Source organism: Podarcis cretensis (assembly GCF_951804945.1).
Source record: "Podarcis cretensis genome assembly, chromosome: 1".
Classification (NCBI taxonomy): domain Eukaryota; kingdom Metazoa; phylum Chordata; class Lepidosauria; order Squamata; family Lacertidae; genus Podarcis; species Podarcis cretensis.
The window spans coordinates 78,033,941-78,322,298 of NC_137170.1; the positions used below are offsets into that span (position 1 = coordinate 78,033,941).

The 288,358-nt window shown below is 42.5% G+C and overlaps 3 protein-coding genes and 5 long non-coding RNA genes across 17 annotated transcripts; 5 read left to right on the forward strand and 3 right to left on the reverse strand.

The window, feature by feature from the left end:
- Positions 1 to 12,046: 12,046 nt before the first annotated feature.
- LOC307221141 lies at positions 12,047 to 49,501 on the reverse strand. Its single transcript, XR_013841319.1, has 5 exons — positions 49,131 to 49,501; positions 39,918 to 40,012; positions 38,392 to 38,558; positions 15,653 to 15,755; positions 12,047 to 12,173 (listed from the first exon to the last, which is right to left on the reverse strand). It is a non-coding gene; the product is annotated as an uncharacterized lncRNA (long non-coding RNA).
- On the forward strand, positions 29,312 to 30,883 carry LOC307209993. Its single transcript, XR_013835807.1, has 2 exons — positions 29,312 to 29,624; positions 30,002 to 30,883. It is a non-coding gene; the product is annotated as an uncharacterized lncRNA (long non-coding RNA).
- Positions 49,502 to 78,372: 28,871 nt separating the features above from the next.
- Positions 78,373 to 91,009, forward strand: LOC307221139. The gene is made up of 4 exons (XR_013841318.1): positions 78,373 to 78,876; positions 80,690 to 80,748; positions 84,881 to 84,980; positions 90,746 to 91,009. It is a non-coding gene; the product is annotated as an uncharacterized lncRNA (long non-coding RNA).
- On the reverse strand, positions 78,903 to 124,856 carry LOC307220913 (mucin-5B-like). Of its 9 annotated transcripts, none has more exons than XM_079985097.1 (46): positions 124,771 to 124,856; positions 124,390 to 124,504; positions 123,604 to 123,691; positions 122,791 to 122,927; positions 122,230 to 122,455; positions 120,155 to 120,280; positions 119,738 to 119,855; positions 118,713 to 118,851; positions 117,526 to 117,627; positions 116,921 to 116,990; positions 116,671 to 116,808; positions 114,706 to 114,870; positions 113,662 to 113,756; positions 112,680 to 112,806; positions 111,575 to 111,827; positions 111,273 to 111,325; positions 109,722 to 109,822; positions 108,512 to 108,663; positions 107,368 to 107,506; positions 106,394 to 106,504; positions 105,111 to 105,290; positions 104,101 to 104,337; positions 102,281 to 102,437; positions 101,186 to 101,314; positions 100,723 to 100,807; positions 100,481 to 100,518; positions 99,489 to 99,551; positions 98,270 to 98,365; positions 96,376 to 96,641; positions 94,678 to 94,852; positions 93,493 to 93,743; positions 92,637 to 92,820; positions 91,842 to 92,049; positions 91,016 to 91,194; positions 89,140 to 89,209; positions 88,906 to 89,030; positions 88,458 to 88,489; positions 87,085 to 87,262; positions 86,155 to 86,259; positions 85,368 to 85,408; positions 84,819 to 84,941; positions 83,947 to 84,042; positions 83,063 to 83,191; positions 82,558 to 82,597; positions 80,841 to 80,964; positions 78,903 to 79,339 (listed from the first exon to the last, which is right to left on the reverse strand). In XM_079985097.1, the coding sequence occupies exons 1-46, from the start codon at positions 124,839 to 124,841 to the stop codon at positions 79,174 to 79,176; spliced, it is 6,003 nt and encodes a 2,000-aa protein (XP_079841223.1). In that variant the 5' UTR covers positions 124,842 to 124,856; the 3' UTR covers positions 78,903 to 79,173. The 9 variants fall into 9 exon arrangements, with proteins under 9 accessions (XP_079841223.1, XP_079841227.1, XP_079841222.1 ...); XM_079985101.1 differs by having other exon boundaries at positions 78,903 to 78,962; positions 99,489 to 99,554; XM_079985096.1 differs by having other exon boundaries at positions 99,489 to 99,554.
- Positions 98,799 to 104,141, forward strand: LOC307221131. 2 transcript variants are annotated; one of them, XR_013841316.1, is made up of 4 exons: positions 98,799 to 98,976; positions 100,632 to 100,728; positions 103,423 to 103,484; positions 104,024 to 104,141. It is a non-coding gene; the product is annotated as an uncharacterized lncRNA (long non-coding RNA). The 2 variants fall into 2 exon arrangements; XR_013841317.1 differs by lacking the exon at positions 100,632 to 100,728.
- A 912-nt stretch (positions 124,857 to 125,768) lies between the features above and the next one.
- On the forward strand, positions 125,769 to 127,280 carry LOC307221148. The gene is made up of 2 exons (XR_013841321.1): positions 125,769 to 125,935; positions 127,069 to 127,280. It is a non-coding gene; the product is annotated as an uncharacterized lncRNA (long non-coding RNA).
- A 6,801-nt stretch (positions 127,281 to 134,081) lies between these two features.
- On the reverse strand, positions 134,082 to 196,468 carry MUC2 (mucin 2, oligomeric mucus/gel-forming). Its single transcript, XM_079950075.1, has 52 exons — positions 196,395 to 196,468; positions 194,864 to 195,128; positions 192,281 to 192,395; positions 191,434 to 191,524; positions 190,652 to 190,761; positions 190,151 to 190,367; positions 189,627 to 189,752; positions 189,389 to 189,506; positions 188,724 to 188,862; positions 188,109 to 188,219; positions 186,050 to 186,119; positions 185,449 to 185,586; positions 184,804 to 184,968; positions 184,116 to 184,210; positions 182,733 to 182,859; positions 181,603 to 181,855; positions 180,479 to 180,531; positions 179,862 to 179,962; positions 178,915 to 179,066; positions 178,588 to 178,726; positions 177,841 to 177,951; positions 177,402 to 177,584; positions 176,804 to 177,043; positions 175,850 to 176,006; positions 173,944 to 174,072; positions 173,362 to 173,509; positions 172,807 to 172,850; positions 171,239 to 171,442; positions 170,970 to 171,005; positions 169,729 to 170,397; positions 166,574 to 167,218; positions 162,768 to 163,199; positions 160,305 to 160,751; positions 155,813 to 158,173; positions 152,981 to 153,432; positions 151,909 to 152,083; positions 150,525 to 150,772; positions 149,767 to 149,950; positions 149,232 to 149,427; positions 148,036 to 148,214; positions 146,844 to 146,913; positions 145,694 to 145,794; positions 144,739 to 144,770; positions 143,607 to 143,784; positions 142,673 to 142,777; positions 142,236 to 142,276; positions 140,676 to 140,798; positions 138,869 to 138,967; positions 137,255 to 137,383; positions 136,264 to 136,303; positions 135,466 to 135,604; positions 134,082 to 134,660 (listed from the first exon to the last, which is right to left on the reverse strand). The coding sequence occupies exons 1-52, from the start codon at positions 196,462 to 196,464 to the stop codon at positions 134,354 to 134,356; spliced, it is 11,259 nt and encodes a 3,752-aa protein (XP_079806201.1). The 5' UTR covers positions 196,465 to 196,468; the 3' UTR covers positions 134,082 to 134,353.
- A 38,496-nt stretch (positions 196,469 to 234,964) lies between these two features.
- Positions 234,965 to 269,085, forward strand: MUC6 (mucin 6, oligomeric mucus/gel-forming; the record flags this gene model as incomplete). The annotated part of the gene is made up of 33 exons (XM_079987070.1): positions 234,965 to 235,088; positions 236,123 to 236,158; positions 239,890 to 239,928; positions 240,829 to 240,858; positions 241,116 to 241,169; positions 241,583 to 241,823; positions 242,713 to 242,839; positions 244,241 to 244,328; positions 245,018 to 245,127; positions 246,361 to 246,568; positions 246,903 to 247,025; positions 247,691 to 247,811; positions 248,320 to 248,458; positions 249,087 to 249,191; positions 249,600 to 249,672; positions 250,435 to 250,572; positions 251,166 to 251,327; positions 252,135 to 252,229; positions 253,533 to 253,665; positions 254,655 to 254,904; positions 256,236 to 256,288; positions 256,383 to 256,492; positions 257,732 to 257,883; positions 258,164 to 258,305; positions 258,708 to 258,818; positions 260,099 to 260,284; positions 262,354 to 262,593; positions 263,632 to 263,788; positions 265,083 to 265,232; positions 265,735 to 265,800; positions 266,578 to 266,613; positions 267,485 to 267,520; positions 268,991 to 269,085. The coding sequence occupies exons 1-33, from the start codon at positions 235,040 to 235,042 to the stop codon at positions 269,083 to 269,085; spliced, it is 3,855 nt and encodes a 1,284-aa protein (XP_079843196.1). The 5' UTR covers positions 234,965 to 235,039.
- Positions 269,086 to 288,358: the final 19,273 nt, after the last annotated feature.

The window sequence follows — 288,358 nt, forward strand, 5'->3', positions numbered from 1 at the left end:
TAACTCAGGTGGAAGATGTTTCCATAGTGCTTGCAGATGATTCTGATAATGACTTCACTCTCACTTCCTGCTTCCCCATACTTTTTACTTCAACTCAACACATATCTGACCTCCTCAGTTGCTGAAATGCATTCAGGAAACCAGTTGATTGAAGGATTTTAAATATAACAGGCTGCTCAAGGCATCTCCCATTAATGTTTGTGAGGGAGGAATAAATGTCAAGGCTGGCAATGGGGAAGATGCTACAAGAAACAAAGCACTCAATAGTGCTGAGCATTTTGGTCAGCAGCAAGCACTGTGGCTCTGAGCAAGACAAACCAAGCGGCCATTGTTCATTTTGTGGCCATTGTTGTTATTTGCTAAAAAGAAATAATATGAATAAACGAAGCACAACATGAACAAGAATCCAAAAACAACCAGAAAGTATCATCCACATATACACTGTCTATTGAAGTTAGACAGGCCTCAACATTATACACATTTCATCAGATGCTAAAAACTCCTGTCTCTGTTCCCTAGAAGAATGGGTTGACTCACAGATTTCTTTGGGGGAACTGTGTTTAATTTGCATTATTTGTTCTGTTTGTATTGTTTTATACTGATACCATATTTGCTCAAGTTTAGTGGTCTAAACCACTAAAGAATGACAAGTCCAGTCCTTAGGAGTCTGCATAGACCTGAGGCCAACGGATACAAGCCAGTGGTTTCACACATTGAACGGAAATATTAGCAGAGCATCAGCTAATATAATTTATCATTTCTACATGAGTGCCCCGCAGCTCAGTAGTTCAGTGGTAGAGCATCTGCATGCAGAAGCTCCCTCTTAGGTTCAGTCCCCAACACCTCCAATTAAGACTGGGAGAGACCCCCATCTGAAACCCTGAGTTGCTGGTCAGTGTTGGTAACACTGAGCTAGATAGAATATGGTCTGACTTGGTATAAGGCAGCTTCTTGTGTTTCTGTGCGCAACCATTCTGGATTGTAATCATTATGTACATCCTCTTGGAACAACAGTAAAGTTTAGAAATGCTAACTGATACATCATTATATCTCCTCCAATTCTTCATGACTTGGATCATATACAAACTGAAATTCAACCTTAAGATTTTTCTTCTTGCCTTTACAAAGCAAGATGCACCTTGTACCTGGGATAATTTATATGAGTTGTGTATTCAATGAAATAGAATTATATTGTTCAAAGAAATAATTAAGGAGAAGCTGTAATTAATGTAGCCTTTATTACTTTCAAAGCAACTCGCGAATCCAGCAACCAACTCATTTGACTGAGAACCAAACAGCATCTACAAAGTAAAACGCAAAGTAGGGTGAGATTGAAATCAATGGGGCTTAACCCCATATAAGTAGGATTAGGACTGCATCCTTACTCAGTGCTAGGCCAACACTGCATTTACATAGGAAACTGCCTTATAATGAGTCCAACAAGTGCAGAGACAATGATCTGCCCACCTCGCTCTTGTCTGAATCAGCCCATCTAGGTGTGTTGTTTACATTGACTGGCAATGGCTTTCCTGGGTTTCAGGCAAGGGCCCGAGTTTTGATCATATGGATTTGCTGCTGGGATTCAATGTAACATCGTCAACCTATGACTTTCTTTAATATTTCACATGTGTCCATATCGCAGGAAATCTGATTATCAGAAATCTGCAGAATGAGTGACTGTTTATACGTGTAGATTGTCATTGTCATGGGAGAGGGATTCTGAGGAATGAAAGAAAGAGGAAGAAATGTGATTGTTCAACCACTTTGCAATGTCTTAATTATGCAATGAAAGCATATAGTTCTTAGTACCTAAATAAACTGGCAGAGAAATAATATTTTAATATTGGACAGTAAAAATACTGAAATAACTGGTCTCTATTTGCCATAGGATGGGCATCCTTTTTTTTTTAACTTTCATACCCCTTTTCCTGGCCATATAGCTTAACATTATCCACTGTGTGATTCAGCACAATTGTGCCATAAGCTTCTCCTACAAAGGCAAATGCTACTGACATGTTTCATGGTAAGGATCCACTTGGTTGAATCCTAAAATCCATGAGGAAAGCACCTCCATCAATTCCTGTTCTTCACTCCCAACAATCTCTTGAGACCCCCTCCAAAAATCTGTTCCGGAAGGTGTGGGAGACTTTTTGGAACAACATGGCAGATGAAGCGAGAAGAATTGGCAACAACAACAAAAAATCTATCCAATTTCCTTAGTGGTAGGCTCTGATGGATTGTAGTCACCTCTATGAACAGAAGGGCTCCTTCAACTTGTGGGGAAACTATGGTGGATCTAAGCCACTATATCAGTGATAAGGAACTTACAGCCCTGCAGTTGCTGCTAGACTGCAACTCCCATCATGTCTGACCCTTGCCCAGTCTGACTGGCTGAGGTTGATAGGAGTCAAGATGTTGATAGTTCAACAAAGATGTGGATAGGCACCCCTTCCTCCCCTCCCCTTTGCAGTAAATGGTGCCCCTGTGTTATCTGTCAAAGCTTAACTATATAATTCAGGCTCTTTCCAGGTGCTAATTGTTTTAATTAACTGGGGGTTATAGAGCTTAATTGGTTTCATCAACAAGGTTCTTAGAGCTTAATTGGTTTCATTAACAAGATTTTATAGAGTTCTGTGACAGGGCTCTTACACAGTTTTGCTGCAAGATTTCTTCCAGACCAAAAGAAGAGTTGAAGGAAGGTGTCTAGAGGTGAGATTGTCATTACAGGAACAGTGCATAGTTACCACCTGAGGTTTCTGACCCAAGTCCCCCAGTTCCTTTCCTTCTCAGACTTATCCCTATCCTTTAACTTTGTCTGTGGTTCATCCCCTCAGATCCTATGAAGTTACTATTGCAGGTTGTTCCCCCATAGTTTACATTTGCTTTCCAGTAGATAAAGCCTTCTCCTTTGACTCTTGGTAGATCTTTTTCTGAAGTGGAGGGGTAAAGAAAGTTCAAGTTTTTAAAAGCAGAGCTGAAGAATTCAAGAAAAGAGAGCTTGAAAGGAGGGGGGGGGGCATATTTGCAATGCGCTTCAAGATTTACTCTTTATAAAGGGATTTAGATTTTACAGTAATAATGCTCAGAGAACTGCCACTTTTGTGCTTCTGAAGGGAAAGCAATGAGACTGGATCAGACTCAAGGACTGAAGTAGACTGCTCTTAGGTTTAGTTAATTCCTCTCATTATCTTGAGAAGCAAAGAAAGGACAAGTTCTGGGCAATCACATCCACCCACCCCCAAAAAATCTGCTCTGGGATATGGATTGTATAATTTTTTTCTACTTTTCCAGAGATACTCAATGCATTAGGCTTCTATGCAAAATTCATGAATAGAAATGGTTTAAGAGTTGCAAGTCTGAGACTTTGGTCTGGACTGAGGATCATGAAGAGGAAGTGTAAGATTTCCCTAAAGCTAAAAGTAGGCATTGCACATTTTTAAAAAGTTTTAAAAGAGAATATTCTGATTTTCTTTCTCTTTCTTTCTTTCTTTCTTTCTCTCTTTCTTTCTTTCTTTCTCTCTTTCTCTCTTTCTCTCTCTCTCTCTTTCTCAGTGGGTGAGGGTGACATGAAAATGTATGATGTATGCACCTAGGTTTTACAAAAGGCAAGAGACCTGTTATATAATTCACCCCAAAACAAACCAATCTGAATTCCCATTGATTTCAGGGAATTAAACATGTTCAGCTCTCAAAGAGTACTTGACTGGATGGATGATGCCCAGTATTTGTAAAGGGAGTGTGTTTGTTTCCATTCCCACAGTACTTTTAGAGGTATGCCCCCACTTGCTTAAAGCTATTTCCTATCTTTTACACCCAAAGAACTCCCACTACTCTATAAAGCCAATAAGAAATGTAAACTTAATCAGAAAACTGCAGATAAAGTGCTGAAAAGTGTTATGGGACAAAAGCAGTATTGTAATTGAAACATGTGTTTGACATGTATTTACATTGTAGGCGTGTCTATAAATGTTAACAGAGACCCCCTTGGAACTCTTATCCCTTATCAATTTCCTTCAATAGTATTTATTGTAATAATTAAGGCACTGGACTGCTCAGCAATCCTCCGGCATGTTTTCTGAATGGGAGATAATACTTGAGATATATGCAACGCACCATTCAAATGTTGCTGACTGTAAGAGAGATGGGTTTCATCTTCTATTTACTAATTGTAAGTTCAGCCAACTTTCAGCTAAAGACTGACTCCCAAGTGACAAACAATTAAAATACAATACAAAAAAAAAGACCATTTCAGATGTGTCCAGGCATAATGGAAGAGTGCTTAAATACTGCTGTCTTGCCTCTGATGGCCTCACTGATGGCAGCTAGTAACTGAAGCAGGAGGACTGCTGCTGCTGCCCAGCAAGGACCATCCTGCTGACAGCTTGAGGGCCATGCTCCTGCCTCTCTCTACCTGGGCCAGCAAGGACTTTTTGAGTTTGTGTTCCTTGAGTTGGGCAATCAGGACAGATTAGGGAGTCTGCTTGTTTACTGCCCGCCTCGCTACCCAGCAGTCTCCCTGCCTGAGCTGACAGAGCTGGTCTCAGAGGCGGTGTTGAGGACTCCCAGACTGCTGGTTCTGGGAGACTTCAATATCCATGCTGAGGCAGCTGGCTCTGGGGTGACTTAGGACTTCATGGCCACCATGACAACCATGGGGCTGTCCCAACATGTCACCAGCCCAACACACATGGCAGGCCACACTCTGGATCTAGTCTTCATGACTGGGCAGGAAGAGGGTGATTTGAAGGTGGGGGACATTGACATCAGTCCCTTGGCATGGTCAAATCATTTCCTGTTGAGATTTAGGCTGTCCGCAGAGATAGGGGGCCTATTAGATAGGTCCACCCTCAGATACTGATGGATCCAGTGGGATTCCAAACGGCTCTGGGGGGTTTTCTGGCTGAAATTAATGGTGTCCCTGTCAAAGCCCTGGCTGACCTCTGGAACCCCCCAAATGGCTTGGGCTAGTGATACAATCACCCCTGAGTGCCCTCTCCCACTATGTGGAGTCCATTTGGCCCCCTGGTATACTCCAGAGCTTTAGGGCAAGGAAACAAGGTGGGAGATGGCTTGAACACAAGTGGAGCAAAAATCATAATGAATGAAACCGCACTGGTAAGAGCTCAATTATTGAGTCTACCTAGCAGCAGTGAAGGCAGCAATGAAGACATACTTTGCTGCCTCCATTGCATTCTCATTATGTCGTCTGGCAGAGCTTTTCTGGGTTGTAATGGGGTCTTTTACAGGCTGCTCCAAAAGAGGTAGTAGACCCAAAGATAGCTCAATGTGACTAGTTTGCAGCATTTTGAGGATAAAATTGCTTGCATCCACTAAGAACTTGACTTTGCTGTTATAGCAGATGAATCTCATGGGGTGTCCAGAGCACAGTCTAGTCCTGTTATCTTGGATGAATTTCAGTTGGTAAGGCTTCAGGATGTGGACAAGGTGCCCAGATTGGTCAGGGAGACCACTTGCACTCTAGACCCTTGCCCCTCTTGGCTAATAAAAACCAGCAGGGAGGGAACAGCTGGCTGAGCCAGGGAAGTGATCAATGCCTCTTTAAGAGAGGGGGTGGTCCCTGCCTATTTGAAGGAGGCAGTGGTAAAACCTATCCTTAAGAAACCTTCCCAGTTCAGAAAACCTAACTAACTACTGGTCAGTTGCCAATATCCCTTTCCTAAGCAAAGTTCTGGAGTGAGTGGTTGCAGACCAGATCCAGGGCTTTTGGAAGAAACTGACTTTCTGGATCCATTTCAACTGGAGTTTAGGCCCGGTTTTGACACAGAAACTGCTTTTGTCACCCTGTATAATGACCTCTGTTGAGAGAGAGACAGGGGAAACATGTCCCTGTTAATTCTACTCAACTTCTCAGAGGCTTTCAGTACCATCGACCATTGTATCCTTCTGGACCAACTGTCCGAACTAGGGGTGAATGGCACTGCTTTGTGGTGGTTCCAGTCCTACTTGGATTATCGTTCCCAGAAGGTGTTGGTTGGGGAATGCTTTTCAGCCCCACGGAACCTTCAATGTGGGGTTCCAGAGGGCTCAATCCTATCTCCTATGTTGTTTAACATCTACATGAAAATGCTGGGTGGTTTGGAGTACATTGCCAGCAGTATGCTGATGACACTCAGCTCTTTACATCTGCAGTTGAGGCAGTGGAAGTGCTGGACCAGTGTCTTGCATCGGTAATGGACTGGATGAGAGCCAGCAAACTGATATTCAACCCAGATAAGACTGAAACACTGTTGGTGGGTGGTACCCTAGACCGGGAGAGAGATCACCTGCTCTTGATGGGGTTACACTTCCTCTGAAGGAGCAGGTTTGTAGCTTGGGGGTACTCCTGGATCCTTTGCTGTCACTCGAGGCTGAGATGGCCTCAGTGGCCCGGAGTGCCTTCCATCAGCTTCGGTTGGTGGCCCAGCAATCTGGACAGGGATAGCCTAATTACTGTTGTCTATGCTCTGGTAACCTCAAGGTTAAAGGTAAAGGTAAAGGTACCCCTGCCCGTACGGGCCAGTCTTGACAGACTCTGGGGTTGTGCGCCCATCTCACTTAAGAGGCCAGGGGCCAGCGCTGTCCGGAGACACTTCCGGGTCACATGGCCAGCGTGACATCGCTGCTCTGGCAAGCCAGAGCCGCACACGGAAACGCCGTTTACCTTCCCGCTGGTAAGCGGTCCCTATTTATCTACTTGCACCCGGAGGTGCTTTCGAGCTGCTAGGTTGGCAGGCGCTGGGACCGAGCAGTAGGAGCGCACCCCGCCGCAGGGATTCGAACCGCCGACCTTTCGATCGGCAAGTCCTAGGCACTGAGGCTTTAACCCACAGCGCCACCTGCGTCCCCACCTCAAGGTTAGATTACTGCAATGTGTTATATGTAGGGCTGCCTCTACCTGGCCTCAGATTCAGAAACCTTAGCGAGTGTGGAATTCAGTGGTCAGGTTGCTCACCAGAGTATATTACACCAATCCCGGTCAGACTGCACTGGCTACCAATTATTTCCAGGCCCAATTCAAAGTGCTGGTTTTGACCTATAAAGCCTTAAACAGCTCAGGACTGTAATACCTCAAGGATCACCTCTTTCTATATGAACCTACCCAGACTCTGAGATCATCTTCTGAGCCCCTTCTTTGTGTGTCTTTGTGTGACCTTTGAGAGGTCCAGAGGGTGGCAACACGAGAACGGGCCTTCGCTTCAGTTGGCTCCCCATCTGTGGAATGCTCTCCCCAGGGAAGTTCGCCTGGCACCTTCATTATACACCTTTTGGCGCAAGGCAAAAACGTTCCTTTTTAACCAGGCTTTTGGTTGATTGACATCCTATGCCCTTTTAAAATCTGGTGGGGGTTTTCTTGGGGGGATTATTGGGTGGTGGTTGTTTTTATTTTGATTATGTATTTTGTGGTTTTATATTTTGATTTTATTCTGTGAACCGCCCTGAGACCTCCGGGTATTGGGTGGTATATAGATTCTAATAACAATAATGAGAAGGAGGAGGAGGAAGAAGAGGAGGAGTCTGGCCACCCCCAATTTGTAACAGTATAAAGAGCACTTTTCTTTCTTGTGGAGTGGAATGTTACGCTTCTATGGTTGATTCTTAGGAAGGTTAGAAACTTTTAGGATAGGTTCATGTTAAAAGGTGCCTTTCCTGGCCACTACCAATGCAATGTGGAATATTGTGTGCCAATAGCCTTTCATGAGAGGTTTATCTCATGTTAATATTGACAGAAAGGGCTGGTTTGAGTTGTTCGCCTTATCAACACACCTTTCTTGATAAAGCCCCAATGGTGGCTGTAAGTATTCCATGGTTTCCAACATCTTTGTAGAGATGTGCATAGGCAGAATATTTTTTTGTGCTCTGGAAAGAAATAGAATGTGAAGATTTCGTATCAGTATGCCATAGCAAGAGCTTGGATCATGGGAGGTTTTGAAACCAATGTGGCCAGCCTGCTAAAGCCCTCTCTTTCCTTTCCTTCTCTTCCTCTACACCTGGGAGAGAATGGGAAAAGGTAAATTTGCTTTTATGGTGTGGGTCTAGATGGTATGGAACACCTTTGTATGCTCATTCATTCACTCTGATTCACTAAAGCAAATGGGTGGGAAAGCCTTTCAGTGCTGACAATATTTGGTTTCAATTCAATGCCTCTGAGAAGCTGATTCTCATAGAGTAGTACAAATCTGGAGTTATTTCTCTGACGCTAGTTGTCTTTAAGGGGGTGCGATGCAACATTTGCTGGAAAATACAGTGTTCATATGTTTGGCCGGGGAGGGGGGGAGGGTCCCTAAGTGATGGTTTCTGAGATGTCTTGACATGTGTTTCTGTTAGCTGGTATGACAAGCTTATAGCAGTGGTGGGCAACCTCCAGCCCATAGGGCTAATTAGGTCTGGCATGCGTCCCAGTTTGGCCCATGAGGATGTCTGCTCCAAATCACACCCATTTGCCCTACACCTGGTGTCATATGTGTTTGACAGGAGATTGAAAGGCCCTTACCATCCATAGAAGAGGTCCACTCCTGGTTTATGGAAACCACTTTGACATTTATTCAGTATAGTACATAGAATCATAGAATCACAAACTTCCCATCAGCTTTCTCTTGTGTACAGGTGATTCTTGCATCTGAAGGCCTTGAAGTGCTGGCAGTATGGATTCTGCTTCCCATTTAAAAAGACTTACAGCACAATTCAACACAGACTTTCTTAGAAGTGCATTCCATCCAGTAGTGAGTATGGATAGGATTGCAGGCAAGAAACTTGCAAATCTTTAGATAAACTTCTGTCAGTGACCCAAGAGGAAACTGAATCTGAAGTAGTATTTCAAGATCGCAAATTTCATTCCATGAAGACCTCCCCACTCCCAATTCTGCTTTTTAAACTGCCATATAGCATAGCTTTCAGGTTCAGTTAATAACCCAAAGATTGCCTCTTATTTTCAAATACTTCCTTTATTTGAAAAAACCTGCAAGCTCATGATTCACAAAGCCCCATAAACAGTTTTAGTTCTCTTTGGTTTTGAAACATCGTCTTAGAGACGTGTGCAGGAGGAAGGGACATACAACATAGAAAGCTGCCTTATACAGAATCAGACCATGGTCCCACCTGGCTCAAGACTGTCTACACTAACTGGCAGCATCTTTCCAGATCTCCAGACAGGGAGTCTCTTCCAATCAGGAGTGGAGGAAGGGGGGCAGGGTGTGTGTCTGCCCTGGGTGTCACCACTGAGGGGGGTGACAAAATGCCAGGCGGCACTCAGTGCACCCGAGCCATAAGTCTCTCCTGGAAGTGACGTGGTGGCTTGGGTGCCCGCAGGCTGCACACTGCCCCAAATGGTCTGCCCGCCTCCTCCTCCTCAGCTGTAGGGCAGCTGAGTGGGAGGAGGCAGACAGACTCCTCGGAGGCCCCACGGAGCATCCTGCCCTGGCTTGCCCTGCCCCACAGGTGGTTGGCCCTGCCCCCACGGGCATGCCACCCCAGGCACCCGATCAGCTTGCTCCACCACTGCTTCCAACCATATCTGGAGATACCAGGAATTGAGCACGATACCTTCTACATGCAAAACAGATGCTATATAAATTTCCTGAAGAATCTGTGTGTATATGCGTGTGGAGAAACCTGAGCTTTGCAAGGAAATCCATGTGCTGGGAAGCTTACAATATTAAAACACAAAAATACACAACATAATAACAAACAAGACAATACCCCACCCCCACTGGTTTAAAAGGCCATCATTTGTTAAGTTAGCCAAATGCCTGGGAGAAGAGGAATGCTTTTGCCTGGCTCCTAAAGATATACAACGAAGGCACCAGGTGGGCCTCCCTGATGGGAAGTGGTCCTAAGATGCCACACTTAGGTAGATGGCTTGTCAGTTACATGATTCAAGGTACGCTGACCATTGTGCTGTGGAAAATAAACTTGCAAATACTGAAAGATTAAGAGAAGGAATGCAGGGGTATATGGAATGTGGAAGATACTGGGCTTTTTTAAAAGAAAGAAAGAAAGAAAGAAAGAAAGAAAGAAAGAGAAAGAAAGAAAGAGAAAGAAAGAAAGAAAAGAACTTACAAACCAGATTGGTGGGATTCAATACTTATAACAAGTATTAAAGTGTGGCCAGTGAGTAATATGTGCACAATCTCTAGTGTTTGTCCAAGACCAAGATGCACTTAGGTGGAAGCTCTTTTCAGATGAACGTGACTTCATGTCAAAGACATAAATACATTTAGGGATGAGAAGTAGGGCAGGAATTGACAGGCTGGCCTCTCAGTAAGAATATCGGTTACACCTTTTTCATGCTGCCCGCAACTCCTTTAACTTGAATTAATCTTGGAAGTTATCAATTACTTCCTTTCCAGCAAAGAAGCTGGTAGACAAATACTCTCACCGGCAGCTTCTGCAGTGTAATAAAAGTGTGACCAAGACCACCATCCCCCCTCTATGCTTCAGAATTAGATAACTGTTGCCAGCATCTTTGCTTAGAGCTTCAGAAACACAGTATTTCAAGAAGTTGTGATTTATGTTGGCTCCCACCTAAGCAAACATAGCTAATGAGAACATGGTTCTTGAGAAACCTGGTCAAAGCCCACACTGCAAAGGCATCAATAAATAAACGGAGCTAAGTGCATTAACTGCTGTTGTATAACCAGCAACCACAGATTCACACTGCAAAGTATGAACACAGGAGATTAGGAAGGGCAAACCCTAATAAAATCTTAAATACACAAACTGCTCTTGGCAATATCTGGAACAGGACCCAAGTGATCTGAGCAGTCTATCATGTAATAATAATGGCGTGGGTTGAACTTCAACAGAGGGTGAGAGCCTGAACAGAGACGGCTATTGTCACACAGCCCACTTGAGCTACTGGAGGGCAAGTTATTTTCCGTTCTTGTTGTATCTTCAGAACAAGGCACGAAAGCTGCTAGCTGGGTTTCATGGTGTGAAAGCAGTCCTTAATGAAATATTGTGTATTTGAGACAATGCTTGTGCTAGTTGGCATCAAAGGGTACTTTGTGCCTGTTCAGCCTGTGAAAAGAAACTTCTGCTAAGTGTGCTGAAATAGGTCAAGATAAGGATCTCCTTATGCTGTGTCCTGCATTTTCATTCCAAAACAACCATAAAGTATAAAAGCCTACACTTCATCGAAGTGCTATTTGACAACAAGCCTTGCATAGGAATGTAGAAGAAACTTTCCTCAAAGCGAATAAGTTGGGCAAGTCAGGAGAGAGTAGTTCATGTTTCACTCAGTCACTTTGAGGGCTTAATTTAATTCACTGGATGCTTTACAGCCAAGATGTCATGTGCTTGCAATGTTTTGATGCATGGACTGCCAACCTGTGGCTCAGGGGCCACACATAGCATATATAGGCAGGGCTTATGGCAGCAAGGCAGGGCTTATGGCAGCAGGAGGGATGCAAGTGGTGCTGTGGGTTAAACCACAGAGCCTAGGACTTGCTGATCAGAAGGTCGGCGGTTCAAATCCCTGCAATGGGGTGAGCTCCCGTTGCTTGGTCCCAGCTCCTGCCCACCTAGCAGTTCGAAAGCACGTCAAAGTACAAGTTGATAAATAGGTACTGCTCCGACGGGAAGGTAAACGGCATTTCCGTGCGCTGCTCTGGTTCGCCAGAAGCAGCTTAGTCATGCTGGCCACATGATCCGGAAGCTGTACACCGGCTCCCTCAGCCAATAAAGCAAGATGAGCATCACAACCCCAGAGTCGGCCACGACTGGACCTAATGGTCAGGGGTCCCTTTACCTTTACCTTTATGGCAGCAGGAGGAGGCGGACCTATGCTCCTAGCTATGAAATACAATTGGACTTCTCCCATCTCTGTCTTTTATTGTAGCACGTGAAACCTTGCTTGCATAAGTCACCCACAGGTATTTGTTCTCCAAGTGTTCATGTCTCCTCTGCCCAGTGCATCTGCACTCTGTGGCGCATTGGTAAACTGGATTTCTATGTGTTGTGGCAGAACAGGAAGCTAGCTAGATGATCCCATGTTCTGCAACATAGAAACAAAGCTACTGTGATGCAAATTATTTCCATGAGCACAAACTGATGGGAGGCCAGCATGTGCTACTGGACATGGGATGTGCAATGTCTCACCACTTATTTCTTGTTGGTTGGAGATTTGATGCTTCCACAGTTGTGCTAATCCCTTTGAAAGGAGGATTTCTTCTGTACTAAATAAGTGGAACACAAAGGCAGCAAAGAACTCACAATGAGAAACAACATCCAGGAGAGATTCATGGTGGATTGATATTTTATGGATTTAGCAGAAATGTTATAAGGAGTTAAACATATACAAGTATTTTAGTTTTAATGTTAAAATAAGGTTAAAAAAATGGTGAAAGGAGGGAAAGTAAAGTTACATTATATTGAGATAAATTACAAAACAAAAATTGGAAAAGATGGAAAGGATTTGCTGAAATAAAAGGGAGGTGTGAGGAGGTCAAGGAAATAAGCGAATGAAAAATAAGTTGGGAAGATTAGTTGTGTTTTTTGTTTTTTTGTTCTCTTTTTTTCTTTTTTCCCCCTCTTGTGTTGTTTTGTTTTTGTTTGGTATGGTGTTATTGCTTTTACTTTTGCTTTTTGTAACCCTTGAAAATTTTAATAAATATTATTTTGAAGGGGGGGGAAAGCAAACAGTTCAAAGCACCCATGATGCTATTCCAGCAAATAAGAAAAGCCTATACAGTGGTACCTCAGGTTACATACGCTTCAGGTTACAGACTCCACTAACCCAGAAATAGTCCTTCAGGTTAAGAACTTTGCTTCAGGATGAGAACAGAAATTGTGCTCTGACAGTGTGGCGGCAGCAGGAGGCCCCATTAGCTAAAGTGGTGCTTCAGGTTAAGAACAGTTTCAGGTTAAGAATGGACCTCCGGAACGAATTAAGTACTTAACCCGAGGTACCACTGTATAGTACAATCTCTCTCTTTGAAACTTGATTTTGATTTTACTGTAGTATTGGTGCCATCTTCTTATACTGGTTTTAGGTGTTGTATTTATTGTACAGTTGTTTTTATGTGTGTTTTCCTTTGAAGAGGCACACATTTGTATGTGCATCTACAAGAAGGCAGTTTCTGCACATGCTGTAAAGGGAAATGAAGGGCAGGTGGGGCTGATTCACCTGGGAAGGTAGCCCATCAAGGAGAAGGAAAACTCTGATCCTAAACCTCTGCTGCCTTGCGGCTATACTCATTTGTGAGAAAGGCTTTGGGAGTAAACCCTGAGGAACAAACCATACGCACTGTCTTGTGGGACATCTTCAGGAGAAGAGGCGAAGGAGTAAACCTATGGAGTATCTGCAGCAGCACAACTGGACACTTTCATCTGTCCCAGCCACAACAAAACATGTCTCTACAGCCACGGCGGGCTCTGTAACTCTACAATCATCTGACTTCATCTGCAAAGGTGCACTCATCCATTGTCTACCAAGACAGAGGGATGCCAATCAGATTATCATTGAAAACTCCCAAGTTTTCTTCTATCTCTCACAGCTCATGAAGAGGCTGTTCTACCTGCTCTATATCAACACCCATAGTCATTCCACAGTTGTCCCCTGTCCCATCATTTTCCTCTCAATTTTTTGATACTGGTTGGCCTGATTTAATAACTGTGTTTACAACTGCCACCCAGAACATATCAGATCACTGGATCTCCTCTTGATTTATTGTTAAATGAATCACCAATGATGCAGAGAAAAGAATCCAATAAAAAACTCCTATGCTTTTCACAATGCTATTCTGAGTTCAGACTTTCCATTTAATTCACCATGCTCACCTTTTCCTGGAAATGATGCTGAGAAAGTTTATTTGGCTTTTTAAATTACTGCTAAAACCTAAACATTTAAGGCTGCAATCCATCACCGTGGGACAAGTCTCTTAATAACCTGGTTATCTGCCAGTGCATTTGCACCATGCTGACCTTGCCAATACCCATCTCCTTCTCCCAGTATGTCATAGCAATGCTGGTGACAGGAAGTCAGGTAAGTACTACTGCCCCACCCTGCCTCTACTGCATGTGGAGACAGTAGGCTAGCTTGGGGGTTGGGGTTGGACTGGGTCACATGGCACATGGAACTCTGTCCTCTAACATCCTGCCAGTACTACCCATTCTCCAGCATCTGCTTCCGAGCCAGTTATCTCCCTCAGCCTAATGTTAAAGCCAGTCCTGCTTTGTGTATGTGCCCCACAAAATATTTACTTACTCTGCTAAATTTGCATTCTGAGGTGCTTATTCAGAAAGAATTATATGTGATATTTTTATTCAGTCGTCCGCTGGTAACATCTCTCCATAATTTCTAGGGAAAAATTCCTCTGTGAACATAGATGTGGACATGATCTAGATCAATGAATCAAGCAAACCTCATAAACAACCTGTCATGAACAACCATTTTTCTTCATGAAAAGTCCAGTCCACTGATATTTCAGTGACTGAGGCCAACACAATAACCCTTTAACTGAGGGAGGAGCGGTAAATTAAATACAGACGGCTTTAGAAATAGGCTGGCATGAGGTAAAAATGCCCAGCCTAAACTGAGATTGATGGACCCAACATGGGGTCACTGACTGAAGTGCAATACTGTTGCCCATATTACTTACTTTTCTATGACCTGAACATGGGACTTCATTTTTTTATTATTAGAAAAGGGAGAAACGACAGTGTAAAGATTATAAAAGATGTAACAACATATCATTGTTCAACAAAAATACATAAACTGATATCTGCATGTTCAGAGAAATGTTGTGATTGACATATGTGGCTTGCAAGGATTCTAAAGTTGACTGGTAGATTTAAACAAAGGAAATAAAGCCAGGCTAGTAGAAAAAGAAAATAATAATAATAATAATACATTAGGAAAAGAGGTAGGCTCCAGCTTCAGGACTGAATTTCATACATACAGTAGATTGAAAACTGAGTGGGCAGGTGTTGCAGTTTCATGTATAGCAAAGTGGTCATCTGATTGTTCAGTGGAGAGAAAATGTTTGCACTATACACTGAAGGGTGAATGGAGAAGTTCCCAAAGAAAGTACACAGCTACCTATGGAAGTTTGTCTTTGATTTCGTTTTTCTGGTGCCTCTCTAACGGCTTGGGTTCTTATGACCAGATTTACAGCAGACTTCAGCGCCTCGCCTCCCTTTCATTCCTCCCCCCCAGTTGTCTTTCATAGATTGCATTGTCATGCATTTTAGCATGGATTTCCATCACATCAGCAAAACTAGCAGCACGTCATCGCTGAATAATGGAGCACAAAACATTGGGTGCAAATAAATGGCACACTGAGTTGAGTGAAAATTTGGATCCTTGGAAAGGGGTACCTCTTTGCCCCAGGCCCTCAGCTTAGTAGATATCTGTGATTATTCTGCTTTGCTGTGCCCTGGAGATCTGTGCTCCTGTTTCATTATTCTGAAATTGGTAGGTTTCTGGTTTAATTTTATGATTGTAATTGTACATTGCACTTACTTATGGTGTTTTGGTATGCCACCCTTGGACCATTTGGTGAAAGGTGGGCTGCAACCAACCAATGGTTATTTCAACCATTTTTTCTCGAAATACCACTGTGTCTTGGTTAACATTTATTTTAGGAACTGCAGTAGTAAATCAGATGAACATTGGAATGTGCAATTGAATGCACATAAAAATATGGAAACTCACCATTAAATTCTATTTGATGCACATCTCAGAGGCGCTTTTCCAGATGCCATCCTTTTCTTTCAACAGAATGCTCGTTCAGATGCACATCATGCCCATTCACTAGCTGGAGTGTGCAAAATAAATAAATAAATGTGCTTATAGAAATCATTTTAAAATAGATTCTCCCATTTTTCTCCAGTAAGCTTGCTCCAGTGAACTAGTAGCGGTAATCAAAAATGAATCAGAGACAGACGAAAAATAAAACAAATTGGAAAGATTTATTTAAATCAAAGGCCAGAGATGATGAAAGTATGCAAGCAATGAGTGAAACCTGAAAATGGAAAAATGTATGAATGAAGTATAAGAGAGGAATTTATATAAATGAACAAATATTAGATTGTTAAATAAAAATAATGAACAGCTACCAACAAAATGGGTTTTTGAGAAGTGTCCACTGCCCTGGAACTCAAATTTGTACATTAGTACAAATTCTATACTGCTACCATTTTTGGAAATGCTCCTTCTCATTTGATAACGACCAGTTAAATGTTATCAAAGTGCCAACTGACACTGAAATTATTTTCTTGCAAACCTGAGTAAATAGTACTAGAAGTATCAGTCCTCCTGCAGACCTTGTCCTATCTGGCTGATGACAGAACATAAGAGGCCCAAATGCATTTCAAATGAGCAATTTTTTGTACATTGTTCTTTCTTAGTGGAGTAGAAAAAGACTTTCCCCTTGCAATGGAGAGCTGCACTGGGTAGCTTTGTTTTTAAATACATCTAGTTTTTACACCTACTTTCTGTTCTAAGATATCATGTTTCACAATTGTTATTTGTCATGTTTGTAGGTTGTAATTTTATATGTAGTTAGGCAGCACGTTATGTACTGAACACTGAAGTTTTAAAAGACTGGGACCTGGAAATGGATTGCAACTCATTGTAAGGAAACTTGGTGATAATGTATTGTTGTGCATCACCCCAGTCTCTGAGTGGTGCAAGATTCCAGGTATTCCTGGGTTTGTGTTTCCTTTGGGATGAGGCACAGCAGAGACTGTGGTGTTTTTAGCAATGGCTTATTTACACATATATACAACCTGAGCCTGTGACATAGCTGTCAACATTCCCCTTCTTTTGCGGGAAATTCCCTTATCCCAGCTCTGTTTCCCGCTGCTATCCCAGATTGTTAGATATCCCGTAGACTGTCACCAGGACAGGTGAGGCTGCTGATCCCTTATTTTCAAATCTGAAAGTTGACAGCTGTGGCCTGTGATGGACAGGTTCACAGCCCAAGACGTCCCCCATAGCCACAGCCTTGGATTCCAGCAGAAATTAGGCACGGCTCTCTCTCTCTCTCTGCCTTTTCAGGCTGCAGCTTTACTTCCACCTTCTAGCTCACATGACTTAACTCTTCACTCTGGCCTTTTATCTAACTAACAGACAGTTGCTTTCCGATCGGAAATTTTTCTGCTGCTGGGCAGAGACCCAAATGTTTAAATATTTGCCAATGTGTTTTGCTATTATTATTATTATTATTATTATTATTATTATTATTAATCAATCAGCCCCATGGCTGGAACCTATCCAGGTAATTCTCTCATGCTGAAATTTATCTTTTGAACTCTTTTGATTACCTCAACGGCCTAGTTGTAGAAATTCCTGTTTTCAGACTAGGAAATGGTGAGCAAATATTTGATGCAATGATAAAACAGGACCTTCAAGATTCTTAAAAAGTTATCTGAATTCTCTTCACTTTAAATAAGGATCATTGCAGAGCATAGTCTTAACCAAAGAGGTTTAAGTAGTTCTAATTTCCGGCTGTGAGGCAGGAAGGGGGAACTCATGAACTACTAATAACCCTGTTCCCTTCTAAATGCAGGTGCTTATCCATTTTCACAATCCAACCTTTTGGGGAGTGATATAAAGTATATCATGTTCATGGCTATACATCGAAAAGGGGTCAACCAGTTTAGTACTACTCCTAACTAAAATATTTACTTTATTTGCTTATTATACACTGGTTGTTCATTATAGACTCCCTACAAGGAGTTCTGGTGTGAACAACACAAGAAAATTCCAAGGCAGAATCCCAGGAAGGTAACTAAGATTAAATCTGCTTCACTTTAAAGGCAGAGCTACTTTAATGATTGTTAGACCAGGGCTGGGGAACCTTAGGCCTTCCAGATGTCACTACACTGCAATTCCCATAGTGCCTATTGGCCATGATGGCTAGACCTGGTGGGAATTGTAGTCCAAAAAAAAAAAAAATCTGGAGGGCCAAAGGTTCTCCAGCCCAAGTTATCTTTCATCTTTTTAAAAAGTAGGCATAATCTGCCCTCTTTTTAAAAAAGTTCAGAAGAAGTACTTTGATCATAAAAGAGAAGTTTTGCCCGACTTGAAGCTTTCTAACAATTATCTGTGTCCTTCATTCACTGGCTAAGGGCAAACATTTTTCTGTATGTCCCTCTTGTGCAGGGGTCAGCAAACTTTTTCAGCAGGGGGCTGGTCCACTGTCCCTTAGACCTTTTGGGGGGACCAGGCTATTTTTGGGGTGGGGCGAATGAACGAATTCCTATGCCCCACAAATAACCCAGAGATGCATTTTAAATAAAAGCACACATTCTACTCATGTAAAAACATGCTGATTCCCTGACAGTCTGTGGGCCGGATTTAGAAGGTGATTGGGCCGGATCCGACCCCCGAGCCTTAGTTTGCCTACCCATTCTCTTGTGTGACATGAGATCCCAAGCTGAAGGAAGAGGATTATGCACCATCTGAAGATGAAACTCTATTCTTAGGGGAAACAGAGGGTGAAATTTAAGATTGCACTGCTGCTAATGGATTTGCAACCTGTCTGAGACTGCTTGGAGCAGGCACTGCATATATGAACCAATGTCTCCATATGAAGAGTGGACACAAAGGTGTTGCAAGGATCCTGGCAGCTGCAGAAAGGTTGCCATGATCACTTGAATTGCAACTGGTGTGCCAGTAGCTTTCATACGGAGATGCTGCTAGAACCAATGCCTCCTCATAATCTCCATGTGGTCGTGTGGAGCCTGGCGAACATATTAAAGAACATTGTCCAGATCAGAAATGGCAAGCTGACACGCAATGGGCCAGATCCACGCCTACCCCCCACCAAACAACTGTGTCACACCACGTTTTAATCAACTTTAGTGGGGGGTTTTTAAAGAAGATTGCTCAGAGTTTCAGTAGCAAGGAAAATAATTTTGCATCCCAAAACTGGGAGATGCTCCACACTTTAATTTCACTCTTAACTGTCAGCGGTCCTTTACCTTTTATAAGTCCAGTCGTGGACGACTCTGAGGTTGCAGCGCTCATCTCGCTCTACAGACCAAGGGAGCCGGCATTTGTCCGCTTCTGCAGACAGTTTTTCCGGGTCATGTGGCCAGAATGACTAAGCCGCTGCTGGCGAACCAGAGCAGTGCACAGAAATGCCGTTTACCTTCCCGTCGGAGTGGTACCTATTTATCTCCTTGCACTCTGACTTGCTTTCCAACTGCTAGGTTGGCAGGAGCAGGGACTGAACAACGGGAGCTCACCCCGTCGTGGGGATTCGAGCCGCCGACCTTCTGATCAGCAAACCCAAGAGGCTCAGTGGTTTAGACCACAGCGCCACCCACATCACTCTTAGGAGTGGGTAAAAAAGCTCTGGACAATCGTTTCTGGAAGAAACAATGGGATATAATTTGCTTTCCATACAGGTTGCACAGAAAGGCAATGGGCCACTGCTAATCTGCCACTAGAGGGCACTCTCATAGGAAGCATTCATCAGGCTCTATACACATAAATGATGTTGCCTTAATTATATAATTGTGTCCCACAATTGTGAAACACTTACTGCTGTTGACATTAGGCAGGCACCCTCAATATTTTTTTAAAATTGCCGATTAAAAAAAATAAAAATAAAAAAATTCAGCAAGCCTAACCAATCAAATAATGCAGTTACTTACATTAGTGTGTGTTTAGAAATAATTGCAATACTGATTTTTATCTGTGTTTTATTGAGAATTATTTAATGTATACAGTGGTACCTCGGGTTGCAGACGCTTCAGGTTACAGACGCTTCAGGTTACAGACTCCGCTAACCCAGAAATAGTACCTCGGGTTAAGAACTTTGCTTCAGGATGAGAACAGAAACTGTGCAGCAGCGGCAGCAGGAGGCACCATTAGCTAAAGTGGTGGTTCAGGTAAGAACAGTTTCAGGTTAAGAACGGACATCCAGAGGACTTCCGGGTTAGCGCCATCGGCAATGGCGGTGTTCCTCTGACTGAGAGGAACCCGCTCCGTGGAATTCGGGTCGTGCCGCTGTGGCGAAGGCGGAGACCCTTTAAAAATCCCAGGCGGAGGAAGCCTGGGAACATGGGATTCGGCTGACACCAGGAGCGCCCCCCCTACCCACAGGGAAACCCCTTTTTGGGGGTTCCGAAGTGACGTGGGGTGAGCGGCGTGGTGTTTTGAATCGACTGCTATTTTTTACGGAGTGAAGCCGCGTAGCCGTTGCCGGAGAGCGCTGACTTTTACTTGTGGACAATTGGATTTTAAAACAACAACCCGTGAGTAGAACGGAAATTGGGCTTTTAAAGTATTTTTAAATTGGCATCGATCGGGGAAGGTCTAAACAGGAAGTCCACCTCCCCTTTCTGTAAATAAACTGAAGCAAAGAATTTGTTAACTAAGGTCGTGGAGAGTCTTACCTAAAGGATTAAAGGATTAAAACTCCACTGATTGAAACTACTATCAATACTCTTTTGGAAGCAGGGAAGCCTGCAGGAGAAGGTCAAAATTTGGGAATTGAAGCGCCATTCCCTAAACCTGGGAGCGGTCTGCGAGAACCTGTGGATGGTGAATAGATAAATTTGACAGCTAGCTGTCAAGATACAAAAGAAGGACTTTGTTGCTATTGTCAGTTTCTGTGTTTAAAAAGAAGGAAGGCATTTGGAATCGCTACAATTTTACGTTTGGGACTTTTGGGACTGTGCTAGAAGGAGTGTAAATGGAAACTGTGTCCCTCTAGAGGGAGTTTTGGCATAGTGTTGCAAGGATGCAGCTGGGAAATTGGTTCAAAAGATAAAGCCTCTGAGAAACTAGCTTTGACCTTGGACATTTCAAGGATGGTGGCTGAGAAGGAAGTCACGTCTGAACTGAATAGGACATTTTATCTGCTGGGAAAGCTGCAAGAACAGATAAACGTCATGGTTACCAATGTTGAAATTTTGGGAACAAAAGTGGGCATCAGCAAAGAAGTAGACAAGAACCCAGCACAGGAATCTCTTTTAACTGAACAAATTGAAGAACCAGAGAAGGAGAAAGTTGCTGTTGTTAAAGTGATGCAAGGGGGAGTTGTAACCTTACAGAGGCAAATGGTGGATTATAACTTGAGGCCTTATACGTCTGCAACTAGGAGAAGCCAGTTTCTGGAGATGAGAGCCTGGCTTGGTTTGGAAAATGAAAGTTGGAGAGATCACCCTATGTGGGGATCAAATAACTTTTGGGATTTGAATCTGAGCCAGGTGGAGATTGGAGCCTCTGGGGCCCTTGGATTTGGAAGGAGTGTGAAACAAGATTTGGAATATTCTATGGGCCCTACCTTTAACTATGGAAGTCTGGCAGACTTGCTAAGAAGGAATATGACTACCGTTGGGTTGGAGCTCCCCTGAGATCTGTTCTTTAACACCAAAGACTATCAAAAAGATCGGCAGAAGGGACATGAAAGAGAGTTAAGAACCTCGGACTTAAGATCTCCGGGTTGATGGACTTTTGGAGAACTGTTGGCAGGGGCCGAGACCGAGGAGGGGAGATGGTGAAAGAAAAATTGGGAATTTAAAGTGTATATATTGTGATATTAAAAAATAAATAAATTTTCTTTTAATGAGAGATGGGAAAATTGTGGAATGGAATTTTTGTGACACTAGGGGAAACGTCTTAAGAGAATAAGTTCAGATATATAAGTTCTAAGGAGAAATAAGATTAAATAAAGTAAAAGTGGGTGGCTATTTGGCGAATGAGAGAATGGAAAATTACAGTATATTAATATATTAAGATAAGTTATAAGGATAAAAACAAAGATGAAGGATTTGCTGAAATATCTATTTGAATTAGAATACAAAGAGGGAAGGTGTGAGGAGGTCAAGGAGATAAGTTAAGAAAGGGAGTTATATCAAGGTTTAACTTGTTCTTTTGTCTTTTTTGATTGTATCTTTTTTTCTTTTTAGCTGTTTTTGCTTTTTTATTTTTTTATTTTTATTTTTCTCTTGGATATGTTTTATTTTTATATATTGTGTTCCTTTTTGTAATCTTTTAAAACTTGAATAAATATTATTTGGGGGGAAAAAAGAACGGACCTCCAGAATGAATTAAGTTCTTAACCTGAGGTACTACTGTATTTGTTTTTTAATAGTTTTGTGGTTTTAGCTGTGTTTCATCTACAATTATGTACACCCTTGTGAGAGGTTTGGGATTGCTTCATCAATCTTTCTAAATAAATAAATTAAATAGATATATGTGGCAATGCCTTTATTGTTCAACCAGAGGCAGTGGACTGCACAGCAAAGCACACCATCCATTTCCCAGAACATTGGCTAGAAAATAGCATCACCCTGAGAATATAGAAGCTGGCTATCCCCAGTCTACATTGTTGTCCCCCATTGTGTGCAGCAATGAAATTTATTCTCTGCATTGTGTTAGCGGAGTGACTCATTCTTTGACCTTACAGAGAAGCTAAAACCCTGTGGTTCCACGGTCTCTAACAATGAGGAAAAGCCCTCCTTTGCTGATAATGTGATTAAGAGGTGAGTATTCTGGGTGAGGCTGTGAGCTTCCCACTTTCTAATCACTCCTGGCTTCTCGCTGTACTGCTTTGTGCAGTGATCTGGCCTTCAGCAAACGTTTGCTGCAAAAGATTCTTAATGCACTTGAAGATAAATCGCCCTGTATTTGCTCACCTTGCTACTGGGTGAGGCCCCTCTGTTTGTCGGATTCAGTTTTCTAAAGCCTCATATCAGGATATTTTGCTTTTCCATCTGATGCCCTTTATAGAGTTGCTCTATTCTCATAGCCTAACATACTCAGTTACCAAAAAATAGCAATGTGTGTGTTCATAGTTCATTACACTGATGAGTCATTCGCTCCTTTATGCATTAGCAATGTTCACCGACAGGATATAGTTTAGAAAATTAGGAGATCCAAATCCTTGTCTTTGTTGAAACCAGTAGGACCCTATCTAATGTCAGCCAGTTTGCACAGCTAGATGCTTGGGTTCAAAATGTCTGAGGCAAAGCCTACAGGGTCTTTTCCTTGTCAAATTTCAGCACCTTTACACCCCACCAACTTCAATGGAAGAGATTTAAACACAAGCTTAACTCCAGGACTGAGCCGAAATATCAGGCCCCACATTTGCAATGTTCTCTGCAAAACATGCCTCCTTTTTCAGCAATAATTGGAGGGGGTATGTATTGTAAAACAAGTCAGAGATGCTCTCCTACTTAGCTGAAGAACAGGATGCCCTTACTTTGATTTGGTTTTATGAGGTTGTTACATGGCCAAATCTACATAGCATGCTGGCTCCATGATTCCTTATTGAAATGATCACATGGCCAGATATTTGATGTGGATTTGGACCCTAGCAGGTGTGCAAGTGGTGGGGGTGGGGGGATTTTAACCCTTTACCCCCATGGTGGTCCCAATGCAGATCAATACACCCCCCCTTACTTTAAAAACCAATTCACACAATTGCTAGTTTGGTCCTCACATTCCAGTATAACATCTCATGTTAGTAGATCTTCTATAGGTAAAGGTAAAGGTACCCCTGTCCGTACGGGCCAGTCTTGACAGACTCTAGGGTTGTGCGCTCATCTCACTCTATAGGCCGGGAGCCAGCGCTGTCCGCAGACACTTCCGGGTCACGTGGCCAGCATGACGAAGCTGCATCTGGCGAGCCAGCGCAGCACACATGGAACGGCGTTTACCTTCCCGCTGGTAAGCGGTACCTATTTATCTACTTGCACTTAGGGGTGCTTTCGAACTGCTAGGTTGGCAGGCGCTGGGACCGAACGACGGGAGCGCACCCCACCGCGGGGATTCGAGCCGCCGACCATGCGATCAGCAAGTCCTAGGCGCTGAGGTTTTACCCACAGCGCCACCCGCGTCCCATTCATACTTCATGAAATATAATTTCTCAGTTTCCTAGAAAGTTACTTCTTATGTTGTTTTCTGATTAATATAGCAAAAATAGATTCACGAAGTTATACACACGCCTTGTGGGTGCTGATGGTTATCAGTGGTTATGTACCAATAAAGTACGGCATTAAGACTAGGATAGGCAGATGCAGCCAGCGGCTAATAGTTCCTGCCGCCAGCTATGATCCTCACCCCCAGGCTGTACACCCCGTCCCTTGTAAAAGACAATTGCAGCAAAAATTTGCATCCCCTGGGGAAAACCTCCTGCTGTAGAATTATTGTGGGAAGGATGTGACATTCTATTTATTTGCTTATTTATTTTAATGATGTTAAAGACACAGCTCTTCATTACATAACCGGAAGACTATGGACATGATTCAGTTGCTGTTAAGTGACTCTGAACCCCATTACTCAATGGGAATGTTAAACACGTGTTTCAGTTTCTCCTGCTGAAAGCTATGGAAGTCCGTGGTACTTAGTTTTGCTTCTATTTCTCAGCTAACAACAGCCTCAAATACTGCTGCATATCTTTTATAATACTCTCGATGTGTGAAGTGTATTGTCCATCACAATAGCCCCGCATAGTATGTCACCAATATTCACAGTGTGAGGGTGGCCATGGAAAATGAAGCTACAAGGTGGTGATCCGCAAAGACAGTTCCAACATCTCTCTGGAGGACTCTCCTTTCGTCCAACAAATAAACTGAAACTGATTTGCCAGAAAACGGGTAGGATGAGGCTACGTTCCCCTCATTCAGTCTCTGACCTGCTCATTTTACAGAAGTGGAAACCAAGATTGAATGGGTGATTTGGCCAGGGTCACACATTGAGTCAACAGTGGTGGGGCTGAGCTGTGACCTTCCACACCCAAGGACAGTTAACAATCAATGGGACCACATGTACTCCTCTGTCATAATGGGTTTCTGACACTACAATAAAACAACTAAGGACACACAGGTACACGCTGCCTGCTTAATTTTTTGTTTTGTTTTTGATGCAAACTTCCTTATCCATCATCCTTTATATTATAACCTCTAGGTTGGTCTTAGACAGTGCCCCAGACTTTTCTGTCTTCTGAAACTTTCCCCCCATGGTGCTCAACTTCTGCCCCTTTTTAATTTGTGTTATGTTACTGTGTTTGATGGAAAATCCTCACTGACTGCCTCTTAATGAATTCAGGAAGGGTGACTCCAGATGGTCAGTATTTCACAGGAGGTATTCTTGCACATACTGGAACTTTCCATTTGCCCAGTTAAACTGCATTAAAGGTTCTGTTGCCCTCACCTAGCACCACAAATCTACTTTGGAAAAGAATCAGACTTCCTGAAGTTTGGAAAGTATCGTGGAAATAAACAGAAAACAATGGGATGCACAAAGGAAGCTAGTAAGGGGCAATTAGTTGTTAGAGTGTTGGACTAGGACCTGGGAGACCAACGTTTGAATTCCTGCTCAGCCAGAAAACTCACTGGGTGACCTTGGGCCAGTCACAGCCTCTCAGCCTAACCTATCTCACAGGAGATGGTGGACTCTCAACCCCAATGAGATTTCCACTATATGGTGGCTTATTTTCAGTTACAAACAACAAAAACTTTTAAAGTAAAGAATGTCCTGAAAATGTTGTAAACCAGGCACAGGCAACCTCGGCCCTCCAGATGTTTTGGGACTACAACTCCCATTATCCCTAGCTAACAGGACCAGTGGTGATGGATGATGGGAGTTGTATCCCCAAAACATCTGGAGGGCCGAGTTTGCCTATGCCTGTTGTAAACTGTCTAGAAAAAACTTTGTTACAGCTGAGAACTAATGATACCTAACATTCACTAAAATTAATGTTTTGTGAGATGTTTTTCTTACCTCATTAAGAAACCTGCAAGAAAGCTGTCCTTGGTGGTTTGTGGCAACCTACTGACAGCTAAAAAACTTTCTTGACCATTCCCAGACCATTTGTCTATTTAAAAATGATGATGCATTTTACTACCCTTATTTCCTACTATTGACTAGGGTAGTAGACACAACCCAATAGCAAAATTCAATGCATTTCTAGGACATTTAAGGCTACAAGTGATTTTTTTGTTTCCATAAGAAAAATAGCAAGTGGCAGCTGATTGAAATTTGGGAGCATTGTGAGGGACAATTTGTAACAACACCCAAGGAGGATTACCCTGTACACAAAATTATGTGTGAATTTTGCAATGAAAAGTGTATCAGTGGGAAGCTTTGAACTCCACAAATTTCATGAAGATTAAGGGTGATTTTTATTGTGTGCGTGCAGTCTTGTGTTTTTAATTTAAGAAATATAAACACAACTATCATCACTGATCAAATGTTTACAATGCCACTTTACTCCTTTGCTCTCACAGCATACAAGCAAGTGCCAATTTTTGAACAAACATTGACAATGAACTGCTTCAATGAAGTTCTCCCTCATTAACTTCACCAAATTTGCCTTCATTGGTCTCAGAGGACAGGAACCAAAGATGCTCAAGCAAAGAGCCTGAGAATTTTGCCAGAATTTTGCCAGAATTTTTTTGACTTCTTCCTGTACACAGTCAGCTCACATACCACATTGCAAGCTAGTTTTGGGGGGGAAACCAGCAACTCTCAGTTTTGAATTTCCACTTAGCCAAAGCCACCCTTGGTTCACAGCTCTTTGAACCCTGACTTGTATTTCAAAATTTGATTTCTCCTTTTGGTAATATTTCTGAGAGCCCTAGATTATTTTTTAAACAGCATGCCACAATGAGAAAGATTCAACAAAATTGACTAGATATAATGCACTTCTGATGTGTGCACGCTTGTTAAACTACAAAACTTACATTTCTATTTCCCCTGCAGTCCGTTACAAACCTGCTCAATGTACATCACTATATGAGACCTATTCAAGCAAAATAAAACTACAAGGGAATAATATTTTTCAAAGTCTAGATTCATTAGGTAATGGTTCCCCATTTCCCCAAGTCATAACTCAAGGTTTGGTTTTGAAAAACAAGAGAAAATCTATGAGACCTTTAATGGCTTGGTTCCTTCATGCTTTGCAAAATACACACAAAGTTTCAGGTGCCATAAATTATTTTCCCCTTAGCAGTTTTAAAAAGTAAGTTGTTGCATTTACAAGTGCAATGGTAAAACAGGGAGGGGGGTTAGTCTTTAAATGCCTGCTTATAGGCAAAGTGATTAGTGGCCCAAGTATGGAATAAATTGTAATTCTGGATTAATGAGCTGAAATAATGGATTAATTGGCAATAGATGGCTTCCCTGTGACCAAAGATAATAGATCCATTAAAATGTAGGATGGTCAAAATTAATCACTTTTTAAAAGAAATCAATTCTGTGCCAAGAAGGCCTAATTATGTCAATGGGAATATGTCAAAGGCTAGACGCTTCCCTGTAAACTGTCCTTCCCAATTTGGATAGGACTTTCTCTACCAATCTCTACTCTGCATTACTTACCAGACGAGGAGGGGCATGTGCTCTAGAGAGGCATTGGAGGCTCCTGTGCATGTCTGGCTCATCCAAACATAATGAAAGCTGCAGTGCTCAAAATGCCCAGATGTCCTGGATATGTCAGGCATGCACAAGTGACTTTGGGGCTTCTCTGCAGTTTGAGCCCATGGCTTCCTGGACAGGACCCTCTCTGCTCCTCTCTACGGGTGGTTTATGTAATGGAAAGTGCAGCCAAGTAGCAGAGAGAAGGTCCCATCCAGGTCAAGAGCCCTAGCATGTTTCAACTGATATCATAAAATTCTGTGTTCATATAACTTGTCTTCAGCTATCAAGAAAGATTCGTGGGAGATATAAGAAGTGTGCATTGAACAGGCTTTCCATTCCAAACAATAGATTTGAGTACTGCAGTGTGCATACACCCAGAATGGGGATTTGCGGAACCTAGACTCATGACCATGACTTTTGACTACAAACTTCATATGAATACGCAGCAACGAACTTCTAGGCTCTTTCTGTGCATTTTCCCAAATACACAAAGTTCAAAATGAAAGAAGCTCTGGCCTTAAATTGACTCATCTTGGTATTCTTAGCACTTTTGTTTGCAGATCAGATTATATTTCAAATAGATGTGACAGACAGACGTATTTCTCTCTCTTTCTGATCATTTATGACTCATGCAAATGTGGATTGTTTCCTTGTGTTGTAACATCAGTTAGTTATTAATATCAGTTATGAAAGACGACCTCCTTTCCTTTTTTGCTGAATGTAATAGAAGGAAATTCCCCTTGATGTCTGACATCAGAATGGTGTTTTTACTAAGTTGTGCCCGTGTGAAGCCATGAGTACTAACAACAATATTAAACAAGGATATGATGCAGCCTACAATACACATGGGCATGTCCTGGAATTTTGGCACCAATGTTCATTTATCTTCATTCTTCTCTAGCTGAGGTCCTCTGTCGTACGATTCTTGCCAGATAAAGTGAGAGTCAGAACTGTGATGAGACTTCCTTCTAGGTGCAGACTAAACAAATGGTGGTGGAGGAAAGAATGTCAGAGATTCAGACAAGTGAATATATTTGGCAACCCCCCAAGTGACTGCCCACTGAAGCATTTGAGGCTACTGGTAGACTGACTGTGGGAATTCTGTGGAAATGCTCATTGCTGGTTTCACCAGAGGAGGGGGATGGAATGGCCATCACTCATAAGACTCCTTGAAAAATGGCAGTTGTCATTTCACAAATTGCAAGAGGAGCACATGTACAGTTAACACACAGTGCTCCAGTTCACTGGTGCCTCCAATGATACCCCACTTCAATCCACAGTGCCCAGTTATCAAAACAGTTCTATAACAGTTCAAACCTCCCAGCAGCATAGTCCCTAGGGAGACCTGGGTTGTTGTTGTTTTTTGGCAGGTGCTCTTTTCTCTTTTTTTCTTTTTTTTTAGGTGAAAGACTGCAGTTCCTTAAGCATTACCTCCTTGGAGAGAACATTCCACAAGCAGAGGGACATCACAGAAAAGGTCCATTCTTGTGTTGCCACCTTCTGGACCTCTCATGGAGGAGGCAGATGAAAAGGGCCTCAGATGATGATTGCAGGTCAGTTCGTATGGAGAGGAAGTCCTTGAAATCTTGTGGTTCTCAGCCATTTAAGGCTTTATAGGTCAAACCCAGCACTTTGAGTCATCTAGGAGAGTACCATTGTGATTTGCCACAACAGCTTCAAGAGCTGTTTAAGCTTAGAGTGGGGGAGGAAAGGAAATCCCAGCAACAAAAATTGGTGGTGGTGCAGGTGCTTTCCCAGCTACTTTGCCCAGGATGCCTCACTCTAATATTGGATCAAATCTGTGTGCATATATCTTAATGACAGCATGAATGTACTTCTCTCAATTTGTTGGCTTAGGGCTTGTGAGCCCTTTCATCCTCTGTGTGTGTAATATGGCTTTGAGAGCTGTATGTTAGTACAAATATATATTTAGGGTAATCTTTGATAAGTCTCAAAAGCAGAAGCCCAGGTGGTCATGTTGTATATATTGATAAGCTGAACAGTCATTGTTCCTTACAATGAAGAGTTGTGCTGAGCCATTAGTAGCTTGTGAACACACATGAGATAACGCCAATAGATATTGCTATTTTCCTGATAACCATTTGCCAGAATGCAGCAGAGAACCAATTTGTGTGGGTAGTAGTGGTAGCTACTCCCTTTCACTCTGCAGTGGGGATTTTGGGGGCGGGGACGAGGTACAAAATTGGCCATTTCTGCCTACAGCAACTGGTTGATACATCTTGGCGAGCTAACAGTATAGATTCTAAGCATTTGGCAAATAGTAAGTTAATTTAAAGGGACGCAGGTGGCGCTGTGGGCAAAAGCCTCAGTGCCTATGGCTTGCTGATCGAAAGGTCGGCGGTTCGAATCCCCGCAGCGGGGTGCGCTCCCATTGCTCGGTCCCAGCGCCTGCCAACCTAGCAGTTCGAAAGCACCCCCGGGTGCAAGTAGATAAGTAGGGACCGCTTACTTGCAGGAAGGTAAACGGCATTTCCGTGTGCTGCGCTGGCTCGCCAGATACAGCTTTGTCACGCTGGCCACGTGACCCGGAACTATCTCCGGACAGCGCTGGCCCCCGGCCTCTTAAGTGAGATGGGCGCACAACCCTAGAGTCTGTCAAAACTGGCCCGTACGGGCAGGGCTACCTTTACTTTACCTTTAAGTTAATTTAAATGCTTTCAGATGAATTATCAGGAAACCTATGTATTACCGGTAAGTGTTTACCCTGCAATCATAGTGTGTTGACTTTCCCCATGTTTCTACAGAGAAAGGAAGTTCTGGGTTGATAAGTGCAGCCTTGGTCTTTGTCTCCAGTGCAGAAAAACCAAAGATGCTAATAGGATGTAATGATGTTACTTTTTCAAAGGTTTAGTGTTTAATGATTGATGATAAGCAACAGATTTCACTTTCAGTCTACTGTCATTTGAGAGTTAGTGTGGTCTAGTTGCTAGAGCAGCTTTCCCCTACCTGGTGCCTTCCAGATACCTTGAACTACAGCTCCTATCAGCATGCCCATACTGGTTAGGGGTGATGGGAATTGTAGTCCAAACCATCTGTAGAGCACTAAGGTGCCAAAGGTTGCACCAGAGTAGAGAGTGGCCAAAATACAAATCCCAATTCAGTCATGAAGCTCACTGGATGATATGGGATCAGCATCTCAGCTTAACCTACATATTTGAGTTTCTCAGCCTATCCTACATCACACAATTGTTTTGAGGATAAAAAAGGAGGAGTGAGCCATCTATGTCACCCTTACTTCCTTGGAAGAAGTACAGATTGTGTGTGTGTGTGTGTGTGTGTGTGTGTGTGTGTGTGTGTGTTTTATGGGGTTTTTTGTGGGAGGCAGTAGGCTGTACACCAAGACCCTTCTAACCCCTGAATCCAGCCAGTGTTAAAATATAAGCCTGGTTGGCTTCCTGATGAGGTGATCACCTGGGTGACAGGCCATTAAATCCAATGATGTGGCTATGGGAGAAACAAGACCATCTTGGGGCGTTGACGCTGTGAACCCCTCCATTGTAGGCTGAGGTTATATATGTGTGTAAATAAACCATGTATACAACACACATTCTCTGCTGTGCCTTATTCCAAAGGAAACACAAACCCTGGGTAAGCACCCACAATCCCTGCAATATCACACCACTCAGAGATTAGGGTTGTGTGTGTGTCCATCCAATCTCTCTGCTGGACAAACAGCAGAAGGTAACTATGGCTACCAGGTTTCTGGGTTCCATAACTCCATACCACTATGGGACAATCTTTCTCTTATTCATTAGGCATATTTGTGTTGTTTGTACCCCTTGTATGAAACAAGATCTTCTTAATTATATAGTTGTAGACAGACAAGTGGGTAGAATTTTAGTGTGTGTGTGTGTATACTTTACAGATGATATTTTTTATTGAATCCCTTTTCCTGATATCACATGTCATATTAAAGCTGGGGAGATCTGAGATCAAACTTTTACTGAAAAGGTTGCAACCACATTGTTTGACTCACAATCTGAGTAATCGTTGAACCACTTGCAAGTTTTGTTCAACAATGAACAAACTCAATTAAGTATTCAACTCACATTGACTTCAAGCAGGAGGAAATGGCCATGGGAATTTACCCCAGGAAGGCTGAAACTTCGTGACCAGTGCAGTTGCAACTTCAAATGCAAGAACTGTTGTGGATGATGGGGGTGATTAAAAAATCAATCCTCCTGTCAGACTGGGAATATCCCCTCACTCACCCAGTTAAGGATATTCCACCATTCTTCAGCAGAATTCCTTTTCTTTTAGCAAAGTAAGCAGCTCACATACATGTCAAACAAAACTTTAATAATAAAGAAAATTGTAACCATAGGTGCCAACGATAGGGGGCCCTGGGGGCCTGGACACCCACAATTATTATTTTTTTGTGAATGCTCAGCACCCACAATGCAGGCTCCAATGCAACTTCCAGTTTCTACCAAAAGCTGTGTCGGAGGTCCTGCCAGGCCTCAGAAGGGCTGCTGCATGGTGTTGATGTAACTTGAAGTAATGATGTCACAACATCATGACATCATGTTATGTCGTAGGTGCCATTGGGCACCCATAACCTGGGACCCAAGTTGGCACCCCTGATTGTAACACAATAACATACTATCTGAGGAAAACGAAAACAACATCAAGAGGCAAGAATGTGGCAAGAATGACTGCTGGTCTCTGTAACTGAACTGAACACCCAAAGGGAGAGGCCAATTCCAGAGCACAACACAAAAGCCCCAGCTACCAGATGCCAGACATTTTACTGATCAAATTAGTGTTTTTCTTACAATTCCCTTCTCACTGTGCCTAATTTGAATTAATCAAATTTAATTTAGCACGTAACTTCTCAAAACTTTCTTTTGACAAAGGCTTTGTTAAAATATTAGCTGTCATTTCCATTGTTGGACAATACTGCATTTCAATAAATCCCTTCTGGCTCAAATCGCTTATTGTGGACTTCCGGGTTAGCGCGATCTGGTTAATGGCGGATTCCCTCCGAGCTCCGGAGGGAATCGGCTCCGCTGGAGAAGGGTTCTACCGCGACGGCGACGCGGGGACCCTCAGAAACCGCAGGCGCTGAAGCCTGCGGACTTGGTGACTCGGCGGGCACCTAAAGCGCCCCCGACCCACGAAGAGCCTTTTTAAAGGCTGCGGAGAGGGTACGGGGAGCGGCGTGGTGCTGTGAGTGGACCGCTACTGCAGTGGAGCGAAGCCGCGAGCCATGGCCGGAGACCGCTGACTTTCTTCCCTGAAATTCGGACTTTAATTAATCCGTGAGTAAAATGGAATTTGGACTTTAAAATTTCAACCTTTGAATTCGGTACGATCGGGGGATGTGCTAAAGGGAAGTCCGCACCCCTCTGCTTACAGAAGATTTAAAGCAAGGATCGGAGAACTAAGGTGGAGAGTTTTTTCTTTTTGGTGTTTTTTAAAAAGATAATATTTTCATGAATTTGACAGAAGAAGATTTGTGCTGGAGAGTAAGAGCGGAATTTTAGAAGTCTTTGTCTAAACCCCCCCCCCAGACCCGGGAGTGTCCTGTATGTGAGCTGGAGAAAAAGGAACAAGGAGTTTGACAGCTGTCAAAGGAGCTGTCAAACGGGCAGTGAAAGTTAAAAATCTTATTATTTAACACCTTTCTGGACTAAATTTGTCATATTTGAATTAAATTGGTTGGGAACAAAGTAGTGAAATTACAAAGTTACAGACTGTTGGGAAAAACTATTAAGTAACCAGAATCCCCCTAGGGGAAACATTGAAACACTACAATGGCTGCAGATGGAAAACTACAGGCAGAGATAGAAAGAATGTTTTTTCTCGTGGGAAAGCTGCAGGAACAGACTACGGCTATGAGTAAACAACTTATAACCTTGAACTCTAAAATAAGTGACTCTGCTGAATGCACAATGGATTTGACCGGGAAAAAATCTACAGCTGAATTAGAAGATACAACTTCGGAACAGGAGGAGAGGGAACAAGGGCCAGTACAGATGGAGAGTACCAACCAGAAGCCTACATTGTCAGAACATAAAGAAGAAGACCTTTGGATTACAAATCTGCGAAAGATGCGAAAGAGGAGGGAGGAAGCCCCTGGAACACTTGGAATATTTGAATTTAAAAGAAGTAAGAAATATGATTGGGGCTTCCTCCTTGAGTATGGAAGATTTGCTGACCTTTCGCAGCAGTTGGTACCTAGTACTTTGGATGGAAGAAAATCTGACGAGACTGAGCTAGAACTCCTTCGAGACCCGATGACCAACAAAGAGGGCTACCAACAAAATCAGCAGAGAGAGACTGACAGAGATTTAAAGGCCTCAGATGTGAGGAATCCAGGCTAAAAACTGTTTTTGTGGACATGGGGACATTGGGAAGGGACAGAAACCGGGGCGGGGGGGGGGGGAGAATTTTTTTAAAAAATGTTTATGACCTTTGTGTTTGACTATTATGACCTATTTTTAAGATAAAAGGGAAATTCGTGGAAGGAATTTGAGTCGACCTTAGAAAAGGATTTAATATTTATAAGAAAATTGGATAAATTTGGCTAAGTAATAAGAATTAAGTATTTCTCTAAAAATATATATATAAAATAATAATATGTAAAGGATGAGAGATATGAACTTGCTGAGCTAATTTAATTGAATTAGGATGTATGAAGGGGGGGTGGGGGGAGGTCAAGAACTGGGGTTAGGAAAGTAAGGATATGAAACTTTATATGTGTTGTCTTTGTCTGTGTGTGTGTGTTTGTGTCTATAAAATGTGAAAACTTAATAAAAAAATTATATATAAAAAAAAAACAAATCGCTTATTGTGTAACATTTTGACTGCTTGCTTAGAATGTGTATTTATCTTCTCTGATTGCACCAATTTCAGACAACTCTGATTGTCTTCCATAAGCTTAAGGGGTTTAGAATCTGGCATTCCCAGATCCTCTCAAATCTGGTTAAGACATTGTGCTTCTTTCCCTGCTTCTGCAGCAGAGACATACTCTGCTTCTGTTGAAGAGTCAGCTACTGAATTTTGTTTATGACTAGTCCAACTTACAGCTCCATTCCCATATAAAAACACAAACCCACTGGCAATATCCTCTTTAAGCTTGCCCAACTTTACATCCATCTCTTCATCCTAGCCCACGGTAATGTCTGGCATTGCAGGCAGCTTTGACATGCAACAAGTGTTCCATCAAACACTGCGGGAACACATGTAGCAGCTTGATTTGTTTTTGAGCAAGTCAGAAGTCAAAGGTGGACACCAACACTTGCAGGAAATACAAAGAACTAGAAAGAATAGACTGTATTGCAGTTGCCCTATCTTATCCAGCAAAGAATATTTTGTTAGACATAATCAGCTGGCAAAAATGCAAAGATAAACCAGAAACAGTAGAATAGCTGCCCTATCTTATTCAATATTGAATATATTGTCAGACATTATCCAGAGTGCCAAAAAATCCAACGGCAAACCAGAAACAATAGAGTGTATAATAATGGCCCTATCTAATCCACTATAGAATATCTAGCTAAACATAGTCAAGTTGCCAAAATCATTCACCACTAACCAAGCAGGCAGTGCCAACCAATCAATAAAGAACCACCCCTTATTAAAACCCCTTATGGCAACTTTAAGGATGGGGCAAATTGAGCAATGACCTGGCACCCCACAATTTAGAGGACGGAGTCTTGTACTAAAGTCTGCTTGCTGCTTTTAAAGTCAGTCATTCTCAGACTGCCTTATCTTTAACTCAGTAGGATTGCAAGCAAACAAGCCTTTCCCTACAAAAACAGATAGAAGTCCTTTCCCCATTTAAGAGAGGTCCATCCACACCAACTTCCTTGGTCGGGAGCTGTCCTTATGCCTTTTTTCCTGTACATTTTTTAGGGTTTTGTATTGTTGTTTTGCTATTTCTGTTTACATAGGAGAGGTAATGGCTTGTTTCAGTTTTGTTTATGACTTGCATTCGTTTATTTGCAGTGTGTTGACTATTAATACATTAGTCTCCATTCCAGTTGTAATAAAAATTGACCACAAGGAATGTACTATGATACATTTATCTATGCTTTCATTGCAACTTTGGGTATATAATCATTCTGCTGTGGTCTATAGCCAATCACATTAAATGCTGTTCTATTCATGTAAAGAATAAAGGGTAAATTTATGTCCAAGTTGCTTTCAGACCTTTAAGGGGCTCAGGGGCCCTCAACCCTAGGGCCAATACTGTGCACGGAAACACTGTTTACCTTCCCACCACAGCAGTACCTATTTATCTACTTGCACTTTTTGCCGTGCTTTCGAACTGCTAGGTTGGCAGGAGCTGGGACTGAGCAACGGGAGCTCACCCCATTGCGGGGATTCAAACCGCCAACCTTCTAATCGGCAAGCCCAAGAGGCTCAGTGGTTTAGACCACAGCGTCACCCGTGTCCCTTGCTGCAAACTAGAAGGCACCTTTACTCAGAAGTTACTCAGAAGTAGAACTCATTAAACACAATGGTGTGTGTGATCTTGCAAGGGTGCTTGCAGCCACATGGTGGAATCCTAGACATGTTTACATCAACCACTGGGGCTCACTCCCAGACAAGTATTTAGATTTTCTTTTTAGATAACGCAATGCACATGTATTTTGTAGATCGTATCATTTTAGAAGTAGCCTTCATCCCTGTGTTGTATCTCCAGATGGGGCAGGGAAAGACTCCTGCCTGAAAGCATGGAGTGTGGCTGCCAGTCAGTGTAGAGTAGACAAAACTGAGTTAGTTGAACCAAAGGCCCAACTCACTCTAAGGCAGCTTCCTGTGTTCCTATATGTGTGGGAGAAGGCCATCATTTTAAACATTTGTCATTTTAAAAAAAAAAATACTTAAGTAATCAAAAGTGTTTTCTTTTGGTTTGCTGACTAATCAGTTAAAATTACAAATCTACAAGAATCTACAAATCTCTTACTTTCACCCCACAACCAAAAAAGGAAAAGAGCATGTAAGTCCATCCCATCAACCAGAAATGTAGTAAAAAAAATAGAATCATCTGAGGAACACAAATAAGTTCTCTAAGAAATAAGATCAGTCAGTAATAGTTGTTCTTCCGGACATTTCTGAAGAAATGTTTGAACTGTCATCCTGGATTAAACTGGACAAAACTGCAAAGCCAGTCACAGTTCACGTTGACATAAATCATCATGTACATTCAAGCAGTGGTATATCTTTCAGAAAACCTGCTGAGCTACTTTTAATGCCTCCAGCTATGTCTGGTTGTTATTATATCTTACCTATGATTGACTTCAGAGCCATGACCTAGGCCCATGAATCTTGTTTTCTTGTTTAAAAGCAGTGGGACTCAAGTAGAAATTAGCAGTATGTAAACTACAGGAAAAATACTACTTGTGGAAAAATACAGTGATACATTTCCAAGGCAAAAGAATTAGCAGCAGTTTCTGATATCTGCAACCACAGCCTTACCTTCATGAACAATCTTAAGCCATTCACTCTATAAGGACTCCACCCCACCCCCCACCCCACCCCCCGTGTCTTCTCCTCTGCTCTTTGAGATGTGCTAGCAGGGAGAGTCAGTAGTCCTACCTCTTGGTAGAGAGGTAGACTGAAAGGCAAGCTTCTCCCAGACCTTCATTTCTAGGATTCTGCCTGACTTATTATTCATGGAGAAGGCAATCCAAATGCAGGGCTGGCCCAAGACATTTTGGTGACTGAGGCGAACCACAAAATGGTTCCCCACTTTCTGCCAGGGAAGAAGGGGTGAGTGAAGACCTACATCAGGAACATGGGGGGAATAAAGATCTACACTGGGATCTTCTGTCCCTGTGGATCCTGCTACCTGAGGTGGTCACCTCACCTTGCCTCACAGATGGGCCAGCGCCTTAGGCTGGTATCATGACCTCATGGCCTGACTCCCCTTTTTGGGGAGTGAAGCAATAACGCTTGCAATTATTTACCTGAACCAGTGTGTCTGTGAAGGTGGGGAATAGACAGAAAGTTCTGTCTCCTCACTGATTCCTTCTCTTTTAGGTACTACTTGTTGGTAAAGTAATTACGTCCTGTCAGACTTTTTCTTCACTCCCGCAGCTTCTCAAAGTTTAATTAGCTACAGCTAGTCAGTATGAGTTAGCATGTGTTAGTGTGAACATCTTGGCCCCATACAGGCCACAGTAAACCCTGCACTCAAAATGCCTTTGTTTACTTCGAGTAATAAACCTTAACTTTATTCTTACAACCAACAGTCTTACCAGTCTTTTTATTTCCGTATTCAATTACAATATATTTACCACATTTCAGCACCCTTCCTTAGAGATTCTAGCGCAAACCCCTTGAAACTCACATATTGGTCAAACACTTAAGAAAGCAGGTCAGGAGCCAAAGAACAAAGGAGCTTATCAATTGTTAACTGGAACTGGAGATGAAAAGAGGGATTTGCCCTGAGAGGTGGCCTGGGAAATCCCCACTGCGTCAGAAGCTTCAGTGTAGGAGAATCTCATTCTGCCAGGACTAAGGAAGTGGCATTGCAACACCCGAAACCTCTGCAGGGGTCAGCAAACTTTTTCAGCAGGGGGCCAGTCCACTGTCCCTCAGACCTTGTGGGGAGATGGACGGACTATATTTTGAAAAAATAAATAAATGAGCGAATTCCTATGCCCCACAAATAACCCAGAAATGCATTTTAAATCAAAGGACACATTCTACTCATGTAAAAACACGCTGATTCCCGGACCGTCCACGAGTCAGATTTAGGAGGTGATTGGGCCGCATCCGGCCCATGGGCCTTAGTTTGCCTACCCATGTGCTAATGGAACCATGGTCTCCTGCCCCCCCCCAACACATACACTTTAAAATAAAATGGTTGAAGATTCAGGACAAACCAAAGGAAGTGGTTATGGATTTTGCTAGCATAAGACATGGTGATGGGTGCCAGTTTAGTCAGTGTTAAAATGGAATTAGGCAAATGCACAGAAGAAAAGTTGTCAATGGCTACTAGTCATGATAGCTATGGGGCTATCCAGGATTGGAGGCAGCATGCCTCTTAATTTCAATAGCTGGAGAACTACAATAGGAGAAGGGTAGAGCCTCACATTTTGCTTGTGGATTTTCCAGTGTCATCTGGTTTATCAGTGTGGGAAACAGGATGTTGAACAGTTGATCTGAAAGCACAAGGCTCTGGTGTTGTTGTTTTTAATTTGTTGCAAGTCACCTTAAGTGTATGTGTAGGTGGCATAGAGGACTTTCTGTGATTCATACTCTGCAATAGATTCAGGAACAGAAATACAACTGCTTAAACTGAATATAATGGACCTATGGAGAATGAGCTTTTCTCTTGGCTGGCTAGGCAAAAAGCAGTTAAAGCATGGTGAACAGCTATTTGAAACGCAAAGACTTGTGACTGCTGTTGACTCATTCACACATCAAGATTAGCCGTCTACACTAGCCTTGTTAGTGCCTTATCTCTTTCTCAGCATAACTTTGTTCTGGGTTTGGGACATTCCAAGAAAATGTGGCTGTTTAAGATCTTCTTGATAGCTTTTGAAATTATACTGGTAAGCAGGAAGCTAGAGCCTCAATTAGGTGTTGGGGGTTGAAATGTGTGTGGGCTGAAAACGGGATGGGACAGGGGCCCCAGGCATGCAGTCTCATATTTAGCATAAATTCCTATACAGAGTTACTAACTTCAACGGAACCTGCTTGGAAACCTCCTTGCAATCAGAAGCCCTAATTAGTTGGGGTGTCTGGTTGAAGGGAAGTTTCTAAGCATATTCAGCAGAACATGCTTAGAAACCCTGTGCAGACCTTTCTGCTGAACGCACGGAGGTCTAAAAATATGTGGTGCTCATAGCCATAAGGTTTCACATTTTGTTGTAGCCTTAGAGTTGGAGCATGCCTGAAGCTAAGAGAGGCAAGTGGCACCAGAATGGAATCAGACAGAGGCAAAGTGGAATGTCAGGAGTTTGAAGGTGGTCAGGTTCTGAAACAACCAGGTACAGAACACATTGTGAGGGGCTGGTAAGCCAGATACCACACCAGGCAGATGTGGATCAGAGGCAGGCCATGGTGAATGATGGAATAGCAGACAAATGCCAGCGCTATGTTTTCTCATGGACATTTTCCCAACACTAGATCAAAGAGTAGAAGAGATCTTATAGAGGGTTGGTAGAATCCCTGCTGGCTTCCTAGGTATTGTGATTCCTCTTCGACTGACTAGCTGTGATTTCTCTTCCTGCCAATGTCAGGGGGACAATGTGGTGACTAGTCAGTCCCTGGCCCTGTGAGCTGTCCTAGTAGTGCCTGTGCTTTGCTCTCTGATTCTTTGACTCCAGCCTGCTAGCTCCTTACATTATGTGAAGACCCCACCCAATCATACTCCCTCTGTTCACTTAAATAGGGGATAATTGTGTTTCTAGAAGGAATACATATGCTGAACTGAACCTTCTTTAAGTGAATGAGGAAACTCTTGCATATATAGAAGCAACAGAGATCTCACATGCATAAGGAAGCCACCCAAACTGAGTAATAAATAAAAACAGCAATTTTATTTACAATGTGGGAGGATATCCACTTCAATGGCAAAAGTTAGAGCCATTATTTTCAGAGAACTTTTGCTCACTTGATTTTTCCCTGTTTCTTCTGTCTGTATGTTTTTTCTATCTGTAGGAGAATTCTATGTTTCTCTGACTTCACTTAATTCCAGTCTGAATGGATCTGTAGACAGTATGATAAAGACATGCACCCATTAAATTTAAAGCTCATAGACATACCAGTTTTGTAACATGTTTGTGTGAAACCTATTTGTAGAAGGAAGATAGCCAAGAGGCTGAATAACTGTCCTCATTTGACAATCTGGGATTTATGTACCTAGAAAGCTGTTGGTATGTATTTATGGAAAGGTTGTGTAGACTCCAAAGACTATATAAATACTCAGCTGGAGAGAAAATATGTTTTGACACATTCACGTTTTATGTTTGTAACCCAAGGCAAAGGTTAGTAGCAAATATCTCACAGGAAGTACAAAGTACCTTGCCACATTTTGATTAAAATGCTGTGAAACATAGGTTTCATTTCATTTCATTTTTATATAAATAAACTGATTAGGAATTGGGCAGCCTTTGCCCATTCACCAGTATGGTGGTGCATACTCTGGTTTATCTTCAGATCACAGAAGTCTTTTGCCTTTTACCAGTATGGTGATGCTGTTGGCCCAACCAAATGATAACATGGGCAGGCCATTGAGTGATGTGCAGGGCTCACAGCAATGGGGTTTTCACATCTTGACGTAGCCCTAGCGTCGGAGACTGCCTTAAGCCATGGGAAAGGCTAGCGTGGAAGAAGAGGGGCAAGCGCCACCAGAGGGGAGGTGGGCAGAGGGAGCTTGAACACCAGGAGCGGCTGCGGTGGCTGCCCAGGAGGATCAATAGAGAGGGCAATCTTCCTGACTCTGCAGTGTTCCTTGGCAGAACAGGGAGCTGGCAGACTCATCAGCCAAGGCAAGTGTTGAATTGGGGAAGGGCTGTAGCTCAGTGATAGACCACCTGCTTTTGATGCAGAAGTTCCCAGCTTCAATTTACAGTACCTCCAGGAAGGACTGATATCTTTCTGACAGCTGCTCCCAGTCAGTGCAGACACTTCTGGTCTAGATGGGCCAATGGTCTGACTTGGTGTAAAGCAGCGTCCTACTGTCAGGGACCGTGCTGGGGAGGGCTGCACTGAGGAGGAATGGTGGGAGCCACCCCCTCCCCCTGCTCCTGAATCTTCCCAAGAGCAGGAGGACAGTATAGATTTGGAACAATAGTTTGCAGAGAGGCATAGTTCAGAAGGCAGAAGCTGGGAAATACTGGATGGGGAACAGATAGGAGAAGAAACACTGGAAGAAAGAGGGTTAACAGATTCACAGTCATTGGACAGCATTCCTCTGATCTCCCCAAAGTCCCAAAATGCTCAGAAAGTCTCAGAATAGAAAGCACAGAGGTTACAAACTCAGATTACAAGATGTAGGCATGACATATATTAATAGGGATGGAAGGGGGTGTGATCCTTAACTGGGAGCACCGCCATTTCTAGGAGATGTGTTCTTTGTTCTCTCACTCTGATTATTAAAGTTTCTAACTAGTAAGACGTTCCTTTCTTTGATCTTCTTATCTACTGCCACGGGGGGGGGGGGGCTATTCCCCGAAGCCTGACACCTACATTCCTAGTACTGTTTGACATTCCTGGATGAAGGTGTATATTCTCAATCCACAAAGACTCAGCACAAACACCTTTCACTGGGGGCAAAAATACCATGCAGCCAAGAGTGAAGTGATTCCTTCATGCCCAAATATGAAATGGGGATCTAAGTAGTGCTCCAGTGTCTACTCATGGTTGTGAGTCCTGGGATACCTGCTCCATGCCTGGGAGAGTGGGGCCCTGACTGACTCCAGCTACAAAAGCTGAAGCTGTCAAACAGACACTAGGGCTGGGGTGTTGTTTGGAGGTAGTTGTTGGTGGGGTTTGTTGCTGTTATTGATAGTAATCGTTTGTATCTTTGTTTTAGGTATTAGTATGATTAATGTGGTAATTGTTCAATTGGTTGTGTACTTTTTGGTGTTTTATTGATTGTTTATGACTACTTTTGTTATGTTTGTTAATTATGTAATTTTTTCATGTTGTAAGCCACCTTGAACATGGTTTTAACTATGGAAAGACAGAATGCAAATAAAACGTCGTATGTATGCATGTACTCATGGTGCAATATTGGGAGAGGGGTGGAAGCTTCTGAGACTTACTGTGGGCTAGTATATAACAAGTGCTCCGCATTCAGGACCACCGGTTTGAAATTTACGGCATGTAATGCCTTGAGAGAGAATATTATGAAAATGATTTACAGGTGGTACATGACCCCAGTCAAGCTTGCAAAAATTTATCATTTGCCCGATAATAAATGTTGGAAATGTAAAGAGACTGAAGGTACATTCTTTCACCTTTGGTGGACGTGCCCAAGGATTAAGGCTTTCTGGGAAATGATCTATAATGAAATGAAAAAGGTATTTAAATATTGTAAAATTAATGAATGTTAGAATGATATTGGATAGAAATTAAGCGGTTTTCAGCTGTAATGTATGTGGTGAGGATTTGCTAAACAAACAAACTGAATTGGAATATAAGAAAGGGAGGTATGAGGAGGTCTGGAAAATAAGTTAAAAGAAAATAAGTAAATGGAAACTTTATGTGTTTTTAAATTGCTTTTATTTTTGTATTTTGTACTTTCGTATTTTTGTTTTTCTTTTCTTTTTGTTTCACAATGTATTATTTTTGAAAACTTTAATAAATATCTTATTAAAAAAAAAAAAAAACAAGTGCTCCGCATTCAAGCTTTGCAGAAAAGTACTGGAAAACAGAACAGCAATTTCAGCCGAAAGCTCTCTCAGCAGGATTTCAAAAAATTTGTTTGGATTTCTCAGATATTCCAAAGCTTCTCCTGTGTGGCATACAGTGTGTGAGGTTAAGCAAGATGGGGTTTGAAGACTCGCCTGTTTAGATCCTGTATTCCCACGCCTGAAAATGATCTAACAGGATCTGGGTGGCATCAGGTTGCAGAAGCCTGAAATAGACTTATACAACTTCTGTAAACCATATAGTGAATAACTTTAAAGTGGATGGTTTTAAAAGGGGCTTGGACAGATTCATGGACAAAAAGGCTATCAATGGCTACTATCCCTGATGGTTATGTTTTGCCTTCACAGTCAGGGGCAATAATGCTTCTGAATACCAGTTGCTGGAAACCACAGGAGGGGAAAATGCTATTGAGCTCAGGCCCTGCTTACGGGCTTCCCACAGGCATCTGGCTGGTCATTTTGAGAACAGGAAGCTGGACTAAGTGGGCCATTGGCCTGACCCAGCAGGCTCTTCTTATGTTCTTATGATATGAACAGCTGCAGCAGTTTAATGAGAACTGGATTTGTGAGATGTGCAGGGAGTATTTGCTACTTCCATGCAGTGCTGTGTGTTGGAGGGATATTTGTTTGTTTGTTTTTATATCCCACTTTTCACCGTTTAGGTCTCAAAGTAGAGAGGGACAGCATTAATGTAATTAGATTTTATTATTTATGAATGCTACCTTTGAGATTCAAAGGTGGACCAGAAACCAGGGAAATAAATAAATAATGGACAAGGACTGAAGTGGATGGCCTAGCCCATGCTGGCCATGAAGTGGTGGCCCAGGAACTTGCCACCATTGGTCCAATATCATACAGAACATTGATGGGCTGATTGGGGGAGATACATGCTGAACTAATGCATTCTATTCCCTTGGCCCCCTTATGTGGAAGGACAATTAGACAAATTAGACTTGCAAATGCCATGGAGTATGTGAGACTCAGCTTTGCCTCAGCATTCACCACATTCATGTGTTGTAGTTTAATTATGTTATAAAAACATGGATACAAACTTTCATATCGTGAGACATTTCCATTGTGTTTCTCTGTGCTAAACGATTTGTTTGTCCCTGGCTTGGGCGATTTGGATGCTCAGCAGATTTTGTGTACTGTAGCCTTTAGCCTGCATTAAACTTAATCTTCCATCCCTGACTAAGAAGAGTCAAATGCTTATGAGACTAGTGTTGTTTCTCTAGTCACCCTGTTCTGCTCCATCTCCTCATAACATGAAGTTCATTATCTGCAGAGTAAATGTTTCAGTTCATACAGGGAAGGGTTTTCCTTTCCCTCTGCATGTAGTTCTGTTCCTATCAAGTTCTGTTCCTATCAAGATGGCTCTTCAAATGCTGAGCCCACTATATGCTAGAAGAGTACAGAATATAAAATGCCCCACCTGCTTTCAACAGCATCAATGAAGGAGACAATGTTATTCTGCTATTTGTTTGCTGAAGTTATCCTCTGCAAGAAAGCATAACTGTAATGTGATGGATTCCAAAAAAGCCTAGGGAGCAGGGACACTCTTTGCCTGGAATTTAATCAATCAATAAAGCAACTAAAACTGTTTGAATAAGCTAAACCACACCATCCTGGCTACGTACTTTGCAAACAAGCTGCGTGGGTTTCCATTTGCAGATGAGCTATTCCTAGGTGTGGGCATTTACTATTTAAAGCAATGTGGTCTGTGGGAGATTAAATGAAATGTCAAAACAGGTAAATGGAAAGGAGCTTAGTGGTACATTGAGCACTGCAGGCTCAGTCACCTTCTGTAAAAAGCTCAAAAACTTTTGGGGGGTTTTCTTTAAAAACCAGTTTCCTAAAAATGGCAACCCTACCTTCTTCATCTTTTAAAATACAAAGGCGGACTAATGTTTTATTGTATTGTATTGCTTTTCTAATGAACACTTGATTAGACAGTGTTTTTCATACTGAGTACATTATTTTGCAATACAGTGGTACCTCAGGTTAAGTACTGAATTTGTTCCGGAGGTCCTTTCTTAACCTGAAACTGTTCTTAACCTGAAGCACCACTTTAGCTAACGGGGCCTCCTGCTGCGCCGCTGGAGCACAATTTCTGTTCTTATCCTGAAGCAAAGTTCTTATCCTGAGGTAATATTTCTGGGTTAGCGGAGTCTGTAACCTGAAGCGCATGTAACCTGAAGCATATGTAACCCAAGGTACCACTGTACGCAGCATTGAATCCGCTATGTGGACTCACCCTGCCTGCAAGAATGCTATTAAGTTTTTAATCTGTGATATTTTTGTGTATTTTTGGTTTTTATGGAAGCCGCCCAGAGTGGCTGGGGAGACCCAGCCAGATGGGTGGGGTACAAATAATAAATTATTATTATTATTATTATTATTATTATTATTATTATTATTATTATTATTCCTCCTCTGCCAGGCAGTTTTCTGTATTCTTAATATGAGAGAACTATGAGTAGAAACCTTGAGTAGATATCTCTGTGGATCACTCTTGTTGGGTCGTTGGGCATGGCTGGTGGAATGTGTCATGTCTGAGAAAGCAATGTTCTGTTTGGGCACAAAATAGTGAAGTTGCATTTACCCGCTCCCCCTTTTAACTTTCATTCCCACTGATAAATTGTTACTATGAATCCTTCCAGCACTGTACCCAAAACAAGAATGCTAAGTATTGTAAGGTTAAATACAGACAGGCTGTACCATTTAAGACTCGCAGAGTTGGTAAAAAATCTTTTGTTCCAGTAACTTAACAAAACGTTTTGGAAATTCCTTTAGCACTGACAGTTAAAACAGTTTCAATGTGTTTGGGCCTATACTTACCATAATAGCTGCATGAAAGTAAAAGGTACTTCATGAACAATATTCTTTGACAGCACCAAACACCTAGGGTGCTTTTAGACACAAGGAGCATTGCATTACATTTCCTGGTTTTAATGCTGGCACTTCTTTCCCATTTTCTGATGTTCCTTTCATACTGCAGTATGTGTTGTGCTATGTATCTGTGACTTTTCGACCAATATACTGACATGTAAATTTCATTCCCACCTGTGAGCGTAGCGTAACACAAAAATGAACGTCATTGGACAACATCACTGCTCCCTCACCCTTTCCGCACATGTGTGCTTCTCTTCCCTCATGGCTCACCCATGAAAATGTCAGAAAGAACTGTATGGCGATATACTGTCCTAAAAAGTGTCACTTTGCTCCTGAGATTTCAGGGGTTGAAAACAGGTTATTTCTGGAACCAATTGATTTGGAAATGATAACTAAACCTTGAAGTTAAGGTGGAGTTATAAAAAGAAAAGAAAAGAAAAGAAAAGAAAAGAAAAGAAAAGAAAAGAAAAGAAAAGAAAAGAAAAGAAAAGAAAAGAAAAGAAAATATCCAGCTTCCATGGCTGAGAGATGAGGTGTATTAGGGGATGAGCTCTATGGGTGTACTTAATAATAATAATAATAATAATAATAATTTATTATTTACATTATTCAGTTTTGCTTATTAAGTCAAAATATCAGGTTTGGTGTGATAACAATATTTCCTGAAAAACATTTCGTGCAAATACTAACGATTTCTCCCTCTATTGTTTGATATGACTGTTCCCCCTGGCTGCTATTGCTTCAGCAGCACTTTTAACCCCTGGATCCTGCTTGCTTCTGAACCAGTGACATGAATGATCCCAGCCATTCAGGGATCACATACTGAATGAGCTGATGTTACAGTACTATATAGATAATCAAATTTATCTGCTATGATATGCTATGATAACAGCAGGTAACATGAATAAAATGTCTAAGCAATACAAATATTAATATTTCTCAAGGAATGCTGAAGAATAGAGAAATATGCAAACTTTTATCCTGACAAAAAATAATCATGAAAAATAATCAGCTTAGACTGCTGATCTCAGCTCCTATTTAGAAAACTACACTTATTTTTGCCCTTTCTCACAAGGAAGGAGGAAATCAGACTAAGATCTACTTAGATTCAGAAACTACAGCAGTAAAACTTCTTCCTGAATTTTTGCACTTTACCATTTGTATATCCATAAATGAAACCAGAAATTACAGTAATATGGACGTCAAGGGATGATGAACCAGTTGAGTGTTTGTCATAATACATTTGGGTCATAATACATTTGGATTCCACTTTACAAGTGACCCAGACCCCATTTTAAGAGTAACCCTTGGCATAAAAATCCTGCTCAAACTGGATGTGTTATATTGCAATTCCAGCGTTTGTTGTCTGCCGCACTCCTTGCAAGTAGTTATGGCGGTGAATTTCAGAAATGGGGAGTGGGGATTCTGAAGCAATCATCTGGAGTTTGGAAACCCATGACCCTCAACATGATGTTCCTGTTCCCAGCCCCTCCCTATATTTCACTCACAATCGCTTGCCACCAGCACTCACAGCTGCCAAAGTCCTTTCTCTCTACACTGCACACTTTCTCAAAGAAATTGCGAGGAGAGGAGAGGAGAAAACAGCAGCCAGGAGGGCTGGCAGAAGCTGGGGGTTTTCACTGAGTTTGCTGCATTACTATCTGGTTCCGTGAGGATGCTCAGAGCCTGTACTGCTAATGAGAACTGAAGTGTTGTGTGCAGGTGTATTTGAAATTTATTTTGGGTCGTTTATCAGGAGATGAAACACAAATGCAAAGTTATACAACGGATCCAAGAATGCAGCAAACATCCTGGGAGGTCTGTCATGCAACACTAAACAGTAAAACTACATCTGATTTAAGCTGAGAAATTCCTCACAACATACCCCATGCTTGAAGGTCCCAGTGTGTTATACCTAGGCCCGAGACATGCTTAAAATCTCAGCTATGTCATGGATTTGCTGGGTGCCCTGCATAAGTGTTGATCAATATCTACTGGGAAATGGAGGTGCCAACGTACATAGAAGGAATCCTGTTGAGTTTCAAGGCAGTGTGCATAGCATTTCTCCATGGTTCCTCAGTAGAAATGAACAAAGACCTATCCCTGCAGGCCTACATCTGTCTGTCTGTCTCCAGACTGGTGTGAGGATAAATATGGTGGTAATTGTAAACCAGTTTTGCATTTTAAAAAATTGCCCTGAAAATTCATCTGTCCTTTTCAATTTTTTTAAACAGGGAAGTATATGCTGTACCCTCTTTCTCCCTCTGGTGGTGACAACCAGCAATTTACACCTGCTTTTCTCCATTTGCCTTGAGAATCATTAGCAAAGCAACCTCAGCCAATTGCTGTTATGTGCTTTGAAAGGGATCAGTGTTGTTCTTCCAGTCACTTGGTCTCACTTAGCCTGATGTATGGATCAAAGGGATGCCAGCAATTAGCAGAAGTTTAAAAGATTAGTGTTTGGATCCCGGGTTTTGAATGAACCCTGTAACCTCCCAAATGGGTCCTTTTCTCTAATATGAGAAATGAACACGACTTCTCCTTTCTTTTTAAAAATCAGTTCTATTTAATTTCTGTCCCATGTTTTTAAATAAAAGAAAACCCTAAAAAGAGCAAAAATGTATAAAGCACAGTAGGCAATCAGACATTAAAAAAAAAATACAAACCACATATTCACGATTATAAATATAACTATGTGAAGCAAAGGAATTTCTCCCTCATCTATAACCCCTATTCCAGATTATTTGTCCATCTGCTTGTATTATTGATATTATTATCACCGTAAGGTCCTGGGGTGGATTACAACAATTCAAAAATGAATTATTAGATATGAATAATGCAATATTCACATGCAATATTAATAATGCAATATTCACATGCACATACACAGAGGGTGGTGAGAACAACTGGCGTCTGTTGAGTCTACTGGAATCTTGTATGTGTACATGGTCCTCTTGCTGCAGATGGGCATTGAAGCCAAGGGACTGGAAATAACATGTTTTGCCAAGTGAGGGTATTCTTTCCTGGTCTAGTGTTATACCTCAGTGGAGTTCTCATGCATACTGGCACCCACTTAGTCTCATTAATACCAACCCATCACAAGGGAAGGAAACATTGGGAAACATTGGGGAGTACTGATGCAGGACTAAGAGAGGTCTGTTTGTTCAGTAAAGGGGTGAATTAGTCACCATGTTTGGTGATCAGAAGTAATGGTTAACTTGGACACAAGATATGGGAGATAAACAATTTATTAAAGCAATCTTAGTTGTTGCCCAAATTGTATACGGTACTACCTATATATAAGCAACATATGATGCAGTATATGACTACAGAAATTGCAATAAAGATACTTCAGGGGAAATTTACAGGAAAAGGGAAGGTGGAAGAAGAGAAAACTGAGGAATGGTGGGATAAAGTGAAGGAAGTTTGCAGCAAAAGTACTATGTAAATTATGCCAACCATACATATATAATTCAGCTTAGCTCTCCTGCAGTACATGACACACAAAGGCAACTTGCACAAAGGTCTCCCATTGCTTGAAGTCTTCCCCGACTCACAATTGGATGAGCCTAGATTATTTTTCCAAGCTGAGCAGAGGCAAGAGCCTGAGGAATATGGAAGCAAGACTTCCTGAACCAGTTTCATGCTAGGGTGAGGTCAGGACCCTGGACAGGAACAAGGGTAAGCAGTTAAGCAACATTTCTGTAATGGAGAGTACAAAGAACGAGCTGCCTCCGAGCTACCTTTATAGCCTGACCGAAGGCTCACGAATGAAATCCTACTTTCTGTTTGCTGCAACAGGCCAGTTAAGGGGCCAAAGTCCTTTGGTGCAGTTGTAAGCTCCTAGATGGTGAGACTGGGCTATGAGGACTTGGTTTGTGGAGACTCCACAAGGATTTCTTGACTCTCAGAAGCATCAATAGTTAATTATTCATAAGGCTTTGAAGGGCCAGGTGCAGAATCTGATACCAGTGGGATGGTCCTGGATATGAGTCCATATTCTCCTTGGGGTTATTCCTGCTCAAGGCCTCAGTGGCCAGTGGTCATGCCAGACAGAAGAACTGAGGAAATGTCCATCCTCACCCCCTGCAGTGCTTGCTGCCCCTCACTAGCCCAACCCCAGAAATCACACTTCCCCTAACCTTACAGTCAGGATGACAAGAGGACCAGCAGCCATCTTAGTGGTTTTTGAAAATAATTACCATCCTTATTCAGACATCTGTGCTTGAATTAGGAAGTAAAGGGAATTAACGTGTCTTGCATTTGGGCAAGTTTTATATATACTTCAGTTATGTTTATACGGAGGACTCTGGATCACAGATGTTTGGCCACTGAAGGGGACTTTATGTTGAAACATGTCCCAATTGTTCATCTAAGGAGCACATACTTTTGAATGGCATTTGGCCTATAAGCAGAATATAGGAATGCATTATTTATATTTGTCTGTAGCTTGTATTTTATTTTACAGACTTAAAAGTTTAGGGTGGTTGTAAAAACTACTGTGAAGTGTTTTACCTCAAGTCAGCCTTTCCAAAAGCAACAAGAGACACTCTCTACATTCTTGAAGATGAAATTATTATGATTTGAATTAGCATGAAGAGTGAATTGATCCAGTTCCATGCAACCTTGGAATAAAAATGAAATTGTTTACTTTTAATAGTCACATTTTAAATTCACAAACCACTACTCATTATATTTGACCCAGATGAGAAACACATTTCTTAAGCTTTACTGGTTGTCTGGCCATGGTCATTTTATACCATGTTGATTGCTAGAATCCTCCATGGATACCATTATTCTATTTTCAGAGGATTTAAGAAGCATTTCTGGGAAATGGAATGGAACACTTCACACAAGCATGTGGTGCAAGTGAGTGAGTGAGTGAGTGTTTTAGTTGGGAAAAATGACTTGCAATGTTGAGGCATGTGTTCTGCTTTATCAAGATGTTTAGTAACAAACTTTCAACTATGTGTGCTATATACAGGTGGTGGAGGAGAGCGATGCTCATGTTCAACATGGATCATGTTGCTCTTCTTCAGAGTGGACCAGAGTGGGACTTTCCCTTAGACTTTACACTGATAAAATATTTATAAGCTACAATTGCAGAGCACCTGCTAGTGAAATGGGGAAAAAAATATATTTCTACTTCCTCTTTGGCATTAAACAAAACATTAAGCTCAACAGGGCTTTGAGAAAAGTGTGTTGCAAATCCGCTCCAAGTATTTGCTTATGCTGACCACACCATGACTCCTAAGCATACACAAAACGCAAGAGAAGATTGGTCAACAAATTGAGTAATCCCATGTAAATATATGTGTGCATGTAACCCTTCATCCTAATATCTGCAAATATAAACTAAAGAATATTCATTGTTGCTCAAACTACGGTCCTTTGGATAGCATCCAGGATTCTGAGGCACTTCTTGACAGGGTTCAAGAGTGTGAAACCAGTTTAAGAATACAAAAAAAAAACCCCACCCACATTAAACATGTGATTTTAAAAGAGATCACTAGTAGTAATAGATTTTACCTAAGTTCACATTCTCTCTCTCCCCACCCTCCTCTCTATATATATTCATTTGTCTGAGCAAGTAAGGATAACGGCTGCAACCCAGCCTGAAGTTAAGGGTGCTGGAAGTGAAAAGCCTTAAGAATGTCAAAAACTTTGTGTAGCTTTATGGCTAATCTCTTTTAAAGCACACTTGAAGCATGTGACTCCCCACAAAGAATCCTGGGACCTATAGTTTTTTGAATGATTTGTTACAGGATTCTTTGGGAGAAGCTGTGTGCTGTAAATGTGTTTTAAATGTATGGTGTGGATGTGACCATTTTAGGTAAATATGTCAGGATTTCAACTGATCTCTGTGATGCCAAGTTCCGTCCCAACTAGGGATCTGTCAGCTTCTGTTTCTCTCAGTTGCTCATTTTTCCAGTCTTAAATTTAGCTCTTCAAATTTCTGCATCACTTTGTGATTTTTTTAAACAGTTCTCGGGGGGGGGGATCAGCATTTTAAAGGGCACAGCTCCTGATTGATTGATTGATTTGCAATCAGTTAGCACAAATAGAATGCATTTTTGTGTTATTTTCACTTTAAAATACATTTTTTTGCACACATTTCTCCTAATATACATGTGCTGAGTACAGAAAGGCATTGCCAAATTGGACGAAGTGTGGATTTTGAAGAACAACAGTGTTTTGGTTGAATAAGGCAGGTTGAAATCAAAATGCAAACTGAGCTGAATTTCATTCCCTTTGCTGTGAATCAGAGAATCACAGTTGCAAAGATTAGTGTTCTCCTAGATACTGGTGGGAACAGAAATACTAGTGTCCTTGTTTGCATGTAATGTTAAGCCATACCATAGCTTAGTGTGAACAAGTGAATCAGGAGGCGATGTAAAATGTCTACACTTAATACAATTTAATAGAACACGGTATGACGCACAATAGCCAGGTGTGTTGAGAAATAGACTGGCAACATACACAATGGCAAGCCAGATAGTGCTTTGACTGGAGAATAAAAAGCAAGCAGTAATCCAGAAGTATAATCAATAGCAAGCTCTTTTCTTTTTCTTTTTTGCTTTTACAAAACGGGGTGTGTGTGTGTGTGTGTGTGTGTGTTTGTGTGTGTGTGTGAAATCTCCAGTCTTTCTGCTCACATCCAAACTGGTAACAATGAACAGTTAAGCCATATTCTTGAACCTTTAAATGGGGCCCTTGCAAAATGAAATCAGAACTCTATCTCTGCTCTTGCTTTGGGGGAGCTAGAAATCTCAAGCAAAACATACATTTGTGATGCACTAGATATATGCATTTATCATTACTTTATAATAACCAAAACTAAATGCGGCAAATAATTACAACTAAATAGAAGATAAGATAAGCACTATTTTAATTTTAGGGTTGCCTCATAGTTGCCTACCATGTGGCTGGGATGTAGCAATTTAAGCAAGGTGCTAAGAAGAGAAGGAAGGGGTGAGGAACATGAATCACGACAATTAGCATCCTTGCTGGTCAAGTGGTGTCGCAAATATTCCAGGAAGGCACACATACTGGGTTTTGCTTGGTGCCACAGCTTGGCAATACCCAGGTAATGATGGCCATAGAATGGAAGGTGTGCCAAAATTATTACTAGGGTTTTACAGCTTTGAGCTCCTCTCTGCTTTTAATTCTGGGTTCATTGTTTCCAGTAGGGCTTTTTTTTCCCTAAATGAGCAGCCTTTTTTAGAAAAAAAGACTGTACCCACACATTCCTGCTTCTGCCTGATTCAGTGTGCATGTAAGAAAGAGATATGTTGCCCACTTCCGGCTTCTTCCTACTGCAAGTTGAGACAGACAGACCCACAGACATAACAATGCATTTTAAAGTTACTGCCCGCCTCATAAAGCTTGTCCATTGTGACCTCATACTGATGCTGCTTGCCTGATGAAGAGAGAAAAAACTGACCAATGTGCTTTTTCTATACCTGCTACTCAAGTGAAGGTGGCAAAGAGACATTGGTCCTCATGCCCACACACTACTGACCACTTTAATTAGAAATGTGCCCTTTGTACCCTAGATTAGTGGAAGTTTCTTTCTTCTCTCCCATCTTCTGATGTACCTCTTCTTATGCAGGTAAGAAGGCATGCTTTTAGGACACAGGATGACTTCAAGCAAGAGTGCCTGTCTGTGTCATGTCTTTTTCTTCTTTGGCGATCATTCGTAGCCAAGTAAGATTGTCTTCCATAAACACGGTTTTAACAATGAGTCTGTAAGTGACTGTGGAGGCCAGTTCTGGATCCACATGTCCTTCCAGAGTGGGGACATTGGTTTCCAGGCGGGAGTTGATCATGGTGTGGATTTGCCAAGCAGGCCTTTCTCTTAGCACGTTTCTCCCTTGCATCCTGAGTTCCAGTGTCTTCAAAGCCCAGGACACCTTTGGTAATGACTGTTCTCCAATTGGAGCGCTCGCAGGCAAGTGTTTCCCAATTGTAGGTGTTTATAGTACATTTTTTTAGATTTGCCTTGAGACATTCTTTAAACCTCTTTTGTTGACCACCAGCATTATGCTTTCCATTTTTAAGTTCAGAATAGAATAGTTGCTTTGGAAGACGATCATCAGGCATCCATACAACATGACCAGTCCAACAAAGTTGATGTTGAAGAATCATTGCTTCAACACTGGTGATCTTTGCTTCTTCCAGTACACTGGTATTAGTTTGTCTGTCTTCCCAAGTGATGTGTAAAATTTTTTGGAGACACCGTTGATGGAATGTTTCAAGGAATTGGAGATGGCGTTTATAAGTGGTCCATGTTTCACAAGCATACAGTAAGGTTAGTAGTACAATAGCTTTGTAAACAAGCATTTTGGTTTCCCTGCGAATGCCCCGGTCCTCAAATATGCTGCACTTCAATTGGGAGAAAGCTGAACTCACAGAGCTCAGGCGATCGTGGATTTCAGCATCAGTGTTTGCCCTTGTGGAAAGATAGGTAGGAGAAGTGATCAATATTTTCCAACGTTACACCATTTAGTTGGATTTGTAGCACTGCAGAGGGGTTATTTTGTACTTGTTGGTGCAGCACTTTGATTTTTTGGATGTTGAGCAACAGGCCAAGCTTCTCATAAGCTTCTGTGAAGATACTTAGGATGGTTTGGAGGTCATCCTCTAAGTGTGCACACACTACCTTGTCATCAGCATACTGAAGCTCTATCACGGAAGTTACGGTAACTTTACTCTTTGCTTTCAGCCTGCTCAGATTAAAGAGCTTTCCATCTGTTTGATGTATGATTTCTACTCCGGTGGGGAGTTTCCCTTCGACAAAATGTAGGATCATGGCAATGAAAATAATAAATAGAGCTGGGGCAATAACACTGCCACTCGCTACTAATTTCTCTAATGAATGAGAGCCTGAATAGCAAGTAGCCACTATGTAGGGATGTAGCTGCATCTGAAAAACAACTTGAGAAGGGTTATTGACATAGAGAACAATGGAACCAAAAGTAAATGTTTTAAATTAAATTAAATTAAATTAATATCAAAACTGTAGTAAAACAAGAGAGGCCATAGTGGGTGGGGTTGATGCAGCATAGCGGGTGGGAGGCAGGATAACATAGTTACACTGAAAATATAAGTAGGGGGGGTTTGCCCCAGCAGGCTTTTAGACCTTAATTCCTGCCAGGACATCAGCTTGATCCTCTACCTCTCTGCACTAGTCTTGGAATAGTTGCAACATGCAGTGGGAAAGCCAGTTTGGTGGGATTTTTTTTTATTTATTTACAGTGTTGGGTTACTTAAAGAGCAGAACATTTTGTTGCCTGAATTCTTGGAAGGGTTGATGGAATCTATAGACCTCGTGAGTATGCAAAATTGCTGCCTAACACACCTAAAATTCCTAAAGCTGAATCCATTTGAACTCTTTTTATCCAATATGCCCCCATATTGGATAAAACATATTAGGTGCTCTGTCTGTGTTCCCACCTCAACGGTAGTTAGCCTTTCAAAATAGCATTTACACCAGTCCAAAGTGCTTGCTTTTTAAATATTTTAAAAATATTTTTATTTTTATAATGCTTTTTATTAGCTTTCTTACGTTTTACAAATTGTTCCATTTCTTACTAACAAATAACAGACAAACACACACACAAAAAAATAGGAAAATAAAAAAGGAAGAACATCCATCCATACACCCATAAGTTCTGAAAAGATAATTTATGCCACCATATTCTTAATTCCCAATTATTTAACTTTCTCGATGGACTTCCATCTTCCTCAATGCGAGTCTTTCTTATCTTTTTGTTAATCTGCTTCTTTGGTCATTTTCCCATTTCCTCTGTTATCTATATGCTATAATCTGTCAAAATACGCTATACTTATAATCTATCAGAAAAACTAAAATCATGGCCACTGGGCCCATCACCTCCTGGCAAATAGAAGGGGAAGAAATGAAGGCAGTGAGAGATTTTACTTTCTTGGGCTCCATGATCACTGCAGATGGTGACAGCGGTCACGAAATTAAAAGATGCCTGCTTCTTGAGAGAAAAGCAATGACAAACCTAGACAGCATCTTAAAAAGCAGAGACATCACCCTGCCAACAAAGGTCTATATAGTTAAAGCTATGGTTTTCCCAGTAGTGATGTATGGAAGTGAGAGCTGGACCATAAAGAAGGCTGATCGCTGAAGAATTGATACTTTTGAATTATGGTGCTGGAGGAGACTCTTGAGAGTCCCTTGGACTGCAAGAAGATCAAATTCTGAAGGAAATCAGCCCTGAGTGCTCACTGGAAGGACAGATCCTGAAGCTGTGGCTCCAATACTTTGGCCACCTCATGAGAACAGAAGACTCCCTGGAAAAGACCCTGATGTTGGGAAAGATTGAGGGCACAAGGAGAAGGGGACGACAGAGGACGAGATGGTTGGATAGTGTTCTCGAAGCTACCAGCATGAGTTTGACCAAACTGCGGGAGGCAGTGGAAGACAGGAGTGCCTGGTGTGCTCTGGTCCATGGGGTCACGAAGAGTCGGACACAACTAAACGACTAAACAACAACAATCTGTCTTGTAATTTGAAAAAATTAATCAAAGCATGTTCAGGTTTTGACTTGGGGACACTGTTTTTTTTAAAATATTCTTTATAAGTTTCCCACACCTTTTTGAACTTTTAGTTTGGCTGTCTCCTAATTGTCTCTGTCATTTTTGCTAATTCTAGATATTTAAATAGTTTATTCTTCCATTCCTCTTTTGTAGGTATTGATTCTCCTTTCCATTTTTTTGCAATCAGCATTCTTGCTGCTGTTGTAGCATATAGAAATATTCTCCTTTTTTTCATTTAGAATATCTGAATCTAAAATGCCCAAAAGGAAGGCTTCTGGTTTCTTTGTAAAAGTTTGCTTAAACTTTTTTTTCAATTCCTCATAAACAATGTCCAGAAATTCTAAAAAAAATTGCAGCCCCACCACATATGAAACCATGTCCCTTCTGCCTGTTTACACCTCCAACAAGTATTAGATCTCATTTTGTACATTTTGGCCAGTTTGCTGGGAGTTATATACCACCTATAGAACATCTTCAAGAAATTTTCCTTTAGTGTATAAAAGGTAAAGGTACCCCTGCCCGTACGGGCCAGTCTTGACAGACTCTGGGGTTGTGCGCCCATCTCACTTAAGAGGCCAGGGGCCAGCGCTGTCCGGAGACACTTCCGGGTCACGTGGCCAGCGTGACATCGCTGCTCTGGCGAACCAGAGCCGCACACGGAAACGCCGTTTACCTTCCCGCTGGTAAGCGGTCCCTATTTATCTACTTGCACCCGGAGGTGCTTTCGAACTGCTAGGTTGGCAGGCGCTGGGACCGAGCAGCGGGAGCGCACCCCGCCGCAGGGATTCGAACCGCCGACCTTTCGATCGGCAAGTCCTAGGCGCTGAGGCTTTTAACCCACAGCGCCACCTGCGTCCCATCCTTTAGTGTATAACAGGCCGTAAATTTCCGTTCTTTATTCCATAATCTTTCCCATGCCGGCAATTGGATATTCTTACCAAAATCTTCCCACTTAATCATTGCTTCTTTCACCTCTTAGTCTTTCTCCTCCCACTCTAAAAGAAGCTTGTGCATTTTAGATATTACTTTTCTTATTTTGTATTAATTCTTTATCTAATTTTGATTCTTCTGTTGCAAAATCTCCCCCCCCCCCGTCAATTAAACTTCATTTAATTGGTAATATTGTAGCCAGTCCGTTAGATGATGTCTGATTTCTTCGAATTTTTTCACTTTCAATTGATTTATCTTTTTCTTCTAATAGGGCTTTGTACATGGCCCAATTTGTTTCCATATTTTTTTCTTTTCACTGCAATGACCTCCAGAGGGGATAGCCACCAGGGAGTTTTTGGTTCCAATAAATCTTTAAACTTCTCCCATACCTATATAGTGGCTTCCTTATGATATGATTCAGGAAGCCTCTATGAATCTGAACTTTTTCATATCCCAGGTACTTTTTCATATCCCAGGTAGGCATGCTACCCAAAGTGATTATTGAAACCTTCCAAATCTAGTAAATCTGAGTTCTGCAATGTCATCCATTCTTTTAGCCAACATAAGCAAGCAGATTCATAATAAAATTTCAGGTCTTTAAAAATATACTTTTCCTTCACCTTACCACGTGTTGTTTGAAGGTGGTTTAAAAAATAAGATTGGAATAACAAAACAATCCAAAGGGTTCAAGGGAGGGAGGGCTCCAAGGTGGAGGAACCACCAAAGGAAGAGCAGAAAAATGGAAGGGTGGCACTTTATCTTCTCCCCCTTTTCCATGTCCTTATAAAAACAGCTCCTCCCATTGGAAGGAAATATAAGTACACTGGGATTAAGGCCAGTACACTCTCCTACCCATTCTGTGTGCGTCAGAGGAACAGGAGAATCTACTGGACCCAAAACTCCACCAGCATACTCCTTGAATGTTTCTTTTCCCCTCCTGCTATTGTCAGGATACTAAAGGCAGCAGAGGAGATTCCCATGGTAGTAGCAGCTGACCAGGTGTGGTGCTGCCATTTTGCTAGCTTCCTGGCAGGTGGGTCACTATTGTTTACTGAGAGGTCAAGAGGTGAGCTTATAGGGAGCTCAGTGGGGCACAAACACAGTGGCAGGAATGCTGTTCTGCCTGACTGAGACTGACACCTTGCAAGATGGCTGCCGAATGCCTGACCAACTCTAAGAACTCTGCATTCTTCTGATAACAATCTCTGGATTTCCGGGTTTGCTGTAACTCAATTCCACGTGTTTCTTGGGCTCCAGGAGACATGCACTCACCGAAGGGGTGAAACGGGGGTTGTAAGGCTTCACGACCCCTCAGAAGGTTCAGGAGGGCTTCCAGAACTTAGAAGGATTCACTGTGATGTGGGAAGGTCTCCAAAAACAGACCTAGAGGTTTGGGAAGAAGACCATGGGCATTGGTCACAGCGTTCCCTCCCCCCGGTGAGAAAGCCTACACTGTATAAAGCAATTTCACCAAATTTCAGGCAAATTTCACAGTTTTCTTTTTTTCAGAAAGTGTCTGAGGTGAAAAAAAGTCCCAGTAAGTTTATTGGTTTTTGCTTTGAGATTATTGTGGGGGAGTTGTGTGTGTTGATGTTTATCTCTCTCTCTCTCTCTCTCTCTCTCACACACACACACACACACAGAGAGAGAGAGAGAGAGAGAGAGAGCAACACAAACACACACACCCCAACACAAAATGATTGGCTGATGTACATTTGGGGCCTATAATCAATTTTCTAATTGAAAACAAAAACGAACATGAACCAACAACAACAAAAACAAGTTGTTTATTGATTTTTGTCATTTTTTTGACCCACTTTTCAACATATTAGGATGAGTCATGTCCCATGGCATTTTTCAGAGAAAATGTTGATCCTGGAAGGCAGTCTTCTTCTGACAGCATATCCTTGGTTTCTGGGACACTTCATTCCCACAAGATACATTGGAATTTAGCTTACAGCTAGAAAAGAAATCCCCCCTCCCATTTATTCCTAGATATATAAAAATATGAGGCCATCACTGCACAGCCTCCAGTGGAGGATTTGCAGTTGCCCAATCACTATTCTGGATCTGCATTAAGTCAGGTTAGGGGAAGGGAGTACAAGAGGAGTCAGGTTGCATAACAGCAGAAAAAATGATGGTTTTGAAAAACAGCAGAAGTTGGTTTGATTAAAGCATGGTATTGAGGTACACAGAGGAAATGGTGGTTTTAAACAGCAAGTTTGAGAAAAGAAGGGACGGGGAAACAGAGGGAGAAAGTGATTTACCGTAAGCAATGGCAGAAATTTAAACAGAATGAGGAGGGGTAACAATGGGGCGGCAGTTTAGAACAAGGTTTTTGAGTACACCATACAGGTGCAATGGCATATATGAATAAGCATGTGCACATAAAGGGGGCTGTGGAATAGGGGAGAGGATAAGGCAGGGAAATGGGTATGATCTGGGTGGAAGGGAGAGTTGAGAAAAGAAAGGAGGAGGGTGGAGCAAAAGAGAGTGTGGAAGTGAAAAGCCGTGCATAGTGGGTACAAAAAATGACAGATTAGGAAGCATGGGAATGGGGCTGAAGCTGAATGTTTCTGTATTGTAGAACATAAAAGCCAACTCCCAGAGCCCAAGGGGTCTTTGCCATCCCCATAAAATATTTGAAGGAGCCCCCCCCCCCCCAGTTAATGGACATTGCCATTCAAATGGTGTGCGTGCTCCACATCATGTGATCAATTATGCAGGGCGGAACTTACCTGCCCCTGCCCAAATATTCTAGCTAGCACCCCTGCTGTACAGTGGGAGACGGTGGCTTCATCACTGGGCAGAAAGTGTAAAGGGTGGTTAGTATTTGCAATGCATGGGAAGAAGAAGATGCAAGAAGTTAGCATGGAGGTGGTCTGTGTGAAAGGGGGATTGTGAAAAAGGAGAGGGAGGAGGAGACAATGAGCCATGAGGCAAAGGTGAGAATTGATGCAAAGCAGGCCTGCAGAATAGAAGAGACAAGTGGCTTTGGAAATGTGGTTGGGACAGTGAAAAGCAAGCTTGGTAGTTGCATAAGGCAGGAAGGGGAAGCAGTAGGGGGTTCATGTGAAGAGAATGGTGTGGGTGTTGACAAGTGGAGTGGACAGGAACACAACACCTAGTGTGTTAAATTTGTAACTGGCCTGGGTGAAGTTACAGGGGACCTAGTGAAGTTGCAGGAGCCAGGAAAGAGAACCGTGTGGGGACTTTACAAGAGCAGGATGATTAAACAGGATGAATAAATGATCCTTGTACACAATAGGATGTGAGAAAGCTAAGAAAATATGCAATATTTCCACCACCCCCGTCTTCTTTTCTCTTACTGTTGAGCTTGTAGTCATTCCCAGACATTTAAGTTAAATGATGCCAGTTTCCTTGTACTGCTTGGACACAGAATATGGGTCTATGGAGACTGTACAGCTCAGAGATGAGGGACCTGTGGCCCTTGGCAACAACTTGCATCCTCCCTCTCCACTGTCCATTGTTGCAAGGGCTGATGGGAACTGGAGTCCAGCAGCAAATGGAAAGACACAGGTTCGCCACCCCTGCTATAAACTACTATGGATGCCCATGCCTTGGAAGTACCACTTAAAGTTACAAATTCTCTTTTCTTCAATCCAGAAAGGATCACATACACTGTACCCTGCTATTAGGGATTTGATTCAGTCATGTTGGCATGAGGCAGTAAACACGACACAACAGAGACACGTTCACAACTTCACACTTACCTTCAGAATTGCCCTGCCCCTGCCCCTGCCCCTGCTCCTCGTGTTGAAGAAGTCTTGCTTAATTCTCTGTGGTCAGTGAAGCAAGTGGTGACCTGCTGTTTAGGAGGAGGGAAGAAAACAATTACAGGACTTATTTCACTCAATTGAATCTCAGTTTTGAAAAGCAACCCTTGTCAAAAAACACTACAGTAAATTAAAACAAAACCCCATCAGTGGCATGAAATAGCTTGTGGTGCAACATGCTTTTATGTCAGTAATATGCCTTAAAGCATATATAGCCGTATAATAGGATCACCACATCCAAGGAGGATGTACAATGCTAAAAAAATAACGCTCAGCTTGTGGGGTTTCTTTTTCTTTTGAAATAGAGATATGAATCAAGTGTACATTACAAATAAAGTTAAGGGAGGAGCACTGGACATGATGACTGTGCAACGTGCTCTTACCATGCAGTTGGTCAATTGATGAAATCAGACTACTATTGCGTGCTAGACTCAATATTTATTTTTAATTGGTCAGGGTTATGAACCATGTAGGAAATATTCTGAAATACAGTTCTGATTAATGGTTTATGGAAGGGGTGGATTGGATGCTCCATAAAAAGTGCAATTCCAGAGAAAAGGGGACAATTGTAGATGCACCCCATGTGTAAAGAAAGGGGGTGTGGTTGCTTTTTTTATTGCTATGGGTGCTTTCACCTACACCCAGAGAATCAATAGAAGATTGGAAAGACCAACAGAGTTGTTATGCAAAATACTGTGTTTCTAATGTCTGTTCCCTTGAAGACAATTACATTTTGTAGCATTGCACAGCAAACAGTAGCTTTTCAGTTATTGCTCATGGTTAACATATGGCCTTTTCCAGTTTAACGAGGAGAAAACAGTGCGGTTCTCTCTCTCTCTCTCTCTCTCTCTCTCTCTCTCTCTCTCTCATTACATGCCATTCCAGTCTCTGAGTGGTACAAGATTCCAGGGGTACCAGGCACGCTTACCAGGGTCTGTGTTTCGTTTTGGCAATGTGGCACAACAGAGACTGTAGTGTCTTTATGATATACAGTTTATTTACACATATATACAACCTGAGCCTACTGTGGAATAGGTTCAACGCATTACACTCAAGGCAAGTTTCATCTCCCTCATGGCTGCAATGTTGGATCCAAAACTGCCAGCCCCCATGCTGCTCTGGCCCCCCTTTCTCATAGCTTGCAAAACACAACTATTTTTCCTCTTCAGCTTGTATCATAGCCCAATGGCTTATCTCCCGGTTTTTGTTCTCTTCTAATGGCCCATCTTAGTGGCCATTATCAAGTTGGCCGGTGTTATTTCTGACCCTTGCTAGATCCAGAAATGTGGGAGATTCTTAAATTCTAGCCCTTTCCTGTTTCCAGGAATTTAGGGGAGTCTTGCACCCCACAAACGTATAACAATACGTCTATAAAGCATAAGCAGGAGATTGACACATTGACAAGTCAATCCTATGTGAGTCCCACTCTGTTCCTTCCTGTAGAATGGGTCCCTTAGATCATGTTACTGCTTTTGCTTCAATTGGATTTAGTATAATGCTGCTTCTTAGTGGCATGTGATCATTTGCTCAACTCTAGTTTGCATTCTGGTGGTGTTCAGGTAGGATGGGGTGAATCTGTCAGTTTTAGTTTCTGACAGTTGCATGTTTTCCCAGTCTTTTCAGTTCTCCACATTTTCACACCAGGCTGCAATTTTTTTAAAAAAAAGTTCTCAGGAAAATTCATCAGTGAATTTTTCCTAATACATGTTAGTATTCAACTTTGCCAAATATTCGCCTTTTTTGCAAAGCAGTGTCCCTCTACATAATGCATATTCATGTTTACTCTAGATTCAGGTAGGTAGCCGTGTTGGTCTGACGCAGTTGAAATAAAAATTAAATAAATAAAAATTTGTCTAGTAGCACCTTATAGACCAACTAAGTTTGTTCTGGTATAAACTTTCGTGTGCATGCACACTACTTCAGATACATGTTTGCTCTAGTATGTGCATTTTTATACAAATTATTTGGCTGGAGTATTACATTGCAAAATTGAGAGATGTGTTAATTTCCAAAACTGGCTGTGTTTAGGTTTGCATGTTGTGAATTAGGTAGGTTCGACTTTAAATCTGAATCAAATTGAATCTCCCTCTGAACAGTTCAGGTTAATATTATATTATTCTCTTTGCTGCTTGTCAATGAGTTTATTGTGGGAAGTCTCTCTCTCTCTCTCTCTCTCTCACACACACACACACACACACACACACACACACACAACACACCATTCCTGGGAACTTCCAAGCACTGACACTGATATTTTTTTGTTTCAGATGAAGATATTTCCCTTTCCCTGGGCATTTGTTAATTTTCCTAATGCCATTCTGTTGCTGCCACTGTGTAAAAACTGTTAAACAGTTGAACAAGCAGAAGCAGCACTGCAACTTCTCAGCCTCCTCAAAAGTAATTTTATCTGTTTATTTATTTAAACGTAGGCATTTCGGTTTGGATTCTGTAAGCCTGAATTGGCTGGTTTGGGGTGAGTTGATTCTAAATTGAGCTTAGCAAAGTTCACCCATTGCCAGTTCTCAGGCTGGCACTCTGGTTGATGCAAGATTGTTTCTATTTGCAGAAATGGCAGAGCAAAGCTTTGGGGGAATGCCATAAGCAAGTTTGAGAAAGCATAAACTCTGTAAGCTATTCACGCCAAAAGACAACAAAACTCACTGAGCCATTTTATTAAACATACATTGCATGGTTAAATAAATAATAGTTCTGTATTCTCTCCAAAACAAGCTGTGTTGATAAGACAACACCCTTTTGCTACATTCAAGATCCTTCTGAATACACAGATAATTTGACTGGATTCCCTTAAGAGTCTGTAACCATAACCACAAAAACCATTCAGTTTTATTAATTGACTGAGAAAATGGAGGATGCTTATTTTGTATCAGTTTTGGAGGGTACCCAAAGGGTTGTGTCAACTATTGACCTGAAGGGGGCTCCAATGTCTTTCACAGAGAACCTTGTTCTTAGTGAGATGGTGAATCTGTATGTGCACATAAAAAACAACAGCACAGCACTAGATATCAGAGAGAAGATTAGCCAAAAACTATATGCAGCTTTATTTTTTCGTTTTTTCAAGAATCACAGAATATTGGGGAAATGGAAGGGAACAGATTTGTATGTGAAATACATGTGAGAGGGATACACACCTGAAATAGATTACTTTGACTATTTTAGCTTTCAGTCAGACCATTTTTAGAACTGAAATGTTACTTTAGTGCAGGAACCAGAAACAAAACTACACTTCCTGCTATGAGAGCAGAGCTGCTGGGAAAGCATCTCAAGATCCATTAATCAAAAATCTCCAGGTCTTTTGCATCCTGTATACCAAAGAGGTGGAGCTATTTGCCAAAAGGATTCAGGTGGGAAACTGACAGATGTACTGCAGGCAGGTAAATCAAAGCCGAGGAACAATGTTTTCTCAACGTATGTGCTAGACAGAGTTTTGGGCTCCAGGGCCAGCCCTTCCTTGGTCTTGATATGAGAACATGTTCTTTGAACTAACAGGGATGCTTTGCCTGCCTTGATCTGTTTTTTATGTAACAGTGGTCATAATACACAAAAGATTATGTTCTCCCCTGGCAAAAAGAAAGAAACAGCAAAAACATGTTTGTGTCAACAAAACAAAACTCTTTATGAACTTATGTGTTATTTCAAGTAACTATAATATAGCTTTGATGTGTGTTGTGGTCTATATCCAGGGCCGGATTTAGGTTTGATGAGGCCCTAAGCTACTGAAGGTAATGGAGCCCTTTATATGTCCAACTGTCCGTTGTCAACAACAAATTGTGTTGAATATATGCTATATGGTAATTTATGGAGTTAATAGGTATCTAAAGCCATTTTATTTGGTTTTTATCTTATATTTTGGAAATGTACATCCAGCAATAATAATAATAATAATAATAATAATAATAATAATAATAATAGTTTACTATTTATACCCCGCCCATCTGGCTGAGTTTCCCCAGCCACTCTGGGCAGCTCCCAATCAAATGTTAAAAACAGTACAGCATTAAATATTAAAAACTTCCCTAAACATGCCTTCAGATGTTTTTTAAAGATAGGATAGCTGCTTATTTCCTTCACATCTGAAGGGAGGGTGTTCCACAGGGTGGGCGCCACTACCGAGAAGGCCCTCTGTCTGGTTCCCTGTAACCTCACTTCTCGCAATGAGGGAACCGCCAGAAGGGGGCCGATGGGGTGGAGACGCTCCTTCAGGTATACAGGACCGAGGCCGTTTAGGGTTTTAAAGGTCAGCACCAACACTTTGAATTGTGCTCGGAAACGTGCTGGTAGCCAATGCAGATCTCTCATGACCAGTGTTATGTGGTCCTGGCGGCTACTCCCAGTCACCAGTCTAGCTGCCACATTCTGTATTAACTGCAGTTTCCGGGTCACCTTCAAAGGTAGCCCTACGTAGAGCGCATTGCAGTAGTCCAAGCAGGAGATAACTAGAGCATGCATCACTCTGGCGAGACAGTCTGCGGGCAGGTAGGGTCTTAGCCTCCATACCAGGTGGAGCTGGTAGACAGCCGCCCTAGACACAGAATTAACCTGCACCTCCATGGACAGCTGTGAGTCCAAAATGACTCCCAGACTGCGCACCTGGTCCTTCAGGGGCACAATTACCCCATTCAGGACCAGGGAATCCCCCACACCCTCCCCCCCTCTGTCCCCCCAAAACAGTACTTCTGTCTTGTCAGGATTCAACCTCAGTCTGTTAGCCGCCATCCATCCTCCAACCGCCTCCAGGCACTCACACAGGACATTCACCGCCTTCACTGGTTCTGATTTAAAGGAGAGGTAGAGCTGGGTGTCATCTGTAGCTTGTTTAGCTTATACATAAATCCGGCACTCTCTATATACCACCATTTAAAACAATTTTCAGAGTAGCTAATTGATGCTGCCCTTAAGAGTGCAATCTTATATATTGTGTAGTATAAGAATATGTGTGTCCCTGCGTGTCTGTCTGAATGTCTCTGTACGTGTCCTGTATTTGTTTTTGTGTTCTCATTGTGGGTGTGTTGAGGACCTGACATAAGAAGCTGCCTTATACTGGATCAGATGACTATTGCCTACATTGACTAGCAGCAGCTCTTCAGAGTTTTAGTCAAGATCACTCCCAGCCCTGCCTAGGGGTACTGAGGCTCAAACCTCCAAAATAAACCCCTTTGTAGGGAAGGAAGAAGGGATGTGTTTGCAGGCTGCACTTCAATGTGAGTGATTCCCCTCTACTCAGGGCTCGTCCAAACTTCTGCCTGTCCTGTGCCCAGAAGGCATGGGTGTGAGAGGCCTTCTGCTTGTCCTGTGATTTCTAGGCATGGGCTCAAGATGTTTTCCATTTGCCCCACCACTTTCCCCAGGAAAACTCACTCTTTACCACTGAATCACAGGAAACAGCGGTCCATGGAAAACCCAGTTGACATTGGCTCTGATTCAGCAGTAGAGGGGAAAGCAGTGGGGCAAACAGAAATGTGGACAAGCTCTCAGTCCCCAAGCTTCCCCATCTTGCATAGGACTTCTTCCGCTTGTGTTTGCCTGGATGCAAGCCAAACCCTTCATGGGATCAGGGCCCCTGCTTCATCTTTGTCTGTGACCATATGGAGAGTTCTACTCAGAGGAATGTGAGAAGAATCCCTATGCAGGGCTTTTCCACACAACATGGAGAGGTTGCGGGGCTGAGCAGATGGCACTCTGTGTGTGGTGATGTTGGTATGGGGTCTGTGTGCATGACTCTGCTCCCTGCACAGTTAGATGCTTGTGAGTTCATGTAAACACCTGGATTTCCCTTAAGTGTGAGTGTGCTTCTTGTGTGTGTATGTGTGGAGATTGTGTGCTATGTATGTATGTATGTATGTATGTATGTATGTGTGTTTGTACGTGAGGGTGCAATAGCCATTTTGGCCACACTCAATGCTGGCATCAGACAGCTGACCTTCCTCAGACAGAAAAGGGTTAGCCACTCCTGATATGCCCACTTACCTGGGAATAAGCCCCAATGGACTCAGTTTCTGGACTTTATCAGCAAGATTATCCTTGCTGTTGCTTGGGTTAATATCTGTGATAGTTTAATTTTAAGGTTTTAACTTTAATTTTGCTATCTGATGTGGAACCAAATGGTTCCATATTTCCTTTCAATCAACTCACTGCTGAGCCAGTTTGCAACATTCATTTGACCAAGCCTCTTTTACCTTCAGGGTATTTATATGTTCTTGGGGTTTTTTTAATTCAAGTTGATAGATCTCAATCTGATTTATATCATCATACCACACAGCAGCTTCCACAGCTGAACAAACTTCTCAAGGTAGATAGCACACGAAACTGCAGATCCTTGCCCCAAATACAAACTTTATCTCTTCTTTGCATTTACATGTAAATGATGCTAAATGTATAATGTTGGGTTAACGAAAGATTAGGCTGGAGGCTTAATAGGCAGCAAATGGTGGGTAGTTTGCAGCCAAGGTTGCCGTGGGAACCTTAACTTGTGTCCCCGTGCAATATGCGTAAGCATCACGATAACAGCTTCTCAGAATATGATAGCAAATGATCAGGGACATGTGACGTATTATCAAGCAAATATTTGTTCTTCGAACACCAGTAAGGCAAAGGCTGGCACTTCCTCAAGTTCTGCCTTGAGGCAGCCTTGTCACTTGGGGTTGCCTCTGGAGATAACCACGGCTCAACCTTCCTTTGGCCAGCTCCTGCCAGTTGGCTGGAAGGGGTTTTTCTTGCGTTACTCTGGTGAAAGAAATTGTTTAGGATGTGGGAGCTGAGCGCAAACACTCATCCTCTCACGCTCTCTTCTTGACCTTCGTGTCTACGTGAATTCTTTTCCATCAAGAGCACACCATGAGGCCCAAGCACTGTTGAACAGAGCGAAGCCCAGGACAGTCTGAAGACCTCAGACGGCAGCAGGGTCAATGGCCAAAGCAAACATCCCAATGAACAAAGCAGCTGGTTGGCACCAGTGAATGCTCAAAGCACAAAACTGGCCTTAGGCTAATGTTTTTAACTGCCATGAGGCCATAGAAGGACTAGGCAACTGCCTGAAAACAAAGAAACTTAGGCTCAGTTCTGAAATAGAGGCAAACTTCATACTGCAATTGTTGGGAGAGGAGAGGCACAAAAAGAAATGAGAAGAACAATCTTCAAAAAGAAACCTTTTTAGAAATGTCCACCTCTGCCCCTTACCAGTTTTAAGCACCAAATATTCAGTGTGGATTGCAAAATGGCTTCCAGCTGTTGTTTACCAGACTGCATCCCACCTGTTAAAAAAAATCTTTTTAAAAATGGTTTTGCTTAAAAGTGAAGATGCAAAAGTAAAACCTGTCTGGAGTCCTTAAATCACAATGACAGTTCACTTCAAGTTTGATCCTTCTCTATGTCCCCATTGTTTTTTGACTTTCAGTGGCAGCAGTCAAATTAAATTAGGTACAGTGGTACCTCGGGTTACATACGCTTCAAGTTACATACGCTTCAGGTTACAGACTCTGCTAACCCAGAAATAGTGCTTATTAGCTAAAGTGGTGCTTCAGGTTAAGAACAGTTTCAGGTTAAGAACGGACCTCTGGAACGAATTAAGTGCTTAACCTGAGGTACCACTGTATTTACTTTAAAATAAAAAGACTCAGGTTGTAAAATCTTTTCCCTCTCCATGAGTTGACAGAGGAACCAACAGGAGCATAGAACTGCCGTTCTAATTTTCCACCCCTAAAATGTTGCTGCCTTAGGCTCCACCAATTCTCTTAGTGGTTAAACCAGCTCTGACTGGGGGGAGGGAGAATTGAATGGAATGATTGGAAATCTGAACATGAGTCACACTGCAATGTTTTGTTGCAGCCCTCACTTTGTAAAAGGGTCAGCCCTCAACATGGCAATAGTGGCCAGAGGTGAAGGAATGAAACAAAATGTTTAACAGCCTACAGGTGCACCACCACATTGTTCAAAGGCAATGTGATGTTTGCCTTCTCTGGGCTTAAAATAGTTTTATGCGACTTTAAACCATTCTGCATTCCAACCCTAATGGACGGAAATGTTTAAAAAATGTCACTCAATGCTCATAAACCAGGCATGGGAAGAGGAAAGGAATGCAAAAACCAACTTTTAAAGTATGTTTCAGGAGATCTGTAGGTGATTGAGGCGGCAGTGTGATACAAGAATGATAAGATCCACAAAAATCATTATTGTGTTTTCCTAATGGAAATGATTGATTTATGGCCTTGCTTTGTATCTATCTGCTCTGGCTCCAGCAGTTTGTGCTGTGGATGATAAAGAATAAATTGAAGACGGATTCCTTCTCCTCCGAAAGCACGCTGGGAGAGTAAAGGCTCTACAACATTTTTAAGCTCTTCAGCACCAGTAGGAGGGCATTCCTTCACCACCTATGATTTGTACAGAGTCTTCAAGAGAGGGTCAGAATGTGCCTCCCAAGTTGGCTGGTGCAGTCCACAATTTTCTGGATTCCTGTGTTCACTTATTGAATAGCCTTCCTACATCATTGCATATGCCATGTAAAAGTGCACCAGTGCATTATTTCCAGCAGTATTTTGCTAACCATGCTTGGAGCTGGAGGGTGGGTGAGCTGACAGACTCAATCCAAGGTGTTAGTGCTAGCATATAAAGCCCTAAATGGCTTGGGACCCAGATATCTAGAAGAGTTCCTCCCCAGTATCAACCTTCTTGGGTCCTGTGACCAGCATGGGAGACTTTGCTGGGGCTAGGGCTGGGGCTGAGTACTGCTTGGATGGTGCTGCTCTGATCAGGGGCACTGACTCCTAGGGACTGACCCCTTTGAGCCCCTCCAATATTTTTTAGCAGGGGGCTGAACCACTGCAATGTTTACCTGGGTGTCACAATGGTGTACACGATGCCCAGAAGCAACACTGCAGCTCCTCCTCCTCCTCCAGCTGTGGAGGGGAAGCAGTTCCCAGCTCCTGGTAGGAACAGGAGGAGGAGCCAACAGTCATGGAGGCCAAGCTGTTGGGTGATGTTTGGATGTCATGTGCACCAGCGCCACGTCCGACTTCCAGCTGTCATGCAGGGTGCTGTGACATTGCATGCAACACCCAGACACAGCATGCAACAACACAGTATCATGCATGATATCAGGCCCCACCCACCCCCCATTTCCCTCCTGAGTCGGCACACCTGGTTCCATGACAGGGCCTTCTTGACAGTCTTTGCCCGTTTGTAGAATGCCTCCCTGGTGCAATACGTCTTGGCTTCCTCATTGTTAACATTCAGGAGGAATTTAAAAGCATTCCTGTTCATCCAGGAATTTGATGACTGAAAGATACTGTTCCTGGAAACATGAAGTTATGAGCTGGGAGGGTGAGTGAGTGATTTTTCTTTTCTTTAGATGCTCTTAGGTGTTTTAAATATGCCTTTATTTTGTTTTTAATGGTATTGTTTTTCTGCTTTGTTGTTCGCCACCCTAGGCTCCTTTGGGGGGAAAGGCAGAATAGAAATTGAAATAATGCTAACACTAGAACTATTCTTCAGGCCACCGCACATTTTCCTCCTGCTTTTTGTGTAAGGTCATGTCAAGGAGACACCATACATCTCTGAATATATTAATGAATGGAAGCCATAGGAAGCTCACCTTGAAATGAATGTTCTGGCCTCAGTGAATTGTGTAAGAGGAGTGGCAGTGGGGCAGCACTGAAGCAACATGGCAGACAGGGGAGGACTATAGTGGCTGCCAGTGGAAGAATTCTATACCTCCTATTGATGTGTGGTCAGGGCAAGCCCAATAAATTTTACTGCCTGAAGTGAATCACAAGATGGTGCCTCCTACCCATCCCATGTACTGAAGCCAACTACTGTAGTGGAATCTTGAATCAGCACCGATAATGGGTCACCTCACTCCACCATGCCTGAGAGCAATAGACTATTTAAAGGGTGTAGGCCTTGGCCTCTAACACATTCAGTTCTGCTCTTCAACACCTCACTGCTGCAGCCTAGCACCCCTGCCACAGAGTCTCTCAGGAGCTTGTGGACTCTCCTTCTTTGGAAGTTTTTAAGCAGAGGTTGAATGGCCATCTGTCATGGATGCTTCAGCTGAGATTACTGCATTGCAGGGTGTTGCACTAGATAACCCTTGGGGTTCCTTCCAACTCTACAATTCTATGATTCTGCTGCCTGAGGTGGCTATTTCACCCTGTCTAATGGTAGGGCTGGCCCAGTGTGAGAGGCACTGGACACATCTGGACTTACTTTGGAGGAAGCATGAATAGAATTGTCTTGCAGGAGTCCAACATTCGCAGGCAGTGCCGGATTTACATATAAGCTAAACAAGCTATAGCTTAGGGCCCCACTCTTTTGGGGCCCCAAAAAAAATTCAAAGGGGGAAAAAACTGGATACTTCTTAATTGTATTTCAGTTCATTAATTTGATAAAAATCCATATTTTGTTATGTGCAAATGGCTTTAGATACCTGTTAGGTCCATAAATTACCATATAGCATATATTCAACACAAAAAATAGTGACAATTTGTTGTTGACGAAGGACAGCTGGACATATATAGGACCTCATTACCTTCAGTAGCTTAGGGCCTTGTGAAACCTAAATTCGGCCCTATTCGCAGGTCCAGAGTTTGTGCTACAGTTGCCAGGTGGAAGCACATCCACGTAATGTCTTAACCCTGCTATTGCCCAAACTTGCAGCATTAATTAATGATATCAAATAAATTAATTGATATCAAAGAAATTGTTATAGCCCAATACAGTGAAGAAATAATTTGATATTCATTGTGGTATCCTTTGAGACATATGGAGGTGACTCCAAATAATAAGTTCAGTACGTAGACTCTGACTCAGCCTTGCCATTCACTTACAAGGATAGTCAACTAAATGTAGGGATCCTGAACAGGCTGATACATGGAAACAGGGAACAGAAAACACATTAAAAAGTTGGATCAACTTTTCTTGAATTACATAGCTGTTTGTTCAAAGGTGATTTAGAGTTGGGCGACTCCATAGATTTTACAGATTATGTTAAGAAAGAATGGGGCCCATTTCCAGAGAATGAGGAAGTATGCACTCTAAAGATCAATGATTGCATTCATAAGCTATAATAAATATGGTTAATAAATATGGCTGTGATCTATAGAAATCCACTCTGTAATGGAAACTGCTAGTCAGTTTCTGGGTCCAGTTCAAAGTGCTGGGTTTGACTTAAGAGGTAAAGGTAAAGGGACCCCTAACAGTTAAGTCCAGTCACGAACGACTCTGGGGTTGCGGCGCTCATCTTGCTTTACTTTTTTTTTTGTGAGATGTGAAATGTTCATTTTCTTCAACAATTACAACCTTTAAGCTTAAATCTCAGAGCAATTCACATGCAAAGGGATGAACTTGATCAGAAATCATTCCAAGTTCCACCACAAACAAACTTAATTCATATTCAGTTCACTCAGCAATTATGGGAACTGCTTTCAGCTGTAGTACAGATATTTTAAAGCTAAACCCAAAAAGTTCATTTCAAGCACTGTCCTGACCTGGAATTTCGGCAGAGATTTTTATGCAGTATACTTGTTTTTTTTTTTTAAAAAAAAAAAAGCAATACACATTTAGCCATTTCCCCATTTTAAACTTTCATTTTAAACAGCATTTCATTGTCAATTAAACATGAACACCAGGTCAAAGTGCTCTTCCCTCGCACCTCCCCTCATCTTCCCCCCTTGCCACTTTGGAGCTGAGTTTCACTTGTATTAAGCCAGAATTCGCTAGTACTAGCTAAACCAGGGAACTGCCAGAAAACAAGCCAAGAAAATATGCCAAGGCCAGATGAATGCATTGATGACACAGGCCAGGAGTGGGAAACCTTAGGCCTGGGTGCTGAATGTGGCCCTTATTTTTTTTTAAATAATTTTTTTATTAATTTTCCAATTTTTAACAAACACAACAAAAACAACATAGAAACAAACACATAAATTCATAATTTCTTAACCTTATTTCCATAAGCCTCTTTTCTCGGACTTCCCCATACCTTCCCCTTTTTGCATCCTTTTATTTTTAACAATTATTCAACAACCCTTTTAGCCAATTAAATATAAAATCATTCTCCCTCATCTTGCTTTACTGGCTAAGGGAGCCAGCGTTTGTCCGCAGACAGTTTTTCAGGGTCATGTGGCCAGCATGACTAAGCCACTTCTGGCAAAACCAGAGCAGCACACAGAAACACTGTTTACCTTCCCACTGGAGTGGTACCTATTTATCTACTTGCATTTTTTGGTGTGCTTTCGAACTGCTAGATTGGCAGGAGCTGGGACCGAGCAACGGGAGCTCACCCTGTTGCGGGGATTCGAACCGCTGAAATACCTCCAGGACTGCCTCTCCTCATGTGAACTGACCAGGATCCTGCTGTCATCATCTGAGGCCCAATTTTTGTATGCCTCCTCCATGAGCGGTCCAGAGGGTGACAGCACAAGAATGGGTCCTTTCTGTGGTGGTTCCCTGGTTGTAGAGTGCTCTCCTCAGGGAGGCTCACTTGATGCCTTAATTACATTTGTTTAGGCACCAGGCAAAAACTGTCTGATTCTCCTAGGCCTTTGGCTAATTAAACAAACGATGGCCTTTTAAACTTGGGGGGTATTGTTTTGGTTTGTTAAAAGGTAAAGGTAAAGGGACCCCTGACCATTAGGTCCAGTCATGACCGACTTCGGGGTTGCAGCTCTCATCTCGCTTTATTGGCCGAGGGAGCCGGTGTACAGCTTCCGGGTCATGTGGCCAGCATGACTAAGCCGCTTCTGGCGAACCAGAGCAGCACACGGAAACACCGTTTACCTTCCTGTCGGAGCAGTACCTATTTATCTACTTGCACTTTGATGTGCTTTCAAACTGCTAGGTTGGCAGGAGTAGGGACCAAGGAACGGGAGCTCAACCCGTCGTGGGGATTCGAACCACCGACCTTCTGATCGGCAAGTCCTAGGCTCTGTGATTTAACCCACAGCGCTACCCACGTCTTGGTTTGTTACAATGTTATTAATATTTGTTCTTTTATATTGTAAACCACCCTGTGATCCTTGGATGAAGAGCGGTATAAAAAGTTAGTAAATAATAATAACAATTTATCTAGGGAGCAATTATTATAGGTCACTGGGTAACTGTATAGCCCTTCTGCCAGATACTTTCATACAGGCACTTAAAAGGGGTTCCTATAAAAATAAAACCCTGATACAGAGAAGTTTCTTCCCTCCCCTTAACACTGCCTTAAAATCCCCTCTTCTAAATAGCATTTCTTCTGAAGTTATAATTCTAACTGTAGTACAAATGAAATGAAATAATTTCCCTCTTAGCTAGACTCTCAGAAGTAGGGCTAAGAACTTCATAAGGAAACCATGTATGACTAACATTTCGCCACTAGGAATAAGAGCACTCCTGCCACTTTCATGGAAATTGCCCAGCCTCAAAACATGACCAACATAAAATCTACTATATATTTCGGAAAGTTATTTGTTTCTTTGTCTGTTTTCTATGCATTTTGATACCTCTTAAGATATTGTAACCAAATTTTGTACAATGGTCCCTGAGATCAAGGAACAGGTTTTTGTCTGTTTTTCGTGACACCATTTTGAATAAAGATGGTGGAATGAATATTTCAAAACTGTGTTGTAATTGCAGAGTCCCGTGCACAGCGGAATGATGAGGAGTACGTGCCACATACTCTATATTACTTTATTTACACTTCAAAGCTGGTAGATTACAGAAAAACATCTTGCCTCTGCCGGAGCAGAGAAAGCATCCTCTCTCCTCTGAAGCACGGAGAGAAACACCTGCTAGAACAGTGAAAAACAGGAAACCAGTGTACGTCACATCCAGTCTCCTTTCCGGTGAGAAACTCCAACAGCAATTGGCTGTGGAATGTAAACACCTGTCTCGTGACAAGCACTTTCGCTGCACAGTGAAGGAAGCAGAAACCAACAAACTGCACTAATTTTTTAACCACCAATTTCAAAACTATGCTGGTTTTTATTTTCTTAGAACTCCCTAGCAACACTGGACAGATCTTGCTGATGAAATGTATATATTCCATCCTACATCCACCCTACAGTCCTCCGTCTGTGTCTTTGAGGGGATTTTTAGATGACTGATTGCAGGGGTTTGAACTAGATTACCACTGGGGTGCTTTCCAACTTAATGATTCTATGGTGATCCACCACTGAGGATGCCAGGGAGAAGTCAGAGGGGGCTCTTCTACCTTGAGGAATTGCACAGAAAGAATAACAAACTGCTACTTCTCCCTGTAATGAAGTACTTTTAAAAAAAAAGCCTGCCTTCTGGACAACTCCTAAAGATATAAGAATACATGAAATTCATTGTCTAGCATGCCAACACCACCCACCTACAGATTACACACTTTTCTAAAACACTTGCTGCAGTAGCCACATTTCTAACATACTATTAAAATCTATTGCACTACCATCTTTGTGTAGCATAGTTTGTGTGTCTGGTTTGACACCTGCTGGTGAAGGAGTGGCAATAGCATTAAATTGTTTGGATCTCCCTTCAACTGTGTATTTTTGGGTTGGAAGCAAAGATTCTCTAATACTAATATCCATAATTGTTGTGATACTTATAAATAATTCCAGTGGGGCAGTCGTGTTAATCACTTGTGTTATTTTTGTGGCACATTAAAGTTTGAGAGGGCACATATCTAGTCCATCTGCTTGGGGCATAATAAAATGTGGTTGTCTTTAATTTGTCACAAGATGTTTATTGTTGCTGTAGCTTAGAACACAAGCTTGTAATGTTCATAGAACTTTGGCTGGGGACACTTTGCAAGCTCACAACCATTGCTATGATTTATGGCACTAGTAATGGCAAGAATTCTGGTAGTGTCATCATGACAGTCTTGTTCTGAGCTTGAGATTTGTAGAAGAGGTCAGCTCCTCTACATGACCCGCTTATTTAACATCCAACCTGATTTGCTAGCACAATGACCGCTCCCCACTTAAAACGGGGGGCGCCCTTTGCGGGGATGCGTGCAGCCCTGGATCTGCAGTGGCCCCATCAGCATAGGCTTTGCCTTCCCTCAGGTGGGATACCTGGAGGTCCCCGCCTACCCCAGTGAGTTGTCCAATCCCACCTGGGGGGAAGCGTTGCCAGGGAAACCAGGCCAGGTAGGGGGAGGGATTACCTGCCCACACAATAGAGGGTGGATCTTAATTGTTAATCCTCACTTGGCTCCAGAGCTTCTCCCACCCTACCCACCCTCAGTTAATGCCTTCTTTTGCAGGTTATCTTTTCTTCATAGGTTTTGCAGGTTAACCTGTCTCCACAGGTATGCGGGCGCTGCTACGATAAGGTCGCTGTTAAAGGGCCGGAAAGGAATTTCCCTGCATTGGCAGGTTTCGCCTTTCCCGTAGCAAAACGTCACAACTTTGGCGGTATCAGGCCTTGGGCGGAATCCTTTAGTCCATCTTCCTCTTTGCGGCGGCGATACCAGGGTTCCCCGTTAAAGGGGTTTTTGAAGGGAGGCTTTGGCCGTACGCCGAAAGGTCGTCATTGCTCTCCCCTGCGGCGGCGTAATGGGGGCGGCTATCTCTGCTTGAACATATGTTCTCCAGAGCCGGCCCATCCCCCCCACACACACTGGATAACCCTGATGCTCCCTAGGTCCCCGGCTGGGGACTAGGGAGGGAGAACGCCCAATGCCTGAGCCAAGGTCTACCCACATTTGAAATTTAATAAAGTTGTGGCCAATTTAATCCCATAGCGCGTTGTCTAGAGTCGTTATTCCACATTTGCCTGCTAATAAATGTTGGAAATGTAAAGAGACTGAAGGTACATTCTTTCACCTTTGGTGGACGTGCCCAAGGATTAAGGCTTTCTGGGAGATGATCTATAATGAAATGAAAAAGGTATTTAAATATACCTTCCTGAAGAAACCAGAGGCCTTTCTCCTGGGCATGGTCGGCCAATTGGTGTCAAAGAAGGATAGAACTTTTTTTATGTATGCCACAACAGCAGCAAGAATACTCATCGCAAAGTATTGGAAGACACAAGATCTACCCACCCGGGAAGAATGGCAGATGAAGGTGATGGAGTACATGGAACTGGCGGAAATGACTGGCAGAATCCGAGACCTGGGAGAAGAGTCGGTAGAAGAAGATTGGAAGAAATTTAAAGACTATCTACAGAAACATTGTAAAATTAAGGAATGTTAGAAGGATGTTGGAATGAAGTTATGTGGTTTTAGCAGTAATGTTATAAAGGAGTATTTAAAAATGGATTGTTAATAGGTGAGAATGTAAAGTTATAATATATTAAGATAAATTATTAAGATAAAAGCAAAAATGGAAAGGATTTGCTGAAATAACTAATTGAACTAGAATACAAAAAAGGGAGGTGTGAGGAGGTCAGGGAAACAAGTAAATGAAAGTCAAGACATGGAAAGGTTGATTTGTTTTTAATTGTTTTTACTTTTTTGTATTTTGTATTTTTTGCTTCTTTTTCTTTTTTTCTTATTCTTGTAACCTTTTTGGAACTTTAATAAATATTATTTTTTAAAAAAATATAATTTATGGCTGTGTGCATACTACTACTATTTCCTTTGCGCTGAGCATGCTCACGCTGTTGGTTTGGGAAGCAGTGTACATGTGATGTTAGCCACAATCCACATCTATCCTGTTGTTGTTTTTATGAAATAATGATGCAGTATTTGAAGTTGTAACCAGAGTCTGTGAAAGAAGCTTTCCTAGCTGCTTTTGGTAGCTTTCTAACCAAGTTGGGATGCAAAGCAAAACATAAACCACAACACACTGTGAATCTTCAGTGGGTGTTAGCCTAATGCTTGTGGTGTGAGAGATCTTGTGGGAAATCACAATAAGTCAAGACTATTGGAATTCAGGAAAGAAAGTGTTTCCTCAGCAGAAAGAGCTGTGTTGGAGTCCAGTATAACCTAGAAGTTTCATGCAGGTGTGGCAACTTTTGAATATTATTGTACCTCAGGTGTTTCCCATAGCTTAATGCTACCCTAATAACATATGGCTGTATGCTGGGTTTCTATCATATAGACTCTAAGGAAGGCAGGACACCAATCTCCTGTAAGCTGATCTAACCAATCTGGACCACAGTACACTACAAGGAGAGAACATCTACTTGTAGGGCAAATAACTTCACCAATCTAACCAAACCACACTTTGCAGTGGAAGATCCCCATTCCCTCAAATGCCCAGTGTGACTGGCCAAGCTGAACGGTAGGAAGATTTCCTCTCAACCGAATACCAGTTAAGAGTATAAGGAAAACATCTACTCAGTGATGTGAATGAAATTATGCTAGGAATAGCTATTAAACAAACTGGTTGTAACTGTGTCCCAAATATCTCCCAGAGGAGGAAGTAATGTGGGGAGGGGAAAACATGAAGCTTATGTTCAGTGTGGTGGTGAATCAGACAACTGAGAGTTAATCACACAACATCTTATCCAGAAGGAGTTAGCAGAGTTGCGGTTAAACTGGTCATGCAGAGGTTGCAGAGGCCACCCCCGCTGCTAAATACCTTTGTCTGCACCCTACCCTTGGCTCCATATCAGACCTTTGCCCACATTCAGCATCTTAGCAGCTCCAGTACTGAACTCCTACCCACATTCCACATCATTTCAAGGCTTCTCAGTGTATTTACCTGAATGCAGCAAGAAGCCCCCATCCATCCTTTGTGCTGGTCAGTAGAGATAGTCGGGAAAGAGGCTCTGGAAGTGGTGCATGTGGCCCCTACACCAACTGTTTAATTCCAATGATAATAACACGCGAGTAGGGGCTACCCTCTTTCATAACTGTGTCCGACTCTTACTTTGAATACAGTAATGTTCTTTGTTTCTACAGATCCAGAATGCTACACTCCCCCCCCTCCCGACTTCCACAATGAATTTCCAGCCAAGTCTTTCACCAATCTTCTTGCAAAGATTTTAACGGTGTGTGTTCACATTGTGAATGTTTACACTACTAATTCTTCTCTGTCAGGTCTTTGAGAGTGAAAGAGAAGAGGATATACTGTAGCTGATCTAGGTGAGGTTATTGCAACAGAAAGCAAGTCAACTTGGAAACATAGTTTATTTGACAAATATCAACATTGTTCTTTGTCATTCAATTTCCTGTAGCAACTGGAATAAGAAACATGATTACAGGGATGAATCACTTTGTAAAAAAAATCCTAAACATCTCATATTACAGGAGTAAAAATGGATATGTGAATGCATGCACACACACACACACAATTGCACACAACTGCTTGAAGCAATTTTTAAAAAATGAATAATTCAAATAAAGACAAAACATTTCACCAACATTTTTTGGTTCATGATTCTATGTTGGGCATTTAGTTTCCACACAGCTACACTCATCTACATGAAGATATGTGTATTTCATATGCCTCCTTTTGCTGCAAACCAGTTCCACTCTCACTTCATGGTATTTTGTGGCATGGCAACATGTGCATCCATGCTTCATTTTGTGAGTGTCAAAGGAATATCTGAGGGAGAAAGCACAGGTGAAACGTTTTGACTGATGTTCCTCTTTACACGAAAAGCAGCCAGTGGTGTAAGCCAAGAAATAGTTTTCTAGCATTTATTCATTAACTAAGTGCACTGGTCTGTGTTTTTGGTTTAGCCCGGCCTTCATCAATATGGTGCCCTCCACATGTTTTGGACAACAGTTCCCACCACCCCTGACTGTTGGTCATGCTGATTGGTGGGGATTGTAGTCCAAAATATCTAGAGGGTGAAAGTTGGTTTAGGTCATTATGCTCCACTTTCTTCCCTCCCCACCAGTGTTCCATGCTAAAAACATTGAAGGAAAAAGGATGGAGATTGTGTGATTTTAGATCTCTGGGAAACTCTGCTTCTACTTCCGCTTCTGTTGTCCCCCCAGATCTGTGCACAATGTTAACTTTCTTTGACTGTGGCTTGTAAGCCATTAGGTGGCTTATAAAACTCATAAATAGTGTCACTATCAGCAGAAAAAAGCAGCAGCAAGGTTTCCTAATCGATATCTGCTTCCATTGCTAATAGAGGAGTGCATGCTGCTTCTCCTGCTGTCCAGCTCTACCAAAACAACAGGGGAAAAACAGAAAGAGGAATTGCAGAGTCCCACTGAGTTCTTGACAGGTTGTAGCCTGATCTATAAGAAGACACTGGGTATATACATGTGTCTCTCACAAAAGAGAAATGCCCATGTAGATCACAACATTCAGTGCTTTTGTACAGTGTGACAGTTTGAGTCCTGGTTATCAGAAGCTTTCCGCTATATTCAACACCTGACTGATTCTGAAATCTTAACCTAGGTCTTGCTCAAGCTGCTTAGATACCACCTACACTTTGGGGGTCCTACCCCTGTGCACTGAATTAACAGGCTGTTAAAAGAACTTGCTAAAGGCCTCTCAGTGCCTATTCTTTTGGTGTAACACCCTTGGAAAATAAGGAACATGTTACCACTACTTTTCACTGGGGAGGGGAAACACATTCTTGTTTAATTTATTGGAGCATCCAGTCAAGTGATTGTGTCATTATATCAAAAACCAGCCTTTGGAGAATAATTTGACGGCCAGCTAATTTGTATTATCCTGGACTCGTGGCAACATGCCAGACAGGTTGACCCATAGAGACCTTGTGCACATACTAAAGCAGTTGTGCCATTGGCTCACCTTATTTTTCCATAAATCTTGCAGTAAAATGATAAAATGTTGAAAGTCTCTGCATGTGTAGTGAAGCAACCATATGGTAACAACATATCTGTGTGTGCAAAGTGGGCAAATATGAAACTCAACTACTTGTTACAAGTCCAGGGTGACTTAATAGTGCAACTATTATTTGCTATTTTACAGAGGGTGGCAGTGGCAAAAACTGAGGTATATTCGTGCTCCAGGCTCATTTCCAGAAAATGGTAAGCAAAGAGGCACAAAGAGAGAATGCTGTGTCTGTGTTGTGCTGTAGAAGTCAAGTTGACTAAGACAGGTGGAGTAATCTTTTACTTACACAGAGTAGGTGTTGCAGGATCCTCCACAGGAAGGAACGTTGATAGGCCTGGCTGATTTACAATTCTTATAAACAATGAATTGCCTCTTCAGGTTAATTGTACAATTATGTGACAAGGGGGTACCTGAAAATGAAAGGGAAACTCAAATAACTTTACCTGATTGGAACTGAAACTATCAGGAACCAGCAGCTTTGAACTTAAAAGCAGTTTTATCTATCATTTCAAATGTAGCTGCTCATTCCACACACACACACCTAATATATGCATTTCTGTAGACATTGTTTGGTTGCAGGGCTACATTGTAAAATTCAAATAAGTGTGCATTTCAAAGGATGATTCTGTTTTGGTTCTCATATTGTTATGGAAAGTGCAATTTTGATAGATTCAGCTTTAAACACAAACTGAATCAAATATTTTCCCCTGCCCTAGATTTAACAGGCCTCTTTGAATTCCTAACAGCCGTCCTCTCGTACAAGAGACGGAATGGAATGTTAGCTGATTATTGATAGTTATAAGAATTTTCTATAACGACATCAGATATTGATTTTAGTGTAGTGCAAAAAAATTTTTTTTTAATTTTAATCTTAATCTTAAACTTTTCTTATGAATGGCTGATATTTGTCCTTGTGAGTTGTAAACTGTCTTATACTACTTGTGGCTTGTATGAGTCCGCTGTTTTATTTGATTTGTTTTGTTGTGTTGTGTTTCATGATGGGCGTAAAGCCGAATAAACATTTTGGTTTGGTCAGGCCTCTTTGAAGAACTTTAGATAGCTCTTCTTTTTGCTCTAATGCTATTGTTATTAATCAGCTGACATCACAGAAAACAGATTAGAGAAATGGATTTTTACTGGCATTCCATTGTGGTTTTGTGGTTTGCTTTTGTGTCATTGTCCAGGGGCTGTCAAGAGACTGCAGGTTCTTCCACAGGTTAGGAAAAGGACTCGAGACATGAAATGCAAATAGCTTTTATTCACAAAAGTAAAAGCACAACCAAGTTCATCTAGGCTAGTCTCCCCTAGTTGAAGACATTGCTGGAAGTGGCATCTGCCCCCCCCCTTCCCTCATTCTGGACTCCTCTCAAGTAGCCATAGACTGCAGCAAGGGAGAGGGATTCCCCTCTGGGCCCATCTGGCCCGTTGCTCAGCAATGGGCAGGACTCTTCATGATCTGGGTGTCAGTGGAGGAGGAGTGCTAGCTGGAGCAGGACTGCTGAGCAACAGAGGCAGTATCTGGCTCCTTGCTGTAAGTCTGAGCTCACGGTGCCCAGCCCTGTCCTGGAATGGCTTTCTTCTTCTGACTCTCCATGTTCACGCAAACCTCCTGCTTCGATCACCTCCCAGCTTGCCCCTTCTGCAGACTGGTCCTCCATGTCCTGGGCCCAAGTCTCTTTCCTCTGTGTCATCCCTGGGGGGCTCTTGGAAGGGCAGCGCCCCCCCTCCTCATCCAGCCAGTTCCTGACAGTTATGTGCAGTGCTTTTTTTCTTAAAAAATGTTTAGGGGTACTCTCATTTTGACTCAAGAAAATCACAATTTTATAGTTCAAATCAGAAAAATAAATACAGTAAATGGACAAAAGTACAAAGATTCACAAAATGTTTAGGGGTATGTGTACCCCTGCATACCCTCAGAAAAAAAGCACTGGTTCTGTGCAAACTGGGACTTTATAAAAGCTCTTTCGCTTTCATTCATCAACTATTGTAAAGAACATACTCACATATCTCACAGCATCCATCAGCAGCAGTTTGAATAGTTGCCTATTTTGAAAAGAAACATGAGAATATGTCACATTATAATATTAGTGCTTCACATCTTAATATTTCTTCTTCTTTTTTTTGCATGTCACTCCTTTTCCTCCTTTATGTACAGATTATAAATCTTTAAATCCATCCATTTTGCACCTGCTTTGTTCCTTCCTGCTCCTCGCAGCTAACTCTGGAAGGCTAACCAGCAATGATGGTTTATTTCACTCGCAACCAATCATAACCTGAAGTCAATATTCAGGAATATGCAGCTGTTCCATACAGGTATTGAACCTGCAGCCTTGGCATTATGAGCACCCTGCCCTAACCGACTGAGCTACCTGTTAGTGGGTTAGTGACATAGATCCCCAAACACAATCCAGCCGGCCTCCTTCTGTCTGGCTCTGGAAGCCAAATGGGTAAATAATAAGAAATGTGAGTTGAACTGATAAAAGTAAGCACTGCTATAATAATACTCACTGGGACACAGTTTGATCGATCAAACACTGGGCAAGATATTATTGTGGTACTCAGTATAAATTGATCTGATACCCTGGTGCATAGATACTGAGTACAGTTATCCTGTGGATCCTTGTAGGTCTTCCCAACCTGTAGTAGAAAAGAATATCCAGAAATAGGTGCTATTGAGCAAAAGAGCTGATCTTCATCTAGATTTTCCTACATTTTATTTTGTAAAAGCCCCTCACGCAAGTGTTCATTACATGAATGGTGCAGTGCCTAGTTTGGCTTGATAGTGGCTGACTACAGAAATAGAATAGGAAGTTATGTTTTAACCACGGCATTCACTGGTGGTTTCTCTCCTGTTCTGAAGATCAGGAGGGTCAGTTCAAATTCCCTCCTTTCCCACAGACATCCTGGGTGAACTTAAGTCAGCTGCAAATCTTTCTTCCTTAGTGCCTGTCCTATCTGTATGAAAAGTTGTTTTCTTCAATACCTGTATTTTGGAATGTATAGAAGTATCTCACTATTGCTAAAATCTAATTTCATGAAGGCATTTTATTCTATTGTTACACATGAAGCATTCAAAGAGAAGTCTCCTTAAAATTGTGTTTTTGAGCTAACTGAGTAATATGGCCACAACAAAACAATTACAGTAGTACCTTGGGTTAAGAACTTAATTCGTTCTGGAGGTCCATTCTTAACCTGAAAGTGTTCTTAACCTCAGGTACCACTTTAGCTAATGGGGCCTTCTGCTGCTGGTGTGCCGTTGCCATGTGATTTCTGTTGTCATCCTGAAGCAAAGTTCTTAACCCAAGGTACTATTTCTGGGTTAGCGGGGTCTGTAACCTGAAGCGTCTGTAACCCAAGGTACCACTGTACTCATAAAGAAGGTAAACACATACCTCAATGGTCACTATCCCAGGTGAAAGCTTTGTCACACATGCTGTCTGCACACATTCACCACAGCATTTTCCTTCTTTCTGGATATAGTGGAACCCCTGAGGATGAAAAGATGCTGATGGAAGGGATGGAAGGAGCTGCCAATTTCAATTCCCCCAGTTTCGCGTTTTTCCAGTCTTAAATTCAGTGGTCCACATTTTGCGTTATAAAGAAAATCCTCATGGAAATTCACCAGCATTTCTCCTTATAAACACATTTTTCCATGCAGTTTTGACTAACGTTCACATTTTTGCAAGTGATTTTTAGATTTTGGGCAACCCCTACTTCAGATTCTGATGGACCTCCCAGTTTGGGGTGGAATCTGGAGTTTTGACTGGAAGCCCAGAAACTACTTTAATCCCCAGAATTGTCCTTCAGGCTTCCTATTCTGTCTAGCTCAAGAAATATCAGGCTTAGTATCTGAACCAAATGTGATCATTATCTAGCATTTTTATTAACTAGCTGGTGTTAATGGTAGGCATCACAGCTCTCCCCTAAATTTCCATTCTGGTGTTATTTTACTTAACCCCCATCTTTTGGAATCACTATGTGTTAGTCTGTTATATGCAATGATGGATCATCTTCAAGGTGCTTTGCCCATAATGTACATAAGATTCATCAGATCTTCTGCTTTTCTCTCTATGGAAAAGCAACCTTTTATGGAAGCTTTCTCCCAGTGCTTCTCTCGGGAATTGTTGTTGCTGTTAACTACTGTAGTAGGGAAGCCATTTTCCAACCAGCTGCTGTTCACTACATTTGTCTAACCACAATAACAATGGCAAGGTAAGCTGAATCAGCAACAGAGGAGAAGTTAGTCATCAGTGTGTCTACCTACCTGTTGACATTCAGTAGAACAATTAATTGGAGTGCACTTAATTTTATTGGTTTGGGTTTTAGGATCCTGTGTTACAGTGCAAAAGCATTCATCACAATAGTCTGAAGGTACCACTGATCCAGGCTTAAACGAGAGATGGTAAAGCAGAAGGGGAAGAATCTGGTAAGTAAATCCAGCATATTAACACAGAAATGCTATTAAGCAGCATGGGATTAGTGAAAGGGTGTATTTAACAAAGTCATACTCAAACTAGACCCATTGAAATCAATGGACTTTAGTTCTAAATACACTGCTTTCAATGGGTCTATTCAGAATAGCTGGATATAACTCAAAGACTAACAGCTAGCATTAAAATAATTATTGGATTTTCAAGGCCAAAGAAGACACTATATTAAATTTCAAATTTCATTTGCATATTTTAAAAAGCAGCTATAAAAGTAATAGCCCATTGAGGGCACTAAAGAGCCCACCCTTTAGGTTAAAAAGTTCTCCCACCCCTGAACTAAATGAATATCATAGCAGTGAATTAAAGCAAGCAGCAGACCTTACCTGATACTCAATTCCTTTAGATACACAAACATTTTTTGGTTCTGTAAGTAAAAGAAAAATAATGCTCAGAAATGCTGAGATTTTCTTGACTTCTCTCCTATGGATTTCCTGGGTTCTTTTCTTCTTTTTCTACTATATTAGTTGTAGAGAAGAATCACTCACAAATTAGTAACAAAGCATTTTGATCCAGATAGTGAAAATACACATAATTATAGCCAAATGTGTTTTTAGCATTTTGTGACTAAGGCTGCACACATACACAGATAGCATGTTATTCTAAAATCAATGGAGAGAGAGCACATGTTTTTTCAACGTGGTCAACACTCAGTCTAGATCTATTGTGTATATTTTGCCCCAGAAGAGTGCTTCTTCGGAAACTAGTTTCATTCCAAAAATAAAAGCTCATTGCAGATTGATTCTGCATTTCCCCATAGGGTGCCCATTTGAAAACAGGTGTAGGTGTTAGTATCCACACCTGCCTAATAATGAGGTGGATGGGTGTACACCATGATCCCTTTTCATTTACCCAGGGTATGTAGAGGTAGAAAAAGCCACTCAAGGGAAGGGTTTTCAAACACATACCAAGTAACAACTCCTACCTCCTTGGGTGGCATTATGTAAAATCAATCTAGATTTAAAGCAGCATGTACAGGATGAGCGTGAATGATTCCAGATTGGGGTGTGTGGACCTACCGGTATATTTTCCCCTATACACATAGGGTAGTGTGTATGTTGCTTAACTGTGCTTCCACTCCAAAAATGACATGTATGTGAATTTAGTACTTACTACAGACATGAATGGGACAACAGGCACCATCAGAAGTGGTTGCTACAATTTGGAAGCCTGGATTGCATTTCTGTTTGGTTAGAGGACACGACTTTTCATTACATTCTGTGAATGAAGAAACAGATAAAATATGAGGCATTCACTTTTTCTTGCATTTCGATAATGTTGTAGGTAAAGAAACCCTCTATTCTTCATGGGCTGGCAACAACCTATTACTGCTTTTTAAAATACTATTTACCTATAAACATTATACCCCACCACCCAAGCTCAAGGTGGCATACATGGTTCTTTCTCTACACAACCCTGTTAGATAGGCAAGGCTGAGAATGACTGATACATGTACTTCGTGGCTGAGTGGGAAACTGATCCCAGGTCTCCCCAGTCCTTGTCCAGCACTCTAACCACTGCACCACACCAGCTGGTGATGATGAATATTTTTGAACAAAATATTCTGGATTACTCATGCAGAACTGGTGCAGTGAGGACAGCATGCATTCTCTGTACATTATTCCAGAAAGCATACAGTCTTTGTTCTGCATTAGTAAATGCATCCCTAAAACTTACTGAAGTAAATAAGAGAACAAGAAGAACATACATTTAAAGAAGATTGGGCAATGTTTATTGTGAATATATGGGGGGCAACTGTGTACACTTGATAACGCTGGCAGCATTAAGATAAATTCAACAATGTAAATAAGTTTTGATGGATGTAATAATGGAATAATGAATGGTTTAGTTTATGTAAAATATGCAGGGATTTATGGTATACAAAATGAACCGTGGAAAGAGAAGAAGGGAAGTCATCGATATTGTAAGGATGTTTAAATGAGTATTTAAAATTGTAAAACAGAAAATCTAATAAAAATTCTATCTATATCTATCTATCTATCTATCTATCTATCTATCTATCTTACTGAAGTACTTGCTTACCACACACTATCTCTGTGCAGCAGGGATCTTCTGGCTGTATCCGCACTATAGGTACAAATCCTTCCCTTGTGCAAGTGATTGGCGGAGATCTTGCACAAATGTGGGGGGAACAAGAAATATCCAGTGTGTCCTTGCTACAGGTGCAGACCTGACAATCTTTTTCCCACCTCTCTCCTGGCTGTATAATAAATGTTCAAAAAAGGAAAAAAGGAAAAAATGTTGACCAGAGTAATTAATCATTCTGGGGCTGAGTTTCTGCTAGAGTTTTTGATGGGGAAAGACCACAGCTCAGGGACAGGGTACATGCTTTGGTAAGACTGGGATGGACTCCTATCTGAAATCTTGGAGAGCAAATGCCAGCTAGCATTGACAGTTCTGAGCTAGATAGACCTGTGGGGAAGTGTGTCTACTGTAGAGTTGTTTTGAAACTACTTAGTGTTTTTGTACACTTTCCTTCCTCAAACAAAGGCATAGTGGGTTGAATCTAGCACAGTCACTGAATGAGTGGAACAACTTCCACTTGTGCAGTGAAACTTCCTCTCCTTCTCCTTCCCTGTACACCTCTGCCTTAATCTGCTCTAGATGTTTGGGTGATACCTCAGAGCAGATTTGGAGGGAGTGCAGAGGCATACACAGGGGGAGGAGAGAAAAGGGAAATTCTGTTGCACTTGTGCAGTAAGGTAAGGTAAAGGGGACCCCTGACCATTAGGTCCAGTTGTGACCGACTCTGGGGTTGCGGCACTCATCTCGCTTTACGGGCCGACGGAGCCAACGTACAGCTTCTGGGTCATGTGGCCAGCATGACTAAGCCGCTTCTGGCAAACCAGAGCAGCGCATGGAAACGCCGTTTACTTTCCCGCCGGAGTGGTACCTATTTATCTACTTGCACTTTGACGTGCTTTCAAACTGCTAGGTGGGCAGAAGCAGGGACCGAACAACGGGAGCTCACCCCGTCACGGGGATTTGAACTGCCAACCTTCCGATCGGCAAGCCCTAGGATCTGTGGTTTAACCCACAGCGCCACCTGCATCCCTTACTTGTGCAGTAACTTCACCCAGTTGTTTCTCAATCTACCGTTAAGGAGCCAACTTTTCTCATTCTTCTATGGATAAGTTAACTAATATGAAACCATGACATGTGAGTTCCCAACCTGCTGTAGAATGTGCATGACAAATAAACTCTTGCACTATATTGGCTAACCATAATAAGCACAGAATGCTGTGATAGTTTGTCTTCTTGCATTGGTTCTTGCATCGTATTTGATCTGTGCCAGTGTTCAGCAATTTTAGGCAGTATTAGCTTGTGGGCAGAGTGCAAAATATTATTCTGGCTGTATATCAGCTGTAGAACACATCTTCTGCACTCCTCCTTACCTGTCTCAATAGTCCATCAGTTCCTGTGCAGCCTACAAGTTAAAACAGTTGGAATATGAGACAGACCATTTCAGAAATAAAGTTAACAACACTGAAGATACATTCATATACAAATCAGGACCCTGAAAGGGTGTATGTCATATGAAAAATCATGAGAGAGCCACGGCCGAAAAATGCATTGCTCACATTTCTAAATTGTGACATTTTCCTGCTTGCTCTATCATCATGCAAGGATTGTTCTAAGGGGGCATTTTATCCAAGCTAATATAGCTAACTTCCTTTCCCAGTTTTTCTTCCCATAGTGCTTGCTTCATTGCTTCCTGATCCTTTCTAGGTTGCACTAATCCAGCATGCAACCTACATGCTGCATAGGCAGCTGGTGTGGGTGGGCAGTCTCATATGGGCATCTTGGGCCAACTGTATTCCCAATTTCCCCCAATTTCCTTACCACAGACAGAAACACAGATACTATCATGGTGATTCAATTGGATCATTCCATCCGGACAGAAACATCCTTCAACAAGGATTCCTGGAATGTCAACTTTTGCTGGATTTGCACCAACAGCATTTTTTCTGTAGGATTGTGTTAACAGGATAAAGGAAAGGTCACTGATCAATTATTCAGTTATTCATACACACACACACACACCATTTGATAAAGATTTGTCTTGCAGTTACTCACCCACTATTGCAAGTGAGCCTTTCCATTCTTCCACATGGCTTATAGATTTGATCCCGAGAGCATCTGAGTTCTGTGAAATATTGACAAATTTCATTCAGAGTGCATTTACGTTCTAAAAAGCTAGAACAAATTCTAGGAAGCAATTCCACTGAAAATATTCATGCAGATTGAGCGGGGTAGTTTCATTCACATATATTTTGATGGATGCAGGGTTGTCCTGCTCCACTGTTTGTTTGTTTTTTTTTGGGGGGGGGGGGGTTCTTTGTGTACTAGCCATAATCTTGTACGGATGAGCAAATGGATGTGGCAGTGGCAAACAACACTTGTCGCTACTTGGTAAGGATGAACACATTGATCTGCTTCAGTTCCATGTCAATTGTGCATTTTTTCATTCATAAATCCAATCTGTCCCATTTCCACATTAATTAAACAAATGTTTTTATTTAAATATGTATTTTATCTCAGTGAACACATTTCTATTTTATCCTAAAAATCACATTTAAGAATGTATTTTGATTTTTTAATACAACAACTGTATTGTGAAATTCAGAGAAGTGTAAACTCTGAATGAAAATTACATTCTAATTCATACATTTGTCTGAGGTGTGTGGATCAAATTGGTCCACGTAGGAATTGATAGAAATATATTTCCTCACATGATGCAGTGCACACACACCATTTGAATGGCAATGCCCAACAACTTTGGGGGAACCTGGCCCCCTCAAATATTTTATTGGGGGGCAAAGACCCCATGGCCCCTAGGAGTTGGCTACTCTGTGTCTGCACAGTGGATGAGGAAAGGGAGTAGAGGATCTACCAGTACAACAGTTGATAATATAGTACCGAGTCAGGGGGATCCCATTTTCTCTGTAGAAGAGAGAGAGACCCAATCTTCTAAATCTCACTGCAACTCAAAGAGGGTAGGCTGTTGTGGCTGTTGTTGTGATGCAGAAGTCAAGGGTCATCTCTGGGTTAAGCTCAAGGCACTGAACCTCAAAAGCTGCCTAATAATGCCAATGGCTGGTGCTACCCTGCAAAAATTTGTTGTATCCACAAAACTAGTACATTAGGAAGAAGCCTACTTTCCTTATTTATTTATTTATTTATTTATTTATAGGGACGCAGGTGGCGCTGTGGGTTAAAGCCTCAGCGCCTAGGGCTTGCCGATCGAAAGGTCGCCGGTTCGAATCCCTGCGGCGGGGTGCGCTCCCGCTGCTCGGTCCCAGCGCCTGCCAACCTAGCAGTTCGAAAGCACCTCCGGGTGCAAGTAGATAAATAGGGACCGCTTACCAGCGGGAAGGTAAACGGCGTTTCCGTGTGCGGCTCTGGCTCGCCAGAGCAGCGATGTCACGCTGGCCACGTGACCCAGAAGTGTCTTCGGACAGCGCTGGCCCCTGGCCTCTTAAGTGAGATGGGCGCACAACCCCAGAGTCTGTCAAGACTGGCCCGTACGGGCAGGGGTACCTTTACCTTTACCTTATTTATTTATTTATTTATTTTAGTGTGAGCATTCAGTCATGCAGCCTTCTGTCTAAAATGGTATAGCCCTCAGTGCAGAATCTCCCCACTTCAAAAGATAATCTGTTTCATATTCTAATCCTTACAGGTTTTCTGAGTTGCTGGTTTTCTACATCTAATGATTTATATCATGTTCAACTGGACACAGATTTATAGGGATGAAGTGCCCTAAACTAGAAGACTGCAATTTGGACCTTCTTTTCAAACTAACATTATACTTTGGGAATTCAGATCTCAGTGTTCCTGAGAGGAGCTTATTTTAGGCTCGTAGAGCCAGCAGATAACAGATCAAGAACATGTCAGCTGATAAAAAGGAGTAACCCTCAACAACCCTCTCCTGGGATGTCATTCAGCTCACCACACTTCCTGTTGGCTTTGCTTCTCCAGTCTACACAGATCCCATGGGACCCACACAAGGCTGCATAGGCCTGGAGACTTCCACATTCCATGTTCTGCTTTGGTGAAGAGCAGCCATCCACAACACAGGCATCATAGTACGGCCGTGGCGGAACATCATTGTGACATTCTGTAAAACTCCTTGTTTAATTTTAAAAAATGAAGTTTATTTACAGAGTGAACTAATGTGTTCCAAATAAGAGAGAGACAAAATAATTAAGGATGGAGATCTGTTATTATTCTAAACTTGCTGACTGTAAGACTTACTTAAGAGAACAGCTATGGATTCTGCCCAATACTAGTCAGACTAGACTCACTGAAATGAATGGATTTGGTCAACTCAGCTTTGTTAATTTCTGAGTCTAGCATGAGTAACACTTACTTAAATGCTACCATACCTTATACTAATAATCCAGCATAAAATACATGTCTATTATAATTACAGCGAACTGTGCTTTGCATCATTACCAACACACACTCACTTTGAGCTGGTGCATAACCTTCCTTAGCTAGTTTTTTCTACAGCAACTTAATGGAGTTCACATGGGTATTTCTACTTCAAAATTAAACTTGAAAACATGCATACCTATTATTATTATTTTTAATTTTTCAGCAAACTTAAAAGCAACAACCAAATTTAATTGCCTCAACACTTGGGTGTCCATCTTAAGATGGCTACCCTGGGAATAGTAAATGTTGCTGCGCAGGATTTAAGTGACCAAAATAAAGAGGAACCTCAGTTTATGTAACATTCATTAAATGTAACATTCATTAAAAGTGTGCTTTACCAGATAAGTTTACATAGGGGAGGCACTACACAGGCGGCCATTTTGGATGGTGACATTTGAGTCTGAAAAGGTGCCAAGTGTTGCCCTGCATCACAATGTCTAGTGATGAGGTCCATCATTTTCCAGTCCATTGCCATTTCTGTGAAAGAATCTGCAATCTTGCCATTCCTTTTCATTGCATCATCTGTCTTTTTGTTGGTGCACGTACCTGGTCAAGATAAGAAGGTCACTTCAAGCAAAGGCTAGGAAGGCACAAGCATCTGTAAACCGTCTAGTACAAAGGAAAGTGGCAATTTCTTACCCATTGAGTCTGTGGAAATAAACATTGCTTGCCCCCCTCTCCCCACCAATGCAAATAGCAATAGGGTGGAAAGGCATGGCAGTGGGTTGGAACAAGTAATGTGAGCCTGGTAACCAAGGGACAAGAAGGCGAAAGACACACAGGGAATACTAAATTTCACATACTGATTTAAAGTAAACTAGAGGGCCTCTTTTATTGATGCTCTGGATATTCTCCTCTGCGTATATAACCAAGAGGAAAGAAGAAATAAAGAAGGAGGGAGAAGTCCAAATATATGGACTTCTACATATAAAAAATTGGTGAACAAAGCATGAGGAGAATGAAGGGACCTCGGCTCCTAGGAATTGCCTCCTATGTATGGAACGCTGTTTCTTTCTCTCTCCTTTGTCTCTCTCCAGTACCAACAAATATTTAAAATCAAAAGTAATGACTGAAATAAAAGGCTATAAACATAAATCAGGTGCATTCACTCTTTAGTTGTAGCCAATACTTACCACATAGCCCTTCAGTATTGTTATGAAAAGTGCTGAAAGGCAGGTTTACTTGAAAAGCAAGGCGAGTATAGGTGACATAAAGGCCCATTTCAGGTATTTTCACCACAACGTAGTGTCCAGAGTTGGTGATGTCAATGCCATCTTTTGAAAAACTTGGTGTGATTTCTTTATTGTTATATAGAACCTTAAGAAGTAATTCATTGGAAGAATCAGAGCAGGTCAAACATAGTATGTGAAATAGCCTTCCTAGGAAGTGCTATATTACCTTTCCAGCTGATGAAAAAGATACACACATATATGAGATGCTTAGCACTATGTATATTTACACTAGCACTAATTTACCCACAGGATCACTTTACACTGGTACCTCAGGTTAAGTACTTAATTTGTTCCGGAGGTCCGTACTTAACCTGAAACTGTTCTTAACCTGAAGCACCACTTTAGCTAATGGGGCCTCCTGTTGCTGCCGCGCCGCCAGAGCACGGTTTCTGTTCTCATCCTGAAGCAAAGTTCTTAACCCGAGGTACGATTTCTGGGTTAGCGGAGTCTGTAACCTGAAGTGCATGTAACTTGAAGCGTATGTAACCTGAAGCATATGTAACCTGAGGTACCACTGTATCTCAGATCTGTGTAATAGAAAATGGGTTGCCCTCCTGCCGCGGTGTGCAGTTTGCTACTTCTTTGTTTTTTTAAGAGAGGTGATTTTTGTGCTCTAACTCTGGTGAGGGGAACACAGCTTTAAAATGCTACTTCATAAACTGAAGTACTATTGCTGGGGGTGGGACAGGAAATCTTTGTTTGATATGTGGTCATATAATGCTATGTTTACACACAGAGAATCTGATCAATGTTTTACCAGGTTGCTTTCTTCTCCATTTTCAACTCTTTGTGTCAAAATGACCGTAGAGTGGTTGTAAAATATGAAAAGGCTCATAGAACATAGAGCTCTCTCTGTGGCAGCGCAATAGTGATTGTCCAAGTAGATCCAGAAATTCTGAGAGCCAGGTATGATTGGTTTCATAAGCAGATAGGTGCAATTCCCATGGAAATTATAATAGGATCCATCAAATGTTACATAGTGTTGATTTCCCCATCCACTGCAAGCACCTAAAATGAGCAAACACATACAATTAGAATGAGAAGGCTACAGGCTCGGAGAGGTAAACCAAACAGCTGTCAAATCCACCTGTCAAACCATCCATTCAAGTTGGAGACCATCCATTCATTAGCCTACCACACATATATCAACACATAAAATCAAAGTTACAAGAACAAAAGCCTCAAAATGTACTATAGCAAGGAGCTTGAAGAGCACAGCTCCAGAAGGATCAAGGAAATGTAGCAGCTGCTGTGGGTATCATGGATGCAGTAAATGTGGACCCTTGTTCTTCACCCAGCACTTGCGTGTCGAGACCCCGTAACCACCCCCTCGTTGAAGAATAAAACACAAGGACACAGATATTAGGTTAATGTAATTGGGCAAATTTTGGCCACAACTTTATCGGTTACAGCATGTGAGTGGTATTGGCTTACGCATTGGATTGACACAACTATATCTGACTCCTGCCCATCAGTGCATGCAAAAGGTCCCAGGTTCAATCTCTTGAAAGACTCCATCTGGAAACTTGGAGAACTGCTGCAGTCAGCACAGACAGTACTGAACTAGATGGTCCAATGGTTGGACTTGGCAGAAGGCAGCTTCAGCTATCCCTAATGTTTCATTGGGCTTGTTCTGATGTTATTTTAGGCTGCATTTTGCTCTTGTGTGAATCTTCCCAGTGCCTACAACTGCATGCACAATGTAACACAGGAGCTCAGCTGGGGCAGCTTCTGTGATCTCCATTCTGGACAGCCAGAAGACCACAGAAGCTAAAGGGGTACTGTGATGCTTGTGTGCTCTGTATCTTTCTACCTACCTACCTAGGTATGAGAGAAATGTTAATCTTACACTAATTTATAATTGAATGGAGCACATGACCTCCTAGATTTTTGCTTTTGCTTTAGAACAATGGAATTAGCACTTTGTTCCATTATCACTTACATTGACACTCCAGAGCCCAACAACAGCCTGATGCATCATAGTTTTTCACAAGTGGCAATCCATTGACACAGATCTTTGACTTTTGAGGTGGGCAGCGCACATCAGATACTTTAATATGTTTTCCACCTAAGCAAGTGGCGATTTGGCAGTTTTCAAATTTCCATAATTCTTGATACTGTTGATGTATAAAAGAAAGCCACAAAAGGAATCAGTACAATTTGCTCTGCCTTGGTACTCAGTCAATTCAACTTAACTCAGTATATTTACTGCACCATAACACAACACAATCAGTAAGTCACTGAGTCTTGTCTATTTCTATGCAATACCATGCTTTTCTTTAAGAAACAGATTTTAGATCAGGCAATAGACAGCTGCTTTGTTGTTCACACTATATAAAATATATATGTTGGTGAGGAAGAGGCATTTGCCTATTGCTTTCATAGACCTTTGATACTATTGGCAGGGAGAAGCTGTAAGTACTAACTTGGGCTGTCAGCTTTTTCAGCTGGTTAAAACTCTGATTTTTTCAAACACTGTATCATTTATTTATTTCCATGACTAGAAAGTGCAACAAATTCTATAAGTAGAAATAATAAAATATTACGACATCAACAACTACAGTGGTGCCTCGCAAGACGAAATTAATCCATTCCGCGAGTCTCTTTGTCTTGCGGCTTTTTCGTCTTGCGAAGCACGGCTATTAGTGGATTAGCGGATTAGCGCTATTAGCGGTTTAGCGGCTTAGAAAAGGGGGGGAGGGAAAAAAACTCGCAAGAACTCGCAAGACGTTTCGTCTTGCGAAGCAAGCCCATAGGGAAATTCGTCTTGCGAAGCACCTCAAAAGACAGAAAACTCTTTCGTCTAGCGAGTTTTTCGTCTTGCGAGGCATTCGTCTTGCGGGGCACCACTGTATACGAGATTATTGTGCCACTTGGCTTTGGTACTTCCCTAAATGTTGGCGTGTTTCTCTGTGAGTACTGAACCAGCTTCATCCCGATGTTTAGAAGGTCAGTGGAGGCATATCCTCGCTGCCACTTCAGAAGGGGCTTCACTGTTGGGGCACAGCTGCAAGATTATTCCCAGCGACAGTGCCACTGCCACTTTCCAGAAGGGGGAGAGAGGCAAGGCAGCCAGGAGGCTGGTGCAGTGCAGGTGCAGAAGTGCTCACGCCAATACACTCAAGCCAATGCACGCACATTACATTAAATTAATGTAAATATTTCATCTCTAATTTGGTCATTTTAAAACTGGATGAATAAGGCTCATTTCTCAATAAGTTTTCATTATTATTATATATTTCATTCATTTTGTATGTTAATTTTCATCATCATCTCCCAAATTTTCCTCTCTCCGTGTCAGGGAAATCTTATTTATCTATCACAGAGCTATTCAGATTTTTGACATTGCCAGAAGAGTAGTTAGTAGCTGTAAATGTTCGAACATTTTTACCCTAATGTGTTTGATATTTGAATCAATGTGTCTAATGATATTTTGTGAAATGCCACACTGAGCTATATGTTTTCTTTTATGTGTACAGCAGCGCTAGGCATTTGTAAATTATATTGTCATTTTGTTATGGCCCAGGACTGCAAACAAACTATTACCTATCTATTTATTATATGTTTCTCAAGAACAAATATGTCAGCAACAAACACTTTTCATTCTACGCTTGTAGTATCAGCAGTGCTGCTTGCTCACCTTTCTAGGAGGAATGAGGTCAGTGCAATCACTCCCAGGAGTAAATGAAGAAGCAGCTTTAACTTTAGAGTAAGGAGGCGGCTCTTTCTCACAGTTCTGATTATTCCCCTTACAAGGTCTGCTGGGGATCATGGCAGGCTTGCTTGGGACAGGAGTGGTATAGAATGAGATACATTCTCCATAGTTGAATTCAATCTGGCATGATGTATTACAAAAGGCATAAATACACCAACGTGAAGTATCCATTGTCACAAACTGGCTACTGCCTAGAAATCAAGAGGAAGAGTTAGAACAAACAGCAACATTGTGTGTGTGTGTGTGTGTGTGTGTGTGTGATGAGATACACACATTATAAAGCAGAGAATCATCCACTTAAAAAATAAAACACCAATCATCACCCAATGCCAAGAATAATTATTAATTTGTACAGATTTTGGATGAATATATTCAGAAAAAATAAGGGTGCAGTTCACGCAACAGGAAAAATGTAAAAGTCATGAAAAAAATCCAACAAGCAAGTTATTCAAGCATGTGTTTTCATGGGTCATATTTTTTAACTGTGCATCTGAAAATTTTGAAAACACAACCAGATACTCACTTTCATCAAAGCTGTCAGGCTGCTGATAGTAAAAATTAGATCAATGGCACTTCATTGGATAGGATGTTCAGTCCATTTGATGTTCTAAATTGGGGTGGCTTAAGTATTTTGGCCAGAAGGCAACACTGATTCATGGCAAGCCATCTGATGGCTCCATGTCAAAGGAAGAGCGTTCAAAGTGTAAAAGTGGATGGTGTAAGAACTGTAGTTATCATTACTGTTGTTGTTGTTGTTGTTGTTGTTGTTGTTGTTGTTGTTGTTGTTGTTGTTATAAGTAGTAGTAGTAGTACACTGTGTGTGTGTGTGTTTTCTCACCTCCTAAGTCATAATTGAAGCAGACCCACTGAAATTAGTAGACTTAAAGTAAACAAATGATTACTTAAAAATTGTATCCAGTGCCAGTCACATGCAAAGTAGACCCATTAAAAGTAATGGCCATGACTAATTTAAGTCCATTATTTTCTGCGTATCTACTCTAAAGTATGACTTAATTGATACAACCCAATTTTCACTTTTCAATACAGGTTAAAAGAAATGTCAAGGACAAATTTTGGAAGGGATTCTCAAAAAAATGTTTTAGGAAACTGGAATTTGTTCACAGGCCACAGTTTAGCCACCCTGAACTAAATGGTGAGAAACTGTGATTGTTCCTTTGTATTTTTTTTTTTTGGGGGGGGGGGACCTAATGGTATTGTTGCACACTACCCCAATCACTGAGTGATGCAAGATTCCAGGGATTCCAGATGCTGACACAGAGTTTGGTTTCCTTGGAATGAGGTACAGTGGAGTCTGGGATGTCTTTATGATATATGGGTGTGCTTTTTACACACATATACAATCTGAGCCTAAGATGGATGGGCTCACAGCATTAACACTCCAAGAAGGTCTGACTTCTTCCCTAGCCACAGCCTTGGATTCAAGCAGAAATCAAGCAGAGCTCTGTCTTTCAGCTGCCCAGCCTGCAGCTTCTACCTCACATATGCAACTCAACTCTTTGTCTTTCTAACTAAGAGACAGTTGGAGGGAGGAACCCATTTGTTCTCTGGTGCAAACCATTCCCTTTATTACCTTAACAGCCCATACATGGGCCATTACCAAAAAACTTGCCTGGCTATTCCAGTGATTTGAATCCCTGCTGGATCAAGGAATTTGAAGGAGCTCAGACATATAGCCTGCCCCCCGCCACGCAAACTCACAACAATATGTAGCTGCAAAGATTGCAATGATTATTTGTGAAATAAATAGTACACACACAAAATAAGTCCATGGAAGTTATTTCAAATATGTCTGCCTTACCGCTTGTTATCAGCTGTCCATTTACATTACAGAAGCATGGTGTGGTTCTCATTTCTGATTTTGCTGGTGAGATGGGGGGAGCCACTGTGGTTTTCCCTAAAACAATAAGAAGCATGGGACATCCAGTTTCTTACTGAACATTTGACACCTTTCCAAAATAAACAGCAGCAGCCATAGTTGGCAAATGGCACTGACATTGATCAACATATTCCCTTCCCCCTACACACACCATGAGCAAGGAGTGGAATCCCACCATACTTAATCTGACATCCTCCTCTTGCCCACACACTGCTGTTGTCTATCTCAACAGGAATGTCCTGCTTTTCTTTATATCAGAATGTGTGAGAAAGAGAGTTGTGCCCACACACTACTATTGCCACCTGATTGAATAAGAGAGAGGGAGAGTGACCAATGTGCCCCCACCACTGTGAATCTACTACACACTGGCCATTGTGACCTGTTGCTAATGTTGCCTGGTCATTCAAAGACTGGTCATTATGACCTCATGCTTATGCTGCCTGCCAGGAGACTGGCTGACCCATGTGCCCTCATACTGATGCTACCCAGCCAAAGGAGAAACCGGACAACTTGCCCTCCCAATGCTATTGCACACCTGGAGGAGGAAGCGACTTATATACCTGCATATAACTGTCCACTTTAATGAGAATTGTTCCCTTTGTGGCACATATGCAAGATGAAAATATTTTGTAAGTATTCTTCTCAGATTTATAATAAGATCATTTCATTTTTTTGATGTCCATGACTGCAAACTGGTCAGCATTTGTTCTTACTCTATGACCTGAACCCTAAGCCGTCTTCCTTTTGAGTAGTTCCTCAGTTGTCAGCATTCAAATGTCAATGTTAACTTTTAGTACAGGCATAGGCAAACTCAGTCCTCCAGATGTTTTGGGACTACAACTCCCATCATCCCTAGGTAACAGGACCAGTGGTCAGGGATGATGGGAATTGTAGTCCTAAAACATCTGGAGGGCCGAGTTTGCCTATGCCTGTTTTAGCATAATGATCATCATTTTTACTGATGCTGCAGTGTATATTGTTATTGTAATTATTTATTGATTTCATTTATGAATCACTTCCTACAAGGCACCCCAAATTGATTTACAATGCTGTAAAAACAGACATAGAACAATTGAATATATTAATTTCACTTCTCTGCCCAGACACATCCCACTATGCGTTTTTGACCACACATCCTCACCTGCTCTTGGCTTTGAAGGGCCAACAATTTCCCTGCCTTGACGCGTGATCTCCAAGCCATGCCCTGCTGTTTCGAATATATTATGCAGGTTAGTGCTTTGAAGTAATCCACACGCTACTTTCTTATCAACGGCCAAGAATTCTCTTTATATTAGTCTTGTAATGAAATTGAGACCTACAAAGCTAACAAAACCCAGATTAACTCAACAAATACTCATTCAGCCTTGCTTCTTATTCCTGATGAGTAGCAAAATTATTGGATGCAGCTCTATCATTTGTGCCTAATCTAATGTTTAAAAAAGCTAATGAAAAGACATCAGGACCTCCCCACCTCTTTCCGTCCACTCCCTAAAGCTGTTCTTAGGGTTCCCCCAATTCTCCACAACTGATTTGGTGAGGGTGCAGGACACACATCAAGGGAGAGGAAGGAAGTCCCATTGCACAAGAAGAAGTCTTTGTGTTGATGGGAAACCTTAGTTGGATACCACCCACGGTGTGAGTCATTGATGAGACCAAAAGAAATAATGTTCTCTATGCTCAAGAAGAACTAGGTGTTAAGTCAAGAACTCCTTGGCTAACTTCAAGGAAGACTGTGGATATATAATTGATTCAGTGTCTCTCTCAAAGTTCCCACATGCTGGTCTCCACACACTGCACACCTTAAACTTTGCACATTTGAGTGGAGTTTCCAGCAGAGATTTGGCAGGGCCCTTTGCTGCTAATGTAGATGTCTCTCGAAGACCTTGTATGTTGACAGGCATATTCAGTTGTTTAAACCTTTTCAAGATGAACCAGATGATTATTTTGAGTTGTTTTTATGGTATTTTATGCTTTATTTTACTTCCATATTTTGTTGTACACCACCTTGATATTTTATATGAGGGGTGCTCTCTCTCTCTCTCTCTCTCTCTCTCTCTCTCACACACACACACACACACACAAATAATATTCTCTAAATACAGTTAATAAGAGCTTTAGCATTGGGCAACTTACCATTTGATTTGTTCAAGCAGAGTTTTTCTTTTGGATCACTGAGGGGAAACATATATAAAATATTGTTGATTCTTTTATTGCTTAATTTGTACACTAAAGCAAAACAAAACACCAACACACAAAGTAATCCACACTTCTCTCCCTCTCTCAGTTCAGAGTCTACAAAGATGTGACTACCACAGACTAAAGAAACCTTGACAAGCATATTTGCAGAATGGGCTATGCTGTTAAAAATGACCTACCATGAGGTACACTCAAACACTGAGACACATTCTCTTTTTTTCTCATCATAATATGGCTTCTCAGCACTGCATTCTGGGTAGCAGCCTAAAATGGGAGCAAACCATCAAAATAATAATCTCACTTTTCAATGGGGGCTGGCTAATAGGTGATATAATAATATATATATTACATAAGGTATATTACAAGGTATAAATCTGAAATTGCAATAATTAGAAAATAGAAGAACAAAAAATACTATATATATATATATATATATATATATATATATATATATATATATTCCACAGTTTGGTCTGTAAATTTAACCATTAAAGAGGGGCGGCCTCTGTGCTTTGCTGAGAGAGTGGGTTTTTGGCCACTGCAAAGAAATATCAAATATAATCCCTTTACATTTTATGAATTTCAGCAGAGACCTTTTTCTCATTTCATGTCATGTTTTGTGGGAAGTGAAAAAGCATTTACCTTCAAAACTATAAAGCAGATTGCCACAGTTTCCTGCTGGATTCCTGCAGGTCCTTAAACAAGGTTCTCCACAGGGCTTATACCGCCATTCTCTTTGGTTGGGTGAATTATAGTGGTCACAAAACACAGCTGGATAAGAAGACATGTTAGCCATAAGTGATGAGGTCCATGTTTTCAATGGAATCCCCTTCCTTCCTTCCTTCCTTCCTTCCTTCCTTCCTTCCTTCCTTTCTCCCTCCCTCCCTCCCTCCCTCCCTCCCTCCCTCCCTCCCTCCCTCCTTCTGGCTACCCCTCAGTCATGCCAGCTACCACTTTTGATGCAATGTGAAGAGATTCATCTTGTTATCCTGGTCTTTGAAAATTGAGGAATTGATTTTGAGGTTCTCCCTGTAATGTGTTGTATGGATCACTGATTTGGGGATTGGATATTTTTCCCCATTTTAATTGTGCTTTTATATGCTGTAACTTGCTGTACATCAAGGAGAAGGACAAGTAAGAACGACAATAAGTAAATAAATAATGGGAGGCCTGTACACACACACACACACACACACACACCCATGCGCATACCCTGGAAATAATGTCTATGTTAATCGATGACATGCTGGACATGTGCAGCTTGAAACAATGAAATGCTTAGTCATTGGTGAAACTTCTAGCCGCTGGTTCTGGTCCCATGCACAGCAATAAGTAGCTGAACTACATGTGAGGTGTTGGTCCCAGATTTATCTTGTGGATAAAAGGAACACTTGTTCCAAGTGTACTCTTGTAAGCTTCACTTGCTAGTAGTTTTAAAGTATGACCTCTTGTTGAGAACAGTTTTTCACTATTATTTGTGATATTTTCCGTCCATCATCTTCTTCAAAGTATCATATTGTTCAAAAGGTTATAATGCTATAATAAAGTGTTATGTTTTTGAACAACGTGGAAGATGTGAATCACAAAGGGGATTCTGAAGAAGAAAATTCCTTTATCAGTCATACACTCAACTGTGTCATTAAATACCATTAGCAATTAGTATTTCTCACCCCCTCAGATAACATGCAGCTACACAATCATTGCTGCTGAGACTATATTTGCTTTGTAAGTACTTACGGCAATTTTTAGGATTTCGCCAGTCAATACAGATGCCAACTCTGCCACAACTCCTTGCATATGCTGCTACAGCAGTACAGAAACACTCACAGTCTCCCAGACTGTCACAACCACAAAAATCAGATATGCAGGATTCATAATAGGGTGTTGGGTTGATCTAACAGAACCAAGAACAGCCAGAAATAATGAACATTTCTTCCCAGGATGCTATTTAATCAGCTTAAAATAGAAAATACAAGACTGCCTAGACTGCCTTCCTTGAAATATTCAAGGAAAACTGAATTTTGTCCTGGGAGGCCGCCCTATCAAATTACAGCTTTGAAGAAATAGCTATATCACCACCATAATATTATGCCCATGGGATCATGGATGCTTTTGGCCTAGGAAAATGCAAGTTTTTAAATTATCTTGTCTAACCTCCATATGTTTAGACAACACTAATCCTTTATATTTAAATTTATATTTATATTATGGGAAGGTTCACTTTTTCTCTTCTTTCCCTTTGAAGTCTATCTGTGCTTTCCTATCGGATTGCAACACTAACTAGGCTAACCATTTTCTTAAATTGTAATTTTCTTTCCCTGGGAAAGTATAAAACCAATTGCGTAAATATTTCTTATCAATATTCTGAAGTATCTGGAAATAGGGCAGATATGATAATCTGTTTAAATGCAAGATCATTGCCAATTAGGTGGCCTGGTTTTGTGTGCGCGTGCACACACACACACACACACACACCATTCCAGTCTATAGGAACAATTCACTTGTGGCATCGCACTACAGTGCTATCTGTACACCTGACAAATCCCAAAAATGGTACAAATGAAAGGCATTCAGTTCATGGAGATTCTGCTCCCAAAATTCATGCATCTGGGGTAGTTCTATAATGGGGTGCCTAACCCCAGTTGATATGGACTCTCAAGCAACTGTTTCTGCCTGACTCTGCTAATTTTGGCAGCAATTGCAAAAAGGGGGGAGGGTAAAATAGATGCAGCATCAAAGTGGGCAGAGCCAGTATTCTGATGGTAAGGGGATCCTTATCCTCTATGTTAAGGTTGCCATCTTTCAAAAAGTAAAAACCAGGACAGCCCTAAGCTTAAGCTTTTTAAGGACCCCCCCCCCTTCTTCTTCTTCCTTTTTAGGAATCAAAGGCTTTGGCTATGGGAGACAACTTGGGCTGTGGTCCTGTCCATGATAGACTCATGTTGTATATATGTGTAAATAAGCCATACCAGTCTCTGCTGTGCCTCATTCCAAAGGAAACACAAACCCTGGAGCCCCTGGAATCTTGCACCACTCAGAGACTGGGATGGCATGCAACAATACATTATCACCAAAACACATTTCCCCCCCGATCCAGGACAAAGCACCGCCTTTTGGAAATCCACCCCCCACACCCCGGACATCAACTGCACCTTTGAAATCTTGGCAATGTCCAGGAAAATCCAGACATATGGCAACCATACTCTATGTGTGTGCCTGATATGTCATGCGTATGTGTGAGCACATGAGAGTGGCCATAGCCACTTTTGGCCATGCCTCTCACTGTCCACATCTCTCTACAACACCGTCCCTAGGAATGGGAACAAATCTCTCTCTGGAGGGTGTACTCCCTGCTATTCTTTTAAATGCCTTCAATAATTATGCCCTCCCCCGAAAATATTTTTCATTTGTTTAACTTTTCTTGTTTTGCCAGTAAAATTAATCATAATTCTTGCCACCCATAACTTTATGAAATGCTAGGGATGCTAGGATAGGAGGATGCAAGGAGAAGGGGAAGAGTCTCAAGAAGCAAAGGGAGAGACAAGCAGACAGATTACCTTACTGTGGCAGGCTTCAAAAATGTCACTCTTGAGAATGCTGCATCGCTTTTGCCCCAGTATGAGTTTGGAAGGCTGACTTGCACATAGGTCAACCTTGTTTCTGTCTGAACAGCTAGTGGTGACTTTCCAGCTGCTTCCAAATGCCTGTGCTTGCATCTCCACAGACTGCCCTCTCGTGGTGAAGTCATTGTTGCCACTGCTGTCAAAATCACCACAAAGACCACAAACTCTGCCCTAGGAAATTGGAGCATGGCATTTTACAAAGACTTTACTGACAGAATAAAAAGCAAATAAATAAAACTATCAAAATGAAGTAAATTCAAATTGTATAAACCCCTAGTCCTATGTGTTTCTCTTGATTCAGAACACTTTTCTCTACTAAGTTGTTAGACTATTTTAGAAGAATGAAAACGGGGGCCAATTAATATCCACATATTTTAAAAGATAACAGTCTAAGAATTTACAGCACGCAAAAAATGTGTTGGATTCACTTGAGACAAAGAATATTGTCTGCATTTGCAGCATAAGCCTACCAATATTTGTCTGATTTATGGCAATTCTATCTTTACTGGTTGCAGGAAGCTATAAAAAATAAATCAAATGCTTCCTAAATATGAAAAAAGCAAATAGGTTTAGTTTAAGGCATCTGATTGGTACATGTTATGTTTACAAGCATAACCAGAGAATTGCAGAATACACTAGCTGCAAACTGGGCAGTTTATTAGCAGGTAACTGAGGGTCATTCTAACAATTTCTATGCACACTTAGCTATGACTTCTTTATAAGCAGGAAATGTACATGTATCAGGTGAGATGAACACACATTAAACTTATTCCATGCTGCAAAACAAAGATGTGTCTATTCTCCACTTGTGACAGTGTAGATGTGATGCTCAATTCCCACCCCCGAAGTGGAAGCGATACCTTGTCAGGAAAATTATTCATTATATGAACCAATCCTGCAAATAGAATTACCATGTGCAAGTCAGCGGTCATGTTTGCACCTACCTGAAAAGAGGGTGCGAGTTGCACCATGATTGTTGTCTTCTCATCCCACATGAAGGTCATTCCATGGAAAGTTTCAATTATAATGTAAATTCCCATGAGATGGATGTTATAGTTCTTTTCAGAAGGCGGCATACTAGTTATCTCCTCAATTTTCCCCTCCTGAAGTCTGATTTCACTACCCTAGAAAAAGACATAAATAATTTGTAAGAGCAAGGATGCAGCTGAAATACAATGACAACACAACCGCAACCCTTTTGTAGATAATTCATATGCCATCCCATCAAGATGTACAACTGCAATATATACCCACATCTCTTCTTTCCCCCAAGATGATGATGATATTTATTATTTATTAAATTTGCATACTGTCCTTCATCCATAGACCTCAAGGCAGTTCACAAGATATATTCATTCTTACTGTGATGTCACAGAAGAAATGAGCTCTGCCCCCACCTACTGTGGTGTCATAGGCACAGGAATATGATAACTAATGAAGAATTAAACTTCAAGACTACAGAAGGGCGAAAGAAGCTGCAAACTGCTGGTGGGGTGAAGAGGAGAAAGCAATACTGCACTAATGATCAACTTTTAGGCTGAATGTGTGAATGAGGCAATATGAGTGGTTTACTCAAGGATCGTCAATTTCCATAAGTGATGTGCATCTGATGGGTGTTGTATGGGAGATTCAATGGACGGGGTGTGTGCTGCATGTGAATGAGGGTGAATGTGGTCTCTGAGATGTGCACATGTAAATGGGAGCATAAATTGTGTGTGTTAGTGGTATATGATCAAGTGTAAAAGCCTCAAAGGGTCCTGTGGCACATCAAAGGCTAAGAGGTTTGTTGTAGTATAAACTTTCTTGGGCTAGATACTCTGGACCATAGATGTTTATGTCACAATAAACCTATTTCAAAGCCTTAGCACATACTCAGAGATGGTATCACTATAAAGTGCCAAGGTCCTTTCGGACTATCCCAGACCCTTTCCCAGATGTCCAGCTAATACAATCAGATATTTGAAGTAGGTAATACATAAGCACATTAGGAGTTGGGGTCCCTCAAATCCAGCCAATAATCCAGTTAATTCTGAAGTCTAATGGCACCCATATCTAGTTTTTCCTTCCGTCCTTCCTTCCAACAGATTAACACAACTACTCTTCTAAAATCTGAATTAAGTTTATGGGGGGACAGGGTATGAAAGGTGCAGATTAGCTACTGTAAGCAAAGAAACACAAACTGTCAATCCAGTTTTGAAGTTCTCCACTTATAAGGCTGTGGACTTACCTCCAAGATGATGTGAATGTTCAAGGAACAAATGCTCAGGGATTTACCACATGCCATGTTCTGTGTTACAATTCGAAAAGTGCCTGGGTCAGGATTATCAGGACAAAAGTCCTTGGGAAAGGAAACAATAATACGTTTAATGTTACGTTCTCCATATTCAAGCCACAATGGCAAATATTCTGTAGAAGGAAGTGCATGCCAGCTAAGGCAGTTTTCTTTATTAAATGTATGGATTTAACCAGGTCGCAAACTTAACTGTGCCACTTCAGACTACAGGTAAAAGAGGCTGTAATTTTGAATACTCACAACTATTCTTTTTATTTAAAAAAATAAAATCAAAGTAACAACTCCTGGCATGTAGAAAACTATAAGGAGAAAGTTAGTCAAGAAATTGTCTTCCTGTTGTGATTTTTCTTTTTATTTTTATTTCATAAAAAATATATACCACTTGATCATAAAACAAAAACCTCAAAATGGTAGGAGGACACTCACTCAAATATGAAACCCTTTAGTCTGAAATGTACAGCCTAGATGGACTTTTAAACATTGTTTAGCTGAAAATATAACTTGGTGTTAGCAAAATATGGTGTGCCAAGCTCATTATTTTCATCTATGGGATTTTTTGCTAGGAGGTACCTGGTGAATTAAAAGGGACATTCCACAAGCCATAGTCTGATGTGATGAGCCATTTTCTTACATGGCAAACCCATGCAACATTTGCAAGAGTCCACAATCATAGATGAGAAGTGGGGAAAGTACAGATTCTGGCCCTCAGTCAGTCAATATGAAGTTTCTGAAAACCCCTTTCAGCACAACCCTATGCATGTCTACTCATAAGTATACCCCAAGGAGTTCAATGGCACACACTGGGTCAGTGGGCAACGCACTACAGATGGGTAAAGCAGTGAAATCACAAAATTTCCACTGGGTTCCACACTAAACAGCCCATGAGGCAAGTAGTAAAGATTAAATACCTGGGCTAGGATATAGTCACAGCCTCCCATGAAATCAAATTTTGTTCCATCAAAGCTGAAATAGTGGCCATTTCCATACACCATGCAGGCTCCTTGGCAGTAGTTCTTTGTACAGTTCCATTGCCTCTTGTAGCACATGCTGGGAGATTAAACATAAAAGATCACAACTTGTCCCCTCAAAGAAAACTGCAAGTAGGCAGGGTAATTAATAGTATAATGATAATTCCTCTGGATCTGTCAGCTGAAATGACAGTATTACTCTCCTTCTTATTATAATGTATAGCCTTCTATACAACAGGGGGAGTTACAGTAAAGACCTTGTCTGATGGGTGATAAGTTGCTGCATCTGAAGCAACAAAAATAAATAAAAGCCCAATAATGCCAGAAATTAACAAGCCTAATTACCAGGGGGTGATATTTTTGGGGTAGGGAGAGTTTCTCATCCAAGCATCAAGTTTACAAATGTTCATGGTTAAGGGCATGGCAGCCAGAGAGGCTATAATTGCCACTGGCTGCAAATCTAATTTGTACAAAGTGATTGTTGTCATGTGTGATCTTACCGCATGGGAAACACTTCCACACAACTATGTGTTTATAGAGGGGGGAAAGTTACTTCCAAAATGGTAGCCTGAACTGGTCTCAATTCTTCCATACGCTGCATTGGGTACTCTATGAATAAACTGCAGTGCAGTTCATAAAAACACCCCCAAATGAATGCAGAGACTTACATTAGGTAGATCATTCAAAGGATTAAAGTATTAATATTAAACTGAAAAGATTCTTACAAATGTCACCGTTGCTCATAAAATTGGCCTGGGGCTATTTGTAAATACCCAAGATCAAGCACACCACAAAACAAAAACTTGATAGACTAGTTTATCTGGTCTAGAGGGGTTTGTTTTGTGAGGGACTTCCTAAAACCTTTGGACGCCAGCAATAACAGTGGATATTTCACAACCAAACCCTTTTCCAAACTGCTCTCTACAGGCTGGCACCTCTTTTCCCCTTTGTTCTCTTTCAGCTCCTCCCTATTTCACCACATAACTAAAATACTTTCATGCCCCCTCCTTTTCGTCCTGCTCCCACATTTATTTGCTACAATTTACAAATGTACTGGCTTTAAGAACACTGAAGAATACTGTACCATGTATTGCAATTTACTGTGATTTGTGTGCCAGGACTGTAGAACTTCCCTCCATGCATGCAGGGGCACTGCTCCTCCTCAATACAGTTGCCGTGACCATCGGACACCAGCCCATCAGGACACATGCATCCAGAGACACATTCTGTAGCATACTTGGTTGAGTGCATGGAAACAAAATGGAAATCGATACGGAAGGGAACAAATATTGGGGGAGAAAATGAAGGCAGCCCTTCATAACATGCTGTTGTCATGATACTGTTAGATATTCACCAGCACCGTAAAACGTTAGATGGTTCGGTTCACAGGGATGCAGGGACTGTGAAGACTATGTTCAGAGAACGGTAATACAACAAATCAGTGAAATTATCTGGATGGAAAGATGGTGGTGTATTTACAAAGCAGAGTCAACAGGTTGCAAGCCATAAGTTTAGGCTTTACCGTTAAATCGGACGAAACAGGAGATGGAACAGCCATGGCTTCCCCTGCCCACTCCTTCACTGGTTGCTTTGTAAACTTTGTGACACCCCTGGAGTCCTGCCACCACCACAGGTGGAGGATCAGTGAAAGAATGGGAAAAGCTACAATTGCTCTTTCTCCCCTTTCATCTGTATATTTAATGGTAACACCTCTATCACAGATGAGATGGATCTTATCTGGCTTGTGGTTATCCACAGTAAATAAGGCTGAGTCACTGAAAAGTGAAAGCCATCCTGTTCTAACATGAGGATGTGCTCATCTGCCTGGCAAATAATATCCTGCATATAAAAGGCAAATGTCCATGGGTGAGATTTTAACACAAGAGAGCAGCAGTACCATATAGGAGACATGCACGGCCTGCTGCTTTTCTTGGAATTATGTCTGATCAAGAAGAAGGCAATCAGATGAATAAGGCATTATGTTGTTCATATATATTCAGGCACCATGTTTGGGTCTCCCAAAATATTTGTTTGCCCTTATAACTAGTTAATACTCAATTGAAATACTTTTAGAGGCCACTTCATGTTAATTTCTTTTATATCAGACAGGCAAAAGAAATAACACACTATCTAGAAATCCCCTTGAAAAATAACCAGCTTTGCTCTCATGGATGCCAGCCCAGGAGGCTTGTGTGGCTAGGGCAAATACACTTCCCATTAGCACTCATGAAGCTCACTTGAACGCATGGAGTGGTTAGTGTACATACATCACTGCCACGAGCTTAAACCCTTACACATTGCATGTCTTGTGTTTCACAACTCTTCTGGCATTCTGATCCAGTTGCACTTGGGCCAGCAGAGCTGCAGTCAAAGTAGGACATTGGATAAGGGCAATCTGGAATAAGGACACAATTACCAAGACAAGAAAGCAAGACAGTGTAAAACTATGCATAGCACTCAGCAGATTCCAGAACCCCAGATGTCTAAAATGTAAAACCATTCCAACCATCAAGGGCATAGATATATGCTTATAGTTTTCCTTCTCTATGGAAGCCTTATTATCTCTGTCTCCCAATGTTAGTGACACAATAGATGTGATGCGAGTGATCTGTTGTCAAATCCTCAAATGCTTTTTTCTTTACTTGAACTGGATTGAGGGGTGAGTAGCAGCTTAACTCAACTCACGCTCCTTTACAAACTTATTCAGAGATGGAAATAGAGATAGAGCTTGTCCTAAAGCAGATAGAGGCAACTTTAAAAGCTACAGACAAGAGCTGTAGAGATTGTGTCCTCCCTAAAAGAGGGCACGTGTTGGAGTGAGACCTGGAGACCGATCCCCTGTGTTGTGGGTTGGTAAGATTGGTCAGCCACAACACCCGATTGATAGGTCCCTCGATGTTGGGTTTAATCGGAGCAATGGGGTGCAGTCCAAACGGATTGAGGGACCTATACATACCCATGCACATGACCCAGAGCTTCCTCTTTCGGCGCGTGCATTCAGAACACCCGCCCACCTCTTCCTGTTTTTAGGGCTTGTGCACTTGACCTTGCTATGCCATTGTGTGTCATCTGTCGTTGGGACAGGGGCACGGCAGGAATTTTCCTCACTTGGCTGATTGGCTGTTGCCACTTGGGTTTCGCCTGCTGCGTAGCAAATCGTCACAACTTGTAAGGTTGCGGATAGGCTCTGGTTCAGGTGATAGGGATGGGGGAACACTCTCACCATCCCTATGTGAAGGGTATTCCGTTAAAGGAATCCAGGGACTCAAATGATTTGGACAACCCCTGAGAGGGGGTTGTGCCTGTGCCTGAGTCCATGGGGACATCTGGGTGGTGGACATAGTCGGTTCCTGACTTTTCGCCTATCCAGGTGTTTCACCCTTGACTGACCTATGCTGGAACCCTGGATCAGCGCTACCTGCATGGCAGGGAGCTAGTTGAACCAGAGCCTATGCAACCACTCACTTTCTGTAATCAATAAAGTTGTGGCCTAAATTCTGCCAAAAACCAAACTAAAATTTGAGTCAAGTGTGAATTTATTCAGGGGGGAGGTTTCTGGGTCAGAACAAACAAAAGCAAATGCAGAGGGGACGGGGTTGGATTAGATCCCTAAATCTAGGATTCTCCAGAGGATCAAGGAGGATCAAATCCTAACTTGTGCATGTGGAACGCGGCAGTAGTTCAAAACAAATGTCAAATTCCAACATCTTGGTTTAAAGTTGTATATTTTATTTTTTTATTTTTTATTTTTTATTTTTTTATTTTTTTTTAATTTTAAATTAAAAAAATAAAAAATAAAAAATAAAAAAAATAAAGTTGTATAGTAAGTGAAAAAGAGGTCTTACCTTTCTTTGTTTCTGTGTTTTCAATGCAATCTAATTGTCCTCGAACGCACTTGCTAGAGATATTAAAACACAAAAGGGAAGTCTCACACAAATGCATAAAGAGGGGGTGTGGGAAACTACCCAAGTTCCAGTCATGCAAATACACCCATCCCCAAGATAAGCCATATCTGTAATCTATATCTTGCCCCGTGGAAACAAATGCCTTTTAAAATCAAGGTACCTTTAATTAACAGTCTGGTTCTTTTGAGGATTTGCAACAACCTTTTACAAATGTGTTTTGACTATTAACTAAATAACTTTACCACACGAGCTCATCCTTTTGAAATGAACTTCTGGGTTGTATCAGCAGGCCCTTGTGGTAACATGGACAGTCCTCTGGAAGGACACATTCTTCCTCATTCATTAGGTAAGTTCCCTCAGGGCAGCTGCAGCCATCCACAGGGATGGTCTGAACACTGCATAGCACATCAGGCTCCCTCAGGGACCGGCAAGAGTTGTTGCAGAACTTCACTTCATAGTTGTATACCATATTCTTAGGGCACTCTGTGGAGACATCTTTGCAAAAGAAGCAAAAGAAGGGATGGAATGAGCAAAGTGAGTATGCTGATCTTTAACTCCAAAGAACAATAGCTTATTTCACAAGGGAATTAGCAAGGCTCCTTGCAGGAGGCCCTTCAAAGCAAATGAGACAAGCTGCAATCCCAAACATAATGGAAATAATTTCCCATGATTTTAATGAAGCAGATTGGTTGGTGAAGTCAATGTGATGCACTTAAATTATTAGTTTGTTTTTCACATTTTGCAGGAATTTGCAGTTGGGGAAAAAAATGGAATTTCACCAGCCTTTTCCTGTGAATTTATGTTAATGAACACATTTTTATATGCAATTTTGCCTATGTGCAATTTTTGCACATAACACATGTCAGTATGTTGTTTTTACAAATATATTCATTTATGCATGCTTTCCCCTAATATATGCAGTTCTGTTTGGACAATTGCATTGCAAAGTTCAGATAATGTATGTGCGAATTTCAAAGGATGGCTGTGTTTTGGTTAGCATATTGTTTCAGAAAGCGTAAATTTGATGGATTCAGTTTTAAATGCAAACTGAATCAGATTCCATCCCGTCCCCAATCACTATTGGACCAACATTGGTTCTGCACCTGCACACCCATCATTGGGACGGGAGAGAAAAACTGATTTGTGAAGCTGCCCTCCTGCCATCATTACACAACCATTCTGCGTATGGATGCCATTTGATTATTTTTTTAAAAAAAGATCAGTCCTGAAAGTACTATGTACATGGTAAAGAGCTCACCAAATGTGTTCAATATTACTTTAAGTGTATGCTACTTTGAATTATTAAAAATGGCTTAGGAGCACGAGAGAATAATACACCACACCTACCACAGATGCTGCCTCTCCATCCTTTCAAGTGGATGCCTCTTGCGGCACAATCCCTGGCATAGCCAGAGAAAACACTGCACAGAGCCTCTTTGCTCCTCTCAGCATTGCAAGTGTCGTAAACGCAGTTCTAAGTAATAAAAGCAGAAGCAGATACAAGAATCAGTGCTCAAAAGAAGCGTCACATTCACCAACAGATAAATGACAGAATGAGAGCGGGATCCTCTGTTCAAAGAAGCAGCATGGATCGCTTGTGTTTCTGCCTTGACCACTTCTTTGCATGTATAAACAAGTTCTAATTTCAGGGGAAAGCTCTTTGTCAAAGAATGTCCATTTATGACACATATATATGTCATTGCAAAGGGGAATTAATGCAGCTCTGTGACTAGAACATCCTCTTTTTCCTCAAGTAAATAATCGGGATATTTGATCTTGCAAGGTTGAAATCATATTCCAGAATTCACTTATTCTTTCTTTCTCTTTCTTTATTTCTTTTCACCTTTTTATTGCTGTAAGAAAATGATACAAAAAATACCCCCAAAAAATGAAGAAAGAAAAAGGAGGAGATTCAGTCTTATTCCTTTGGCTCAGGCCTCATTTCCAAGAAATTCATGTTACATTTCTTGAGATATAGGGAAAGCGGTTCACTGTTTCCAGACAGGCCACCAGAGGGCAACTGGTCACTATACCTACCTGTACAGCTTATCTACCAGCTACTTAAGCTCTAAAGAGATGCTCTTTCATACTGTCAGAAGATGTGATGATGGCTCCACTGGCTTATTTCTTCTTACTCACAAAAGGTATAACACCCCTGTGGCAAAATAGCTTACAGAGCTTCCATAATCTATTCAACTTTATGGGAAGCAGACCTGGGCTAGCTGAAACAGCAGCTACTTAGATTGTTGCCTATCTGATCAGAATGCACCTGACATTATGCCAGATATGAGAGGAGATGTTTTAAAATAGGAATGAATCCATGCCTTACCTTGATATAAGGAGCTGGGTCATTAACAGAATGGCACTCAGCAAATACCCCCTTTGCATCCAGCAGAAGAGCACACCAACGCTGCCCAAATTTTTCTATCAGAGAAAATGAGGATTTCCAAAGATTATTTACAAAATGGGAGTCATTCAAATGCCACACTAATGAGTGAAAATATCACCTGCATTTTACAAGGAGCTTGCTACTACTACTACTACTACTACTACTATTATTATCATCATCATCATCATCATCTGGGCTGCTTACAGCATATATAAAAACATAATCAAACATTAAGAAACAGAATACCTTATACAGACTATAAACCAATAGAAAATAAAATATTATAATAATAATATTTTACAGTTATACCCAAATTAAAAGAGCTGCCAACCCCAACTAAACACTTAACCAACCCCAACATAACAAAAACAAAACAGAGGAACCAAAATTAAAACCATTTTAAACATTTTAAAACATTTTAGCCAGGAATGTCCCTCCGGCCTCCCAGGAGCCTCTTTTGGTTGTTCAGGGTGAGTCTGCGGCCCAACAGCAATTTGTAATAGTTTATCACATATGTGTTTCTGAAAACACATTCTAATTTTGATCATTCATTTGCAAAACGAGGGAGCTATCCCATTTACTCAGGCTAAAACTCCTAGGCATACACTTTTACTTGGGTCTAGGACAATGAACTAACTAGGACTTAAATCTAAGTAAATATGAGTAGAGTTAGCCACAGCAAGGGGCAAATAAAATTCCCTTCTGGTTGTAGAATGAATTGTGTAAGCTTTTGCTTATATACCAGTTTAACTTGTCAATTTTACCTTCTATTTTAATCAATGTTTTCTGGTTGTAGCATATTTTCATATTTAGGGTTGTTATTGGGGCTTTGTAAACGATCATAGAAAGACTGCTGGAGAGTGGTACATAGGTCTGACAAATAGAAAAGTTAATAAAAATTGAAGAATGGCTGTCATTCCTCTCATGGTGGAAAACAAAGTGCTGCATTTAGGGAAAGCATGAAATGAGGAGAAAATATAATACCTTTATCAACACTTTTCTGACAGGGATCCTCAAAGCTGTCTTGAACATCAGCACAGCTGGCCATAGTTTTCCATGAGTTTCCAAACACTGAAGCAGAGTCTTCTACAATCCCACTGATGGTTTGAAAATCATCAGCCTGATCATTGTTGAAATTTCCACAAAGGCCTAGGTAGGTATGGGAAGGTACAAGACAAAAATCCAGACAAAGTCTTTGAAACAGCCTATCTAACAAAACAAATTCAGGACCCTGGTACAGAGCAGAAAGAGAGCCTCGTTTGTGGGTAAAGAAAGGACAGACAAATGGGTGAAAAGTAGATTTAGGCTCTGAAAGTCTAATGATACCTATTCATGAATGGGATGTAGATCAAAATGCATAAATGTAACGATATGTAAGGATCTTTATGAAAGCCAGGTTCCCATTATTTTAACTATAGTTAGAAGCAGGCTTCATACTGTACTAGACTATACTAGAACTGATGTTGGTGGTATGATGAGTCAATCCCAGAATAAAGTACCGTATTTTTTGCTCTATAAGACTCACTTTTTCCCTCCTAAAAAGTAAGGGGAAATGTGTGTGCGTCTTATGGAGTGAATGCAGGCTGCGCAGCTATCACAGAAGCCAGAACAGCAAGAGGTATTTGCTGCTTTCACTGCTGTTCTGGCTTCTGAGATTCAGAATTATTTTTTTTCTTGTTTTCCTCCTCCAAAAACTAGGTGCGTCTTGTGGTCTGGTATGTCTTATAGAGCGAAAAATACGGGTAATCCTAACTGAGTGCACTTAATCAATCATTGTAAGACTGCATTTTACAATGCAACAGTAAGAACACAATAGGAAACTAAACACAGCACACATATGTGTTCATTGGTTCTCTCTCTCTCTCTCTCTCTCTCTCTCTCTCTCTCTCTCTCTCGTTTCAGAGAGCCTGTTGCCCCCAATCCTGTATCTACCTATCACCTGAGGGTGGTGGTAGCAATGTTGGAGATGGCAACTGCATCCCTTTCCTCCATAGTCTCATCAATGGCGATTCAGATACATGGGCAAACAAGGGAAGGGGCATCGGCCAACCTACTTTACTCATTTCAGCAGCATCACACCTGACAGAGTCCAATGGAAGCAACATGCTTGGGATGTTTTGTCCCCAGAGACACTTTTGTTGGGATCCATCGACCATCCTCCCCAATGTGCGTCTGTGACTCAAGCTGCAGAGCAGGCCTGAGCACACATTACTCAGCAGTGTAAACTGCACAACAGATGAGGCTTGAGGCGTGGACACGATACTAAACTACGCATTTCTTCTACATAAATCAAGACAAATAAAACATGGCTTCTCTCCTTGCCGTCTTCTCAGAGAGACTAAAAACAAAAGCAATACAGAGCAGAAATTCCGCTCACACCGGCAATCTGTGTTGGAATGTAAACAGACATGGAACATGGAACAATCCACATATCTGCAGCAACGGGTGAAATGGAATTCCCAACAACTTTGTCTCCCCAGTTCCTTGATAACACTTGGCTTTCCAAGCTTCATATGCTCTCCAGAGAACAGGAGAACAGGACGTGTCAGACAGAAGCATGGAAACCAAGGAAAATATCATTGGCAAGATGTAGATTCTTGATATCAATTATTCCAAACATTCCAATATGAGACAAACATATCAAGATAGAACTAAATTTCTTTTGAATAAAAGATTGCTTTAAGTAGCTTTATCCAGAGGTGGGTGACCTGCTTGGCTTCCAGATGTTGTTGAACTCCAGCTCTCATCATCCCTAGTCAGCCAGAGCAAATGCCAGGGCTGATGAGAGTTGGGGAAAACTCCAGGTTCCCCATCCCTGCTCTAGACATTTGTGATGTCAGTTTATCCTTGAGAAAGTTTGCGAATATTTCATGAAATCAAAGCATCTCAAGGTACTTTTTACAATCTACTAAAAGACAGTAGGAGTTCATGCATGGGGAAATACTATACCAGAAGTATGGTTTTGATACGTTTCATCTACTGTTATGAAGATCTGCATAATGGGTTTCAGTTGTACTTGAATTTGTACCCGTGAAGGAGTCAGGATGTTGACATAGAATGTAGATGGTCTGAAGAGTGTGACACCATCTAATAAAAAAACCAGAACTTGCCTTCAGCTAAAAACTATATCCATGTAGGAGCAACTACCTTACAGGTACATAGCTTTCATTGGAAATTTGGAGTGAAACTGAATGCTGACCTTTAGTTATAGGCAATACCGCAATGGCATTATTGACATAGACATCTCCAGTGGAACAGACTCTTATACTCTGCAAAGAAAGGAAAAATAAAGAAATGCATGAACACTGACAAAGCACTTAGGGAGCAATCCAAATCCAATATCTGTCAGAGGTGGAGTTTGAAATAGATGAGTCTTTGGCTAAACCGATTCAGTCAAAGATATGTTAGTGTAAGTCTCCACCCCAGCTCATCTGGTGCTGAGTCGAGGCCAGGATAAGTTCCCAAAAAGGGACATTCCAGGAAAGTGGCAGGGGCAGGATGGCACAAGGGGAGACTTAGCCCTATTCCAAACTTTATTCAGCTTGATGATATGACCAACAAATCCAGTGGAAGTTACTCCTGCAGAAAGGATGGCATACATCAAACTTTGTTTTAAAGGCTCATTTTCCTTCTTCTGGGCTCAGACCAACTCAGCCAGCTGTAGCCCCACTCGTGAACAGAGTGTAGAATAGGGTAATTATCCCACTATAATTTACTCTAGTGTCTTCTTTGATTTCAGATTGTTTTGCATTTCTGACAGGTGGTGGCAGCACTTCTAGACATATTGTAACTCTAGCAACTTACAAGCGCTCCTAAAGTGATTAAAGCATTCTTCAGACAAGTCATAGTGTTGGAAACACCACATTGAACAATCTCTCCAATGACCACAAAGGAACCACCTGTGTCCTGAAAATAAAGAGAGAAATATACCATTAATGCAGTGGATGTGGCCAGCAACCAGGGTGTATATTCATCTGACACATTGCAAATCTCTTGTAGAGGAGATGGGTAGTGGATGCTGAACACTGTCTATCTGGCCTCTTTTACCCCTGCCTAACATGGAGTCAGTGCTGTTATTGTAACACGGAAAAGTTTTGCACACACCTACTTGCAAAACAGACAAAATGGAAAAAGCTAACATTTTTCCTGCATATTTTCTCAGATGTAGAACCTTCCAATGCTCTCAATTTAGACAGATTAGACACAGGTGTAACTTTCAGCATATATGTATGACATAATATTGAGTACTGCCTAGGTCCTGATGAATTTAGTGGACCTTATTCTGCAGATGGTAAAAACACTTAAGCCTTATTTCTCAAAATGGTTTAGACAAGATATTTTCCCCCAGCTGCAAATCCATATTTCACGTGGCATGCATGGTTGCTGTTTCCATCATCAGTAGCAAAGCTGGATGACATATGCATTGCATAGTGCCTGCTGTGAACACATCTGGTTTGTTTGTTTGCTTAACCATGATCCACAGACACATGGTCATTAAATCCACATGTGACACACACATGACATCAACACATATTTTTGTTTTGCTGCAGGAAAAACATAGTGTAATTTCATTGAACATATACATGACATGTTTGTCATGTAATGTACAGAGCTGCACTTAAGACCTTTCCCCCACAAAAGAAATGTGTCCTTGTCACTCAGGAGTTATGCACAATCTGTGTATTTTTCTCAAGTTTGTGATTCAGGTGCGGAGAAATCACATTTTCCTGTACTCAAAGGGGAAGAAATGAGTCAGTTGCAACAGCAAATACAATGCAGAATATGGCTGTATGAACGTGAAAGGCCCCAACTGGTTAGTGCTCATTTACAATTGCAAAGGGCTACATTTACAATACAGTTTATCAGTCTCCTGGAACAAAGCATTTAATGAGATGCTTAATTTGAGGTATGTTATGCAACCTCAGTGCACTACTGTTGGTGTCTATTTGGTGCTCCTAAAAGGTCTCAAACAATTTTAAATAAACCCTTACCTTAGCTAAGACATAGTTGCAGTTGCCATGGAAAGCGAATTGCTTCTTATCAAATGTTGTTATGTGGAATCCACCTTCTATTTTACAGTTTCCAGAACAAGGCAGTGATGTGCAGGACCATTTTCCACTCATGCAAGTACTACAAGACCAAAAGAGTAGCTTAATCCTCAGTAACAATAGTGCAGAAAACACATGTGACATTTTCCAGAATCAAGAAGTTGAAGCTATATATTACCGTATTTTTTGCACCATAACACTCACTTTTTTCCTCCTAAAAAGTAAAGGGAAATGTCTGTGCGTGTTATGGAGGGAATGCCTATGGGTGGCATGCCTACGGATTTTCCTCCTCTAAAAACTATGTGCGTGTTATGGTCGGGTGCGTGTTATAGAGTGAAAAATACAGTATGTAGTCAGCTTCTCAGCTCAAAGCACTTTAAAGCACAGCAGCTTTTTTCCTCTCCAATGCTGACTGAAACAGCATGGAATATGGGCCAGGAGTGGAAAGTAGGGATTGCTGTTTGGTCAACCAGCGGTGTCCAAACTTTTTTCAAAGAGAACCAGATTTGGTGAAGTGAAGGGCCGTGAGGGCCAACCAACGGGCCGACCAAGGTTGTTAACCTTTTTTTAGGGTTGAAGTTGTTGAGTTGTTGTTTAGGATTTTACCCCAGGAAATAAACTGCCACAGGGACTGGATTAGGCCCCCAAAACAGACTTTGGTCAAGAAGATGCTTTGCTGCCATGTAATTCTTTCTGCTCTCTCCACAATCAGCTGGAGTTGAGCTGAACATTCTAAAATGACTTTTTTACTGAGAACGTTTCTGGGGGCTTTCAGTTTTTCACCCCAGTAAATGCAGGGGGGGCGGAACACATTTTAGATGCAATGGGCTTGGATTTGTTGCATTTCAAAGTTTTGGTTCTTAACTTCTGAAAGAGAATCTCCTCCAGCAGCAGACTTAGATTTTAGCATAGAACAACCAGTTCTCCCTCAAGCTGACACATCATTATTAGCAAGCCTTTAACAGTACCAGTTTTGGCAGGGAGTGGCGCAGGTGTCTCCAGCTGCATGGACCTTGCCTTGAAAGGTGCAGGGGCAGCTGCCAATTGGGATGCAATTTTGGCCCTTGATGTCATCGAGAATGCTTCCTGTTCAAACACAGTGCTCAGTTATGCTTAGAAGGGAAAAAATAAATGCTACACATAATATTATTATTGGTAGGAAATACCGGTATGTGAAAGTTCATGTACTTGTTAGCAGACATCACTTAATAATATGAAGAAAAACAAAACAAGCAATGTTATTGGTCCACACTCCATAAAATGGGCATATTCAGTGAGCTGTTTCATAGAGTGTTGACAGGATGCACAAGGAAAGTTTGGAATACTACTTTGCTCGGTTAAAATGCCGTGCAAATTATGGATAATAGATCAGGTCAGTTTTCTACCTTTAGGACAAAAGCATCCATCAGTACATGGGGCTTTACAAATTTTGCTCCTTTCTGGGTTGAAGCAGGTGTCAGTACAGGGGTTTCCACATTCTGCATATTCCAGGTTGTTTGGACATTTCAGGACTACAAACCCAAGCAAAGTAAAAATAATGTTACTGACAGTTTGCAATATGATTTTTAAAATAAATAGCATACTTCCAGTTCCAATCATTCTTTCCATTCTTATTATGAACTTAGGTTAGATGTCATTTATTGAAAATGTTTTGAGGTTGTACCATTTTTACAAGATTCCAAAGCATACCAAAGTCTTTCCCTGAGCCTTGAATCAACAGGCACAAACCACAGCTGATTTGTAATAAGCAGACCCCATTCACTTTATAGTTAATTAGAGGTTCTGATATAAAGTGCAGAAACTCTGGTTCCAAAGTAGAAAACAACTGGGGAAAGTACTAGGGCAGGATACTAGCAGAAGGGGAACTTGTACGTTTTCCTTTCCACTCCAAATGTTGGGGAGGATCAATGTATGTGCTGTAGGGAGAAACTGAATTCAGTTTGCATTAAAAGCTGAATTTAGCAAATTTGAACTTTCCAAAACAACACGGAAAACAAAACACAGCCATTCTTTGAAATTCGCAGTTGTCCAGTTTTTGCAATTCAGCTCTTCAACCAAGCAAAAATGCATGAATTAGGGGAAAGCATGGATAAAAATGAATAAATTAGTGAAAGATAACATTAAAATGCATATCATGAAAAAAAAATGCCAGCAAAAATGTGTACAGTAGTCAAAACTGCATGCAAAAATGTGAAAACCGCACCCGAATGCTGGTGAATTTTCATGATAATTGGTTTGTTTGTTTTTAAAGGAAAACATCAAATATGTTTCAGAAAAGCAGAGAGCTGAATTTACGATTGGAAAAATGAAAAACCAAGAGAACAAAAATCAACAAAAACTTCCATCCCTATCTTCAGATGGGTATTATCTGCATGAGAGCCTGTGAATTAGTCACGCTTTTGGACAGCAACACCAGATGGCTGCCATTTCGGGGGGGGGGGGGGATTGAAGTTAATGTTGCATTAAAAGGATGGCAATATAAAGCTGAAAACCTATCCACCAAAGCTCCACTGACTACTTACTTCCGAGTGCACTAAATATCTAGAATTGCACTCAATATCTAGGTTGCCATTCTTGAATATTATGCCCAGGGACAGCCCTACCAATCTCCTCAGGCAGCAGCAGTATCACACTCCCTGAGCCCTCTGGCCAGTCCTCTCTGTTGACCAGCTGTGCTGTGTATGCCACAGGTTTTTTACACCCCTTCAACTAGCCTACTGCCATCAGATGCACCAGAGGATACTATCCTGTTGCCTACGCTGAAGTATGATCCAGCTCCTAGTCCAGTCCACTTTTGTACATGGCATGTGGGGTGCAGCAGAATCTGGTCCTTAGCCTCAGCTAGCAGGATATCATAGGATCACCCTGGATATGCTAGTCCTGCACTTTAGTTCCTGTGATAATGAAAAATGCCTGAAGAGGAGAAAAGGGCCATTGTGACCTCATGCTGATGTTGCCTACTTCATGAAGAAAGACTAACCATTGTGACTTCATACTGCTTCTTCCTGCTTGGGAAAGAGAGACCGGTTATTAGGAACTCCTTCTGATAACCTATTTGTTGTTAAGCTGACAGAGTTTGGACATTATCGAATTTAAGCTGTTCCTATTAGTATAATGAACCCATATCTGCTTGGGACAAGTCTATGTAAGGAATCACATTGCATAATATTCATCCACCTTACCACTTTGATTGTGAAACTTGCACTTTTACAAGTGCCACATAATCTTCGTTCTACACGAATCCATCTTTCAGTGTGGCAGCAACTATACTCTGAAACTCCCTGCCCATTGATATTAGGCCACCACATTTGCCGCATTTTTTTCAGCACCTGATAAATCCTTTTTTTATTTAGGCAAGTCTACTCAGACGTGCAATTTTAACATGTTGTTTCAGTGTGTGTGTGTGTGCGCGCGCACACACACTGTTAAATAAATTAAAGGTCAATCCTTCTTTACTTACAACAGAGTTCCTTGGATCGCCATTTTCCAGGGTCTCCACCTTTGCGGACACAGTCCCGGGAGTACTGACTGAGAGTGCTGCATACACAGCTAGCAACCAGGTCAGAATGAGAAGATTTCTCAGAACAGCTGCACATATCTTGAATACAGATGGCTATATAATCATCGATAGCAACCACCCTCTTACAATTCCCAAAGTGGGATAGGGCTTCCTTGCACTTAGATTTCTGTCAAAGAGAGAAAGTGGTGGGGAGAGAGGGGGAGATTGGAGATCTTACATGTACAGCATCAGTACCATAAATTTACTGACTTCTGTGGGGTTGCTTGGATACTTAACATGTGAGGTTCTGGCTCCCTCATCAAAGTATGCCTCATCTGCTACTGAGAACACTGTCACCTCTGTTATCTTCATTGAAGGGGGGAAAGTTCCATGTATATAGCTTTATGCATGTGTGGTGCAATTACCTCCACTAAAGTGAATTTGCAGTGAGGAGCTGCAGCCCTTAGAGGGATCAAATGGAAAGCAGGGCAGGGTCCACATACCATGAACAGTGCAACTTACGTATCTATTTTTGCATTTATCTTGCTGTTGAGAGTTGTCTTGCTGCTTTCTTTTGTCTCCCATTACATCGGAACACTTCTCTGTTGGATCATCTACTTTCTGAAGGTTTCCAAACTGCCATGGGAATAGTGGATAGCCTGTAAAATCCCACCAGTAATAGGACTTTACTGTGCAGGGTCAATGTACGGGTTTAGGATAACAGCCTTACTTTCAGTTTTGAACCCAGCAATCACCCACCCATGATTTAAAGCATATAGTTTGTACCATTATAGTTTAATTTATTTTACAAATGAAGAAACAAACAAATAGTTGCATCTGTACTCACAGTGTGTACAATTGCTCTGCATAAAGAGAAATAAGGAAGCAGGCATTTATCTTCCAGTCAGCCTGTACATAGAAGGTATTGTTTAGAATGCCAAGAGGAATACCTTATTACATGTGAAATAAGAGTTCTGAGTGACAAATTCACATCCTCCTTTGTTTAGTTCAGATATCAGCCCAGATTCACTCAATATTTCACACTAGGCTACCTTACCAAGGACAGTGATTAGATTTTACCCCAAATGTATGTTCAGGAGATTGTGTGGTGGGCTAGGATTTTTGAGTTTTTGGCTCAAATCTCCACTCAGCTATATAGCTCACTGCTGGGGCCAAGCATGATCTCTGTTGTCTTGAGGGTAAAATGGGGAAATATTTCCACAAATCCAGCCACAATTCCTGAGATCTTTTGAAAATGGTTAGGATACAAATGTGATGGTTTCTATTATTATTATTAATAATAATGGCCAGTTATATATATTTAAAAAATCCTACCCTGCAGGAATAAATCATTTTTGTCATTGCCGTCATAGTTCCCACACAAACCACATGTTTTCCCTTTGTAAGTATCTTCTAAATCCAGCTAAGAAAAAATAGACAAAAAGACAAACATTTTAAACACACATATATACAGACACCTTTATAACTATAACACATAGTACTGTCAGGAGGTCTCCGCTTGAGCTGCCCTCCATATAGAACTATATCTCCCATCAACCTCAGCCAGCATGGACAATGGTCAGGGGTGAAGGGAGATGTAGTCTACAACATCTGGAGGACACCATGATGGCTTCCCTGCTGGAAACTGAGCACAATTGCTGCAGTGGTATTACCACACAGAGGCTAGTATTTACTCCATTGAATTCTCTTTCTGAACAAGGAATTAAATACCCCTCTTATTTATTTTTAAACAAAGCAAGGAGGAAATAAATGACTGTGCCACAATTAGGCCATAATTAATCAATTTTTAAGCACACAAGCTGGTGTTGGGTTGTGTGGCTTCCTATGCTAGTGATAAAGTCAGAGATACCAACTAAAACTCTACCATCTTCCTGACATTCTCAACAGTAGAACCAGAAAGGAGCTGTGCGATTGTCTTACTCCAAACATAATTCCAGGGCTCACAAAATGATTATTTATATAAAGAAATTAGCTTTATGTGTATCCCCTTTGTTCATTATATCACTAGAAGAAGGCAGTATGCGAAGACTGTGGCTACTCAACACATTTTACATCTATTAAAATTCTCTAAAACAAATCCAACTAACTGGAGCTTCATACTAGGAGAGTGTCACCCCAATTCCACTTGAGAGTCAGGCCTAGTTTGGAGGTAATTAGGAAATAAGGATAAGTATCTTCTACTAGGACACTCTTCAGACTGAAGGGCAGAAGAATCCTAAAAGAAAGAAAAAGAAGAAAACTAAACAAAACAAATGAACAAGCATCCTAGTTGTCTCATGATTAAAGATATCCCCAACCCAACCTATTAATTAAGCTCAATGGGCATTTCTCAGCTTTGATCTCTCCCCTCTCAGACAATCCCTCAGACAACCAAAAGGATGGATGGGAATGATGGGAAGCAGAGGTTGGCTGTGCTCACATACTTCTGCTTTGGCCAGGTCCCGCCCGTGTGTGTGTGAGAGAGAGAGAGAGAGCGCTCACATATTATCATTGTTGTTGTTGTTGCTGTCTTTTCGGTGAGAGACGGACCAATATGTCTTGATATGCACCATACCAATATGCCAATATGCCTCCATATGCACCCATATGTACCATACTGATGCTGCTTGGCTGAAGGACACAGAGTGGCACTTGTGACCTCATGCTGATGCTGCCTGCCGGGCTGCCTGCATGTCAGAGACCAGCCATTGTGAGCTCGTGTTAATGATTGCTGCCTGAAGAAGCATGAGAGCTCCTGATGTTGGTCCTGAGTGTAGGAAATCACCCTAATCTGGGGCCACCACTGTATGACATTTCTCAGCATTGGGTCTCTCATTTCAGACCCAAGAAAACACTGTTCCTGGTACACAAGAGCATTCATGAGAAAACAGAAGACTGTCAACAGATGTTGAGCCAACTCACGTCTTCCCATCTACTGTGGTGCCTGATTCTTTGACCTCCAGAAGCACTCCATCTATAGTGGCCGTGAAATAGATGGCAGTCCCCTTCTTGATGCTCCTCATTATCTGGATACTGAAGTCCTGATGACTGTCTTTGCAGTGTGAAGCAAAAACATAACGGCAAGTTCCAGTGAAGTCAAATTTGGCACGGTCAAATGTCTGAAAGTGGAAATTACCCCAAGTAGAACATTCACTTGTGGTGACAGCAGGACGCTGAACTGCAGAGAAAATAAGGATGGTGGCAATGATAAAATGCCCTGCAAACATTCACTTATATGGCCTGGTGCCATAGTTACATATCTTTAGGTATGAGGGGGAAACATTCCTTTTTCATCATGGCTTTTAATTATCCATAGCCTCTGTGAGTAGGTGGGATGTTTTAATCTACAGTAGTGTAAAAACAAAAAAACAGAGCTGTCTTTAGATTTTTATTTGTTTTCTTTTATCCTGGTTTTAATGTATCTGGTTGCTTGTTTTTACTGTATGTTGCTTAGAGTTACTTAGGTTAAAAAAATGACCAATAAATTTAATTAAGAACTTTTTGAGGGAGAGGGTGAAATGAACAACACAGATCTTCAATGTGACCAAACACGTATGTGTCCATCATGCTTTTGAACATCACTCTTCCTGGCTGAGCTGGGTCATTAGATTCATAGAGCAATCTTGTGGGGCTCTTGTAAGATCTCCTCAGAAGCTGCACGACCCTGGTAAGTGAGGCTTTAGCAGGGGCGTCAAGAGGGGGTTGGTGGCATGCATGCAGGGCACCACCTTCCCCATTTAGCCTCAGGCAGCGAAATGGGATGGGCTGCCCCTGGGTCAATAATAATTTGTTTTCAGTGGCACTTGGTTGCAGTTGGGTGATCTAGTCCCATTGATTTCAATGAAACTTAAATAAGCCTAGCCTTCTCTCGATTAGACCCAAATTCTTAAGTATTAGGCTGCCCAACACAGCCAAAGGGCATGCTTTCAGTGAATTTTTCATATTTGAATAGACGGACTGCTTTTGGGTTACGGTCTTATTTGCCAACCTAGGAAGCAGCAGTGGGGTGTGGGGCACAGAGAGGACAGAGGACATGGCCTTGTAACATACTGATGTGACACTTGTAGGAAATACCAAGAAAGAAGGCTATCGCGGTTCACATCACTTCTTTCATGTTCAGTGAACTTTGCAGTATTATGAAATACCGTATTTTTCGTCCTATAGGGCGCACCAGCCCATAGGACGCACCTCGTTTTTTTGGGGGGGAAATGAATAAAAAAAAAATTATTTTCCCAGCCCCAGTCGCAGCTGCCGCCCCAAGCCTTGTGCACACCTGCCTGAAGCACGGGGCACCCTCCGGAGGGCTCCGCATGATTCGGGCTGCAGGCTGCCGCCCCAAGCCTCGCGCACCCGGCGGGACCTCCTGCCGGGTGCGCAAGGCTTGCGGACACTCGCCTGAAGCACGGGGCGCCCTCTGGAGGGCTCCACGTGCTACGGGCGGCAGGCTGCCGCCCCAAGCCTTGCGCACTCGGCAGGACCTCCCGCCGGGCGTGCATCACTTGCAGACATTCGCCGGGGCTGCAGGCTGCTGCCCCCAAGCTTTGTGAGCCCGCAGGAACTCCCGCTGGGCTTGCAAGGCTCGCGGATAGCTTCCTGAAGCCTGGAGAGCGAGAGGGGTCGGTGCGCACCGATGCCTGTCGCTCTCCAGGCTTCAGCGAAAGCCTGCATTTGCCCCATAGGACGCACACACGTTTCCCCTTCATTTTTGGAGGGGAAAAAGTGCGTCCTATGGGGCGAAAAATACGGAACATTGGAATTTGGAGGGTTTTGTTAAAGATTTATTTTCTCCCCATAACACAGAATTCTAAGCTATGCTGAAGTGCCTGGGAGTCTTCATAGAAACAGGGGTCCCAGGAATTGTGACAGATAAACGACAATGGCTCTGTACTTTTTTAAGCACTTTGTGTAATATATATAAAGAGTTTGTTGCCAACACTGAGTTTATAGATATATCAGCCCAACATTGACTTCTAATTTTAAGCCAGTATTAAATAAAGCTGACCTAAAGCTAACTATTTTTCATTAATATCTTAGTCTTCCTTTTTTTCATCTGGCCATTCCATGTGATAAAATTAATAACATTATATTTTGCTTATAATTTTGATATAGTCAAAAAGTCTGGGACTATTTGGTGAAAGGTGGTCTAAATCATTACTATCATCTCATCACTATAATCTATTGATCTAGATCTTATATCCCATTTTTCAAGGACAAGGCCTTTGCAAAGCATCTCACAACCTAACAATATAAATCTGAAAAATACAACATCCAATAAAAGATAAATTCTTTTGACTCAAGGTCCTTTCAAAATAGAAATAAATGAAGCCTCTCATTACTTAGCCACTATGGTATGATGGTGGTGGTGGTGATAATAATAATTGCTTGTTTGTTTAGATTGCTCACATTAGCTCTCACATTCAGTTTGGCCCCAGTTCTGGTCATGCAGCCAAATCTGATTGATGAGTTAGCATTGTGATATCACTCATTCCATGCTCCCATATTGGGTGAAATCTCTCCATGTGACTCATGCGGACTAGAGAAAGAAGACACAGCCAGGGAAAACTATTGCGCCAAACAGGATCAATGTGATTAATATCAACTCAGAAGAAAGCCTAATTGAGTTCCATACACCTTACTGTCAGGAAATTATGTGCAGGGTTATAGCGGGGTGAGGGGGTGAGGAGCCAGTCAATCACTATTTCTATTATTTCTACAGCCTGTAATGCTTTGAAAGAGAATATGATGAAAATGATGTATAGATGGTATATTACACCAGTGAAATTAGCTAAAATGTATAAGACAAATAATAATAAATGTTGGAAATGTAAAGAAAAAGAAGGAACATTTTATTATATGTGGTGGGAATATAAAAAAATAAAGAACTGATATATATATATAATGAGATGAAAAAGATGTTGAAATATACTTTTTAAAAAACCAGAAGCATTTTTACTTGGTATTATAGGTCAGGGCATTAATAGGCAAGATGTTAAATTGTTTTTATATGCAACAACTGCAGCAAGAGTATTGTTAGCCCAGAAATGGAAACAAGAAGAAATTCCGACGAAAGAAGAATGGCAGACGAAATTAATGGACTATGCAGAATTGGACAAAATGAAAGGAGGGATTTGAAACCTGCGGGACCAGAGATTTACAGAATATTGGAAGAAGTATATGAATTATTTGAAGAGCAACTGTAATCAACAAATTACGCTAGTAGGACTACAAGAAGTTTTGTAAGGAGAAATATACAAAGTGTTACAAAGTAGAAAAAGATAGAGATATTGGTTATGAGTTTGAAATGTAATAGGGAAGATAAGAAATGCATACTGAGAGATTGGATTGGAAAATTTTCGGACAGGATTGATGGAAGTCAAAAATTTGAATAAGATGTAAAAGTATGTTTAATTACTGTTGAAAATGATATGTTAAAAAGAACTAACAAAAATTATATATATACTATTTCTTGTTTGGACTCAAAATCAAAAGTAGAGACTATTCAGTTCAATTCTAAATAAATAAATAAACTTCAAAAAGAGATTGTTTTCAAATATACAAATCTGAAAATATTGGTAAAGAACAGGAAAAAAGGCAGTACATGAAAGAACTGATCCCTGAAAACTCAAGTCTTTTTCCCCATCGTTTGCCAAGTCACCTGTGAAGACAGAGAACTGTAGAAAGGCAGTTAGGCGTATTGAACCAATTATGTTTTCACTTACAGCACTCCATTCTCAATATTTACATTTACATTATTTTCTAAAAAAACACACCATAAAAATAAAACGGCTACAATATCTTGCCATATAAAATATCTAAACCAAGTCTCTTCTCAGAACTCATAGGATAGCTAGTGAAGAGACGCTCAAGGACAAAAGGCAGGGTGCCTGTGTATTGCTTAGTGTTTTACCTCTATATGTGTACTCTATGCAACTAGAAACACAGGGTGGAATTCAACATCACACTAATATGATATCCCTGTCAATGCAACCACTTCTGTTTGCCAGACAGAATTATCTCCCCTTTCCCTGCCCCCTCTTTGTGTTGTTCTGGGGGTTCTCTCAAACTCCATAACAGATTGGGGGAAGGCATGTTGCCACACGGGGGAGACAAGGGGGAAGCCTCATTGAACTACTAGGAGTTACTGTGCTGGCTTCCACTAGTGCAGCAAGTTAGTTGAATCTGGCCTTAAGGGTATAACTGAACAATAGCTGAGCACTTTTACATCCACTAATATAAAAGAGGGATAAACAAGTGCTTATTTTTTCTAACTGAAATTAATTGAATTTGCCTAAACTTATGGATTTGGATTTGATACCCCACTTTATCTCTAGCCTAAGGAGTCTCAAAGCGGCTCACAATCTCCTTTCCCCTCCTCCCCCACAACAAACACTCTTTGAGGTGACTGGGGCTGAGAGACTTCAGAGAAGTGTGACTAGCCCAAGGTCACCCAGCAGCTTCATGTGGAGGAGCAGGGAAGCGAACCCGGTTCACCAGATTACGAGTCCACCACTCTTAACCACTACACCACACTGGGTTGTTAGATTATGCCCATAGTTATTTCCTTTGTTTACATGAAGATCAGATCAGACATAAAACAATGGAATATAATTAGTAGTAGACTTTTCTTACCTATCTGCACCAAAGTTTTGCCCTGGCAGCAACTGCAGAGTAAGAACAAAATCCATAACTGTACTCCCTTCTTCATTCCCATTATCCTATATGAGGCGGTAAGCTGAAAAACATCTGCCAGGACAGGATTTCTTTCTTGGGTTTAGAGACACGTTTATATGGTACAATTATTTTGGCATTAAAAAAGTGGAGCCGTAAGATTTCCTCCTTACTAATTCATGAGGACTGAAAGAAAACCATTCCCCCCCCCTCTCAGATATAAAATGACAAAAGGCATTTGGTTCCTGGATTCTATAATCTCAAATTTAATCTTTGAATCTCAGGTTTATTCAAGCTTGGAACTCTAGGCAGGTGCCAGGAAGCAGTTCCCTGTTGGGTAAAACAGAGTCTTGATCTCTACGAAAGGCTCCCCATCTCAGTGGGGTGGGTTCCTGTGGGCCTGGGATCTCATGAAATCTGCCTCTAGGTATTAGTGCATGCTCCCAGTTTCCTGGGTCAAGTCATTCAGTATTTTTACTCTGTGAGAAGGAAGTTCCCATGGTCATGAATAGACTTTTCTCTCTTCTATTCATTTCACTTCTCTTGCTTCTCTGGTAGAAGAGGAATGTGGCCAGCAAGTTACTTTTAAGCTATCTCCTTGGCCTTGGAAGCTTTTCTCCTTCCAGACTAAAAATAGTGAGCCTTTTGATCCAACATACTGTGACTGTGGTAAATTGCTTCAATGCACACCTTAGGTGATCCAGGCCTAAAGGACCAGGGCAGTCCACAGAGCATTTGACAGTTGGCAAACTCCTTTTTACCCAGCTGGAAAGGATTTCTTGGCACCTGACCAGAAGTGGAAGAGTCCTAAACCTTAATAATCAAAATATGGCCCGACACCAGGGGTTGTGAACTGTCCTCAGTCCACAAGCTTCATTCCCTCAGCAACCTCTTGGGGCCTCTTTACACATCCAGCAAGCACATAGCCAGTGGTGCTGGGGCTAGCCAGTGGAGCCCACAGCCCCCTCATGTTTATGAAGCCTCCTAATAACAGTATTGCTTGATCATCTTCTTCTTCTTTGGAGATCACTCATAGCCGAGTAAGATTGTCTTCCATAAATACGGTTTTAACAATGAGTCTGTAAGTGACTGTGGAGGCCAATTCTGGATCCACATGTCCTTCCACAGTGGGGACATTGGTTTCCGGATGGGAGTTGATCAGTTTCCGGGCGGGAGTTGATCATAGCACACCCTTGATAACAGCTTTTTCCTTTTGCTTGTAGGACAACAGATCGAGCAAAGCTTATCTGGACTTATACATGCATGAGCTATCTCCAAATGTTTGTGCAGTGCTTGATGCCTACATGCAAGAGCCTGCATCATTTACATATAATTACTGTGCTTTTCAGTTTAGGAATTGCAGTAATTATCACCATCACTGGAGTTTCCTATAGTCAACAGCATCTGAATAGACATTATGACAGAGAACTATTACCAATGATGTTTCATAAATGTCTTTGCCCTGTAGACTGACATGTCAAAATTTATGACTTTTCACCTCTGGCCTACAAACCAGTTAAGGTATAAATCCCATTTGTCACAGAGCTATGGTCTTTGGAACAACATTTTTCATGGATCATTTGCCACAGAGCAGTGTTTGGTTTCGGTTACTGCATAGCTTAAAAATTAACTATGATTTACCTCATGAAGGCGGTAAATTGGAGCTGATTCACCACACCTAAAAAACATTAGGAGTTATGAAGGTACTGCTTCTGTTACAAGTCGTCTGTGGCTGTTGGTTAACTTTTGATACATACATAAGGAAAGGAAACACAGCTCTCCAAGCACAGCAATAACAGCTTTAAAGCGTGCCGCAATAATATCCACAGTGGGGTCATGGTTTCTCATATGGATTTTATCAGTGTTGTTGCAGCACAAGTCTTTATTCTATAGCCTGCTGATTGCAACCTAGAACATGCCACAAGGATAGCTTCATCTGATGACATATACAGAAGTACTGTGTTGAAAATCCATTGGTTGTGTCATTAGACCTCCCTCCAGAGGGCTGTGCCATGACAGTAGTCTGAAGTGACCCAGGAACTGTGAACTTAAAGTCACTGGACACAGGATAGTAGTCAGGACTGAAGGACAAACTAGGTGGTGGGAACAAGGAGAAAACCAGAAGTCATGACAAAACGATAACCAATGATACAGAAACATGCTCCTTAAGCAAGGCTCAGTTTGAACAGGAAGCCCTTTATACACCTTTCCTCTGATAAGGATTCATTAGTCAACCTTGATGAGTCAGTTCAGTACAGGAAGGTTCTTCAATGAGAACATTGCCGCCTGCAGTTCAGTGGTTCACCACGAGGCTGTCACACACAAATTCCAGCAACTCGTGTCACAAACTAGCACTTCCCTCAACTTCTGCTTTTTTAATCCCCTCCCAGATCTCCAATGACCTCTCCTTATACCAGAGCTCTCTTGCTGCCATTGCTCAATATTCTGTAAGTGTGTGTGAGTGTGTTCTGTGAAGTCTTAAGTGGACCATTGTAAGCTGATTAATAGGCCCTCTGCATGAGAATCTCCCCTTTGCCTTTTATTGGGTTAACAGCTCTGATGTCAAAAATAGGCCACATCACCTTGGGGTAGGTAGTTTAATGTTACAAATCTAAATGGCTTTCAAAGTGGGAATCCAGGGTTAACATGTAATGCTTGTTAAATCTAAGAAATATTGGCTATATGCCATGCTTTTAAATGATATTTTGCTAGTTGAAACCTTTGTCTTGTGTCTGATCCATTTATTAGAAAGCTCTTGGGCATGAGTAGACTGCACCTACTACCTATGGTATGTGATTATCACATTCACGGCTCATAAGTTGCAAATGGCTAATTATTTTCTCTGCTGTCATACTGTGTCTCCACAAGTGAATTTGAAATGAGTTAATTTAAAGTGTTTTCTTGGACGGCTGCTGACACTGACAACTTATTCATTGTTGCACCATGCTATGAGCATCTCAGATTTTAATTTTATTTTGTATACTTCTAGATAATTGAATTTTGCAGACAATATTGAAAAAATACATTCAAAGTACAATCCCAAGCAAGTCCTTGTCTTTGTTTTTAAACTGAAACTCCACACCTTTTTACATGTTCAGCCATAGACTGCCCTGTAGTGGTGAAAACCATGACTTGCAATACCAGCAAAAAATTTAAGAATGTGACTACAACTATCCTTAACTTTCTTTTAAAATCAAAAAAAGAGGAAGTGTAAAAATTCTAGATAGTTATGATGAGGAAAAATCTTCAATATAACTTTCGTGTAGGATGCCCCATGGCATACATGAGGTAAATAAATGACAACAGTAATAGTTTAATATTCATTGATGTTTCACTTTTATTTCAAAAAAGCTATGCCTAACTACTATGGTTTTGTACGGACGTTGAGTGAATCAGCTGATGTTTTGGAACATATACATCCTATTTTAAAAATTAATTTCTGACTTCCAAATGCAAAAGCCCGAAGCTTAGGAACCTTGGCTTGTAGAAGCTCTATAACCCTTGGGCAGTATCCAGTGCCCAGCCTGACTCTTTTATCCATGCAGGATGCTTTCAGTCAGGCCTTGTGGGTTTTCTATGGGGTATCTTATCCCTATGGCCATTTGTTTATATCACAATGTGATATGTAATTAATTATATTTTAAAATATTGGCATTTCCATTATACTGAGATAAATGTATGTTATGACTTAGACTGAATAGCAGCCAGCAAGATGAATAGCAGTATTTGGGTGGAACTGAACTGCAGCAGAATGAAAACAGTGCTGCCTATGACAGAAATCACTGCCCTCTTATATATCTATTGATGAGACACAAATCACAGGCAGCCAGGCAGTTGGAAATGCAGGGCTGGATTGAGAGGGAATGTTCTAGGGGAAAGCTAGTTATCATCAGCATATAGCTGCTACTGAACTCCTTAAAGGTTCAATGAAGCCACCCAGGGACATTGAAAAGAACAAAAATACCAGGGAACTAAACCCATGGAGCACAAATGGTGTGTGGACAGGCCATTTGTTGTTTTAGAAAATGTATAGATTTTGCCATTTTCTCTTGGAACTCCTAAAGCAAAGCTCCTGCTCACACAGGCTTAGGAAATCCAAGAGTACAGGTGTTTACCAACAAAACTGGATGCGGAGACTTCAGTTTTTAAATGTGCTTTTAATTATTTAAAGAAGAAAAGAAAACGATTCAGAATTCCAAAACATAAAACTTTGTTACACTCAGGGAAAAACGACTTGCACTTTTTTTTTGTTTAACACAAATAAATAAAGCGATCATAAGGGGAAACAGTCAAAGAGGGCACAGATTTAAGAGGCCCGTGGAAAGTAAGGGCAAGCGCAGAATTATTTGTGAAAAATGAAACCATGGGTTGTCCCTGTATAACTTTTCTTTTCACTTGTAACCTGTTGATTAGCTCATTATATTCCCATCCTTCTCTTCACCGAACTAATGGCCCTCCTGACACGAGCCACAGCATTCAGTTCATCTTCCTGTTCATCTTCCTGGGAGTCTTGCCTGCTATTTTCTTCTGTGCTCTTCCGGGACTCGTCTGAGGAGTGTGAACTGTTGCATTCGGTGTTGAGGCACTCGCAAGAGTCCACCTGAAGGTATTTGTGTTTCTTGTTCTTCCCGTCAGGGCACACCAGTGTTATTTCCTTTTCGGATACTTTTGACTCCCTGCAGCAAGTGCACTTGTGTTCCATGGAGTTGGCTTCAGAAGAGTATCTGTTTTTGTAGCACAAGAAGGTGAAAAAGAGTTACTCTGTGCCACAGATTGAAATTATGAGCAATTTTAGTGGAGGGTGATATTAGGAGAAACTCGTGTTTGCTCAATTCATTTGCTAAATGACAGGATTCCGGTATTTCCACATAATATTGAATCAAGGATGATGCACTTTAAATAATGTGCTGTTTCTAATTATGCCACCATACCTAGTTGGTTGTTCTGGGTTTTGTTTTTTTAAGATGGAGGATCAAGAGACCAAAGTACCAGACCCTCCAACTGTCCCTATTTTCCAGGGACGTCCCTGATTTAGAGAAGCCATCCCAGTTTCTTATTTGATCCCAGAATGTCCCACTTTTCCCTAAGATGCCCCTGTTTTCATTGGATAAATGTTGGAGGGTATGAAGTATTGAAGTCAAATTGGCTCTCACAGTAGAAAATAAGTTTTGAAATTGGTGTAGCATAGCAGCTAAAAGATTGGGGTTGCAGTCCTATACATATTTACCAATTACAGATGGAGGAGAAATTTGATTCAGTGTGCATTTTAAAGCCAAATCTGTCAAATTCACACTTTGTGGAACAACATGTGAACCAAAATATAGCTACTCTTCAAAATACGAATTGTTCTGATTTTTTGTGTGCATAAAAGTGAAGATATTAATGAAAACATACAGAAATGCATTATGTTAGGAGAAATTACTTGCAAAAAATCACATTAGTAAATTTGATTACATTACTAAATTTGAATAATTAAACAAATAGGTATAAATGCATTGCAGGATCTTATTGCAATTTGGCTTTACATACATTGAGGAAGTTCCACAATGTCCTTCACACTGGGCCACAGTGACCATGTCTGCTGAACGGCAACCATCATGAACGATATAGTCCTTCATTTCAGAGAGAGAGCAAGGTAGCACTGGTACTGGGTTATCTTTGGGCTTGCCTGCAGGATAAAATGTTTTAAAAAAAACCTTTATTCAAATGTTTTCAGGAACATCAAGCTTTTTTGCTCATTTGGACTGAGTCATGAGTAGCACCAAATTACTTGCATGCCATAGTATGTAGCTATTCAAGAAATGTAAAAGTTCAGCCAATATTTAGCCCTAAATGCATTTTGGTAACACAACTGACACAAAAATCCTCTATATGTTTACTCAGAAGTAAGCCCCATTGATTTGAATGGGGTTTACTCCCAGGAAAGTGCAGCCTTGCAGGAGTGCAGCCTGAATGGCTCCTAGCCATGTGGGAGAGGAGGCTAGGGAAGGATATACTAAGCATCACCTCACTATGTGCTAGTTTTAAGGTTGGAATTGCCTGCAGGACAAAAGTACCATATTTCAGGAAAGCCCAGATATAAAGCTGAGCATCTAAACCAAAGCAAGATATTAAGAATGCAGTTACAGTAAAAATATGCAAACCCACTTCTTTTTAATATAGTTTGCAAATCAAAGCAAACTGGCCCATTTTATTTTTTGTTTGGGTGATACTCAACTAAGTCATACTCAGAGATGACTCATGGCTGTACTCAGAGTATGATAAACGCTGTGCTTATTTATTTATCACATAGAGAGATGGCATAGATATATAATTTATGATACTTACAAGTTTTACAGCAGCCACTGGGCAAATAGGCAATGGTGTCCTAGGAAGAAAAATGTATTATTGAATTGCATATCCAACTAGAACAGCGCAAAACCCCCAACCTGACAATGAAGTAAGGTTCAAGAATCAGTGGGGTGAGACCTTTGGTTTAGAAGTCTATGTGTGTTGAATAGTTTCTTTTTGTTCCCTTTAAACTTTTTTTTAACCTTTAATCCTTAACAGTAGGAACTGTTGACTAAAAAAAATTATTAAGAAAGCAATTTATGCATATAACTGAAGATACACCAGATATTTTCTTTACACTACATCAGATTCAGACGAAGAATGTAGCTACACCTACATTAGTCATGACTTTGATTTCCATGAGAGCTAAGTGCAGCTAACTTGGTCTGGATTCAATTCACGGGGAGTAGAACATGTTTAATGCAGTGAGTAGGTGGCTCTGTGGTCTAAACCACTGAGCCTAGGGCTTGCCGATCGGAAGGTCGGTGGTTCGAATCCCCGCGGCAGGGTGAGCTCCCGTTGTTCGGTCCCAGCTCCTGCCAACCTAGCAGTTCGAAAGTACGTCCAAGTGCAAGTAGATAAATAGGTACCACTCCGGTGGGAAGGTAAATGGTGTTTCCTTGCGCTGCTCTGGTTTGCCAGAAGCAGCTTAGTTATGCTGGCCACATGACCCAGAAACTGTCTGCAGACAAACGCCGGCTCCCTCGGCCTATAGAGCGAGATGAGCCCCAGAGTCGAGACGAACCCCAGAGTCGTCCACGACTGGACTTAACTGTCAGGGGTCCCTTTACCTTTACCTTACTGCATTTATATGACACTACCAACCATGCAGGATCTTTTCTTTCTTTCACAGCCATCACTTTAAAATGACAGATAAGCCAAGAATTCAACACAAAATCCAACTGTAACAGCTCTTGCTGATAGGGTGGGCTAATCAAATTAAAGGAGTTTTCACAAGATGGAATGTGTATATTCAGTATTTACTCACAGGCTGACATGTTTCCTCGTTAAATGCTGGGCAGCTTATTGAAGATGTGGAGGAGACCAGCTGCCTATGTATGTTCACACAGCTGTAAATAGTGCAGTTGTCGTGTGGAGCGCTCCGTTGCTCACCAGGCTATTCAAGATAAGGAAACAAATTAAATACTGGCAAAACATCTTCCTGTTTTCTAAATGTGTATTTTCTTATGAATAGCAGAGCAGCCAATATGGTAGAAGGGCCCATAAGGAAGGTTAAAATATTGGGGTTGGAGGGAGCTTGCAGTAGAAAGATAAAACTCTTTACCCAAGAATCGTCCCAGTCAGGACTGAGGCCAGTTTTGTGGGAATGAAGGAACAGAAAATAAGTATGTGAGGGAGTGATTAAGGATGGAGTTGCAACTAAATAGGCACTCATTTGGTCACCTGCAGCAAACCATTATCACTCCCTGGTAACTAAGCAAGGAAGCTTTTGTAAACTGTCAGCATCAGATAACTGAAATAAGGAGAATAGGGAGCTAAGGGAAAGAGAGAGAAATTTAAAAGTGCAAATGCAGGGAAATGTTTTTGTTTTAACTACTAAAACCATATTTGTTTCATTTTATCTGCTTTTAACTGCTTTTGCTTCACTTGTCAATTTATTAATTTTTCACAAAAAACTTTACAATTTTAACATAAACCGTAAGTTACGTTATCCATTGACTTCCCGTCCTCAGCTTCCATGCTGCATAATTCGCCTATACTATTCAATACATCCATTTTGACCTATCCGTCCTAATAATTCACACTGTTGCTCATATTTCAACTCCTGCTCGTGTTTTCCTCTCACTATAGTAGTTCTTTAAATACTCAATAAGAAGTCTCAAAATCTTAAGCAAATTTTTGTCATTTGGATCTCTATTATTTGCTGTTAATCTTGCCAGTTCCATGGACTCCCATCATTTTCAAAAGCCAATATTTTTTGGATTTTAATTTTGTTTGTTTTTATTTTCCTGTCGCTCTTGGTGAAGACATGCCTGAACTTTTGCTGCCTGTAGCCTGATGCTTTCCATCCAAATGGCATGAAATCTGCAGAATTTTAACTACCTTCTTGGGGTGGTTGCTTTGCCAAATTTCAGTTTGGACAAAGGATATCCATTGCAGAGGCAGTTAAGAAAGAGGTAGCAATTAACTCCCTGCAACTTTGGGTGGTGATCTCCTTTTGTTTTTGCCTGCCTATAACTTTGCTGCCACACAGCCACTAACATTTGCAGGCAGCATACTGCTCTCTCAAAGGCACCTGCCGTTGTTCATGCTGATTGGACACGTCAAATTTGAAAAATGATAATTTCAAAATAAAAATGATAATTTCAAAATAAAAATGAATGTACCCACAAAACAAATATAAAATAAATGGAAATGCATTTGATTCTTTTTTCATTTGTTTTTAAAACTAATGCACATCACTAGGATCTCACACAGATACTTGGGTGCCATAAGGGTATGTGGGATTTATTTATAAATTTCGACGTTTGCAGCCAGTCTCTTTCTCTGAATGCTAGTTGCTTTTTCTCCTGCATCAGAAGTTCAGAATTACAAGAAAATCATTACTATTTGAGGACTCTTTAAAACACAAAACACTTACTCTTAAGATGAAAACATCATTCTGAGGTGTTCGTATAACACAGCTTGTCTGCACACACACCCCACAACATTCACCGTCCTGATGAATAAGAGTATGTCCCTAGGAAGAAAGAGATGCACAATTTTGATATGGGATCTGCAACAAAGCTTTGCCATGTGCAGTGCTCCTGCTCAGGCTTCTTAGTCATCCAGCCAACTATACCACTCTTGCATACTCCATCCTATCCTCCCCCTACAAAAAAATCCAATGCCCCACCTACAGATATGTAAAATCCAGCCTATAGATCTACAAAATGACAATGTTTATGGGCCAGTTCAGATAATGACAACTGCTATGCATCCTACATGTGCTGGCGTATATAACCACTTTGAGATGAATAATGGAAGATCAAGGTTTCAAACCACGGAAAGGCTCCCTGCTCCAGAAATTCAGCTTCAGCACATGGAAGAATGTGGGAGCAGTGATGGTGATGTGAGTGAGGGGTTGGGGCCAGGGAGGGCACACCTCTGCTCCCCCCCCCTCACCTCATGCAATGGAGGGCAAATACCTGGGAAGGGCTACCACTTTTTTGAAATGTTATTTTTATTGAAACTTTTCAGCATAGAAAGCAAAAGAAACAGATGAATCTAAATGAAAATGAATAAAGGGAAATAACTTTAAAGTGGGGGTGGGGGAGAGAAAGAGAGGAAAAAGTAAAAGAATACAAAAGAAATACGAAGCCCTCTGTCAGAGGTAGATCTTAACCCTTGCCTCACACAAAAGGGTATGGATGGGAAGCCTATCCCTGAACATGTTAACTCATACCAACTTCAACAGGTATGTACAAAGAAGTTGTATAAAGGAGGCATGAGTCACCCTGATCACTTAAGGACACCATTGTTCCATAAACCTTTATATTTATTTATTTTAAAACGTATATGCTGCTTTTCACCATGTAGTCTCAAGGTGGCTTACAACAATGAAGCATATAATATATATAATTTAAAATTTAAAACATACAATAGACGCAAGGGCAGCCTCACATAGAGTGTGTTACAATAATTCAATCTTGGGATTTACCAACACACGGACTACAGTGGGTAAGTTATATCTATCCAGTTGCATACCAGCAGAAGCTTGATAAAAGGCACTCCTAGCCATACAGGCCTCCCGAGTGACAATGAAGGTTCAAGGAATACCCCTAAACTATGTATCTGCTTCTTCAGAGAGAGTATAAGCCCATCCAGGACAGGCAACTGGTCTATCACCTGGATCTGAGAACCACCCCACCCACAAAACCTCTGTCTTCCCAGAGCTGACCCTCATCCAGTCTACCACTGCATCCAGGTACTTGGTCCCGGTCTTTCACAGCTTCTCCTGAATAAAATATAATGGAAAACTAGAGCTGGGTATCCTCAGCATCCAAATGACACCTTGCCACAAAACTCCCAATGACTACTTCTAATGGTTTCATATAGATGTTAAATAGCACTGGGGGCCAAAGAGTGCTCTGTGGGACTGTCATGGGCCCAAGGAGCAGTCTTCCTGTGCCACTTTCTAGATACAACCCTGCAAGTAAGAATGGAACCACTGTAAAACAGTGCCCCCACAGACCGGATCCAGCAGGATAACATGGTCAATGGTATCAGAAGCTGCTGAGAGTTCAAGCAAGAGCAGCAGGGTTGCACTTCCCCATCTCTTTCCTATCAGGGCAACCAAGACTGATTCAGTCCCAAGCCCAGGTCAGAAACCAGAATGAACTAGATCTAGGTAATAATGCTCATAGCAACTAGTTTTCGGTTTTGTTCTTAAAGTGGATGGAGCTTACTTGGTCACACGTCGTTGGGCATGGGATGTAGCTGCAACTGATCAAATTCAGCAAAGTACTGTTGTCTTTTTCCTCTGTGCAGACACATTTCTGGCACTTATCTCCTAAGATCTGAGAACCAGGCTGGAATAGGGGAGCAAGAGATAAACTATAAGCAAAGCAAAGCATGAAGCAGACCTGTTTATATTACTTTAGTACAAAATGACTACCCAAAAAATAATAATGGAATAATATGAGAATGACCCAGTGGCAGTAGTTACTTTAAAGGTAAAGGTAAAGGTACCCCTGCCCGTACGGGCCAGTCTTGACAGACTCTGGGGTTGTGCGCCCATCTCACTTAAGAGGCCAGGGGCCAGCGCTGTCCGGAGACACTTCCGGGTCACGTGGCCAGCGTGACATCGCTGCTCTGGCAAGCCAGAGCCGCACACGGAAACGCCGTTTACCTTCCCGCTGGTAAGCGGTCCCTATTTATCTACTTGCACCCGGAGGTGCTTTCGAACTGCTAGGTTGGCAGGCGCTGGGACCGAGCAGCGGGAGCGCACCCCGCCGCAGGGATTCGAACCGCCGACCTTTCGATCGGCAAGTCCTAGGCGCTGAGGCTTTAACCCACAGTAGTTACTTTAGATTTAATTTAATTTTAATTTGTTTCCATCTCTTGCTAATTCCCTCTTGAATATCTATCCTTGCTCAATTCACACTCTTGTTCATTTGATCATTACCAGCAAAGTGTGAGGGGTGCGGGTGGGTGTGGATCAGTAGTACTGACCTCCCAGTGGTGGAGGCACTTCATTCTCCCGGATGCAGATGGGGCAGTGAGAGAAAATGGCAAGTCTGGGGGAGCTCTGGGTTTGGCGACATCCATGTTCCACAGGTACATGAGGACATGAAGCACCACTGCTACCAACCCGGAGTCCCACTTCAATCTCACCAGCCCCTCATCTTGCCCTATTCTGTGAACAGCAGTGCTGCCAGTGGAAGCTGTTCCACCCACTTCATACACTGCTACTGATTTCACAGTACAGTCGCACCTTGGTTGCCAAACAGAATGCATTCTGGAAGTCCATTCAACTTCTGAAAATGTTCAACAACCAAGGCGCAGCTCCTGATTGGCTGCAGGAGCTTCCTGCACTCAATCGGAAGCTGCGGAAGCCGCGTTGGGCGTTCGGGTTCCAAAGAACATTCACAAACCGGAACACCCACTTCCTGGTTTGTGGCATTTGGGAGCCAAAATGTTCGAGTCGCAAGGTGTTCAGGATCCAAAGTATGACTGTATAATCCTATGCTACTGTCTACTCAGAAGAAAGTCCCACTCTGTTCAATGGGGCTAGTTCCTTGTAACTGCAGCCTAAGGCAGCCATATTTTCCTGTGAGCAAACCCCGTTGAACTCAAGTCTGACTTACTCTTCAGTAGATGTATATAGAAATGTGTTATTAAGTGTTTTGGAATGATGTCCTTTCTTTAGAAAATTGGATGTGCAACTGGGCTCCAAAAATGGACAAATAGACATATCACTTCATGAAACTTCTGTTAGCAGAGTAAGGAAGAAAAGGAAATCTTACCGTGTATTCATTACCGTTAGCCACACAAACGTTTTTGGGCTCTACAAAAAAAAAAAAAAAAAAAGGCAACATGTAAAATATTCTATATTAAGCCACTGGATATTTTTTTAAAATGTACTCACTGTTATATAGCTCCCCACCATGCTATATATAGCTTCCTTCACCAGCAGGGATGGCAAGCATGTGGCTCTCCAGATGTTGTTGGACTACAACTCCCATCAGCCCCAAGCCAGCACAGCCAGTGGTCAGGGATGGTAGGAGCTGTGGTCCTGCGACCTCTGGAGGGCACCAGGTTGGCTACTGCTTCATTAGACTGTAAGCTAAGGATACAACTGGGAAGCAAATTCCACTGACAACAGCCAGATTCACTTCTAAGCACGCTTAGGACCAGAATGCGATGTGTCATGTCCTTTCATAATTTGTTAAAACAGACTTACCACATCGGTGATCAGGACAGCAGTGGCCTTCAGGAACTTCAGAAACTAACTCATACCCTGGCTGACATTTAGGAGGCTCTGTTGTGCAGTCAGTGGCATTGCATACTGTAAAGAAGAAAGGGCAAAATGATATTGCAGAAACATGGGGAAATTCCTTAAACTGGGTTCAACCAGGAGTACTGAACAGTGAATTAACCAGGCATCTTGCAAATTAATATTGAACAGTGAAGCAATCATGCATTGTGCAACAGTTCTCCCATAGTTGGGGAAACTGTAATTGAAAGTATTTATTCAGTTCTTAGTTCTCTGGCCAGTGGGGCCAATCCACCACTTCCATTGCTGTGCCTTCACTTGTACTGAGCTCCCTGCTGCTTTGCTCCTTCTCCCCCTTGTAAGGAGCAGTAACCACGAGGCATTGCAAAGCCAGGTGAGCAACGCTGCCCTTCCCTGCCCTGCCCACACCACCAACTGCTACTGCTAGAACATGCTTGTTGGCTATTTTTTTTCCAAAAAACAAAATAGCATAATAACAACTAATCACCGAAACAGACCAATGAACTTACAGGGACTTTCTAGTCTGTTGTACCTCTGCTGTCTGAAAATTGCTAGCACTGGGAAGTGAACCTATAGCCCTATACACATCATGAGCTGTATTAAACCTTTTGGTTTCCCCTTTCTCCTCTCCCTGTGCATGTCCCATATCATCCCCAAAGCTGTTCTAAAAACCTTGGAGAAGCTCCAGGGCAAATTTAGGGGGCACACAAGGGACAGGAAGGGGGTGAACACTCTGGTGCATAAGGAGGAATTCTTGCACTGACGGAATCTTCACCTTAGCACTATGCTGAATGCAACCTCATGTATTTGCTCTACCATTGACCATTGGTTGCTCCAAAGCAGGTATTTAAATTGCAAAGGGCTACCAAGATGGACTTACCACAAGTGGTTTTAGAGCAGCATTTGTTATCAGGATTGACTTCAGTGATCGTGTAGAATCCGTCTCCTTCACAGCTGACATCATCCTCTGATGGACATTTGAGGGGCTCACAGGTAATACCGCTGCCTCCTTCCAGGCAACTGCACTTCTTGCAGTCAAACTCAAACTCCTCCCCAAACTATCATTCAGGAAAGGTAAAACACATGAAGTTTGTGCATGTCTACAGGGTACAAACTGTAATAAAAAAATTCTGTCCATAAGGTTTGTGGAATGTCTGCTTTAACTTCTTCTGGGCAGCACCCTCTGGGTGAATGCCTTCTCCTGACAGAAGCAGTGGGGAACCTTCAGTCTGTGCACCTAATTAGACCCGCCATGAGGCCATTGGGGTATAAACACACCCACCTGTTCATCACTTGACATCATAGCTGTAGCACCAAAGTCAAAAGGAAGAATTGGGGTAACTCTAAGAGCACTCCCATTTCTTTCTTTTCAGCCATGGCTTGAGGTGCAAATAAAGGATCTTCCTTACAAGTCCTGGCTTGAAATAGGCACTTTTTAAATTTGGCACCTTTTTTTGTTCAGCAACAGAAAAGGGAACCAAAATCAAGGAGCACCTGTTATAAGCTGTGCCTGCAAATAAAGATCATTTCTTTGCACTTCCAGTCATGGGTGCAGAGGAAAAACCTTCCCTTGCATCTGTGGCTTGAAGGTTAAATTGTCTGATGTCATATAGCATCAAGTGAAAATCAAACTCTTTTATTTATGGTTATTCTGCTTTGCTTTGTTTTTGTGTTGTTGTTTTTTTGCTACAATCCATTCTAGTATTGTTACCAAGGCTGGGCAGGCTATGAACTTTTTAAATAACTAAATAACTCATGTATATTGTGGGAGATAGCAGAAGGGAGCTAATTTTAGTAAGTCATTTTATTTCAGTCCTAATTCTGCTACATTCCAAAAACTGTTTATCATGATGGATCCCTTGATGAGATTATTTCCAAATAGTTGAAAGCGCAATAGAAAACAAAGTTGTTGTGATTTTGCACTTCCTTTCCCTAAAGTAAAGCAAACTTACAACTGAATACTTACAATTCAGCAAAAAAAGGAACACAAAACAAACAGACTTGCATCTTACCTTCCTTGGTATATTATCTGGCCCAACACATCCTGTAAGCAGAATAAAGAAAACATCCATTACTAATAAGTTCATTAGGCCAGAGGTTTTCAACCTTTTTGAGTCCATGTCTCCCTTGACCAACTACCTTCTTTCTGCAGCACCCCTATGGGGCTCAGGAGCCCAGTTATGTCATCCCTTGCCTACAGAGCTGGCAGCCTCTTATGCTTTTTCTAATATCCTCCCTTGTGGAGTGTTCCCTCAGCCTCCTCTACTCTCCCTTCCCCTTGGGAGTCCTCTGGGCAGCCGCCGTCACCACCCCTGGTCTCTGAGCTGCCCCCTCCCCACTCCAAAGAGAGTTGCCTCCTCACACTGCTCCACAACCCCTGGCCAGCCCCACAGGCACCATTTGCCTGGGGAGCTTGTAGCCAGGGCTGCTGCAACAAACAGCCGCAGAAGCCTCTGAGAGGCAGAGACACAATAGGACATCAGAGGAGGGAGGGAAGGAAAGAGGGACAGAGGCCAACACAATGGTGGTGGGAAGGAGGAATATGTGGACAAAGAAGTGCCAAATCCTGAGGCCTGCTTCCTTTTGTGCCAGCCAGGGCAGAAGAAGCGGCAAGGGCATGGGGGTGGGGTGGGGAGTCTGGAGGGAAATGAAATGCACCAGCTATACGGATGGTGTACCTTTCTTTCCCAGCATACAGGGGAAAGGGGAGAGTTTTGGATCCGCCCCCATCACACCCATAACATGCCTGTTTCCCCCTCCCATGCTAATCAGCAAAAGAGGGATATCTGTAGAGGTTCTACAGCTGCAGTGAGGAGGCTCAGACCTCCTTCTCCACCCATGGATTTTACTCTCCACCCACAGAGAAGGAGATGCACAAAATCCTATGGCCCATGCAATACCCTTCCAGGAGTCATAGAATTGTAGCCTAAATTCCTGGGGGAAAGAAGAATCAGAATGAAAACTCACCACAGGTTTTCACACAAACATCCACACCAGCATCATAAAGTGTTGTCCCTTCAGGGCAGAAGCAGCCTTCAATTTGTTGGGTTTGGTTGACTCCTATTAAGCTACAATAGATAAACAGTTCAAAAAGTCAGGATTCTTCTCATACAGCATAACAGAAATTTATAGTTTAAGCCAATGACATTTCAAATGATAAATCTATGACATATCTATCTATATCCCTTTATCTGTAGATATACAGGTAGTATATAGCTGAAGCCACAACTTTCTGATGTACGAATGGAGAAAATAACTGTTCTGATTTTGGGGATGTTCTGGATTATTGTGTCAATATTGCACTATATTCTAGAGACCACATGTGGATGTCATATATTTATTTGTGTTGCGCGATGGAAACAACATATATTTATAGGGGTCTGTGCAAGGATGACAGGGTGGGCTCAGGGGAAGTAGGCAGAGAATTCCACTGTCCTTCAGGTAACAAAAAATCATACATAATCCAGCCAGTAAAGTTTGTGGAGTTACTGCAGATTAACACAGGTAAGGACAGAGTTGCATGCCTTGCACCATCTCTTATGCATGAAATAATCCAGAGCAACAAAAGACCATGGTTAATGGGTATATGAACACAATGCATTCCAAGAGAGGTCCTTTGCACATTGACCTGAGAGTCACCAAATGCTGAGTAAATGTGTCGTGAAGAACTGGTTAGTGTTTGCCCACATCCAAATGCAGACTGTATTCTCATACAGTGAGATAGTATTTGAACAGGCCTGATTCATGTGAGCTTCCTACTGAAATGGAGAGTGAAATATCAAACAAATTGGGAGTAAGGTTGTAGAACTGTATGCATATTGCAGCACCTACATCACATGTATGGCATATATGGCTTGGGTGCTCCCTGTACCACCCTTGCCAAGTGTATGTGTGAGCTGTACACTGATTGGCATGCACTATGAGTGTGGAATTTCTAGGCCAGACAGTGATGTTTGGGGGATTTTAAGGTGTTGTGGACTACGAAACCAAGGATAGGAACTCTACTTCATTATATACAATACACATATATTATACTAAGTGACAGTACCAAAGAGCTCATCACATCAGTTCATGCAGACAGACGGTACTGAGATTGGGCTGGTGGGAAAGTAATTACCCTGATTTGCAAGTCTCCTCTTGAGCAGGACCACATGCTTTGTAAACTCTGTTAGATGGGCAGCTGACGCCTAGAATTTTTTTTTAAAAGGGAAAAATTAATTAAGCAGAAGGATCAGCAATATTAACCATGATGATTTTTTTCCTGAAAGATAACAGCCTATTTTAACTGTATGCATTTCTAAACCAAGAACAAAAAAACAAAGGGAGGATATGGGCTCTCCCAACAAACAAAGCAGTGAGGAACACAGAAGGTGGGATAAACTGATTGGTGTAGACTTTCTCATCTCTGTGCCTTCTTCTCTCTTATTGGTCAGTGATGGTATCTAATGGTGCCTTCCTTATCTGGGCACACTCAATAACCTAAGTAACATAGGCTACTTGCATGCGGAGAAAACATAGTTGTCCATCCTGGCACAGCCCACCATAAGGTACCATCATGAACTGGCAACAAAAAGAAGAGAGAGGGTGGAGAATAACCCATGGTGGCCTATCTCCATCCTTCCCGCTCATTCACCAGCTACTCGTTGGGTGCTAGCTTCCTACTTGCTTTTGCCCGGGGCATTTTAAGCTCAATGAAATAAAATCTCTGTGTAAGTGGTAGCACTTTTAAACTGTTGGATAACTGTTTTTAAACAAAAACATCAAAAAGAAAAATATATTTTCAGAGTTGCATTTTCTATTAAAATCAGAGATATCCAACTATTAGCAGGATTCATAAAAGTATTTCAGTAAGCTTTTGGAAAACTGTATCTGCAACTAGATCTAAAAAATAACTTAAATAACAGAATGCATGTGTGCAAATGTTTGGATGCATTCATGTGAATTCATGCCCTACAGAAGCTATGGAGAACCATGGGCTGTACAGTCCACACAGGGGAATCAGATGGACAAAATCCTATACATCATCCCTTCACTTCACCTACAGTATGGTTCTTGAGTTAAGACATTCATGGGGGAGTGCTAGTGGGCTTTTGTGAAGGCATACCCAGTAACTCTACAACAGGGATGGGGAACTTGTGGCTCTGCAGATGCTGCTATACTATAACATCCATAATCCTGATCAGTGCCTATGCTGGCTGGGGCTAATGAGAATTAATAGTCTAACAAAATCTGGAGAGCGACAGGTTCCCCATCTCAGCTCTACAGTTGTGCCAAATAGTTCCAGATGAATTTAAGAAATATGCACTTACTACATGTGCCATTGGTAAGCCCTCTCCAATCAATGCAGACACCTTGGTCTGCACAGGTAAATGCATAGATCTGAAGACTTGCACATTCCATGCCACGGTCGGGAATCCTGCAGTTATCAAACACGCAGGCTGCATAGTAGTTTTCATAATCAACAGCATCATGACACTTCTTGAATTCACTAGATGCAGGAAGAATAAAAACAGTATTAGGTACTGATGATCTCATCAAGGAACCTGTTCATTCTACAAATGCATCATTACACACACACACACACACACTTTTACTTATGTATGCATTTATAATCAACACCATAAAAGTATAACAAGGTGCTATATAAAATATAAAAATAAAACAGACAACAGGGTCCATAGAAAACAAAATTAGAAAAATCAATCAATACTGGTTGGGTAGAAAGAGAAAATTTATCTTGCAAAGGCCATTTTTTAAAAAGATGTCTGAAATAAGGGAGGGATGGTTCATGCGAAACCTCTGCTGGTAGGGACTTCCACAGTGCAGGACCTGCCACACTAAAGGCTCAGCCCAAACCCCAGGGGCTTGATGAACCCCCAGAAGTGCCCCATCAGAGGATATCATTGGCCAAGGTAGAGCATAATGAATCAGATGATCTAGAGGTACATTCTCTATGGGCAAATAGAACGCAAAGCGTCATTTGCAACACTATGATTAGAGAGGGCAAGGAGCTTCAGTGTAATGAAGGGGATGCAGGGGTGCATTTGTGGGAAACAAATCCATTATAAAGATAAAACACTGTAAAGTACTTTCAGCACAAAAAAAGAATTAAAAAAGAATAAAAGTGCTCAAAATGTTTTGTTTTGTTTTTTTAAAAAAAGAAGCATATCAGAATCCAAAAGTTGTACTTGTGCAACTGGATTTAAAAAAGGAAAACAACCATTAGTTTTGGGTGACTCTATTACCCCAGAAAAATCCATGCAGATATAAGATGAATTTCAATTTTGTGTACATTGCGGCAGCCTTTGGCTATGTGCAATAAAACTGACTGAGACTGAGACTGAAGATGAATTTCTAAAACAAAATCACTCTGAAGAACAGTCAAGTGTAAGAAAGAAAGAAAGAAAGAAAGAAAGAAAGAAGCCAAACTTTTAAGAAATGAAGACCAAACACCAAACTAAACAGATACAAATCCCAAAGTGAAAATTGGTAAGAGCACATTTACCCCTCAAGTAAAAGTTTACAGAGCGGAGATGGTTTGCAGGGCGGGCGGGTTGTTGGTTCCTGAATCGGGGGCAATCGGGGGCAATGGGGTTTGGAGTCATCAGTAATAAACCAGTCATCTGCCATTTGTACACAGTTTTCTGCAAGTTCTCCATTGCGCAGCCGACAGTCGTCTGCTGTATTATTGGTGCATGTACCTAAAATTGACATAAAGCAAAGGAGTTCAGGCAGCTGTACATCATTTGGTTTCCATTATGTTACTAATTATTATTTTTATCAATACTAATAATACAAGGCCTGAAGATGAATTCACAGAACTTATAGCACAGAATTTTCTAAATTTCATTAAGTGTGTGTTTTTGCAAACAATTTTCATTAATAGTAAAAAGCTGCTTGCACACAATATATTACTATTACTGTTTAAATTAGTTGTGTTAATGTATTTCCATAATGGTTCACCTTTATATTTCTGATATTGTTCTTATTATTTGCTTTTCAGTGTATCATTTTAGAAGAAAAAACAAAATAATCCTTACCACACTGGCCCTGGGTGTTGTTGCCAAATAGTTCATAGGGCATCCCAATAGTGAAAGATATGCCGTTGAAGGTTATATTTATCCTTGATTCAGGAATTACCACCATGTAATTCATACCTAACTGATGAATTTTCACACCATATTTTGTGTAAGGTAAATTCACAACATTACCATTTACGAGTACCTAATATCCAAAGGGTGGGAAAGGATGTAAAATAGTTAGAATAAAAAATTGTATCTTTTCAAACAGCATACCAGAGAAAAGGAACAAGGAATTGTTTTAGTCAATTTGCTGGTTGGCTTTTAAGCATATAAATCTATATCTGTCTGTCTGTCTGTCTGTCTGTCTGTCTACCTATCTATCTATCTATCTATCTGTTGGATGAAATCTAACATTGTGTGGGTGGCCTTCGCTTGCACAATAGGACATTTCCTTCCCCTGCGTCCCTTCCAACTATGATTCTATTATTCTGTCCTCCCCATGGCCTCTTCAAAACTCCCCTCCTGATGGATAGGCCATTTTGCTGACAAACAGGCACAACTGGATCCTAGGCTGTGTTAAGAAGCCCAATCACTTATTGTTGGCAAAGCGTTAACTCAACCCAAAGTAGCATGTTAACAATTTATAGTTTAAACTTTACACAATGTCATGAAAAATGAGTCAAGGTAGATACAGTACAAACTAATTTTCAAATCTGTTATTAATTATCTAGTTAACAGGGTATAGCTTTAAATCATAAAAGGCATTTGACTCATACCTCTATTTTGATAGGAACAGATGAGAGAGTGTGTATGCGTATATCCTGAGTCTCATGCTTTATAATGAGAGTACGTGGACAGGACACTGGTTCCCTTGGGTCACAGTGATAGTTATCAATGTACACTCCAAAGTTGTCGATGGTTTTTACAATCTCTTCCACCAGGGTGTAGGTACAGTTGCCTTGGTAACTGTAGTAGAGGCCATCAAAGGTCTTATAATGTGGGTCTCCCCAGCCGGTGCAGTAGCCTTTAGTGAGACAATAAAATTGATTGGTTGGTTTTTGTCTGGCAGAACACAGAGGAATATGAATAACATTTTGTTTCAGGGAGGGGGAAGAGAGTGTAATGGCTCTTGCACTGAGAAAATCTAGATGGAGTTTGTCACAGAAATTGTGACATTGAGTAAGAGACTGTCAGCCCTGCTAGCAGCACTAATGGCTCAAGAAACTGGAATCTCTTTCTTGTGAGGTGTACAATAATATCAAAACACAGGATGGCAAAGAAGCAATTTGTTTTAGATCTCCATTTGTATTATCAGGCATTATGTGCTCATTAGCAAAACATATATTTTTTACATTAGGGGCATGGCTTCCAGGTGCCACTCCCCCCTTCTTCTCTACCAACCCCCATTCCTCCTCCTCTTGCACCTCACCCTCACTTACTGTAACACAAAACATATTTTTTCTTTAACACCACTGGCACTGCTACTGCCACTAAGAGGAGGATGGGAGCAGGGTGGCACATTGAGGAGAATGGGGGTGTGGGGCAGCGCAAACCCCTTGTGCAGGACCTACTTAAAAGTGAAATTCTAAAAATAAGATACAAATCTTCATGCTTTTCTGGAAGCTGTCTTTTTAGACCTGGAAGCCATGCCTCACATTGATTATTTTGTTACTGTGTGTGATAAGGGAAGAGCATTTCTTGCATATGTTTGCAGGTTCCTTTCAATCCTTGCACCGAAACGGGTTCAGAGGGTGAGCCATGAGTAGAAACTCCCTCACTCTATGTTCAAACATATGAAAGACACAAAATATCTAATTGCAGCTCTACACTGATACAGGTATTCAAAGGGGAAACAAAAAGTTATATGATACACTTATACTGTCATACATCCTTAATTTCCAGGACACGTCCTGGAATTCGCCTCCAAAAATGGCATCCTGGATTATTTTCAGTAATCAGGCAAATGTCCTGGAAAACTGGCAACAGAGGATAAATTGTGCCGAAAATGCCTAAGAAAGTTCCAAAGCTCAAAAATTATTGCAGTTGTTACTTGAAAAAGCTCAACAACTTTGAAATATGGCAACCCTAAATTATACCTTTCCCCCTCTCCATAGAGATCCATTGAGAGAACATCTTAACAGGTTTTCAATACAAACTCACAGTCACATTCCCAGTGCCAACAGCAGTTATTCTCATCCATCACACGAACAGGAGCAAGCCCATTGGAACATGTGGGCTCAGGTGGTGGTTCACACTTTATGGGTTTTAAAATCCACTCCTCGTTTGAAATGCAAAAGGCCTGGACACAGTCACAAATCCACATAGATTCTCCAGGCTGTATTTGAGAAGACAGTGAGAAAATAAATGACAGTTTAAATAGAACAACATTCATATCCAAATATACTGTATATATTAAGAGATCAGAAGAGTAACCAACCGTTTCCTAGTCAACGTATGCCCTTGCAGTTTCATTCAAGTAATTCAACTGCAGGACTGAAGATTATATTCAGTGGTGTCTTGTATGGTTTTAAGTGCACACTGAACATTTTTGTGCACGCTCGTGGCTCTATTTGTGTTTTAAATGTAAAAGTGTAAAAAAATAAAAGTACAACATTCAACACTAGGGCTTTGCATACGATTTGGGGTAAGATCCCAAATAGGACCAAATCAAATTGCTTTCTCTGAGGTTAGCACCAGATCACAAGACGCAAGAAACAGCCAAGGTAAACCTTCTAACCTGTATGTGTAAAAGCCAGTTGCCAATGTTCTGCTCTAGCCTGACAGGTCCAAATGAAGACTATAAGTAGTGATATTGCTTTACTTTTCCAACATATTGCATGACAAGCCTACCAAATGTGGATAAAATCCACATTTATTTTCTTTATAACTCAACAGTCATCAGAAATTATTTTGTCTTTTTTCTTTCATATGAACAGATAACTAACATTGGTATTATCTCTCTTTAAATTTATAGTTTGGACAACAGCAAGTAACGGTGGTAACTCACCCTTTTCAAGAGAAAGGAAATATATGAAATTAACTTCCGAATAGGAAACTCATTGAACACATACTGATGGTAGCTTCCCTTTCAGTAACACTTTCAGCAACTTTTTTCATTTGAAAATGTTAAGAGAGCAGTTTGAGTTTTGAAAAGGGATGATCAAGAAAACTACTCAAAATAATTCAAGAAGATGTTCCTGTATTAATTTACAATGCATTAAAGAATACTTACTAGAATAGTCCCATTCTCGAATGGACATGGTGCGGGTGTGGGTGTTGGTCCGGGTGTGGGTGTGGGTGTGGATTTCTGTGGACTATGACTTGGAGTTGTACTAGTAGGAGTTTCTGTTTTTATAGATATAGTTGTTGTGGTTGGCTCTGTTGTGGTTGTGGTTGTAGTTGTGGTTGGCTCTGTTACGGTTGTAGTTGTGGTTGGTGCTGTTGTGGTTGTGGTTGGCTCTGTTGTAGTCGTTGTTGGCTCTGTTGTGGTTGTAGTTGTGGTTGGCTCTGTTGTGGTTGTAGTTGTGGTTGGCGCTGTTGTGGTTGTGGTTGGCTCTGTTGTGGTTGTAGTTGTCGTTGGCAGTGGTGTAGGACAATCCCAATACTTGTAAACTACTTCACAGTCCCAGGAGCAGTTGGCCTGATAGCACACACCTCTGTGCATGCCCACTTCAATTATATCACCTAGATTTTGAGAAATAGAGGTTAACATAAATAACTGAACCAAAGCATAGAAACAATGGCTGGGCTGCTTTCTGTTCAGTTATACCTTCTCAAATTGCTTCAGATGAGGGATGATGAAGGCAACTGTAAAGTTGAATTTCTGAACTGAAAAACCGAAATTCCAGGGCTGCATTCCTGCTGAAAATCTGGTTACTCAGCAGATTCCATTATTTCTTTATTTTATTGACAATAAAATGTATAAGCCACACTTTGCTCTCTAAATGGAGCCGTTCAACGCAGCCAGGAACATTATTATTATTATTATTATTATTATTATTATTATTATTATTATTCCAATCAATGAAAATGCAGTAGAGGAACACCATGCAAAAATGTGAGCAGCATAAAAACAAAACAAAAAAAAGCTTCCTCTTTGCCAAGGTGAAACCTCTAAGCCAAACATAGACTAGACTGCTCTCTGTGCCCAAATTCACTGGAACGGTGATGAATTTCACTGGGTCTTGACTGAAATTCTACCAAATCCATTACCAGGTAGAAATTCTGCAAATCCATTATGAGGAATTCCAGCTTCATGTACAAAAGGTTACAACCTGGCCACAAAACTAGTAAGAACCAGTTAGAGTGAAAAACAACTAACAGATAAGATGCAAGGAGGCCTTGGCACACAGGAAAAAAACACCAAAAATATTGGGCTGAATTAGTGTTTTTAAGAGATGAAGAGAGGGTTGGGTACTAGGGGTGAGAGAAGGTGGCAGAAAGTGGTTGGCTAAAGAATAAACAGCCACAGTGACATAGTTTTTGCTAAATAGGAAGTGTGTTAATGGATATGGTCTCAGAGTCTCTTTTGGACTCTGTCTGGTGATGCATTGATGAATTAAATGTCTGACTAATTGGGAATCTGCTTTGATCTTTCCTATTGAACCCCAAAGCGATTTTTTTGTCCCACAGCTTTCAACAAAAGACTGGTTTAAAACATAACACTTCCCCCAAGTAAAGGCAAATTAGTGTTGCTATTGCATTTGTTTTCTTATATTTTCAAGCTTTCCCCCCTCACCCATGACTGCTGATGTATTGTGTGTGTGTGTGTGTGTGTGTGTGTACACACACACACACACACACATGCTTTAAATTTAAACTGGAAAGTTTTCTGATCTCCACATCTGATGTTTTGAAATTGTAGCATTAAGCAATGCATTAACTCAGAGATGCTGGGGGTCTTGGAGGACCACATAATAATGTTTTCTTGTTCTATAATTCAAAGCATATGCATAACTTATCCTACCAGAGTTCCCGCCCCCCGTCAGTGCTGGAATCATCTTCAAAACCGACACTTTATTATACAAATCAACAGTGGAGAACCTCTAACCCTTGAGCCTAAGCACAGATCCCATATTTAATCCTTGAGGCTGTTTCCTACAAACTACACTCACCTGCTCCACAACAGATGTCATATTTGACCTCAGGGTAGAGAAGGTACAGGCTACAACGGAGCAATTGGTGGCTTAAAATGAGCTCCTGTTTGCTTCTTTGTGAGCTAGGCTCATTGTCAGAACTGATCAGCACTGACCGGCAGAACTACCAAGAGGGCCCCCACACCTGAGAGGGTCTGTGGGGAAATAGGTGGTCTTTCAGATATTCAGGGGCTGAGTCATTTAGGCCTTTAAACACAAATTGGGCCTGGAAATGAATTGATAACCCATGCAAAGTTTGTATGTGAGCTAAATGGAACCCCGGCCAGTAATCTAAACAGTGCATATTGAACCAACTGAAGTTTCCAAGCTATCTGAAGTTTCCAAGTTATCTTCAAGTTATCTTCAATGTACTGTATGCCCACATACAGTGCACTGCAACAATGCAATCTGGAAATTACCAGAACATGGACTACAGTGGCCTACTAACATTCATCTCCTTGCTATCTGTCAATATTAGGAACCAGCACTATGGGTGTAAGCCTTACTTATACAGCTGGCTTTATCAGATGTATTTCCCGTTTGTATTGATACCTCATTCACTTTGAACCACAGTTAGCCTTTAAAATACCTGTTATTTCACACATTGTCTCCTTTGTGTTAGATATTCTTGGGAATGCCTTAGCAATGCAGGGTGGTATAACAGATATCTAATACTTTCTCTGGAGTTTGGAGGTGTAGAACAGATTTCTTGATCATCTTAATTAAACATTAGTTTTTAAAATAACTGTTTCCTATCTTATTCTATAACATTTCTGAAAGGAAACAAGCAACAACAACAACAGCAACAACATTTTTGTCATCTTCAGGACCAAAATAACATAAAAATAATAATAAACAGAAATTTAACATTAAAAGGGACTTTTCATTTGAATCAGTGTAACTTATTGGATCAAACCTAAGATATTTACCTTCAAAAAATGTATTTCCATCCATTAAACAGGTGCAGCGGGTTGTATGTGTAGTTGAAGATGTTGTGGGGGTTGTTGGGCCAGTAGTTGGTGACGTGGTTGTTGTGGGGGGTGTCGGTGTCGTCGTTGTTGTACTTGGAGTGGGAGTAGTAGTGGTAGTTGTGGTTGTTACTGTAGGGGTTTCAGTACTGGTGGTGGTGGTTGGAGGTGTCGGTGTTGTTGTAGTTGTACTCGGAGTGGGAGTAGTAGTGGTAGTTGTGGTTGTTGTAGTTGGTTCAGTGGTGGTGGTGGTTGGTGGTGTCGGTGTTGTTGTTGTTGTACTCGGAGTGGGAGTAGTAGTGGTAGTTGTGGTTGTTGTAGTTGGTTCAGTGGTGGTGGTGGTTGGTGGTGGTGGTGTTGTTGTTGTTGTACTCGGAGTGGGAGTAGTAGTGGTAGTTGTGGTTGTTACTGTAGGGGTTTCAGTGCTGGTGGTGGTGGTTGGTGGTGTCGGTGTTGTTGTAGTTGTACTCGGAGTGGGAGTAGTAGTGGTAGTTGTGGTTGTTGTAGTTGGTTCAGTGGTGGTGGTGGTTGGAGGTGTCGGTGTTGTTGTAGTTGTACTCGGAGTGGGAGTAGTAGTGGTAGTTGTGGTTGTTGTAGTTGGTTCAGTGGTGGTGGTGGTTGGTGGTGTTGGTGTTGTTGTTGTTGTTGTACTCGTAGTGGGAGTTGTAGTGGTAGTTGTGGTTGTTACTGTAGGGGTTTCAGTGCTGGTGGTGGTGGTTGGTGGTGTCGGTGTTGCTGTAGTTGTACTCGGAGTGGGAGTAGTAGTGGTAGTTGTGGTTGTTGTAGTTGGTTCAGTGGTAGTGGTGGTTGGTGGTGTTGGTGTTGTTGTTGTTGTACTCGGAGTGGGAGTAGTAGTGGTAGTTGTGGTTGTTGTAGTTGGTTCAGTGGCGGTGGTGGTTGGTGGTGTCGGTGTTGTTGTTGTTGTACTCGGAGTGGGAGTAGTAGTGGTAGTTGTGGTTGTTACTGTAGGGGTTTCAGTGCTGGTGGTGGTGGTTGGTGGTGTCGGTGTTGTTGTAGTTGTACTCGGAGTGGGAGTAGTAGTGGTAGTTGTGGTTGTTGTAGTTGGTTCAGTGGTGGTGGTGGTTGGTGGTGTCGGTGTTGTTGTTGTTGTTGTACTTGGAGTGGGAGTAGTAGTGGTAGTTGTGGTTGTTACTGTAGGGGTTTCAGTGCTGGTGGTGGTGGTTGGTGGTGTCGGTGTTGTTGTAGTTGTACTCGGAGTGGGAGTAGTAGTGGTAGTTGTGGTTGTTGTAGTTGGTTCAGTGGTGGTAGTGGTTGGAGGTGTCGGTGTTGTTGTTGTTGTACTCGGAGTGGGAGTAGCAGTGGTAGTTGTGGTTGTTACTGTAGGGGTTTCAGTACTGGTGGTGGTGGTTGGAGGTGTCGGTGTTGTTGTAGTTGTACTCGGAGTGGGAGTAGTAGTGGTAGTTGTGGTTGTTGTAGTTGTAGTTGGTTCAGTGGTGGTGGTGGTTGGTGGTGTCGGTGTTGTTGTTGTTGTACTCGGAGTGGGAGTAGTAGTGGTAGTTGTGGTTGTTACTGTAGGGGTTTCAGTGCTGGTGGTGGTGGTTGGTGGTGTCGGTGTTGTTGTAGTTGTACTCGGAGTGGGAGTAGTAGTGGTAGTTGTGGTTGTTGTAGTTGGTTCAGTGGTGGTGGTGGTTGGAGGTGTCGGTGTTGTTGTAGTTGTACTCGGAGTGGGAGTAGTAGTGGTAGTTGTGGTTGTTGTAGTTGGTTCAGTGGTGGTGGTGGTTGGTGGTGTCGGTGTTGTTGTTGTTGTACTCGGAGTGGGAGTAGTAGTGGTAGTTGTGGTTGTTACTGTAGGGGTTTCAGTGCTGGTGGTGGTGGTTGGTGGTGTCGGTGTTGTTGTAGTTGTACTCGGAGTGGGAGTAGTAGTGGTAGTTGTGGTTGTTGTAGTTGGTTCAGTGGTGGTGGTGCTTGGTGGTGTCGGTGTTGTTGTTGTTGTGCTCGGAGTGGGAGTAGTAGTGGTAGTTGTGGTTGTTACTGTAGGGGTTTCAGTGCTGGTGGTGGTGGTTGGTGGTGTCGGTGTTGTTGTTGTACTCGGAGTGGGAGTAGTAGTGGTAGTTGTGGTTGTTGTAGTTGGTTCAGTGGTGGTGGTGCTTGGTGGTGTCGGTGTTGTTGTTGTTGTGCTCGGAGTGGGAGTAGTAGTGGTAGTTGTGGTTGTTATTGTAGGGGTTCCAGTGCTACTGGTAGTTGATATGGGTGTAGTTGTACTTGGAGTTGGGGTGGAAGTGGTAGTTGTTGGTGTTGTTGATGTGGTTGTGGTCTCCGTGGTAGTTGAGATCTTGGTGGTGGTAACAGCAGTGGATGGTTCTGTAAAGCAGGGATAAAAAGGAGTGATTAGAGTAAGGGTTGCTATTTTGCTCTTTAGTGTATCCATTGATTGAGTTAAGTGATTAAAACCCTTTTATTCAACTGCAATGGTGCCCTGTTTAATCAGGACAAAACTTTTTTCTAAAAATAAATGAATAAATCTGTTATTACACAGACATATATTTTATAAAGATTGTAAATGATTTTATTCAAAACTGTTGCTAAAGACATCTAAAGACATGTGCACACTCTATCAGCAGAGTATAGCAGAAATGATCGTGGAGCATGAGTGGAGCATTTCTAAGTAATTTATTAAGCAATATATACAGGACAAAGCAACCATGGTGTCCTCTCACATCTTCTCTCAGAGAGAGAGCAAAGAAGTACAAAAGTACAGTACAAAACGGAAGTGGTAAGACTAGCTTCCGTTCTCACACTTTTCCACGTAAACACAGACATGTGATACAGCAATCACACATCCAGCAACGGAGGATTGGAATGCTAACACCATGTGATATTTGGGCTCAGGAGTAAGCCCTGCTGTGTTCAGCGGGACTTACTTCATGGTTAACTGTGCACAGGACTGCAGCTTTAAAACCAGACAGTTAAGTGAACAAGACTGCTATCCGATGGACATTTTCTCTGTTGTTTATTTACAGCACTATACCCTCTCATTTAACCCAAAAGGCTCCCAGAGTGGGTTACAATATTTTTAAGTGGGAGTAAGCCTAATGGAACACAGCAGGAGAATGCATAGGATTGTGTTATAAAATTAGTTGGGTCACAAATTTGAAGTCACGCTGCTCTCAATGCAATTGGCTGAACAGCTTTATGTTATACATCCCAAATGATCATTTAAAAATAACTTAAAGTCACTGACCAAAGCAAGACTTGCCCTACTATCCAGCAGGATGAAGTGACCTTCAGGCATCACAATAAGGGAGGGTGGAATAGATCACCACAGGAATTGGAACATGGGGTTCTGGATTACATTGAGCCAGACCATCCATTGTTCCATCTAGCTCAGCATTGTCTACACTGAGCGGCATGGTGTAGCAACACTATTTTTATTACAGTGGTGCCTCGCAAGATGAAATTAATTCGTTCTGCGAGTTTTTTCGTCTAGCGAATTTTTTCGTCTTGCGAAGCACGGCTATTAGCGGCTTAGCGGCTATTAGCGGCTTAGTGGCTATTAGCGGCTTAGCGGCAAGACGTTTTCATCTTGCGAAGCAAGCTCATAGGGAAATTTGTCTTGCAAAGCACCTCAAAAACGGAAAACTCTTTCGTCTAGCGAGTTTTTCGTCTTGCGAGGCATTCGTCTTGCGGGGCACCACTGTATTTTTAAGCTTTGCGGGGCAGCTGGATTTTGCTAAATGGCTGCAAAACGTCATCAGCTGGCACTGGTCTAGAGAGTAACTACTGGTGTTGCTATTTGCTTCAAGCAGCAAGCTCCTGGTTTTATTAAATGGCAGTGTTTATTAAATGCTAAAAAAAGGGCTGCAGCAAGTCTTCAAAGAGCCATCTAACTGTTTGTCTGTTTGTTTATGCATTTATTTTTCATTATTATAAAGCTGCCTTGTACAACAAGATGCCCCACTAGTTTCTCTCCAGCTCTAGTTTGTACACAAAGAACATTTGCAACAACCAGTGGGCCCTGAATCGAGTTGGACACCCCAATGAAAATATTTAGCCAGCCCGCTGCATTTTGTGGATGCAGATGTGCACCTAGGTTTGCTCCTGCATCAATGTCAGCGACAGCACATGGGAATTGCTTCTCAACCGAATTTTCATTTTTAGACACACATTAATTGAAGTTCCATAATGAGAGACAATAATGGAGCTAAAAGGATGCCTATTATTAAAGCTATGCATTATCTGAGCAACAGTTGTAGATGAAACTTTTGGGGAGCTATGATTAAATTCAGATTTATATCCACACCAATGATTACCTGGAACAGTACGCCAGCATTATCATTTCAGAGAACATGTGTATCTTAAAGCATTTCCTAGCAATATCCCAACACATTTTTAAAAAGTGGAAAGAAAAATGCAACACCAAAGCTGGCAAATGTGGTTTCCGGAAGGCAACTGCAGACTTCACCTTTGGACCATATTATTGTTTCGTACTGACCTGAAGTGGACCATGGTTCTGTTTCATCAGTTGTGCAAGGTATTGTTGTTGTTGTTCCTGTTTCTGTTGTTGTGACTGTCGTAGTTTTACTTGTACTTCCAGTGTAGGGAGTGGTGGTTGTAGTCAAGGCTGTGGTGGTAGAACAGTCTCTGCAGCAATAAACACTAATTTCGTAATCGAGACAAGCTGGGGCCACACCCACACCTGGGACTTGGTCAGTGTTTTTACAGATGAGTCCTACAGAAGCGTCACATACCAATTTTTGTCCCAATTCCTCAAGTGAAGTGCCAGGGAAATCTTTTGCTCTGCATGAAATGTTGGATGGCTGAGAGCAGATGTCTATACCATGTTCTCTGATTTTCTCATAAGTTTCATTGTCACCACCATCCTTGTCACCATTTGGGGAATCCGTATCAATCCAAGAAGACCAATCACATATGACACACTCTGCAATATATATATATAAAAGCACATTTAGAAAGCATGTAAATGTGTGTATTATATAACACAGGTACATATTTGCTCATCGGAAGTTAAAGAAAGGACAAGGTCACGAAGATGAGTTCTAATCTCTCCAAGCCAAAGAAATCTTATTTTAGGTATTAAAAGCTTAACCTTTTGAGCCTTAAATTGACAGCGCTTACAGATTTCGGAGCTGTTCACACAAATTCATCAGCATTTTGATCCATGTACAAGTTGACCAAAATGGATTGTTGATGTTGATATTAGTTTGGCAAATGCCTTTTGAGAAAATTTTCATCTTTTTAGACTTTCATGAAGGCCATGCTTTCCACAAAGTCCCGAGCAGCCCCTTGTAAGTTTGTGTCGGCATGGATGTTAACATCCCCCAGGACAACCAAACTAGGTGTCTCCAGGAGCACATCTGTCATGACCTGAAGCAGCTCAGGCAGGGAATCCTTGGTGCAGCAGGGAGGTCAGTACACCAAAAGGAATCCTGTACTGCCCCTATTGCCCGACTTCCAGAACATGCACTCAGAAAACTGGGTTTTCTCAATAGGACGCCTGGTGCAAACTAATGACTTCCTAAAAATCACTGCAACCCTCCCTCCCTGCCCACATGACCTGGGTTGCTGTGCGTAAGAGAAACCTGGTGGACAAGCAGCGGCAAGGACAGGCCCATCTGCTTCATCCAACCAAATCTCTGTCACACATGCCAGGTCAAATCCTACACCAAAATCAGGTCGTGGATGGCAGTGGTTTTATTCATCATTCACCTGGCATTGCACAGCAACACTTTCGGGTCATTTGGGTTTCCCTTGCTGATTCCAGTATCCTTCTGGTCAGGACCAGACCTGGAGGCTGGGATAGTCCTCAAACACCGACTAAGCCTGCCTCCTCAGTAATGACATGGTCCGGTCTTAGTGTGACTCCTCCTCCTGCCTGTGATCACTGAGATCAGGTGTCCCAATACATCCCCCCCCCCGTGGAACCTGCCCCAGCCATTCTGTTAGCTGAGGCCCACTCCCAGGCAGTCCTGACCCTTTCCCCTTAAAAAGCAAAAACATCTCTCTGTTTCTATGGAAAAGCTACTTGTAGTGCTTGCTGTGGTTGTGGTTGTTGAATGCACAGCAAAGGAAGGCAGAAAAGATAGTAGTTAATGCATGCTCATTTCAGATGAAAAAGCTTGTGAAATATTTGCAACAACATGATGGCTTATTCCAAGTTTCCAATTAAAGAAGTGCTAAGATTCCTACAGTTCAGGCAAACCAAGACATTTTGCTGTCTGAAGTAGAGCTCAAATTCCCTAACCATAACGATTCAAAAAGTCTTGCTATGCCAGAAATGGGGAACCCGTGGCTCTTGAAGATGTTGGACTACACATCCAATCAGCCCTGGGTGATGGTAATTGTAGTCCAGCAGACCACAGATTCTCCATCCCTGTGCTATGCCATGTAGAAACCATTTCCTGCCTTCACCTCCCCACTGTGATGCCCAAAGCAGGGAATTTCACAATGCCTGCAATGCTGGACCTGCAATTAGAGAAACAACAAATACTTTATGATGTTCCACATATCTATTATATTTTTCTAGATTATTGGAGTCTTTTCCCTTCCCACTCCAAACATTTATTTTTAAGGAGAATTTACTTTTCTGATGGAAGCTGCTCTGACCTTTCATACAACCCTGGCTCCTTCATAATCCTATTATATGTATATTCTGCCCAATACACTCTACATCAAAGTTACACCTGCACATTCTCTGTAAACATAGGATAGAGGGATAGCAGAAAGTCAGGCCACAATCCTAAGAACAGAAAGTGAGTATTTATGTGAAAGAGGCAACACTCATACCTTCAAGAATCAAGTAAAATGAAAAAAGAAACATGATTAGATGTGCTGATGCAAACATGCTCTCATAATGCATTCAGTATTTTTCTCAATTTTATGAGTAATTTGTTCATTCCTACAAAGCAATATCAGGAAGCAATAATACATTCACTACCTGTAGTTGTAGAGATAGTTGTAGTTGGTGAAGTGGTAGTTGGAGTTGTGGTAGTAGTTGTACTTGTGGTGGTGGTGGTAGTAGTTGGTGTAGTTGTGGTTGATGGTGTAGATCCGCAATCAATCTTGCAGCATACACTGATCTCATAGTTGAGACACATATCTACAGGGTACAGCGGCCCGGGAGTCTGATCTTTATTGTGACAAATAAGTCCAGTCGAAACATCACATTCCACTTTTTGCCCCAATTTCTTGAAGGAGTAATTAGGAAATTTCACTGCTCTGCATGATATGTTTTCTGGCTTTGCACAGATCGCTATGCCGGCTGCCCTGATGTTGTCATAGGTTTCATAGTCACCATACTGTGGGCCATATTGTGGGAAACTGACATCAATCCAGTCGGACCACTCGCATTCTTCAGTGGGGATACAAGCTGCAGTAAAACAACAACAGATAGAAATAGCTCAGTGATTGCCCAGATTATTCTGAAAGTGATATATAGCAGGAAACAAGTTGCTCCAGTTGTGCAAACACTGTCATAATAAATGCAAATCTGAAATAAGCTGAGTGCTTGTTGTTGCACCGGCATTGATTTTATTAAAGTGTTTTCTTAAAACACTTGTCCACACAATGAAGTGTGCCTCTGGGAGTGAAGTCAAATCACTGTGTTAGCAGCACCAAACTGACCTCCTTGGGAACAAGCCTGGACAGTATATGGAGGTCCCAGATGACAAGATCCCCCTCTGGGCCTCGCTGATGTGGTCCAAAGGAAAGTAGATCAATATTTTGACACAAACCTGACTAGAAGAGTTGCCAGAAAGAGGCATACAAGGCACCATCCAACTGTCTTAGGGACGCCACTCCACATTTATGTAGGGTTTACTCCTTAGCCTTTTCTTGTCCCGAAGATATCCCACAAGGCAGTGGAGGTTTAGGATCAGAGTTTTCCTTCTCCAAAATAGGCTAGCTTCCCAGGTTGACGAATCCCATCTGCCCCTCATTTCCCTCTACAGCACATGCAGAGACCGCCTTCTTGACTACTGGATCCACTATTGGTCTCGTCCAATCAATCTGCTGGAGCCTCTCTTTACATGCAGGGGAAAGTCTCTAACTCACCAAGGGTTTGAGACCCATCGGGGTATATGGGGTGTTAGGGGAGGGGTAGTGCCTGTGGTGGGGAACACATCATGCTCTTTCTCGGATAGTCTGCCCACCTCTGGTCCCCACTCTGCACTCTCCTCTCACCTGTGGCTCTTAGAAGCTGTCAGCATGCAACAGCGGCCACACCCCAGGAAACAGCTTCAATTGGCCAGCTAAACCATTTTGTAAAGCAAGCTTTCCCATTCTGCTGGTTGAGAAACTAAGACAAAAATTCTCAAACAAATGGACTTTCTGAGCTTGAAACATGCAAATAAGGCTGCTTTAACATGTCCTCATGAATTGTAACATCGTCAAAGATGCCCATACCAACATTGCAGAAGCTTAGGAGATAGTTGGGTTTCTTATGGCATGAACTTGTGTAGGTCACTAGGAGCCCTTCATACAAGAAGGGCATATTGAAATTCGCCATCCTGTTTGTGAGCAAAGAAATTGATGGATTTTTCACCAAATTCTTCCAGTGAAAGGAGAAATTCTCTAGCAATTCCTTGAAGGGTGGAGCTCACCATTAGCAACAGCAGAACCATTTCTTTTTCTTAAGGGTTTTTTCTGCTGCTGCTGTTACTGTAACAGGAAAATGCAGCTATTAAACTGGCAGTCTGTCCACCACTTTGCAACCTCTGTGTTGCCCTAGAGCTAGTATTGCTCTTGAGTATTGGGGATGGTGGTGGGAGGTGGAACTGGGCCACCAAAAACCCATGGTACAGGCCATTTAATGAAAATTGTGCAAAGTGCTCTTTCCTGTTCTGGGGAGTTGAGAAAAAGAAAAATCTATTAAAAAAAAATCTTCATCAACAGATGAACAGGGGCATACACTGGATACTTTCACTGAGTGAAGAGGTGTATTCTCAAGATACTTTACACAGTAAAAAGGGACTACCTTTTCCTAGCTTAAAGATCTAGAAGTGGCACATGCTCACTTTTCTCAGAATCTCATCAATATAAATATGCAAGATACAGTAGAAGATTAATTCCCTCTAGCTTAGTCAGCTGACACTTCCTGTAGCCTCATCCTTGTAAAATGAGCCATCATTATATTTTTGTAACCTTGTATTTTCTGACTTCATTTTTTAAAAAACAAACAAACAAACAAATGCCTTAACTTATAAACCATCTTGCTTTTGTACTTACGTATGGTGCCTGTTGTCATCGGCAAGGGTTACGGTGGAAGAAAAGCAGAGGGGAGAAAAGACAAAAGTGTCAAAATCACCCACCAGTTCCTAACCAAATTGTATTCTTATAAGTCAAATTCCCACATGTGATAGAAGGTTAAGATAAAATATTCTGCCTTCATTCCTTGAGACTTGATGTTAAAATTTATGCAATATGAATCTTAACAATAACAACAATGTTATTTATACCCCACCCTTCTGGCTGGGTTTCCCCAGTCACAGCAGATATCGAAACATACTAAAGCATCAAACATTAAAAACTTTCTGATACAGGGCTGCCTTCAGATGTTTTCTAAAAGTCAGATAATTGTTTATTTCCTTGACATCTGAAGGGAGGGTTTTCCACAGGGAGGGTACCACTACAGAGATAGCCTCTGCCTAGTTCCCTGTAACTCTGCTTCCCACAGTGAAGGAACCAGCAGAAGACCCTCAGAGGAGGACCTTAGTGTCCGGGCCGAATGATGGGAGTGGAGATGCTTCTTCAGGTATACTGAGCCAAGGCTGTTTCGGGTTTCCCATAGGCATCTGGTTGGCCATTGTGAGAACAGAATGCTGGAACAGATGGGCCATTGGCCTGATCCAGAGGGCATTATTATTATTATTATTATTATTATTATTATTATTATTATTATTATTATCATCTTAAGCTGACTTACAGAAAATTGCGGAATTCCCTCCCTACAGAGGTACATCTTTATTGCACAGCTTTCAATGTATGCTAAACATGCATTCTTTTACTGCAGCATTTGAAAGTTAAGCTATTTTGTTTTCTAAGACCCACCTCCTTTGCTGAATTTACAAAGTTATGGCTCACTTGGAATATTTTTATTGGTTTTGTCATTGTAACTTATATTTGTTTTTAGAATTTTATATTCTATTGTTGTAATCTGCCCTGTGATCTTATGGAGAATGGTGGCAAAGAAATATTATAAATAAATAAGCAAACAGATAAAATTCCATGCACCCCTGAGAATTTCTGATCTTCTGAGGGTAAATGTTCACAATGACAAACACAATGCCTGACCCAGGCAAAAACAGTCAGGACCAGAAACAGCTTTGGTGAGTACAGCAGCTGTAATTAAAGGCGATCATCACCATTCCTGAAGGACTGCATACATGTATGCAAGGATGCCACAGAAAGGTGAGGCCCACTCACTTGAACAAGGAATTAAATATGGAAAAGGCCTTTAGTCAAAGCAATATTTTAAATAATTAGTAATTCCTAAAATAAACAAAAACGTTATCATGTTGATTTTAGCAGTCAATGCAGGGAAAATTAGGAATAAAAACAAAATAAGTAAAAAAAATGCATAACAAAAGTTCTACCACTATTCAAGTATGCATATTAATGAGGTTTAGTAATGTAAAACTGGTTTAAGAAACATACTGTGCGATTTAAGCATTCAATGTATTTAACTGATCCATGAGTGATTAGTTCATTCAAGCAAAGCAGAATCATGAAATAAAAATTCATTACCTGAAGTGGATCCTGTAGTAGTGGTGGTGGTTGGAGTGGTGGTTGGCGTAGTGGTTGTTGCTGTAGATGTAGTGGTTGGAGTGGTAGTTGGTGTAGTTGTAGGTGCAGTGGAGGTAGTAGTAGCAGTGGTAGTTGGCGTAGTAGTAGGTGGTGTGGGGGTAGAGGTGTCAATAGGTGGTGTGGGGGTGGATGTCGTGGTGGTACGAGTGGTAGTTGGTGTAGTGGTAAGTGCTGAGGTAGTGGTAGAAGTGGTAGTGGTGGAAGTGGTAGTTGGTGTAGTTGTGGTAGGAGTTATGGTAGGAGTTGTGGTTGGAGGTCCAGATATGCATTCATCCTTGCAGCAATATACACGGATCTCATAGTTGAGACACATATCTACAGGGTACACAGGCCCAGGAGTCTGATCTTTATTGTGACAAATAAGTCCAGTCGAAACATCACATTCCACTTTTTGCCCCAATTCCTTGAAGGAGTAAGTAGGAAATTTTGCTGCTCTGCATGATATGTTTTCTGGCCTTGTACAGATCTCTATGCCGGCTGCCCTGATGTTGTCATAGGTTTCATAATCACCATACTGTGGGCCATATTGTGGGAAGCTGACATCAATCCAGTCCGACCATGAACATACTACAATGGAGGTACAAGCTGCAGTAAAACAACAACAGAGAGAAATAGCTCAGCGATTGCCCAGATTATTTTGAAAGTGATACAGCAGGAAACTGTTGCTCCAGTTGTGCAAACACTGTCATAATAAATACAAAGCTGAAATTTTTAGAAACATTTTTTAAATGTACAAAGCTAAAATAAACTGTGTGTTTCTTGTTAACAACAGCATTAATAATCTCACAGCTTATTAAAACACTTGCTCAGTAATATAATTGATTTCCTCAGAACCAAACCAAATTAATCCTTTTTATTTTGCTATCTTATCCTGCCACTTTATTCGGAAAGTTACAGAAATTTGTTTGGAAAAACCTATTGTTATTTTTTGGCCGGATGCTTTAAGGCCTCATTTGTGACCAGAAGACAGTCACAAACCTCCAGAATCAAAGTCCTTCTGGTGTCTTTATCTCCTTTCCCTGCATTCCTATGCACCCATGATTCTCCTCCTTGGCCTCTCCCCCTGTTTCCTCTGAAGGCTCATCTACACTTCTGCATGTCCAGAGATTTCCAGATACCGGTCCAAGATGCTTTTCTTTTCTCCTGCTTCTTTCCCCATGAAAACCTGGTGTTTATGCTGAATCGGGACAGCCGTCAATCAGGTTTTCTGCAGATTGACATTTGCTCTGATTCAGCAGTCTACAGCAGGTTTTCCCAGGAAAAGCAGTGGGACAACAACAAAAAAAGCCTTTCAGACCCATGTTTGGAAAACTCGGGACAATCGGAGGAAGTCATGGGACAAAGGGAAGTGTGACTAAGCCGACTCTCCTGCCTTCCCCCTACTTTCCCCAGGTCTCCTTCTCCACCCCTCCTCTTACTCAGGCTCCTTTTGCTCACATTGCCTTACTGTGCTCTCTTCCTTTCACAACCCTGGCTCTTATTTTTAAGCAACCCTCTGTTTATGACATCACCACCATTCAGCCTCTGTGACATCACACTGCTTGGCAAATTGGGGCCAGGTGCTTCATCACTACTACAACATTCCAAAGTGAACCATAGTACAGTGGTACCTCGGAACTTGAACAGCTCCGTTCTCAAATGTTTCGGTTCCCGAACGCCAAAAACCTGGAAGTAAGTGCTCCGGTTTTTTAACGTTCCTCGGAACACGAACGTCCGATGCGGTTTCCGCTGTGCAAAAACCTAGCTGTCGGCTAATTGGAAGCTGCGCCTCAGAACTCGAACGTTTCGGAAGTTGAACAGTCTTCCAGAACGGATTACGTTCAAGTTCCAAGGCACCACTGTATCATTGCTTCTGGTTTCAAAGCTTGCCTTTCTAGAACACGTACAAGAGAAGAACTAAGTATCTGCTTTAAAATGTTCTCATGTACTGCAGCATCTGCAATGGTGCCAATGTTGCAGCACGTTAGAGGCTTGTTGGTTTCTCCTGGCATGAGTTTTTGCAGTCAATGACTTGCCATATTAGCAAAGCAGAGGGGGAAAGTGGGCAAGCCTATATTATGGGTTTATAGAGCCCTTTACAGACAGACTCATCAACAGGTTGAAGAACACAAAAGGTATGCATTGAATAATTTCACTGTAAAGGTTCATTGTTAAGAGAGCATATAATGTAAAAAATGGCTATTTTCTCCTAGCCTGGAGAGCTATAAATAGCAATGAAAAGACTTGCTCTCCTCAGAATCGCCTCCTCATAAATATGCAATATACAGCAGAAGATTAATTCCCTATAGCTCAGTCAGTTACCATCCACTTAGAAAATATTATGATGGAGGAGAGGCTAACTTCCTTCTAAAAATAAACATATGCCATAAGTTATAGCACATCTTTAGTTTTTGTACTTATGTGTAAAGACTGTTGTGATTAGTGGCAAGGTCAGTGCAAGACACGAAAAAAGAAAGAGAGTGTTGTAACGTTATTCAGCCATTTCTATGTGAACTGTATTTTTGCAGGTTGAATGCCCACTTCTGACTGTAGGTCATGGTAAAATATTCTGCAATCATTTCCTGAGACTTGATGTTAGATATCTGCAGTATGAATCCTGTCTTAGGGGTTAGTTCTCAGAACACATTCCTTCTGCATATGATGATCCCTGGGCTTTTGAGGGTATACCACATGCCAGGACAAGTGTGATCGCAGAAGGCACAGCTATGGCCAGCAATCACTTCAGTGATTGCAATGGGTGAAAAAAGGCTTGAGAAAACAGGCATGTTCCTGAAGCCCTTTTCAGGATTTCCTGCATCACGCAAGGAGCAAGACATTAAAACCAGGCATGGCCCTTAGTCAAAGCAATATTTCCTGTCATTCCTAATTCCTAAAAAAGAGCAATCAGGCTGATGTTAGCAGCCAATAGAAGCAAACTTATGAATACACTGGTTTAAGTAAAACAAATATCTATCAATTATTATTTTTTAAAGTATATATGTCCTTTTAAAGAGTTGTATTATTAGAATTCATTAGCATTCAATATATTTCACTATTCTGTGAATGAATGGTCACTCATTCAAAATAATGTCAAAAAGTAACATTTAATGCATTACCTGTTGGCGTTGAGGTAGAAGGTGTGGAAGTAGTGGTAGGAGTGGTAGTTGTGGTGGTAGATTCCGTAGGAGTAGTGGTAGTTGGTGCAGGGGTAGTGGTAGTAGTGGAGGGAGGCATGGAAGTAGTGGTAGGAGAGGTAGTTGTTGTGGTGGTAGATGGCGTAGGGGTAGTGGTAGTTGGTGTAGTGGTAGTAGTGGAGGGAGTAGTGGTGGGAGGCGTGGAAGTAGTGGTAGGAGTGGTAGTTGTTGTGGTGGTAGATGGCGTAGGGGTAGTGGTAGTTGGTGTAGTGGTAGTGGTAGTGGTAGTAGTGGAGGGAGTAGTGGTGGGAGTAGTGGTCGTAGTAGAACCACAAGTAATGATTTCACAACAGTTGACGCGTATCTCATAATTATAGCAGAGGGTCCAGAGACTCTGATCTTGGTCTTTGTTTCTACAAATGAGTCCATAAGTGATGTTACAGTCCACTTTCTGTCCTAATTCTGCAATATCCACATTGGGTGCATTTTTAGCCCTGCACTCTATGTTTTGCGGAGCTGATGGACAAAAGTTGCTTCCGTCTTTAATTCTTATGGCGTCATATGTCTCAAAGTCACCACCTTCTGGTCCTTCTTCAGGTACACTGACATCATACCATTTACTCCATTCACAGGCAAGCATTAAGCACTGAGCTGCAAGACAAATTTGAAAGTCATTTTCCTGAGCTTCATTGGCAGTGGGTCCACATGAATGACCTCATGATCTAAAACCATCATTTCATGGTGGAATAACAGATCACTGGGCAACCATCTACCCTCCCACTCCTACAGATCACAACAAAGAGCATCCCAAGCTAGAAGCAAGCATCATTATATCCTGGGATTGCTCCACTCCAGTGCACAAGGTCTTGTACACAAAATCCCAATCCATTTTTTTCCTTATTTTTGAACGCCCATCACAGTTATGTGTGCATCACTTTATTATACCATGTTCCTCTCTTTTGCATTGGCAACTTTACTACCACTATCAGAGCAGTGGCCTTATATAGGGACATATGAATTTGCCCTAATCGAGTCATACTATTTGTTCATCTGACCCAGTATTTTCTGCCCTGGCTGGCAGTGACTCTTTTGGGCCTCACACAAAAATCTTTGTCCTTGTTGTTAAATGGATCCAGGGACTGAACCCGATTCTTGAGTCATGCAAAGCACATATTCTACCACTGAACTATGGGCTTATCCCCAACTTCTTTAACAACACTTACTTGTTGAAGAGAGTGTAGTGGAGGTTGTAGTGGGAGCTGAAACAGGAGAGAGAAAAATATGATGAGAATCTTACTTTGAAATCTTACAAGTTTTGGATAAGATTATAGATTAGACATAGAGAAGGTTTCATATCATGTTGAGAGCATCAGCCTTCATTAAAGCCATTTAGCTATACATGGAGGTATAAAACAAACTTGATGTAAGTGCAATTTTCTCTAATAAGATAGTTAACCAATGTACATTACTATTAACAATGCTGCAAGCTTACTTGTGGTAGTAGTAGTGGTGGTGGTGGGAGAAGGAGTAGTTGAAAGAGTAGTTGTGGGAGGGGCAGTTGTACTGCAGGGTCTCATGTCTTCAACTACCCAAGTGCCATTGAATGTGCATTTTATGTCAAAACAAAAAGATCCATTTCTCTCATTTATTATTATTTCTCCTTCTTCGTATTCTTTACCATCATATATGCAGCAACCTAAAGGAAGGAAATCAGTGTGTTTAAGTTGTTCTGCTTGAAGCATAATGAAAAAACAGCCAATCAAAATGTAAATGAAATAACCCGGAGTGGAAATACTGTGTTATTCCATAGGAATGTTAACTGCAGGTAAACACTGTTTATCTAAGCTGCTGATATCTGGAATATTATAAAGATGTTTTTATGTGCTTCTGCTTAGAAAGAAGTCCATTGAAACTTATGGGACCTACTCCCAAGTAAGTGTGCTTAGGCTCAAGGTGTTAGAAAGTTGAATAAATCTGTTAAGTGAGATGCATGAACTTAAGCCTCATTCATATTTGCAGCAGGCACGAAGGAAAGTTTAACTGGTTCCCTGTGGTGAGATCTCTCACCATTGTGACAGATATATGCATATTGGAATTACTTGGAGTATTGATGTGGGTTCTTGCTGTATGATCTCATTCTCAGCCAGGCAGAGGGCACATGGATGTACACACCTAATAATTTCCACCATCAGCTGTTTCCCACAATAGGGTAGGGTTCTTGCCACTGGGAAATGGGGCCTTAGTAAGAATACAACTAAAAGGCAGGGATATTAAATGGCCCACCATATGCTGTAGGATAATTGATCAGCAGAGCAATCCAAAGTCCCAGGCAGGTACAGTGGATTGTGTTGGTCCAGGCAGAAGGTAGTCCCCCCCCCCCCCAATTTTTGCTTGCTGTGCCAGCTCTGGACTGGTGAAGCTGAGGAGCCTGAAGGGCTTTGGATGCTGTGGATGCAAAGCCTGCAGTGATCCACCCCACCCCGTAATGCCTCATTTCAGGGTTTTCCACTGGCTACTGCTGGCAGTAGTTCCCCATCCACCATGGCAGAACTTGGATCCTCCACCATGGCAGAGTCCCACCATCAGCAGTGCAGAGGAAGTAATAAGCCATCCCAGCCCACCAGCCATCAACATCAGGGTGGTAGCAGTAGAGTTCTGCCCTAAGGCTAAGCAGTCGTTTACTTGGTGGTAACCTCCACTGAACTCAACAGGGCCTTACTTTAAGTAAACATGTATAGAATGCATTTTAAAGTAAGATGGGCATTATGATCTGTGACAAGTTATAAGATGAAATAAGTGCCTTATAAATAAAAACAAAATACAGGCTTACAGAAAAATGTTTAGCCACCCCTTAGCTACTACCCTTCTTTGTGGAACAACTGCAAAGTGGGAAAAGATTGTCCTTTTATTATTGTTATTTTTCAATGATAATTTTAAAAAGAATACAGTGAGCAGGGGACTCATTTGAAATCATTGTTCAGTCCCCCAGAGAAATGTATGGGGGAAAGTGTATGGTACTATTTTGCTTTCTGAATGGAAAAACAGCAAGATGAAATATACCTCTTTGGGGTTCACATTTCGTTTCTCCAGCATAAACACAGAAACTGAAATTTAAAAAGAAGTTTTTCAGAAATGAAATACTTGAAGATTTGTATATTTGTTTGTTTTGTACTTCTGTTCTGTAAATGCTCAGGCTATAATTGCTCCTGCATTGTAACACTATAAATTCATTTAAAATAATATTTAAATGCATATCATTAGCAACAACATTTAACAAGGCAGAAAATACAATAATCTCTATATAATCCTAAAGAGGCATATTTTTGTTAGTCACCCAGAAGGTTGCAAATAAAGTTGGCCAGGTGTACTTTGTCTGGGGTTGGAATTCTGAGAGAGGATCTCTGCCCAAGGAAGGGGGGAAATCCAACCTACTCTTGGACACCATGGACAATTTCATTTTAGACTTTCATAAGAAATAGTTTCCTATTCACACCAGCACTCTCATTCATGAAAAAGGCTAGTGTGTCAGACCAAGAAACCAGCAATTTAAATATCAACTCATGTACATATGTTTCCCTGCCACTGTTAGTCCATCAGCTCTCCATTCTCACATACCAATTTGTACACAGATCATCTGTGGGTATAGACTGTCCAGGTCTATAGTAAACATCATTAATATAGCAGCCACACATATCACTTGTCCCACATGTGTTGGTCTCTTCAATGTAGATAGGATTATCCGGAGGACATCGTGGGTAGCAACCTAGAACCCACAAAAATGAGATTCGTAAAATTACATTGCAGCAATGAACTTGACATAGTAGCAAAATTTGCATGCGAAAAGGGGAGCCAACTGGTGCCTTCCAGATGTTGCAGAACTACAACCATCCCTGGCATTTGCCATGCTGGCTGGGACTGAGGGGACTTGGAGTCCAGCAACATCTGAAGGGTCACATGGTCGCCATCCCTGGCATATGGGAGGCAGTCCTAGGCTTGTGGTGTCTCAGTGTCTCTTTATAGGCTGTAAACATGTTCTGCAAAACCTGTATATACACAGTTTCAGAGAGGCATCTAATGCATTAAGCAGGGAATTGGTGATGGGGGGAGTTGCTTTGGCCCAGTGGGTGAACTGTATTCCAAACTGCACTAACTAGAGTCTTAAAGACCAAAAGCTACCAGTAACTGGCAGTTTCTTACCTTCCAGATATGGCATTGAAAAGTTGGTGCTGACTTCATTAAGGATCTTGCAGGTAACAATGTCACTTCCGCAAGGCTCATAGTGCCATTCACATATATCTGTAGGATTCCAGTACTCACAAAAGATTGCTATTGGAACAAAAGATAGATAGTTGTGATAAAAACAAGTCACAGACATATATTTGCACATAGGTCACTTAACCCATAGCTGTCAACATTTCCCTTTTTTAAAGGAAAATTCCCTTATTCTGAATAGGATTCCTCGCAAGAAAAGGGAAAAGTTGACAGCTATGCTTAACGTGCAACCATTTCTATCACCTATGGAACTGAAATTCCACTTCACTCTGGTTTAACAGAACATAGACTTATTTGGACACCTCCCTCTACGGGATTGCAATCCTATGGAAAGGGAGAGGAAGGCTGTGCCACCTGGACCCACCCCTACCACCACTCCTCCTGCCAATCTTGTCCACCTGCCATCCATGAATTGGGAAGGATGTCTGTAAAGGGGAACTTGCTGTACACAAACAGGATCTCCCTGGGATTGGGAGCCTTTGCTCCCTGTGAATGGGGCCATCATTGACTCCCACTGGAGGCAGCATTGGCCACCAATGTAGATGACTTTAAAAGAGGATTGGAAAGATACATTGGGGTAAGGACTACTAGCCATGACGGCTACACTCTAAATCAACATTTGGAGCTGTATGCCTCTGAATACCAGTTGTTGGAAACAACAGGAGGAATGACTGCTCTTGTGCTTGGGCCCTGCTTGCAGGTTTCCCATAGGCATCTGGTTGGCCACTGATGGAACAGGATGCTGGCCTGATCTAGCAGGTTTTACTTATGTTCTTGCATGATCAGGGCTTCAAATCATGAGAAGATCCTACATGCGTACCCTGAATGTTTTCCCCTAATACAAAGCCAGTGGAGACAGTAATGATGGCTAGGTTGGCCCATGTCGAGGATGCAGGGCCAGGACTCTCTCCTCTTTGGCTCGGAGTGGCTAAGAGCCTTTTTGCCCATTTGCATGCTCCCTGGGCCACTGCTCTGCTGCCCTGGGCAGCCAGGCAAGAGGCCCAGGCTCCTCTGGGTGTCTCAGCAAAGGAATCTGGTCACTGCCATGGGCTATTGCAGCAGCCCTGCAGACTCCCTTCCCCAGTTGGGGAGTATTAGGAGGGTGAATAGAGCATCCAGCAGGGCTTGGAGGAAAGAAAGATGGAGCGAGCAAACATGAGTTGCAGGAGGAGGGGAAAAAGAAGGAAGGGAGGAAGGAGACAGAAGAGAAAGTAGCAAGCAGAGGAAGGGAAGAAGGCAGGAAGGCAAATAGACAGAGCAAGGTGGAGGAGAAGGGGAAGTAGAGCAGAGCAGACCTGACCCAATAGCCACAGAGTAAGTCACTGACAGAGTGCAAACGGTGCCAAAAAACTCTTTTTTAAAAAGGTTTCTGGTCCATTGCCTCTCCTGGCTTTGGAGGCACCAATATAACCCCTTGCCAAGTGTGCAAGGGAGCCTAGGTGTGCCTTTGACAGTGTGCCCAGCCCCAGTCTTGCATCATCATCACATAGTGTGGCGGCATCCCGTTTTTCTGTGAGTTAATGGACCCCCTGGGATTCCTGTTGGAGAATAGCAAGTATGACCAACTGACCTACTGAGAACTGAATTTTATTTGGAGGCACATGTAAGAGATATCACAAAAGAACTCACATTAGAAGCCTGTTGGTATCACATGAAATGGCTATGGGAGGAGACATTGGTACATCTCAAAATATACAGGGTGGAGCTTAGGGTTATAAAAACCAGTGCATCTAGAATCTGGGTCAGTGAAAGGTATTAAGCCACTGTTTCTGGGTCATCATCTCTTTTTAATTTTATGCATACATGAGAAATATTTTATCACAAAACTCACGGCATATGTCAGGAGTCCTCCAGTAGACACAAGCTCCAGCTTTGAGGCATTCTTGTGCATAGACAGCCACTGCAGTACAGAAGCACTCACAGTCGCCTCCAGAGTCACAGGCACAAGCATCATGTACACAAGCTTCATAGTACTGATCTGGAGCCACCTATTAGGGAGTCACAGAATCACAGAGCAAGGGTATTTCAGTGGATCAACTACTGTATTTCTGCCATCCAATACCAGGATGTCTAACTCACCGCCATCTTTGATAATGATTCCCCTTAGTTGCCAATGTTTTTGGATGTTGCTGTACATGTACACAGCACATCCATGCCACAGTAGTATCCATCCCATTACACATCACAGCACTTCAACAAGGCATCAAGAATCTATGGCCCATTTTACTTCCATGAGATATTTTATCAATTCCAATTTCAGACTTTTAAGCTAGTAACATTCGGTATAGCAACAACAAATATTTGGTTTTCGGTGAAGATAATTCAGATGAATTTATGTGTTTTCATTTCAAACAGTATTTCTCAAAATAGAGTACCTGCAGAGAGTTCTGGAGAGGGAAATGGGAGCTCCATACCAACTCAAGACATGTCTAACCATGATATTTCCTTCTCCTTTTCTAGAGTTTATCCTAAGTCACATTCTCATTGGATAACATCTCTTTACAGTTAAAGTTGAAAACCACTCCACTATCCAGTTTGGAATGGAATGGGTGCTACTAAGTTAGAAATTGTCTGCAGGATATTATAGATTCATCTGTTGTATGTCAAGACCTTTAAAATCAATCCACTACTGACGATCCCCCATGGTTTGCTAGGTATTTTATGTAAACTGCTTAAAGATCTTTTTATTTTTATTCTCCATATGCTCGCATATTGCAATAGCTTGTTCTTTTCCCCAAGACTAGTATAGCCCAGCTTGTCCAAGCGATTAAGCAACAACACTAACTTTTGAATGACATTCTTCAAACACAACACTTTTGATGAGGCTGCATTCTTTCTCTGCCCAGGATTTGCGATGAGGTTTCTTTTCACAGGGCTCAGGGTCTACATCAACATCAGGGCATGCAGTATCCTTTTTCCATGAATTTCCAAATATCAGTGCATTATTTTCTTGGACCATGTCCCTTGCAGTGAAGTCATTACTGGCCTTGCCATCAAAGTTGCCGCATAAGCCACAGACTTTTCCCTATGGAGAGGAAAGGTCAATATCTTAGGACTGGAAAAGATTTGCAATGGCTTAAAGTTAGCAGGAATTTTATTGTGATGTATATTACTTTGATTGTTTTGCCATTTGTTTTAGCATTACTAATTATGGATACTGTTGAGTTGGTGGGAGCAATGCCAGACCTTGGGGTCTCAAATTCCAGTGGCGCCTTGTGTGATGCCACAGTTGGGGCCCCCTAATGTCTCTTGCGCCCCATTCTATTAATGATGCAGTAAGGCACACATGCTACCACAAGCAATAAAACATCTTTTTTGTTGCATGTATCTATTAATAACAAATTTTCCATGGCATTAAAGGAATATGTTCAAGAATTACTCACTTTAAGATAGGGTGCCAGCTTGATGAAAATAGTAGTCTTCCTGTCCCAGATAAGAATAACACCATTGCTGGTTTCTATTACAATGTACAGCCCGACTGGCTCACGAATCCAGTAAGTCACAGTGCTAGTAGTATTCATCTCAATTGTCTCTATTTGTTTATCTTCCAACTTTATTTCAGTGCTCTAAAAAGACAGATGTGTAACAGAAGCCCCATAACAAAAACAGACATTAGCATGTTAACCTGATACCCTCAGCTCCCCTAGAGTCAGTCTGGCTCTTTTAAACTGGATATCATGACACCAGTTCTCAAAAGTAAGGAGCCTCATTTGACTAAGAACTCAACGAATTGCCTGCACCTCCCCACGGCAACCTGATTTGATTATTTGCAGGTGCAGACCAAGCGCTTTCAGGCTTGTTCTCATCTATGTTCATACCTACCCCAAGGAAAACTTTAATGGCCTTGGAACAGGTGACTCCAGTGGTTCCACATGGGACATTCTCTGTGATGACACTAAATGTTCCCTCCAAATCGCTGTTTCCACAGTAATCCTAATGAAGGTGCGAGAGGGAAAGATAAACAAAACTAAGAAAAACCAAAACCAGGATACTTTGATTTTCTTTTGTGTTTTAAAAAGCTGCTAAAGCTGCACTGCATATTTGTATTGGTAGCAAACTTAATATATTTTCAAATTTAATAGTCCTCTGTGGTTCAGAGGGCACTTAATTCCTCAACACATTTGCAAAACGCAACAACTGAATGAACTGGAGAAAACAAGGCTTAAAAACTAGCAAATTCTGTTTGGATGAGTGTAAACTATTTCAGCACATATTAAGCAGCCTGGAGACACCCATACAATTGGGTTTCCATATGCCACAATTGAACATCATTAAATCTTCTCCAGAAGGTTGGGGGAAAACCCAGAATTGATTTTTTGGGGGGTGGGGAGCAGAGAGGAAGGGGGTAGTTCTATTGCATAACTAGAAGTCCTGGAGCTAATGGAACCACCTTGTTAGATACTACCATTTGAAATGATCTTAACAGAACCATTGATTACTCCACAAAGTAAGAAAATTTCACAAGATGAGATGTTGAGGAATGCCTGAGAAGCCAAAGAGATAGGAGATATATACACACACACACAATTCAAAACAGTATAAAATTGCATGAGTATAGCTGAACATTACCTGAGTAGCCACATATTCACAGTTGCCATCAAAGTCATAGAATTTTCCATCAAACGTGATGTAATGGCCACTCCCATAAATGGTACATGTCCCAAAGCATGAATTGGTGGTGCACTTCCAGCTTCCTCTTTGACAAGTACTGGAGAGTACCAAAACAATTAAAGAAATTGTGTAAGGCTTAGTCTCTGTGTCCGAGCATTGCTTTTGAAGTACTGGGTAAATGATGTAGCTGAGAAAACATGCAGTCCACCCCGTACACTCTGTTTGCATAGTAGTATATTCATACATTGCTATGACTACAATAAGTGACAGTGAAAAAGATCCTACCATGTGTTGCAGTCCACATTTACTGTTTCTCCGGGGGAGTAAAAAACTTTGTTATGTATGCATGGGCAGTCCTGTTCTTGGACACAATTCCCTCTGCCATCATCTATCAATCCATCAAGGCACACACATCCTGAAACACACTCTGTCTGGAACTGTGAGGAGCAAGAAGAACATTGTGTTCACATTTTATGATAAGGTGAATCAGAATTCACGGGCCTTGCATTTGATAAGTTCATAAAGCCAAATTGGACTCAGGATTACCATTCAAAGTTTATCAAATTTCTATTTGCAAGGTAAGATAAAACCTCGATTTAATTTGTTCAGAAACTTGGGTGTGTTTAAAATAAAGTTGGTCTACAAAACAGAGGCACTTTGGGAGACTTTTAGATTTGGGTTACTTTAATAATTTTTCCAGAAGGTGGCCTTATCCTTTAAATACAAGACTGTCAATGGTTTGTTTCTTTTTCTTTTGACAAAAAGCAAACAAATAAAAACCCTTGCTACCACTTCAAACCATGACTTGGTTGCTTTAAGCAGTGTGGTCAACTCCCTGGAATAGAGCGTCCCTAGGAGAGATGTTACATTGCGAAAAAATAGCATAATTTGCTGGGGAAATTATTTTCAGGGGAAAATATAGTTGCCCCCATTGGTTGGTGGCAGAGAGATTTCTATTGTTGGATACCAATATAGCATTTATTTATTTATTTTAAATGAAAGGTTGCACTTATTTAAATGAAATGAAAATGTTAATAAAGTTAAAAACAATCAGGCAAACTGGTGGTAGAAATGTGCAGGTATTTGCTTCTGCAAGTTGCAGTCCTTTTGCTAGGAAATGCCCCAAAGTCTCAAGATTTCCTAAAGACACCTAGAGTACAGCTTCTTTGTTAATTACATCACTTGAGGAACAAGAGAATGAGGCCATTAGGCAAAATGCAATGAAAGTGTACCTGATCATTTCCCAGTGTTTGGCAGCTAAGATGTACTGGTGTTTGGGAAGACCAACTGTCAAAGTTGTTGCAGTCAAAATATGTCATGTTGGGTGAACAGTCTGTAAAATAAAATATAGAACACTGACAATATTATCTTGGATCCATTTTGATAATCAACAAGAGCTTTATATATTTTTTTATATTTTTTTATATAAAATTAAACAAAAAGGGGCCCAACAGACATCCCTGTTTTGTACCCATTGAACTAGGAAGCATGTCTATAAAGAAAGGTTTTTAATTAAAATCAGTAGTCTCTTATCAATACTTTACATTGAGCAACTTAAACAAAGCAATTTAAACAAATCAAAGGCTGAGGATATGTCTATGAAAACTATATAAATATGTGGATTTAGAGGGGAAATTCTGATACATTTTAGGAGGAAGCAAACTATATCATGTCAGCTTGAAAAAATATAATTATTAATTGCATTTTTATTAATTATTTTCACAAAAAATGGCTCATATTCTTAAGCACAACTTCAAAACAATTGCTTTCTTAAGCACAACTTCAAAATCATACAGATGATAACTCAAACTGGAAAAAGTCATAATGTAACATGAAATTGTACACCTACGTTCAGGGGTTACGTCCACTGGCACACAATGAAATCTTCCATGTCTGCAAACACTAGAATGCAATACACAACAGTAAAAAAATGGTAAGCCACATATTTGAGCTTATAAGTGATTCCCAATTTATACAGTGCTACTAACAAAAACTAAAGATCTGCTGCAAAAATTTAAGAGTACCATTTCTGCTAAACATTACTTGAACACCATGAGTGCCCTACTGACAATGCATAAAACAAAGTAAGAGCAAATGCCAAAGAAAAAATGTCAGTTTCTTAATAAGATTTGACAAGATATGTCTAAGCTGAGACATATATTTTGAGGGGAATATGGAGGAACCTTTGGATTACACATTAAATACTGGGGGGCAGGTGTTGTGTACACTTATATTGCTGACTTCTCAAGTAATCTCAAGAATTCAGTGCAATATTTCAGCACCTCTTTGTCCTTTGAACACTATGCCTGGTGAACAACATAGATGTCTAAAGTTTCTTAAAAACTAGTCACTCCACAATGCATTCTGATGCTTGTATTTCTCATGTTGATTTGGAAGGGAGATCCTAGAATCATAGAATCATAGAATCATAGAGTTGGAAGAGACCACAAGGGCCATTGAGTCCAACCCCCTGCCAAGCAGGAAACACCATCAGAGCACTCCTGACATATGGTTGTCAAGCCTCTGCTTAAAGACCTCCAAAGAAGGAGACTCCACCACACTCCTTGGCAGCAAATTCCACTGTCGAACAGCTCTTACTGTCAGGAAGTTCTTCCTAATGTTTAGGTGGAATCTTTTTTCTTGTAGTTTGAAACCATTGCTCCGTGTCCGCTTCTCTGGAGCAGCAGAAAACAACCTTTCTCCCTCCTCTATGTGACATCCTTTTATATATTTGAACATGGCTATCATATCATGCTGTTGCTATTTCCTCTTCTGAATTAGTATCACAAACCTCTAAATTGTCTTATGGTTAATGAAGAGAATGCTCATACACAGCCAACGTAATCCCAAGATTCCCCATCTCATTCCACCTGCAAACATTGTAGGATTGCAACTAAAAGAGAGCAGTTCCTGGTACTGAACGTTGAGCTTCCCACCTAATGAGAAAGACCACAAACTGTTGTGTTAACATACCAGCGCTCATCCTGTTTCATTATAACATATCCGGGATTTATGGGCACACCCTTGTAATAGCACGGGCACTGAGCAATTGGCACACATTTGCCACTGTCATCCATATAGGAATTATCAGGGCAGCCACAGCCATCTACTGGAGTAAAGCCTTCCAAGCAGTACTTATGACCATCAGAAAGAGAGCGGCAAGTTTGCTGGCAAGTCAGATTGTAACGGAAGACTTGGCTGGCTTGGCAAGAGGATTCTTCTTTGTCTGAATGAAGGGGAGAAAGTGACAAAAAGTCAGAGTGGATAGAATATATTCTGCTCACCATGCCTAAGCCATTCAGTGCATGCTGTCTGAATTCTACTTCTGTTAAGATCCCTATGAAGAAATGCTGCCATGCTTGGGTGAAACTAAGCACTTATCAGGTAGCAATAAAGACAATGAGAGGGGGAAACTATTATTGTCTAGCTCACAGATGGAGAACCTTTTTCATCTCAAAGGCCAGATGACCTTCAGTGCAACCTTCTGGGGGCCAGTGGTAGGCAGCGCCAGAGGTAAAAGTGGGTGGACCAACAAATGCAAATGTTTTCTTTGTACAGTACTCTAGCTTGTACACACACCCTTCTCTACCCTCCATTCTCCATCCAGGCAAGCAAAAAAGCATTATTAAGGATACATCGCAAAAACACTCAATAAATATGCAAAACAGAGCCAGGAGGAGAGTGTGGTATGGGGAGAGTTGTGAGGGCCAGGCAGAGAGGGCCGCATTTGGCCCAGGCCCTGGGGTTCCCTATTCCTGGTCTAGCTGAAAGATTAAATGGCAGGAAGTAATAAATGACTTAGCATTGCCTCATTAAATCATACTGCAGGCACACCAGTATCCCAAATGAAATTGTCCAGTACTTCTACATTCATTGTATCCGTCCACAAGTATGTCAATGTAAACAACATACATGGGTGCTCCCCTTCAATGTCAACAAAACATTTTGCATCTTATAAAAACCATTTATTTTGATGAATAGGGTATGCCACATTTGTTGTTATTAACCACATTCTAGTCTCAAAACATTACAGTTAGCACACAGTTATTCAAAAGGTTTTACTCCATTTTGTTCAAGACAAGGGTGGGGATATAGACACTTACTGCAAACATTCTTTCTCCAGCCCCATAACATGACTCCTTTGAAGGCACAGGCTCTTGCGTATGATGACAGGGCAGCACACATACATTCTTCGTTGGCATTACAATTGCAGGTATCATATTTGCAGCGCTGGGCAAGGGGAGGGGGGGAAAGCCAGTAAACATTTAAGTACATTTGTAGGAAGATGAATGAAGAGCTAGTCCTCAGCAGTAGCAATGCTACACAATGGTACCCTGTTCCACAGTTAAAATGAAAGTAAAATGATAAACTGAGAGCTTTCCCTTAGCAATGCCATTTGTTCCTCTCCTTCTTCCATTTAAAAATGTTAGTAGTTTTTTCAAGATTGCTTTGTCACATGCTAGAGTGAACTTCTCCTATTATTTTGCTTAATTTGTTAAAAGCAATGAATGGGCTGTTTCCCCCACAGCAAGGTGATCCACTTAAAACAGGCAGTGAATCATTCTCAGCCCAGGGGCCACATTCTTTTCTCAGCATGCTTTCAGGGGGTCACATGTCAGTGGTAGGCAGGGCAAAGGCAAAAGTGGGTGGAGCAACTAATGTAAATTTCACCTTTGTACAGCACTCTCATTTCTACATGCATAGCCTTTTCTGTACCAGACAACACCAGACAAACAAGAGGCATTATCAGAGTTCAAGGACACATTCTGGCCAGGTAACAACATGGAAGCAGGGTCAGTCGTGGTATGTGGCCTGAAGAGAGTTACAAGGGCCAGATAAGGAGGCCTGGGGGCCGCATTGGGCATCTGAGCACAAGGTTCTCCACCCCGACCTAAAAGCAGACTGGCTCACCTCCACCATGTTGCCTGTCATCAAGGTTAGAACTATTTGGGGAATCTGGGAACTCCTCTGACCAGGATCCCCCAAAAGCTACAACTAGTTCCACATACCCAAGAAGACTTTGAGCTGGCACTTCTTGAACTGCATGAATTTCCCATAGCAAGCTGTAGTTTTTTTACTGATGTAATTTTTCAAATCAGTTTCTCATGCTGTTGCTATTTTGTTTTGTTTTTTATTTAAAAAAGCTAGAGAATTTTTCTAAAATCTTGAGTGTAGCTAAAAGAGCCCTCTGGCTCATGACTCTCTTCTGGATAACTATTATTTGGCTCTTTTCACAACAATGGGTTTGCTTTAGTTCCCGTATTCCAACTGAAAGGGCTAGAAATTTGGCTGGGTTTGAAACTGGATAATCCATTGTCAGTAATTCTAACCCTCAAGCCCTATGAAAAGCAGCTGGGAAGAAAGCTGCAGAACTTGCTTTACCGCCACTCTTTTCAGTTTATCATAATACCTGAAAGTGAACAACTCCATGTAACAAAACACCAAGCTGCGTGAATAAAGACTCAGAATAATTTGAAAATCCATACCTTATAATAATCTGTTGGATCAATGACTGAGTGACATCTGGCAAAAGGAGTTTCTGTACTTTTCAACAAAGAGCACCAATGTTCAGCATACTTTTCTGGAGAGAAATAAAATGTTATTATAAACCATTCACTTCGTGTATTTCTATGTAATGCCTATAGCCATATCCTAGAATTCAAATAATTATGCAGTACAATACAGCAAAACAAAATGAATACTGCATGTGTCTGGATGTTTGAACACTATGCAGCTTCTCTGTCATTTAAAGGCAAATAACTGGGCACATAACTGGGCAACAAAATCGCCTGAGGACTGTACATGCTCAACAGTTTTGTCTTCAAAAGACTATAAAGCACAGTAAACATAAACAGAAGTAATACTATGGATGGAAACTGTAAGCAGGCTTCCATTTTCACAACTACAACAGATAAAATGAGCATTTCTTCTTCATCTCTAGCAGTGTTGTATCCTATTTCTTTAGAAAAGTTTTCTTTTGAGACAGTGACATGAAACTTACAGTGTATTCAAAGCCTCAGACCTAATACAGATTTATACATCACAATTTGCTCTCCCAAGTAATAAAGAAAATTGGCCCTACCTTCAGATTCAATATTTGACCTGAAAATTGGATATAGGTGGCACACAGATATTGAAATCTGTTATTTATTTATGAAAACCACCCATCCTTACCATTCTCAACGCTAAGAGTACAAGGGTGGTCCCAGTTATCCAACATATCACTGCAGCTGGCTTGTGCTTTCCACGAGTTAGCAAAGGAAGCCCCTGTTGCTTCTATTAATCCACTTGATGTTTTGAAGTCATCTCCTTCTATTCCGTTGTAATTCCCACAAAGACCTATTGATAAAAGCAACAGATGTTGACTGTGGAGTTTCTTTAAAGGCGTGCCTTTCTTTTTTGTAAAATGGGAATAGTGAGCAATTAACTAAGATTTTCTAGTGATAAATTTCCACACATCCAATAAGCACATCACTTCCAATCAGCATGAACATTGTGCATATGTGTATATATACCCCAGCATAATTGAATGCCTTTTGACAACTGTGCTGTTCTCTGCCCCAGCTCTTTTTAGTTCAAATAGCATGCCTGCAGAATTAGTCTAGCATATAATATATTATGTGTGTGTCACGATTTACAATTTATTGCCTTGAGACAATTTGTGGAGACAAAACTGTCTTAATAAATAAAAAAGCGACTAAACAAGTTGTTGTTTTTTGCAGGTAGGTATTTGACCCCATGTATCTTTAATTTTTAAAAAACCACCCCCTTGTTAGTGTTACTATTGGCGGAATCCTCTTCCCTGCAGTTCAGACTTGCCTTGGAGAGTTGCCTGGGCAGTCTGGTCCACAATGACAAAGAGCTGCATAACTGGAACCAGCTGGATCTCCAGCCTGAGGCCTAAGGTCGCCTGCACAATAATGTAGTTTGAAGACGGCTGGAAAACTGTGAAGCTGGCTGAAAAACAAAAGGAAGGCCAAGTTATCACCTGCTTATTGTAATGCACTCATCAAATCAGAGGGGCAAAAACAGTATCCATTGTGTATTATACCAGATTCCCATATCAGATACCTTTGCTGTTATGAAGAAGATTGCCATTGGCTGAATAACCAGCCAGGAGAGCAAGAAAGGTTAGGTGTTGGCCTGAAATGGTTTCTTAATGAAGAGAAGAGGAAAGTGGCGGGGAGGGGGGCAGATATGAAAAAGGGAAGGGCCAAGGAAGAGTCCCCAGACAAGGACAAGCGATCATTTGGATCATTCCCTGTCAAATAAACCAAGGAGTACATTTTCTCACCCTCCTTTCCAGCATATTTTATTTTGCATTTCGTTTAATCATGCTCCATAACATTTAAGGATTTGTGGAACCATCAATTTAGGCGGTGGGTGGGGTGGGGTGGAAGTTGAGGGTTCCTTTCCTCACCTGTTACATGAGGCAAATGAATTTCTATTTCATTCAGTAATACGGTACCATCTGATCTGAACACTACGACCTGTGTGAAGAGAGAAACAGCCTACGTTAGTGTGACCTCAGGGTCTTAAAGGGAAAGGAATGTAATAGAATCATATCATTTTAGACTTGGAAGGGACCTGGGGGTCATGTTAAATGAACATTAATAATAACGATTGTAATGCCCAGAAGGAAACCACCCTGGAAATTTTGAACATTGACAGTTTTCTTATATCTGACAACAGGAAGTTGGTTAAGAGCTTAAGCAACCCAAAGAACTAAGCAATGGAACATGTATGTGCACACACACACACACATGAATGCCCCTTCATACACACTTATGCACAATGTTGTGCCAATCCCTATTGGAGAGCACCTTGCACCACAAAACGCTCATTTCTTGGACTGGAAGGCAGTTTCCATAGGCATGAACCTCTGAGGGAACGTTGCAAAACATACTATAACTTCCAGAATATATGGATTAATTACGATGGAATTTATCTGACTTAGATTATTCTGGTTGCTTATTAACCGTCACATTTCCAAATCATCCAAAAATTAGATAAGAAGAATCAAAGCATTGTTTTCTTTTATCAGCAGTTCCTAATTATGTTGTTTTCAGCTTTGTTCTTTCAAGAAAGTATGGTATTAAAATCTCCAATTTTAAAAGTGATTGTATTTGTATTCATACATTTTCAGTTTTTGCCAGTTCGCAGCTGCACAGTGGCTGCAATCCTGCACCTGGGTACTCAGTTAGGCAGTGTGTCTCAGCCTACTTCACTCTTCCCCCAAAGTAGATCATGGGAAGGGGGGGTTGCATCCAGCTCTGGCAGGAAGCAGGCAGATCATAGTGGGCATTTGGATGCATATCATGTTCACAAACCAGGGCCAGTGAGAGATTTGTAAGCCCGGCATCCACTCCTTACCAATTCTGAATTATCTCAGTGACCATAACACTGCCTGGGTTCTTAATGTAGCCATAGCCAGTTGCTTAGAAACAAAGTAGGTTCTTATTTATTTTCCAGCTGAGCAGATTGACAAATCGGGTTTTGGAGGGCAGATGCCAGCTACTTATGGTTTTGGGACCTGGTGGAGAAAGGAACCCTTTTGGAGTTTGCTTGGATCACACACCCTTGTGTGTGTGTTGGGGCTGGGGCTGGGGGTCAGTGACTCCAGACAATCTCCTTCCATTTTCAGATGCTGGAAATTATTTGCTAAGAAGTATTTCATAGAACTACACATTCAATGGCTTCCTAAACTGAAGAAAGCTAAACAGGATCAGATTAAATCTGCAGAGCAGGGGGCAGGGAACCTGTGGCTCTCCAAATGTTCCTGGACTGCAGCTCCCATCATCCTTTGCCACTGAGAACAGGAGTCCGTTGACATTTGGTGGGTCACAGGTAGCACCCATCCCTGCTGTAAAGTCTGCATACTCTTTGGCAATTGGCAACTAAGTAGTCATGAGTGTACAGCGCAGAACTGTGACATGAGGAAATAATGCTGAGAAATCTCTTATCAAATATTTGACAAGGATTTCTGGTAGCTTTTAAAATGTTTATAGGGTATATTTTACAAACATATTAAGTATGAAATATGTAAAAGGAAGATATGACAGAATAAACAGAACCTGAAATTCATGGAAATGTGGGCTTGGATTTAAAGAGGATGTAAAAACACATATGAGATAAGCAAAGTATATAAAATATAAAAAATGAAACGAGGATTTCTATGTTTGGTTTATTCTTCAATGTAATTCTGACACTTGGACCAATGTTCAGAAGTTTAAATGTTAACCAGAACCTCTTGGAGTGGTAAAATTACATATTACATAATTCCACACACACACCCCATGAAGCTCAGCAAGAAGTATGAGCAGAATACAAATGGAATAAGATGTCAATGGAAGGGGAGGGTTGGGAATCTTAGAATATGGTTGACTGGCTAGATCTTTGAGTTATGAAGAAAATCTTTATTTGGCATCATATTCTGGATGAACTAGCTCAGAGCCATACCACCATTACCCTAAACTTACGTTTTTCTTCTCGTCTATTAACAGAACCACTGTCTTTAGGCATGTCTGCTTGTCAGTAGAACCGCATGGGCCTAGTTCTCCCAAGAGGGCATGTGAGTCATTCTGTATACTCTGCAATTGCAGAAGAACAAATACAATCAAAGTGGTCAACTTTTGCTGCTATGAAATGATTCCTTTCACAGATAGGCTGAAATTACCCATTCAGACAAAAAGTGCAATAAATCATTGACCTTAAGGATGTCACATTCCACGATCCAGGTCACAGGCCTTTCTTTTCCTTTTCCCTTTTTCTTTCAGGGAGGTTATAAGCCCTCCTTCTGGGAAATATTTGACATCTCAAATTGCCATTCCCCATTCCTTTCCAATTCCTTTTTTGAATTCCCAACCCCCATTTTAGCCCTATCTTAGATTCAGCTGTATTGCAATACAAAGACACAGGCAAGAGTGGGAAATGACCCAGACAAAAGCAGGTGTGGCCACACAGACATACAAACACACTGCATCCAAGGCAGGAGGGCTAGCCCTTTCTCATTCACCTGCACTCTATAGGAAGGTTACCCTGCCCCACTGTGGCATAATTCCTTCGACCAGAGTAGAAGAGTCTGGGGCACGTACCTTGCTCAGCACATAGTAGCAGTCACCATGGAAGGTGTACTTCTTTCCATCAAAGGTAGTAATGTGAGACCCTCCCTCCACTGCACATTTACTGGGACAGGGTAAATCCTGGCATATCCATCTACCTGATTGGCAGGTACTGTGAAGACAGAAAAGAAATCAAAAGTGGGATCTGGACATATAGAAATTATACTAGAAGTACCTGCACCACAGCAGTGGAGCCACTACAGCAGGTCAATTTGGAAATGAGTCCATAACACTTTTGGACCTTATAACCTTTTCTTTTTCAAAACATTCCAGATTCAGCAAGCCATAAAGGCACTGATCATACATTGCAAAGTGGCAGCAGCAATCCCCTTTTCTCTACCCCAAGAATGTTGTTGTTGTTGCTGCTGCTGCTGAAATATGTTTTTACAATTAGAGATTTAGGCTCATATAACAATATCAGATGGGTACATAATTGGTAATGCTGGGCAATTTTTTACCGGGGCTTGCTAGAACAAGTCGTCTATGTTTTAGCATAAAATGATACGGTGTATTAGATATGAAAGCCTGTGAGGGTACAAGGTGTTTGTCCAGACATTCACATCCCTACAAGAATCCTTTAAGTGACAACTCTGAAATAAAAAGCTATAATTACTCTCAGAGGGCACGGACAGGCTTACCAGCTTTCACAGTCATTGGTGATGTTTTTACCAGGGGAAAATAATTTCCCACGAAGTTTGCAGTAACACTGGCTCGTGGCCACACAGCCTTTCCCAGTGATATCATCATATACTGTGCCTGCAAAACAAAAGAAAAAGATGCTCATAGTTCATGACAATCCAAGGCTGCACATCTGAACTTGGGTTTCCCACTTCTAAGCCCATTGTTATATCCACTAGGCCACACATAAATTGTTACCTTCAGGGCAAAAACAGCCATCCATGTAGTGTTCTTCACATAGTTTGCTGATCCCCATGTGTGAACAGGTGTCCATACAGGGTGAGCCACTTTCCAGGTAGATCATGTTTCCAGGACATGACTTAGCTAAAATAATGAAAGAAATAGCAATGACTATATGCATACATTGACATGAAATTAGGGTTCCAGCAAAAGAAAGAATCCAGGCAGCTAAAACCATAATCCTAATTCATTTCAGTTGGATTTAAATACACAATTTCCTAAGTTTCTTGTTCTCTGTTCTTCTTGCCTCTCCAGCATGAAAACAATTATTCAGAAACTCTTTCCACCATAATTGGTGGGAAAGCTTTCCTTGGCTACTATGAGAAAACAGGATTGGAACCCAAGACTGCTGTTTGGAAATTAACCTTAAGGATGGGGACCTTTCAAGACCATTCTGAGTTACATGAATTTAAAGAGAGATTTCACCCTCCCCTGTTAAACGTTCCTGGCTGCATCTTAGATGAACCCAGTTAATCACTTACGACACAGTTGTGATGTCCTCCAGTTCTGAGGATTGCCACCAGCGTGGGAACACTGGCGGGAAAACTCTGAGATGGTGCTGCAAAGGCAGAAGGAGTCCTCTGTATGCTGGCAAGCACATCTGTCCTGCATGCAGGCTTGGATATACTGTTCCAGATTCAAGCGGGACTGACAATCAGCAAAAGCCGGAGCAGTCAGCAGCTTCTCACACTCCTCACGCTAGAAAGAGAGGAAAGTACGGTTTAACAGGCCTCCCAAGCTCAGTTTCAGTTTCCAAAGTGGCCCTACGTAGCACAAGGAAGAAGGTCCAGGCTTTTCACAAAAGTCTATGTTGTACAGGATAATCCATTCTTATTCTCCTTTCCTCTGTCTTATGATTCAGAGCAAGAACTGGGAGCATCATAAAGTGGTTGCACTCCTTAATACACCCTTGCTATTTCTCTAACAGAGACGGGTATCTCTATTCCTGGTACGTACGGTATAACACAGTTTTCAAGACTTACATGTTGGTTGCAAGATTCAATAGGTTGTGTCTCATCAGGGTCTTCACATACTGTATTGGGTTTATTAATCTTCTGTAGGTTTCCAAATGTGATTGGATTGTAGCTCAGACCTGTGAGTTAGAGTGAGCAGCACGTTCTATTATTTCCATTAACCAGAACAAACAGCATCTTTGTTTTGCTCTCAGTGTCACAGCCAGAGCTTAGAGGCATAATTTCACACCAGATGGTACTGTTCACTTACTATGGATTACTTATATCCTTTAAAATTTTAAATTAAACACTTGTTTGCTCATACATTCAAGGATTAATTGAAACACGCTACATTTTGAATGTTTTCTACATTTTAAACCTATGCTTATAGCAGAATTCATGAATTTCTGGGCTTAAATTTGGATTTATAGAAAGGTGTTGTGTTTTCACAATCTGTACAGTGAACTCCATCAATCATTTAAACATTCACATGTTTCCTAGGAGAATATGCTGCTCTTAAGCCACCCTGATCTGACAAACAAACACCAGGTTAAATAGTGTTTTGGACCATCTCCAAATCTGCTTTTGTTAATTTAGGGTGATGTCCAACCAACATCAATCATATGCAGAGCAGAGCTTCTGAAATAAATGAACATGTTACATAATTTCCTTGATTTCAGTGAGTATAACATAGTTGGATGTTACCCACAGAATTCATTACACATTTGCTTTGTTCTCACCTGTGCATTTAAACTCCTCATATTATGTAACTCATTATAATAATCATTTCTCTATAATGTTGTCCAACTTACCATTGGAGAGAAATTCATTGTAAACCTGCTGGCCATTGTAATCCCCACAAAGACCACAAGTACCATTGTTAAACTTGGTGTCCAGTTCAATCTAAATTGAAAAAGGAAAACCCGAAGGAACATATCAGCTGTTGTAGCAAATAAATATGTAAAATTGCCTTATGTTGAGTCAGACGATTGGGATACTGAGCCCAGTATGGCTGCTCTGACTGACATTGATGGCCCAGTGTCTCAAGCATATGATTTTTCCTTTCCTGCCACAGGAGATCTATTAACCAGCGTTGTCAGGAGTTTTATTTGGGATTCTAAGGTGATAAGCAAGAAAGAGGCCAAAAAGGAAGGGCCAGTTTCATCTAATGAGTTCTGCTACTGAATGCCAGTGGAAGGACTTCTGCTAGCAGAATAGGGCTTTTGGCTCCTCTCCTAGCCCACTCACTGCCATGCCTCCCAAATTGGCTTGCAGGGGTTGGAGGAAAATCCACAACAGAGCATGGGGAGATCATTCTGTCTAGTAAACTGAAATGCTTGCACCGACAGAATGATCTTCTTAGTGCTACACTGAATTCTTCCCAGAGGATTGTATTCAACTAAGCCCTACTCACATTAATGAACCTAAATTAGTCATGTCCATTACCTTCAGTGGGCTTACTCTAAGCAGGACCAGAGGAATTGTAGAGCAGCCACCAAGAATGGTTCTCTACTTTCCCTTGCAGTCGAGAGGGTTCTGTTGGGTGCTCTTAATCACAAGGCAGGGACATAGGGCAGAAATTGGTCACTTGAGTGAGCTGGGCCTGTACCATAAAACCTATACCAAAGTATCAAATTAGAAGCTGAAGGCCACACATACCATCAAAGCAGCTTCTCTGTTCCATATCAAAACTAGGCCCACTCTGGCATAGAGTTTGGTATACATATCATTCTTCTCAATCAGAATACCAGAATGATAGTACGGAGTCCTTGCACTATAGGAAAGAAAGTCATACAGAGTTTTTATTAGATTCCATTGCAAGCAACAGGTCCAGCATTAGATGAGAAAGCACACATTTGCAGAATTTGTGATTCCCACAATTTCTATTTTATAGCCCCTATACCATCCCAGTATGCTCCCCAACTTCCAATCTAAAATGAACATGAATACACAGAAATAAGCAGAATCTTATTCATGGCCTGTTAAAATCTGTGACGTTTATCTCAGTTTCTGCATTCAAGTTTCAGCATTCATCTAAGAAAATGGATGGTCAAATTTTACTTGCCAGTTTAAGAGGGTGCTTATTTTAAATATTTTATTTATTTATTATTTCAATGTTTCCACTGGAAATTTCCTAGTCATCCTGTGCTTTAGATTTTACAGTGTCACTAGTGCTTATTAATACAGGTTCCTAAAGACTCAAGCCTTGGCTGAAGATCTTAGAAACACAGAAAGCTGTCCAAAGTCAGACAATGGCTCTATCAAGCTCAGTATTGTTTACAATGACAGGCAGTGACTCTGTAGGGTTTCAGACAGGAGTCTCTCTTAGCCCTACTCCAGGTAATGAGGACTGAATTTGGGACTTTCTGCATGCAAAGCATAATTTTAGCCACTGAGATGCAGGCCTTTCCACTGATGGGTAAATGACAAACTGTGCAACTGAAGGCCCAGAGTTGCAATGTGACTCCAAGGTAAAAGTTTCCTTATGAGTATGGGTACTCCTCAAGACAAAGGGCTCTTGGAACAATCTTAACCACCTGTAGCTAGGTTTCTATGTGGCCTGAGATGCCACAAGCTAAGGATACATCACCCCTTCACTTGAGACTCCCAGTAGCTAGAAAGTCCCTGTGAATTAGCCTACCTTAAATTATGTTTCCTGTTTTACTGGTCCCTGGACTGTTACCTGCTGATGCTGTCCTTGGATCATGTTTGAAGTCCAATTAGTTCCCTGTGCCTGACCTTGGTTTGTCCTTGACTCTGCTGGCATGACATCTCCTACCATTGTCTGGTGAGCTTATGTGCAGGTGTAGACTTTGTGGATCACAGCCTATACAGGTTGTATGTATCCAGAGTAGGGTGGGACAGGTGTAGCAGTATTACGTAGATGATTCCCTTAATATGGGACGGGGCTTGTGTGCCTCTAAACTACCTTTACAATGAATGCGATTATGAGGAAATCAATACTTGATAGATTGGCCACCTCCACCCCAACACACTTCCTGATTTTAACTGAAGTGCCCTTTAGACTAAGTTCTTGCTACACAAGAGTTATATTTCCAAAGCAGGATATTACTGCATAAGTGGTTTTACTCATTTCAGAGCCTTTGTTGCAGAGCAAAATGTTAGTCAACCTAAGAATAGTGGAACAGGTCACATTACAGGAAAAGGAAAATATTAACATTCACTATGGGAAAGAATATGTTTCCTTAAGCCAATTACCCAACATTTGGCATGGATTTCAAACACAATAATCTGATGTGGAATGTCCTTCTGACTACAAATTACTACTTTAAGAAGATAAACCATGATCCATCTCAGCTATGATAGGTTTGGAAAAACAACGAAAGTTCACAAAGGCCAAATTGAACTAGCCCACCAGCAGGCTAAAAGTGTCATTCTCACATTGTGTTCACATAGCTAGGAGAGCTGCTGTTGTGTCTCTCTGAGCTTTCTCCTTCATCTCCAGCATAAATAGGGACAGGCATATTGTAGTAGTAGCCCTTCACTGTAACTGGGCATGTGGTCAGTGTGTACAGTGAGACTTAGGGAAGCCAGGAAACATAACAGTCAATGCCTTGTTCTGGATGTCTTTTTGTTAAAGGAGATCACTGTATGTGAAGTATAACTAAAGAGGTGAAAGATGGCAGAGAGAGCCATGAAAATAATCAGGTTTTTTTAACAATCCTGGATGTCAAGTTTGTGTGCATTATAAAATGAAATTCATAGTATAAGTATTGATTTTCCATTTTTGTACCTTGCTTAAATAATAATTCCTACTGGTGGTTGTCTCTGGCAGTTTGTGCCTTTTCAGTTACATTTCAAAACTGAACTGTAAAATACTGCACATTAGCAGCAGTGATGGGGAAATTGGTCACAATCTTAATTGTCCCCTGCTCATTTAATAAAATGTGTAGGTAATTATGTCATTGGGAGTTGGAGGCGGAATTCATGGAATGTGCAAAATCTCACTGAAAAAACTATCAAAACTAGTTTGGGTTCCCTTGACATTTCTGGAGATGTTGTAGAAATGTCACTTTGTCTTATTAAAAAAAAACACCCTTTTTTACTTCCTTGAAATTTCCTCAGATGTTTCACCTGAAAAACTCCAGTCTCACTTCGAAAAGGCAAGATTTCAGTGGCAGTACTCCTTAAGATCTATGCCCTGACTTTCTACACAATGCATTTCCCTCAATGGCTAAACACTGGAAGCTTTAGAAGCATAATAAAATGGGAAGAACTTACATTTGCCCATCCACCACCACCATCTTGTGAGTGAGGTAGATTGCAACATCCTTAATTGTGATAAGGACATATTGAATGTCAGGGTGCCCTTGCTCATTCAGTTCACGCTGGATATGGACAGAGAACTCCTGGTAAGATTCACGGCAGTCAGAAACAAAGTTGTATTCACAGACACCAGGAAACTGGTAGAAATCTCCGTCAAAAGTTTTGAAGTGGTTGTTCCCCCAAGTACTGCAGACATAGTGGCCATGGCTAGAAGTTCTTCCTGAAAAATAAGGACAAAGCAACCACTGAGTGCAATCATGGAACAATAAAACAGAAAAATGACACATAATTAAATAAAAACAAGCCATAAAATCCAAAGAGCTTCTGAATGGAAAGGGGTCAACAACCAGGATTAAACGTTCTACTGCAGTGTTGGTATTTCATTTTTTTATAGTTACCAATGCAACATATCAAGCAATATGTACACTTATGCTCTGAAAAAGGCACACACACATATTATTGGGCTTGCGGCTACAGCAAGATCTTTGCCATAAAGCTGTGAAACATAGGCACCTTGGGACACAGGTGAAGTGCTGCATACTAATGCAACATGATTTCTTTGGTTACCGTTTATTTATCCATCAGGATAGCTTAGGTAATGCAAAACAGCCAAAACACTTCTAGTAAAGGTTTTGCCAGTCACATGGAATCTCCTACTTTTAAGTAAAAAAAATAATAAGTTCCTCTACCACATATGCCAGCTGACTCAACTTTATATCCATAAATGATGGGGCCATTTAGCTTCCATTTCCAAATAAAGTTCTACACCATCTGCAGGTCTTTGGTATTTATTTTCTCTGTGCAAAACCTGTGGATTCTTCCAATCCATAAGGATCTGCTGTTGCAAAGTCCAGCTGAGCACCTGAAGCTGGGCCTTGTTTGTCTAACAGATGAAAGCAACAGACCTCCTCAGGTGGTGGACTCTCCTTCATTGGAGGCTTTTAAGCAGAGGTTGAGTGGTCATCTGCCATGGATGCTAAGCTGAGTTACCTGCATTGCAGGACCTTGGACCTCAGGGTCCCTTCTACAGTTCTCTGCTCTATGATCTATGAACTATAATGGCAAATCAGTATTATAGTGCTGAAAGAGCCGTCAATATAATCTAATTACTCCAGCCTGTAGTCCTCCACAGATGTGTTGGCTGGAGGTGATGGGAGTTCGACCCCAGAACATCTGGAGGATACCAGGCTGGTATAGACTAGTGTACAACATCTTTCCCCTCCTACCACAAATTCCCTGAGGCAGAATCGCCTATGCCTTAACTCTGCCAGCAAATTAGTTCACATCATCCAGAATATTCTATATTATAAGCAGAGAGCAAAAGTACCCAGTGTTCATCATACAGACTACTTTTCATATCCTCAAAAACCTTATTGATTAGCGAAGCAATTTAAATATTTTACTTGTTGCACATTGCACCAGCCAGTGAGTATTCCCCAGGCTTCCCCACTGGACAATCCCACAGTATCTCCTTTAAAAGTCTTACCTTTTTTAACTTCGGCTGCATAGCAGATGGCCAGCCATAGTGTCAAAAGGCTGGTAAGCCTTAGCCCCATGGTGGCTAAGAGGGAAGGACAGAAGTCCCTCTATAGCCATCCTTTATATAATGTCCATTGGTGCTATTCATGCTACCATGGGGGAGGAGATGGAAGGTGAGGAGGAGTGGTCAAAATGGGTACAGTGTTTGCTGAGATTAGAAAGCAAACAGAGATGAAATTTTCCTTGTAATTCCTGTAATTTAGCATTCAGGAACATTGAGGAAATAGTATAATATTGATTCAGTTATCATGCAAGTTTCCTTTTTTATTGCCCTTTTGCATTTCTCTGAAAGGGTGTCTGTCTTCCTTCAGTCACACGCAATATCAGTGTGCAGCATCTCCTAGCTCTAGAAAGTACTTGAACAATGTTAAGCTAAATGAAATGCAGCCTGTGATTCCCACAACTCTTTTTCCTAATTACCCAGGAACCTAATTAGGAATTACTTAGGAACTAACTGCCCAAGAGAGTATTCAGCGGTGCAGCCCAAATTCCACTTTATCACCTCAGTGGGAACTAAGCTTCTGTCTCAGCAGAATGAAAGGGACAAAGGAAGGAGGGAGGGAGGAAGAAGCTGCATGTGGTTTCCACCCCTGTGTGAAAAGGGGACTGAATTCTTTCTGGACCCCCCTGAAATTGTGAAAGGGTACAGGATAAGTCTGCAGTTTGGGGAAAATTGAAATAGTGAATGTCCTTCAATGTATGCTTCTCAGTTGTTTAATTTCTCTGGCGGACATTGACTTGTCTGGCCCCTATTTGTGAAGACTATCTTAACCTTTCCATGGATGTCATTCAGGTGCCTGGGCCTACTTGAACTAAGTAATCTATGCAAAATTGCAGTTAACATGGTCAAAACTGACATTGCAAGGTCCTATAGGAACCTTTATCATTTGTAAAATCCTGCATCCCACTCTTTAGCTGTCGCATACCAGATGGAAACATTTGAAGAACTAGTGGTTAACAGTTTGCTCATTCCTACCATCTTTTCTTTCATTAGAATGGCTTTCTTATAATTTTCTTGGAAACATACTAATCACTCTATAATAAGGGCTGTCCCTTAGAATCATAGAATTGTAGAGTTGGAAGGGACCACGAGGACCAACTATTTGAACCCCCTGCACTGCAGGAATCTTTCACCCAACATGGGGCTAAAACCCGCAACCCTGGGTGGTGGTTAGGCATTGGGTAAGCCTTTGTTTAGATGGAGGGGAGGTTGTAGCCTATGCCTGCACCTCCTCATTAAGGGTATCCTGTTAAAGGGATCCAGGGGGTGTGGATTCTGTCCGATGCCCAGACAGAGTTCCTTAGCTACATATGATGCAATTATAAAGTTGTCCTGTGTCAGAGCTAAGATAGGCCATTCAGGTCTTTTTATTCCATCATTGTCAATGGGAAAGAGATGGTTGTGCCTATCTCTGCAGATGTACAGGTGTGAATTTTACCAAATATTCTGATTTTGAACTTTTGAAAAAACTACCTAATGGAGCTACTGTAGCCCCAGGCAATTTCCAATCATTTATTGCAGTTCATAGGTCCTGATTAAATGTGCATTGTATCTGGATACAAGACTGGTCATTTCAATTTGATATGAAATACTGTGCAAGCTTCTAATCAAGAAAACTCAAGAGCACATTACAACGAAGTGCAAGTACTATTTGTGTCTTTCCATCCCTGCTTACTAGAGTTAGGTGTTGTGCCCTGACACTCTGTACTGACTGCCATAGGTAGATCCCACCTGTGGTCAGATATCTGAAATAAACTCAGAATATGCCATATTCAACATAGCAAGCCTATTCCAATTTAGCCCTGGATTGTGTGAAGTCATAATAATACACTTGAGCATATCTTGCCCTCTCCATTGAGGAACCACAATCAATACCACAACTTAAGATAATTAGCATGCTCAGACCAGAGAGTGCAGACTCAAGGAACTTGAGTCCCATCACCACTCACTTTGAAAATCAAATTCTGCTTACTGGCTTTCATTCCTTGCATTTTCTCTAAAGGAGAGGGAAAATCGCACAGCAGTTATTTCTGGCTAGATTCCAGTCCCCCTGGGTATGACCTAGGAACCTGGAATTGTTTCCCATTGTTGCTGCAGTCTTCAACCAGGGATGGAAGGGAAGGTTCCATGCACTCACCTGCCCTACCCACAAATACTGATCCTAGGAAATTTATTCCTACTTCCACTGCACTCTCAAGAGCACAGGTGAGCAAATGTAAAACTCAGAATTGGACACACATACACACAAACTCTTATTTTATCTGATAATTGTGGAAAGGCTATCCTGCTGGGGGCACTGGTTTCCCCAGCTGACGCTGCTGGTTTCCTGTGCTGCCGGGAAAATCCATTCTGTCCACAAGTAGTAAAAGAAGGTTTAGTTTGAAACAAGTAAGGTGTCACTAGCTGCCAGCTAGAGATCAGCACTTTCACACGCCTCTCCATGAGCACAGCTTGCGCAGATTAATGTTCATTTTGCAGACACCCTGTTTTTTTCTTGCCCCTTTTGTCATTCACAATATTGGAAACTTAAGTGGGAAATCTTTGTTTCTTAGCAAGCTGAGCTGCAGCAATACATGTTGTTCTAGCCATTGGCTTTATGAGGGATTATGGATTGGGTGTTGCAAATAAGAAACTGGATCAGGCATCTGGGAGGGCCAAAGGGTATTTCCATTACTTTTAAAAAATGCATGATGCCATTATGATGCCTAGTTCCAAGGAAAGGATATCACTGAGAATTAATCATACAGCATGCTAAATTTATTGAAATTCTGTATATAATTCAGTAACTTTGTATCTGAGTGGGCCAACTTGCCTGTGCTTCCAAGGGACAAGTCTCCATGTTGCTCCCATTCATTGATCTTGGTCTCATTCCAGACACCATATGTTAATTGGCCCGCTGGGCCTTAGGTTCAATACCTGAAGCAGATTGTTATCTGTCTACTTTGAAGCAGAATTTTCTACAACTGGAAAGACAAATCTTGTGCTAAGGGTCTTTGAGATGAATGGTTCTGCAGTCAGCTGTGCTACTACTGCTATTACCACTATTTAACAATGTGCTTCGATCAAGTCCAGCCCCACCTTAAGACAAAGGAAGGCAACCGTACCAGGTAGAAGGTTTGGAAAGGATTTCCTAAGCATTGTCTTGAGCTAGCTCTGGCTATGTCCCATGCAGACCACAGAGGTTGTATGAGCATATGGGTCCCACAGAGGAGGGCTGACTGTTTTAGGCTGCATCCCTAACTATCCCTGCTGCCTGGCAGGGCTTAATGGAGCAGCATCTGTGGCCCTGATGCGCAAATCAGTGCACCAGCCCAGAGTTGATGCAGCTGTCTGGTCCAGATCAGGTCCAATGCTATGACTCATCCTCCCCTCCCTCCCTGGAATGCCCCATTTCAGGGCTTTTCATAGGCTGTCACTAGTGGGGAATCCTACTGGCAGCGCTTCTGCCCAGCAACAACTTCTTTGGGAAGTTTGGTGCTGGTGGAGTAACACTGGTGTCACTCTGCAGACAGAAGCCAGCAGGAAGCTAGAATAGGGATACTTCTGTCCAATCCATCCTTACCTTCAACCTGACACAAAGGGGATTTGGATTGCTCTGTTAAAATTGCTTAAATGCTAATTACAAATAGCTGGAGCTAATCAGCATAACAATATAAAACCCTTATTGGGACATCCTAGAGACATACCATATTTTTCCGTCTATAAGACGCCCCCATGTGTAAGACACCCCCTTTTTGGGGGGGACTCAGATTTAAGAAAATGGGCAGAGATATATCCGTGTATAAGATGCCCCCAAATTTTGGAACACATGTTCCTTTCCCTTTCTAGATGCAAAATTTTATTACTTGGGTTTGTGTTGTAATGTGTAGGGAAGGTTCTTTATTACTTCAGCCACTGTGTACATAGCTCACTTTGTGCTTTATACAGAGGGTGTGGGAGACAGTCGACGTCAAATCGCTACTAAGCGAAGCTATGTTTAGTTTATATCTGTGCTTTCCAGCTGCTACATGCATTTCTTCTGAATTGTATTTGATTATTATTAATGCCTGAATCATAAGAAAATGTATCACAGGTAAATACTAAAACATTTCCTTATCTGAAGAAATGTCAAGAGCTGTCAATCACATACTGAATAAAGCAAGAAATATGCAACAACGAAAAATCTTGTGGTGGAACATGATGTCTGTATGTGCTTGGCTCCAGGTATGTGTTCTGGAAATAATAATGTCGTGATGTTTTATGGGGTGAGTTTACTTGTGTAGTTAGGAATAATAAAACATGCAAAGTATATAATGGTTCTTGTCATTCTAAAGAGCACTTTTATCATTAGTTACAGCTCATTAAAATATGATTCCTATAATTTTGGAAGAACTGCTATCTTTTTGTGTAAGCAATTAATTTCATTTGTACAGAATACCTAGCAGTAATATATCCAGTCATTGGTTGGTTTCCCTCTTGGAAGTAACAGCAAAGGCTGTCAATGAATTTAATTAGCTGCCAATCAGTTAATACAGAGCAGCCCCCTCTATATTTTAGAATGAAAATCAAAGTTCTCGAGGTCCTGTAGCTTTGCAGTAAAAAGTTTATGGTGGAATTTTCCCAATCCACACAAGAAGTAAAGGTAGAAACTGATGGCTTTACAAACAGCCTTCATCTTCTCTTCCTCTCTCTTCTGCTGCCTGCAATTATTTTGGCCATCTAACCTGATGGAGAGTTCTGGGGAACTTGAAAGCTTGCACATTATTTTGCAACATAAAGGTATTGTCCTTCTGTGGATTTTACAATGTAAGGGAATAATGCCTCTTGTTAGAAATGGAGTCATTCCTTCCATTTTCAGGTTGCTTTCCTATGGAATACCTGGATGTCAGGCCATCCTCACATTTTGTTTGATTTCAAAAGAAAAAATAAATACATCACAAAGAGTCAATCTTTCTGTGATATTCATCTATTTATAGCTCCCTAACTCTTATGTGTCATGACAGAATTCCTTTGAAAGGTTATGACCAATTTTTCTGTGCAACACCCTCTGCACAAAGGACATTTTAAGACCATACGTTTTGACAGAAGATTTAGCATCACCCATATTGCGTCTCTTTAAGTGATGAAAGCGCTTTGGTACTAGACACGGAAAGTGTGTTGTACATGAGAAGTTTCAAGCAAATGTCTGCTCTAGCGGTTTGCCACAGATCTTGAACACAAATAAGCTCCAATATATCTTCAAATGAAAGAGAACAACTGCACAATGATTGTTCAAACCTAGGCTTCTAAGCGTGTCAGTTATTTAGTTTGTAACAAAATCGTCATGCTTACATGGCAAGCACTGCAGAAACACTTTGAATCCCTGTTCCACAGAGCAAAGTCCTTGAACAAACACTCTGTAACTCATGGGAAGAATAAGCATCTGCAAAAGGGAGCCAAAAAATGTAAAATCAGTCTGCTGCATGCCAGAAAGGAGCAGGCTGGCCTGAGCTAATTGCAGCTGAGCTGCAATGCTTGGTTTTTGTTGCTGGAAGAAATGAAGGGAAAGCTGAACCGCATTTCTCCCTCAAATGTTTGTTTTAAGCATTACAACCTAAGCTTCCCTTTCTAGTCTGTCCTCACTCTGGCTCTGGCCAGAGTGCTGAATGTTGTAGGAATTGTGTCTTTTCTGATCATAGGAGACAGTGAAGGCCACAATATTGGATAGTTTTATATGAGAATTAGACCAAATAAGGCTACCAATGGCTACTACCCAGTGCTTTTCCCCCTAAACTATATATATGTGTGTGTGTGTGTGTGTGTGTGTGTGTGTACTCTTATTTTCCTACTCATATTGAAATACTGCCCCTCAATGAGGCCAAACTTAGATTCACAAAATGTTTAGGGGTATGAGTCCCCGTGTGCCCCCAGAAAAAAAGCACTGCTACTACCCATGATGGCTATGCTCAGGTCCTGCTTGTGGGATTCCCAGAGGCATGTAGCTGGCCACTGTGAGAACAGGATACTGGACCAGATGGGTCATTGGCCTCTTCTTATGTTGAATGGTCAGCTATCTAAAATGTTGAAGACTGATGACCCTAAGACTATATGCAGTATTTCTTTATATTGTTCACATTAAGCCATTTGCACAATTAATTTCATTGAAGGAAACATTTTGATAACCTTATCTAGCAATGTACACATATTTATCAGTACCACTATTTCCTGGAGTTGTAAATTTTTACTTTTATGTAATCACAGGTAAAACAAATAGACATTACAGATGGGATTGAAAAAATTAGATTAGATTAGCTTTGCAAATCATGTTAATATTGTTTCGCTTTTTAAATGTGGATTTGCTTTTCCCATAAAGTTAACAATGAAGAAGAGCCCAAAACAACAAAATCACGAATTAAGCAGAAAAGGAAAACACAGATTATTGTCTTTAAACTGTTTTAGTCTCCTTGTACCATGATCATACCATGATAAGTATATCATGATAAACTCCTGAGACAAAGAGAGTAAAACAGCTTAAGGAGAACTTTTGTGAAAAGTAAGACTGTGTAAATTAAGTGACTAAATCATGTAAACTGTAATCACTGGGATAAACTTGGGTCTGTCAGGGTGTCTGGTCCATATCAAGGTACTTAGAGAGTAGCTGCCAACTGCCTGCTCCATGTGCATCCATCCTCCAAGAAATCTGACCAGAGTAGCAGCATTGTAGAATTTCAGTTTTGGCCCTGCAATACCTCCTTCTGCTTGGGGCTGGTAAGAGTTGCTAATTTCAGATTTGACTTAAGTTCTGACTATGTAAATTTTCAATAACTAGTTCTGTTTTCTCACAGCTAAAGTTGATAGATGAAGTGGAATGGTTTGAAATAAGAAAATGAGCCTAGGCATTCATACTCCTGTTATTCTGACCAACCTTAATTTATCCTGGTTTCATTTTTCAGTGTCAGAATGAATTAATATGTGCAAGGGCTGATACTTAAGTTTGTATCATTCCTGTACTACGGAAGATATATGAACACCCAGATGTTGCAAAGGGTTTGCTTCATAATAAAAAGATTGTCTGTAATCATGAAGCAGAGATTAGGGTCATAAATACTAGTATTAGATATGTAAAGGACTATGTTGACTAGAAACAGGCCCACTTTATGTTCCACTTGGCCAACTCATACACCTTAAATAACCAGAGGGCTTTAAGCACTAACATGAGCCACTGGAATTGGAACTGGAAATGGATTGGCAAACAATGCAGCTGTTTTAAAACAGGGGTTATAAAAGTTCTAAATGGAACTACAGCTTGTAGTCTGGCTACTGCATTTTGGACCATTTGAAATTTCTGAGTTGTCTTCGAGGGCAGTCCCATATAGAAAGCATTGCAGTAATCTAACATGCAAGTTACCAGAACGTGGAGTACAATAGCTAAGTCATTTCAGCCCAAAAGGAGACACAGTTGGCAAATCAGCCAGAGCTGGAAAAAGATACTCCTAGCCACCAAAACCACCTGAGATTTCAGTGACAATGTTGGATCCAGGAGCATCTCCAAGCTGCACCTGCCTGAATATTAAAGTCGGATCATCAGCCTACCTTCGCAAATCCTACTTTTTGAACATTTATATTGGTATGTCAAAAGTTGGAAACAGTGTCTATTTGCAGCTTAATAAAGCTACATATCCCTTCAGCACGTACATGGCACACCCAGCACGCAACACATATAGCAGCTGCCTCATTCTTTTTTATGCTGGGAATGTTCTGGACACAGAATAGAGTCTATATTGAATCTTTCTTGACTCACCTAAGATATTGGATCCTACCCATGTAGAAATCCAGGTGAGGAATGGAACCTTCATGTGTACACTGCATGCCCTGGACAAATATTTAGAAGGAGGGTGTAAAGCTTTTAAGTCCACAAGAGCCTTCAAACACATATATCACCATGAGGTTTTTAGTAGGACTATGTTAGGTAGTCTAGCAGCCATGGCATGTACTCAAGCATATCCCTTTCATGCTTTGCTCAGGGACCAAATATTCAAAAGCACTTTAATCTTATTGCCTTCCCTCCAGTGTGGACAGAAACAGCCATGCTCACCTTCAACAGTGGCAGACACACGGTAAAATTCATTACATCAGGTGCTGTTGCCCTGTTGAAACTGAAACTAAAACCAGTGCTTAGCAATTGCAAAACACCTGCTGTTCACCCATTATGGCACAGCAAGGCTGTTTCATAGAAACTTGACTTTGAAATAGACATAGTTTCAAAAGCCAAGCTTGTTCTAACTATTAATAAAACACAAACTTATCAGTCACAGTTTCATATGTGTCAGACACTGAGCTGAGGCTGGCTCCCAATTCGGGGAAGGAGTACCCAAGATGAGGAGCCTATGGCCCTCCAGATGTTGTTGGACTCCAACTCCCATCAGCCCTAGCCAGCATGGAGGGCCATGACTTCATTTGTGCACTTGTTTTGGGACCAAGGTCTTATAGACTGCTGGGAGAGAGGAGCTAGTCACAGAACAGAGATGTGAAGATACTACAATGTGGAGTTAAGACTCTGTATATTGTGCTAAAAGCATCCACATTCTTCATCAATAAAAGATGTATTGGGCAGCCAGAATAAATTATGTGCAATAAGCAGATTTGTTTGCTTTGTGCAATGCTTTTTGCTTCTGTACGCCACCAGGAAGAGCAAGGAAGAGCAAGGCCGTGACCACAGCAGTTGCTCTTCATCTGCCTATTTTTGCTTCTGTGATTTTATGGTGCACTGACCTTCACACAGTTCTCTCTTTTCTCAGTTCAAAATTTTATGGAGCACAAAACTAATTTACCAATGAACATTAAAATGGCACCATAAAAAAATAGAGAAACTCCATAAATATTGGGGAGATGCAATATTAAGAGGATATTATAAACCAGGAGTTTGGAAGCTGTGGCCCTCCAACTATTGCTGGACTTCAATAACCAATGGCCAGTAATGATGGGAGTTGGACTCCAGCAACATCTGGAGGGCTTCAAGGGCACTTTTAGGTGTAATTTATAGAGTGCATGGAGCTGAAGAACAGCAACTGGGGTGGGTTCATAAGGTGTGAAGTGCACAAAGATGTCAGACAAGAAAAATCAATTTTTGTCAGGTTGTATTATGCAGAAGGGGGAAATATTATAACTTTTGACCCAGTACACCTGGGGGTGGGGCAGTAAAAGCACAGCAAGTTCTACGCAGCTGCTGACGACTGCTTGTAAAAAATGTGTGATAAAAAAGTTACATGGACAGAAGTATTGTACATGTACAGTAGGACCAAAAAGGATAGGTTAAATTCAGAAATCTTGTGACAGGTTCATACGGAAGAAACTAAATACGGTAACTCACAAACTATTCAGAGGACACAGAGGGATTCACAACTAACATTGGCCTGGATGTTCCTCTGGGTCAAAGCACTGAAGAAATGTCACTGGTTTATTATAGACCCTGAATAGTGAATCTCACAATTCCTAACAACCAAGATTATAACAACAGCTAGCATTAATTAATGTGTTTGCTATCTGTTGTAGATGTCTAAGAATTTACAAATACAGAGTCTGAACTGACCGTATTATCCTACATGTTTAGGGAAGTTTAAATGTTTGATGTTTTATCTTGTTTTTACTATTCTGCTGGGAGCTACTCAGAGCGGCTGGGGGAATCCAGCCAGATGGGTGGGGTATCAATAATAAATTTATTATGTTGTTGTTGTTCCCAAGATAGCAGGGTAGGTACTAGGGATGAGGGGGGAATTTGGTTTGGTTCATATTTTAATGCACACCTACCTCATTTGCACACTGTTGTGTACCCAGAAACAGAACATGAACCTAAATGCAGCTATCCTTCCAAGTTCCTACTTCTCCAAATTTTGTAATGCTGTTCTCCAACTAAATAATGTCTGCAAAAATATGTATATTGAGGGAAAGTGTGCATGAACTTTCATAAGCATGAAATCACATGCTGAAACAAATTGTAAGTAAAAAAAAAAGCGAGCCACTTCTCACTGAGAAACAATGCAGATCTCTCATCTTCAGACAGGTCTTTGGAAGAAAGCCTGAATTCTGTGCTTTCATGTCTCCTATAGGAGAGATCAGCACTACCAAAGCTGACACTGCTGAGGACATGGCTGGTGCTGTAAATGCAATCCCAGACCAGTTTACAGCCCTGTGTTTTGCTCCAGGTGCTACTAAAAAGATAATATAGACAGCACTCCATTTGTATATGCTTGCATGAAATCCAACATATAAATGCCTATCTCCACTTCATCTTAGAATAATGGAATCAAAGAGTTGGAAGTATCTCAGAGGTCATGTAGTCTAACCTGGACGTGGGGAACCTTTGGCCCACCAGATGTTGCTGAATACCTGGCTGTTAGCTGTGCTTGCTGGGGCTGATGAGATGTGTAAGGTCTCTCTGGAGGGTCAAATGTTCCCCAGCCATGTTCTAACCCCTTGCTCACTGCAGGATCTGCAGTGCAAGATGCAGTTACTGCATTCCTGACAGGTAGCTGCCCAGCCTCTGCTTAAATACAGTGGTACCTCGGGTTACATACGCTTCAGGTTACATATGCTTCAGGTTACAGACTCCGCTAACCCAGAAATAGTACCTCGGGTTAAGAACTTTGCTTCAGGATGAGAACAGAAATTGCACAGTGGCGGCGACGCGGCAGCAGCAGGAGGCCCCATTAGCTAAAGTGGTGCTTCAGGTTAAGAACAGCTTCAGGTTAAGAATGGACCTCCGGAATGAATTAAGTACTTAACCCGAGCTACCACCGTACCTAAAACAAGTGAAGGAGAGTCCACCACCTCCTAAGGCAACCCGCCATACTGTCAAACAGCTCACACGGTCAGGAAGCCTCTCCTAATGTGTAGCCAGAATCAGCTTCCTTGCAGGTTCCATTCATTGGTTTTAGTCCTGCCATCCAGAGCAAAGGAAGACTAGTCTGCCCCATTTTCTTCAGATTTGTGAAGACTGCTCAAAAAGTACAGCCATTGGTATGGCCCAAACACCTGCATCAGTTCATTCAGTCAAATAACCTTTAACCTCATCATTAATCTTCTGGATGCCTTGTTATTGACTACTAGCCATGGTTACTCTTAGGTAATACGGTTAAAGGTAATAAAGGGCTTTCACAACTGGTTCTTCTTGCTTGCTAGAGTAATTTTATTACAGTAGCTTTATGGCCCTTGGTAAACAGGTGGAGTTAGGAATGCAATTCTGTGTCAAGCTCCAGAAAGTTAAAGGAAGAAACAATAAATGTTCAGGATTCAGCTGCAAAAATCCACAACAGCTGCTGACCACAAGCTGATAAAAAGGTAGCCATGTTTATGAGGTCGTCTGGGTGTATTCTGTAGCTGAGTTTTTGTCATAGGGATTTCTCCGTTTTATGACAAGTTCCTGTTGTCAATGAACTCAGCTCCGGTTGGAAAGCCTTTATTTGGACTGCAAAAATACTTGCATGGAATGAAACTCGTATGAAACTGCAGCGTGATAGATGATGATGATAGATGATAGATGATAGGTAGATGATAGATAGATAGATAGATGCCATCCTCACATTGTTGCAAAGTCACTCTGGACTCCTTTGCTTTTATAAACAGGTATTAACTTATTTCATGGGTATGCAATTCCCCTTTCATCCACAATGGAGGTGGTCATTGAAGCCTGCTGTGGGGTCTGCTGCTCTTGTGTGCTGCTTCTGATTCAACTGTTATCAGATTCTAGGAATCAGAATGTGGAACTAAAAAGAATGAAACAAGAAATTGTATGTCAAGGATTCCTGGTGTTTCATATGCATTGCACTGTTATCACCTTTGATTGCTTAAGGGAAGCTGTGGGGAACAATGTGCTCCTCCAGAAGTTGCTGAACTACAACTCCCACCAACCCCAGCAAGCATGGCTAGTGGCCAGGGATAAGGATTGTCATTCAGCAACACCTGGACGGTGAAAGGGTCCCCCTGTTTAAGGGGAATGAAGCAACATGAGACACTACAGTCCTGACAACCACTAATGCCACCAGTTGTGGACATGCACTGAGAACGCCAGCATCAGATAATCAAGTATAGCCATCCTGGGTGCAGAAAAGTGGGGTGTCTAATAAATGAATTATGAGATCCTCATGAAGTTGGGGCACAGGCAAGACGGCAGATGATTCACTCACAGATCAGTGTGCCCTTTGTCCAATCTGATCCAGGGAGATCATCAGATGATATGTTACACCAGCGATGGGGAACTTCAGGCCCAGGGACAAAATGCAGCTCTCTGGGCCTCTGGGCCCAGCTCTTGAGACTCTCCCTAGGCCTCACCCCCTCCCCAGACCATTTTCCTCTCCAGCCCTGCTTTGTGCCCTCCTTGGGTGCTCTTCCTGGCTGGGATGAGTCCATGAACTTCAATAATGCTTCTTCCTGGTCTGGAGGGAAGATGGAGAGAGGTGCACAAGTGTTTAAAAACCTCTGACTTTTGACAGGAGCATTGCCCATTGTACAGAGTCACATCTATTGCTCCACCCACTTTTGCCTTTGACTCTGCCCACTTTAGGCTCAGACTCCACTCTGAAAGGTTGCCCACAAGGGTATGGCAGCCTTGGGATGAGAAAAGTTCCCCACCACAGTGTGAAAACAAAACAAAAAGAGTTACAGAAGATTTTTTTAAAAAAACAGTTAAAACAACTGCATAAGTGAGATTCTTCATGAGCTTTATTGTTGGGGACTTATATTCTGCCTTTTCCCCAGGGCACACAGGTCTTTACACAATATGAGATCACAGAGAAGGGGCTATTGCAACTGAAGTCTTCCATGCCCTTCAAGGTCACTTCAGGAGCTAATGGCAACTCCAAAGCAGTCATACTCTTTTCACACTGCTTTACTGATAAATTGTCATGTTCTTTGGCCAGCAGCAACAGAGCCATGGTGTTAGAGAAGCAGTATTGTTAGTTCCTCAAGAAGCCCTTTTATAAAAACAGCAATATAGATAAAGTGTCAAAGGTAAGTACACAAATTATAGGGCTGAACACCTTGGCACTACAATCCACAGAAATGGAAAACTTCACCTCTCAGTGACCCATGAAGAGCAAAAGTAAACTATCAAAGGTGTGCCTTTTTCTTGTTTTTATGGACCAAATCTGCGTTGCTACAGAAACAGATATATTTCCATCAAAACTTGGATACCTTCATGGGACTTTTCCACCAACGTCATGATCCACCCTGCAGGTTATCTACTCTTTTGCTAAGTACTACCGGATGGACAGCAGAATGAATGAACTCTGGGGGCACTCTGACATATGCTTGAACCCTCCTGGTTCCTCACATGATTAAGGTGAACTTCTGTCGCAGGAAGCATTGTTTATCCATGGAGGATCCCCGTGTGATAGAGAATCCACAGCATGATCACATGGATTGGCCTGATGACTAGAGTCATCAAGTGGCAGGTAATAACCATCTGGGTTGGTTATTATGGGTAAATTTCAGCTTCTGCAGCCTGATGGTATGGATGAGCTCCTTGGAAATTTGTGGCCTATGACTTGAACTCTGGAAACTTTTCTGTCCTAAATCTTCCAGCGCTGGGCTGAGGACATTGCCCTCAGAGCTGGTAAGAGCTTCTCTGATACAGAAGAAGCTCCTGCCACCCTTAAGGAGGCAGTAATGCCTCCTTAACAAAACAAAACTAGTTTGGACCCTATCATATATAAAAATTACCTTCTGTAACAGTGGTTCCCAATTGGTGGTCCACATAACCCATCCAGAAGGTCCATGGCACCATTCACATAACAAAAACTACCAAAGAGATATCAAAATCTTCAAAAGTAGGGCGTCCATAACTTTTGAAAAGCAGGGGGCCCACAGTACTGAGCTAACCGGGAACAATTGTTCTATAAAAATCCATTATTTGACAAGATGATGGATTTGATGGGAGCCTCAAATCCATGAGGTCTTGGGAGACAATATTTTGATTTCAGGATGAAATCAATCATGATCTTTCTGGCTGAAAGGTGTGAGGAACCTTTGGCCCTCCAAATGTTAAGAAAATAAGAACCTAATTGCTGGAGGGGGTACGTGGTCAAAGGTATGTGTATTTTCATATGTGGTGGTTTTGCGACATCATCAAACCTTTTAGGAGTGCTATCTTCAAACAAATAAGCTTGATATATATGACAAAGCAATTGAAATGTCTCTTGACAGTTGCCAACCAAACATCTATGGGAAGCACACAAGGAGGATCTGAGCACAACAGACTCTCTCCCCTCCTGAAGTTTCCAGCAAATAATATTTAGAAGCATTCTGGCTACAAACTAAAAAAATTTCTTCCAGTAGCACCTTAGAGACCAAATAAGTTTGTTTTTGGTGTGAGCTTTCATGTGCATACACACTACAAAAGCTCATACCAATTACAAACTTAGTTGGTCTCTAAGGTGCTACTGGAAGAAATTTTTTAATTTTGTTTCGACCACAGCAGACCAACACGGCTACCTACCTGTGGCTACTGTGGGGGTAGAACATATCTATCAGGGTTAGTTGTCACTGATATCATTATCCCCTATGAATTTGCATAATTCTCTTATTTTTATTTACTTCCTTTATTTTTTAAAAAAATTGTAGTGCTCCAACAGAGCCATCCCAAAGTGGTGTACAGCAGACCCAATACATTAAAACTAAAAATGAGTTGAAACTGTAAAATCAGAATACAGTCGTACCTTGGTTGTCAAACGCCTTGCGACTCGAAGGTTTTGGCTCCTGAATGCTGCAAACCCAGAAGTGAGTGTTTCAGTTTGCAAACGTTCTTTGGAACCCGAACGTCCGATGTTGCTTCCATGGTTTCCGATTGAGTACAGGTAGCTCCTGCAGCCAGTCAGAAGCTGCGCCTTGGTTTTCCAACGTTTTCAGAAGTTGAACGGACTTCCAGAACAGATTCCATTTGAGAACCAAGGTACGACTGAACCACTCAAAAGCCTGCCAAAATAAAGTCTTCAGTAAATGCCAGATGTTCAACAGGAAGGGAACCTCTCTGACCTCAACTGGAACTACCAGCAATTTGGACCCATAACACTGAATGCCTGGCTCCTTGTTGGTAACGAGCCATGCATCTGAGTCATGGAGTGCCACTAACAGTGACTCCTACAGAGACCTCCATGACCAAGCTGTGATATAAGTGATCATGTGGTCCCAGTGGTATCCTTTTTTAAAAAAAAAAAAATTTTAATTAACTGACCAATCAAATCAAATCAAATCACATCACATAAGTTCCAAATTACAAAGCCGAATTTTATATTTTTTGTTGAGGGGACCCATATTTCAAGTTCCGAAGGGGGATTCCAATCATCTTCTTGCTGCTGCGTTAATATCCACAAATCTCTCCAAATAATATTCATAATTCTATCCAGTCCTATCTTGCTGTTCTCACGTCTCATCTTGTTCGTATATTTTTCTTTTTTCTGTATGATCTCTTCTGATAATCTCCCTAAGCAGGTAAACACCAGTTATAATCCTGTGTGAATTTTCCGTTCATCCAATCATCATGTCGAGATGGTATCCATATATCATTACTTTCATAAATAAAAGCACTCTTTCCATCATCAGTCTCGCTATTCTGTCACCTTCTTAAGTCCCTCTGAGGAGGCTCACTCACGGTATGAAAACAAAACTATTCCTCCTCCCAGACCTAAGTCTTTCAACAGAACTTGCCAAAATGGCGACGCTATTTTTTGCTGCATCATTCCAAAGCTCTTATACTTTCCACGGTCTCCTTAAAACATGCTTTGGTTAGAAAATTATCTTCACACAGTCTTAAATCCTCAGCTTAAGTCATTTAAACGACATTTCTGACTTGGGGGGGGGGGGATTCTTGGTTAATCACATAGAGAAAAGAAAGGAAAGTTATTCCCCTCCCCCATCCAGTCTCGTTGCCAAACATACCGAGCCTTGGTTGTCTTCTCATGATTTATTCCTGTTCCTCCAACCCGTCTTGTTTCTCAGAGATCTCTTCGGTTAGCAGTCTTTACTCCCCCTTCTTCCTTGAAATATGTGCATTTGCTTCCTCCTAATTGTTTCTTTTGAAGTTCCTGCAGCTAGGGGCATGGATCAGAGACAGTGTCCAGGAGCGCCGAAGTCCGCACAAGGGCTTTCTGCCTAGTGCCCCCACCCCCTCAAATTCGGGGGTGGTATAGGGCACAGCAGGCAAGGGCAGTCCCCCACACACGCTTGGGGGGGGCGGGAGGCTGTTTACTCCCATCACAGCCTCTTAATTACCTCATGTGGGTTGGAGAGATGTTATTGTCAGCCATCTTCCGATGCGCCCCTAGTGGCCCCTCCGGTCCTTGATCCAAGTTGTAAAGGGCCTTGTAAATTAATACAAGAACCTTGAACCTGGCCCAACAGCACCATCTAAGTTGGTGGCCATCACTGCCTCTTGTGGGAGAGAGTTCCAAAGTTTAACCATGCGCTGTATGGTACCTTCTTTTTGTTTTCTGTCCCAAGCCATTTTCTTGGTGTTGCAAAGCTGGCTCTGATTTGTCCTTCTAGGTGGCTGATATGTAAAGGAAAAAAAAATAGCCTTTTAAGGTGCTTCAGAGCAGCTCCACAACTGTGTGGTAAAATAATTTTGAAAATGCACCTAAGAAATGACTGTACATCATAACATGCAGTCCCTTCCTAGTGAATTGTACAGAATATCCAACTTTTAGATTGTATCTGGACAATTGTGTTTTAGAGCAGCTTAATTGTTTTAATGGGCATGTTGCTGGTTTCTCTGCTGTTTCTTCTATTGGTACAATTTTATTGCTGTTCGCAATGCATACTATTATGTTGTAGGCCACCTTGCCAGGACATTGTCCTATATGGGGGCCTAGAAAATATTTTGGGGAAAAGGGGGCTAGTTCACATAAATTAGACCTCCACTCACCACTCAACAGCTAAGCAGTAATCTCAGTGGTTCTGCATGCACAATCCCATTTCAATTGCATGGAGGCCACTGTGTGTATGATTCAGCCTTCACCATTTGCACTGTGCTAATATTACATTCATTTCTCTAGCAGGACAGTCTCAAATATGTGTTCTCTCAAGCCCCCCCCCCCCATGTTTGCACTCCTGTTTCAGTGGCATCTACACTGTCTTGGTCGTGTCCACAGAAAGGAAGATGGCAGAATTCCCAAGTATTTCTTTATGGCAAACCCTCCCCCCCACACACATTGCAGCAGATTGATCTGTGGGGGAAAGGGAGTGCTTCATTTGAGTTGAGGCACATCAGAGCACACCAGAAGAACATGTTTACAATGGATGTCTTGGTCCTGAAAATGTGAAGTCATAATCTTTGTCTGTACAGAGTACATCACACCAGTGGACCACCACCATTAGCCTCTGTTAGGTCTGAGATTAGGGAAAACTTTAGACATTGAAATTGGGGGAGGATGGGGAGTCAGTCAGTCAGTCTGTCAGTGTAATATCCTGACAGGCTTACATCCCAAACTTTTTAGCATAGAAATTCACTGACAAACTCACAAGAAAGTTAGGCAATAAAAGCAAATTGCTGAGCTATAACCAGTAACAAAATGGATCAAATTATCCCACCCCATACCTCACATGGTGGGCATTATTCCAATATACTGTAAATACTTCCTTACCCTCTCTGCAACTCAGAGCAAGTTCTTATCTCTCTTCCCAAGGCACTCCAGCTCATTTAAAGAACATGGTCCAATTAAGGGTGTGAATACAAAATGAAGAAAAAACCAGCTAAATAGTAATAATAGAAATAAGTTCACAGTGTGTACACCATTGCTCTCTCGCTCTCTCTAGCAAGATCGCAAAGCAAATACTAAGCAAAACAAAAAAAAAAATGTAATAGCCAGTTGCATATAAGTGTGTCCTTGAAGAAACAGCTCTGAACATGCTCAGAGCAGATGTATGATTCTGATAGCACTAACAGGTCTACCATGTCAGCACCCCTACTAATGTTATATGTTATAGTTGCTCTGCCATCATGACATTAGAAGGGAGGAAGAACCTGAAGAACTAGGGCTAATAAGTGTGCAGCTCCTGTAAAACATCATTTGACTGCATGATTTTTCTGTCTGGAGACATATGCGCCATAACAATACTTTTGGATAGGCAATGGATAACTTGTGCAAAAAATTCCTAGGCCAGAGAACAGGTGATTGGCAGAAATATCACCAGGAGTCTATGTTCAAATGGGAAAATATATAAGTGTGACAAGAAATAATGTAAATTTGAGAACTTTTAGGAGGGGGATGTTTGAAATTTCACTTGATAGGCTAGTGCCCCACAGACCTTGCGGCTCAGCCTCCACTGATCAGACTCCCAAACCCTCTGCTCAACTCAGATTGTACAGATGGGCTTGATAAAGTATGTTAAAAGGAAACTAATCAGCTTGAAGTTGTATTGGTAGACTTGGTTATATTCATTGCACACGCAAACAAAAAAGGAGTGTAGCTTTTTATTGTGGGCTTTTTTTATTACCTTGTAAACCAGACATAGACATTTTCCTGATACATTCAGTCTGTAAGAAAGGAAGAAATGGTGAGGAATGCCCTCTGTCCTATCTAAATGACGCACCTATTTATGTGAAACAGGACGTACTTTCAGCCAGGAGCCTAGTCATATACTAGAGTATATGATACTTTTAACACCAGGAGCCCTGGCACAATACCTTTATCTTTTCTTTTAAATGGGATTAAAAAGAACAGGAAGGGTATCAATTCTTTTTAAAAAGAAGAGCAGAAGCCTCAGACTGGTACTCAAAATGATATACACAGATTGTCCAGAAATTGTCATGGGGTAAAGCAGAGGGGTAAGGGTGCGGGTGGCACTGTGGGTTAAACCACAGACCCTAGGGCTTGCCGATCAGAAGCTTGGTGGTTCAAATCCCCATGAGGGGGTGAGCTCCCTTTGCTCGATCCCTGCTCCTGCCAACCTAGCAGTTCAAAAGCACAAAGTGCAAGTAGATAAATAGGTACCACTCCGGCGGGAAGGTAAACGGCGTTTCCATGCGCTGCTCTGTTTCACCAGAAGCGGCTTAGTCATGCTGGCCACATGACCCGGAAGCTGTACTCCAGCTCCCTCGGCCAATAAAGCGAGATAAGCGCCACAACCCCAGAGTCGTCCACGACTGGGCCTAATGGTCAGCGGTCCCTTTACCTTTAAAGCAGAGGGGTAGAAAGTTGGTTTTGAGTTGAAAAATGCCCCAAAGAGGCCCCTGTATAGGGGCAGAAGAGAAATCCAGTTCACTTTTAAAGGTGTTGTTGTTTAGTCGTTTAGTCGTGTCCGACTCTTCGTGACCCCATGGACCAGAGCACGCCAGGCACTTCTGTCTTCCACTGCCTCCCGCAGTTTAGTCAAACTCATGCTGGTAGCTTCAAGAACACTGTCCAACCATCTTGTCCTCTGTCGTCCCCTTCTCCTTGTGCCCTCCATCTTTCCCAACATCAGGGTCTTTTCCAGGGAGTCTTCTCTTCTCATGAGGTGGCCAAAGCATTGGAGTCTCAGCTTCAGGATCTGTCCTTCCAGTGAGCACTCAGGGCTGATTTCCTTAAGAATGGATAGGTTTGATCTTCTTTCAGTCCATGGGACTCTCAAGAGTCTCCTCCAGCACCATAATTCAAAAACATCAATTCTTCAGCGATCTGCCTTCTTTATGGTCCAGCTCTCACTTCCACACATCACTACTGGGAAAACCATAGCTTTAACTATACGGACCTTTGTTGGCAAGGTGATGTCTCTGCTTTTTAAGATGCTGTCTAGGATTGTCATTGCTTTTCTCCCAAGAGGCATGCGTCTTTTAATTTCGTGGCTGCTGTAATCATCTGCAGTGATCATAGAGCCCAAGAAAGTAAAATCTCTCACTGCCTCCATTTCTTCCCCTTCTACTTGCCAGGAGGTGATGGGACCAGTGGCCATGATCTTCGGTTTTTTATGTTGAGCTTCAAACCATATTTTACACTCTCCTCTTTCACCCTCATTAAAAGGTTCTTTAATTCCTCCTCACTTTCTGCCATCAAGGTTGTGTCATCTGCATATCTGAGGCTGTTGATATTTCTTCCGGCAATCTTAATTCCGGCTAGGGATTCATCCAGCCCATCCTTTCGCATGATGAGTTCTGCATATAAGTTAAATAAGCAGGGAGACAATATACAGCCTTGTCGTACTCCTTTCCCAATTATGAACCAATCAGTTGTTCCATATCCAGTTCTAAGTGTAGCTTCTTGTCCCACATAAAGGTGAAGCTACCCAATTCACACTTCCTGAAATAAAGTGTTAACTAAAATGCAGCCATCCTTCCAAATTCACACTTCTCCAAATTTTGTTATGCAATTCTCCAGTCAAGTAATGTGTACAAAAATGCATATACTAGGGTAGAGTGTGCATTAAAATGCAGACAGAAGTGAAAATCATGTACAGAAATGCATTGTATTGGGGTAAGCTGGTTGCAAAAAGTTGTATATTAATCAAAATTTCATACAGAACATGCATATTAGGATAAATTTTCTCTAGCATGCTGATGAATTTTCCTTTGGACTTGTGGAAATGTGAAGAATTGAGCTTAAGAGTGGAAAAATGAGAAACAGAGATAAACTGAAACAGATAAATTTCCCTGTCCCCATTCCTCTCTTCAGCTTCCCAATCTCCCCAGGCTGCTAATGATTAGGACACAATTTGTAGAAAGAGAGATTCAACTATGTCACATCTACCATGGCTCTTGAGTGTTAAAATCTGTTAGGACAAAGATTGCATCTCTTAAGAGAGAGAGATTTGTTTTATGGGAAAGACCGTTTGACAAACAAATATCGCCATCTCCTGGATTGTAACCACAATGACTGTTTAACCAAGCTTTGTCATTTGGTGATTGCTATCTGTCAGTCAGGGGACGCAGGTGGCGCTGTGGGTTAAAGCCTCAGCGCCTAGGGCTTGCCGATCGAAAGGTCGGCGGTTCGAATCCCTGCGGCGGGGTGCGCTCCCGCTGCTCGGTCCCAGCGCCTGCCAACCTAGCAGTTCGAAAGCACCTCCAGGTGCAAGTAGATAAATAGGGACCGCTTACCAGTGGGAAGGTAAACGGCGTTTCCGTGTGCAGCTCTGGCTCTGGCCAGAGCAGCGATGTCACGCTGGCCACGTGACCCGGAAGTGTCTCCGGACAGCGCTGGCCCCTGGCCTCTTAAGTGAGATGGGCGCACAACCCCAGAGTCTGTCAAGACTGGCCCGTACGGGCAGGGGTACCTTTACCTTTACCTATCTGTCAGTCAAAGGTCTCTCTCCATCTACTCATCAAAGAGGAACATAACATGGCAAAAGAAGGATTTTCACATTAGAATGAGCAAGGATGGCCCCAAGATTCACCAGTCATTTACATTTATTTTGTTCCAGCAAGGAAAATTAAACTTTCTATTCCACGGGATGCTGCCTTCTTCAGCAGGCACAGGAAAAGCTGAAAATATAGGCTGTTGCCTGTCAGAACTCATTCCACAATACATTTATTAATCTCTGTTAAGGGGACACATAATTTTGCCCACCAAGGGACAGAACCTCTCAGAGCTCCAGAGAAGCACAGGCCACTTCCAGCTTTTGAGGCCCCTGCCCACAATAAAAATTTAAAACGATGTACACACAACACACAAAAACAAATTAAGGTACTGCTCATTCAGCAACCAGAAGTTGCTTCCTTGCTTACTTCGGACCCAGATAAAGAGATAAAAGGGTCCACATGACAGCAAGTCTTAAAACTAAACACACTGCTTAGAGGTATTTTTAATATATTAAGGGGTATAGAAATCAAATAAGCAATCAATAAGCACTCACTTTTCACCTTATAACCAGGAAATGGCTGGAACTCAGCCTATTAAAAAAGACCTATTGCTACTTGTTACTGACTCCTCTATAGTATAGAAGCCTAAAGGAGCTTGAGTCAACCTAGCCAAGGGGATAGGAAGTTCCTTATGCAGCCAGGGAGTCTGCAATAGCAATAGGAAAATTAGCTATCTGATGATATAAAGTAGAAGATATTTGTATGTGTACATGTGGGGAGAGGGAAACAGCTGCTCTCACAGAAAGCATGACAGATGCCAAACCCACACACTCCCTCAAATGCAGAGTTCCTTTTTTGCAGAACTCTAGAGCTCCCAAGGCAACACTCATACTAATAAGCACTCCGTGACCTTTGAAACTCTGGCAGTGCCTTCTCTAAATCCCACACAAGTGCTCCTGGCTTGTTGGCCTCATTATGTATCCCAAAGTTCACCAAAGAGAGCACTCAGAATAAAGACACAAGAAATGACTGTATTGTAAAGCCTGCAGCACAAACCGGGTCATTTACAATAAACTAGTTTGAGGGCACTGTAACTTATTAACCAATTTGGCATTGTTCAGTTTTGTAGTCACAGCCAGCAAGCCTGTTACAAACACAAACAAGTAGCATGCAATTGGAAGTCATTCCAGAGTGCCCTCCTTAAGTAATTCAGGCCCAGGGGAAATCAGTTTTACAGGAGCAGCAGGGTTAACATTTTCTTTTAGTGGCACATTAAACTCTATTTGAACAGGGATTCGATCCAAGGGTTTGTGGTGATCTAACAGCTGGACCCTTACCCTACCCATTGAGCTAAATTTGAGTTCCAGAGTCCTGTTTTGAAAGTCCAGCTGCGTCTCAGAAGATGTGGATTGATAATAAACAGGGTACAACAGAGTATGTCCAGAGTGCAGTGGACATATACCAGGAGTTAGTGCCAAGCTTTCCAGTTCACAGGGTATATCTTCCAGATCACTAAGGAAGTCTCTAACTCAATAAGCCCTAGTCAGCATGGCCAATGGTCAGGGACAATAGCTGGAGTCTAGCAATGTCTGGTGGGTCAGATTCCCCATTCCTGTAGAACCCCAGCATCTTAGAAATTTAGCACCAGCCATCATTACACCACTCTGTTTTCTCGTTTTTTCTCTGCCCAACAACGGCCTCTTATTGCATATTTTCAACCTACTAGCTCAATTTTGCATGAGTAGCCTTACATGCCAAAAACGAAACAGAAATATGCTTTCATGATAAGAGTATCACCTTACAACAAAGGAATCGTGGAAGTTGCCTTCTGCAGAGTCTGACCTTTAGGCTATTTCAGCAAGCCTATCCAGACATATAACTTTTATTCTTAATTTTAAATTTTGTTGATTGTATTTTTTTAATTTTAAAATTTCACTATTTTATGTAAACTGATTAGGGGTCTTCTTCTTCTTCTTCTTCTTCTTCAGCCTATGCCGTTAAATACATAAAATTTAACATTAGTTGCATCTCGTCTACACTAAGTGGCAGTGCCTCTCTAGGGTTTCAAGCTGGGAGCATTCCTAAGCCTATCTTGAGATGCTAGGGATTGCAATGGAGATATTCTGCATGCAAAGCAGATGCTCCATCGCTGAGTTTGGCATCCAGTGTCATGGTGGTATATGAAGGGTTGCTCATCTACAGGGCGGGGGGGATCCTCCTCACACGTCAAAAACTAGAATGTCAAGCAGAAGCTTTGCTGTAGCATGTTCTGCTTGACATGAGGTTCTTTGTGTGAAAGGAATCGGGGCTTTTGTTTTTGCTTTGGAATAGCATTCAAACATGCATCATGAAGTAATATAGACTGGTGGGTGGCAGGTGGGGGAGACCAGCTGATTCTGTCCCTAAAATGCAGAGTGTTAAAGCTGCCTCATGGAGTTTGCTGGAATGCTCCACGTGGGGCATAATACAATTTGAAAGTTGATCTCCAGGTGGATGGCATAAATAGTCCTGCTGTCAGCACTGCATATTCTTGGCAGCTGCTGGAAGAAAACTCTACACAATTGGGGCAACCCACATGTTCCATGGCTTTCAAAAGTTAAGAGCATTTTGCATAGAGCCGCTTCCACATTTGCTAACCCTTAGAACAGTCTCCAGGGGAAGAGTGGTCAATGAAGTGTTCTGTAGAACCCCAGACTAGAACTGTCGGTGTCAGAAGTGTAAACTTGTGCCCAAGATTGAGAGGGCCTGGAGTGTGGCACATGCGTGACGTCTTGCACGTGATGTGCATGTGACGTTGCATCGTTGGGGCGATGTATGGCTTCAGTGGCCAACAGCTCCTCCTATCTCACTCCCAGGTGAAGCTGGCCACTGAAGCCGCTCTATGCTCGGCCTCCTCCACCCCCTCAACATTGAGGGGATCCTGCCCCCTTCCCAAATATACTGAGGAGGCCAAGGACACCTCAGCCCTATAGAATTGGCGCCAGTGGAAGATGCCATAATCTTCCTTGAAGTATATGAGGTGTATAGTAAGGTAAAGGTAAAGGTACCCCTGCCCACTCGGGCCAGTCTTGCCAGACTCTAGGGTTGTGCGCTCATCTCACTCTAGAGGCCGGGAGCCAGCGCTGTCTGCAGACACTTCTGGGTCACGTGGCCAGCGTGACGAAGCTGCTCCGGCGAACCGGCACCAGAGCAGCACACGGAAACGCCGTTTACCTTCCCACTATAAAGCGGTCCCTATTTATCTACTTGCACTTAAGGGTGCTTTCGAACTGCTAGGTGGGCAGGAGCTGGGACCGAACGACGGGAGCTCACCCCGCCGCGGGGATTCGAACCGCTGACCAGAAAGTCCTAGGCACTGAGGTTTTACCCACAGCGCCACCCGCGTCCCAGAGGTGTATAGTAATCTAAGTTAAAAATAGAAACACGGAGCAAGAACAAGGGTGTAGATCAGCAGTGGGTAAACCTCCAGCTCACAGAAGTCCTAATTAGGTCTGCAAGGCTTCCCCACAGTCCACCATATGACAGCACTATATCTTCAGGAGATGTGACTGGATGTGAAAGTTCTGCTTGCAATGTTTGATCTGTACATGCACTTAATCTGAACCATCACTTTGTTCCTAATAGTCTCCTTCCTCTAGCTTGTTTAGCTTTTCTTTTTCCAAAAACAGAACAGGATAATGCTACCGCTGTACAGAAATATACCAAGTTTGGACAGGATCATACAAGGAAAGGAAGGAAAAAGAAAGAGTGCCAGCTGCACGCACACACATACACACACACACACATTTTAAATCCACCTGAACAAAAAATTGCAAAGTTGGGAGATGATTCATAGTCATGAGGATATACTCTGGGCTTCTGGTAGGCTCCCCCACATTCAAGGTTCGAATGTGTATCAAATATCCAGTCAATCCTGTCTCTCAGCACTTTATTAGTAAAAGAAAAGAAAACCAACAAAAACATTCAATTTAGAATTTACTGGTATTTCAACATAACATTAAAAAAAAAAACCACCACAGAATTATTAGTAGGTGTAATGGATTGTAACAATTATTAAAGGTAAAGGTAAAGGTACCCCTGCCCGTACGGGCCAGTCTTGACAGACTCTGGGGTTGTGCGCCCATCTCACTTAAGAGGCCAGGGGCCAGCGCTGTCCGGAGACACTTCCGGGTCACGTGGCCAGCGTGACATCGCTGCTCTGTACTGTCTTGTGGTACCCCATAGGGTAATCACCAGGGGGCTAAAGAGCACGCTGCCAATGCTGTTCTCTGGATATGGATCCACCTCAACACAGTATCACTGATAACTGCCCTGCCCAGAAGGATACCATGGTCAATAGTATCAAAAGCTGCTGAGAGTTAGTGCAGAAGGGGAAGGGTTGCACTCCCCTTGTCATTCTCTCTATAAAGGTCATCCAACAGGGTGAGCAAGGCTGATTCAGCCCTAAACCCAGGCCTGAACCCAGGCGGGTTTCAATCCACATAATCATTCTCGTCCACCACAATTCTCAATCACCTTCCCCAGAAAGGAAGTATTTGTGACTCGGTAATAATTGTTACGACGCAGGTGGCGCTGTGGGTTAAAGCCTCAGCGCCTAGGGCTTGCCGATCGAAAGGTCGGCGGTTCGAATCCCTGCGGCGGGGTGCGCTCCCGCTGCTCGGTCCCAGCGCCTGCCAACCTAGCAGTTCGAAAGCACCCCCGGGTGCAAGTAGATAAATAGGGACTGCTTACCAGCGGGAAGGTAAACGGCGTTTCCGTGTGCGGCTCTGGCTCGCCAGAGCAGCGATGTCACACTGGCCACGTGACCCGGAAGTGTCTCCGGACAGCGCTGGCCCCTGGCCTCTTAAGTGAGATGGGCGCACAACCCCAGAGTCTGTCAAGACTGGCCCGTACGGGCAGGGGTACCTTTACCTTTTATGTTTTCAATTTGTCTGGTTGGTACAGCAGTGACAGTGTTCTGTGGGGATGTGTGACCAATGAGAGAGCAGTTAATGAGTGCATGACAGCAAGGCCAATACCAGACTTGAATGGGCCCTGGATAATGGGCCCTCCAGGGGTCTGCACCGCCTAGAAAAATGACAGTGGAGGGGCTGCTACAGGCACTTCACCCGGGATCTCCTCTCTCAGCACCAGGCAGAGTGATGCTGCTGCCCATCCTCGCTGCTGCCTCTCCCCCTTAATCTGCCTGGACCAGGTGACATCAGCAGGGATCAGTGGCACTGCTCAGCCCAATACTGTTTAGATAAGCTCCAGATGAAGTGGCTGCAGCAGCACCCACCACCTTCATTACTCCAGAATGCCTCTGGGCTCCTATGTTGCACTGATCCAAGTGTGGCAGTGAGCACAGCACACACTATTGTGGGAAGTAAGAGGGGATATCACAAGTCCTTACAGAAATGTTTAACTTCATATCCCCTTAGCAAAAAATAAGGCAGCTTCATAATCACCATGCTAACTGAAAGGCAGTAACACTAAGAAATGTTAGAAGAGGCGGGTGGGGATCTTGTTTTAGTAATTTCCCTAGAAGACCCAAGTGGCTTTGCTAGGAAACCTTGACTTTAACAGTCAAATAATTCAACTATTGCACACATCTTTCACTCATTCATCACAGAGATGGGCAGTGCAATTTTTCTGGAAAAAGAACTCACCATGAACTCACCCTTGTTCTCGTATAATGGCAATGGCACCCACCTGAGAGGTGCGGGAACTGAGTTCTGGTGAGTTCTGGCTGAAAAAAGCCCTTGAGATGGGGCAGAAATTTGATTCAGTTCAGAGAGAAGTGGGGGAGAGGGAGACAAGGGCCCAGGACGGGCATCAGCAGTGAGCCCTGCCAGTTGCCCACGGAAGCCAGTTGCTGATGTGTGAGTGCCCATGTGTGAGTGGGAGGTCTAAATGATGCTTGCCTGGAACCCCAAAATGCTTTTTACTAGTCAAGCTCATTTATTTACTAGCATGAAATGACCTCTAGAAAAAAATCAGATTTTAATACATGAGTCCACTTATTGCAATAGGAGCACCAACTCTGCCCCTTTTGTGAGCCATAGCCACTAATTGCAGAGAGCTAACTATCAACAATTCTGTCAAGTGACTGATGACGGGCCTGTGATCATCTTCTTTGTGTCTGATTTTGAGTCATTATTATTTTTAATTCAAACTACCACACAAACCAGGTAGCTGCTTCCATACACTGAGACCGTGAGCCACAACATCCTAAGCCGCACAAATCTATCACCTGTTGCTGCCTCCCTCCCTGCTTTTTGGCTCAAGTCTGGAAAAAAGCAACAATCCTATCAAGCCAGGCCCCAATTGCAAATCAGACCAAATGGAAATAAGCAATGCATTGTTACAAAGAGCGGAGGCAGAAAGGTCAAGCCACTGTTAAATAATCAGTTTTTAAACACTGCTGTTCTTAAGAATATCCTGAAATGACAAAAAGAAATGGCACACTCGAAGCATTAAGGAAATAGTTAATGTAAAATCTGGGTTGTGCAGTTGTTGACACTCTTAATGCAGTTAACAGTTTTCTTAATGAAAGGGCCAGCTTCCCAAGAACTGCAAACTGATAAGAGACAAGGAATTTTATAACCTGTGTACTATATTTGGAACACAGCCAGAGGGTCATTAAACATTGATCAAATGAAGTCTTGCTAAAAGTGCTAAACTTACCATGATCCAGTGATGGCGACAAAGGATGGGCTGTGGCAAGTTGCCAATATCCTGAACGGGGCACACAAAAAGCTCCTGGGTAGAACTTTATTCAGCTTCCAGAGTCATGCACATGGAGCTCCTGCTCTAGCAAAGAGATGGTCACCATTGTCAGCTCTGCTGATCACCTGGAGAGGACAAGGGGAAACCAGCGCTATGTATTATCCCTCCTGACTATGCAATTGCTGAAGGTTGATCAGCCATGCATTTCAATTTAGTCAAAAGCAGAAACAAATTTAAGGAAAGATCTATATAGGTCATCCTATAGAATGGAATATTATATCCTGGAAAGACTTACTCCAAGCAAGTACTTACATACGGAAGCAGATAACCAGCTGGCTTTGAGTTTCCGGCATGGTGAATTTACTTGAAGGAAATGGGGAAGCCAGAGGTGAGGAACCTGTGGACCACCAGATGTTGTTGGATGATAACAGGGGTGGGGGACCTTTTTCAGCTTGTGGCCACATGCCAGTGGTGGATAGGGCCAGAGGCAAAAAATGGTAGACCAAAGATGTAAAATTTACCTTTCTACAGTAAACTAGTTTCTACACATGCTCACATATTCTTCTTTGTCCTCCATTCAGACAAGCAAAGAGGCATTTTCAGAGTTCAAAGATATATTCCATCCACATAAAATCAGGATATGAAGCTGGGTCGCTTAGTGGCGTGGCCTGGGGAGAGTTCAGAGGGCTAGGTAGACATGCCTGGAAGGCCATATTTTACCTGAGGTTCCCCACTTCTGGGTTATAACTTTCATCGTCCCTGGACACTGGCCATGCATAGTGTTCATGAATCTTGTTTTCACCTGTGATGTTAATATTCTCTTGGGTCAATATTCTAGAAAAGCATTTCACCCAAATTTGTACTTGATTTACACCAGCATATTTTTAATCATTTGGACTGTTAGAAGATGTGTAACATTATTTTGTTACATAATTGATTTGTAATTACATAAAAGGATAAATTGGTGCCAAAGTAAATGCTACATTACGCACAGTGTTGCTACACATGCACTGCAGCGATATGACCATCAAATCCAGCAGCCATTAACTGTTCAACCATAGGTCAAATCTAGTTCAAATAAAATGAAAGAAATGTTACTCATGTCAACAGAGCTTAATAAATTAAGCTACATTAATCAATTAAAGGATAGCCATGTTGAAACAGAAGCAGGCAGGTTTCCTCGAGGATTACAATGGAGAGTTCTAGGTGGGCAATCAAGTTTAAAGAGAAGCCCTGCCAAGGAACACGGATTCTCCATGGGATGAAGCGGATTTCTGGTCCCACACTGAGGAGGAGCTAAATGAGAAACTTTGGCCCATGGCAAGGCATGAGAACACAGTACAACTTCAACTGTTGCTTGGATTTCCACAAATGATACTAGTACAGTATTACTTTAAAAAACAAACCAGCCAACCTGTGGAGTTTGCAGAAGAAGAGACTGAGCTGTATCAACATTATACATTCTTGGAGTAGACACATTAAAATTAATGGACATGATTAATGTACATAGGTACATTAATTTCAATGGGTCTACTCCAAGTAAAACCTAGTTGGCTACAACCCATTCAGTCTGGACTTTTATTAGCAGGGAGCCATGTATCTGTGTGTGGTTTTTAACGTTTTCTGATTTGCATATTTGTATTTGAGGAGTCATAGTTGGTGACTTTGTTTTGTTTTTGATTATTGATTCATTTATATTTATTTTTTAAGAGGAAACAAAAGGGGAAACACTGACATTTGCAAGTGCATAACCACAAAAGCCTGTACTAGTCTGTAAGTTACTTAAAAGATGTACTACACCTATAAAGTGTGCTGTATCTACACTTTAGATCCAGCAATTAACACAGAATCTTCCCCGTAGGCCAAGCGCTTGTCATGTTGCTGTTCTAGAGCATATTCAATATGTCACTTATGTCTTATGCACATCCATGCTTTCCCCTTATGTGCAATTAATAGACATACCTATACACTGAGGAACTGAAGTATCACAGAGTGCAGTTGCTTTGTTTTCTCCAATCCTTCTGGCTAGTAAGCCACCTCGGATATTTAAATAAGTCAGGGGATAAATCTTTTAAGTAAATGAAGTGTCAACACAATTGCTTTACAATCTCAGTTGCTATAAATCAGGCCCAAAATTGAATACTGTTTACTTAGATGGATATGGGAAGCACATTCCTTGCAAACAGCAAAGTAACATTATGGGAGGGACACAAACAGCATGGGAGGGACCCATAAAATTTGCCCACTCCAACCCACTTTTTCTCCCTTAGATCCAAAGGCTGGTAATAACCGCTCCCCGCATAAAAGTGGGGGGCGTCCTTTGCGTGGACGCACACAGCCCCTGGATCTGGAGCAGCTCCATCAGCATAAGCTTGGCTTTGCCTTCCCTCAGGTGGGATACCTGGAGGTCTCCGCCTACTTCAGTCAGTTGTCCAATCCCGCCTGGGGGAAGCGTTGCCAAGGAGACCAGGCCAGGTAGGGGAGGGACTACCTGCCCACACAATAGAGGGAGGATCTTACCTGGGAATCCTCACTTGGCTCCAGAGCTTCTCCCACCCTACCCACCCTCAGTTAATGTCTTATTTTGCAGGTTAACTTTTCTTCACAGGTATGTGGGCACTGCTACGTTAAGGTCGCTGTTAAAGGGCTGGAAAGGAATTCCCCTGCATTGGCAGGTTTTGCCTTTCCCGTAGCAAAACATCACAACTTTGGCGGTGTCAGGCCTTGGGCGGAATCCTTTAGTCTATCTTCCTCTTTGCAGCGGCGATAACAGGGTTCCCCGTTAAAGGGGTTTCTGAAGGGAGGCTTTGACTGTATGCCGAAAGGTCGTCGTTGCTCTCCCCTGCGGCGGCGGCGTAACAGGGGCGGCTATCTCTACTTGAACATATGTTCTCCAGAGCCGGCCCATCCCCCCCACACACACACCGGATAACCCTGATGCTCCCTAGGTCCCCGGCTGGGGACTGGGGAGGGATAACGCCCAATGCCTGAGCCAAGGTCTACCCACATTTGAAATTTAATAAAGTTGAGGCCAATTTAATCCCATAGCACGTTGTCTAGAGTCGTTATTCCACATGACGGGGGCGCCGCTCGGGATCTGGGGGACTCCGCCTGTCCACGCAAACATGTCTTAAGCAATATTACACTGAAAACAACATTCACAACAGATGAACTAGACTAAGCTTCAAAGTCCATAGTGGTTACAGGTTGTACAATATTACTCCATTTAGTTGAGCCCTGTATATGTATTTCACTAATGAGATCACAGCCAAATCAACAATTCCAAACATTTTTTCAATACGTTTATTCAGAAAAGCTATGACATATTGCATAACATCCATTGACATTATCAGCATCTGGACTTTGTACAGGTTCTGACCTCAAATTTTGATGTTTAAGTCAAAATGACTTAAAATCACTATGGGAACTTTTTTGCCAGGTGTATATAATCTTCCCTCTCTTATCTATGGACAAACAAATGCAGGTCCTGGAAACTCAGTTAACAGTAAACAGTCTCAGGTACACTACAGTCAAGATAATATTGATTGTAAAATCTCAACACTTCTGAGACATTTCTGGGACTCAGGCTTTATAAATAAATGCTGGATTTAACATTTTCTAGATTATATAAAAAATCCATGAAGTGAAGCCATTAAATGTATGCTTTTTAGGTGCCAGGTGAAGATTTGTTTTACTTGCCTAGGCCTTTTAGATAATGGAGTTTTATAATATTTGAATTGTCTGCTCCATCTTTTTTGCTGCTGGTGTTAGTATGCAATAGTTTTTGTATTTACTGTAATTTTTATTTTCAATTTTTTGTTTACCGGGGGGGGGGCAAGTTTCTCCTGAAGAACAGGGTATAAATGTTTGGGGTTTTTTTTATAAAAAAAAATCATTCCAGTGGGCTATAAAAGTAGGAAGCATGTTCTTGTCTTTACTTCTTGAGATTGTCATGTAAAACAGCGGACCCCTCTATGGCCGCCTGTAAGGAATCATGTATCTTTGTTGAACTTATGAATCTTCTTTATGTCAAGTCCAACTCCTGTTCAATCTAGGTCAGAATTGTTTAACAACTACCAACTTAAATGATTTTTCAAGGAGGATTAGACCCATTAATGGAAAGTTAGGCTACCTACGGCTACTAGTTATGACGGCTATATGCTGTCTCCAGGATCACAGATAATCTGCCTCTGAATATCAGTGCCTGGGAAACATCAACAGGAGTTGGGGCCATTGCCCTCATGTCTGGTATTTTGTTTTCGTATTAATTGCCAGAGAAGAAAGGGAACATCCCCCTCATAAAAACTATAATGCTTAAGGGAATAGACAGCTTTTATGTTGTGGTCTGAAAGAGGACCTAGCTATAACTACTGGCCTCCAACCCAAACCCTCACAAAACCTCTGGCCTCAGCCTCTAAACTTGCACCTCCACTACAGCCAACTCTCATACTAAACATGCTGCATTTGGAAGTTATATAACCAGATATTGTTTTCACGTTGGTAGAAGAAATGCTATCTGTAGCTTTAAAAACAAACAAAAAACCGAGTAAAAGCATTGTGTTGATATTTAATCACTTGCTTCTTGTTACCAGCTCTTAGCGTTCTGCAAACATCCTTGTCATTTCCTGCCTCAAAAGTGCAAAATCTTAGATGAAGCCACAGTTCAGCCCCTGTTTGCTGCCTATTCTGTCCTCAGGACTTAGCTCCATGCAGAAACTCAGAGAGGATGGGAGCCTCTGAATAAGGCCAAATGCTGGTTTGAGGTAGCTTTGGCAAACTGCTGGGCCTCCTGCTGCATGAGTAGGTGGGTCCTTACCATACAGCATGGCAGAACAGACTTTTTGTTTTGCTTTCTTTAACTGTAAGGAGTGTCAAATTTACTGCAAGGCAGCCTCCTGGTACCCACCATTTTATTTTTCCCCATGGTGCACTGGACGGACACATTTGGGCCACACCCACCCAAGCTATTTAACACACTTATACAACTTTAATAGTCAAGACTTCCCCCTAAAGAATCCTGGGAAATCTAGTTTGTTAAGGGTGGTGAGAGTTATTAGCAGAGCCTTATTCCCCTCACCAGTGGGCTGCACTGGAGGAAGCTTTGCTCCGGTCTGCTCCACGAGAACAAAAAGGGTCTGGCGCTGCTCTTGGCAGCATAGTCAGCCCCAGAGCGTCACCCACCCAGCCCACCTCTAATCTTGTTTTCTTGCAGACTAACCTTTTCTTTCCAGGCACGCGGACATTGCTGTGGTTGTACGGTGGTTTTTGTCTTCAGAGCCGGGAAGGAATCGTCCCTGCTTGGCAGGTTTCGCCTTCCCCATAGCAATTGTCACAACTTTGGTGACTTAGGCCTTCAGCGGAATCCTTAGTCAAACACCTAAAAGAGGGATGAAGTGGTGACTCACACGCTTCCGGTGGCATGGCAGATGGGCCATAGTGCTGTCCTCAGCGATTTGGGGAGGGACCAGCTGTGTAAACACGCGTTTTGTGTTGGTCCCATCTTCCCCTTACTGACCCTGTCATGCCTCAGACCCCCAGCAGGGGGCTGAGAGGGATACATGCCCAGTGCCTATGCCAAAGTTTACCTACATCTGGCCACGTGACCCGGAAGTGTCTCCGGACAGCGCTGGCCCCCGGCCTCTTAAGTGAGATGGGCGCACAACCCCAGAGTCTGTCAAGACTGGCCCGTATGGGCAGGGGTACCTTTACCTTTTTATATGTTGTCATGTCTTCTCCTTTCACTGTGAGGCCTGGCTCCTAGGGGAGGGGGGCTGCGTCTTGATATGCAACTATTTCACATTATTTTCTTTGAATATTTATCATGTATATACTGTACATATACTTCTGTGTAAGGTTACACTTCTTTCCCCTGAAAAAAAAATGTTTATATACGTGAGTATGCATGTAATAACATGAAAAGAAAGGGGGAAACACAAAAATAAAAAATTACTCCCTCCTACCCCTCTGCAATAGGACGCAGGTGGCGCTGTGGGTTAAAGCCTCAGCGCCTAGGACTTGCCGATCGAAAGGTCGGCGGTTCGAATCCCTGCGGCGGGGTGCACTCCCGCTGCTCGGTCCCAGCGCCTGCCAACCTAGCAGTTCGAAAGCACCTCCGGGTGCAAGTAGATAAATAGGGACCGCTTACCAGCGGGAAGGTAAACGGCGTTTCCGTGTGCGGCTCTGGCTCGCCAGAGCAGCGATGTCACGCTGGCCACGTGACCCGGAAGTGTCTCCGGACAGCGCTGGCCCCCGGCCTCTTGAGTGAGATGGGCGCACAACCCCAGAGTCTGTCAAGACTGGCCCGTACGGGCAGGGGTACCTTTACCTTTACCTTTACCCCTCTGCAATACATCAAACAACTTATATATGTCCTATTGATTACTACACATATAACCCACCTTTCCCTCAAGGGGCTCAAGGTGGTGTACACAATTCTCTGCCTTCTTGTTTTTCTTCACAACAATCCTGTGAGGTAGGTTAGGTTGAGAGACAGTGACTGGTCCAGTGACCTTCATGGCTGAGTGGGGATTTGAACCCTGGTCTCCATACTGTGTCTGTGCCCTGCTGTGACTACTGTATCCTAATGACATAGTAATCCATAGTAATCCATGCCCCCATCTCTGTGACAACAAAAGCCAATGGCATGAGATGGGAGCAGGGAAGTTCCCAACACCCTGATGTCTTCACACAGTCTGGTCTTGACAAAGTCTTAGAGGATACAGGATGGAGAGGAGGTATCCAATACATTATTTTCCATTTTCTGTAATTGCCTTGTTCATTGTAATGTTCAGATCTGTCTTAAAAGCAATACTTTTCTATTTCAGCTGTTAGGAATTTGAGGAAATCCTGGTGCTTTATTGCTTTACAGCATAAAACAGATAATTTGCTGACCCGAGGGTTCACAGTCTAAAATAAGAAACATAAAACCTGTCCTTTGTTGGTAGATAATCTTTGGGGAAATGAATGAAATGCAGGAACTGATTATGAGGATGCTTCCTAGTGCTTACAAAAATGTTTCTGAAACTCGCCCCCTCCAAAAAAAATCTTTTGATACCTGCTGCTCTCTGTCCCTGTCAACTTGCTCTTTTGCTCTGTGGATTGCAGCATTTACAAATATCTCTTCACCTAGGCTGTGGGGGAACACAAGGAGTGGCTGACACATGTAGTTCCAGCCTCAGAGGTCTAACACGTAGGGAATCTGAGATATTGCAGGCGTTGAGCCAGCACAGTGAGGCATGAAACCATTGTCCCTAGGAATTAATTTCAAAATAATGTTTCCCATGCAGTGCAGAGTTCTTAAGACAGCCAAAGGAGAAAGAAATCTGTTAAGCTCTTGGTGTAAATTGTTACATGCTCTTACATTCAGTCATCTTATTATCCTCAAATCAGCCAGAGAACTTGAGCTTAAGCAAGATTGGTCCAGTCCTATCCTCTGTATCTAAGATGTTTTGCTTTACAGCACCTTTTAAAATGTTGGGGGATTCAAACCAGGGACTCTGGGAAAAGGTGTTACCAAATAGTACCTTTTCCCTTCCATGTTGTTCCTACACTAGTTGCACACATACAATTATTACTGGTAGCTCAATGGGCTTCTCTCCCTCTCCTCCCTTCATGTACCCCACACCATACCCAATTCTGCTGTGGAGGGTTAGGGGAAACCCCAAAACAGATTGAGGGAATGTGCAGGTGGGAGGACAGGAAGCGAATGTACCATTGCACAAGGAGAAACACTGCTGAAACAAGATATTTAGTGCTATACAGTGGTACCTCTAGTTATGAACTTAATTTGTTCCAGAGGTCCGTTCTAAACCTGAAACTGTTCTTAACTAGAGGCGTGCTTTCACTAATGGGGCCTCTTGCTGTCACTGCGCCACCGGCACATGATTTCCGTTCTCATCCTGGGGTAAAGTTCTAAATTTGAGGTAACTCTTCCAGGTTAGTGGAGTTTGTAACCTGAAGCATTTGTAACCTGAGGTACTACTGTATTGGCTACAACTCTCAGTCTTCCTCTTGTGTGTTAACTGAGGAGGCTGGCAACTGTGGATAGAGTATGTTTGCAGAGCCAATAGCCGTCTTGTATTGTCTTGGAAAAGAAGGCATTTTGGCTCTATGTGCTTTGAGCTACGGAAACCCTGAATTGACACTTGAGAGTTCTGTGTTCTTCTGTAACCTCCCATATATCACTAAAACACACCCTATTTTCAGAAAACAAAATAAAAAACATTCCTTCTCTGCTAGTAAAAAACAGTAACTCAGGAGTGAAACAGGTTCTAGCCAAGCCCCCTCTCTGCTGGGGCAGGTGCAAGGTATTTTGCTGCCTGAGTCAAAGGACAAGATGGCATTCCCATCCCACAAAGAGAAGCTAACTGGGCCAGCTGTTAAATTTTGCTTCAAACCTGGTAAGTAGATAACAGCTTTCACCACAACTGAGGCAGTAGGACAGATCAGGGAGCCTGGGACAGGCATGAGACAACTAAGGGGAATGGCTGGAGGGCTCAGACAAAATATTCAGGGATGTTTCCTCTCAGGCTCTGCCACCTGAACTGATTGCCTCCTTCTGCCTAATGGTAGAAGTAGGGAGAGTGCATTTTTGTATGTTTGCTTTGTATTGTTTTTTGCCAAAGGCGAGCATTAAAAATGTGTTCCTTCACTTGCAGTTTACAGTACATTCTACTAACTCAATACTTTTTCTCATGACTTTTCCCTGCATTTTAATGCATGGGTAGACCACACCATATTTTACCTATTAATCTGAAGAGATGGCTGGAGAATTGTAGAACCTTCTAGGAGCATAAGAAGCTGCCTTCTACCAACTCAGGCCAGTAGCTCAGTATTATCTACACTCAACGGTTCTCGAGAGTTTCAGGCAGGGTTCTCTCCCAGCCTTCCTGGAGATGCCACGGGTTGAACTTGGGACCTTCTGCATGCAAAACAGAGTTTCTACCTCTGAGCTACAGCTCTTTCCCTCTTCCTCTGGAGAGCACAATCACTACAAAGTTATCTGGCAAAAGCCCACACTGAAACTGGACAGGAGTCATACAAGAACACACCTTCCATTCATTTCCACGGGACCTGGGCAGAAGAACTTCATGGTGTCCTAGTACAGTGGAACTGCATTCAAATGGCATTTTTTGACACAACATTCTGAAGCTTGTTCTTTATAATTATGCTTGTCCAGCCCTCCTCCAGGGAACAAATATCATTGCTTAGGGCTGAAAAATGTTCATTCCCATTATGTTTGTGTTTTTTTTTTAAAAAAAAATATTTATTCAACTTTTAAAGATTACAAAGAGGAAAAAACAAAAAACAAAAAAGAGAAAAATAAAAAAGACAGAAAAAATACAAGCAATTAAAAAAAACACAGATCAAACCTTTACATAACTTTCTTTCCTTTGCTTATTTCCTTGACCTCCTCACACCTCCCTTTTTTGTATTCTAGTTCAATTAGATATTTCAGCAAATCCTTTCCAGCTTTGTTTTTATCCTATTAATTTATCTTAATATACTGTAATTTTACATTCTCGTCTTTCACCAATTAACAAATCCATTTTTACCTAATCCTTTAAATCATTTCTGCTAAAACCACATTACTTCATTCCAACATCCTTCTAACATTCCTTAATTTTGCAATGTTTCTGTAAATAAACTTTATTTTTTTTCCAATCTTCTTCCACCGACTCTTCACCTTGGTCTCGGATTCTGCCAGTCATTTCCGCCAGTTCCATATAGTCCATCACTTTCATCTGCCCATTCCCACTATGTTTGAAAAGGATAAACACTGGAGGAAAGAAAGATTTTAAAGGAAAATTAGGAACCTGTATCAGTAGGATCTCAAATCATCAGCCTTGCCTTCTGTTTTAAACACACACATACAGAGAGAGAGAGAGAGAGAGAGAGAGAGAGAGAGAGAGTGTCTCCTTTCATTGCCTGTTCATAATATTAGCACAGCAAGACTGCCCAACTTCAGTCCTCTTCCCTCTTTGGCCAATAGTCTATGTATCATAGAATTGTAGAGTTGGAAGGTACTCAAAGGGTCGCCAAGCCCAACCACCAGAAATGCAGGAACCACAGCTAAAGAATCCCTGAGAGATGGCCATCAAACCTCTGTTTAACAACTTAACTATTCTTAATGTTTAGTCAGAATCTCCTTTCTTGTCATTTAAATCCATTAGTTTGGGTCCTAACCTCTGGAGCAGCAGAAAACAAGCTTGCTCCCTCTTCCATGTGCTACATTCCGTCTTTATCAGGGTTATCAGATTTTCTGCACTACAGATCTGCATTTCTTTTGGACTCCACACCACACTTCTACAGCAAATACTGTTAAAAGTGTTTGTGTAAATTGTCGCAAGCCAAGTCCGTTGAACTAGCTATGGAAAAATGATACTCAAGTAGAGGAGGTGTATTTTTCTTTTATATTTCCAGATAGCATTTGCGTGCTTTACTCCTGATAAAGTGAAGATCCTGTTTGGCGGTTACTCCACTTTACCCAGCTGTAGCCATCTCAGAATGTGCATGGGAATAAGGGAGGGCCTTGTAATGCTATATATAAAGCATCCAAGCTTGACAAGGTGAGGCTAGAGTGGCAGCAGCAGCACTGCCCATTGTGAGTAGATAGGGGAGGAGGAGAGTCCAAGGTAGGGGAAAGGACTCTCCACTCAACATCATGCTTTGGGCACTACTGGTTCTCCTCTGCAGCCTCCTGCGTAGTTCAGGTAAGTCTAAAATCACATCTAGAATACATAGATAACATGGGACTTCTTTCGATCTTGTCATTTTGGGGGGAAAGGATGCCAAAACATTAGAGGACATACAATATATAGGGATAGGATGGAATAAAGTGGTAGAAGATGCTATAGATAAGTTAACCTCACTTCTTTTCTTTGACACTGCTTGTCTGGAATGCCCATCATATATAATTAACCAAATAGGAAGGAAGAAGGAAGGAAGGAAGGAAGGAAGGAAGGAAGGAAGGAAGGAAGGAAGGAAGGAAGGATCCCAGTGTGCTTATAAAGTGGGAATGACTGGTTTGAAACACAAAATATTTAGGCAAAACTGAATGATTTGATCGTTCTCTTCTTGACTTTTGCACTTTGACATTTCTCTTGGGTACTTGCGGAACACTCCCTGCTTTTCATGCCACGGTTCAGCATTCATCCTTTTTATTTGACATATAGAACCTTCAATGGAATACACTTTCATATCTGGAAACTGCAATAAATACCAACCTCCAATGGTCCCAGAAGCAAGAGATCTTACATATTCCGTCAGCAATCTTGCATACTTGTACATGAAACTCTTCTAGGATGGAGCCCAACTATTATACCCAACAACAATACATTCTTTTGTATATTTCACTTGAAAAATGCTTCCATGAAAGAAGATAAATACTTCAACGCTTTTTGATTCGAAAAATAAATTTGTTCTGTGAATCCTTCTAGGGATGTAAGATATGTCTTTCCACATCTATCCAAAGATCCATGTAGTTCAGCATTCCAAGCTAGATTCTAGAAGCTCACAAATAGAGCATGAAGTTGACACCATTTGTCCTCAGAATCTGGTAATGATAGGTATTTTGCCTCTGAAGAAGGTGGTTCTATTTACCTATCACAGGTTAATAGCTAATACAGTAATACTCCATGAAGATGGCTATAAACACTTTGCTATCAATTGTGGTTTCAAAATACCTGTTTTATATTCTACTTTCATAGTTTTTGTTTCATAAAATTTATTTTTCTTTATTACTCAGATCAGAATCATATGGATCATTCAGACAGGTTATCAGGTAAGTCTGTGAAAGATGTACTGTTCTTCCTACTTATTAAATGTATATGGTTCTTATCTAAAACTCTGTTGTAACTCATTTTGGTTCTCTTCTAGGTTATGGTTTCTTGTTATTTGCTCTTTTTCTCTTTCACCTGTAATTATTTGCTGTTACAACTGGTCCCAGTACTGCCAAAAACATTCCAAACACATAGTTTAAAGTCTTTCTTTCTAAAAACAATACAGACGTGTTCTAAACAGTTCTAAATTTATTTCTTTTATATTTTCTAATGCACCTAATGACCCATTTGACACTAACCACATAGAAGAACATATTCCTGAAAGATGGATTTGTAGAACAACCCCCAGAAAGAACAATTAAAAAGTTCACTTAAACTTCACAGATCCATTTATAAACCTCCTCAGCAGTACAGACCTCTAAAAGTGTACTCAGAAGTCAGTCCCATTGAGTTCAGTGAGACTAACTGCCAGGAAAATGTGCATAGGATTGCTGCTTAAGGCAATCAGCACATCCAATATAAGGGTCTTCAAATGATATGTTTAGTGTCATGTGTATTTTGGCCCAAAGATGTCCTTCCAACCTGTTTTAAAACCTCCAATGAAGGAAAGTCCACCACCTTCCAAGGTAGTCCATTCCACCATTGGACAGCTCTTACCATCTGGAAAGTCTTCCTAATGTTTAGTCTGAATCTTCTTTCTTGTAAATTGGTTCAGGTCCTACACAGGACACACAGAAAGTTATACATCTGCAAATAATTACATATGAAAAATTCTGAGAGGAACAAATATTGTACCTAGTGTTAAGCGTTGTTCTTTTTTTTTGCTATTTGGATTCCATGGGCAATAGTGAATACTGTTCTATGTGGAACTGCGGCTGTGGTCTGGTCCTGTGATTTGGAGCTGAAAGCTTACATTGCCTTGTATCCAATGCAGCATTAAGTAAGCATTCTGTCAGTGCAAGGACTTATGCTTGCACAATGGGACTTTCCTGCCCTGTGTGCATGCCATGTACTCACCCCAAATCTGCTCCAGAGTCACTTCCAGCACCTCTTAGGTGGGTGCCATTGCCATTACAAGATAACATGGTAGGTGTTCATGGTGAGTTCCGGCACCTCTTTTTCTAGAAAAATAGCAGTGTCCAGAGTATGGGGGAGGGGCAAAACACAGTAAATGGGTGTGTGAAGGAGAAGAGTAGATGAGTCCTGGAGTGCAAATGTAAATCTTTGTGCTAATAGGACAGTTACTTAGCACTACAATGGATACAAATCATAGTGTAATGGTATTGGACTAAACCATGGTCTCTTCTAACTCTAAGGTTCTATGATTCTAGCCTATCTACAGGAGTGAACACATAAGCATATATGAAAAACAGCCCTTGCATTCAGCCTGTCTTTGAAATCAAGGTGCAACTTAAATTACACAAGAAAGGATACTAAGAAGAAAGAGGGCTTCATTAATCTACTGTTCTCACAGGACTAACTTTGCTCCATACTTGGACATACATTATGTTAAGTTAGTTGAATACAACCCAAAGTTTCTGAATAGGAAATAAGCCAGCACTCTTCAGACCTGCTGTGGACAGCTATAATTTTAGATTGCCTAAAATGCAATGTACAGTGTCAATACTGGGCTTTGCATTTGGGGCACTCTAAGATGGTGCCCATGCATAGTGGATAAGTGTTTGGCTCACTTCCTCTGCAAAGAAATGTCACTGCCTGCCAAGTAAACATGTCCTGAGGGAGAGCAACAGTAATTGCGTCATCTGGGACCATGCCCTGTTGCTTGCTGCTGCTGCTGCCTGTTGTTCACATGCTGCCCCTGGACATGTTTATCTTTCCTGGCGGCAGCAATAGATGGGTGGGAGTCAAGCCAAGTAAATATGTCCAGGGAGTCAGTGACTGGCAGCAGCAGCAAAAAGCAGCAGCAGAGCAGGAGAAGCCGATGGTGGGAACCCTGATGGCAATGCTGAATGGAGCCCTCAATGGTGGTGTGAGCAGGACTGGTTATGAGTCCCTCTGTGCCCCAGGGGTGTCAGCATGGGCCTGATCATGCTGGCCTCGGATGCTGGGCCAGAGCTGTAAAGATTTTGTTTCTGAAGTTACAGTAGCATCTTGAAACAATCCATTTCCACAATGGTGTCAATTCACATCATAATGGGAAGAGCATAGTAATGTCAGAAACTACCTTTGGCACAAATCCATCTGTTGTCAGGCATCTTCCATGGGTAAAAGTTCCTGGAATAAAATGCAAAGTAGGTATTATTTTCCTTCCCGTTTAGCCATCAGGAAATTTTTGATACTTTCTTTCCCCCGCCCCTTCCACTACTTTTATGCAGCAAATACCAAAATATATCATTCCACACTTGGCTGACTCATATATCATTGACAAAACCACTTATTGTGGGCAAATGTAGAAGGAAATAAGCGAATTCAGTTCTGAGACCAGCTCTTCTAAAATATCAGGATTGTCAGGTCAAATACAGAGCCAAGTTCTCAGTTGGAAGATACTTCAAAGGTCATCTAAATCAACACCTTCCGATGCAGAAAATCCTCAGTTACAACATAATTAATAGAAGACTATCCAGCTTCTGCTTCAAAACCTCTGATAAAGGGGAGCCCAAGATCTTCCAAAACAATTGGCTGCTGAACAGCTCATATTGTCAGAAAGTTCTTACTGAAATTTAGTCAAAAGCCCTTTTGCTGCAATTGGAACATGTTGGTTCAGGTCATGCCCTCTGGTCCCCTGGAGCAACAGAAAACAAATTTGCTCCTTCATATCTTTGATGGCTCTTCAGATATTTGACAATGGCTATCATATCACCTCTTAATTGCCTCTTCTCCTGGCTAAACATTCCTAATTCAATGAAAAAGACCTGTGGCGTAAAATGGAAAACTTTGCCAGATGCATGCAGCTTCTTTTGCCACTGCAATATTATGAAGGGGAAACTGTCTGTCCATTTAATGTGATTATTAAAGTGAGACAGCTCCATAACAAATATGGAAACCCTACCATTGCACTCACAAGACACTACTTATCATTTTCTCTCTCCTGATAAAAATACTACTACCTTATTTTTTATATTAAAAAACAGCCCTATTACTACTACTTAAAAAGTAAAAAGCTACTGCTGCTTATCCTTTGTATCCATTGTATTAGCAGAGGAAGGGTTCTCCAAATGATGGGCCCTTGATGGAGTAAATGTGCTTGCAAAAGATTAGCACTGTGTAACTGAACCTAAAAAGCATAGACATCACCTTGCTGACAAAGGTCTGTATAGTAAAAGCTATGGTTTTCCCAGTAGTGATGTATGGAAGTGAGAGCTGGACCATAAAGAAGGCTGATCACCGAAGAATTGATGCTTTTGAGTTATGGTGCTGAAGGAAACTCATGCAAGAAGATCAAACCTATCCATTCTGAAGGAAATCAGCCCTGAGTGCTCACTGGAAGGACAGATCCTGCGGAAGGCAGTGGAAGACAGGAGTGCCTGGCGTGCTCTGGTCCATGGGGTCACGAAGAGTCGGACACGACTAAACGACTAAACAATAACAATCTCCAATATCTTTAATGCAGACAATATCCACTTGGTCAACTGTTGTTGTTTTTAACCTAAATAATTATTTGATTCATGAGTTTAAAACCAAGATGCATAATTCCAAGAATACTTGTGAAAAGTTGTTCATTTCAATTAATTGTATATGTATTCTCTATTTAATTTCCTTTTTTATTTCATAGGTGCCTCCTTTCAAAGACAGGAAGTGGCATTAGGAGGAGGTAATAATTTGCACATTTAACATCCATTGTGGACTCTTTCTTATGCGACAGCAGTGGCGGGGCTGCTATTCTGGCTGAGCCCCATTCCATGTGTTCCTGGTGATACTGGAATGGGAGAAATGATGCAGGAGTAGTTTGCAAGACCAGTGGGGAAAGAAAACATGTTGTCAGCACTTCCTAGTCTACTTCTTTCATTGTAACATTACTGCAGCAAAATGGGATGGAACCGTAGGAGAGCAGTCACTGTAATGAGATCCCTCCTATAATGAGGCTCAAGGCCTGCCTTCTCCAGCCAAGTGCCATTTAGATGTTGTTGGACTACAACTCCCATCAACTCCCTCTAAGGCCAGTGGTAAGAGAAGATGGAACTTGTAGTCCAACAATATCTGGAGGGCATCAGGACGTGTCACTGTGGTAGTAGGTTTCTCAAAAGGTCTCTCTCAGGAGAAGAAGATCAGTGCTGAATGGTCAGAGGTCAAGTAATGCTTGGGAAAAGAATGGTATTTAGTATTCCCAATAGTTTAGAATGCTTGTTTCGAGCTTCAAGTCCATGGGACTATTCTTCAGGGTCAAAATGTGCCAGGCAAAGGATGGAAATGTTTTCACTTTGCTGTTATATTTGAAGCCACAAAAAGTAATTCAAGTAACAAAGCAGTGTGTGTGTGTGTGTGTGTGTGTGTGTAGATAAATTCTACCTTTGGAAATATAACATCTAAGAGCATTTTTTTTCCTTTCACCTTTCATTGGGGAGGGGAAGTGTATTATCATTATGCCCTGTTTTCTAGTAGTGGAAATTGAAATTCTGTTATAGGGTTCAGCAGTAATGGTAAGTTACTTTAATACAATCAGTATATATATGTCCAATATTGCTACAACAAATATACCTTTGTTTCACTTTAGGCCAAAGGAGTGCTGAATGGCTTGACCTTGGTAAGTATTTATTTTCCTAGAAGTAGAACCTACAGAGACAGGCTTCCCTGTAGTGGGGGGGGGGGAATGATCATTTTTTAATTCCCTTTTCTTTACTTTCCTAATAATGAGATACTCCTGCGGACATTCTAGAAACTAAAATGAGCTACAGGATAGTATGGGGTCATATTTTCATCATGAAAATGTATTTGATTGGAGGATAACTAGAAATGCTAACTTATGTAGACTTGACATATGCACCTTTTCCTATTTTCTAGAAACTTATTCTGAAGAGTTGAGAAGTCTAGATAATGCCCGTCTTCATCATACAGGTATTACTCCCCTTGTTTTAGTGGGAAATCATGATAAAAGGTTCACAGTACTTCAAAAGGCAGATATACACAACACGGCATGAATTTTATACTTTAAAAAACTATTACAGTCCTGCACTCAGCAGTCCAAATTCTGCATCAAGGAAAGCTGGATTCTTTAAAAAGCACATGTGACGGGGACTTAATAGGGGCATCTGCTATGAATGGAAACTCTTAGAAAAAATAATTGTTGGTAGACAACACGGTACATGCCCATGCTTATGTATCATGAGCCAGGAGGACAGATTTAAAAGATGAATCCATTCAACTGATTAAAATACTACTAAAGTATATGCACAATGCCATTCAGAATGGCCAACAGCATCATCAGAGTCCAACAGAACCTCACTATAGTTTTGCTTCCTTTCTTTAAGCTGTGGATAAGGGCTCATGCTCCACCTGGGGCACTGGGCATTTCTCAACTTTTGACAACTACTTGTATGACTTTTCTGGGACTTGTAATTACATCTTTGCCACCGTATGCAATGACGTCAACCCGGATTTCAACATCCAGTTCCGTCGTGGGCCAAACAAAAAAATTACCAGAATCATCATCGAGTTGGGACCCAACGTTATCATAATTGAAAATGGCATCATATCAGTCAAGGATGTTGGGTAAGCACGTGATAGTAAAATGCTCATGTGGTGAAAGCTTTGCTCTTTTTTTAAATCAACAATTATAGGTTCAGGTTTCAAGCTGGCCTTTTTCTTTTCCTATCTGAAGGTGTTGTTAATACAGTTTTTGACATAATATTCTTTGTGATTGGCATGGTTTTCATTTTTATAGTGTTAATGGAAATTGTTTGGAGACAAACATAAAACTTGTCATGCAAAAGGAGTTTGCCCCAAAACCTAGGGTTTAATCAAACAACAGCAACATATTTTGCACTTTATGAAAACATGATGGCAGAAATGAAGCATTTCTTTCCAATTCTTCAGCTTGTCAAAAGTGAAAGCTGGACTTTGCCAAACTCCCAAGATTCTGTCATAGTAGGAATGGCATTTTACACATGCTCAGAAGTTTCCTCAGATTGTGTGATCCAAGGCTGAGGCCTCTCCTAACTGAAATTGGTTTCTAGTAGATTTTAGAGCTCTTTTGCCTGCATTTTTTAAAATTCCCAAACAGTCCCATTAATATTAATAATAAAAGGCATCCCACTAGGCATGAATGAGTTAAATGCTTATTTTTGCTGGTACTATTTCACCCGCCTTGCATTCTTAATTGGGAATAGTGGTCTTTTCCAGACTCAGTCTGATCTTTAACAAATATAGTTTTAAATTTAATTTTTAAAGTGACTAGGAAACTTTTAATTATTAATTTTAATGGAAGTGTATGGTGAGAAATAGACATTGCTAAGCATCTCTAATTTATGGATGATAAAAAAAAGTTTGGATGAAAAAGACAGCTTTTGACTTAGAACACAAAGCCTAGAAATTCCTTGGAATTACTAAGTTTCTAAGTCTATGTGTTTCTTCTTTCCTCTTCCCCATACTACTCCAATAGTATCATCAGGCTGCCATACACCAGAAATGGAATTCAGATTACACCTTTTGGACGCACCATCCGCCTAGTGGCCAAGCTGATGGAGATAGAGCTTGCCGTTTTCTGGAATAATGATGATTATCTCATGGTGGGTAAAGACTTGCTTTCACCTTCTGAGCATATTTTTGGAATGATAAAAATCACACAGGTTTTACATTATTGTTGCATGGTTGTAATGAAGAAGCCAGCCCCTACCTGCCTTCTTACAACCAGTCCAGAGTGTGTCCCTGGGTATAAGTTGCATCGTCCTTAGTCTAAGTGTTGCCCTTGGGGATCTCAGCAGGGAGAGGGGGGGCAAAACTAGAATTAGCTTGCTGTGCCTGGCATTGGCTACCTACTCTTTATGCTCCCTGCCTCCTGCCCTGGCGGTCACAAAGGGCATCAGCGGCTTCATGGGGTTCTCGACATGGCATGAGCTGGCTCTTCTCATCCTCCCTGCAAGTAAAGGATATAAGCAGGCATTGCATTACATTGGGCTACAGGCATGAGCTGGCTCTTCTCATCCTCCCTGCAAGTAAAGGATATAAGCAGGCATTGCATTACATTGGGTGGCTACAGCCTAGGGATGACAAACTCCGTACCTGATTAGGGCTGACAGGTAGAACACACTGAAGCAGTAGCCACATGGTTAAGTGGTCATCTGTTTTCACCCATAGAAAATATGATTGGGGGAGAACACTTACATTCTTCAGGATGACAAATTCCAGCGAGGGAGGCCTGTTAACCTGTTAACAGCAAGAACAAAAAGGAGTCTTGCTGTGGCACCTTAAAAACTAGCAGATTAATTGTTGGCATAAATCTGTTGGCCTTCAAGGTGTCACAACAAGACTCCTTTTCAAAAAAGCAAAGCAAAAAACAAACAAAACCTCATCTAATAGCGGGTAGTCGCACGATTAATAATGCAACATGGGTCAATCTGACCTGGATAGCAGCCCACGAAGCAGTTCTCAGACATTTTGTTGAGCTTGCTGCTGCGCTAATTGTGGTTGGTGTTGACTCAGGTGTGCATTCTCCTGGCAAAAATGGCACAACGCTGCTTTTTATCAATCTGTGCTCAGATAGACGTAAGAAATAAGTAGACTCAGTGTCGGGATGGGCACCCTCACCCCAGTCATCAGACTGATAATCTCATATAGGGAAAGGGGGTTGTAAACCTTCTTCCTCTTCTGATCTGCACATATCAACTTAGGAGGGGGTGATGTGTGTCTATGTATGCCAACCTATGTGTGTCCTCTCTGCACATGCGCAAGTCTCGAGTAGGCACGCTAAGTCTCAAGTAGGCACACAAGACTTTTCCCCACATCACAGCAACATGTGCTACTTTGGGTAACAGGATCACAAGGAGGGCCTTCTCAGCAGATCTTAATGAATGGGCTGGCAGAGAGCGGCTCTCCTCTAAGTACTTGAGACCTGAGTCACTCAGGGCTTTGTATTTCACCAAGGTATAATACACAGCTATTTTTCTAATTAATTCAGTCTTCTCTTTTAGGTTTTGATTGAGGAAAAATACATGACAAGAACATGTGGACTGTGTGGGAACTTTGATGGGAAAGAATTAAATGAGTTTATGAGTGAAGGTGAGTTTTTCCGGTGCAGAAATAAATGGCAGAAAGGTTTGGATTTCATGACAACTTATTAAGCCAAACATTGTCATCTAATTGCCTAAACTTCTAGTATAGTTGATAAAATAAAGAAGATAATATGAGGACTACTTGTTCACACATGGCAGTAAGGTCCCATGTTTTTTTATTTCCCATCCCTTTTCTGTGGTATTATAATAAGAAAAGGTAAAAGCATTGGTTATATCCAACTGAGTTTTCAATCTAGTGGAGGTTTCCATTAACAGGAGAGGTGAGGAGGCAATCTTTTGCCAAGCCCTTCCCCCTGTGCCATTCTCTGTGCTGTTTGGAGGGTCCTCCAAACTTCTATAGAGTATAGGGGCTGTAGTGGAATGGGAAAATTGGCAAACATTGCCTTCTGCAAAGATGTTCACTGGGTCAACAGCCCTTCCATGAAGGGAAAAGCATAACTAGAGTCAAGAAGGCATCATTTTACTGCCCTTAAAATCTCCACTCCTTATGTTTTATTTTTCCAGAGACTGATGACAACAACAAGCCACCCGCCTATCTTCATACATGCACAGTTGTTGTTTTTTAATGTAAAATGAGTCAGGTGTATAAATGGACCCCCATTTATATAGTGCATAGGTTGCCTAAGATGGACTCTTCACTAACAAACTCAACTGAATTTATACTTTGATTAATAGACAAACTTCTGGACCCTCAAAAATATGCTGCCTTGCAGAAAATTGATGATCCTGCAGAGATCTGCCCAGTTGAGGAAATGGCAGTTTCTAACGTTCCTCGCAAGAAATATGTATGTACCATATCATTTTTCTGGATCTGCCTACCTTTCAATACTTTTAGACAGAAGCAGTAATTGAGAAAACACTGCCATGATTGAAGATACAGTAGCAGATTGGCTAAGTCGGTCTGAAAGAACTGGGTAGAAAGCATGGAATGCTTCCTATCTTTTTGGAGGTTTTTCATAAAAGGGATTTTCAAAAGTGGAGAATTTAGGCTTTCCAGCTGTGCGGGAATGGCATACTCCCCAGTTAGTTCCCTGCTTCTCTCACATTCTAGCTTCAGCACAACAGGATGGAGACTGTATTCTCTTGGTAGCAGGGCAGGAGCCCCAGATGAGTGTGGCCAGAGCCCAAAGTGGTCATCGCTATCCACATTCTCATATTCTCATATCACTCCCATCCATGCATTCTCTCTCTCTCTCTCTCTCTCTCTCTCTCTCTCTCTCACACACACACACACACACACACACACAAACGTGGACAATATGTATTGCTAGAAAATGATCCATTTGTTTTAATATATTATTTTTTGGCAATTCAAATGTCAGGTGCGCTGGGGCCTAATTTGGATCGGAACTCTGGTGGGAGGATGGTGCAGAGGCTTCAACTATTTCCCCCCTCCTGTGGCCCCTGTGCATTGCAAATAAAAAAGGGATCCATTCATTTCTTTACTTTTAAAAAGATTTTATTAAGACTTTTCAAAATGCGATAAAAGACCAGAACATGCAGAAGATCCAAGGTCAAATGCAGATAGGGCTGGAGAAGACTCCTGTCTGGAACCCTGGAGAGTCACAGTCAGGGCAGCAGCCTGAAGGGTTAATGTTAGATAGACAAGGAAGAATAAAAAGACATAGCTTTGTGTGTCTTACTCTCTCCTTTTAATCCCTACACGGCAACAGATATCACACATAATTCTGCCTATCTACTCTCCTGTTCAAGATTAAATGTTATTCAGCCCTCAGACAACAGGAAGCAAGGTGGGGCGTTTTGCCACCACTGAAAGTGACATGGGTGATGGTGGAACAATGCACTGGATCCAGGGACTGCCGCCTGTGGCTTTCAGTTGCCAGTCCATAACTTACATGGTGATAAGGGGGAGGCTATGTTAACGATAGGCACACATTCTTACTCAATGCTTTTGGTAACAACGAGTTGTCAAAGCAATTCAGTCTGCTGGTACAATCGCGCCCTGTCCCAAAATGCAATGCATTCATTGAAACTGCCTTTCTTTCTTTTTCCAATAGTCTAGGATCTGCAGCCAACTTCTAGGACTCGTGTCTCAATCTTGCAACATCTCAAGGAAAGGGTTTGTTATCCGCTGCCAACTTGACATGCAAAACTGCCCTGATCCAGGGCAGAGGAACTGTACTTGTGCTACCCTTTCAGAGTACTCCAGGCAGTGTTCCATGTCCCATCAGGAAGTGTCTGATTGGAGGAGCACTGACCTCTGCTGTAAGTTATGAGGTTCTGGATCATGATTATACATGTCAGATATTAACAACACATTGATCAAGCTACCATAAACATCATCTTCTGTATTCTGAAATAAAATGTGCACAGCTAGTAAATGCCTCATTATTTACATGTATTAAGACAGGCCAACAATGAGGACAGGAAGAAAGTATGCTCCCCATCAGTGTTTTGCCTGCTTCTTATTGTTGTTGCTGCTCCTTGTTCCCCCTGTAGCTATTCTCCATTGCTTTTTTTTCTGCTTCTTGACAATTTGCTGCACTTCTTTCCTTCCCGTCTGTCCTAACTTCACTCTCTGAACCATTGTGTTTTGCAGCTTTGGGAAGATGTCCAGCTAACCAAATCTACAAAGAGTGTGGTTCTCCCTGTCTCAAAACATGTTCCAATCCAGATTACAGCTGTTCCAGCTACTGTACATATGGCTGCTTCTGCCCAGAAGGTAAAAGGACATTGTGATGGATGGTCAGCCTCCTGGAGACCCATAAGATAATCAGGGATGGTGAAGTGTCATCCAGACAGAAGAGAATAGAGGGTTACAAGTTAGAACCTGACAGTTTAACTTTCAGGTAGGGCTGAGTTAGGGCTTCACTGTTAGATGGGGCTCAGAAATGACTTGTTTATGGATTGGCTGGGCATGACAACCCAGATTATTTCCCTAAGGAGAAGGTAAAGATGCTCGATGGAGCTGGGAGTGTTTTCCTGGCTTAGTAGAAAAAATAGTCATTCTAGGAGGAATCATCTTATTTACGAACAGGTTTAAAGTGGAAATTATCTGTGATTCTGAAGCTAAACCAGGTTCTTTATAAAGTATGTTTAGGAATATGTAACTTAAATTCAACTATGCCAAATGGCCAAATGACTGTGTATGCTGTGCACTTTATATTTAGTTAATTACCTATGGTTTTCAGTCTCTATTCAGATTTATTGCTATGAAATTGGAACACAATTTGTCCATGATATGAAGAGCACCTAAGTGAATAGACCTGCCCCTGAATTTCCTCCAGAGGAAAAAAAAAACACCTTGCAAAAGTTCCCAAGCTTTATGCTATATACATTCAGAAGGAATTAAAATGCTTGCCATTCATTTGCTTTCACCTTTGACAGGGACTGTTTTGGATGACATTTCAAAAAACCGAACATGTGTTCCGGTAGAACAGTGTCCATGCACACTGAATGGGGAAATGTATGCTCCTGGTGATGTTATGAAAGCAACATGTAGAACCTGGTGAGTACGGTGGTATTTTAATTAAAGAAGGATGGGTTGTGGTCATGAAGCTGGTTAGAATACCTGGCACTGATATGCTGAAACATACATAAAAAAGACAGAGATAGAAATTTTTTTAAAAATAGAGATTTTTGCACATAGATCAGGATATGACGTGCATTTTTGACTGTCTTTAGAAGTCCAACTTGGATTTTCATGTTTAAAGTGTATTGGTTTCAAATATTATTGCACAAATGAAGAGAGATATAATAGGTTGTGTGCACACTTTGCATTGAAAGCACCCTCCCTAATAATCCTGGGAACTGTAGTTTATTCCTCAGAGAGCTGCTGCATCCAGCACCCTTAACAAACTACAGTTCTGAGGCTCCTTAGGGGGTGGGGGAATGTGCTTTTACATGTGTTGCGCTTGCGCAGCTATCCTGACCTAAAACAAATAACCCAGAAAGTGATGATGAGCTTAGATCTGCTTTTCCAGTTAACAGCTGACATGTACTTTTGTTTTTCCTAGTAAGTGTACAATGGGTCAGTGGAGCTGCACAGAACTGCCATGTCCAGGCAGATGTTCCTTGGAGGGAGGGTCATTTGTTACCACATTCGACTCTAGGCCATACCGTTTCCATGGAGTTTGCACCTACATTCTTATGAAGGTATTCTACCTAATAAATACCAGCATTATCGGATTTGTTTTAAAAAAATATTTTAAAAGTCACTGAATTTTCATTTCTGAGAACTTAATATTTTCCAGGGGTCAGCATTTACCTTATACTGTTCATAGAGGACAGGAAGTACCACAGTCATGCTATTAACCATAAGATCCAACTCTGTATTCCTCTTTTTTATGGCATGTGCAAATATTAAGAGAAACAAGAAGCATTACGGGGGCCTTCAAACAAGTGGGAGGTGAACATTCTCCACTCTATTTATTGGGTAGAACAATCCTATTGGGTGGGGGGCAGAGGAGGTAGAATCCAGTGCAGTGGAAGCACCCAGCATATTCAAAGCACCATTGCCTCCGAACCACCAGACTCAAAATGTTTACAATAGCACAGTCACGGAAGTAGTCAGGGAGTCACAATTGGCAACAGCTCCATATTGAGTGTATGTTTGGTGGCATACCTGGATTTGCTGCAGCAAAATGAATAAAATGTCAATGAAAAGGAAACATTTGGTACAGTATGGAAACATTCGACAATAATTTTAAATGGTGGATGTGAACATATTGAGTTTTCTCCCTTCTACAAACTTTGCATTATTTTGTTTTTCCTCTCCTTCTAGAGTCCCATGTTACCACACAATGGAACCCTTATGGCCGTGTATGAAAACTCTGGTTATTCCAGTTCAGAGACATCACTGACAGCCATCATTTATGTCTCAGGAAAAGTAAGTGTGCCTCTCATAGAAACGTTACTGCTGAGCGCATACTATGAAAAAAATCAGAGCAGATAGAGTCCAGCACAGAATGAGGTATGCCCAAGCCACATTGATCTCAGCTGGATTTAAAGGATGCGCTTAAATTGTAGTCCAGATGTACAGATACGAGCATTTGAATGCGGAACAGAGTGAAAAGGTGAGATAAGTACCTAGATGCAATAGTCACAATCATTGTTCTCAGTTGCAAAAATGATGGTAGCAGTTAATTTCAGTGATTCCTCCAAAAATTAATTTATTTCATGTGGTTACACGCATTCTACATCCGTCTTGATTCATGGATTCAAGATTGACCCAGAGTGGCATTTAACCCTACACCCAGCTCTGTGTTTAGGATTCTGTGTTATCTTTTCCACATAGGACAAAATTGTGATTTCCAAAAATGAAATTTTAATGGATGAGGACGAACTTAAAAGGCTCCCTTATAAATCAGGTAAGAGAAGAAAATGGAAAGTGTACCCAATAAATAAGATGGTGATAAGATAAGATAGGATAAGATAAGATAAGATAAGATAAGATGATAAGAGATAAGATAATTATTATTTATACCCCACCCATCTGACTGGGTTACCCCAGCCACTCTGAGCAGCTTACAGCATATCTAAAAACATAAAACACCAGGCATTAAAAACTTCCCTAAACAGGGTTGACTTCAGATGTCTTCTAAAAGTCAGATAGTTGCTTATTTCCTTGACATCTGATGTAAGGGCATTTCACAGGGCGGGTGCCACTACCAAGAAGGCCCTCTGCCTGGTTCCCTGCAACCTCACTTCTTGCAGTGAGGGAACCAGCAGAAGGCCCTCGGAGGAGGACCTCAGTGTCCGGGCTGAATGATGGGGGTGGAGACGCTCCTTCAAATATATAGGGCTGAGGCCATTTAGGGCTTTAAAGGTCAGCACCAACACTTTGAATTATGCTCGGAAACGTCCTGCCAACAATATGTTCTATATTTTATATTATTTCTGTTTAAATAAGTTGTTACCCACTCTATATTTGGGGTAGGTGAGCTGCAAATATAAATAAATAAGCAACCATTCCTCCTATCAAAATAACAAAAAATGCAATATTTATATAATGCAAACTATTCAAATTGAATAGTAGAAACAAAGAAGTAAACGTATCAATATATGTAATATATTTAATAACTTAAATAGATAAAACAGTCAGCATCTTTTCAATTATCTCATTTCTTTAGGAGACATCATCATCTTCAGACAGTCATCTACTCACATTCAAATGTATACAACCTTTGGGCTGGAGCTGGTAATTCAAGTTAGTCCAGTGTTTCAAGTTTATATTAAAGTTGGACTTCAGTTCAAAGACAATACCCGAGGTAAAGTACCTGGTTTCTGTTGAACTATTCCAGTTCTGATGTGGAAATAGTTTGTGAGATGAGATTTAGCATAGCCTGGGGACACCTTCAAATTGTGACCTCTCCATACTAGATTATACTTGACCTCTGGGGGACAGCAAAGGTCAAAGATGTCATTCACCTGTCTACCACACTAGTAAGCAGTGGAGAACCACTATATTATTTTTAATTGTTTTTGATATTGTATTTTAAATTGTAACTCACCCTGGGACCTCATGGTGAACAGAGGGTAAGAAATCTTAATAATCATAATTATAGTAACGCCTCTGCACTTGGGTGGAAACTAGTTCAGAGATTCAAGCAGACTGTTAAAAATGTTTTAGCTTCTACAATTCAATGCAGCCTTTTGGGCAGACCAGAACTTCTTTGCTCCAGGGCCTACAGATACTTTATGGAGAGGAAACCTGTGGCTTTCACATTGCTACCTATATTAGACATATATAGTACAGGTATAATTCACAGGCCTGCCATAGAATTAACAAGAGACTTTTCAGTGCTACTGTAGAAAAATGCTGCTAGCTTTTCATTCTGTTCATCTCTTTCCATGTCACTAGGGCTCTGTGGTAACTACAATGGAGAAACCACAGACGACTTCATGACCAGCATGGATATTATTGAAGGAACAGCTCCTCTCTTTGTGGATTCTTGGAGATCAGGAAATTGCCCCCCTGCCATAGAAAGAGATACAGATCCTTGTTCTATGAGTCAACTGAACAGTAAGTGACATGGTCTGCTTTTGTTTGCGCTCTCTTTTATTCTATTTATTTGAGCATTTTAAATATTAAATACATTCAAGGCCATGGTAGGATTCTGAAAATGAGCTGTAGAATTTTTGTCTTGCTTTCAGTCTGTGAGGGACAGAGGGAGTAATTATGAACAGGAACCCCTGCAGCTTTTTGTTTTACCTATTCGCATCTTCCTGGGCTGCTTTGGAGATCAGAGAAGTGGTGCTCTGGGAAGGAGGCAGTATCAACAAATGCAAAATGTGAAAGGGGAACATTAATGCTGCATCATTTAAAAAGTCACTGTGGGCTGTATCCTTGAGGGTGCCTCTCAGATTGATGAGCATGAAAGAGGCAGCCAAGAGCCATTTGTGTTAGTTTTAAAATGTACACATTCTATAATCATTGTCAAAGGAAGATGACAAATGAGATTCACTTTACTTCTTGGATGTCCATGAAAAGCATAACAAAATAACAGCATTTGTCACAAGTATTCAGAAAATAGGCCAGGTCAGCTATTGGTATAGCCACTGGCTATTATTCATAGAATTGTAGAGTTGGAAGGAATGTCAAGGGTCATCTAGTAGCCCAATGCCCTGCAATGCTGGAATCCTTCCTACAGCTGTTTCTGAATGAGCTCAAGCCACCAACCTTCTGGTTAACAGCCAGGCACACTGACCCACTGCATCACAGGACTTGTTTTATCTCTCCCCCCCCCCCCCTTATTTGTACACATCTTTTAACATTAGCTTGGGAATAAATGAACTTGCCTAATACCTTTGGTTGTATCTTTCTGTCTAGAAATGTGTGCCGAGACCCATTGCTCTGTTCTTATCAAGAAAGAAACAGTATTTGAGAAATGTCATTCTGTGGTGAATCCTGTTCCGTTTTATAAGGTAGGGGTTTCTGTAAAATGTTCAGAAGACAGCAACTAGATGTTCAGAAGTGAACTAGATGTGAAAATGCTTTTTTAAAAAAAAGTTTTGAAAAATACATTGAATTTGGCATAGCTCACTGTTGCCATCTAGTTGCACATTTGTATACTGCACTTTTCAACACATTTAAAACATTTATTTGCAGCTGTATAACTGAGTTCCAGGTAATTACAAAGTTTGTAAACATCAGAAAAAGTTGTATCCCCCCCCTCCACTGCCAAAATGACATCCAACTTCCAGCTGAAATCCTGTAACTTTTTATATCACAAATATTCTGGTTTTTGTTTGTCCCACTTTTGTTGTGCAATAACCCTTCTGGACATAAATAATGTGGCAGCACTGGGGAAGCATTGCAGAACAAACTTATTACTTCCAAGAGGAACTTAGCCATGGCCAGGGTAGTATCATTTGACATATCTCCAAGGAGGTACTTAAGATGGATGGTTTTGGATTTTCCAGTTAAGTTTACCAATAGAGGTTTAATTAACTGATCCCTGGCTTCTTTGAACGGCTCACAGTGTAGTAGGATATGCTTCACAGAGTCAACACCCTGAGAACATGAGCAGAGTAAGTTCTGATAGGGTATGCCAGACAGTCTGCCATTTAGTACTTTTGATGGAAATACATTTAGTCTGGCTTTGATGAATAATTGGCAATAGTTAGGTACAGACAGATTCATGAAATATGATGGTCACTGAAAATCATGGCCATAGTAGATTCCAGATGCAAACATTCCACAGATTACATAAGATCAAGAGCGAAGATCACTGTATGAAATACCCCATAACTGAGATTATATAAAAGTGCTATCTTTGGTGATCTGGGTCGGCTCTTTCACACAGCCCTATTCTGAGGGGGCAGTTAAAGTCCCTCCAGACTGGTGTTCCATTGTGCATGTGTTCTGCAACACTTGTGGTGGATTTATTCTGTTTTAGTTTACATATTTACATTCTTTATTTTGGTCCAAAGACCCACAAAAGCATTTTCAAAAGCAAAATAAAACAGAAATACAGGGAAAGGATTCCATGGCAGTCACTATGTCTTATGCAGAGCATGTAGGTTTCTATTTCTTATTAAAAGCCCCCTCGATTGGTCTTTCACCATCTTTTTGGGCTACGATATTGCCTTTAAATCCTGTGGCAGTGGTTGCAATACTTTTCAATACAATCAAGTGATGTACACGCACTGACAAACCATTTCATGATCTACAGTCAGCAGTTCTGATTGCTTATTAACAAAGCATATCCTGCCTCTTTTTTTTCAGAGATGTATATACCAAGCCTGCAACTATGAGGAAACCTTTCCCTATATTTGTTCTGCTCTGGGATCATACGCCCGTGTGTGTGCTTCAATGGGACTGTTTCTTGGGAACTGGCGGAGTACAGTAGACAACTGCAGTAAGTAGTCTCCAACTGATACTTATAGGGATACCCCCCCCCCCCCGTATTACTACAGTGGTACCTAGGGTTACATACGCTTCAGGTTTCAGATCCGTTAACCCAGAAATAGTGCTTCAGGTTAAGAACTTTGCTTCAGGATGAGAAAAGAAATCGTGCTCCAGCGGCGCGGTGGCAGCAGGAGGCCCCATTAGCTAAAGTGGTGCTTCAGGTTAAGAACGGTTTCAGGTTAAGAACGGACCTCCGGAACGAATTAAGTACTTAACCCAAGGTACCACTGTACTGCTTCAGAGTCCAGACATATGCCAATGCTGACATTTCCATCAATGAACTATCTTATTGTGATGTCAGATTTCTTGGGGGTTTTGAGATCTAGCCCCAGCAAACTAAAGCTGGCTGCAGCCCTGCATTAAACACTGCTCCATGATAAATGGCAAGGCTATTTTTTAAATGATTACATTTAGATAACTGAGAGCCCATGCACACAAATGATCCTGCATATAACATACATCCTTACTTATTGTGCTCAGGGAAGGAAGCATTCACTTAGGAACCTTGTGTCTGACCTAACCCATATAATAGATATAGTCCCCCCTCATAAAACAAGAAACAGGGACATTTAATTCCATATGCTTAAAGTCAATCACACAGGTGGTCTACTCTAGCGAACTGTGAAATTTCCCCTCATTACGCTGCTCACGTAAGCACTATTTAAGGAAGAGAGTACCTGGCTGATCGTTGGAACCAATGCAGAGTTAAGCATATTTTGTTGTCCTCTGAGAACTTTCTGCAGACCTTCTAGCTACTGCACCATCAGTAGTCTAACTAGTAAAAGAGGAGTAAGATTTTGTCCCTCCCAGAGACTTCCGGTAGCTTGCTTCACTGAACTGCCAACTGTTCCCCGCATGAGACAGAAGTATGAAGGGGGAAGAATATCTCACCAGCTGAAAGCAAAAACCTAATTGTACTATACTTTTTTCTACTGACAGCCATTTCTTGTACTGGAAATCAGACATTCAGCTACAACACTCAAGCCTGTGACCGGACATGCCTGTCCCTCTCCCATCGAGGCCTAGAGTGCCACCCCACTGACATCCCTATTGACGGCTGCAATTGTCCAAAAGGCACCTATCTCAATCACAAAAATGAGTGCGTCCGTAAATCCCAGTGCCCTTGCTACTTGAAAGACAGGAAGTTCATTCATGCTGATCAGTCGACCATAATTGGTGGAATTACCTGGTAAGTATGGGCTACAGCAAATGAGGATTTTGCATTGGCTTTGTTAGCACATTAGTGTTTCCTCAAATGCATGGTCTTGCAGGAAAAGTAAACACTGGCAATGGTGGTGGTGGGGCGGTATTTCAGAAATGTTATGGTTGCAATGTTGTTTGTGTACGTCAAACACCCTGAAAGGAATTAAAAGTATTAAAGGGCATTATAAATGTATGGCGAGTGGGAGAGGGAGGCAAAATCTCTTCAACAAATAGCATTATAAGGGAGTGAAGCAACATAAATTAAACAGACACCTAATGTTTATGGAGCTGAGAAAGGAACACTCAATATCCTGTTGAAAATAAAACAAATTTCATCAAAGATATTTCTGAGCTTTAAGAGAAAAAGGAAATGTAAAATAATTAAAACCCACATAATGTCCCATTCTTGTCCCATTTTGAAGAGGTATGTTGTAGGCATAGACCTACATATCTGAAATATGAATAGCACAATGAAGTCCAAGGGTATAGTCTTTGATCTCTGATCTAAAGGTACATGGCGGAACAACCTTGCTGAATCTAAGTCGGGCTAGGCCTCTTCAGTGTCTTTATGGGAGACTGCACCCTCAAGTTCCATCATGGTGGGTTATAAATGTAACGAATAAAATAATACTGCTATTAGCATGGGAGGTATTTGGAGCACACTTGTGGAACCAATTAAGGAGGTAGACTGAAATATCTTACCTCTTACCTTTTATTAACCCATTACTGATCCCCATCCACTCCATTGCCATCTTTGTTCTTTCCATCTAACTGTCATTGTCATAGTTACAGATAGGTAGCCGTGTTGGTCTGCCATAGTCAAAACAAAAAAAATTCCTTCCAGTAGCACCTTAAAGACCAACTAAGTTAGTTCTTGGTATGAGCTTTCGTGTGCATGCACACTTCTTATCTGAAGAATGCACACTTATCTGAAGAAGTGTGCATGCACACGAAAGCTCATACCAAGAACTAACTTAGTTGGTCTTTAAGGTGCTACTGGAAGGAATTTTTTTTGTTTTGTCATTGTCATGTCACTTCTACATTCTGTATAGCATTTACCATATAACTGATGTTTTATTTACTTGCTTGTTTTATCCTGCTTCTTCTCAAGGATTTGGGCCAGATAACGATTGTTAATAATAAATCAATAATAGCCAGTATTAAATCTGTTTTATTCCACATCTGTTGAACTCCTAATTGCTGAAAGCCAGCCCAAAGAGAAAATCTGATAAACTCTTTTGGAAGGTATTCCAGCTCAGACATACCTGATCTCATACATTCCCTTAGTGTAATCTAATGTTCATTTTTCTATTCTAGCTATTGCATTAATGGGAATCTGAGTTGTACTGGCAAACCTGCTGACCCTGCAGGTATGGATCTCTTTACCCTTTCTTTTGAAAAGCACATGCTTTCCAAATGTTGCAGAAACATCATTTCACAAGCATCTTATTTCCTTTTTCCTAGAAAACTGCAAGCCTCCCAAAAAATATATTTCATGCTCAGCACCCTCAGAAAGCAAATATGGAGCTGCCTGTGCACCAACCTGCCAAATGCTGGCTACTGGAATCGCATGTGTAAGTTCAATACTTTTGATACCATCATTATTATTATTTATTGAATTTATATACTGCCCTATACCAAGAGGTCTCAGGGCGGTGCACAGAATAAAATCAAAATTAATATATATATATAATCATCGTGATTATCATCAGCATGCAATAATTTGTAGTACTTAATTTGCCAAATGCTCTCATTCTTTGCTATGAAATTAAAACCATGTATTGAAACACTCGTAGTGTAACAAAACTAACACAGAGCAGTGAAAATAGTGTGTAACTGATTTTTTTGTATGAGATATTAGGCATAAATAGAAAAAAATAGCAGGAATTTCACAACTACCTTTATGCTATTCCTGGAGGCGGGGAGACATCACTCCAGGCTTAGTGCTGGTTTGAATTCCAGCCTCCACAATCTGGTGGCTCCTTAAGGGTTATTACAATGATGTTTCCAGAAGTGTGGGAGACCAGAATTTTCCCCCAGTTGATAACTTGTGTGGGGCTGTGGAATCTCTCACTTTGGGGACTGCAAGCTTCTCACCATAAGCAAGGAAGATGGGAAGAACTTTTCCCACCACCTTTCAGCCACACACTGCAGTAGAAGCTCAGTGAGTGAAAGGCAGACCTGGAACCTGAGGGCCACCATAGTCCACCTGTAGAACTCAAATATGGGCAGGAAAATTCCAGCTCAGGCTCTTAGAATGCAACCCCATACCTACTGATCTCGGAGTAAGTGCCATTAAATTCAATCAGACATACGCCTGAATAGGCATACATATGATTGCACTGTTGATCTCATTAGGCCAGCTCCCAATATGTACCTCACTTTTAGACTTAGCTGGGATCCTTCACAATATCTGTATAATAAAAATCACAACTTTATCCTAAATGCTTTATATACATGCAGATTTCCTTTAAATGTTCTCCCAGTCATATGGCAATGACTTAGAAAACACCAGGTCTGAGCATGCCCACAATTTTGTTCTCACCTTTCTATTCTTACCCCATCACTCACATACTTATTTATGGTTGCTGCATAACAGCATTGAGCAGGAGAAGCTGGTGCCCTCCAGAGTTTGCTGGACTACAGATCCCATCATATTTGACTCGTGGCTATGCTTGCTGGTGCTGTTGGGAGATGGGTGTCCAGCAACATCTGAAGGGCCACAGGCTAAGAGCAACCTTATAGTTGGCTGGTGTTGGGCTGGACTTTGCATATCTCAAAATCTGAGTTTGAGACTGGCTGATGTTTTCCAGGTCCCCAGCAAGTGTGAATCAGGCTGTGTTTGTGCTGCTGGACTATATGAAAAGCTAGATGGTACATGTGTGCCACCTGATGAGTGTCCCTGTGAATATGGTGGCATCTCATATGCAAAAGGAGAGGAGATTCACACTGAATGCAAGTCCTGGTAAGATTTTTGTGCTTTCATCCCTTTGGCTATACCATGCAAGTATGCTATTCAAATGATAGTTAACGAGCTTACAAAACATCACATCTGAGCATCCACATAATTCTATTACATATATTGCTTGTGCCAGCTGCCCTGAAATATAGCTAAACTAAATATGGGACTTTGGGAAATCTAAGGTAACATCACATGAAGGCATCAAGGAATAATGCTTACCCAATATTGTGCTACCTTTATTTGCATTTGAAGGCTTTATGACAAGTTTCTTGTTCCTCATCAGCACCTGCACAAGAGGAAAATGGAAATGCATCCAAAATTCCAGATGCTCTTCAACATGCAGTCTCTATGGGGAAGGCCATATCACCACGTTTGATGGACAACGTTTTGTGTTTGATGGCAACTGTGAATACATACTAGCTATGGTAATATCACTTTGACTGCACTTACATGCCATGATGCTAATCATCAGCATAAGCATATTTGAATCAATATGGCACTTCAAATCAAGGCTTGCAGTTCAAAGAGTGTCTTAAGGTAGAACAAAATTGGTCTCAAATATTTTACAACTATAATCTTAAAAATAGGAAGCAGATGAACTCATATGGCCTTTGTTCCCTAAATTCAGCTTCAGGATTTAAAGTGGAACCAGACCTTCTCTGCAAAAAGTAGATCAGAATCTACTGGTAGATCTCTGGGTAGTTTGCAGTAGATCAGCAAGGGTTTCTGATTCTGAGTTATCCAATAATCCTACCCATGCTCTGCATTTTAAATCCTCACATACATGTTGCTATCTAATGGTTATCTGACTGTACTTCTCTACCCAGGACGGTTGTGGCATGGGTGGCTCTCCCCATCATTTCAAAATAGTGACTGAAAATGTTGTCTGTGGAAATACCGGGATCACATGTTCCAGAGCAATCAAGATCCACCTTGGGGTAAGGATGAAATGTTGTTGTTATGTGATATTTATTCATCTGTACCACACTGGAAATAATTTCCTAACACCCTCCAAGGAAACTGATTGATCACTCTTGTCATCCCAGCACTCTGCCATCCTCTAGTATCAAGGCACTATAAACTAATATACAGCTGTTGGGCCTGAGAGTCAAATTTTCCAGTCTGAAGAAGCAGGCCCTGGCCAACTCTATCATTAGGCAGAGTGTGGCAGCCACCTAAGGCAGCAGATTTGGGTTGCTTTGGGGTGCAATATAGAACCATGTTCCATCTCCAGAATTAAAGTAAAATTCAACTGCCAATGCAGCTACCTGGGAGGGAAGGGATACATTTTGTCTTTTGTTTCAGACAGCAAAATACATTGGGCCAGCCCTGTGTGCACCTAAGTTATGGAGACACTAACTGGATACTTCACTATAGGTGGGGTTTTATCCTATGTGTATACTATGTGTAACTATAGGATACTATGTGTATCCTATGTGTAACTATAGATTTCAAAGACCCAGAGAGAACTGTCTCATAACAGAATCATTCTAGTTTTATACTCATTCCCTATGTGTAATAGGGAATTGTGGGTAAATTCCTCAAAGGCAGATATGACCATTCACCTTTTACACTGCTTGTACTTGTGCACTGCTTGGTGTATCTTTTGGGGGAAGAGGTTTATAATTTTTCTAAATAAATAAAAGTTTACAAACTCTTTCTACTAAAAACATTAATTTTTTTTGCAAGATAATATCATTTCAGTTAAGGGCATGACTGGGTTGGGCTCTGGAGAAGAGAGAAGAGGGATAGATTGTTATAAAGCAGGTGTTCACTAGGATCTCCTCCCACCATATTGTAAATTTTATGCTGTGAACCACCCTGAGATCTATAGATGGAGGGCGGTATGCAAATTAAAAAAGAATAAATTAATAATAATAATAATAATATTGTGAACTGTTCACTCTTTTGTAGCCAAAGGCTAAACTGAAGGGGGTGAGGAATGGAGATGTTTAATGAGTTTTGGGTGATTACCTTTCTAAAGGAAGAGCAGCAAAGTTGTAGACAGTACCCTAGAAGTGTCTGTGTGTACTGTAATGCAGTCTTGAATTGTTTGCAAGTCTCTTTTGTTAAAAAAAGATTGTTTAGGCTCCTCCCATAGAGCTGCTAAAACACAGACCAAATTACATTGCACACAAGTAAACAACTCATTCTTTGCAAAAGTCTACAGAAATTCTGTTAAGATAGCTTTTCTAGTCACATGTTATTTTCCTTGCAGAATCTGACAATCACTTTGGCAGACAGAACATACACTGTCTCTGGTTGGAATCCTATGACAGAGTTCTTTATAGAAGAGAATGCCCTCCACTTGATTATTGAGATTGCAATCCCTGGCAAATATGACATGTCCCTTGTCTGGAACAGGCACATGAACATATTCATCAAAATATTCAGAGGAGCAAAGGTAATAAATAACCTCTTACCATGGGGCTTCAGGGGTGGCCCTTTGCTGACTGGCACAGCTGCAGCGCAGACAGTGGGGAGCTAGGGGACTTGTTCATCCCTGCAGCCAGAAGGGGACATTAGAACGTCTACTGCTGCATGATGTGAAAGAGGCCTGTGATGTGAGTCAATCATGTCAAGGCTTGTAAGTCAGGTGGAGGCAGTGACCTGGCCCAAACCAGCTCTGCCTTTTCCCTATAAAAGGGAATGGTGCTTGGACTCCGGCTCTTTTAATGATACTGGATTTCCCACCCTCCCACCCTATTACATGGTGGTTCTGCCCAAAGGTGAGTGGGTTGGATTGTGTGAGCAGCTTGCTATGGAATGCTCGGTAACCCTATTTGGGGCCAGGGAGGAATTTTTCCCTGCTGGCTAATTGGTCTGTCTGCCGGTTTTTCACCTGTCTCATAACAAATGAAACAACTTGGGCAGATAAGTCATTGAGTTTGGCTCTTTAGCATTTGGGTACCCTGCTAAAGGGATGTAGGAAAAAGTATTGCTGCCCAGGAGCCCACACAGGGGGAGCCCTGGAGGGAGCATCACACTCTTATGTACGTTGGGGGGGGGCAACCTTCTTTTTAGGGTCGACCCACTTCATTATCAACCAATTGGATGGTTGATCTTAGATACATACTCAGTCCCTTCACCGAAACCTGCTTACATCTATAATCAGTAAAGCTGTGGCTTATTTCAACCCAATGCCAATGTCCTGTGTCTTATTTAACATGGCTGCCCCCAACACTGGGCAGCACACTCCACACAACTGGGCATGCAATGTGTAGCCAATTCCTAATCCGTTGTTTCTTTGCCTTTCTCGGGAAAGGCAAATAAAGCTGAATGGGAAGTTGCAGTGCCAAAATTTGTTGTAAGCAGAAATTTCTGAGGAAGATTTACCATATTTTTCGTCCCATAGGACGCACCGGCCCATAGGACGCACCTAGGTTTTTTTGGGGAAATAAAGGGGGGGGATTTCTTTTATTTCCCCCCCAAAACCAGGTTGGGGAATCCAAACCAGGTCGGGGAACAGCGGTATGGCGGCGCTGCGCCTCCCCGCTGTCCCCCGAGCTTGTGGGGCTGGCGCTGGAGAGAAGCGCTCTTCTCCCCAGCACCAACCTCCAAACCAGGTCAAGGAACAGCGGGACGGCAGCGCTGCGCCTCCCCGCTGTCCCCCGAGCTTGTGGGGCTGCCCGATGGCTGCCCTGCGCACGGGGCGCTCTGCTTCAGGGCACCCGCGCGCCGGGCAGCAGGCTGCTATCCATAGCCTAGGGAGCCCTGCAGGAACTCCCACAGGGCTCCCCAGGCTGCAGATATCTGCCCGGCACGCAGGGCACTCTGCTTCAGGGCGCCCCACGTGCCGGACAGCAGGCTGCTATCCGCAGCCTAGGGAGCCCTGCGGGAACTCCCGCGGGCTCCACAGGCTGAGGATAGCTTCCTGAAGCCTGGAGAGTGAGAGGGGTCGGTGCGCACCGACCCCTCTCGCTCTCCAAGCTTCAGCAAAAGCCTGTATTTGCCCCATGGGACGCACACAGATTTCCCCTTCATTTTTGGAGGGGGAAAAGTGTGTTCTATAGGGCGAAAAATACGGTATCACAGGCTAGTCTCCACAGAGAAATGATAAGACCGACACTCTTTGCAGTTCCACTTTTCATATTTTTTTTACAAGGCAAAGTGACTTTGGGTCACGTCAGATTGAGCAGGAAGCTGGAGGTGGGACTGTTTCTTTGTCGGGTATTTCTCTGCTCAAAATCATACGCCAGCTGCTTTTCTAAGAGAAGAAAGAGATGTGGGGGAACTCATATGCATATATCTCCCCTCCAAATGGGAAAGCAGTGCAGGGGATAATTTTAAACAGAAGAGTTGTCAAAGCAAGGACTAAACAGATCCTTTCTCTCCACTCGGCTCCACCATCACTGGTCATCCACTCAATATCAATATCATCCACTCACATGGCTCATTTACATTTTAAAAGGTTCTCTTTTTATGTTTTGTTCTGACGTCCATAACTTGTATTTTTATTTTACTCTAATCTAGGATCACCTCTGTGGTTTATGTGGTAATTACAATGGGAATATAAGAGATGACTTTGAAACTCGAAGTAGATATGTGGCATCCAATGAACTGGAGTTTGTGAATTCCTGGAAAGAGAATCCCCTTTGTGGGGATGTGTTCTTTGTGGCTGATCCATGCAGTAACAACCCCTATCGCAAAGCATGGGCAGAAAAGAAGTGCTCCATTATCAACAGTCAAGTATTTGCTTCCTGCCACAGCAAGGTAAAAGTTTATCCTATGCTTTAAGATAGTAACATTGCCTCTTCAGGTGCTAACATTTCCACCTATGCATGCTTCCAAATGCCAGCTGTCTTTTTATTGTTTTGAATTGATATATTTAATTATGTATTTATCTACTTCTTTAAAAAAAAATCCTTCCTTTACAGTGGAGGTGGGAAGGTAGATTGGGACGAATCGGCAGCGCAACAATTGTGCACAGATCAGGCCTAATGCTGACCATGAGCCCCACCCTCAGAATGCCCCATTTTGGCTTGGCCAGCAGAGATACTACTGGTGGGCCTCCCCGGCCCACCCCAACGCAGGCAGTGGAAGAAGGAGGTCTCCATCAATGGAGTGACACGAGTGTCACTCTATTGACATCAGGTGGGAGAAGTCTGGCTGAGCCAGTGGAAGCCCACAGAGAGATGCTTCCACTCAATCCATCACCAGCCCTGAACCCAGCATAAGGTGGGGGTTTGAACTGCAGCCTAAACCGTTAACATATTACAATAATAAAAGATCAGCAGTTAAAACAACACAGAGAATCACAGAGAAAAATCCAGCAGTGATTTCATGAAGTGATTGAAATTAACAGTGCAGTCTTATACATGTCTCCACATAGAAGTAAGCGCCAATGAGTTCAATGAGCCTTATTCCCTGGTAAGTGTGCATAGGATTGCAGCCTGGCAGAGCAAACCAACTATGGTGGGAGAGGAGAGTTTGTAGCCTAGGAAGCACCATAGCCAAGCCCTCTCAGTCTTGTATTGGCTATGGTGGATCTGGGTGGGGGCGCTGTTCTTCCCCAGCAATGCCAGTGTTCTCACCTTTGTTTGTTTTACATTTTCTTCCCATTGGTTCCTATGGAAGGGAAATTTGCTAGGCCAAATATCATTCTCTGTTCATACAACAGGTGATACTGTAAAGTGGATGTGTGGTTTGATTAGCGGATATTGCTTGTTTGGTCCCACTGAAAATGTAAGGATGAACTTTTAACTAACACCAACTTTCTGGTTTGGCTTCATTGTTCTTTTCCTACCCCAGGTGTACCGCAGGCCTTATTATGAAGCTTGTGTCCGGGATTCATGTGGCTGTGACACAGGAGGGGACTGTGAGTGCATGTGTGATGCTGTTGCAGTGTATGCAAAAGCATGCTTAGAAGCTGGCGTCTGTGTTGACTGGAGAACCCCAGACTTCTGCCGTAAGTTTCTTAACAATGCGTCTTTTAAAGTGTGCTGGGTTTCTTAAAATGCATTGATACTTCTATATGTTAATAATATTCAGAACTGGATAATACCTATTAAGTTTGCTGACTGCTAAAACTATGGAGCAGGAAGCATATTTTTAGAGTAGTGTTTTCATGAACCATATCAACCCTCTGAAGTCGACTCAGTGAGAAGATCAATAATTGTGGCCAGCTGCCACCACTGCAAGCAGCTTGTCCTCTCTGTCAAGCCTCTCTTGCACAGTGCAGATGTAGGAGTGCCTTTAATGTTTTCTAGGTGCAGCTGCAGCCACAGGTAAATTATTGGCACATTATGTGCGCAATTGTGCAACAATGAAGCATATGAAGCCTACCCCTTCAATCATGCCAGTTTCTCAGTGCAGCATTTCACATGCAGAAATTTATCAGTGGACAATCTGATTTGGGACAGAATCCCTGGAGCTATGAAGTTTTAAATCCAGTCTTGGCACATGACGAAAAACTGGATTCTACAGAGATTTCTTTACATCTCAAGTCAAAGTACAGCCAAAACCATCTGGTCCACTGCCAAAGACATGGCCAAGACATTCTTCATTTATGTAAAGAAGCCTTGCTCTTCTAGATTTCCTCAACACTGCAGCACCAATATACCCCAGGATGGATTATAGAAGCATTCAGTGACCCAGTTTGCATGTAAACCTAAGCCAGATCATGGCTTAATGCAAATGTGTGAGCATGCAGATTTCTGGAAAGGAATTCACAGCTGATTAGGCCTTCCTCCAGTGCTGCTGTGAGGTAAGCCGTGGTGTGGCTTTCAATGTCATCAAAATCCAGGCTCATGACTTGTTTCACCATGTTGTAACCAAGGATTTTTGTCCTTGGTTTACAATTCAGGGTTTGTCTGGAGACCACAAGCCTGGGCTCAGACAACATCCTAAGCCAGAGCATGGCTGGCTTGACAGCAGCAGCAGGACAGAAGAAAGAAAAAAACAGTAGTGATCTCCTCTTCAGGAAACTGCACCCTTGCACATTTGTGCTAAACTATGGTTTGGCTTAGTGTTGCGACTGTTGCATGCAAACTGAGCCAGAGTGAGAATATGTCCACAACCTTCAAGGATGAAATCAAGTATAACATAAGAAACAAATAATGAAGATCTTTCACTAGATGCTTCCATCTTTAAATGAGTTTGCCACAGGGGAAAACAATGCAATGCTTCTCCAGTGTGCTATTTTTTCCTTTAGGAAATGTAAGTGGATAGACTGAATAACAATCACTTTCTCATCTCTTTAGCTGTCTACTGTGACTATTTCAACAGCCACAAGAAGAATGCCATGGATGGCACCTATCATAACTTTGTTAATGAACTGAATTGCACCTGGCATTATCGCCCCTGTAAATGTCCATACCAGCTACTAACCTTCAGAGAAATAAACATCGAAGGTATTTCCCCCCTACTTTATAAAACAGAAACTGTGCTAGCAGTGGCGGAGCTTCATGCTTCGGCACTGGGGGGGGGCGGGGTGGAGAGCAGGCAGGGTCGGGGCTGGCGTGTACCCCGGGGGGCATGACGCGCTGCCCGCAGGGGCATGGTGCATGTCCTGGAGGCAGGGCACACCGCCTGCAGGGGCACAGTGCCCAGCACAGGGGGGGGGGCAGCCGCGATGGCACCCTACCGGGATCGCGCTGCCAGGGGCAGTGCACTCCCCCTGCACTCCTCTTCCTCCGCCAGTGTGTGCTAGATATTATTGATAGGAAACTAGTAGTAAGTAGGCAAAATGCTTTTGTAAATCTTTTACAAAACAATTCATAGGAAATAATAGGCCTGAATTCATGATTGGATACATTACAGGAATTCTTCTTTCTGAAACCTTTTTCTGAGACTAGTGTTTACCTAAAACTTTTACTATATGCATGATGAACAATATTTCTTCTTTGCTCCTAGGCTGTTACAACTGTTCAGAGCATGACTACTATAATCCTAAGGAGAAAAAATGTGTGCCTTGTAGCGGTAGGTTAAAAAGTCCACTTTCAAATTCCTTGCTTCCAACATTTCCTATTTTAAGAAGCATCATTTATAGTGAAATCCTTTGCATGTTTACTGATTTCATTGGGACTTTTTCCCTAATGTGGATAATATATATAGGATTACACTCTTATTTAACCATCTTATTTAAGGCTCTCATTTAACCAGAGGACCTCTTAAAGCTGCCATTGCATTATCTTCACTTATTCATTTGTTTGTTCTTAACTTTAAGAAATGTACTGTACTATGTACTGTACTATGTCTACTAGAGTCTAAATTTTAGGTGATTCAGGAAGGATGTGTATACAGTGGTTGATGAAAAAGTAGTAAAATCATAATTAGCTAGGATTAGAACATCCTGGTCTTGCATATCCTAGTCCCACACTCTAACCACTATACCACAATAAATTAAAACTTCTCATATTACTTGAATCCTGGAATTCTAGATTACTTCTTCATATGCAGAGTTGTACTTTTACTATTGAAATCGGAGGGAAAATATATTATTTGCAGCAAATCCTCATTATGGAAAAAGTATATAGCTCAAATAATAATAATAATAATAATAATAATAATAATAATAATAATAATATAGCAGTGGTTAGCATCACAACACCATCAACAAATTAGAGTCACTGAACATTCAGTAATTTTTCTACACAAATGTTGCCTCCATGCAAGAAAACTAAATATGTAAAAGTCTATATTTATATATAGGTTTTTCTGTTGTACAACTGTAACTCACATTTGTCTTTTCACCAGGTCCAGTTTCCCCAACTCCTCCATTACCAACCACAAGTGAGTATAAGATTTTGAAATGTATATTTCAAAGTATGTAACATTGAATATAATGTCTATTTTGTACAGGGATGAGAAATGATCCATTTGCCAGTATTGCATAACAATAATGGTGATTATGATGATGAACAGAAGACACAGATATGATGATCTATCAAATAAAATCCACGGGGGGGGGGGAATCAGAATTATTTACATGATGTACTGGTGTTCGTAAAACACTCGACCCCTTTGATTTTATAAAACATTGCATATTCCATTTTATACTCACTGCTACATTGCACTCACAGTTTTATACTTACTATTTTAGCTTTTAAAAACTGGTTTTATTGATAATTTTATGGTGTTATTCTTCTTTTAAATGGCTTAGTCCCCCACCCTCCTTACAATCAATAATAATAATAATAATAATAATAATAATAATAATAATAATAAAATTTTATTTATATCCTGCCCTCCCCAGCTGAAGCCGGGCTCAGAGTGGCTAACAACAGTAAAATAATACAACATTCTAAAATCATTTCATTATAAAATTAATTCAATTAATTCAAGCAGTACAGTCGACTTGCAACCTGCACAAATTTAACGTGCGTGAATACGCATCACTGAAAAAAGGGGCAGGGCAGGCATCTGGAGGGGAGGACATTGGCAATACCACCACCCCACCCCACCCAATTTGGAGGTGCAGTGATCATTGGAGACTGTGTGAGAGGCCTTAGGAGAGCATTTGGAGGGTTTTTATTTTATTTTTTGCTATACACGACTGGCTTTTATACACTTTTGCTGGAACGTAACCCCCACATAAGTTGAGTTGACTATATATAAATTGTAGGGAACAAATAAATAAAATAAAAAATTGTCTTTCCACCAGGTTCACTTTCTCCAACTACTCCATCACCAACAACAAGTGAGTATAAGGTTTTAAAACATCTATTTTGAAATATATGACACTGAGTTGAATGTAAAGTCTGCATAGTGGTAGGAAACAATCAGTTTGCCTGTATTGCACCATAATAATAGTGGTGATGATTATGATGGTGAACAGAAGACAGAGATATGTTGATCCATCAAATAAAATCCATTTTGGGGAAATCGGGTTTATTTACAGGAATCACCCGTTTCCTTTTTTAAAGGGAAATTCCCTTATTCCCAATAGGATTTTCCCTTAAAAAAGGGTAAAGTTGACAGCTATGGTTAGAATCAGCAGGTGATCAGTGCATAGTGTATGAGGATGAACATCTCACACATGCAGTCCTCATCAGTACTTCACAATATGGATGGAGATGCATGCTCATATCAATCCTGTTACATGGACGAGGATGCTTATCCCCATCTACTACTATATGCGCATGATTGTGATCCTCAAATCATTAGTTGTGTGTTACTCATCATATGTTAACACCTTGTCGTTTGCTAATATGTATGGAACTAAGAATTTTGTTATTTAGACTCTGCAGAGACCACAGCCCAAAGAGCCAGACATCATCTACATGTTCTCATATGAAGTATTGATTCAGTCTGGTACCTTTCATGGTGAATTAATTTACAGCCTTTGGCAGCTGTAATGTTTACTTTTTTTAATGTTTCTCGAAGAATAGAAAAGAAATGGGATATATTCATATGGGCAAAATAATTCACAGATATATAGAGTACTGAGCCAAACACACACAGGGTTATGTGCACTTTGTGCAAAAAAAAAAAAAAAAAGCTGCGCACTGCAGAAAATTTGTGAATAAAGTGATTTTGCATGTTGTTGCCTATTTAGTATGTAATCATGAAGGAGAGACAGGGCTGCAGATATCCAGATTTTATATGTTAGGCAATCCCAAGGCCAAATTGTGCTTCCACCCTTCCATTTCCTTTTTTTAAAAAAATGAGCCCAGTGTTTGACCACTTTTCTCCTCCTCTTCTTACATCCCTATTCCCTGCTTCTTTGTGTTTCTTGTGACACTAGTTTCACACTGCCAGTTTTATTTCAGATGCATTCTGAGGAAAATGGTACCCAAAAGCTCTGATTCAGGCACAACAAGCAATGTTTTTAAGCGTTGAAATTTGGGGTGTCAAGAGAAAGGAGTTGCCATTGCTCCACAATAAATGGCCCTAAGTACTCCCCCTTCCTCCATTCCTAAAACCAAAGTGAGCTGTTTTACTTCCTCCCTAAAAATGGTTGGAATGTTTCCTCCCCCTGCTCGGCAGTTTACCACTTGGGAATGGTGTGTGTGAATTGAACAAGCAAGAATTCTGATGTTCCAGAACCCTTTGATTAAAAAATAGTAATACTTGACTACATGAATGAAATATACTGGTGTTCTCAAAACTCAGAAGCTCCTCAATTTTATATTCTACATTATGCTCACACTTCTTCTCTTTTCCATAGCTCTAACACAGACCACAGCATCTCTGAAAACAGGTGAATATAAGAGTTTAACACATGCTACTTACAGGTATATAAGTTACACTCTTGTGCACTGAAAGCAACAAGTCCATTTTCCAGTATTGCCCAATGATAACAAAGAACATAAAACACAGGTATGCTAATCCCACAAGCGTGATCTGTGAGGGGAATGAGACTTTCACTGCTGGGTCTATTTTGGATGTGAATGAACATTCGCCACATGCAGTCCTTGTTATTCCTGCACAATTTGGATAGCTATGTATGTTATCATCCATCCTGCAGTCAGGATGGGGGAAATGAGTTTGTGTAACAAGTTGTGCATAATTCAGTATGTCCCAACATATTGTTAAATGCTACTGTTTCCAAGGTGCCAAAAGCATCTTACATTTAGATTCAGCATACAGGTAGGTAGCCATGTTAGTCTGCCGTAGTCAGAAGTGTGCATGCACACGAAAGCTCATACCAATAACAAACTTAGTTGGTCTCTAAGGTGCTACTGGAATGAATTTTTTATTTTGTTTAGATTCAGCAGTCATTATAGTCACAACAATCACATTTGCCATCTATATTTTCTTTACGTGAGATAGTAACTGAGGCCACAGTCATATCCTCATGTACCATGGAGCAATTCGCAATGAATTCAGTAGGATTTACTTCTGTGTTCATGTTACAGATAGGTAGCCGTGTTGGTCTGCCATAGTCAAAACAAAAAAAATTCCTTCCAGTAGCACCTTAAAGACCAACTAAGTTAGTTCTTGGTATGAGCTCATACCAAGAACTAACTTAGTTGGTCTTTAAGGTGCTACTGGAAGGAATTTTTTTTCTGTGTTCATGTTCAGGAAGGGACGCGGGTGGCGCTGTGGGTTAAACCACAGAGCCTAGGACTTGCTGATCAGAAGGTCGGCGGTTCGAATCCCCGTGATGGGGTGAGCTCCCGTTGCTCGGTCCCTGCTCCTGCCAACCTAGCAGTTCAAAAGCACGTCAAAGTGCAAGTAGATAAATAGGTACCACTCCGGCGGGAAGGTAAATGGTGTTTCCGTGCGCTGCTCTGGTTCGCCAGAAGCGGCTTTGTCATGCTGGCCACATGACCCAGAAGCTGTACACTGGCTCCCTCGGCCAGTAAAGCGAGATGAGCACCGCAACCCCAGAGTCGGTCACGACTGGACCTAATGGACAGGGGTCCCTTTACCTTTACCTTTAGACATGTTCAGGACTGTTGATAGCTGTTTTATAATTTGATTTTGAAGTGGAATTGCAAACTATGTTTTTTCCATGAAAGAAGGCACAAGAGGAGGGTGGAGCATATGAGCTCAAGGCCATTCACATAACATGTCATGTTACATCTCAACAACCCTATGTTTATAGAAAAGTGATACTAAATCAAAATAAATAAATGGATCACATCTGTCTGTCTTTGCATAGTTGCCAATGGGAAATCTTAAAATACTCTGATATTACCTTCCTCTTGAAGAGGTTTCTGAAATTAGTCGTGGAAAACAAGATGATATTTAAACCAATGAGCCACTTTTGAGGGGTTGTACAATTAAATAGCCAAGATGCCTCATGGTATGCTATCAATAATAAATGTTACCAGTATGTTACTCAGAATCCCAATCTCATACATTTAGATTCCATTAACCGCACAATAAAGAAATGGTTTCAGTGCTGTCTCTGTGAATAATAATTATTCAATGAGACCTCGATTAATCATGTATTTTAGTCTCATTAAAATATGAATGCTGTGTGGATTGTTTGCACTCCTTAATTGAAATGTATTTTCCCACTTCTGCTTTGTAGCTCACCCTCACCCTGTTACAAAACCGCAAGTCAAAGTAACAACAACAGGTCAGTTCTATTATCGGTTTTGGTTTCTTGCTGATTACCTCCAACAGATGGCTATCCAGGCACTGCTTGAAGACATCTGGGAAGCGAGGGCTTACCCTCTCCCCCACCACCTGTAATTGGTTTCCTTGTCTAGCTATTAACAATTTGCTCCCAAAGTTGAACTGGCAAGATGGAGTCTCTGCAGGTGAGTGTTCCCCATGTCTGAAAAATAGTCCAAATCCTGCCCTGGATGGGGCTATACTCCCTCAGGAGGAGCAAGTACACAATTTTAGGGGTGCTTCTGGATCCAACTTCGTCACTGGTGGCCTAGGTGGCTGTGAGTGCCTTTTATCAGCTTCAGATGGCTACAACCCTGTCTGAACCTGGATAGATGGACCACAGCATCTCAGGAATGGATACATTTGAGATAGGGTTACTTCCCTAGGGGCTTCCCTGGTACTTGATCCAGAAAGCACAGCTGGTGCTGAATGGTGAAGCTTGATAGCTGTCAGGAGTGAGACCCTGTCAACATATTATGCTCCTATGAAGAGATCAGCACGGGTTGTTGATTTGCTACCAGGTCAAGATATTATTAATACAGTGGTACCTCGGGTTAAGTACTTAATTCGTTCCAGAGGTCCGTTCTTAACCTGAAACTGTTCTTAACCTGAAGCACCACTTTAGCTAATGGAGCCTCCTGCTGCCGCCGCACCGCCAGAGCACAATTTCTGTTCTCATCCTGAAGAAAGTTCTTAACCTGAGGTACTATTTCTGGGTTAGCAGAGTCTGTAACCTGAAGCGTATGTAACCTGAAGCGTATGTAACCCGAGGTACTACTGTAGTGTATAAAAACCTCAGGAACTTTGGACTAGATTAGTTTACTTAAAGGATTGCCTTAGCCCATGTGGCCCATTTGACGAATCTGATCTGTCAAAATGATGGTTTTACAAGTGCCACCTAACACTTCCTTTCAGCTTGCGATGAATCAATCCTTCATTGTTGTAGCACATATTCTCTGGAACTCCCTGCCCACTAATATTATTGTTCTGTACTGTTTTCAGTACCTGTTTAAAATATATTTGTTTAGGAAAGCCTAAAAAGACATACAGGATGATAATCAGATAAGGTAATCAGCTAAGAAGGAGACAAAATGAAATTTACAGACCTAACGTAGCCGTGCTTATTAATTGCAGTAAGTCTGCTCTGAGTAAACCTTAGTTGAATAACACCCCCCCCCCCAATTAACTTGTAACTTTATTTCATATATTCATTCAAGCCAGCTGATTTTATATTTTGAGAATATCTATGACCATTTGTTTTTAATGTTTGATTCTATTAGCATTAAAAGCAGTATTTTACATTGTTCAATATAAACTCCATGGAGGTTTTTATTGATTTAAAGGTGAATAATTTTAAATAATTAATTAAAACATGGTCCCAAAGAAACACTATATAAGCCTCATAACCCTAATTAAAACTTGCTGGTTCTCTGCAACATAAAACAACAACAGCTCCATCTAGGAAGCAGGCTGAGATTCCACCTGCCTGCAGACTGTCTCGCCAGAGTGGCACATGCTCTGGTTATCTCCCGCTTGGACTACTGCAATGATGACCTCTATGTGGGGCTACCTTTGAAGGTGACTCGGAAACTAAACTAATCCAAAATGTGACAGCTAGACTGGTGACTGGGAGTGGCTGCCGGGAACATATAACACCGGTCCTAAAAGATCTTCACTGGCTCCCAGTACGTTTCCGAGCACAATTAAAAGTGTTGGTGCTGACCTTTAAAGCCCTAAACGGCTTCGGCCCAGTATAACTGAAGGAGTGTTTCCACCCTGATTGTTCAGCCCAGACACTGAAATCCAGCTCAGAGGACCCTCTGGCAGTTCCCTCACTATTAGAAGCAAGGTTACAGGGAACCAGGCAGAGGGCCTTCTCGGTAGTGGCACCTGCCCTGTGGAACGCCCTCCTATCAGGAAATAAGTCAAGGAAATAAGCAACTATCTGATGTTTAGAAGACATAAGAAGGCAACCCTGTACCGGGAAATTTTTAATGTCTATAGTTTTAGCATTTTTTATCTGCTGCAAGCCACCCAGAGTACATGGGGAAACCCAGCCCAGTGTGCGGGGTATAAATAATAAAATTATTATTTTGTTATTAACATAAGCAGAGAAAGCAAAACTTATACCGTAAGTCTGTCACCAAGGAAAGCAAAAATAAACAGTTGAAACAATATACCATAAAATAATGAATGCCAGCACAGAATAATCCAAATTACAAATAGAAACAATACAGAAAAACTGAATACATGAAACATCAAAAAGAAAAAATAACAATAAAGTTTACCACTACTCACTGAGCTGTAGTGTTTTCACTTTCAGCAGCATATCCTCAAAGGAAATATGTAATTACAGGATTTAAGAGAAATTGTTTTGAAAATAAACCCATGTCACGTTAGAATGCTGTATAAGATGGATTCAACTAAGTTTTCTCACAGTAGACAAAGTTAAGTAAATGAACCTGGGTTGATCAGGTTACCACATTATTTCATGGATTCTCTTATCCTGCAGAGACTGCGCCAACAAAAGCAACAAGCACCAGCAGCACAACATTAACTTCGGCAAAGGCAACATCGCCCATAAATACAAAGAGCACAGAATCAACGACGCTAAGACATACAACACACACAACAATGATTACGACTCCACAGAAAACTATTTCAACAGCAAGCACTTCTGTACCAACAACTTCCAGAACTACAGCATTAACACAAACGGCAACAACAAGGAGGCCTGAGACCACAATCTCCACAGCGACTACTGAATCCACTGTAACAAGCAAACACACCCCAACAACCACGACAGGACCCATGCCTTCGACAACACCGGTTACTTCAAAACCCTTAACGAAAACTAGCACTCCAGTACCCACTGCCACAACTCTCACGACTGCTCCCCCTACCAGCACAGAAACGCCCAGCACTCCGGCCACCACAACTCCTGCAACCACCACCGTCCCAGTTACCACGGGTAAGTCTCCTTGGTCGCTCTGCAGCAGCAGCAGCAGCAGCTTACAAGTCTTTCAGGAGCCCTCTCTTGCCAAAGGGGAGGAGGGATTCCCACCTCCAGGTCCCACGTAAGCCAGCCCTCCAAAAAGGGCGAGACTCGTCTGGCTCAGTCATCCGGGAACCTGTTCCTCATGTCCTCGTGTGGCGCCCTGGGCAACCCAAAATCCCAGCCGTGACGGGAGCCCGCCTTTTCCCTCTCCCACCGCCACCTATGTGACTTTGCTCTTTTGTGTTCCAGAAACACCAAAAACCACCACTTCTGTTCCACCACCGGTGCCTACAGGTAAGGGCGCTGAGCGTGCCCAAGGAGCTCTGCTTCTCTCCTTCTCTCCTTCCCCCGTTCCCACCTGTGGTCGCCCCCCTTTCACTTGCTTTCTTTCTCCTTTGCAGTCACCACACCTTCGACAACCAGACCGCCAAGCAGCACGCCGAAAACCACGCCAACCACCTCTCCCTCCACCACATCCAGAACCACTGCATCAACTCAGACGGCAACCACCAACACGCCAAAGACTACTGCAACAGCCTCCACACCATCCACCTCTACGCATCACCCCAAAATCCTAACCACCACAACCCCCTCCACCACGACAGAATCCACTGCGACTAGCACACCAACCCCGACAACCACAACAGCACCCGTGCCCCCCTCCACACCGTCTCCTCCGACGCCGTCCACCACAACCACCACCACCTCGCCCACAACCGTTACCTCCACTTCCACCAGCACTCCAGTACCCACTGCCACAACTCTCACGACTGCTCCCCCTACCAGCACAGAAACGCCCAGCACTCCGGCCACCACAACTCCTGCAACCACCACCGTCCCAGTTACCACGGGTAAGTCTCCTTGGTCGCTCTGCAGCAGCAGCAGCAGCAGCTTACAAGTCTTTCAGGAGCCCTCTCTTGCCAAAGGGGAGGAGGGATTCCCACCTCCAGGTCCCACGTAAGCCAGCCCTCCAAAAAGGGCGAGACTCGTCTGGCTCAGTCATCCGGGAACCTGTTCCTCATGTCCTCGTGTGGCGCCCTGGGCAACCCAAAATCCCAGCCGTGACGGGAGCCCGCCTTTTCCCTCTCCCACCGCCACCTATGTGACTTTGCTCTTTTGTGTTCCAGAAACACCAAAAACCACCACTTCTGTTCCACCACCGGTGCCTACAGGTAAGGGCGCTGAGCGTGCCCAAGGAGCTCTGCTTCTCTCCTTCTCTCCTTCCCCCGTTCCCACCTGTGGTCGCCCCCCTTTCACTTGCTTTCTTTCTCCTTTGCAGTCACCACACCTTCGACAACCAGACCGCCAAGCAGCACGCCGAAAACCACGCCAACCACCTCTCCCTCCACCACATCCAGAACCACTGCATCAACTCAGACGGCAACCACCAACACGCCAAAGACCACTGCAACAGCCTCCACACCATCCACCTCTACGCATCACCCCAAAATCCTAACCACCACAACCCCCTCCACCACGACAGAATCCACTGCGACTAGCACACCAACCCCGACAACCACAACAGCACCCGTGCCCCCCTCCACACCGTCTCCTCCGACGCCGTCCACCACAACCACCACCACCTCGCCCACAACCGTTACCTCCACTTCCACCAGCACTCCAGTACCCACTGCCACAACTCTCACGACTGCTCCCCCTACCAGCACAGAAACGCCCAGCACTCCGGCCACCACAACTCCTGCAACCACCACCGTCCCAGTTACCACGGGTAAGTCTCCTTGGTCGCTCTGCAGCAGCAGCAGCAGCAGCTTACAAGTCTTTCAGGAGCCCTCTCTTGCCAAAGGGGAGGAGGGATTCCCACCTCCAGGTCCCACGTAAGCCAGCCCTTCAAAAAGGGCGAGACTCGTCTGGCTCAGTCATCCGGGAACCTGTTCCTCATGTCCTCGTGTGGCGCCCTGGGCAACCCAAAATCCCAGCCGTGACGGGAGCCCGCCTTTTCCCTCTCCCACCGCCACCTATGTGACTTTGCTCTTTTGTGTTCCAGAAACACCAAAAACCACCACTTCTGTTCCACCACCGGTGCCTACAGGTAAGGGCGCTGAGCGTGCCCAAGGAGCTCTGCTTCTCTCCTTCTCTCCTTCCCCCGTTCCCACCTGTGGTCGCCCCCCTTTCACTTGCTTTCTTTCTCCTTTGCAGTCACCACACCTTCGACAACCAGACCGCCAAGCAGCACGCCGAAAACCACGCCAACCACCTCTCCCTCCACCACATCCAGAACCACTGCATCAACTCAGACGGCAACCACCAACACGCCAAAGACCACTGCAACAGCCTCCACACCATCCACCTCTACGCATCACCCCAAAATCCTAACCACCACAACCCCCTCCACCACGACAGAATCCACTGCGACTAGCACACCAACCCCGACAACCACAATAGCACCCGTGCCCCCCTCCACACCGTCTCCTCCGACGCCGTCCACCACAACCACCACCACCTCGCCCACAACCGTTACCTCCACTTCCACCAGCACTCCAGTACCCACTGCCACAACTCTCACGACTGCTCCCCCTACCAGCACAGAAACGCCCAGCACTCCGGCCACCACAACTCCTGCAACCACCACCGTCCCAGTTACCACGGGTAAGTCTCCTTGGTCGCTCTGCAGCAGCAGCAGCTGCAGCAGCAGCTTACAAGTCTTTCAGGAGCCCTCTCTTGCCAAAGGGGAGGAGGGATTCCCACCTCCAGGTCCCACGTAAGCCAGCCCTCCAAAAAGGGCGAGACTCGTCTGGCTCAGTCATCCGGGAACCTGTTCCTCATGTCCTCGTGTGGCGCCCTGGGCAACCCAAAATCCCAGCCGTGACGGGAGCCCGCCTTTTCCCTCTCCCACCGCCACCTATGTGACTTTCCTCTTTTGTGTTCCAGAAACACCAAAAACCACCACTTCTGTTCCACCACCGGTGCCTACAGGTAAGGGCGCTGAGCGTGCCCAAGGAGCTCTGCTTCTCTCCTTCTCTCCTTCCCCCGTTCCCACCTGTGGTCGCCCCCCTTTCACTTGCTTTCTTTCTCCTTTGCAGTCACCACACCTTCGACAACCAGACCGCCAAGCAGCACGCCGAAAACCACGCCAACCACCTCTCCCTCCACCACATCCAGAACCACTGCATCAACTCAGACGGCAACCACCAACACGCCAAAGACCACTGCAACAGCCTCCACACCATCCACCTCTACGCATCACCCCAAAATCCTAACCACCACAACCCCCTCCACCACGACAGAATCCACTGCGACTAGCACACCAACCCCGACAACCACAACAGCACCCGTGCCCCCCTCCACACCGTCTCCTCCGACGCCGTCCACCACAACCACCACCACCTCGCCCACAACCGTTACCTCCACTTCCACCAGCACTCCAGTACCCACTGCCACAACTCTCACGACTGCTCCCCCTACCAGCACAGAAACGCCCAGCACTCCGGCCACCACAACTCCTGCAACCACCACCGTCCCAGTTACCACGGGTAAGTCTCCTTGGTCGCTCTGCAGCAGCAGCAGCTTACAAGTCTTTCAGGAGCCCTCTCTTGCCAAAGGGGAGGAGGGATTCCCACCTCCAGGTCCCACGTAAGCCAGCCCTCCAAAAAGGGCGAGACTCGTCTGGCTCAGTCATCCGGGAACCTGTTCCTCATGTCCTCATGTGGCGCCCTGGGCAACCCAAAATCCCAGCCGTGACGGGAGCCCGCCTTTTCCCTCTCCCACCGCCACCTATGTGACTTTGCTCTTTTGTGTTCCAGAAACACCAAAAACCACCACTTCTGTTCCACCACCGGTGCCTACAGGTAAGGGCGCTGAGCGTGCCCAAGGAGCTCTGCTTCTCTCCTTCTCTCCTTCCCCCGTTCCCACCTGTGGTCGCCCCCCTTTCACTTGCTTTCTTTCTCCTTTGCAGTCACCACACCTTCGACAACCAGACCGCCAAGCAGCACGCCGAAAACCACGCCAACCACCTCTCCCTCCACCACATCCAGAACCACTGCATCAACTCAGACGGCAACCACCAACACGCCAAAGACCACTGCAACAGCCTCCACACCATCCACCTCTACGCATCACCCCAAAATCCTAACCACCACAACCCCCTCCACCACGACAGAATCCACTGCGACTAGCACACCAACCCCGACAACCACAACAGCACCCGTGCCCCCCTCCACACCGTCTCCTCCGACGCCGTCCACCACAACCACCACCACCTCGCCCACAACCGTTACCTCCACTTCCACCAGCACTCCAGTACCCACTGCCACAACTCTCACGACTGCTCCCCCTACCAGCACAGAAACGCCCAGCACTCCGGCCACCACAACTCCTGCAACCACCACCATCCCAGTTACCACGGGTAAGTCTCCTTGGTCGCTCTGCAGCAGCAGCAGCTGCAGCAGCAGCTTACAAGTCTTTCAGGAGCCCTCTCTTGCCAAAGGGGAGGAGGGATTCCCACCTCCAGGTCCCACGTAAGCCAGCCCTCCAAAAAGGGCGAGACTCGTCTGGCTCAGTCATCCGGGAACCTGTTCCTCATGTCCTCGTGTGGCGCCCTGGGCAACCCAAAATCCCAGCCGTGACGGGAGCCCGCCTTTTCCCTCTCCCACCGCCACCTATGTGACTTTGCTCTTTTGTGTTCCAGAAACACCAAAAACCACCACTTCTGTTCCACCACCGGTGCCTACAGGTAAGGGCGCTGAGCGTGCCCAAGGAGCTCTGCTTCTCTCCTTCTCTCCTTCCCCCGTTCCCACCTGTGGTCGCCCCCCTTTCACTTGCTTTCTTTCTCCTTTGCAGTCACCACACCTTCGACAACCAGACCGCCAAGCAGCACGCCGAAAACCACGCCAACCACCTCTCCCTCCACCACATCCAGAACCACTGCATCAACTCAGACGGCAACCACCAACACGCCAAAGACCACTGCAACAGCCTCCACACCATCCACCTCTACGCATCACCCCAAAATCCTAACCACCACAACCCCCTCCACCACGACAGAATCCACTGCGACTAGCACACCAACCCCGACAACCACAACAGCACCCGTGCCCCCCTCCACACCGTCTCCTCCGACGCCGTCCACCACAACCACCACCACCTCGCCCACAACCGTTACCTCCACTTCCACCAGCACTCCAGTACCCACTGCCACAACTCTCACGACTGCTCCCCCTACCAGCACAGAAACGCCCAGCACTCCGGCCACCACAACTCCTGCAACCACCACCGTCCCAGTTACCACGGGTAAGTCTCCTTGGTCGCTCTGCAGCAGCAGCAGCTGCAGCAGCAGCTTACAAGTCTTTCAGGAGCCCTCTCTTGCCAAAGGGGAGGAGGGATTCCCACCTCCAGGTCCCACGTAAGCCAGCCCTCCAAAAAGGGCGAGACTCGTCTGGCTCAGTCATCCGGGAACCTGTTCCTCATGTCCTCGTGTGGCGCCCTGGGCAACCCAAAATCCCAGCCGTGACGGGAGCCCGCCTTTTCCCTCTCCCACCGCCACCTATGTGACTTTGCTCTTTTGTGTTCCAGAAACACCAAAAACCACCACTTCTGTTCCACCACCGGTGCCTACAGGTAAGGGCGCTGAGCGTGCCCAAGGAGCTCTGCTTCTCTCCTTCTCTCCTTCCCCCGTTCCCACCTGTGGTCGCCCCCCTTTCACTTGCTTTCTTTCTCCTTTGCAGTCACCACACCTTCGACAACCAGACCGCCAAGCAGCACGCCGAAAACCACGCCAACCACCTCTCCCTCCACCACATCCAGAACCACTGCATCAACTCAGACGGCAACCACCAACACGCCAAAGACCACTGCAACAGCCTCCACACCATCCACCTCTACGCATCACCCCAAAATCCTAACCACCACAACCCCCTCCACCACGACAGAATCCACTGCGACTAGCACACCAACCCCGACAACCACAACAGCACCCGTGCCCCCCTCCACACCGTCTCCTCCGACGCCGTCCACCACAACCACCACCACCTCGCCCACAACCGTTACCTCCACTTCCACCAGCACTCCAGTACCCACTGCCACAACTCTCACGACTGCTCCCCCTACCAGCACAGAAACGCCCAGCACTCCGGCCACCACAACTCCTGCAACCACCACCGTCCCAGTTACCACGGGTAAGTCTCCTTGGTCGCTCTGCAGCAGCAGCAGCTGCAGCAGCAGCTTACAAGTCTTTCAGGAGCCCTCTCTTGCCAAAGGGGAGGAGGGATTCCCACCTCCAGGTCCCACGTAAGCCAGCCCTCCAAAAAGGGCGAGACTCGTCTGGCTCAGTCATCCGGGAACCTGTTCCTCATGTCCTCATGTGGCGCCCTGGGCAACCCAAAATCCCAGCCGTGACGGGAGCCCGCCTTTTCCCTCTCCCACCGCCACCTATGTGACTTTGCTCTTTTGTGTTCCAGAAACACCAAAAACCACCACTTCTGTTCCACCACCGGTGCCTACAGGTAAGGGCGCTGAGCGTGCCCAAGGAGCTCTGCTTCTCTCCTTCTCTCCTTCCCCCGTTCCCACCTGTGGTCGCCCCCCTTTCACTTGCTTTCTTTCTCCTTTGCAGTCACCACACCTTCGACAACCAGACCGCCAAGCAGCACGCCGAAAACCACGCCAACCACCTCTCCCTCCACCACATCCAGAACCACTGCATCAACTCAGACGGCAACCACCAACACGCCAAAGACCACTGCAACAGCCTCCACACCATCCACCTCTACGCATCACCCCAAAATCCTAACCACCACAACCCCCTCCACCACGACAGAATCCACTGCGACTAGCACACCAACCCCGACAACCACAACAGCACCCGTGCCCCCCTCCACACCGTCTCCTCCGACGCCGTCCACCACAACCACCACCACCTCGCCCACAACCGTTACCTCCACTTCCACCAGCACTCCAGTACCCACTGCCACAACTCTCACGACTGCTCCCCCTACCAGCACAGAAACGCCCAGCACTCCGGCCACCACAACTCCTGCAACCACCACCGTCCCAGTTACCACGGGTAAGTCTCCTTGGTCGCTCTGCAGCAGCAGCAGCTGCAGCAGCAGCTTACAAGTCTTTCAGGAGCCCTCTCTTGCCAAAGGGGAGGAGGGATTCCCACCTCCAGGTCCCACGTAAGCCAGCCCTCCAAAAAGGGCGAGACTCGTCTGGCTCAGTCATCCGGGAACCTGTTCCTCATGTCCTCATGTGGCGCCCTGGGCAACCCAAAATCCCAGCCGTGACGGGAGCCCGCCTTTTCCCTCTCCCACCGCCACCTATGTGACTTTGCTCTTTTGTGTTCCAGAAACACCAAAAACCACCACTTCTGTTCCACCACCGGTGCCTACAGGTAAGGGCGCTGAGCGTGCCCAAGGAGCTCTGCTTCTCTCCTTCTCTCCTTCCCCCGTTCCCACCTGTGGTCGCCCCCCTTTCACTTGCTTTCTTTCTCCTTTGCAGTCACCACACCTTCGACAACCAGACCGCCAAGCAGCACGCCGAAAACCACGCCAACCACCTCTCCCTCCACCACATCCAGAACCACTGCATCAACTCAGACGGCAACCACCAACACGCCAAAGACCACTGCAACAGCCTCCACACCATCCACCTCTACGCATCACCCCAAAATCCTAACCACCACAACCCCCTCCACCACGACAGAATCCACTGCGACTAGCACACCAACTCCGACAACCACAACAGCACCCGTGCCCCCCTCCACACCGTCTCCTCCGACGCCGTCCACCACAACCACCACCACCTCGCCCACAGCCGTTACCTCCACTTCCACCAGCACTCCAGTACCCACTGCCACAACTCTCACGACTGCTCCCCCTACCAGCACAGAAACGCCCAGCACTCCGGCCACCACAACTCCTGCAACCACCACCGTCCCAGTTACCACGGGTAAGTCTCCTTGGTCGCTCTGCAGCAGCAGCAGCAGCAGCTTACAAGTCTTTCAGGAGCCCTCTCTTGCCAAAGGGGAGGAGGGATTCCCACCTCCAGGTCCCACGTAAGCCAGCCCTCCAAAAAGGGCGAGACTCGTCTGGCTCAGTCATCCGGGAACCTGTTCCTCATGTCCTCATGTGGCGCCCTGGGCAACCCAAAATCCCAGCCGTGACGGGAGCCCGCCTTTTCCCTCTCCCACCGCCACCTATGTGACTTTGCTCTTTTGTGTTCCAGAAACACCAAAAACCACCACTTCTGTTCCACCACCGGTGCCTACAGGTAAGGGCGCTGAGCGTGCCCAAGGAGCTCTGCTTCTCTCCTTCTCTCCTTCCCCCGTTCCCACCTGTGGTCGCCCCCCTTTCACTTGCTTTCTTTCTCCTTTGCAGTCACCACACCTTCGACAACCAGACCGCCAAGCAGCACGCCGAAAACCACGCCAACCACCTCTCCCTCCACCACATCCAGAACCACTGCATCAACTCAGACGGCAACCACCAACACGCCAAAGACCACTGCAACAGCCTCCACACCATCCACCTCTACGCATCACCCCAAAATCCTAACCACCACAACCCCCTCCACCACGACAGAATCCACTGCGACTAGCACACCAACTCCGACAACCACAACAGCACCCGTGCCCCCCTCCACACCGTCTCCTCCGACGCCGTCCACCACAACCACCACCACCTCGCCCACAGCCGTTACCTCCACTTCCACCAGCACTCCAGTACCCACTGCCACAACTCTCACGACTGCTCCCCCTACCAGCACAGAAACGCCCAGCACTCCGGCCACCACAACTCCTGCAACCACCACCGTCCCAGTTACCACGGGTAAGTCTCCTTGGTCGCTCTGCAGCAGCAGCAGCAGCAGCTTACAAGTCTTTCAGGAGCCCTCTCTTGCCAAAGGGGAGGAGGGATTCCCACCTCCAGGTCCCACGTAAGCCAGCCCTTCAAAAAGGGCGAGACTCGTCTGGCTCAGTCATCCGGGAACCTGTTCCTCATGTCCTCGTGTGGCGCCCTGGGCAACCCAAAATCCCAGCCGTGACGGGAGCCCGCCTTTTCCCTCTCCCACCGCCACCTATGTGACTTTGCTCTTTTGTGTTCCAGAAACACCAAAAACCACCACTTCTGTTCCACCACCGGTGCCTACAGGTAAGGGCGCTGAGCGTGCCCAAGGAGCTCTGCTTCTCTCCTTCTCTCCTTCCCCCGTTCCCACCTGTGGTCGCCCCCCTTTCACTTGCTTTCTTTCTCCTTTGCAGTCACCACACCTTCGACAACCAGACCGCCAAGCAGCACGCCGAAAACCACGCCAACCACCTCTCCCTCCACCACATCCAGAACCACTGCATCAACTCAGACGGCAACCACCAACACGCCAAAGACCACTGCAACAGCCTCCACACCATCCACCTCTACGCATCACCCCAAAATCCTAACCACCACAACCCCCTCCACCACGACAGAATCCACTGCGACTAGCACACCAACCCCGACAACCACAACAGCACCCGTGCCCCCCTCCACACCGTCTCCTCCGACGCCGTCCACCACAACCACCACCACCTCGCCCACAACCGTTACCTCCACTTCCACCAGCACTCCAGTACCCACTGCCACAACTCTCACGACTGCTCCCCCTACCAGCACAGAAACGCCCAGCACTCCGGCCACCACAACTCCTGCAACCACCACCGTCCCAGTTACCACGGGTAAGTCTCCTTGGTCGCTCTGCAGCAGCAGCAGCTGCAGCAGCAGCTTACAAGTCTTTCAGGAGCCCTCTCTTGCCAAAGGGGAGGAGGGATTCCCACCTCCAGGTCCCACGTAAGCCAGCCCTCCAAAAAGGGCGAGACTCGTCTGGCTCAGTCATCCGGGAACCTGTTCCTCATGTCCTCGTGTGGCGCCCTGGGCAACCCAAAATCCCAGCCGTGACGGGAGCCCGCCTTTTCCCTCTCCCACCGCCACCTATGTGACTTTGCTCTTTTGTGTTCCAGAAACACCAAAAACCACCACTTCTGTTCCACCACCGGTGCCTACAGGTAAGGGCGCTGAGCGTGCCCAAGGAGCTCTGCTTCTCTCCTTCTCTCCTTCCCCCGTTCCCACCTGTGGTCGCCCCCCTTTCACTTGCTTTCTTTCTCCTTTGCAGTCACCACACCTTCGACAACCAGACCGCCAAGCAGCACGCCGAAAACCACGCCAACCACCTCTCCCTCCACCACATCCAGAACCACTGCATCAACTCAGACGGCAACCACCAACACGCCAAAGACCACTGCAACAGCCTCCACACCATCCACCTCTACGCATCACCCCAAAATCCTAACCACCACAACCCCCTCCACCACGACAGAATCCACTGCGACTAGCACACCAACTCCGACAACCACAACAGCACCCGTGCCCCCCTCCACACCGTCTCCTCCGACGCCGTCCACCACAACCACCACCACCTCGCCCACAACCGTTACCTCCACTTCCACCAGCACTCCAGTACCCACTGCCACAACTCTCACGACTGCTCCCCCTACCAGCACAGAAACGCCCAGCACTCCGGCCACCACAACTCCTGCAACCACCACCGTCCCAGTTACCACGGGTAAGTCTCCTTGGTCGCTCTGCAGCAGCAGCAGCAGCAGCTTACAAGTCTTTCAGGAGCCCTCTCTTGCCAAAGGGGAGGAGGGATTCCCACCTCCAGGTCCCACGTAAGCCAGCCCTCCAAAAAGGGCGAGACTCGTCTGGCTCAGTCATCCGGGAACCTGTTCCTCATGTCCTCGTGTGGCGCCCTGGGCAACCCAAAATCCCAGCCGTGACGGGAGCCCGCCTTTTCCCTCTCCCACCGCCACCTATGTGACTTTGCTCTTTTGTGTTCCAGAAACACCAAAAACCACCACTTCTGTTCCACCACCGGTGCCTACAGGTAAGGGCGCTGAGCGTGCCCAAGGAGCTCTGCTTCTCTCCTTCTCTCCTTCCCCCGTTCCCACCTGTGGTCGCCCCCCTTTCACTTGCTTTCTTTCTCCTTTGCAGTCACCACACCTTCGACAACCAGACCGCCAAGCAGCACGCCGAAAACCACGCCAACCACCTCTCCCTCCACCACATCCAGAACCACTGCATCAACTCAGACGGCAACCACCAACACGCCAAAGACCACTGCAACAGCCTCCACACCATCCACCTCTACGCATCACCCCAAAATCCTAACCACCACAACCCCCTCCACCACGACAGAATCCACTGCGACTAGCACACCAACCCCGACAACCACAACAGCACCCGTGCCCCCCTCCACACCGTCTCCTCCGACGCCGTCCACCACAACCACCACCACCTCGCCCACAACCGTTACCTCCACTTCCACCAGCACTCCAGTACCCACTGCCTCAACTCTCACGACTGCTCCCCCTACCAGCACTCCGGCCACCACAACTCCTGCAACCACCACCGTCCCAGTTACCACGGGTAAGTCTCCTTGGTCGCTCTGCAGCAGCAGCAGCAGCAGCAGCTTACAAGTCTTTCAGGAGCCCTCTCTTGCCAAAGGGGAGGAGGGATTCCCACCTCCAGGTCCCACGTAAGCCAGCCCTCCAAAAAGGGCGAGACTCGTCTGGCTCAGTCATCCGGGAACCTGTTCCTCATGTCCTCGTGTGGCGCCCTGGGCAACCCAAAATCCCAGCCGTGACGGGAGCCCGCCTTTTCCCTCTCCCACCGCCACCTATGTGACTTTGCTCTTTTGTGTTCCAGAAACACCAAAAACCACCACTTCTGTTCCACCACCGGTGCCTACAGGTAAGGGCGCTGAGCGTGCCCAAGGAGCTCTGCTTCTCTCCTTCTCTCCTTCCCCCGTTCCCACCTGTGGTCGCCCCCCTTTCACTTGCTTTCTTTCTCCTTTGCAGTCACCACACCTTCGACAACCAGACCGCCAAGCAGCACGCCGAAAACCACGCCAACCACCTCTCCCTCCACCACATCCAGAACCACTGCATCAACTCAGACGGCAACCACCAACACGCCAAAGACCACTGCAACAGCCTCCACACCATCCACCTCTACGCATCACCCCAAAATCCTAACCACCACAACCCCCTCCACCACGACAGAATCCACTGCGACTAGCACACCAACTCCGACAACCACAACAGCACCCGTGCCCCCCTCCACACCGTCTCCTCCGACGCCGTCCACCACAACCACCACCACCTCGCCCACAGCCGTTACCTCCACTTCCACCAGCACTCCAGTACCCACTGCCACAACTCTCACGACTGCTCCCCCTACCAGCACAGAAACGCCCAGCACTCCGGCCACCACAATTCCTGCAACCACCACCGTCCCAGTTACCACGGGTAAGTCTCCTTGGTCGCTCTGCAGCAGCAGCAGCTTACAAGTCTTTCAGGAGCCCTCTCTTGCCAAAGGGGAGGAGGGATTCCCACCTCCAGGTCCCACGTAAGCCAGCCCTTCAAAAAGGGCGAGACTCGTCTGGCTCAGTCATCCGGGAACCTGTTCCTCATGTCCTCGTGTGGCGCCCTGGGCAACCCAAAATCCCAGCCGTGACGGGAGCCCGCCTTTTCCCTCTCCCACCGCCACCTATGTGACTTTGCTCTTTTGTGTTCCAGAAACACCAAAAACCACCACTTCTGTTCCACCACCGGTGCCTACAGGTAAGGGCGCTGAGCGTGCCCAAGGAGCTCTGCTTCTCTCCTTCTCTCCTTCCCCCGTTCCCACCTGTGGTCGCCCCCCTTTCACTTGCTTTCTTTCTCCTTTGCAGTCACCACACCTTCGACAACCAGACCGCCAAGCAGCACGCCGAAAACCACGCCAACCACCTCTCCCTCCACCACATCCAGAACCACTGCATCAACTCAGACGGCAACCACCAACACGCCAAAGACCACTGCAACAGCCTCCACACCATCCACCTCTACGCATCACCCCAAAATCCTAACCACCACAACCCCCTCCACCACGACAGAATCCACTGCGACTAGCACACCAACCCCGACAACCACAACAGCACCCGTGCCCCCCTCCACACCGTCTCCTCCGACGCCGTCCACCACAACCACCACCACCTCGCCCACAACCGTTACCTCCACTTCCACCAGCACTCCAGTACCCACTGCCACAACTCTCACGACTGCTCCCCCTACCAGCACAGAAACGCCCAGCACTCCGGCCACCACAACTCCTGCAACCACCACCGTCCCAGTTACCACGGGTAAGTCTCCTTGGTCGTTCTGCAGCAGCAGCAGCAGCAGCTTACAAGTCTTTCAGGAGCCCTCTCTTGCCAAAGGGGAGGAGGGATTCCCACCTCCAGGTCCCACGTAAGCCAGCCCTCCAAAAAGGGCGAGACTCGTCTGGCTCAGTCATCCGGGAACCTGTTCCTCATGTCCTCGTGTGGCGCCCTGGGCAACCCAAAATCCCAGCCGTGACGGGAGCCCGCCTTTTCCCTCTCCCACCGCCACCTATGTGACTTTGCTCTTTTGTGTTCCAGAAACACCAAAAACCACCACTTCTGTTCCACCACCGGTGCCTACAGGTAAGGGCGCTGAGCGTGCCCAAGGAGCTCTGCTTCTCTCCTTCTCTCCTTCCCCCGTTCCCACCTGTGGTCGCCCCCCTTTCACTTGCTTTCTTTCTCCTTTGCAGTCACCACACCTTCGACAACCAGACCGCCAAGCAGCACGCCGAAAACCACGCCAACCACCTCTCCCTCCACCACATCCAGAACCACTGCATCAACTCAGACGGCAACCACCAACACGCCAAAGACCACTGCAACAGCCTCCACACCATCCACCTCTACGCATCACCCCAAAATCCTAACCACCACAACCCCCTCCACCACGACAGAATCCACTGCGACTAGCACACCAACCCCGACAACCACAACAGCACCCGTGCCCCCCTCCACACCGTCTCCTCCGACGCCGTCCACCACAACCACCACCACCTCGCCCACAACCGTTACCTCCACTTCCACCAGCACTCCAGTACCCACTGCCACAACTCTCACGACTGCTCCCCCTACCAGCACAGAAACGCCCAGCACTCCGGCCACCACAACTCCTGCAACCACCACCGTCCCAGTTACCACGGGTAAGTCTCCTTGGTCGCTCTGCAGCAGCAGCAGCTTACAAGTCTTTCAGGAGCCCTCTCTTGCCAAAGGGGAGGAGGGATTCCCACCTCCAGGTCCCACGTAAGCCAGCCCTTCAAAAAGGGCGAGACTCGTCTGGCTCAGTCATCCGGGAACCTGTTCCTCATGTCCTCGTGTGGCGCCCTGGGCAACCCAAAATCCCAGCCGTGACGGGAGCCCGCCTTTTCCCTCTCCCACCGCCACCTATGTGACTTTGCTCTTTTGTGTTCCAGAAACACCAAAAACCACCACTTCTGTTCCACCACCGGTGCCTACAGGTAAGGGCGCTGAGCGTGCCCAAGGAGCTCTGCTTCTCTCCTTCTCTCCTTCCCCCGTTCCCACCTGTGGTCGCCCCCCTTTCACTTGCTTTCTTTCTCCTTTGCAGTCACCACACCTTCG

Excerpts from the sequence above, each read along its gene's own strand:
- LOC307220913 (XM_079985096.1), bottom strand. The coding sequence starts at position 124,841 with ATGGTGCATATCAAGACATATTGGTCCGTCTCTCACCGAAAAGACAGC. Across the intron at positions 109,823-111,272 it reads AAACACAGAAACAAAGAAAG|ATTGCCCTTATCCAATGTCC; the intron begins GTAAGACCTCTT and ends TCCTTATTCCAG. Across the intron at positions 84,043-84,818 it reads GTTCTACTGAATGTCAACAG|GGGTTCCACTATATCCAGAA; the intron begins GTAGGTAGACAC and ends TTTCATCCTCAG.
- MUC2 (XM_079950075.1), bottom strand. The coding sequence starts at position 196,464 with ATGGGGCTAAGGCTTACCAGCCTTTTGACACTATGGCTGGCCATCTGC. Across the intron at positions 163,200-166,573 it reads TACTACAGGATCCACTTCAG|CTTGTATCCCCACTGAAGAA; the intron begins GTAATGAATTTT and ends GTTTTACTGCAG. Across the intron at positions 149,951-150,524 it reads CTGTTCCTATCAAAATAGAG|GTACTCGTAAATGGTAATGT; the intron begins GTATGAGTCAAA and ends TTTGGATATTAG.